Source organism: Thermobia domestica, chromosome 15 (assembly GCF_964235325.1).
Source record: "Thermobia domestica chromosome 15, izTheDome1.hap1.1, whole genome shotgun sequence".
Classification (NCBI taxonomy): Eukaryota; Metazoa; Arthropoda; class Insecta; order Zygentoma; family Lepismatidae; genus Thermobia; species Thermobia domestica.
Genome location: NC_137468.1, coordinates 115,418,147 through 115,706,504, shown reverse-complemented (window position 1 = coordinate 115,706,504; position 288,358 = coordinate 115,418,147). Strand labels below are relative to the sequence as shown.

The window sequence follows — 288,358 nt, the reverse complement described above, 5'->3', positions numbered from 1 at the left end:
CGCAAAATAAATACGTAAATAAACAAATAAAATCTAAACTAAATTCCTGGCGCAACAATCCTCAGGAGGCCAAGGCCTAACAGCCGACTTGTGACACTTATGCCTTTGGGGTGATGTGTAGTAGCATATCGGCTCCGCCAGTCATGTTGACTTTCTAGAGAGAAATTCGGTACTTTTTGTTTCAATTTGCTCCCCAATAGCCCTCACGACAATGTGTAGACGCCGACCCAGATATGACACTGCTTGACTGCGCTGATCTCACAAGAATCGACTAGAGTGTCGACAGTACTTAATAAATTATTCAATGGTTTTGAGTTAGACCTCGCTCTTGGTCAATTGGACCTTTAAGCCGCTAACGTTACAATTTATTTGAAGACTTGCTCTATACAATGGTTAATACAGGTCAACACAAACCATGTAATTAAGAAGTCATTTCTAAATACTAAGTAATTACGCAGAGAAATTTTAGTATTATTCTTTGGTGTCCGCTCCAACTTGAGTGAAATACAAGTAAAATGATCCCACTTAAAAAGTAAGAAGTTAAAAGTCCCACGAGCATTGGGCCTATTCATTTCTTGCTTTATGTCTCTCGTTTATAGAATTACATTTCATGATCCAACATGATAAAATCTACAAGTCTTCCCATGATACCTCTCGAAGCAGAACAGTATATTAAAAAATGTCTGTTCTGAAGATAGCTTCTTGTGGGAATCAAATCGAAATCACATATGAGGAAAAACTAAACTCGTGCTTAGCTTCAGGAACATCAACGGTGATATCGATATAAAGTAGAACAAAACAATGGATACAATAAAGCCTATTACCATTAACGCTGTTATAAATATTTCTACATGTAAGAATTTTTTAATTAAGTTTAATTACCCAGAACGATGGTCTCAGAACAAAAGAACTTATCATATTTACTGAATCCATTACAAATAAATATTTTACTCTTATTCACTTCATTTATCAAATGCAAAAAGAAGAGAAAGGAAAACATCAATTAGTTTAATACAGGGTGTCCATAAACGGAGGAATCATGACACAAACTGTGTCCTCAAAATTTTAGAGAGTTTGAGAGAAACTTTCCTGAGATATTTAAATCAGTCAACAATCATCATATTAAACAAAAAAAGAAAGAAAGAAAGAAAATAGTATACAAGAACAATACGTGTTAATCAAGGTTGTAGATACGAAGTGGGGAACATTAGAGATCACAACTACTGAGTAAGTTTAAAAGTATGTATTGCTTTCCGAGAGACATTGCAGGAGAGAATTAGGGAACGCATCGCTTAGGTGAAAGACCGAATCCTCTGATCGAATATCACATTCGACAAAATTGTACTACATATGTTGAAGACGATTATATCGCAGAACAAATTAGAACATTGAGGAACAATAGTTTGAGTTTAAGATGGAAAAAGGTATAAAACACTCTATTGGTTTACTTATTTTAATTATTTGAAAGGTTTAGAAAAAGAAAAGCAATCTCGGCTATTTATTGATTTCTTAATTCATTTAAATACAATCGAGAAAGTTGATAATTGATAGTTATATGAGGGTTGCTGAAAAACTTCTGCGAACTTACTAACAGTAGCTCTAGTATTCCGCTATTAAAAAATTGGGAAGAATAGATCTTTTTAGTTTTGAATTATCTTTGATTTGTTGTTACGTATATTAGTTTATTTTTTCAGCAGTTTGAAGCAGTTTTGTGTGAGAAATAAAAAATTCTCGTGAACACTTTTGGGCAATTACTTTTTATGATTTCAAACCTAGTTTAACACCAAGGAAATGCACTGATCCACTTTATTTAGCTTTTGAAGATGCAAGATGTGATCAAAAAGTACGATAAATATAGTTGCAAAGTGCCATCTATCAATATTGTATCCATTTCAACTAGTAAGCCCGGTAGCTTAAATCTTTGGTACAGTCAGTGTCGAGTTTGAACGAGTTGCGACATGTTAGTTGGCTTAGAGAGGCAGAAAACTGAGGACGTGTTAAGAGTGTCTATCGAGCGCCAACATAAAGTTTTGTTCCAAGCTGCAAAGAAGTACCAAAGAAATTCACAAAATGTCAACATCAGTGTGTGAGTATGAAGCAGTGGCATTGAAGAGAATTTACAAGTGGTATGAGCTATTCAAAAGCGGCAAGGGGTAGGTTGAAAACGAGCAACGATCGAGAAGTCTTTCGATGTCAAAAACAGATTTTGAAAAGTGCAAAAAGTGGCACAAATGAGTTGCTCAAAAAGGCGAATGACTATTGGAGAGCTTTCCGAACTAAACATCTCATATGGGTCCCTGAAAAGCATTCTAATCGCCGATTAGATTGGCAAATGGTTTCCTTCCTCACTACGAAAAAGCGTCGTACCACACCTCGCTTTTATCTGCCAGTTTTTGACCGGAAAAGGTATTCCTACCTATCCTCTTCTGGCTCTTCCAAAAATTAAAACCGTGTTTAAAGGAAATTTTTTGACATCATTCCTGTTATTGAAAGGGCCACGACAGAGCAGCTGAACGTCTTTCCAAAACAAGAATTCCAGAAATGCTTCCAGTCATGAATTCAACATTGGGATAAGTGCATTGCTAACCAAGGACAGTAATTTGAAGGAAATTAAATACAATTCCATGTAAGCTTATTACTTTGTTTCTAATAAAATTATTCACCGTATTTTTTGATCATACGTCGTGAAGCACCATCCTATAGAATTGTGTACAATTAGTTTCCCGAATTCCAGCGTAGTTGCATATTTCTCAGTGATGAATTTCATGAAGGTCGTCGATCCACATTTGTTGTTACCAGTTACGTCGAAGCTGTAGAAATGATTGAGAGAGGTCGGCATGTAACATACCACAAGATTCAGACATCCTTGAACATTAACATGAAAACAATATATACGATTTTGAATGGCATCTGAACGTACGGAAACTTTCAAGCCGTTTGATCCTACACAACTTAACCGAAGCTTAACAACAAGCTCGTATCAATCGGTGTAAAGAAATGTCCAGAAAATTCAACCGAAGTGAGCCAAAATTGCTGTGTTAAATCGTTAGAGGGAGCGAAACTTAAATCTGTTTATACGTGCCCGAAACAAGTCAGTAATCAACAATTTGGATGCTTCAAATTGTGCCAAAGCCAACAAATGTTACTCGTTTGAGGAAAGCTGCCAAACAAATAATTATTTGTTTCTTCAGATTATTGGACAATGGCAACCGTTTCTTTAAAAGATCAAAGAATTGCACATGCTAAGTGGTATTCAACAATTTGTTTGCTAGAGATTATCAATGAATTGCGTAAAACAAACCCAGATAATCGCATCATTATTCACCGTCACAACGCCAGTTCCCACTCGGTATACCAAACTTTGGATTCTTTTTCAGCAAAAATGTCGAATTAGTGACTCATTGTCCGTATCCACCTAATAATTTCTTTTTGTTCCCACATATGGAAAATAAGATGCATGGTGAGACATTTGTATCACTGTTGACGCATTCCGAACAGCGGTTTCTCAGCCACTTCTTCAAAGTAGTATGACAAATAAACGAATAGGCTTAAGTAAAGAAGAAAAATAATTTAAACCTAGAAAGGCCTATTCTTTCAAATTTTATAATAGGCAAACATTAGTGCCACTGTTAGTAGTAGTTTGCAGATTTTTTTCCAAGAACCCTCGTACACAGATAGCATTTATAATGAAGACAGAAATGTGAACGGGAAATTAAAACAACGATAAAACTTTAGAGAATAAATTGTGATATTTTAATAAAACTGTTGTAATCTTATACATCAAAGATCCATAAAGGAATATGAACCAAAGGGTGACAGTTGCAATAAAAGACACGACAGAACAAAGTGAAGTTTAAAGAAGAGTTCCACAAAAACATTGCCTTAAGGCAGGGCCGTGCCGTGGGGGAGGCTTGCGGGGCGACGGCTCCGGGCGCCGAAGTAAGGGGGGGCGAAAATTTTGGGAGAAAAAAGAAAAAAGATAGGAAAAATTGCTTGGAATATATGTATGGGGGCGCCGTCGTATACTTTCGCCCCGGGCGCTGATTTTCACGGCACGGCCCTGCCTTAACATGGTAAAGACAGTGTTACGGCAGGAGGGACAGAAATTAAGTATATTTCCTTTACAGATGATATGGCTACATTACAGATTCTGAGAAGGAAATTAACTGAGTGGTAGAAAGTGTATGGAAAATCTGTGAAGCATAAGGCATGTAAATAAATGTTAATGAAGACAAAATAGTAATTGGAAGGGAGAGAAATTGGTCAACTATGGAATTTGAAATCAGAAAATAGATAAGTGATTAGTTACGTTCAGATGAAGTCTAGTAATACTAATGAATGGAAGATGAAAGCTTATGTTTTAAAACGAAAGAAAACATATTTGTGAGTCTTTAAACAAAGAATTACAGAGAAGGCTCAATAAATGTTTCGTGCAGAATATTGCAGTGTATGAAGTGGAAAAGTGTACACTACGAAGGAATGATAATAAGAGACTGAAAACGTATGAAATGTAAAAAAAAAAAAAAAAAAAAAAAAAAAAGTGAAGTATGGAGAATGCTGAGTGAGACAAGAAGCCAGTGAAGAAGTATTAGAGAGACAAAAAGACTAGCGGAGATAATAAAAAAGAGGGAAATAATCGAATTTGTGCATTATTTGAAAATAAATTGTCTTATTGGAGAATATGACAGAGAGCAGGAAGGGTATTAAAGAGATGATATTAAAGAGAGTAATTACAAAGTCAAAACGAAACAGTTAACGTAAGACTGTAGTATATGGATGCCTCTAAACATATGATAAATATCTTCTAGTGATGATTGAATACTAAGATGATGATTATGATCACAGAATTATTATTATTATTATTATTATTATTATTATTATTATTATTATTATTATTATTTTTATTTATTTATTTATTTATTTATTTTTTTTTTGATTTCAGCTTCATGTTAAATTTATGTTGGAACCAAAAGAGGTAGAAATATGGAATGACAAGACAAAAGTAAACAGGATAAACTGGAATATTTCTGCGCAGTATTGGCTTGCAACCAAGCACATAGGAAGAACCCAGGACATAACATCATCTGACGATCCAATCTTCCATTCTTTATTTATCGCTGAATTATCATATCCAATATTTATTTTAAAGCACTGCCATAAAAGGAGCTAGGTGATGTAATTGATAAAAAGTCAATGGGTGGCATGGGTATTATTTCTGGTAAAGGCAGAAATTTTTCTCGTTCTACCCTCGTTACAATGCGGCTCAGGAGTTCATCCGGCCTCAGCAAAATTAGAACCTGAGAAAACGTGGGAAAGGAGGTTAGGACGGCCGGAGTGTTGTGCTACATCACCTCTTGAGCACATATGTCAAACTCTTGAGCAAGTGTGGAGCCGTACCTCCATCCAACCTTTGATTCTCCTATAGCCTGTCCCAAATGAGGGGAGAGGGAGCATCATTATCTTTACCTTCTTTTACATAGATATTTATTAACGATAGGAAAATATAGCATTAACTAATATATAAAATGACTACTTACGTCCTAAGACTTTGAGTATATGCCAACATCAGATAACTTACCTAAAAATAAAAAAATGAAACTTATTAATTGATATAGTATAAAGTAAGTATTTAGCAAATAAAAAGCCACTATTTACCTTCAGAATTTAATATCGATAAATGAGGTAACAGAGTTGGAAGTAGATTCCAATATAAAAATACAATTACTTTAAAGCTTCCAGCGTTTTCGATGTGACAAAAATCGAATCAAGATCACTTGAAAAAGAATGCAAAAGAAATGAGAATTTTAATAAAGGAACAAATGAATTAAAACAAATTATATTATTACTTTTACAAATTCATCAAACTCAACAAATGCAAGTAATGTTGACTTAATGTTTCATTTCTCTATGAAATCTTTAAAACAAAGAAAAAAAAAGAGAAAAAATTAAAGCTTCTTCTTTTTAAGAAAAGAATGAAATGCACACTTGTTTCAAGAATGCATAATTAATTCGACGCTTAAATATAGGGCAACAGGTATACTGTAATATCAAATAAAATTGTTCATTGTATATATATATATATATATATATATATATATATATATATATATATATATATATATATAAAGCCATTACGAATTATAATTACAGATTTCAGTATAAATAAAACAACATTACATTTTCTTCTGTAAATAGCTGGACAATTCAAGTAATGGGCTATCATGAGGTAGTTGTAAAGTCTAATCCAGATGCTGGGTTTAAGGGGCACAAATTTGAGAAAGACGTTGTTTCACAAAAAACAAGATGATTTGTATTTGAAACACGTAGCATTTTGAAGAAATAATCCTATATATTTTTAAAGTAACATTTCGAGTCGTATATCTGTTTTGTTTTATATGAAGCTAAAATTTAAAAAAAATGAAATTGAGAATTCTGGAAACTCAACTGTAATATATCAACCAATCTAGAGTAACAAGTTGAGGTTGAACTAAGAGTTGGTAGTTTTAAGTTAAGTAGGTAAGTTGAGTACATTCTCTTCAAATGTAATGTTCTTACAGGAAAATGAAAAGTGATGTTTCAAGAATGGTTTTCCTTTCAGCTAGAACTTGAAAGATTGTTAGTAATAATACTATAAATAACCTAAATCAATATAATCATCACTTTGCTGTTGATGACCACCATGATGACCTTAGAAACGTTCCTACGATTTTACTGGCTATAGAAGTTATCGATACAGTACCTGTTTGCTGATTTGCCAGATCAAGTATTTTGAGTATTGATACTCGATAAACTGTGTGAACGGCCTTAACTGACAAGGAACGGACATGAACGTGTCATCCTGACATCCGAATCAAACCTAGTCCATTCGGTAAACATAACAAAGATATTTCATGCACAAAAAATTAGGTGCCATGGACGATGGAGTAAGTCCATGTGTCCCATTAACTCTGTTAGTATAAAGAAAATCGTAGACTTTCAGTGAAATAGCTATTGCATCAACACTGTTTATTGAAAAGTCATGGTTTATAGTTTATTCCCTTCACCATGAAACAAGCTTTCCAGAGATGCTATGTACTGTATTTGGGGCCCATAACGTACTTGAACAGGGAAATTTGGGAGACTGTCGAGAAAATTCTCTCCAGAAATCACTCCCATCAACTTTGGACCCTTGTGGAGTGGCCCGGGTAAAAGTATACAATCCAAATGCATCTCGATAAATATTTTAGGTGATGAAAAATGTGTGCCAAGTTTTGTATTGATAGACAGATTAAATATGGGGGGAAAACGTGTATTGGTATTCAAGCTTTTCCCTCATATCTATTCCGTATCTATCCCTTAAGATTAGAAACATGAAATTTAGTGCTCGGGGTTTTCATCTTAAAAAAATGAAACACCTGTTTCGACGTTTTTAGATGTTTGACCTAGAATGAAAGAAAAAAAATAAGGGGCCTCTTCCTTAAGATGACCACACGAGACGTTTGAATTTTGTGTGAGATTTGGATTCAGATAAAGTCTATATTAAAGGTGCAGAAGGAGAAACGTAAAAAAATTGCCCAAAGTAACACGTGGGTGCATTTGCTAGTGTATATACACCGTATATACCGAATGTATCAGAAGTCCGAGTTCATATGCCAACTCTGCTGTAAATAAGGTTACGAAACAAATGAAAAGAGAGATGGACATGACGGCTCAGTGGTAGAGCGCTTACCTCTGGTATGTGGGGTCCTAGTTCGATTCCCGGTCAAGTAAGTTTGTGGTGGACTACATCGTGTCTTTTGTTTTTTCGGGGTACAACCTTTTCTCCCACTTCCTCATTCTACAAATTCTTCCATCATTATTCTGACGGTTAATCTACTTGCCTTAATCATCGTCTTCATTAGTCTAAAGGGTACGGTACATCGTGGGACGGTAAATTGAAAATTTCATTCCTTTCATTTTGAAAAGAGAGAGGAAACTTATTGGAAATTTAAACAGCCATTTGGGCAACACACTGGTAAGGTGTCTTAAATTAAATAAAAAAAACAATGTTTCCAGTTCAGTACGAACTGGACGTAAAGAAACTTAAAAATCGCATGCGGAATGTGCACATTGTTATGCAAGGGAACCGAGAACCTGGAATCCGTTTCCCAACAACATTCTATTGTTGATATGGTGAGGATCTAAGGGAACAGCCTGCTAAACTGTCAACGTCGCTTTTCCATTAAACATTGGGCGCCTTGCCAATGTGAACCCAAACGGATGGAAGGATTGAAAAAAATTAGACTATCTTAGATTGAAAACCACTTATTTTCATTAACTTTTACTCATGACGGAAGTGGCCTATGGCCTTCTACTTTTGATAAACCCGGTACGTATACTACAACTAGCCAAATTTTGGAAGTCTTTTCAACAGCAATAGCGCAAGTGAAACGAACATGGGAATGGTCACTGAAACACCTTGGTGTGGAATACCACAAAAGACGTACTTCTAATAATAGGCGAAAAGTTACAAATGATTGAAAGTCTGGCTTTCTTCAAAGGTCTGTATTTAGAAAAACTGCTTTGATAAATATAATATTCGATCATGTAGATGATTTTTAGTCGACGTAAAAATCGCAATGCTCTTTGTAATCTCAAATTCTTTTGGAGATACGACGAACATTGGTAAAGTTTCTGTACCACTACTTAAAATTATGTAATTGGAAGAACTTACCGTAATTACAATTACCAAAAGCTATTGCTGTAATATTGTTGAAGCAGAGGAAAACAACTATCATTTAAAGAAAACTATAAATACGTGATTTAAAGCAATATATCAATCTCTACTTCTTAGGAGGCCCCCGTCCATTGAAGATTACGCACTCCAAAACTTATTATTCTGACGGTTAATCTCCCTAGTGACTAGATAATTGGTCTCATGTGTTTGTCAGATCATCTTCGGAAAGTTCATGCTGTGGTCGGATTTTAAATCAGTACTACTTACTTATAGAGCAGTTTACTATAGCACAACGTGTGCTAATTCTGAAAACATTTCATCAGAACGGAGAAAGTTGTGCAGCAACTGTCAGGCGACTTCGCTCGGTTCTAGAGCGAAAAAAGGGGCCGAATGAATCAACAGTTCGCAGACTTATGAAAAAGTTCATTGAAATGGATTCATCAGTAAATATTAGAAGTCCTGGGCGGCGTCGTTGTGGTCGTTCTGAGCAAAACATTGCGGTAGTTTGTGACTGTGTGGTTGTTAGTCAGGCAGTCATAGCGAATTTCACGAACAGAGTTATTGCATGCCAGCGCAGTAGAGGAGGTCATATGTCCTACGTCATTCACCATACCTGAAATCGGAATGTGTGATGAACTTGTTTGTGAATTTAGTTAGTGTGTTTTGAAAAAATAAAATTCATAGTTTGATATAAATAAACCGGCGCGAGTTTTCGAATAACCCTATACTTTACTTTTGTATATTCTTCAAATTCCATAAAACATAGATAACCACTTAAAGAAAGAAAACTAAAACGACTATTGAAATCATCGTAGACAATTTTTGCTGAATGTACGAGTAAAGTTTCTTTTTAAAAGTTGACATTTCAAAGCATTTTCATCGCTTTATGCTTATTACCCTTACGAAAGCACAATATGTGATGTGGATTGCGAAATATTAACCTGTTTAGATTTCAAAAAGTGGAAGTTAATATTTAATATTTTTCTTAGTTGGGCATGATAAACCATGTGAACTAAGGGGAAAAATGAAATGACATCAGAGAGAGCATGTAATTCCTACTCAAAGTGGTTAAGAGCGATGATTTGTGGACTTGTTCGCTGTTGTCCTGCCATCTAGTGTCAGTTACCTGAACTTTATTCATGTTAGTGAAGTATTCAGTATTGTAAGTAGATAAGCTTTATAGACATAAATACATAGGACATAACAGTATATACTGGGTGTTTCAAAGCAACACCGACAACATTTGGGAAATGTTTCCTGATACCAAGAGAAGACAGAAAGAAGAGACCAACCTGGATGCAGAAATGCATCCTCTCGGTACTATGAACAGCTGAAAACTAAATGAGGAAAATAAATAACAATAATGTATAATATTTCAACGAACAAAAATCATAGTGCGTCGTTACAAACACCAAGTTTGAAGAACACTGTTCGACTTCGAAAGAAGGAGAAATATACATGTTTGATTGATCTACTTTGTCTTAGTACAGAATCAGCTCTTGGGGCAAGAACTGTCACTCCGATGGACACATTCTTTGAGTGTATGCATTTACAATAATAATAATAATAATAATAATAATAATAATAATAATAATAATAATAATAATAATAATAATAATAATAATAATAATAATAATAATAATAATAATAATAATAATAAAATTAAATTTAAAAAAAGTATTTTGCGTGGGGAATTTGAAGCTTTCTAACGGCCTGCACTTACGAATAATCCACAATTTCAATTTCTATTATTTCATTTTTTATTGTAGAATCTATCCTTGGTGTGTTTACATTCCTGAACTAATGCACTATTGAACTTTCTAGTGTACTTCATTTTTACTTCCTTTATTACGTATGGGCCGCAATAACTCAGTGGTAGAGCGTTCACCTCTGGTATGTAAGGTTCCTGGTTCAATCCTAGCTCACGCCAAGTCGACTTTGTGGTGGACAAACACCGCGTGCCTGAGTTTTCTCTGGATTTTCTCGTTTCCTCCCACTTTCTTCATTCCAGCATTTCACTCATTTCTCATCATCACCTGCTCCTTTAGCCTACCTGGCATAAGAGAGGGGCGTAAAACTGAAAGATTCAACTTCATTTTTTTTTATTACATATGTTACCTGTCAGTTTCACTCTTACTCTTGAAGTTACCTAGTTCAAGTTGCATAGTCGCATTTCGTTCGCGGTGTCCCACTACGTTTTATGCATAAATATGTTTGCAATGCTCTGAATTACGTAATAATTTTGTCTCCTCAAATTTTTTCTGTCCCTCTATTTGCCTTCCACCAAGAAATTAAAGCAGGTACCGTCATTGTTAAAATTCTTTAGTTAGTTCCTGTATCAATTTCTTTCGAATTTAAAATACTTTTTTCTGAAAATTTTACAAGTTAAAAAATAGTTATTGTGACTCAATGAATCAGTCTACAAGTATACAACACATTTTACTATCGTCGACTACTATGTAGGTCTTGTAAAATTGATCTTGAGATGAATGCTAAATATTGTACATCATGAATGCACTAATATGAGGAGTGTTCAGTAGATTTTACCAGATATGAATTGAAGTTACCTGTATTTTTTCTCGATGCAGTCTCCTGTTCCACATGGCCCGTTTTTGCATCTGAGCTTCTTTACTTCGATATCCTAGAACTGTATTTCCCCGTCCCTATACTATTAGAAAACTGTCTAAATAACTTCGATATCCATTATATAATAATAATAATAATAATAATAATAATAATAATAATAATAATAATAATAATAATAATAATAATAATAATAATAATAATAATAATAATCGCGACTCAAAAATCGAATCTACTTCATGACTCTATATTGCATGCTATTCAGGCAATATGCATTTTCATACAACCAACAAAGAAAATTCATTCTCAGCGCTTTGAACATTACTACCCTATTTTGCTAGTTCCATAGGTCTTTTCCTTCTAACAAAGAATGACGACAGTAATAAAATATATGGTGAGGTAAAAGTTCGTGAATACACTCCTATAAAAGTCGAAGGTGGAGACCCAACTTACAGGAGCTATGACGACAGCGGCGGCCATCTTAAAACCTGCCATCTTGGATTTGGGTTATGTTTTTCAAATGGGAAGAGGATCATTTTACACTGCCTTTTCTTGGGGAATACACTTGTGCAATTTGTTTTGCGATAGTTTTATTTGTGTAAGAGTTATGACCTGTTAAAGTTTGAGATTACAAGGAGGTGATCAATTTTCTTTATCGTTGCAGGTGATCTACAATGGCACTTACACGGGAGAAACGCATTGAAATTGTGTTAATGAGTGGTGGGCGAAGTAACAGAGTGATTGCTGCTGACTTCAATTCCCGGCATCTTGAGAGAAATGACATTTCACATATGACAGTTTCGAATCATCGATCAGGATCATCCTCCGAGATATGATGTTGCAATTGTAACTTGTACGAGTGCTATTGATGTGTGTGCAATACACTCAGGATTGAGCGCTGACTGACACCGGATATTGCTGATAAAAGGCGTTATTGCGATGTGGACTTTCCACAACCAAAGCCACAATTACTGTTAGAGTCTCCTCGTCGGTGGCTGTTCTTGGACGTCCACTGCGTGGCTTGTCCGCCACAGAAATAATTTCAAGTCCCACCTCTTTTACTTAATACATTTTTCTTCCTTTCTAGAACCAATATCAAAAAAACAATTACATACATGTTGAATTATTTGAAATAAAAAGTCCAAATACCACATTTCTTGTCTCTAACGTTAAGGGATTCCGAGATATGTCCATCTTATTATAATATGGAATTATTATAATAAATGTAATTCCACTTTGCTTATTCTGTCTACCTCCTTTTCTTTCTTTCTATGTCAAATATTAAACAAGGCTAAAAGTATCTTATTACTTTAAATAAGAAGTCCAAATACCAAGCGTTATGTCTGTAACTTTAAGAGATTCCGAGTTATGGACTCTTACTGCCCCTTTGTCATCTCACCCTCTTTTCTTCTTTTCTTGATCAACTGTTACAAAACAAATGAGAAGTGCAAATACCAAATTTCATATCTCGAACCTTCACTGGTTCAGATGTATAGGGTCTAGGTATTTTAATGTAAAAATTGCCACCCCTATTTCCCCCTTTCTCGTAGAATTTCCGAAAGTATTTTTAGTAGTGCCTGACAGTGTCCGAATAGCAACAATATTGGAGAAAAGGGGCGAAGAATGTGAATATTATTTTATTCTCCATAGGCTAAACGAGCATCAAATGAAAAAAAAATTCAATGTATAGTTTTTAAATTTATTTATAGTTAGCATGCCATTGAGTTCGTTTGTTAATTCGAAATTTTACGCTTATTCAACACCAAAGTTGTAGGAAACATAAACCTATAACATAACATGAGACCCAAACTACATGAGCTTCCCGAATTGAATCTGGGCCAGGATGCTAACCATACAGCCAGAAGAGAGTTCTGGTATATCACTGAGATTGTAAATGCTCTGCTTGTACTTTCAATGGCAATACAGTTGAACTTGGTTATGGCAACAATCATTTCTGTGACACCTCATCTATTGCGTCAAGTATTCAGTGGGACAAACGAATTCCTCATAAAGCAAATGATTTTATACAATGCTTAGTTAGACATTTACGAATGCTTGAAGCTCTTACATTGTTTAAAAAAATAATATCGAGTGGTCAAATATTTAATTTTTCCAGCCTTCGATCCCTGACACTGAAATAACATATCCTGATTACAACGACATTCGCTTATAACGACACTATGTTTCAGGTCCCTTTGGTGCTGTTATAACCACGTTCAACTGTATAAATAAATATTGTATAGGCTATCAGATTTTCAAAGATAATTTGAAACATTTATGGTTACATAGGATACGAATCTAGCATTGTCCATATTCCTCGTAACACAGAATACTGATATCATTAGAAGTATCGACGTAGGATTAGATTAAAAAAAAAATAGTTGCAATACTCGCACAAACGATGTATTTGGTTCAATATTTCACTTTAAGATTGAATTGCAGGAATAGTCCTCAGTTACGTAATCTAAGTATCTAGATGGTGTATTAAACGAATCAATGTGATTTGATATAATATTAAAACAATACAGGAAAAGTTGCAAGCTTAGAATAAATAAATAAATTTAATCAATTAATTTTTTTTTGTATAGATTACGTGTAAGTGATTTCATTCTACTTACAAATTATCAACTTAAATGTATATACAAAAGGAAATATTTACGTAGTTGTGTACCAACCGATAATAATAATAATACCTAGACGGTAAAAGTCACAGGGCTCTAACCAATGCAACTGTCGGAGTTGTAATGTGGTCAGTGCACCAATGTAATAATTTCTAGATAATAATAATAATAATAATAATAATAATAATAATAATAATAATAATAATAATAATAATAATAATAATAATAATAATAATAATAATAATAATAATATTATTATTATTATTATTATTATTATTATTATTATTATTATTTAGGGAGTTTCCTAACGTATTCATAACTCTGATCAACAAAGAAAAGATTTATTCCCCTCCCCCACACAGGACCAAACTCGAAACCATGCGTACCAAAGGCTATCCACCATCGTTCAAAGGATTAGCTACGATTAACAGTGAAAATTTTATCTTTCGTAACACTATTTCAACCTTTGTATGATAAGTAGATAAGGACTCCTAGAAAAGGAAATTAGAAAAGTTTTGTTCCGAAAAATCGTTTAGAAAACTTATAAAATACTTGTTAATATTGATCCTTTTGTAATATTTTATTTTTTGACTTCCAAAGGAAGACCTAGGAGCAGACGGGAGGATAATATTAAGATGGATCTCGCAGAAATAGAAATACAAAGTAGAAACTGGATCCAGTTGGCTACGGAGAGAAGTCAATGGAGAGCTTTTTGGGTTCCATAGGCTATAGAGTTAGTTATGCATATATATGTCGGAAGAGTTATAAAATAAAATGAAAAAAAGTATTTCAGTTTAACGTTCCACATTTATGCTCTTTAGGGAAAGGAAGACGATGATTGAGGCTAGTCAATAATGATGGAAGAATTGGCGGAATGAGAAAGTGGGAGTAAATGGGAGTACCCTGAGGAAACCCATGAACACGATGTTTTCAAACACAAAATTACTTGACCGGGGATCGAACCACAGACTCCACGCGCCTGAGGTAAGCGCTCTACCACTGAGCAACCGTGCCCAAAATTGAAGTCCTTTAGAATAGCTTTGTCCGCCAGTTTATCGACAAGTATCAGAGCAAAAACGTAAAAGACATCGATATGTGGTTTTCTGCAGTCGATTCCTGTCCCAAAAATAGGTTTTATCTCCTTCATTAACTACCTATTCAAACCGGAAGTTGTTCAAATGAGAAATTTACGGTTTCAATACTTACCGAAATGGAATAAAATGATAATAGATGTATGCGAGGGATTTTCCGCAATCGATTCAATGTCTCAAGAGAGCATATTGTTACAATAGGCAACACTCTACCATAATCGGAAGTCGATAAAATTCACTATTACTTAATGTTTCAATAGTAACTTTTGTTGAGCGAAAACGGTAAACAATATCAAGATGCGGTTTCTAGCAATTGATTCAGAGTCCAAAGAATAAATCCCATGTTCTCCAGGAACCCACTATTTAAACCAAAAGTGGATCAAATTTACGATTTCCAGTTTCAATATTTATCGCCATAGAACAAAAATGGTAATATATAGTGACAAGCGGTTTCCTGCAATCGATTCAGGGTGTCAAGGGAACATACCATTGCCAACGCACAACACTCTCCGAAACCAGAATTTACTACTACTTCCGGTTTTAATACTGATTTCCGTAGAGCATAAACGGTAAGAGATATCGAGTTTTTTTTTTTTTTTTTTTTTTTTGTAATCGATTCAGCTTCCTAGGAGTAGGTTCTATCTCCTCTCTTAACTATCCATTCAATCCGAAAGTAGTTTAAATTAACCAAGTTTAAATATCAAAGTAACTTGGATATTGTGATAAAAAGGCCTTGTGTCCATCTTAAACACAAACTAAATACAACTTTCTTACAAGGCTGTCTATAATCTTTATTATAAATTAACGAGAAATGTTACAGTTTCGGAAGTATATCACTTCCTTCTTCAGACTACTACTCCAACTGAAATCATAAAAAAAAAATTTTATGATTTCAGTTGTAGTAGTAGTCTGAAGAAGGAAGTAATATACTTCCGAAACTGTAACATTTCTAGTTAATTTATAATAAAGATTATAGACAGCCTTGTAAGAAAGTTGTATTTAGTTTGTGCCAAAGTAACTTAATTATCTAGGCATCACTTTGTGTGGGATTATATATTCATGTTCTGTTAACAAATATATATTCTTTTAAATCTACGGCTAGCGTTTATTTGCTTATTATTTAAAGCACACTTACATTTAATGATTGAATGTTACGATGAAAGAAGTAGAATTCAAAATGTTTTATTAGAAGATCAGTTAACTATAAAGATGCAAATTACATAATTCCATTCTTGATTAAAGCAAATAATTTGTCTCTAGTAGAAAATGGGTTCTTTAAAAACACAAATGAAAAACTAAGGTATCTCTCGTATGATTTAGATTTATTAATGAATTTTGTGTTCTGTTCCCCCAACACATGACTTACCACTTACCTATATCCTTTGTGCTCTATGTCCCTTATGTAGCATAGACAATTCTATAGAACGTGTTCGCTGTAGTGAGTGCAGTTTCCTAGAGCATATTCAATAGCTAAAATGAAATCATATATGAGCTACAGTCCAGGAAAAAGTAGCAGTGTTTCACCATTCACAGTATGAAGTTGAAGAGGATATACAAACTGGATTTTTTTCAAAGCTTTCAGAACTTATCTCAATTACAATAAAGATAATTACTTAAATCACTAAAGCTTTAAAAGTAATTTTGAGAAGATATATGTAGCGTTCAAGGCACAACGAAATCAAGGTCATTTCTGGTCACTTTTGACATATTTAATCTTTATTACCTCTGTGGGTATGTTCTTTCAGAACGTAAGACATTCATGTCTAGATGTCTGTTTTAAATAACTTTTGTGGCTGCGTCTAGCGTAGTAGCTAACAAGCTACTCTTTGGCGCAAGCGGTCCCGGGTTCGATTCCTAGTGGGGCCACTCGATCGAAAAAGTGTAAAATCATTTTTAGACCAGTCATCCTGAGTGAGGTTTCCTTAGGTTTCCCTCATTCACATCAGGCAAATGCCGAGATCGTACTCAATATACAGGTCCCAGGCCACTTCTTTCCTTCCCTTCCCTCGGATGGTGTGATCGCCGAGGGACGACATACCTTATATATCTGTATACGTGACGGGCTAACATGACCACAGATGCCGAAAGCCCAGAAATCTAATTCCTAATACTAATGCTGTAAATAACTCTCACAAAGAAAGAAACAGTGTTAACTTTTCCATATACGTAAGCATATCTTACAAACTTGGTCTCTTTTTCTCACAACTTCGGTAATTGGACTTGCTTCCTTTGTATTCTCAGTCTCTGAAGGCCTCATATTAGGGAAATCTCTTAGACATGCTAAGAAATCCATATTAAGAAGGTGATTCTTGTGATATATGTATATTGCAATGCCGGCGTTATCACAATATTCAGAAACCAAACGTTAGGCTCGTATCCATGGGGGACATGTGGGGCCGGCTTCCCCTAAATTTTTACTGGCCCCTTAAAATTTTCACGGTAGGCTTGCAAATGAACTACATTATGTATAATATGGTGATGAACTATAATATGGATGGATCGGGTCCCTTAACTTCTACCGAACCCCCGCCCCATAACATTTTTGGTCCGGCTAAAGTGAAGAGAAAAATTGTAGAAGTAACATGTGAAAATATACTTGGGATTAAATAAGAGAAATTATACCTCTATACTTTGTTCGTGTCAAAATGTTCGCAGAACGATTAAAATTTTCGTCAAGTTCACATTTTCAGCTTCAAAATAATTCGTATTTTTAGAGTTTTGTTTCATAGCACTTTGTGATCACTTCAATGTAAGGAGTCACCTTTGAAGCTTATTGGGTAAACATCACGGAACAAAAGCCATTTCTATGATCTAGTGGCTACCACGCGCGCCGTTGGTTCACGTGGTCCCAGGTTCAATTTCCGATGGAAAAGCATTGAACGCATTACAGTGATTCGGATTTTAGGTCCACGTTCACACTTTAAACTGTAGATCCACGTGTTATAAAACCTCCTACCGAAAACGGATACTAAACAAGAAAGAAAGTTCTCTCATTCATAGTTACTAGTATACTAGTGAAGACTTATACTTGGTTCCAAGCGGGAATACATGCAATTTAAATCATACGTTAAAGTTTGCAACTACTCTTATGGAGCCAAAATCTTAAAAGAAGATGTTAAATTCAAGAAGAAGTCAACGACTAGGAACTTGAACTGTTTCTGTGTGTAGTCTCGGGATTATCCCTAGATGGACTCATTCAATAAGAACAAGCACAGTGGCTCAGTGGTAGAGCGCTTACCTCTGGTGCGTGGGGTCCCCGGTCCGATCCACACCCCACTAAGTTTGAAGTGGAAAACATCATGTTCCTGAGTTTTCTCACCGGTTTCCTCCCACTTTTCATTCCACCACTTCTGCCATCATCATCCACTTGCTTTAATCACCGTCTTCCTTAGCCTAACGGGTATAATCTTGGGACGTTAAACTCAAAGATTTAATTTAGTATCATTTTTTTTTCAATAAGAACAAGTAGCAGTGTCACGTATACAAAATTTGAAGAAGTTTGAATAGATTATTGAAAGTAACTGAGTAATTGAATGGTATGCAACCAGTAATTGGGTACAGTTGATATATATATATATAGGTCTCTCTCTCTCTCTCTCTCTCTCTCTATATATATATATATATATATATATATATATATATATATAGATATAGATATAGATATAGATATAGATATAGATATAGATATAGATATAGATATAGATATAGATATAGATATATATATATAAGACCTTAGGGAAATACATGGGGAGGGATACATATCTTCGGATCAACTGTATGTATCACTTCCATCTATGAACTCGACTCCTAACTATTGACCCTCTACATTAAGGCCAAAATTGGTGATCATCCATGTGATCATCCATCATAACAGTTTCTGATATTTTTGTCTCCCAGACAAACGGCCAAATGGATAGGATAAGTATATGAGTTTTGGTCGATAAATCAACTCATTAAAAATTAATGTATGCACAATAAAATGATCGGTCGAGAATGGAAAGAGGCAGTTTTATTTTCAAGTAAATTATAAATGATGGTGGTTAGTTATTTGATTAGTGATACAGACCGTCGATGTGAAGTGTTCCATTCAACATACATTTTGATTCTGGAATAAATTTTAATTAAATATCATTAGGTACATGATTTCAGCAATACAGCTTAATTCCTTGTCTGCAAAAGGATTATGTGATTTTTTTAAGGGAAAATATTTTTTCTCGGGGATGTATATGTCAGAGAGTTGTTTCTTCATGTTTTAAAGAAATATATTTTAAACTTTATCATTAATATAATTTTATTCAGTTTAACTTATATCAATATTATAAAAACTTCCGATTAGAGAAGCTTAATGATGAACTTGTATTCGCTGAAATCATGCGTAGATATCATGGGCTGGGTTTGACTTCTGATGGAGTTCGAGAGTTTTCTTTTGGATGCAGTACACTAATAAAATAATGTGTTTAAGAAATCGAAGATTTTCTGACATTATTCATATCCAGAAAGTTGGAAAAGGAGTTCCATGTTGTTGTTTTTTTTTGTTTTTTTTCTTCAGAAAGGAAACAACGTCTAAATGATATTCACGAATATAATCTCAAAAGAAAAAAAAAATGAATTCGGACACAATTCAGTATATTCGTATTTACATATTTGATATCATATGGTCAGCAGTGACGGAATGAGTCATGGGTCACGGGGTCACATGAGTCACGACTTTTGTCTAGGGCATCCGAGTTTGGGTTTCGCTTCTCAGACCCGGACAGACCCAATGATCTGGACAGACTTGGTGACCCAGAAATACCCGAAATATCATTTCTGCAGCATTACTACATAATTTTGTAGCTGAATAATAATATTCACTACTCAAACTCGAACATTCATTTGTTTGATTCTCGATGCGACATTTCTTAATCAAGATACCAAGTTTTAAGGTCAATTGGACTTTGACGCTTCTTCATAAGAGAATAGCTTAGCTTTTCTGTGATTCAGACGCTTGAGTTGAGTTAGTTTAACGTCCCGTTCAGCAGCAAGGACATATGAGACGTGAACCTGCTGATAAACCTTGAATCCGAACCACATGAGCTCCCACTGGGAATGAAACCCCGGTCTCCCACGCAAAAGGCGCGTACGCTAACCGCTTAGCCAGGGAGGAGTTCGTGATTCAGACGCCTTTGTAATCTGATGAATCTTGTAGTTATCTTTTAGTGCAATGGTTTGACACACAGAAACATAAATAACAAGCGAGAAAGAAAATCATATTTAATGAAAGGTAATGAGAGAGAAGAGAATTATGTTGGAATTGCATTAGTAGCCTCACACACACTCCTCACGTGTATGACGAAATATTGCCTCTGGGTCCGACTGGTTCACTCAAGGTTATGGGTCTGGTAGGCCATGGGTCTGATTGTCTCTGGCTCTTCTGGGTCACGGGTCACAAAGTTCGTGAATCATCTATCACTGTTAGTCAGATTGGTCAATTTTTATGTATAAGTTATCTATTTTGTTCCCTTTCAAACGAAGGTTGTTCATCTCTTCTTTTAATGAAGATCTTAAATAGGTAGTTTTTCGGAGTTTACCTAGGTGTTAATTCATTACACCTGAGTTATCTTTAATATATTGTATATACCCCACAGAGTTTTTAATGAAATTTACAATATAAATATTATCGGCGTTATATTGTAAATATTATCCTCAAAGAGAATATAGAATGGAGAAGATATCTTTGCAGAAAATATAGAATGGAAAAATATTTTATATTCTCGGCACACATTATACGCTATAAAGTAGTACTTTCATTTCATTGAATTTCCATTATTTTTATTATAATTCTTTCAGCTTCAGAAATTATCACGTTACTTCTTCCTTTCCATTCTTTAAGTTAAATAGAAATAAATGCAGCAAAATACGTAAACATCTGAGGAGTGTTGAATATATGGAAAACGTGTAACATTTAATTAATACAATACAAGGAAGATTTAGATGTAGTGAAAGATTAAGGTATTATTAATTAATGAATTTTTGTTAATAAATAATTTGTAAACCACATAAAAGTTGCAAGACTTTTTTGTAAAGCCACTTGGTACCACAAATGAACGAAATAACGAAGAAACATATTTTAAAAGCTGAAGAAGAAGAAAAAAGACAGCTGCAAATCGAAGTCAATTTTCTTTCTCCATTAAACGTTTATTGTCAACGAACTGTATGTAGAGGACTCAAATGGCCGAATAAGAATAAGATGAAGGGGACAACAAGAGCAGTCGTGCCAGGGAAATAAACTTTCGAGAGTACATGACAAAAGGGGAAATTACAGTGTGGGACCCTAACTGTTAAAAAAAGAAAGAAAGAAAATAGCCAGCAAAAGGAGACCAGTTTTCTTCTGATTGGCGACTATGCCATAACCCTATTTCCTTTAGATTCTATTTATTTTCACTCTCTAAAGGAAGGGAGGGACGTAAAGAAATTTATTGAAGGGGGAACTTCCTGAACTTCGACCATCAAGATGGGTTCAAATGTAAAAATAGAAGTGCATTTATATTCCAAGAGAAAACATGATTGTGAAGGTGACTATGGCAAAACAATGTAAGTTGAGAAATACTTTGAAGACAGCAGAAGTAAGGGAAAGAAGGGAGACAGGACTGAGTAATGTGAAGATTAATTAAAAGTTTCTCCAGAAGTTTCGGTGGTCTTCACCCAATCACACGTAACTAAGATAAGTTTATGGAGCGAGGCAATTATTCATAAGAAACGGGGGGTCTCCTCCCCACAATAAGGGTCTTAGGAGGTAAGTAAGAGGGTTGAGTTCTTAGTTTTTTGGCCACCCTGCTAGTAAAGTATGGCAACTTTCCTTCCATGAGGGGATTTAAAATCGTTTCAGGTTTAGAAAAAAAGCTTAAGGGTAGGAACCGAGAAACGTGGGGGAAGAAACAAGGAAAGATTAAGACGAAGGGGACATTAGGGAGATCTGTCAGACAGGCACGTCGGAGCGTTTCTATGTGAGGTCAGGGAGAGAAAGAGTGTATGTAGTTGTGTCTGTATATATGTGTATGAATATCCGTTTGTGTGTGAGTGTGTGATCCAGATTCAGTCACGTGACAATCGTCAAAGGGCCAATGGCGTGCGACTTAGAGGGGTAACTGAGGGTTGGGCGTCCACACCCTAAAAAACATTTTAGCTCTTAACGATTGGAAGACGTTTTCAAGACTTATAAGGAAAAGAGAGGAGTTGTAGTGAGGAAAATTAAAGTTCCCAAAGAGGAAACAGAAGATGGGGAGGGAGGGTAGCCAGAATAACGTTTTCTTCTTGTGACGGATCAAAAGAAAGAACTGGAACTCTTCATAACCGTTCCCAAAGTGAAATCAGTTCGGCCTACGATCAAGCATCATAACAAACACACAAATAGTGTGTGAAACGAATCACGTGACTCAATGTTTGACCTCATAAAAATTGTTGCTTTCAAAGTTCTACTTTTACATGACAGAGAATCAAAGTTTAAACTTTTAATCTAAAATTTGTCATATAGGTTTATATACTAATAGATGCGAAAGACTACGAAAATTAGCAGAAAATACTTTGAAACTTGCAGCATACTATAATAGCTACTGTCAAATGTGTAGTAAGACAGAACAGATAATAAAAAAAGAGTACTTGATCAAAATATCAACTTGGCATTTTATCCGGATATTGAATTATGTATCTGGATTTTTTCTAACAATTACTGACGTAACTAGGATCACACATTTTGAACTATCTTGTCTTGGTATCTTATTTTTATTTAAAATACCGTCACACATTGTATCCCCAAAATGTATTTTATAACAATTTCACGTGGTATTTTCGTAAAACTTATAGCGTTGTTTGCGTTGGACACTATTTTTATAACTCAATTTTTCATCATATATAAAATTAATTAAAATTCTGAACCATCAGAGAGAAAAAAGTCTTTTTTTTTAGTTTGCTAAACTTCATATCGATCTCTCTGAGCATAATTGTCTGTAATAAATAATCGACTCTTCATCGAAATTTATGAAAGGGGACTCTTGAAATGAAATGAAATCTTTGAGTTTTACGTCCCACGGTTATGCCGGTTAGGCTAAAGGAGACGGTGAAGATGAGTAATGAATGAAATGGTGGAATGAAGAAAGTGGGAGGAAACGGGAGAACCTCGAGAAAACCCACGCACACGGAAATGGGACTCTTTCATCTCTTCTAGTACCATGATAGATTCAAAACAATAATGATAAAAAATAGATATATAAATTCTTAAGTAATTCCAGACCTCTGAGGTATTCTGTAAGCAGGCTGACAGTCAACAAAATACACTAGCATGTTCATGAGGCCATATTCTAATCTAGAATGACTTCCTGAAACGAGGAAAAGATTTGTTGACTTATATCTAGGTTATTCTCTTTATCTACTATAACACGCCAAGTGAGCTTTGTGGTGGATAAACACCGTGTGCATGAGTTTTCTAGTAATTTTTCTGTTTCCTCTCACTTTCGTCATTCCACCATTATCATCCATCTTATCATCACCGTCTTGGTGCATCATTGTGGAAAATTAAATTAAAAACAATTATTTGCTATAAAGTCACACAGAACCCATACTAAATCTATGTTAGAAACTTATACAGTTGGAATTCAGTGAAACTCGGAAAGTCCTTCAACTATTGTGTAGTTTAGGGGGAAACTGACCTTGATTGGTAAACTAATGCAGCAATTTTATGCACTACTTTACACTGCAGGTTTATTAATTTGCCTATTATTATTATTATTATTATTATTATTATTATTATTATTATTATTATTATTATTATTATTATTATTATTATTATTATTATTATTATTAGTATTAGTATTATTATTACTTTTATTATTATTATTGTTATTGAACTCTTATAAAATTATTCTGTTTGGGAAATAAGATAGGTCAAACATAGTGGATAGATTTCGTTCCAATAGCGAACACACTTTTTAAAGATGGATGTAATTAAGTTAATGGAAAGATGTAAATAGTATCATGTTGTCATTGTCATTGGAAGGTAAATATTTAATTAATATCTAACTTATCATTTATAAATTCGATACAAAAGTTCGTAAAGTTATACATATATAGTTAGGAACTCGTGCTTGAGATATACAATGCTTTTGTCAAGGAAGAACAAATATTTAATTAGACTTATATTTACCAAGAATACAAAGCAGACCAACTGAAATTGAGAAGGAATATCTTCCAAAACCCGAAGAATAGACTTAATGTTGTAATGGACATAAACGGATCCATCCATTGTTCAAATACTAAGAAACTGATTAAATAATGAAAACGTTTTATTGTCTTACCAAATCACCTTAAGTCACGATTGTTCCTTGATTGAAACAAGGGTATCCAAGTTATTTTCGTATTTCACATTCGTTTACATTTGTACAGGGTGTCGGAAAAGTCCCACACCTAGTGTTGCCCACGAGACGAGAAGTTTCTCGAGTTTCGTTCGGAACACTAGTTCACCAAAGTCTTAGATCTCAAATGCAGTTTAACCGTACATGATTCACAGTATAAACATATAAGTTGATAAAGTAATTGAACGAACACAATGCATTTAGCAACGTTTAAAGATACGCTAGGGTGGATGAAATCAAGAAAAAATCAGGGCATAAATTAAGAAAAATCAGGGCATAAATAAAAAAAATCAGGGGATAAATTTTGTGCATAAAATTATAAAACGAGACGAGGAAAGCTTTCCGAGAATCGAGACAAGAAAATCTAATTTATTGTTTCCTCCCGTCTAGTGGGGGACGCATCATAGGCACCATAGTAATACTATCAGCATCATAGGCAAAATCACAGTATTGTTAAATATGCTTCGTTGAGTTTGTAGGCGATATCTCAAATTGTTGAATATGCAATGGGGATAATCTAGGACAATTGCCTCGCACAGCCCTTGATTCTTGTGCGAAGGTAATCTAAATCGTAAATACTAGTTTGTCGTTCGACTTAGCGTCGATTGAACTCATTCGACTTGGTATCATGTCGTGAGAGTAATCTTCACTCCTACCAATAGTATTATTTCCACACGTTCGTTTTGCGGCAGCGTCATTCACTACAACAAAAGAACGAAAAATAACAATTTCCACAATTTTTCTTATGAAGGATATGTCGGACACCCTGTATCATGAGAGCAGTACTTTTTCAAATACTAACATATAATTCGTAAATTATAATGACTGAAACTTGTATGCCTATTATAGGTGACCATGTTAGGACGATAAACTTACTAAATACAGAAAAATATATTTATTTCATGAAGTAAATAGATATCAGTTCGTGTTAAAATAACATTGGCATGCTGTACACCCTTACAGATTTTCCTGGATGGGATAAAGTCTGCTTCCTGAAAGAATTCTGAATGAGGTAAAACCGTAAAAGTGAATTTCTGGAACTTTCTAACAATTCTACAGTTACTATTTGTATAGTAACATGTAGTTAGGGTTGAGAGTAAGTACTAACAATGTAATTAGGGTTGGCAGTAAGTATAAATTTATAGGAATCTTTTATTTTTCCTTCTCATCTCCAGGGTTACATTTAAAATTTATTTGTCTTTCTCAGGGGCAATAATAGGTGGTTCAAAGGACCTTCTACGCTTTAATAATGCTACACTTCATAATAAATTCCCAGTGGGAGCTCGTGTGGTTCGGATTCCACGTTAATCAGTAGGCCCCGTCCCATATAGCACCACTGCTGAAAGAACTCTAAATCAACAACTTTATTATAAATTGTATACAGAAATATACTCTGTAGACTTCAATGAAAATCAAAAGCTCTGTAAGTTTCTTTCTAACACAATCTAAGGCACTACTTACCATGCAACACACACACTCAACTATTTGATGAAGGGTCGTATCTCAAAATCTCACTTTCTCACACATAAAGAAAGAAGTATAATTGCACAGAGGAGGAAAACGTTAAATATTGAATAATTGATCATATATTCCACATAATTATTATCTAGAATGGGTGAAAAGTCAATACATATTCAACTGCTTTCCTGTATACGTAATTATCATTTCTTTCTTTATGTTTGAAAAAGTGATATTTTGAGATACAACCCTTCGTCAAATAATTGACGATATGATCCCTGATGATATCAACATTCTCCTCCAATGCAGTGGACCTAGTGGTACTCTTGATTTGACTTGACTTGATGTTTAGTTTAGCGTCGTTTTCAGCAGTTAGGCTGAAACCACATGAGCTCCCGCCGGAAATCGAACCCGGGTCTCCGACGCTAAAAGCGCGCACGATAACCGCTTAGCCACGAAGGAGCTCTGTGGTATTCTTCTTTTCGAACAGGCATCCAGTTTGCACAAACAGCTTGCCATTAATAAGATGCTCGAGCGAACAACTGGGCCCCTATTTCGCTCATGTAGGTCTAACAAAATCATCTTTGTTCCATAGAAGCTCAAATCTGCAGAAGTTCATCACACAAATCCTCTCTTCCACTTATGTTGCAACTCTGATTTTTCTGTTACGGAGGTTTATGTGCAAATTACCAGCAATACACATTCGAAGAAAAGTTTGAACGACTGTAATAAAGTATAATGCGTTACTTTTAAGATTTTTTCCCCTTGATTTACTAAACATACCTTTAAAACTGCAAAGATGATTTTGAATTTCCCTGTATAAAGCAGTAAAATCTTTGTGTAGTAATTTCCAAATGTTTTAATAAAATATATTTGTAGTATTTTCACAACTTTATGAACGAGAAAAGGTAGTGATTGATCGTTTTTGTTGACAGAACTCACTAGAACTTGCGAATATTTGGTTGAACCAGCAAAAAAGAAATCAAACCCAAGTTTTTTAATGTATGAAAAAGATACCGAAAAGACTGTCATGATATAAAAGAGACTCCGAAATAGTTTAGAGGTAACGAATGTTTAACGCTTTCAATAAAGAGTTTAGAAAATGACTCATTGGATATTTTATGAGAAGTATTGCACTCTATAGACCAGTCAGTGATCGCCAAACCGTCGATTGCGAACTACTAGTAGCTCTCGGGGGGCCTTTTCTGTTATCGCGTTAACGTTGCGGTTGGCTAACTAATAAACGTAAATTTATAAGCAATAAATAAAACGTATGGCAAGATAGCCTCCACACTTTAGAAAATTGAAACAATGACTAGGTCATTCGTTTGTATTACGTTTGTACCGTTTGTACAGAAAATATTTTCGTTTGTACCATCTTCCTTATAGAGTTACTTGAGAGGTCAACTGAGGGGGCTATCTTGGCGCCAAGATATCTATCCCCCCCGTATCACAGCACAAAAAATTGAAATACAGCATTCGAAAGCAAATCGTTTGTACCATTTGTACCGAAAAAAAGTTTTGTTTGTACCCTGATAGTTTTCGAGAAAGAGAGGATGATATTTGGGGGGGGGGGCTATCTTGGCGACAAGATAGCCCCCCAGTTGACCTCTCAAGTAACCCTATAAGGAAAATGGTACAAACGAAAATATTTTTGGTACAAACGATGCAAACGTAGTACAAACGAATGACCTAGTCATTGTTTCAATTTTCTGAAGTGGGAGGGCTATCTTGCCATACGTTAAATAAATGTAAGATTTTTTTTTAAGTTGGTGGTTCTTTTGGTTGGTAGCTCACAGTAGGATTTAAAAACAGTACAGTTGCTCAGAAGCTTCATAAGTTTGGAGACCACTGCTGTGCACCATACTTTGGTATTGAAAAGAATGGAGAAATTAGTTGAGCAAAAAACAATGATGAAGTACTGGGAAATCAGTAGTGGAATGGGTCGCAATGTTTATAACCCAGAAGATGTGAAAGCAATCAGACCCGTAACCCATTAGAACATTTAGTTGGACAGATTTGTAGCCTGAAGTGACTCGGACAGATCCGAAACCGGAATGATCCGGTCTAACTTGGGCAAGCCGAACAGACACGAAGACAACGAGAAATCGTCGTCCATGTGGAGAGAGTATGTATGAGTCAGTTTTTATAATTCTAACAAGCGTGATTTTCTCCTCCCACTACCTCGTCTTCGTCTATCATTTTATTTCCTGTTACGTGCGTGTGTGTATGTACAGCATGTGTGTGTGTGTGTGTGTGTGTGTGTGTGTATGTATGCTAAAGCATTATACTGAAAGATAATCCAAGTTGAATCAGAATATAAGTACAAGACGATCACAGAAAAGGAAATCTACATGTTTTTCTTATGAGGGACGTCAAAGTTTAATCGAGTAAACCTGTAAAACTTGTCTTATTGAATATAAGAGATGCCACTCAGCCCAAACACTGTTTCTTTAAACCTTCCTGTGTTGACACTTATCAAAAATACTGCAGAACTCACGGTATTTCGGTTGTTTCCAGGTCGATGAGTATGTCTGGATCTCCAAGTCAGTCTGGGTTGCTATCCGAGACAAAGAAGCAATACCCAGACCCAGGTGACCCGGACGAAAGTGGTGACCTGTTCGCTGAGACTATATTATAGCAAAAGCGAATAAAAAGTAATCGAAAAGAGGAATAGAGAATGGTTTAAGGCATAGGGAAGGAAACGTAACCCGAGCTACATGAGAAGTGCGGCTTAAAAATAAAAAGGGAGAAAATAATAGAGGGTATAATTAACGGTTGGTATTAAAGTACTAACTGCTACACCAAGACCAAGTTAGCTGAGCCGAACCCCTATAAAACATGTAATAATAATGACGACGTGATGATACCCTGTATAACTCAAACGAAGTCTGGAAAGAAATTTACAAGATGATTAAAAGTTCGAAAGAAAGTTGTAGATAATTTCGAATGGAAAGAAATGTGGAAAATATAAAAGTAATGATGAGAGGAAAATTTAAAAAAAAAAAAAAAACAACTATAGGAATTGAAAGGGAAAAAAACAGAACAGAAGTATAGTTTTCGTGCCTCAATAAAATTATTAATTAGGATATTAAATCATCATCTGTCATTACTGGAAGGTTACTTGTTGCAAAGGAGAAGCTTCCGTGCACCACGACATTCGGCTAACCTCTTCGTCTTGATATACAATTCTCTGTTTTAATTCTATCCATGAACTCTAAATCTTTTGCCTCTCCCATTTTTTCCTTCCATCTCATCTTTTACCACGTTCGTTGTGATACAGTTCCTTCTCAATCAATGTCCCTAAGAGCTTCTCTTCCTCTTTCTAATTGCATATAAAATTGTCCTTTTCTCTCCCCGCTGGATCCAAGATCTCGTTTGTTTTCTGCTCGATCTAGCTAATCTTCTCCCATCTTTTCCACACCCACATCTCGAAAGCTTCCAGGTTCCTACTAAATAGAGTATGATAGTCAACACAAACATTTTGTTCTTCCTCGTAAATACTTTTTTTTTCTATTCCTTGCATTAATTTCACGTTTGCACTTCATGTTCTCACTAATAATACTACCCACGTAGGCACGTATCGAAAACCAGTCAACTGTTTCTCTCTCTCTCTCTCTCTCTCTCCTTCTATTTCTATATTTGGCCCCGACCGCTTCCTTCCAAACACTATATTTTTGCCTAATAATATGAACAGTAAACGGAAAATAAAACAGGCAGGGGATTTTTTTAAAAGTATTTTGTGGGTAGGTAAATAAATAATTATGTAAGAGACTCATTGAGTACTATGTAGAGTATTTAATAGTAGAAATCTCGAGCAAAAATGTGGACATTACATAAAAAGTAAACAAATAAATAAAATCAAGTCCGAAAGTGTTCGAAAATGAGTGGAGAGAGAGAGAGAGAGAGAGAGAGAGAGAGCGTGAGTGAGAGAGAGAGTGTGTGTGTGTGTGAGTGAGTGAGAGAGAGAGAGAGAGAGAGAGAGAAAGGAAATGCACTGGATGTAACAAGAAACTAATGACAATTATCGTGTTAGCTATAGTTTGAAAGGCGAAGTTTTAATTTTCGTAAAGGTAGGTACCAAATTCTGTAGATCAGAAATAAACTAAGAAAGAACAATAAACCCTATTAATAAAATACGAAATATAATAATCGCTCAATAAGCCTGCCATATTTTTTTCATGAGAATACGGAACACTTTGGATCTCCCCCCCTCCAACTTTGCAACACAATGCAATGGACTGTAGCTCTGGGTTTGAACAATAGAATAATAGGCGAAAGTTTCCTAAACTACAGCTACTTTTCTCTCTTCGTTCCCTAATTAATTGCATGGAGCAAAGATATTTGCAATCCAACTAAAAAAGAATCGCCTTAAAATCTCAGGATGACGTCTTATAAAAATGCTTTACGGGAAAAAAATATGCAAATAGCTTCATTTTATTTAAATCAGTGATACAACCTACCTTCAATATTCTTCACTTGTTTGACAATATTTATATATATGGCTATATTTGCCAAAATTATTTTTGTCTGTTTAATCTGATGAAAACTTAGCTGATTTTTCTTCTTGTGAGTAATTGTCAGGGCCGGACATATTTCTTTACATATTTCTAAGCCCTAGACCAAAGAGCAATACTATGCCCCTAGACCCTCAAAATGATTAATAATAATCTTTTTAACTTATCTCATATCTTGCTGGAGAAAAGTCACTCATCTTCCCTGTGCTTGCAGATGTAGAAGCACTCGAAGTCATCATATGTTTGCTTCTTTTTTTAGTGTTGCAGAGTCTCCGACTTTCCACCAGGTGCAATGGGAAAATTAGCATTGTAGATTTTGTAGTCAACTTCATACTTCAACTTAGTTACTTTCAGAAATGAATAGTTCTCCTACAGTTTAGGCATTCTTGTTGATAGAAAATTAGAATGTCGCTTGTATTATCAACGATAGCTCAGATCGTGCACTTTATCAAAGATTAGAGATCCCATTGACTGCTAAGGGACAACTGCAATTTAGCACTGTGAGTCTATTGGCTTGCTCGCTATCAAATCGGAGAGGGTGGTGTGACTTGCTCGAAGCTGTTATGTTACAGCTTATTGTTTATTCACTAATTTCAGGATTCACAACCGTTAGATTTTTTTTTATTTTTCACTGTTAGAATAAGCTGATATTGATAGATTGATAGAACAAATGGGGCGAAATTAAAATACGGGACATTTGCCTGTCCCAACTAAGTTTACGAGGACACGGGACACTCGGGCCCAAAATCGGGGCTGTCCCGTTTTTTACGGGACGTATGGCAGGCTTATCGCTTAATGATGTAAAGAATATGGAAATAAAGGGCTTTTCTTTTGTATCTGTAGGTCAACTTATTGAAACAACATATTTAATGCGAAGTCTGGACATCTAGCTCAACTGATTTGTCTTTTTCTCTTTAAGGTACTATATCATGATATTATTCTAGAAATGCCACACTTCTTTTTGTACTTTTGTTTTGCAAAAGACGGGCTTGAAAATTAACTAACAAGAAACGACAAACAGTTGGCATACATACGATGTAAAGTGGTGGTTGCTGTACAAGCTGGAATTATATGCACTACGTATGGCACTAAAGCAAGAGTGTCCGAACAAGGGAACCCCGACATATTCAAAGTAATACTTCAAAGCTGCTAATTAATGATTTTTTATTAAGTTGCGAAACTAGGCTTACAAACATTTTTAATACTCTGAAGAAATCCATTTTTAGGATCTCCATTTCTACAATTTCGGATTCCATGTCTTTAAGCCTCATCTTTAAGAAGAAGGAGTTCTATTGATTGAAATTGTCCCCTATTTAAGCTCATCGTCGTTCGAAGGAATCCACTTCAAAATAAAACTTTCTTAGTTCATATAATACGATACGAACATGAATGTGTAAGTTAAGCATGGAATAGATTCGCCACATTCAAAGGAAAAAATCCTTTAATGAAACAAATGTATATTTGATCTGGGCAAATTTCAGTAAAATTTCTATTATTAAGGCCCCGAGAAATAATATATTTCTTAAGGGTTTAAGTTAAGACAATAATAGCCCCCAAAGTTTAACGAGTGAAACAGTGAATGGACCCACCATATAATTTCCACAAGAACAAAAAATAATCTAAATTGCTATTCCTGACCCATCATATGAACAAAATGTAATTCCCCAAGATGAAACATAATCTCGGCCCTACTTCAGTGAAATGCCAACTCGGGCCCCTAGAAGTAATAAAAGGATTTAGTAAGTACTAAATTCTAGAGAGGTTATACTTTCATACTTTCTAGGGAGTCCAAATATCAAATCAGCCTCCCCCCCTCTCATAGGAAAAGTTTCAAGTTACAGTGCTGCCTAGGACAAAGAGGAAGCATCATTATCATTTTATGCCTGAAAAACTCATGAATTTCAAACACTCTTTTAAAGCATGTGCATTTTTGATTGTTGTTATGGGTCAAACTCTCCAGGTCTTTTAGACCATAAATAGAATGTTCATCCTCATACACTGAGTGAAATTAGGGGTTGACATCCATGGTCCTAGAAGATGAATTCAAGGTGCATAAACTTCCGAATGTCAAATGTATCTGCTCGTGACTGAGTATCTATGATATGTTTTCTGTACTCATTGTTCCGTATTCGATTCCTGTGGTGTTACTTTCCTCGGATACGGAAGCGAGAAGTGCTTCAGATCCCATATTAAACCATAGATCTAGTCTCATATAGCCTCAGTGCTGGAAAAGCGTTAAATTTTACTCAATACAATACAATCTGAGTGTCAAACAAAACTATGATTACGCTCTTGGACATGCTCCCGACCTTCCTCTGTTTTTGGTCCTCGAGATACTTAAATCTTCCAGTATGAAGACTATTCTTGATCTTTGAATCACAGAAACAAACCAAATTCTCATTTCCACTGATGACTCGTAGCACGAAGGTTGGGTTATCCAATGATGATGACGAAGATCCTGGCATAGTTCCAAACGATACTTCTTCTGTTAAGAGATCAGAATATGCAGCAACACAGTACCGGTACATATTTAAAATGTCTTGAAGCAACGCAATACACATTTACATAATTTCTTGAAGTAAATTCCTCAACAATTTTTATGAACACACTTCCTAATTGTGCAACGTTCTCAGGGGTTACAGGTATGCAAGACAAGACCAATTAGCTTCATTTTCCATTATTTTGCATCAAATTAACCGCTGAGTACCAGCTAAAACACTTCGAAAAATCACTCTTTCATCATCATAAATCTGCTAAATTATTTGAAAGATTGATGTGTAAATTTCATTATTTTGATGCAAAATTTGAGGTTAGGCCTTTATTGAGAATGAGTGCGTAATTTTGACATAAAAGCTCGACTAGCACAATTATCATTGCACACAACAATACCACACTCGGCAATTGTATCTATACCTAACCACGTAAAAATACAAAATTTATTCCGTTTTCTTCCCAAACATGAGACGCTTGTTTTAAAAAAACTCTTTATTGAGAGTAGAAGATTAAAAGTAAAGAAAACCATAAGCTAACAGTTCTTTAGCCCCACATTCAATATTCTGCACATAGAAAAAGGGAACCTTATTCACTGAGGGTTAATATACAAAGTGGTCTAGATAAAAGAAGGTTGGGAACTATGATCCAAAATAGTTCTTACATTATCCATAATTAATGTTCATAGCTAGTCTACTATCAGTATAAAATATTTTTTTGATCTGAATGAAGTAGCTAATGGGGAAATCAAACGGATTCATAATTGTTTCTTGCAATCTTCAAAATAACAAGAGATAAATAAACAAAAGACAAAATTGAAATTGTTGTTCTTATACGAGTGTTCTAAGAAAGTGCTACAAAATAAAGTGACCAGTGTCTCTGAAATAGTACTTATCTCTTGCTAATTTGACCTTTGTCAATTATGAAGTAACCCATGAGTAATAAAATAATACAGTACGGAAATACGCTGCAAACTATGAAAATAGATATGGTAGAGCTCTTGACTATCCATAAGTAACTCTGTAAACTATTTGAATGTGGCATTGCACCATAAATAATCTTTTTCCTCTTGAGTTCTCATGATAGTTTCTGTATTATAGAGAACTAGACACACTCAAAGTTAAGTGCAATAACACCTCAACTACTTGACGAAACGTATGCTTCTAAGACATTATCTATTTTTCACAGTATTATCTAATTACTACACCACTGAGCCCGAATTCTGAAATTTGTCTTCTATTTAGTTATTTTTAAAACTGTAGAAAAATCCACAGACTTCCAAGAACAAAATTACAATGAAGTATATATATATTTTGCATTGTTAGGTATTTACAAAAAAAAAAGAAAAAGAAAAAGAAAGAAAGAAAGAAAAGAAAAGAAAAAAGAAAAAAAACAGATAATCTGATATTGGGTAATTCTGCACTGAAAACATTAATAATGGCAATGAGGTGGAAACTATAAACTTAAAAGTACTACTCTGAGATTTGTCTATTGAGGCTGAGAAAAAGTTATAACATAGGGTCAAAAGCGGATTCGATTCCAGAATCTTCCAATTACAAGTGAGGTTGTTAACCTTTGACATACACCCATGAATTTTTGGACTATGATGATTTTTCACTGCGGGAAATTGTGTACAGACATGGTCACCAACATTAAAAGTATTGGCAAGTCGTTTGAGGGAAATCGAGAAGTTTCCACAGTCTTTTGCTAATTTAATTGTTTTGACGTACAAATAATTAATTCTCTTTAATATGTCCATCAATTTCAATTTTCTTCTTCCCCTTTATTTATTTACCCTCTATTGAATATATCAAAGTACAATTTATTTTCCTAGTTCCCTTTCTTTTCCTGACGATTCCTAATATTGATGTTGGATGGTTGATTTAGCAGTTTTGGTTCCTTTCAGTACCCAGGCTATATAGGAAGTGAATCTATAAACAGTATCTCACGAAACGAAAAATAAGGTTTCCTCGTCTGGTCTCGTAAATTTTTGTAGGATTCTCCCTTGTCTTGACTCACAAAAGTTCTTTCTCGTCTAATCTTTATTCATTAAAAGCTTTTCTCATCTCGTTTTATAAATTTATAGTATGCAAAATTTATGCCCTGATTTTCTTTCTTAATTTCACCTAGGAGTTGCCACAATTCTTCCGCATCACGAGAGGTTTGCGAAGGGTGTGGTATAACAATATTTAAACCACATTTATTATTGACTTGCACATTTTTAAATGTTGATAAACGGGTTTCATTGTGTTCGTACAATCATTTTGTCGATTTATATTTTTTATACTCTGAACCATATAACACAAAAACAACGTTTGAGATTGAAGACTTGGTTCAACACGTCTTGCCCGCGAGACTTAAGAAATTTCTTCTTTCGAGTCCTTTAAAATATACTTCTCGTTTCGACTTCCATCTCGTGGGCGACACTACCTACAAGTTAACGTGGAACCCACATCACGTGATCTCTCACCGCGAGTTTAATCCGTATATATGTACGCTAACCATATAGCCACGAGGTAGCTCTCCAGTATTGCTGAAGTTTTTCTGGATACACTTCATTATCTTTTTGATACGCTCAGCTCGTTTCCTACAGTCATTTCCATATCCACATTTCGAAATGTTGCACTCTTCATCGCTGTTTCGCTATATCTGTGTTTCTGCTCCATTCACTACTAAATACCACAAGTGACATTTGGTAGGTCTAAATTATCTTCTAACTAACTCTATGGCCTATGGAACCCGGAGGTTCAATGCCTCGTGCACAAAAGCTCTTCACTGACTTCTATCCTTAGCTAATTGGCTCCGTTTCTACTTTGTATTCCTATCTCTGCGAGATCCATTTTAATATTGTCCTCCCATCTGCGCCTAGGTCTTCCTAATGGTCGTTTTCCGATGGGTCTTCCAGTCAAGACTTTGAAAGCGTTTTTACATTCTTCTATTCTAGCTACATGACCTGCCCACCTAAGCCTCCTAGACTTGATGACCCTAACAATGTTAGGTAAATTATGTAGTTCCTCGTTATGAAGTTTCCGCCATTCCCCATTCCCGTTCCTCTTGGGTCCGGATATTCTTCTCAGGATTCTGTTCTCAAATACTTTCAGTCTATGTTCTTCCTTCACAGTAAGCGACCATGTTTCGCAACCATACAGAACAACAGGCATGATTATCGTTTTATATATTTTAAGCTTCAAATTCTTCGACAGAATTCGCGACAACAAGAGATTTTGAACCGAATAGTAACACGAATTCCCTGCTTTTAGTCGACATTTAATTTCTTCGTGAATATGATTTTCGTCTGTTAATATTGATCCTTAATATTTGAAAGTATCCACTTTATCAAAAGTATTATTTAATATTTTAATGCATCCACAATTTGCCATATTACGGTCCCGACGCACTTCCATGAACTTAGTTTTCCCAGCATTTACTTCTAAAACCCATGTCTCTGCAAGCGTTTAATAAGATCTCTGCATTTCTTTCTATTGTTCTCGTATCATCCCCTATTAAATTTACATCATCAGCATATGCCATAACCTGGTGAATACCGTTCAACTCTAGGCCCTGGTTGCTATCTTTGATTTTCCTTATAGCGTATTCCAGCCCAAAGTTAAGTAATATTAGCGACAACGCATCTCCTTGTTTCAGGCCATTTTCGACGTGAAAGCTCCCCCTTAATGTGTGCAAAAATAAAAATTGAAGCACAATGCACAGCTACATAAGAATTTGATAATAAGGTGGCTCAAAAGTAGAGTGTTCGCCTCTGGTGCATGGAGTTCTTGTTTCGATCTCGGCTCGGACCAAGTGAACTTTGTGGTGGACGAACACCGTGTGCGTGGGTTTTGTCGAGATTCTCCCGTTTCCTCCCACTTCCTTCGTTCCGCCATTTTATTCATTTCTCATCATCAATGTCTCCTTTAGCCTAGCCGGCATAATCGTGGGATGGAAAAGTTAATGATTTCATTTTTTTTTTCATTTCAAGAATTTGATAGGAAAGTTTAAGGTTAGTGACTTTTAACTTATTGCTCTGCCTTTGCAGTCAGCATAATCCGTTATTAAGCTAAGCTGAGAGCACCTACAATGAGCTTCAATCGTCATTGTTCTAACAATAGAATTTGTTAGATACATTTAATCCTTATCCGGGTAAGACATTTTTGTAACGTAAACGGGCAACCGGGGCCTGTGAGGCCCAGTATATATTTTAAGTGCAGAATACACAAAACCAATGCCTATTGTCACTTACTGTTTAGACTAGTCTAGAATGTACCGGTATATATTTTTGTCAAGTAGCGAAACTTCGTGTCACGCTTTTGTAAGCCAAGCAGAATAGCAAATCCGGTCCAGACATTTTTGTAACGTAAACGGGCAACCGGGGCCTGTCAGGCCCAGTATATATTTTAAGTGCAGAACACTCAAAATTCAATGTCTGTTGCCGCATACTGTTCCGACTAAAGGTTACAATAGTCACGTGTTCAATATATAATTATGTGACAATTTGATCTAATATTTGACAGGAATTTCCGGGGCCTCCTAGGCCCCGGTTGCCCGGTTACGTCAGGAAAAGATTTTCAAATTAAAACAAAACAAAAAAAAAAAAAAAATAGCTTTACCAACTCGATATGTTCATGATTTTAACTTCGACGAAAGATAGAAGAATTCAGTATTTTGTCTTCGAAATATGTATGGTTATTGAGAAATTTTAGAAAAATGAAGCTACTGGGCCTGGGAGGCCCCGGTTGCCCGGATAAGGGTTAATCAAAAAGAAGTTTAAAGTAATTAGTACTGGGTGATGAGTTTAATAAAAAAAAAAACTCCTATTATACTGTGTGGAGCTATTGCCTTGAGTGTGTTTAAATTCTGTTAATTGGTAAGATCCAACATGCAAAGAATGTATATCATTCAAAAGTTTATTGTTGTTTATGAGATATCTGAGAAACAATATATGCATTGGTTCGAACTCATTTGGGTCATTGTTAAACCTAATTCTTTTTACACCTACATTTTTTAAAGAATATCCATATTTTTCCCCAGAAAACAGTATTATGTCCACCATAAAAAGGGACGTTTGATTGTGTATAAGTTCAGTCTATAAGATGGTCTATAAGTTTTTCCTCAAATAAATTCTTGATATCGTCCTTACTAAATACTTATTTGTTTGTTTAATTATTGGATATTTAATGCATACGTCAGCAGCGAAATTATTTCTCCCACTAAATACTTACGAATGTTAATTGTATCTATAGTATTACTAAGTGAATTTTCGAAAATCCCATCCTGCAGAAATATATAAATAAATACATAAAAATTAATCGGTTATCAAAATAATTTCTTAGTTCCTTTGCTAGTTTTTTTTTTTTAAAAGATTTTCAATAAATTACGAAAGACAAAATTGCAGAAAATCCCACTCATTTTCTTTTAGATTACAGATTTTGAACATTCACAGCAGAAAAAAAATTCAAATATTCTAAGCAATATAATTAAAGTACAATACAAAAAAGCCATAGAACTGTGGAATAATAATAATTTATTTCTGTAAATTCAACCACTCAAAATAATCAATGCAATGAGTATTAGTTTTTCCTTGAACAGTCTCAGCTAAGCTTTGATACTAAAACACACAACTGTAGAATGAGGGGTTTGTTCATTATTCATGTCTACATAAAACTGTCCTTTAATTCTTTTTTCACATGAAAAAGTTATTTTGCCACTTCCTCAATTGTTTTATTGAGAGTCGGAACAGAAAATTAAAAGTAGTCAACGTTCCGATTCCTTCTTACTGGATTCACTTTAGAGATTGATTCGGTCGGAACGCCCCATCAGACTATTTTCTCCAGCGAATGGGGGATAAAATGTAAGTAAGGAAAGAGTCAGTCACGACGTTGTCAGTCGATGACGTTAAAGACGCAAAAGCTGAAAAGAGGAACTTTGCGCACCAGAAAAAGGGATGAGACGTCATGGAACAAAAGACTCCAGGCGAAATAACAACGTTGACGATTCAGAATAACATCAAGCACTTTTTCCTAATTGTTTAAAAAGAACAAACCTCTAGAAGAAAAGGAAGAAGGAGATGAGTGCTTTTGCTAGCGACTGCCCTTCTAGCAAAACTTCCATCTTATTATATATACGCTTTCTCTTCTTCTTCTCCTTTCCTAACGTCTCAAGCAAGATTTATTGGTTCCCAGTCTTAAGCAATTTTCCCACAGATGACGGAAGCATAATTAAAAGACGTTTACGACCAGCGTTTCCCTAAAGTCACATCTGCATTGTCCAAACGCCTTCTGTTGTACAACCTTTCTCTTAAGCAAGAGCCAGAGAGTGATTCGTAATGACAATTTTCCAGGAGTTAAAATGTCCTTCAGGAAAATCATTTACGCTTTCGAACTAACATCTTGCTCAAGAGAAATATGTCCTATAGAGACGAACGAAAATGGCTTAAACGTCGGCGAAACAAGTAGGAAAAATATCTACCTTCTCAAGTAAAAATAACTAGAGAAAATGTTACGCAATATTGAATCTATTAAACAATAATCCAAAGATCTTGACTATAAAGTAACTTAGTCTAGGCAATACATCAGGCATATGAGATCTCAAAATTTCATACCAGACAGAATACTGTATTTTCCCTTGCATTACTTTAGTGAATACTTTGAAAAAGAATTATTGCATTTTGCCTTAATCCTGCTCACTGACAGCTTGTCTAACAATGTCATTGGACTATTCTCTCTCTTCTTTTGGAATATTAAATCAGTAAGGAAACGAGGTTATATAGTGGATTTTATGTGAGAGATAAAGAAAATGTGACTGAAGTCAACACTCAAAACCATTTTCATTTCTCGGGAACAAGACTAGAAATAATTTATTCAGCAAATAAAAATTACTAATGTTTATTCGTCAACACTAAAAGTCTTTATAGAACAGTAAACCGACGAAGTTTAATAATTCACAGTTGTGTTAGAACGTTACACGACATCAAGGTTTTATACAATTTGAGATGACCATCTTGCAATTCCTAAACTACCAGTTTCTCTTTCAAGTAATACATCTTTATTTTTTTTCCTTTCAGGTCACAAGGGAGCTCTGCGTAATAAAAGGAAGAGGAATATAGCGGAAATAAGGTTTCAATGGTCATGCCTTATAACGCAATATAACTTAGGCTGGAAGACCTGAAACATGTTCTACATGTTTGCTATCCCACATTACTGTTTACAATCGATCACATGGTTTCAACTTGATATATACAAGTTGGGGACTTCTAAAGTGGAATACATTTAAAGTATTTGAAAGTTTTGACTTGACAGGACTTGAACAAGAAGACAACCATACGCGTCTGGTTCTTACAGAAAGAAAAAAGCAGATGACCACTACAATGTTACTTTTCTTTTTTACATCGTTCTGTCTCGAAGATCCTAACCTTTCTTACCTGTGCACTAGGGGAATCACATGTATGAAAAAACAGAACAACTATGGGATCCTAAACCTGTTCTACAAATGGTCTCTAATGTTAGCCCAAGAGACAGCGTAATGGTCAACGAATTTTAATCTTAGTAGTGAGAAAGCCATACGAAGGAAACAAGTTTTAATACAACAAACTTTAGTTGAAACCAATATCAAAATATAGATTTCATGAGTTTCCATTAGTGGAAGAAACTTGTAAGAGAATATTCTTAAATCTGTATATGTACAGTTTAAAAAAAAAAACTTTCTTCTAGAAGTTTCCGTAGACAAAAACTTTCTCATGAAAGCATATATCAAAGTGGTGGCGTACGCAAAGGGGATATTTGCGGATTTTATCCATCCTTCTAGGTCTTTTTTTTTTAAAATATAAATCACGATTGCATGTTTTACTTAAACACGACAACCATTTTTCTTAGTAGTAGATGTTAAAGAACATAGTGAAAATTGTAGAAATCATAAAACTGTTTTGAAAAGGGGGATATAATTTTTCGACTTAAACTTATACCACTGTATTGGTGTTATTTCAACACAAACATCATCGCCTTTCTAGGGTATCATAAATAACAGCGAGAGTGTGTATTAGTTGTCATTTTTGTTATATGCAAAGCTTTATACGGTATATTTGGCGTTTGTACCAATAAACGAAAAAGTATGATTTGCTGTACTACTTAAGGAAAATTGATTTATGTGCATAGCAATTTTCTGGCATCATCATACAGTGTCAACATCATCAGGATATATCGCTTGTTGTTCATTTCTTGATATAAATGTCGAATTTACCTTGTAAAGCTTTGCACATAGCAGAAATAACATCTAATATACACTCTTACTGTCCGTTATTAGATATTTATGATACCCTAGAAAGGCGATTGTGTTGTTGAAATAACACCTTAACAGTTGTAGACAAATTGAATCGTTTTAACATTTTTTGCTGTGTAAACTCGAAAAGGTCGAAAACCAGTGACTTATAGAAGAAATACAAGACCTACAGAAAAATCATCTTTGCTTGATGTTCAGTGACCACTATTATCAGAGAGTGGTCCTCATGAGAAGTGATGCTGGCATTTAACAGACAAAAACTCACACTTAGCAGTCCACGAAATAAATAAATAAATAAATAAATAAATAAATAAATAAATAAATCACCATAATCATACCCAAGCTACAACGTAGCCTATTAATTTATCTTCCTTTGCAAATGATTATATAACACCATATTTTCCCCCGCTCTCCCATATTATTGAGCGCGAAATTACATGAACTTAAAATCTAAGAACAGAAATGACTCAATGAAAGGGGGTTTTCACAGGACCATAGAGCCTTGTATTCAAAGTCACGTCACCACATACTCCGATAGACAGGAACTGAGCATAAAATAAACATACTATGCTTTCAATTACATGAAGTTATAAATGTTTCAGATTTTGAACTTTGCACTTTTTTATGATTGAAAAATTTCATTGCTTTAGCAAGTCTTTCTATCGTTTATACACTGTGCCATTTGCAGAAATCACCGAATGATCTTACTGACTTTTACTGGGGAGTACCGGAATTTCTTTCTGCTTTGTAATTTCAATAATTAAGAAATTTTCTACCCTGAAATCAGATTAAAATATTGGCTTAACAATGTTTTAATTACTATATTTGAAATTCACAATATTCATACAAGATACAATCAAATTAATGACGATTTTATGATTAACAGACTGAATTCTATTTGGAAGAAAGTTTTAATAAATAGGGTAGATTTGAGTTTCGATCACACTCACGACGTATAACAAGGTTAGTGATTCGTAATTAGTGATTGATTTTATCTTTACAAAAAAGCCCGTTTCGAAAGAAGTATTAATTATTGCAGCAGGTTTGAATTTAGACGACGTATGACAAAATTAGCTACTGCTTAGTGGTCAGTTGACTGAATTTCTTATTGCTTGAGTCTTACTGTATTTGGAAGTTCGAATCCAAACACTTGATGATTTCAGAATTACGATTATTTGGACATTTAATGGGAAAACAAGTTTAAATAAATTATTAGTAGTAAGCAATTACAATTTATCAAAACGTTCACAAGAAAAGGGAAAAAAAGACAGAAAAATTAAAAGGTGATACTTTAAATCTGATTTTTTCCTCAGAGATAATTGTCGAATATGTTCAGCTCATATAACTTAATACATGATGAGGACAAAATTCTCCGAACATAAATAAATAAATAAATAAATAAATAAATAAATAAATAAATAAATAAATAAATAAATAAAAACGAATACTTGTGAATCAGCTTGAAATTGGTTTATCAACTTCCCATCCATAACAGCTTACAAGCAAGATGAGTTCTTAGTTGGGTGATCTGAGTACAGCACATCAACTTCTATCACATTATCACCAGATTTTTCTTACTACAACGGTGTTCATTATTTTTCATTAAAATATTAGTCAATTTGCTCCATGATGATGAACATCTAAAATTCTATAGTCCTTCAAGAATTGTATCTGAAACTACTTTCATCCAAGGAAAGTGTGACAGCCATTCGGAATTCATATTACTGTACGCAGCATTAGCTCTGCAGAATCATATCACGAAACTTCTGAATCTACGAAACATAAAAATGTGTATTGTTTTCAATAAATTAAATTATTTTCTTTTAGTCAATAACATAAACTCAAAATAGTTCTGAGAAAAGAGGCAACAGTTACCGTTTATTTTCTGAAATATTTTCCTCTCATCACAAATCTAATAAATTAGTTAAGACTTTCCAGATTTCTATCCACATTCATTAAAATTAATATATTTAAATTAATTTTAATGAGTGTGGATAAAAATTCGAATAACGTATTAGAATAGTAAGCAGGGTGTGAAATAAAGACAAACGAAGTAGGAGGAGGGGATAAAGAAGTGTAGAAAAAAGCTTTTTGCACTGGGATGTTTGGACATGGAGACATTACATATTTGAGCATTCATAAATAGCAAACTATGTAAGATTAAGGACGACGATCACTAGTTCACCCATTAACTAGGCCTACATGTGAAATGTATGTTAATTACTCTATGTATGAATTACTGTAATTAATTTGCAAGCTTCTGACAATAATATAATTTTATTCACCTCTGGTTAGATTTTAGTGAGGGGGAATCTTCTTGCAAAATATTAAGTGTAGGGGAATCCCTTCTCATCCCCGCAGAATTTCGCGCCCTGAGAGTACGTTTTATAAAGGACAGTAAGATTTGCTAAAATATAACCTAATAATTTACAAACTACTAGTTATTGATGATGTAATCAGTATCTTGAATTTTTGCTTTGAATTTACTTTGATTCCCAAAATTTCGACATAAAGTCAGTTCTAAATTTTCATTCCAAAAATATATTTTCAATTACAATTTCAAAAATACCTGAAGACAACGTATAGCTACATTTAAAATAAATATTGGAAATAATTAAATGGTTCTGCGTAAATATAACACGAAGGACCTAAAACGAGGCTTTATAATTACACTAAATAATGTGATATGACGTAGTACTTGTTTGAAGTATCTTTCGATAATACTAGCACTGACATAAGTGACTTCCCCATTTTTAAGGTACGAATATTAGTCAAATTGCATTGCACTACAAGATTAACTATATTGGTTCAAGATTAGTGTTCTAACCTGAGTGGATAAGCCTGGAATTCAATATTTGGTATAAGTAAATATAATATAAATCCTGCATTAAACTACAGATTCAAGTCTCACATAAACTCAATACACAAAGGCAATGTTAAAATCTAATGAATCAAACAAACAAGTGACTACTACTATCATTCATGTAAGTTTAACTGTAGAATAAGAATTGAATCGAACTATTTCAGTATTTCCGAAGCACAACTCTTTGGACACATACTTTAAGGCATTTCTCATTTTGAATTAATATTATGATAGCCATATTGAGGGAATAAACACATTAACGAAAATCAGTTCTACTTTTAGTCATTTTTTTCATCCTTTACTTGTTATAACCAAAATACAAAATAAACAGTATAATCTTCCACCTCCTTTGGAATATTTACTCGTATATTCTAGAAAGTTTCCCTATTGAAAATAAGATCATCCTTTACTGATGTTTCAAAAGCAAATCTTTACTGTAAGTAACATAGCAAATCAAACTTCTTATCATTTACTTTATTGTCACAAATTAACGTTTAATAGCAGAATTGTTCTGTGAATTTTTGTGCTATATAGCGAATTTTCTTCTTGCTCACCTCAACAATAGGTTGGTGGGCAACATGGAAATTTTAAAACTTTTCTCTCCCTTGAGAAAGGTGTTTAATACTTTGATAAGGCTTCTTTTTCGTAACTACATCTAAATATTCTCTCCTTGGTCTTCTTCTTCCTGGTTTTCCTTCTGCTTTTCCCTCTATCAGCATAGTGATCCAATCGGAGTGCCGAATACGATGGTCAAGCACGCTGTTTCTTCTTTTTTCCTGTTATCTTCATGATCTGTCGTCCTTCATTAGCTTCTATTAGTACGTCTTCATTGCTTTCCCTTTCGGTCCATGATATGCGCAGCATTCTGCGCCAACACCACATTTCAAATGCTTCCAAACTTGGATACTTCAACTTTTCTCAATGTCCACGTCTCTGATCCGTAAAGCGCTACGCTCCATACCAAAGTCTTACTAAATCGTACGAACGTCCAACGACACATTTCTTAATGTTAGTAGTCCTTTTTTTCTATTGAATGCTTCTTTAGTCTGCGCTATTCTGGAACTTACGTCTTTTTTACTTCTTCCATCCGAGGATATTAGACTTCCTAAATAGGGGTACGTTATAACGTCTTCGAGTTTCTTCCCATCTAACCATATGTTTGCCCTTCCCGTCCTGTTCTTGTGCACTTTATCACTTTGGTTTTATTCTTATTTATCTTCATTTGTATGTTTTTTCCAGTTGATCGGTCAAGTTTGAAAGTGCTTCCTGCAAGTCCTTTTCGTTCTCTGCTATAAGTCCTATATCATCAGCAAACCTTATTGTGCTGAAAAAACCTGACCATTTACTTTTACGCCTTTCTCGTTCTTTTTAAAGAATTCTTGGGAGCGCGGTGGCTCAGTGGTAAAGCGTTTACTTCCAGTGCTTGGGGTCCCTGATTTGATCCCAACTAGCGCCGCGTTGACTTTGTGGTGGACAAACACCGTGTGCGTGGGTTTTCTCGGGGTTCTCCCGTTTCCTCCCACTTTCTTCACTCCACCAGTTCATTCATTTCTCACAATCACTGTTTCCTTTAGCCTAACCGGCATAAGGACTTAATTTGATTTATTTTACGAAATTTTACTTTTCAAACAAAATTTTCATAGTTCGTAATTCCAAAATCAAAATCCTACATACCACAATGTGTCAGATGCTTACTAAACTTATCAAGGTCTACTAGCATATCAAGTTTGGTTAATATTGGACGAGTTTTATCAATCACTTAGAAATTTATTCTCCAAAATTTGAATAGTCCATACAAAACTTCAGTGGTCTGTGACTCGAAAACCATTGTCCTGTATACTATAACATTTGACATACTAAGATCATCAGGGTCTACCACAACGGTAACCTTGATCAAGATTGGATGAAATAGATATCGTAGGTACCATTTTTAGTACTTTTTGTTTAAAGGAGTAAGAAGTGCTTTTGGGAACGGTAGTTCATCCATCTATCCTTGATGAAATTCTCACGTACCGTGTACTGTATAGAAAATATGAAATGAAATTTTTGAGTTTTACGTCCCGCGATTATGCCGCTTATGACGGCTAAAGAAGACGGTGATGATGAGAAATAAATGAAATGGTAGAATGAAAAAAGTGGGAGGAAACGGGAGAATCCCGAAGAAACCCACGCACACAGTGTTTGTCAACCACAAAGTTCACTTGGCGGAGCAGGGTTTGAACCCGGGACCCCGCACCACAGATGAACACTCTACCACTGAGCCCTCTGTGTACTGTATAGAATTTGGAGAATTGGAAACCTGATTGTAGAAGCAAAACAATAATCTATTCGCATTCTTTCAGGCCAAGTATCAAGTAGATTGGTGTGAAAAGAGAACAAATAGGGGAATGCAGAATGGAGAAAATTGCCATAGTTACAGATAATCGAAAATCGTGGGTAATAAAATGGAGAAATCTAGGATGGGAGGCACATCTGTTTCATAAGAAATAAGCTCAAAGTGAAAAAGTTTTAGTTCCAAAACCTATGAGTAGGCTGCAATGATGTCAGAATAATATAACAAAGAAATTTAGGGAGGAGATAACAATCCTGAGGATCGAATTAGCGTAAGATACAATCAAATGGAATGATTTGATTCTGCGCCGATAAGCTCTCGAGTTTCCCAAACCGCAGAACAAGTACCATCTAACTGAAAACCGCAGTTGACCGACTTAGCTCTTTCAGGCTATGGAAACATAAGATAATGCAAGTGATCAGTGATGGAAAATTGATAGGCTGTAGGTAGTGCAAGCAAATGAGAGAAACGGACATGAAAGAAAAACTTACAACACTGTTATACCTTACTCGATAGGATAACGACAGTCTACCGTTATGACTCTTCACCAGGACAGGTGGTTACAAAGATGTTAGATGAGACGTGGCCCTACATCTTAACGTGTGATCCGAACTAAAACAGCTCCCACTAGAAATCAAACTCGGGTTTCTTGTGCCAGAACTATATGCAAACCAAGTTGTAATGAGGGAGATCGATAGGTTCATATTGTTTAGGTAGTTGCTTACCTCCCCTTCCTTTACAAATTAAACTGTTTAGTACTTGCGTATGCATAGCCTTGTTCGGATAATATTTATAGGGAAGTGATAGAAGTTCACAAAGTTTCCTGGAGCAAAGCAATTAAATTTAGGAGGAAAATGGAAGAGAATTTATTATATTAAATTTACTATCTTATTGTCCTCATAATCCATACATCTACAGTTTTGAGATGTGAACTATAGATTCATTGTTACTGCCTCTGACAACCCTGCGAATTTCGTAGTTATTTGAGCTTTGTATAAAGTTCTCAATTATCATGTCATAGCTCGTACATCATTTTAGAAACGTGATGTACTATGTGTGAAGAAATAGAAATACAGGGGGACATCAACAGTTTTTTCAAATGCTCAATTTCCTGATCTGTGTTTTCACATTATTAATATGACTACACGCTATAAAAAGCGAATAAATGGTTGATAGATTTGGAAGGCAAGGAAAACGAAAATTTTACACAATTAATTTCACTTTATTTCTTGATAACTTAAGGAAAGTCAAAATACAGTGAAATCTCCGAATAACAGACATGATGATTATTTATACGTTACCAAGAAGTTACATAAATTTTGATTACTCACAGCTGATGCAGTTTATATGCAGTATACAGTAAATATTTTTTATAAAGTAAACATAGGCTGATGTGAAAACATTGTACTTAATGTTTGAAATACTACGGGATAAACGAATATCGTCTCTGTAAATAAACAAAAGTGTCCCTGGAGATATGCTTATGTGGGCTGCAAAATATACTGTATGTGTGGTAATTTTCTTCTCAAGTACATGCCGTCCAAATGTAAAAGTTCCTTAATTCCCATACTGATTATACTAAAAGTGAAAGTAGGGGATTTAGGATTTAGATTTCCGGGCTCTCGCCATCTAAGGCCATTTAGCTCGTCACGTTTGAGGGATGACGTCCCTTGGCGAGCACACTATCCGGGGAAATGGAAGGAAGAAAGGATGGGGGAAGGAAGCAAGAGGCCTGGGACCTATAAGTTAGGTACCACCTCGGCATTCGCTTGGTGTGAATGAGGAAAATTCAGGAAAACCTCACTCAGGGTGGCTGGCCTGAAAAGCATGTTACACTTTTCCGACCGAATGCCCCCACCGGGAATCGAACCTGGGATAAAAGTGAAAGTAATTCAATAAGAACATGAAAAATTATTATTAACGTGCTAGAAATTTATTGTAGATAGACAAAAAATACTTTTAAGTTTAGCTTGAACTGTTCTTTGTGGTGGCTTACCAGGTCATTCGTTTACTTGATAAAGATAGTTTGAGAGGGAAAATGTTTCTCTTAGTGTACTGTATCACTATTTTTTTTAAAGTTGTGAAAAGTATTTCCTGTCCTAAATACATATGAAGGAAGAGTAATTTCTCTCCGTTATGAAGAGATTACTAAAACGCTAGGGAAAAAGTCCGTGTCCGTATCTGATTGGGCCCGTTAAACGATGGTTATGTCTCGTGATAATATTTATCCATTTTCTGCCGAGTCGCCCCCCAAAAAAATAAATAAATAAAATAAAATAAAAAATAAACTGTCTGTATAATGGAATGTCCATTATTGAGAAGTGAATTGTTAAGGGGATTTCACCGCATACTGAAATTCTAGTTTTGATAGAACAGTTCAAGAGCACAGATAGCACAATTCAACTATTGAAGTTACAGGCATAAGAGTGTAAGTTGCTTTACCCAAGTATACGTAACGTGTCTCGAACACCAAGAGTAAGATTCTAGATTCCTAACAGCATGAAGTTTTAGAAATTAAATTGATTATTTCTCAAGAAATTAATTAGTTACGTGACCATAGCTTACATAAAAGTTACTGTTTTTTCTTTTCTTCTACTTCACCTAATGTGTAATGTAAGTGCCAAATCTAGACCTACAAAACACTAAAAACTTCAAAGTAGATTTTAAGCTGTACGTTTGTTCTTCTTCTATATCGCATATCTTACGAGCCCCTTCATTCAACTCTGTATAGTAGGATGAACCCATCCTGCATATTTCTCTTTTTAATGACGTAAAAACTGATTATTTTAGATAAGTTAAATGTCTTTCAATAATATGCATAAAATCCTTAGAAGTTTCACATTTTTAGTATGCGAAATAAGGTTGCGATGTTTAAAACAAGAAGAAAAATGCATATGATTATTAACCTTGTTGCGGTTGCCTTAAACTTTCCTGCTTTCTGACAAACGAGAATATCCTTAAGGACATAAAGTAAACTATTAGCTGAGAAAGTAATTTGGAGAGGATACGGAGATAGTTGTCTTTTTTGAGTTTGAGAATTCTATAAGTTTTAATCGATTGTATACTAATATAGTAATAAAAAAATTGAAGTTCTTATGTCGGTGGAGCATCTTACGCCTTACCTCTCAGAAACTTTGAAAAGAAGCTACTGCGAGTAAGTTTCCATATTTCAGAAAAAAAATCCTTACTTAATTTTCAAAGTAGATCTTTGCTATAAGTGCACAATGCAATTACAATCTCGTTAATCAATCATCATGTCATTCACTTTCTTATGACTCAAAAATGTTTAATAATAGATTTGTTTCTTGTATTTTTGTTCTAAACTGGAGTTAGAAAATTTTCAAAACTTTGAATAAATCCAAACCTCAACTTTAATAGTCCATAATTCGCAACTCCATATATGATAATATTTCAAGTGTCTATTAAACCCGTCAGGTCTACTACCACGCCAAGTTTGGTCAACGTTAGAAGAGTTTCGTCGTCCGCTTAGACACTTAAAAAAAAAAAAAAAAAAAAAAACTTTGTACATACATTTTTTTGATGGTTCAGAACTCGAGAAGAAAGTCTGCACACCATATTATTTAGCTATATGAGTACTAATAGTGGCGTACACAGAATTTCGTTAACGGAAAGTTTAGTCTCTCAAGTTCATTTTCTCTTAGGACAGGCGTGATTTTTGTACGATTGTATGTGATTCTCGTACATACAGTAGACTCACGATTATCCGAGTTCCGGTTAACCAAGCCCCTGGATTAACCGAGGTAGTCTAAAAGATCAAAAATGCAGATTACAGTTGTTGTAAGAAATGGCGCCCATACGGGCTGTTGCCAAATCGCTAAATTTCAAATCTTCAGGCCCAACTGTATGCAATCGTGTATCGCTATAATATCATAACATCAAATAGACGCCAGAAAATATCCCAGAAAACAATCAGTGACTTTCTTTTTTTTTTCTAAATGTATTGGTACTGTATGTATGTAAACATATTGTTTCTTTATAAGTTTTAGTATACTGTAATAAACAATTCTTGCACACAAAACCTCTGTCATTTACAGTATGTACTACTGTACCTAATAACAGCTGATGTTTATCTCAAAAAATCGCGAGTTACTGTATATTTTACTACAGTAATTGCTTATTTTCATAATATCCTGCTCAAAGGGGTTTAACCCCGAAACCCCCTTATATGCGCCACTGAATGCCAAGGTCATCAAAGTACATCAGCATGCCAAATTTTTGTTGAAGTCGGATGAATTTAATCGCTTCCATACGACATATGCTATCCTTATGATTGTACTTTATACTATACATGTAAATCGAATAAAGGACGATAATAATAATACTGGTATCAGCAATTCTCATACTTCAAGTAAGATAAGAAGCCTAGAATTCAAGATTTGAAGATTCTTGAGGAACATTATTGGAGTCAAAAGAATGAACAGAAAAAATGCTTAATGAGAACTAGCTAGATCAAACGATCGATGAGCGGAACATGTCGCTCGTTTGGAAAAGTTCGAGCTTTTGTGTAAGAGACGTCTATATAGGTTTAGACGAGGATGTACCTGTGATGTAAAACAGTACTTTAACACTACTGTAGTGCATCTTACCTAACTAGATGGATTTGACTCAGAATAAGATTTAATGATGAGCTTTTTTTTTTTGTTGTTGTTGTTGTTGTTGTTGTTTCTGCGCGCGATGAACTTCCAGTTTTACACTATAGAGTTCATTAAACCATAGTGTAGTTCAGATTCAAAATCAAAGATCACTGCACACTCGTAGTTACTAGATGGTTATAAATTTATGGGCTGAGTTTCGACTTCTTTATTATTACAGGGAAACATAGCTATATTAATGACATTAGTATAATATGACATGTAAGACTATACTTTTACCAATATCCTCATCACAGCACAGTTTATGTATAAAAAGAAAATAAATAAAAAGTACAGGCCACCTCAATAAACTTCCTCGCTCCAATTTCTTAACTAGATCATGTTCTGTTGCAGTTATTGCTGAAATATTTTCATGTGAAATACGAACAAAATTATAAGGTATTTTCGGAAAACTTCATCCGAAGAAAACTGAGGGCTAAAAGTAAACTACTTGTGGATTTCTCAATTGAAATGATTATACCATATATTAAGGCTACTAATGAAATATAATTTTTATCATTAGTAACTTTGATACATGAAATCTCGAATTAGGAAATTCGATTTGTTGTCATTATCTTTCCTATTCTCACTCGAAAGCAAATAAACTGTACCGTGTTAAATACAATTGATTTAATTTATAAGAGGAAGAGCATAAAATTTGTACAAGCAAAAACATCGAATTTGAGATTTCAATGGTTTTGATCTTGCAATGCATATGTACAAAGAAACTAATTTTGACATCCTTATCTGTAGAGGTCTGGATGACACATCCTTCGGTGCTATTTGCCAAATTTCAACCCTTTTCTAATTTATTTGTTTAACAAGGAAATCGATTTGAAATTGAACATATTTCCTTGATCATACAGCAAGAGAGAATAGTTATATAATTTTTAAGCAAACAAGAGGGTTTGGAATCCTTCAGGCAGCTAGGCTTCTCTATATCTGCATAGTGTCTCCACATGTATAACAACAAAACTAGTCTCTAAACATATTAATTTAAAAGTTATTATTGTTAGAAAACACTGATTTCCTGATACTTCAAGCAATGCTTGCGAATTTGCATCTACTATATATTGCAAATGCTCAACGGTTCCACTTTACGGGACCATGATGACTCAGTGGTAGAATGCTTATCTCTGGTGTGAAGGGTCCTTGGTTTATTCTCAGGTAACATGAGTTTGTAATAGGCTATCGAGTTCATGAATTTTTCTCAGGGTTCTTCCGTTTCCTTCCATATTCTCAGTTTACTAGTTCTTTCACCATCGATCATTGTCACTAATCATCTGTCTCCTTTATTCCAAAAGGCATAAACATTGAGATGAAAAATTAAAAATTCCATTCTTTTTTCCTCCGTTTATATCTGAAACTATACAAGAGTTGGACAAAAAAATCTAAAACGTTTTCAAAAGTGTGAAAATCATACCTAGTATGGTGTGGGGCCTCCTTTTACGTACAAAACAGCTTAGATCCGACGTGGAATGGACGTATACAGCTCCTGAATCGTCGTGTATGGAATTTTGCACCATTGTTCCTCCAAAACATGCTCCAGTTCCTTATGGGATGCTGGTGGAGGGTAATGAGACCGAACACGCCTTTCTAACTCAGACCACAATGGCTCAATGATGTTCAGATCTGGTGATTGTGGGACCCAGGGGAGGTGTGATAGCTCCTGTTCATGCTCCTCAATCCATGATTTCACCGTTTTTGCAGCGTGACAGGTGCCAAATCATCTTGGTAGATGCCATCACCATCAGGCAACAATATTTGGGCCATGGGTAGAATCTGGTCCCTCAAAATGGCCTCATACGCCTTAGCATTCATCATTCCATACAGGGCTATGATGAGACTTGCGGAAAACCACGACATCACTGCCCATACTGTAACAGAACCACCCCCATGCTTTACAGTTGGGAGCAGACAGTCTGTATCATAGGGCTGCGACGGTGTTCTCCATACATAAACACGACCGGTTGTTGGAAATAAGGTGAAGGACCACATTACGTATTTCCACTGCTCATGAATCCACACCTTGTGGTCCTTGCACCACTGGATACGACACTTCGCATTTACTGCTGTGACCAGCGGTTTCGCGATAGCGGCCCTGCCATGAATTTTCATTTTATGAAGTTCCTGTCGCACTGTTTTCGATGAAACCGGGTTCTGTAGGCTGGAATTGAGTTCAGACGTAATTTTCTTTGCAGTGGTCTTCTTTTTACCTGCTACAATCCGTTTCAATGACCTCCGGTCCCTATCTGAAAGGATTGTTTTTCAACCACAGTTGTGCTTTGCAGATATCGTTTGCCCATGAATTGTGTATGCCCTCGTGACATTGGACACAGTGCCTTTCGATACCCCCACAATGTTTGCCACTGTTGCCACTGAAGCTCCAACCAGACGGGCACCAATGATCATGCCTTTTTGGAAGTCTGTCAGGTCGCCCATTTTACCGCACCACTTTCACACCACGACACTCTCAGGTGAACGGGATACTGCTGACGGAAGAGGAATGTCCACATGACACATTGAAAACAGAAAAACGATCGACAACCGCAACATGTGTTGTACAGTGGTAGGCCAAACTTACATGTCCTGTATGAAGTGTTTTTAAATTTTTTGTTACCCCTTGTATATATATATATATATATATATATATATATATATATATATATATATATATATATATATATATATATATATATATATATATATATATATATATATATAGGAAAAAAGATAGATAGATAGATAGAGATATTATGAATTACTACTTGAATCTTCGATTGTAGTATCAATGTAAGAGGAATGTCTACTGAAACCTGTTTATATGTTCTCAGCAATAACCTATCACATGATTAAAAAAAAAAAAAAAAAAAAACTTCATGAAATATATCCTTAATGCGCAAGTTTATTTTATTCCTACGACCACGATAGCGTTGAACTGAATGTTTTAGAAAAGTTCTCAGTTCTTTTTCTTATTTTTATTGTACTTCCTCCAGAAGGGAATATCAATAAAGGAAAATGGGAAATTGTGGTTTTCCCGAAACTGGTTTTAACGTTTTCATTTATATTTCATACATCAATGGCTCGTACAAATGCAGGCTTCGTTGTCTTAAAAATCTAGGAAAGGTTGGTTTAGAGATGGACAACTACAAAAGGAACTGGAAGGAAATTTTATTTAAATCTGCTCAGGAATGAAGAAGAAAAATACTGTATTTGATTAAAATTGAAATAGTAATTAAACCAGTGATACCAATTCTATTATGTCACTTTCAATCTGATAAATAATGGTTTCCAAAATCTTTTATTTCTTTTACATTGTTATAAATGAAAACGTTGAAACGAAATTTGAAAATTTTATTCGCAATCAGATAATTGGAATTCTCCAAATAAATATTATAAGAAGCGCTTTCAAGAGTGTTGCATCCAGGAACGTACGTAGGGGATGGTTCCACGGGATCCGGACCCCGTCCCGAAATCCAGATTTTTTGTAAATTTAATCTAATTTTAGAGATGATCTTTCAAATTTTAATAGGCTATATTTGATCCTCATATTGAATTAGAACCCCCCAAAAGTTTTGATCCCTTTCCAAAATGAATTCTTGCATACATGCCTAGTTGCAATCTTAAGGATATTTTTGTTTCTGTAGGGCCTGTAATCGACAATTTAAGATTCCCACAACGATTTTATGAAATGTTATTGCTTTGTAATGTTGAAATTCCTTAGTAAGTTGCAGGTTGTCCAAGATGAGAAGGAAGGGGTGAAATTCCTTCGGCCTACTCCCTCTCAAATCTACAGAATCCTTCCAGAACACACATATTCAAAGAAAAGACTTTCAACTAAAATTGATGTATTGAAGGTAATACAATACTTCTTTTGTGGATTGGAGATACAGGGGAAACCAAGTTATGGTAACCAATTTGACGAACAAGACATGAACTCCATCGTCAGACATTTAGACAGCAGTCTAACCACTAGACTACCAATTCTCGTTGATTTAAAAAAAAAACAACTTTCAATTTAATAAAACAATATGTGATTGATGACCACATAACCAGTCTTTATTTCTTTATTCAACCCAGAGTAGATACCGTACAGCCTTGTCAGAAAAAAATGCCACCCACTTCTCTTTTAAAATCCTCTGTTCGCAAATGTCGATGGAATAAACTCAAATAAATAATGTGAATCATCTTTGGCAATTCAAATTTTCGTTTCTGACACCGAGCATTAGAATTTCCTAAGTGCGGCTGCCAGAAGTGCACTATCTTTTTGGACAAAGCTGTGCATGGTAAGGAACGAAAATCTAGAAAGTAGTTGAAGTAAAATAACATTTTATAAAATTTATTATTCTAATTTTTGAATTTTGAAACATGTTACGAGAAGTGGGTGGCCAACTTTTCTTCAACAATACTGTACATTGTAAGGAACGAAAATTAGAAGGTAGTTGAACTAAAATAGTGTTTTATAAAATATATTATTCTATTTTTTTAAATTTTGAATTACATACAATCATGTATTAAAAATTCAACACCCACATTCTTCTCGTACTCAGAGATTGTGTTTTGTTATACATATTTATAAAAAAAATGTTTCATGTAAACTTAAAAAAAATATGCCTTCGCTGCAATTTCAGAAAGATACAGAAATTCTTAATGGGAGAGGGGATATTCAATATTTCAAACATGGTTGTACAATGTAAATCTTTAAAAGTACATTTTAAAAACTTTTTATTAATAACACTACGTACAATTTATTTTATTCAACCTAACACGTTTCTATGATACGTTCATTTCATATTTAGGACAATGATATTCACTAAACCTTTAATTAGTTAATTAATTGAAATGACGTGTTGAATTCTCTGTTCAGCACCTAGGCAAAGGAAGATTGAGTCCACTCCTCAAAGTGGGATCCGAACCACTAGTTGGGTTTGTATTCGAGCCATGCACCAATACTGGTAATCGAATTCGTGTATTACTATTAAGTGTACAACTACTACATGACTGTTAAATGTATAACTAAATATTGAAGTTAAATAACAATCTACTTTATATAATCCATATAATATGAAGTTTGATTGAATATAAATTTATCAATAACTTTCACTTATTTTGGTAGATATTTGATTTAGTTATTGTGAGATAGAAAGGAAATTGTAAAGGACAGGAGATAAAATACACAAGAAAACCAGACAAAATGCATTGCTTTTAAGTTTCTCAGTTCTAGACGTGAAACCTTTCTTGGCTTCGTTTTCACAGCTTCGTTCCAGTGGAAAGTATATCGCAAAAGGCTCGCAGAAAATGGCGGATCATTAGAGTGCATGGATGGTAAAAGGGGAAAGGGTAGAAGCACTTCCTTCAAGGGAGTTTTCTCTCTTCCCCCTCACTGTCCCCGACATCTAGACTCAGCTTCAGGATGCTGCGAGCGCATGAAGATGAATCCTTCTCGCGAGTTCTCCTGGGTGTACGCTACGGAGTCGTTTCTTCTCCATGTTCTACATTGCCAGAAGCTCTTTTTGCTTCTCATAACAATCTCTGATGATAAAATTTTAGAAAACATACACTGGATCTGTTGCACCACAACCATGTACATAATTAGGACAATTTCAGCAAATTAGCATCATCATTTTCTCTCTTCTAAAAATGTTCAAATAGAGAAAAATTGTGATTAATTACACGCTCCCTCTCTAATAAAAGTTATAATGTAGACTTGTTCATTACGGGACAACAATATGACACGACTAATATTGAAGTTGTGAAGTTCGCTTAAGTTTGAATATTAGAATGGGCATAGGTGTCCTACTACCTGTTAGAACGTCAAAAATTATTATTCTGAAGTTCCCTTAACATGTTTAGGGAAAAACAATAAAAGAAGTAGTAATCACTTCGTATACTGATTATTTTACCAACATATAAGTATACATATCCCCGTTAATGACTGACGCTTTATGTAATTACATAACAAACTATTCATTATGAAGAATGAGGTGCTTTTCTTTTCTGTTTAGTACTTGGCTCAAACTATTTGGAAATCATGTAGCACATTGGTAACTTTAAACGCTGTACTGAAATAGTTTTCATATTTACATTAAAAAAAATCTACAGACTAGATAAAGGAAATTTGTAATTTCAAGTCCCACGATTGTGCCCTTTAGGTTAAAGAAGATTAATAAAATGTAATGATTGTGAAATAATTGATGGAATGAGAATGCGGAAGGAAACGGAAGAGCCTTAGAAAACCCTACAAAAGCGTTGCTGTCTACCACTTGCCCTGGGATCTAACTAGGGGCCCCTCGCACTATAGCTGAATGTTCTATTACTGAGCTACCGTGCCCTCTATATTTACAGGCTAGGGTGGTAGGGGCAATTTATATAGGAATCATAGACAAACAACCATAATACTATCAATAATGGAAAATACAGGAGAACAAAGTAAGCTGAGATGTATTTAAAAGTATCATCCCAGACTTCTCCTGATGGAACTGAGCCGCAGTGACCAAATTCGAAGCCGGACATCTCAGAGTGAAACAAGAAATTTTATCAGTAGCTTAAACTAGCTAGATAACAATTGATATTGCATATTAAATTTACCCATGATTTGCATAAAATACATAAGCCAGGAAAGGCCACATGTTAAATTTTTAATAAAGGTTTACTTTCTTACTTGTGATTGATTTTTACTGTCCAGATTGTAATAAAATTATTATTTTTTTTATCCTTTACTTCAGAAAAGTGATCTTGTTTTCTTAGCTTTGGTTACTGAATTTTTGCTTCCTTTGATGTATTTTAAATCAAAATTCTAAATACGGAACATATTTTAATGAAGGTTCAATATGTATATAGGAGCAAGAAATAATGTTCGCTCGAGAAGACTAAGTTCTGGGGACAGAAACTCATAAAGAAGATCTATTCATGTAAAGAGAAAACCTAATTTTGAAGCCAACCAAATTTAATATGCACAACTAATACCAATTAAGAAATTCGCGCCAAAGGTACATATTCCTATATTAGCTTAACCACAGTTCCCTCGGATATTTAGTAGTGGAGTAAGAGAAAAGAAAATATCCGAGAAAAGAGAATGAAGTTTTGAAGAGAAGAGTGTATACTTTAAATGATACCGCAAATATTTGAACTTAAACGGAAATTAGATATAAGGATAGGTATATTTTTCTGAGAGGTACTGACAGAAGAAACTTTACATCGAACAAATTTTGTAAATAAAGAGTTAAGTAAGTGAATGAACTATATACATATAGTTGGCAAAATTCTCTCATATATTAAAACAAAGCAAAAAAAAAAAAAAAAAACAATCAAAATTAAAAGGCTAGCCATTTTATCTTAATATAAAGAGATATGGCATTTCTTGAGTAGTGAAACAAATGTTGCCACTGTGTTACGAAACTATCCACAGACAAAGAAATGCATGGCAGCTTAGTGGTAGAGTAATCACCTTTGGTGAAAAGGGACCCTAGTTTGAACCCAGGCCATGTAATTTTGTGGTGGACATCATGTCCGTGTGTGGATTTTTTTCGAGGTTCTGTTTCCTCGCACTTTCTCTTTCCTCCAATTCTTTCATAATCATTTGCTTTCATTGATCAATTGTTTTCTTTAGCCTAAAAGACATAAATGTGGGACGTAAACTTAGGGTTTTATTTTAAACAATCTAGAAATAAAAGAAAAGCGAGAAATTAGAGTGATCTTTGTGCTTTTTGACATTACGGCAGTTCCTTCGTGGCTAAGTGGTTAAAATTCCTCGTTGCTAATACAGAAGATGTAGATAGAAACGAAAATATATTTGCAATCAAGTTTCAAGAATATAACAAAGTGTTTATGAAATAAGTTACACTTAAACAATTATGAGTTAGCCTTTGCTAGTTTGAGAAAGAAATTAATCTTGTAACAATAAAATAGGTAGCCTGTATCAAATATCAGATTAAACACAGATGTTAAAGATTTTTTTCCAAAAATCTTTAATATTTATAACACTAAAAAAATAATTTAAATACATTGTTAAATTACTCCTTTCACACAAGAAACAGGTTTCTAAGAAATAAACATAATTTTAATACATTTCACACATTATATGGTCTAACCTCACATTATGCCGTAGGCTGAAGATTGTCTGCTGAGTAAACATACAGAACAGACAAAGGAATTAACAGAAACAAGAAAGAGCTTGAAATAGCCTCTTTTCGTGTCATATTTCAGAATAAATGGTAAGGATTTGGGCTTCTGAACCAGATATATATCTCTCTCTTCAAATAGTGGCTCAGAGAACAACATATCTACAAGAACAATGGACGCCATTGCATTCGGCTGTAGTGGTTTTAAAGAGTTGTTCTTTCTACTCAAATGAGATTACAGTTTCTATGTGTATTTTATACAAACCACACTTCCTTCTCTCTATCCGTACATCTATCGTTCTTCTTTTTTTTTATTATTTCTTTTTCGGGGAACGTTTTATGTTCTCACTTTTACAAGGGTAGACAACTGAAGTTCTGAAAAGCAGAACGTTATTATTGTTTGAAGTGTCTCCCTTTTAAACTTTCTTTATTAACATGTAGGATGTTATTAGTTTTTCGTTCTGGCTTTAAAGACAAGAAAGATGGAATAGAATAGGTAAAAAGTTAGTTCGTATTTTTTTTCCATCGCTCTTTCACATATATAACACAATACAAACTACAGAAGCGTATAAATGTAGTATTACATCACTGTGGAAATGAACTTTCTTTTCTGATTGTTGAATCTATAGACTTAGTAGATAATGATACTATTATTAATTTATCAAAAAAAGTTAACGGTGATATTTTTCACAGTTAAAAGTAACTTTTAACCTTGTCCAAAAGTAACTTTAAAAAAGATATTCAATTTCCTCGAATTTAGTTTCTTCTTTCCATTGCCCATTCATAATAAAGAAGAAAAAACTCTTGTATGTAAATGGACTGACAAGAAGTGTTATATATAGTAGGGTAAATGACGAAAGAGAATGGGGTGAGAGATGACAAGTGCGGTATGAAGTGGTGAATTCCATGAATTTAAAAGGAAAACAACAGTATAAAAAAGTGAAAGAGAGAGAAAGTTGAAAATCGCAATGCACAAAAGGAAGAGAGAGGGGAGGACATAGAAACAGTAACAAAATAAAGTAAAATTCTTCCTTTTTTTTAAAAAAAAAGAGCTGTGAAAAAAATCACGAGATTGTGCAGGGGAACCGAGGGAAGTTAGAAAACGCGTGCTACTGTATTTTCCTGCTGCTTTTCAACTCTTTTGCTTTTGCCAGAAAATTTTCCACCCACTTGTTGCTTTTTGTATTTTCATGTGCTTTTTGAGAAAGACTAGCTACTATCTTTTTTGTCTTCTCTTTCTCTGTTATTGTAAGCCACATTTATACCAAAATCACATATGCAAAATGTTATTTTGAGCTGCTCTCAGCTAATGCTAACAACAGGGACAGTGGACGGGGCAGAAATGAGAAATATACCAGAAAATATTTTCTACGAATTTTCTGCTTGATAAAATAGTCAGCAAGCAATAAACATATACACAAGGAAAACTTTGTTATCACTTTCAGTGGTCTTTTATCTCCACCTCTTCCTCTCTCCCTATCTTACTTAAGTGTAAGTGCTGGTCGTAAAATGGAAGGAATCATAGGATGTGAAATAAACAACATCACGTCGCTAAAACATTTTCTTTTAGTAAATATAAATTTGAAATTACGCGTACAATCATACACATACATGAATGCTATTTTGTGTTAAAAGTTAACTTATTTCACCGTATAAAGAAAACACACAACAGTATATATATATATATATATATATATATATATATATCCAACCCAATCTCAATATTATAAAGAACTATTAAATATTCCACAATAACATTATATAATATTATGTTAGTATTTAATACGTTACTTTATTTGTTTATTTATTGCCAAGAACAGTACCAATTTTTGGAAAAAGTAGTGTCCTATAAGAGAAGGAAGAATATTAGTCAGTCAGTTAGGTAATTATGATGGCAAAAATCATAACGAACTAGAATAAAGCAATGCGACATTCTTACGATTTGAAACAAATTAATTGATCCATATCTAGAAGTTTTTTTCAGATTCTGACCAAATATCTCAATGGACATAAACCAGAGAAACTTTTTCTTTTCGATACTGACTGCCAAATGGAAGTTTACGATTCTGCGAACAACCTCATATATAGAAGGTGTAAATCCTATTCGTATACCCCTGTTGGGATGTTTAATACCCCGACAGTCCAAAATACAATTTTGTCTACAACTTTTATTCCAACTAACTTTTGATTAGTATCTCGGGAAATAAACATATATTCGATCTAAAGTTATTATTTTATCATAACTTGTCAAATTTATATCCATCACGCACTTTAATATTCCTACCAAAAAGAAAAAGAAAAAAGACAGAAAAACGAAAAAGAAACGAAGGGGAAGGATAAAGAATAACAAAGAGAGAATTGGATTTATGAGTTTTATGCTTAAGAAATTCCTGATCAAGATCTTCAAAATTATACCGGAATATATTCAATAGTTAGCGAATTATCTGAAACTCATTTCCTATGTTACATGCACAAAACCTCATAAAGCATGAATTAAGACATTCCTAAGCCAACACATTAATAAAAGAGAATAAACACACATACCTCTCTCTCTTTCTCTCTCATATATTAAAAAAAACAGTTTTGAATTTGTGTCTGTTGGGATTTGATGTAAGTACATTTTTTTAAAGAAATGAGGTTCTTTCTTCATACTAAACAATGTTGAAGAATGTATTGGTTATTAGGGTTCATAATGAAGAAAGGGTGTATCAAAAACCTAAAGCGTAAAGGGTTTTGTATAATGTTAGAAATAAGTTCCATTATTGGTAATATATATCTAGTAATATAATTTCATTAACACTCGGTTGATGATGTAGGGTTATTGTATGTGATGATACAAAGCCTTTGGTTGCTATGACTACCATATGAAAATGTAGAGATTCATTATCATTTAAGAGTTTTGCAACACACTGTACTTCGTAAGTGCTAGGCTTCTGTGTTTTTCAAATGCTAATATTGTCCTTTATGCGAATCTGCTACAATCTCAGGAATTAAAGATAAATTAGGAACACACGCAGAGCTTCTTCGTGGCTACGCGATTAGCGTACACGCCTTTGACATGGGAGACCCGGGTTCGATTTCCGGAGGGAGATCATGTGGTTCGAATTCCACGTTAATCAGCTGGTTCCGTCTCATATAACTTCGTTGCTGAAAGGGACGTTACACTCAAAATCAACTCAATGAACACACGCACGCATTTACACATATATAAAGTACCGTCGTCGCTTATTCTGACTTTCTAAACAATTATGACTATAATTAATTAGTGATCACAATAATTTTATACTTACATGAGGAATTACCTCTGAAAAGTTCGAGTAAAAAACTGATCTATATATTATTATTCTCTAGTTACTGAAATCCATGATGCGAGTACAGAGTATTTTCCAAAATAGTTACATTAAAAAAAATAAATTTAGTTTTTTTCAATTACACATTAATAGTATATTTCAGAAACATCAACATATCCATAACATCTAAATTCTAAACCTATACTAAAGTTACAACATCTAATTTTACTTTCGTAAATGAAATTAATTAATAAAAAATTATTAGTTCACTAGTATAGACTAATAGATTTTAAATTTATTTTGCAATTAATTCAGAATCAATATTTATTAGTTTATTCTGCTTCAATTCCGACATTGGTTTATTTTGCACAAGTATAATTTAGGGAGTAAAATAACATTAGAAAGAAGTGAAACAATTAATGAGAGCTTTCCTCGATTTACATTGTCAAATGACAGCATGAAATATGTTTAAAGTTTAGGCAGTTACGATTTACAAAATTTATTTTTATCTCAAACTTATATTCTAGAGCTTCGTTCCATATATTGTATACTAGCTTTTGACTAGCCAGGGACTTCGCCCCCTGATCCCCGAATTTAATCGGCCCACGGTCGCGCACCTCACATTTAAGCAATTGCTTCTTTTCTTTCTTCTGTCGTTAAATGCGTAATTTCGGGAAACGCTGTGGCGCAATTCCGGAAACGTTGTGACTTATGGATAATTTACTTTAACAAGGAATTTTGTATCATATCACTAACATGTCTCTAATCTTAAGGAATTTCGAGATATAGCAATTGTATCATATTATAACAATCGCAACTCTTACCCTTTTTTCTTCCCGCCTTTTTCCTTCCTTCGTATAGGAAATACCAAAGCACGCTGAAATATGTCTTTAATTATTTTAAATGAAAATTCTAAAAACCAAATTCCATGCCTCTAACCTTACAGAATTTCAAGATATGGTCATCCTGTTATAGCAATTGTAACCCCACCCCATTTTACACCTTTTTTCTTCCCCTCTCGGACAAATATCAGGAAATGGTTAAATATGTGTCTAATTATTTAAAATGGGAAGTCTGTATACCAAATTTCATGCCTCTGCCTTTAAGAGCTTCGGAGATATGGATATTTTACTATAATAATGTCCACTCTGATTATTACCCCCTTCATCATAGAATTTTCAAAAATCCTTCCTTAGTTGTACCTTATGTCACAATTTTATGTATTGTCAATATTTCAAATTTCTAGCTTAAGCAATTTGACCTGGACTTTGATCAGTCAGTCAATAAGTCAGGACTTCTTATATACAAACTAGCTATTCCATGTGTCAATTCGAACAACAGCAGCTTTTCGTTCATACTGCTGCAACATATATAAGACGTATGAAACTAGTCGTAAGGGTACATACTAAAATCAGAAGACGAAAAAAAAAAGAAAAGGAAGAAAGAAATGTGGAATGAAATTTCAAGAGATGCAGGTATATCATATTAGAAATATGCGTTTTCTCACACCCTATGCCATAAAAACATCCACGATTGTGACCATCGATAAGAGAACTCAAGAAAACTTGTCACAAATACAAAACTGACCCTACACATCCGGTCAGACTACCCTTCCCTTCGTAAGTCCATCCTATGCAGATCAACATTTTCCCACACTCCCAGCGGCGGACATCATATGCAGATCGCCTTGTCCACACACACTTACAAATACAGACACATATACAACGCATCTACATAGGGGATACATATAGCGACATAACTTGCTTAACACCTTTGGGCAATTTTTATACTGGACGCTACTTCTTCAAATACTTGCATCTACGTACATACGCATCAGGACAATAAACGCAAGAGCAAGTTCTTTAGGTCTCCCCCCATCAGTACAGTATTGAAAGGGGCAGTGGTAATGCGTCGTGGACAAGTAAAGGGTTCATGTTCTTTTTACCCCTTTCCTATAACTACCCTCGGTCAGTAAGGGAATGCAAGAAGAAAAAGGTTACATAGAAAGTGCAAGAATCGGAGGGGTCAAAACAAGATGTGGTCATACAGGTCTAGTTACTTAGACAATTTGCTCGGCCTTCGATATATGTACGAGGACAACTAAAGCGGCTACTCAAATCAGGATTCTCACGACCTCTTCGGTCACCCTACATACATAAGGGAACTACTACATTGTTATCAAAACCGGACACTAGATGGGTTAACCCCTTTTAGGGAGTTGTCCATCCGGATTCTAGGTCTCGTCTTGTCCGAAAACCGGACTTTGGATATATCTATAACTGGACAACACTGAGGGTAAGGAATGTCCTCTTTTTTTTTTCTACATTCACAGAAGGAGTATTGCTACCTTTTACTTCTATCAAAATTTCTTCTCACTGGCCCTATGACTCCCCTATCTTCCCCCCACCTCTCTTGGCTACCCTAAAAGTAAAGGTATTATTGTCCACTGGATCTCCTTCGACACATACTTGCAGCCACATATCCATACTAACATAAGGCAGTTGAGAATCATTTCCCAGTGTAGTCCAAAACGCGATAGCAGCTTGGACGACTTCCAAGGAGGGACGCAGCTGCAAGTGTCTGGTCATCCCCTGTTGCATCCATAACAGAGGTCAGTGTGGAACACTTAATTGGTTATAGTTACTTTCCATATTGTATAGAATTACCCTCCCCCTTATTTTTATTCAACTCTTTGCATGATCGAATTGTAGCTTGACTGGTGTGTCCACTTCGATATCATTCCCCAACCTCTTCTATTTTCTGCAACTACTGCATGTCCAGATCTTGGGAACATAACTTTCACTTCATGCATACATGCATACTTCACATTCAACTACGGGTTTTTCGAATTGTTCTCGTTTCAACCGGACAACTTCTCCTCTCGTGATCAGCAATGATAGGGAGGGAGACAAATAGAATTTACTGATTGTTAGCCTTTTCTTGCACTCTTTGTATGATAGACGAGGAAAATAATATTCACATACACCCAGACAGTAAATTTGATTTTATACACAAATATCTTGTTTTAGTGAAATCTCGAAAGAACTTGTCCTCGTTTTATTCATACAGGTTGATACATACCCCACACCTTTGCATGTCGATATGTATATACATACTTGCGCATACAATCTATTGATGCATGAATGTAGAAAACCCTTACGCATAAGTATACGAGACAGGTTCACACGCATTCACCAATACTTGCATCAACCGTTCATGAAGTTTGTCTTTTAGGCAGGGGAGGGAATATCATAATAGCAAACATTCCTTAAAGACATATTACTTGATTCCCCCTCTCTCTATCTGTCTCACGTACATACACCTTTGTCTGGTACCTGTCGTTGGTTTTCTTAAAGAAGAAAAGTATTAAAATTTTCACAGACGATCCCCTTAAACCATAGATACAAAACAGACATAGCGGAGCACTGGCCATCGGTGATAGGTTCATGTGTTACATCGACAATGTTGAGTGAACCACGAATATCGGTCTGTCTATTCAACATGTTTGTCTTCAGTTGCGGATATTACCGGAGGAGGAATGAAGGAAGGTCTGTCTCCAAATCAAACAACATAGCTAGCATCTACTAATTAAGTGTGGTTTGTTCTCTGAATTTTGGTCATCAATATCCATAGTGTTGCTTTCCGTCAATCAGACAGTAAACCGCGCAAAGAATGGTGAATTATGTACGTATACGTATATTATTTCTAGTTTCTATTCGCCCACTACTCGTAGAGGGAATTCTGGAAATAAAATCATGTCGCGATTGTTTGTCAACTTTTACTTTTTGTTGAGAAGGTATTGAAAATTTTTCTTTGATCAACTTTTAATTTGTTTCTTTGATGGAAAAAGTGATTTTACTCAATTTATTATTCTACTTTAAAATTATGTTTAAAAATTCGAATAAATACTGATTAAGGAGAATTAAGTAATAAATATACTAATGGCTCTTAATAATATATAGTATAGTTTTCTTTACAATATTAACTGACTAACACATCAACTGTCAGTATTATTTTCATAATATAAATATTGGAAACGAAAATTTATATGATGTGTGTTCAATAATTTAGAAGAAATTTGCGTTACGAAAGTCACTAAGGGTACACTCAAACGGAAATTAGAGATTTAGTTTAATAATAATAAATTAGTATCTTACTACTGTAGTTGTACTAGGAAAAAAATCGTAGATACTTTCTTTTTAAATTATATGGATATACATAACAAGGACATTTAAAGATTTAAATATATATTTATATAGGTAAATGAAGCCAATGAATACAAATACCATTATATTCTTTCCGCTATCAATTTCGAACGTAAGTAAATCTGAAAATATGCAGTGAAAACTATTGTACGACATATACTAGTTCGAAAAATAGTATTTGATACACTTCGTACTTTATGTGTGTGTGGATTATGCTGAATTTTTGTTCCAAAATTAGATTAAGCCATCCATACAATTCGCTATCGTTAAAGCAATTTTTTGAATAATTTATTCAAATTGTAATTACTCGAGTTTGCGACAATTGTTTTTAAAGTCATCTTCGTTCGATTCCACTTTCGGTGCTATCACGGATATTGAACTCGAAACAAAAATCTTACGCCATATTCTATATTTTCATATTCTACAAGTTACTCTCAAGAGTAAAAATAAAATACAGTACAACTTCCATTATCCGAACTCCAATCATCTGGATCACTAATATCCAGATCAACATCAGAACATTAAAAATACATTATAGAAACAAAGTGAAATGCGAACTGTATGTATGAGTTCGTAAAAATATAATCTTAAAATTCCTATTTAACCAACTTAGTGTGAATCTTTTGTACTTTTTAATTTCTTGTAGCAAAATTGATGTCATTTTCAAAATACATTAGATCTAACTTTTATAAAACAAAAGCAGTTTTAAAGAATCTTTTATCTCATAACAATCTTTCTCTGATGATTCCCCATTTATCAGGATTTCTGTATATTCGTTTTACGACCAAAACGTATAGTTCCGGATAACTGAAGTTTCATCGTAATTGTAAATATAAATATGTTTATCACGAAATAGCCAAGTTTGAAATGGCGAAATTTGGTTTATATAGAAACGGAATTGAAACAATTGCAGTATTTGGCACATAGAGAATAAATATTAATGTACATGACGACTCAATATTCAATATTTTTTCCTTTACAAAAATGTAAATAAATATCTTAAATGATCTTGGTACTTTGTCTTGAATTTTAACTAGATATTAGAAACCAAGGATGTACTTGAAAATTTGGGACAAACAAAGAATGAATCAACTACTTCTGTCGTTCCGTACATCTTTACATCAGTCTATATGATTGCAAAGAAGGAAACATTTCTTGAAATTGTTCCCAAATCGATGCCTTTGTCTTATCTGAGTTTTCTATCTGAATATAATTAATAACGAGTTAGGATGCCAGTGGATCGAAAGGTCATAGGGAAAATTGAAAAATAGGAACTAGAGTGAAAGTAAGACTAAATACTAAGAGTATCTATTGTAAATGAAACTGAATAATTGAAGCATCTTTACGAAACTAGTCATTTCTACCAGTCAATTTATAAAGACCATTGAAATATTTTCTAAGATACTTGACTTTGAAAGACCAATTTTTCGTATAAATTATTTCCTTATGTGACGAACTTACCACGATTAGTTTTCTTCTAAAAAAATAAACTTCGGTAAGTGCAAGAAAAATAAACTTATGCTTTTAAATAGTAAAATCTGTATATTATGCAATATTTTTCCCGTTGATCGATCTCGAATATTTCTATTCTTTTTAAGCACATTGAACTCAATGTAATAGTTAGATTAAAATTTTACTATTATTATGATCTTTAACCTCTTCAATAAATACCATGTTTGACGTTTTGAGTATATTGATATCTTACGTAATTCAATGTGCACTGAATTTTTAATATTTAAACGATGTTTATCTCTTCTTGGTTTATATATTTTATAAAGCTTTTAACAATCAAATTAGTTTTATCATTTACACTATTTAATTCATATATTTTTATTTACATTCTTAAGTATTTCTTTTAATGGACTAGAAAAATTACAAAAGAAAAGGACTATCTTAATGCAGTTGCCTCTCCTTTCTGTACCGACCCACGTGAGTCGCTTGCCTCTCCACGCCGATCTTCCGCGAAGGGTTTCCCCAGTGAGAACAGCCACCTTGCTCCGATACACCTGCTTCGGCAGCAACTTAGGCGCTTCCTTTCTGAAAAGCTCATTCATAATTCAATCTTATGTGTTTCTTTTATCTGCTCATTCCTTTATCATTTTTCTAATCTTACACGGTTCGTAACTTCCGTATTTAGAAATGTTAAAAAAGAACTGCTGCTGAAATTCCTTCCTCAGTTTTCACCGTCGAACTTTTGTTATTTTTATGAATACGCTTAAGTTCAAAAGATTTTGAGAGTTATCTTTATAGATATTGTCTAAGGAGGGGAACTTTTCAGTTACATTATTTATGTTAGCTACGGAGTCATAAATATACTATTAAGATATAGTTATTACTATAATCATTGTTAATGTACTACAATGATTTCTTAACACTTGTTGACAAACAGTTGTTTCAAACACCCACATAAATAGTTATAAATACAAAATATTCTTGTATGGAGTTTATACTCAAAAGCTGAAAATTGAGTGAATTTTCTTTATTTTTCATTGTTTGCTAGATAACTAATTGCCTTGGCTAATATGAAAAATTTATATAACGGTACATTGATTTTTGTTTATATTTCAATGGAAGGTAATTACGTTAAAATATTTAAATGTTGTTCGGTTGCCTGGAAAATCTTATTTTTTATTCCTATTTGAACATTAAATATGATTTCAATATTTTTTAAAATTCAAGTATGAATTTGTAACAAAATCTCTGTTATTCAAGAAGTCATTTCATTATTCTTCACCGCCATTTTATATAGTCATTTCATTTTTAATAATCAAGTGATCTATAAATATTTGAAAACAGGAGTATTTATAAATATCTGCAATAACTGTTGTAACTAACAATAGATATTTTTGCACTAATAAAATTAAAATTAATATGACTTTGCTACTATGTGCCCAAAATAATTAAATTGCTAAACATTAAATTAGTTCTGCTTCAAGATTAAATTCCCTTTAATTTTTCTTGAACTTTAATGACGGAATAATTTTTCGTAATGTTCTAGTTAATTCTTTCTTTATAATAATACTACTTCCAAATATTTTTAAAACTGAAAGAATTAGACATTCAATGAAATAATACAAATAAGGATTTCAAATAAATGGAAACCTGTTACTTACAAAATTTATGAAATAAATCCATTACTTTGTTTTAAGTATTTTTTAAATGGAATTTCATTGTAAATATTATATCGCTGTAGAGCACTGACACACTAAAGTCGAAACTTGTCTTGAGAACACACATGTGAAAGAGATTTTAAAAAACTCTTATTGGTGTATAGTATTAGCTTGCTCTGTAGTCAGATCGATTTGTGCAAAATTTCTCTTACAGCAGAATTTTGCAGTACTCAGAAGTGTGCATATATAACCTCCAGACACACACTTACACATACACATAATAAACTCAGATATAACGATTTTCGACAATACGCCTTGAGGTTGGAATCTATGACATTTTAGAACATAAAAGGGACAGGCATTCTTTACAATGTTTCTCGGAATTTTTGCGGGTTAAGAAAGAATGTTTCTGTTTTATGCAGGTTACATCTTTATTTCGCTTTTCATACATTAATCGATTAGGGCAAGACAAGAGCTTAATTTTCAAGATGTTTTTTATATTTGAAATATTTTTGGATTTTATTGGTAATTACAGGAAAAGCTAACACACGAACTATGACCTTGATATTTATTATGGTAAACATCCCTCAAAGTGATGACTTGGTGTATTGAGTTGAAGCCTACAAAAACTTATTTGTATTAGGTACTAATCCTAACATTCTGATTACAATCAGAATACTGTACTACTTATTCCTAAACTTTTAGCCCAATATAATGCAAAATCAAAACATAAATTTGCTTGTGAAAGAAACCGAGAACCTACGAGAACTGCAATTATTCCTTAGAGATCAATTCTATTCTGCTATAACTATTTAAGTCCACACAATAATGACTTTGTTCTTATAAATTTCTTAGTTTGTGTAGTTACGATTCTGTAGCAATTAATCGTAATAATTACCTTTATTTATTATTAAATTGTGAACTTCCTTAACTAGAACGGACTTTGTAAGTTAACTTTCAGATTTCGAGAATAACAATGCCATTAAATAGGGAAAATGCCGTTTATTCATTAATAAAATTAAAAATATAATAACTGTTTCGATAATAATATTAAAGTTGAGAAGTTATTACTTATATACAACTGCATTGTAATAAATAAATATTAAGGTCCATAGCAGAAAACAAATGAAATATTTTATCGCTCTGGTCTATATATGTCAATGTAGAACTCGAAAATGTAAGTTGAACATATGCAATTATTAATGATTGCATCGCAGGATCAATTGCTGGACGTATGAGAAGTGAACAACACGGAATGCATTTACATGGGTCATGGTAATAGTCTCTATCCCAAGAATTATGCGCATGTGCATTGAGTCCATATGTAACAATCAATAAAGCTCTACTATGATTACATTACTACAATTCAAAGTTCAGCAAACACAATGAATTTGGCCTTCTATTTAGTGTGTTTGGAAACAGTCACAGACTTAGGTCCACACCAGGAGAAAATATAAAAACCAAAAATAGATTACGAAGAAAAGAGAACAGAAGAGAAGAGAACTTCCATCAAACAAAGCATGAAAATGATCGGGTAGAAAAAATGTAATTAGTAATCGACTGTTATAAACTATATACTTCCTGATTGTTTATTAGTTAAATCCTAAACATCAATTAGATAATAATAATTATTGATAAATAAATACATAATTGTTGTTCAATTAAATAAAAAAATCCTGCTTTGCACAATTTTAATGTCGTACAATCTAATGGAGAATATGAAAATATAAACAAATAATGATATAAGTGCAATAATAAATTTCAAAAACATGTATCGTACTACACCGAACTCACGGTCTTCATAACTGAGTATTCAAAAATTTAGAGAACATCCTTTTATTAGATGGAATGTTCTCCAAAATTTACAATGCCAATATACGACATATGCGGTGATTGAATGTTGTAAGTTTTAATTTTAGCTTGAAAAGAATACAAAATCAACAACAATCTCGACTTGAGAATATACCTGTTTATCATGGTATAAGAAATTAGTAAATTAATTAGCAATTAATCAATTAAGTACAAAGATTATTCAATCTTATTTTTCTTAAAACTTGTTTTTTCATTTTAAAATCTATAACTTTTGGTTAAGTTAGGGTTTAGTATTCCATTCAGTAACGTGAATGTAAGAAACATGGATCTACAACTTAACATGGGATCCGAAATATTTGAGCTCCCGCCGGGAATCTAACTCTGCTTTACCGCGCCACATAGCCACAAGGGAGCTCTCTATACTTGTATTGTATCAATGACTTCTATTACTAAGTAGAAATGCCCAGAACAACAATGAGTTCGCTTTTTCATACCCACTGGAAATTATCACTAGAAACACAACATATTTAAAACAATAAAACTACAAGTGCAAAGTGCTTATGAATTTGTACAGAACACATTACAAACTACTAGATACTATGGAGTTAAATAAGCTGTTACCTAGTATAGATATAATATGTTAAAAGTAGACTTTTGTAAAAGCTGACATGTTCGTTTCAGATTTTGAAACTACGATAGACTTCCAAACTATAGAGCTCTAAGGGCAATCCCTTTCAAACTATATAGGTCTTATTTCTCAGAAGTTACAGAGGTGAAACCTATTTTTGTTGTTTGTTTGTTACCTAAAGCTTTTCGTCAATTTTCAGTACTGAAACCATGTTAAACATAGACCTACAATTTAAGATAGAAACTGAATCACCGATCAAATTTTTAATGCTATTCTACCGGGTATCGAATCCGGGAGCATGTGCACCAAAGGCGCACGCGCTTGCCACTAGAACAGGAGGAAAGGAAACCTACTTTCGAATCTCTCTCTCTCTCTCTCATATATATATATATATATATATATATATATATATATATATATATATATATATATATATATATAATCTCTTAACCTTTTTGCTCTGAAATCTATCAATAGACAGAACTCTGAATCGTTCTAAAGTATTTATGAATATCGAAGTTAATGTAAAACTATAGATAATCGTATACAGTACATTTGTATACTTCCAAAGTGCATTCTGCCACTAATACTTATGTGTGCTCCTATGTTATGAATTAAATTATCATAAGTTAAATCCAGTGTTACCATATTTTTTAAAAAAAAAGTTTTTTTTTATTGTCAATGGTAGAATTGTTAAATTAGCATGTACATAAGAGATGCAAGATCATGAGCACAAATCTAGTAACCAGGAGGATAACAGAAGTATATTACCTTGTTTATTACCTTTGATAACAGAAGTATATTTCTGTGTGCATATACATGCACACATATATCTACTTTAACTTAGTGTAAGACATTTGAAGAATTATACTAGAGAACACATTTGAAGAATGTTGTTGAAATTATAAAACATTTATACCAAAAATTGTAAATCGTGTTATGCCTTTTGTATGGATCGTTCTTGCATATTATTTAACTTACGTTGCAAAAATACCACACGACGAGTAAGAATATTTATGGAATACTCATATAGGTATAAAATTTGTTGAAATAATATACCAACTTTGATAAGAAAATATATTAATGTAAAGATAAACGATTTTTGAGAAGTATAAGCATTGCTTATAAATTATTTGGATATATATTAAAGATCATTTTTTAAACTTTAAATATAAATTGTAGAAATGTTTAAAATAATATTGGAAATGTTCGTAGATGATACATAATTGCAAATGGGAAATTTTTAAAATCATAAATTTTTCATCTGGCACAGGACCTTAGGACAGAGTTTTAGAAAAGTGAGAAATTCAGTCCTTTATAAGCAATCTTAAAATTGGAGCTCAGGATAAAAACAAAGTAACTACAGAATACGAAACTATTATTTTACTTAATTTGTACGATGTAATATCATTTTTCATTCAAAGTTTTAAATGATCTGTTAACTGTTATTTAATACTTGAAATAAAGATGTGATGTGTAGTTTTCTACTCAATTTCGTGATTCATTTGATGCATTTTACTGAAATTCGGTTAACAAAATATTTAGTTAAATTTAAAATCAATAATTTAAACAACAGCATTTTATATTATTGTGTTATGGTTTCAGTTCATATTTTAAAAAATTACATACATTATGAGATTAATAAGTAAGTGCTTATGTGTATCAAACAATACACAAGAATACTTTGCATAACCGGTTTTGAACAAAGTCGATTTTGCTTTAACGCGATTTCTGATATTACACTATTTAGAAAGTGTCAATGGGTTTGCAAATAAAACATTTAAAAATAGCCAAATAAACGAGGTAAACAGCGCGTATACATGTATACGTAGAAATCTTGCATAAACAGAGTCGAGTATTGACTTGTGTTATGATTATAGTAACTAATAAATGAAGACTGGGGCACTGTGGCCCTTAGTGGTAAAGCACACAATGTCCCTGGCGCGAGAGGTTCCTGGTTCGATCCCAGGCATGTGAGTTTGTGGTGGATAACACCATGTCTGTGGGTTTTCTCGGGTTTCTGTTTCCTTGCACATTCTCATTCCGTCAATTTCTTTCATATTCATTCACTTTTACTAATTATCCCGTCTCGAACAAAATGGTTTTACATAGCGTGGATGTTTCCTTGGACCTAATTAACCGAATTATATAAAGTATTCTTGTGATTGGTGTTACAATTTTATTGAGTTATTATAAATAAAGTCTAGAAGCTCTCTCATTGAATTGTTAATTTTTAATTTCAAATTGAAGAACTTCCTATTTGTTATTCAAACACTGCTTTTAAACTGCATTCAGAAATGTCGTTTTTCTCATGAGCGACAAATATGGGAAGCTTGAATCTATGAAGAGAACAGAAGAAATGGAAACTACTCCTGTGGTGAGAACAATAAGTATTACTTCATACCCTCTGTCCAACCACCGAACAGTGCCTCGTAACTCTGTGTGTTGTATTTAGAGTCAGGAGATACTATTCGGTGACCGGACGTCTTGGGTCTAATCCTCCTTGAATTCGTCATGATCCACATAAGATGTTCTTCACTCTACAAGAAACTAATACAGGATATATAATAGTCTACATTTATAATCAACTCAGCATCGAAGATAAAGGGAACTGTACATGGAATTCAAAAGAATCAAATTATTTTACATAGCAAATTAATAGTATTTATTATTTTACATAGTGTTTAAGAAAAATAGTGAATTATCCATAATAAAAGCAAAGTGTATAAGCACAGTATTGTAATTCATGTTAAATTATTTCACTCACAGTTCCTACGTACAATTACTGGAATTAAAAAAAAAAGTCGGTAGCAAAAACATACATTTTAACAATTAGAATGTGTTAAAATACTTTTATTTCTTATTATTTAGATCATTCGCAGATTTACAATTATTACCGTATTATTTCAAAACTAAGAAAAAACAAGATCATAATAAACATATACTTACAACAACAAATAGTGATAATATTTTCATTGATATTTCTAAAAAAGGACCTTATTTTTGAAGTTTTCTTTAAGATTTAAATGTCAAAATTATGGATAATATGAAATTGTCAATGAGCAAAATGAACCTTGTAAAGTTCATAACAAGAAAATGTTAAACAATTTTACTTTAAATCTTCTAATCAATTATTATTATTTTTTTACCAAACTGAACATAACTCCTGTCTTTTTCAGTTATATTTTAAGACCCATTTTAAAACGTTAGAAACTAGCTCATTAAAAATACGAAACCTATGAAATATTATTTATATAGTAATCTACTATTAGTTTTCACTTAAAGCCAAGTGAAACGAAAATAATTTGCTGTATTTTGGCACAAATTAGATTATTATTTATTTTAAGCTCTGCACTTTTGAACGAAAATAATTTTATTTTCAAGAAAGTACTACTTTAAAATATTGTAATTTCTAAGCGTAATTGTGCTAAGAATGTGAACAGTGAGCAAAATCATTCAGTACAACAATTATTTTCACTTCATTTTACAAATATCCTTTAACACTAGTTAAAATGATTGTTACTGATATAAATAATGTAGCGTAGTGGTGACAATAAATTGTAAACTAAATCTGACCTTTGAAGTTAAGTATTAATATATAATATTAAAGGTGAACAATATAATATTAGAAAGATTCCTTTTGTCTCTCCACACCTCTCTCTTATATATATATATATATATATATATATATATATATATATATATATATATATATATATATATAGAGAGAGAGAGAGAGAGAGAGAGAGAGAGAGAGATGAATAGCAACAACAGCAAAGATGAGTAGCTCAGTGGTAGAGCGCTCATTTCTGGTGGTTGGAATCCCTGGTTCGTTCTGAGCTCGCGCCAAATTGGATTTCTAGTGAACAAATACCATGTACGTGGGTTTTCTAGAAGTTTTTCCATTTACTTCCACTTTATTCATTCCACAATTTAATTCATTATTATCATCACCGTCTCCCTTAGTCCTGGTACATAATCGTGTGACGTTAAACTGAAAAAACTAAGATTTGTAGTGATGTAATGGTGGAGATAGTTATTGGCTTACAGATATAATAAAGTTGAAATTTTGCTGTTTTAGATAGAATATTTGATTGAATGCATAATTAATTATATAAAATTCGTTTTCTTGTAAGCATTTTTCAAATGTGTTCTGTTAAAATGAAAATAAATATTCCAATTGAGAGTATATTAAAAGTAACGAAATAAAGTACCAACAGTAAACACCGCAAACATTACTGATGCAAATGATTTTTATTAAAACCGTAGTTTTATGCAAGCAAAGTCTGATGACAGAAAGTTTACCAATATAGTACAAGACTGTTGTTCAGTTCCAGGACACCATAGAACAATACTACGAAGTTGATTTCTCCGGAGTGTTTTCATTTCCTTACAACTATATTTTCTATATTATTCACTTTATTTTACATAAGTTAGATTACAAAATCGAATATAACTATACAATCAAAAGCAAATAAATAAATAATACACAAAGATAACATGAAATAACAAAGTTTACCAGCTAACGTTTATATGGATTTTATTTAATGGAAGTTCGGTTATTTTAGATGAAACTGACACAAGTAGCTTCAACTAAGCAATTAAATAAAACACAAATTTCTTGCAACTAATTAACCTTGAGTTCGATTACGAGGTTATATGAGTCCAAGAAAACAAGTAAGAGTTACAATTAAATAATTTATTTATTTATGTTTAGGCTTCTACAAATTTCTAAATAAGATCAGAACAGATAAGGTAAACGGAAACATTTTTCTTAGATTTCATGTAAAGTTGAAGTCATTCGTTTGTTATTGAAGTACGTAATAACGGACATATACGTATATTGTTAGGTCACATGTTTTATAGCCATTTCATCGACACTACTTTCAGACATCCGTGACATTGTATCTGAAGAAATTGATGATTGTGTTGACGGACATACAAAAGACGACTTAATACACGAAACAAAAGTTCTACACGAAGGAAAGTGTTAATTTTTAGCTAGCATATTTACTATAAAAATAAAATTCTAGGGTGAGAGGTCATAAATATTCGTCTGATTGGTATTTAATGACCCTTTTCAGCAACTGGACTACATCTTGAACGATACTCCTATTATTCCATGTTCATTTAACAAAATATCAGGAATCGATTTTTAAAAAATACTAGCTTTAGAACTAAAAGAGATTTTAAAAAATGGTAGGTAGGGATGATTTTCTTGGTCATATACAACACTCAATCAAAAATATGTAAATGCCTTTCAAGCCAGCTATTCTGAATGAGGTTTTTCTGTTTTTTTCTCACTCAAACCAGGCGAATCCCAGGATGGTATCTACCACAAAAGTCCCAGGCTGCTTTCTTACTTCCCTACTTCCCCGGGTATATGTCATTTCTTATACATTGTGGGCTTAGGCCATAGGCCCACAATTTAACATGAAATTCCGATCATACTGAGTGTCGAGTACTGTACTTCTACTGAGTATCGAAACCAGATAAGATAAAGATGTGTTAATTACAAGTTCGAGTTCAGCATGCATGTATGTATTTTTTCTTCTGTTTTTTATCACCATAATTATTTTATCGCTGTCTCTTTTGGATTATGGAAGAGCACTGAGAATACAACTTAATAAATAAATAGTTGCAAACGAAGGACACAAGGTAATACAACTAGAAATTTATCTTTCAAAGTGAAATTTCCCAAGAAATAAAGGCTAGTTCATTTTAAAGAAAGATGAAAATGTCTGTATTTCTTTCTTCTTTAATTAAAATGTAGAAAAAGAAAGAGTCTGTACATATTTTAGTCATATTGTATATTTTAGGAACATTTAGATTCATATTCCATTAATTCTGACCCATTAATTAACACACGAGTGGAAAATGGACACATCAAGAGTTGTACACGATTGTTTTCATAGTAACATCACGTACAGATGAAAGTAATCTCATAAATACCTCCTGTTGGTCAGCAATTAAATTACGGTTTTGTTGTGAAGGAGAATAACCTGCTCTAAATCGTATCTAATTTATAGTCTATGAGTCAAACCAAGATAAGATAAAAAGTGTCCCCTTTTGGACATTTTCAAACAGTTAATCCGAATTCGTCATTATTTTCATGCTTTTCTTCTTCAATTATTCCGCTTCACGGATTCAGACGAACATAACAACAACAGGTTCACCTCGTTACTGACATTTCTCAGTGTCCACTACAAAGCCCATTTTTTAAAATCGAGTTTCTGCAATGATGTGTTTTTTGTTGTTAACTCCATTCTGTCATGTCAGTCATGAAAAAAAGAGTAAAAGTGACCATGTAGCAGACCTTCTCCCCTCTTTTCCTTCTTCATTTTTTCCATCCTTTCCAGATTCTCTACATTCAACCCCTCGGCACTTCAACCTTCGTCATTCAAGCCAAAGGGCGTCTTGTCCGACGAGTATATTCCAAACTCAGTAACCTGAACGTACTGGAACTTGCAGCACAACTCTACTTTACTCACGGTCGAAAAAGCAACCTTTGCATTTTTATTCCCTTCTTTCTTTCACACTTTGCCTCTGCCGTTCAGTTCAGCAGGTGTAAAGGCAAATTATAGAGTGAATGTACGTGAAAGAGAGAAAAAGAGGGACAGACAGAGAACGATTGAAAGGAAAGGACTATGAAAGAGCGGGTGTAGAAATTGTAGCATAGGATATTTTTCTTTTTCTATAGTTCCACAAGAGAGTTGTAGCAACTGCATATACATAAGTGTATAGTTGTACCAGTGTTATGCGTATACCAAACGTAGGCTTTTTACTAAAGAAAACACGATATACTTTATTTCCAAACTGTTGAAAGAATAAAAAACTTGAAATGCAATAAGTTCTCGCAGATATTTCTACAGAACAAAAAGTGAATCAACATGAAGATTTTACGTCGCGATATGAATGGATAATTTCGCTAATTAAAGGGTAATTTCACTAATATAAATTTTGAATCTAAGAAATTATTTGAGTGACAAAAAATGATAAGGTATTGCAAGTAATTTAGGTAAAATACTATAATACATTAATCAACCAAAGACCAATTAAGGCGTTCTACTGAATAATTTTTTTTTTACTATTTCCGGTATGCATATTAACATGTCACTTTACATGTAAACAATATATTCCAAATTGTTTAGGATATGTTTATAACGCACACATTTTTGACTTCCTGCAAACTGTTGCGTCACTGGAGAAAAAAATCACATACTCTTCCAATTTGCTGCGAAATAATAATATTTTCAGATAATAAATTCAGTATCTCCTACTTTTCTATACAACAAAATTTCAAACTGCAAAATTTAGAGAAATATAATCTACACGTTTTAGTAGTCATATACGAACAAAACAGAAGAAAACGTTAATGAAATTTGATTTCAGATACAATACTTATATCTCCGAAACTCTGAACAGTGTCTCCGTGCCCAGCATTGGTTATCGCTCATGTCAACGTAGTCTGGTTTGGGTTTTTGATGGAGTTGTAGAATTTTCGTAAAAATGAAAAATGAAATTTTTTCATTTAAACCTCTCACGGTTGTGTCTTTAGGCTAAGTGAGACGGACGATCAAGCAAGTGAATAATGATGGAAGAATCGGTGAAATGAGAATGTGGGAGGAAATGACAGACCTTCGAGAAAACTCACGAACACAATGTTGTCCGTCACAAACTTACTTGGCTTTGGATCGAACTAGGAACTCTACACACGAAAGGTAAGCACTCTACTTTGAGGTACTGTGCAACCCCTGGAATTTTCGTTGTAAATTCAACATTGTAAAACAACTTGAAAGAACCTGAATCAAGAAACAACAAACTCTAGTCTATGAAGCAAAAAGAAAGAAAGAAAATGCGTAAAGTTAAAAAGAATAGGATCCGATGTGATAGTTTCATATTACCTACTAAAAGCCATTTGAACAGCTCATAACTCTATGTGGGTCCTGACGATAGGAAGTGTAATTTGGGAGCTCTGAATAAATTTTACTTTTATTCTACCTGATAGGGAAACAGAGTAATGTAAGGTAATTCTCCGTCATTTGTAAGTTATACGTATAAAAAACATGAACAGGAGGGACAACAAAATATCTTATCTGAATTAAAGAATAATGCAGTTTTATGCGGTTTAATTTCTATAATATAAATAATATAGTAATTTCTATAACGGTAGAAGTAATTAGGGACTATATTAAATATATTTGTGCCACTTAGGAAATGTCTATACATTTAAGACCAATTTGAAATTATTATATATAACAAATGAATTAAATAAATCTTAGATTCATAAAGGGCATTTGGTGCTTAGGAAAATCCTTTTTGCTATTTTATTTGAAAACAGAGAAATTGCCTAACATTCCCTTCCCCTACTCTTATCCTTAAAGTATTGTTGTTATTGTTTCAGTTAGTACTAGTAGTAATAGTAAAATATATAACATTGGCCTTCTTTTGAATACATTGCACAATATTTCTTACTAATTGGACGATCTTGGAATAAAAAATATAAATATGACATTACTTGCAAGACTTGTTATGTACGTTGTTTACGAAACATTATGTTAACTACAGACGCTTTCTACTCACATATTCTACCCTTTAATATTTCCACCATAATTAACCATATATTCATTCGTGCATTCTAATCAGGATATGAGTTAATTAAAAGCCTCCTTTTAACTATAAATCTTCCTTACTAACAATTTTACTTGAAATAAGGTAATGATATATTTACTTTAAGTTACACTTTTTCTTTCAAAATCAATATGCATATTTATTATTTAAGTTAACTCTGAATGGAATAAATTGTTACGAGATGTAGCATCTAATTAGTAAATGTTTTCTTTTTATTGCTCATTACTTTCAGGACTTTGTTCGTACATCTTTCACAATAACATGATCAAGAAATTAATTATCGCTTGAGTTGCCTACGTAATTAAAATCGGATATGAAAACAAAGGCTTCTCCCGTCTGTTCTACCGACACCATTTTTTTCTAAATATTTTTCTTCGGGACAAAGAAACAGTTTAGACAGAAAATGTATTCAATATAGTTCTATTCAGTGTATTTTCCTTTCCTGTCACAACAAATACATTTTCAAAAAGATTTCCAAGATTAGATTTTTAGTAATTGGATTTCATTAGCGTTGTACATCCACACGACTTGGTACTCTTTAGGGCAGGAAGACTAGTAATTATATATATATATATATATATATATATATATATATATATATATATATATATATATATATATATATATATATATATATATAAACTTGGTAAGAAATAGCTGTATGCCTGTCAAGCGATCTAATTCATTAAATAACGATTGCTGAACAATACGAGAACATGTTAAGTTCTTTTAACATTAAAAATAAATTGAAACGAGTTTTACCTCCCGGTTATGCCGGTTAGGTTAAAGGAGACAGTGATGATGAATAATGAATGAAATGGTGGAATCAAGAAAGTAGGAGAACCCCGAGAAAACTCACGCACACGGTGTTTGTCCACCACAAAGTTCACTTGGCGGTCGCTGGGATAGAATCCGGGACCCCAAGCACCAGAGGTGAACGCTCTACCACTGATCCACCGCGGCCCCCTCTTTTAACATTAAATTACACAACAATAAGAAATTCTTTCTATTGCACCGGAAGTAACAACAGCTGGGTGAGAAAAACTCACAATCTGTTTATCTTTATTCTGTGACAATCAATGCGTATGTATTTCTACCTACTACTGCTAATAATACATTTATATTTACGATGATACTATATTACAGTTCTATTTTAACAGATAATATTACCTGATATGAATAAAAAAGCTAGCGAGAACTAAACATAATACCATATAGCTTAACATCCTGGTGTAACATTCAAGGGCAAGTTCAACTTTCAAAAAGAAAAAAAAATCAGTTGGTAATGAGTAGTCCTGGCGTTGCAGACGGAAGTTCCCCACCTCTTATTACATGTAGCTCTCTACTGTCTCACAGTGTTGAGTCAATATAGAAAGTTCTGTCCCTATTGGGATTCTAACCAATGATCTGAGATTTCAATAGATTTACACACATATTTTCCTACGCACTAAAAGCGAGTCTTGAATGTGCGTCATTCATATATCAGGGGACCCGTTGACGCAGCTCTATAGGCTAGAAACTTTTTTTAAAGTCATGGTTCTCATTTTTTTTTCTTTGTTTCTGTCTACTTCACTAAAGTGAGTAGTTAAAAATAAACTTAATTGAATATTATTTTCTTGACAATTACACTAATCTTATTTTTAAATTTGTTTTTATTATTTACTTTCTACATATAAATCTATACCTCAACCATATCATGGCTTCTTTATTTTAGAAAATTTCAGAAAGGATACAGATTATTAATGAATTAAACTTTTGTAAGAAAAACTGGATAGTGGTTGATTCGCATCTTCTAGGATGTATATACGAATTGACTACAAAATTGAGGTGAATATCAACTTTTAATATGAGATGATTTCAGGAAAATATACAAATATTTGCCTCAAAATAGAAACCTTCGAACTTTTCTGAACATGAAGCAATGTCAACAAAGAAAAGGAAACATGTACACTTTAGAGAAGCAAACATTTCAGTCTGTGGCCCTCTCTTGGGGGAAGAGGTGGAAGATGCATTTTTTGTGTGTATGTGCACGTTATAAGGAAAGGGAATATCTAAATGTAAATTATATAAAGATAACCAAAAATTTCTCTCTTGCTGTTTGCTTATTTTCTTTTTAGAACCGAAACAAAAGGATCTCATTTTCCTAAGCCATTCCTTGTAATTTCTCAGGGGAATACGTGAAAAGGGGAAAAACTAGAAGCAACTACTACGTATAATGTTTTCATAAATGCTTCTTTTTTGCAACCATGTCCAGAGTTGAGAATTGGAAGAAAGCAAAGAAGTGCTAAAAATTAGCCTTCCGAAGATGGTGGGAAATGGATCCGGCAAACAGAGCAGCAGTCTTTTCCCCTTCTCCCTCCAGCATCCTCTTCCCTTTCGAGAATCCCTTTTCTGACTTTTCTTTTCTTTTTCTCTCTTTCTTTGCATCCTTCCGACCTCCCTTCCTTTTCCCCTTTTGCTAGGGCTTCTGGGTAAGGCAACAGGGATTCTTACTTGTCAGACGCCGAGAAAGAGGGCCCGCCCAGGAAGACGCTAATGCTTGCACAGCGAGAAAGGAAACGAACCCAGCGCATGCTCCTGGAGTCTCTTCTCGTCGGTTGGGACGCCATCATGCATTCTGAAGGAAAATTGCTTTGCCCACCTCCTCCCCCATCAACCTATCTCCCTCTATCCTCGACCTCTGGAAGATTTGTCTCCGAAGCTGCCCCAAGATTTCTTCCAATTTCATCACATCTTTTCTCGACTACAAAATTTCTTTCCAATTTGTAAGTGTCCATAAGGCAATATTATTTCCTCCTTGTCTTCTGAAACTCATTCTTATCTTACAAATATACATGAGAATCGAACGAAAATTTCACTCAACAATTCTTAGATGTCTAGCATGAAAGAGAAAAGGCAGAAGTGTTCTTAACTAAACGAATAGTGATCGGGAGGAAAAAAATTAAGAATGAGATACAAAGTATGCCTTAAAAAAATACTCGAAGAAAATTATTTACCTTTTACATATAATTGGCATATTACAAAAATAATTCAACTAATAGTAATCACATACAACAAATCATACGTAGGATATAAGTAAAAATTGAGATATCATTTTTTTTGAGAGTGCGCAAGAATTTTTTAAATACAAATACATGTGAAAACAATGTTTCATCGTCATATTGTCATTCACAAGATCATGAGTTTAACTATTATAAACAAATAGAAAGAAAATGTCAAAAAATCGTTAACACAAGAAATCAGAAAAAAATAAATCTAAATTGCAAACTTACAAAATAAACTACTAAGTACAATATGATTGATAAAACTTAGGATTCAATATTTTAAGTTGATATAGTTTGTTGTCAATATTCATTATAGTGAAGTAGGGAAAAATTTGAAATAAGACTGTTCTTTATTTAAGTAGAAACACAATTTCATATTTTTCTAGTAAATAAGAAAAGATATGCGATCACATTGAATAAAAATAAGCAATGTATATAAGCTAATACCTAAGGTATCTGATAATATTAGATCATAATAGAATATATTGCTTCCTATCTTGACTAGAAAGAAGGCAACATAAAGTTGCCAATAACATAGTGACTTGTTTAATAACTTCTCATACCTACAGTTTGGATAAAGTTGTAACACGTAAGTTTAGGTCGCTTAATGGATGGGGCATTCAGAACACAAGGAATTCAATTCCAATTATCAAAGTTGTAAGTAAAATATACATAAAGTTTCCTATTCCTATTTCTATTTCATATGTAACATATATATAACATATTCAAATCATTTACACTTGATTCTACGATTATTCTTCTATTTCTCTTAGAGAATTTAAGATATATTGACAAGGAATTTGATATCATTCTTAGTAAATTTATTGCTATGCCATTCTAAGCAACCCGACCTTATATTTTTCAGTTCCGTTTTAAGCTTACTACTGGAATAGATTATCACATTTAAGTTCGATTAACTTCAATAATACGGTGATATTAGCGCAAGGAACAAAAAAATACTTGATCATAATAAAATATAAGGACTACATTTCAAATTTAGCTCTAAGGTTGTCCAAAATCTACCATGATAGTTTTCATCATGGATTATGTTCAACAGAAGTTTCGCAAAACAGACTTTAGGCCTATTGTAATTAACACACTACTCAGATTTTCTCCCGTAAGGACTTGTTATAAACTAAAGAATCATATGGAAAATTTAATCACCATCCAATAGAGTTCTTGCTGGATAGAGTTTTTGTCATGTAATGACTAATAGTTATTGCAGAAACTAATATTAAAACATTTTAACCCGTAAGTAGTCGCGCCATTTTTTGTAACGTAAGTACTCGCGTGGGAGTGCCACAGACCCCCATATTTTTTTGTTGTTTTTTTAGCTGTTAATTAAAATATTGCGGTGAGAATTGCTAGAGACATTCCTTATAACCTTTCTTTTCGACTCAGTGATTAAAAAAGGCAAAATATTGATGTTTCTCAGGAAGGTACTGTAAGTGGCAGCAGTATAACCAACTCCATTTTCAAGAAAATCACTAAGGAAACTTGCTGGGGGTCAAGGAGACCCCACGCGAGCACTTACGGGTTAAATTACTTTACTTTACTTTGTTGGAAGCAATCTGCACATTCTTTTCGTGTTAATCTTTTTAGATTACAAACAAAATACTAAACAAAGTTCTATAGGTTGAAAAGTAAGTTATTTTAAAATTACATTGATAGCTATGTTTTTACCACCTTTAACTTAATGCCCAGACTACTTTCTTCTAAAATCTCTTGTAACGTTACGCGCTAATTATAGCTCTATTAGGGCAAAGAGCACCCAGTATTTATGATAGGATAGGTGAGGCCCATGGCTGAGTGTAGATAAGTCTCCACACTTCCTAGACTTGGATATATATATATATATATATATATATATATATATATATATATATATATATATATATATATATATATATATATATATATATATTGAATGTGATGCAGTCAACACCACGCTCCGGACGCCCTTACCCTTAAGGCTTCCCCAGGTAACCGTTTTACAGAGTCGTAGTAAACTCCCGAACAAGCATGGAGCGAAGATAGAACGATAAAATAATGTCCTCCCCCACTAAATCGAACCCCAGCCTTCCACTTGCTACGTAAATGCATAACCTATTACAGACATTACCGTATATTAATCATTTTTAAATATTCTGACAAGCTACTACTTAAAATGAAGGAATTTATATTTCTATAGTAAATCATAATGAAATCATAAATGTCTTCAAAGAAATTCAGCCGACTTTCAAAATTATTTGATATCGTAACGATGACTGCTTCAGTCTCCACCTCAAGATTATAACTATTTTGAAAAAATGGAGATTGGGGTAATCACTCAAGTCACAATAGCAAATATTTTTCATGCATAGTTGTACTCTCGCGAAGACTTCTATAAAAATATATAAACTGTAGAAAATTAAGTTTACTTTGACATTTTGGAAATTATGATGTACTTTCTAAATTGCGAATTTATTATTCTGAAATATATGTAAAATTAGTCAACACCTGGGAGGTTGTTTCAAGGAATTAAAAAAAAAAAATTACTGAAATCTAGCGCAAATTTCAAAGTTTCCACAAAACATTGCGTTACATGACAGAATTTTATTAGATATTTTCATTTTTATAAAAGTTCAGAGTTCATGCCACTTCAATGTAGTAATTCAGCAATGAAACAGGGCTTCCTTTATTTCAGCTTGATGTTCTGTTTCAGCAGAAAGGCTATATAAAACATGGATCTGTAGCTTAATGTGAGGTGCGAACCACACGTATTGTGGTATTTCTCTATTATCAATGTTTCTATTAAGACGGTGAAAATAAAAGGATAAAATATACCATGGAAATTTCTCTTTAAGAGAATATTCACTTGCACAATTTAACATAAATGATATAGAGGCCGGGAACGAAGTGTATTGTTCGATACGGCACTTCCTATATTTATATAAAGGCAAATCCAAGGGGTTCTATAGAACTATAGCCCCGTCTCCTTAAGCCCCAACTTAATCTGGGTAAATGGCACTTATGATATTTAATCGAACTTAACAGTGAATAAAATACGTTCGCGTCTGTATATTTATGTGCATAATAATCTTTGTGCTCCATTTAGTTCGCTATTTCTATATGCTACATCGGAAAATAATTTCAATTTAATCACTCTCACCAATATTTTATATACGAAAAATTTTAAAATTTGTACCCGCAGTTAGTCACTATACGCCTTATGCAGAGTCGTTTCGACGTATAATTAGCATCATACTAAATGCCTGACTACTACGGGAAACATATGTTAGTCCAACCCTTTAGAACGGCACTAATCACGCGTCAGAACGACTCTGCATAAGGCCCTATGTTTTATCTTCATTTGAAATACTATTACGATTGTATCTGTTAAAATGTTTCCATAATAATGAATCATTCAAATTTTTAAAAGTGGATTGTTTTTATAAATTTTAAATAAATATGTACTAGTGCGATAGAACAACATTTGATTTGTTTTCCCTGTGAGCAAAGGTACGTCCTTTTAACAACTATAAAAATACTTGAAATATTCTTGTCAAGGCACATCAGTAACAAAAAATTAAGAAAATAATTTGAATGAATATTCAAACACCTGCTACTTATTTGAGGATTGTGGAATATAACTTCATATTAGCAGCAAAAAGTTTTAGGTGGTTACTATTTCAACACCCTTAAACAAAACCAGCTATGAATAAACAATCCACTGTAAATGATACTATTAACTCATTCATCAACTATACAAATTTTACTTTTAATAATTTTCTAATTAACTTATACTTTTCATTACAGAAAGTGAATCAGAAGATAGTTATACACTTCACGACTATTATTGCACATACAATGAAACCTTTAATTAATTCTTTTTTAATGTAAAATAGTCGGGGGGAAATATACAGTCATGAAAAGAGTTGTACCTTCTGCCTTTGTAAAGAGAAGAGGCACGGCCAGGCTAGAAAAAGACTTAAGCCTTCTTTAGCTTGTCCTGGCAAGTATTGCTCATTCAATATTTCCTTTCCTTTCTTTCTTCTGCAAGTAAGGATTCTTTTTAGTATGACGCAGTGGACATTTTAGTTGTTGCAGCGTTTTCATATGATTTAAAGTCACATTTTAAATATAATTCACACATTTTCATATGTATGTTAGTTTCTTAAAATTAGATATTCTTCATAAAGGTGGTGTTATGAGAAAAGTAGATATCGAATAGGAAAATCTTTAGCAGTTGGACTTCTGTATATAGGTTCCGGGTTCGCTTCTGATGGAGGTTCCATTTTTCGTTACATCGTATCTGTTTATTCATTATTACCAGAATTAATATGAAATTGTTTTAGTAACTGTGTTTTCATTTAGGTCTAGAATTTTTTTACTATTGTGTCCATTAAATTAGTTATAGCACGTATCAATAATAATGAAACACTTAAAAAAGTTAAAAATGGATTATTTGATTAAAATTAAATTGACAGTACTATTATCACATAATACCCCGCTACACGAATCCAGGTACCTAACCTCAAATATATTTTCACAACTTTCGAGGTATGCGTACAATAACTCTGGCTAGAAAGGTAAGTTTCGATTTCCAAACATAACAATCTAAGATTTTCCTCCAAAGTCTATCCTGATATAAATTCAATCACCTATGCATGGTAGAATGTGATCTAAATTAAGATTAGGATCATTTTCTATTGGTTTTATAAATGTAATTAAGATACATAATTCAGTTACCAAAACAATCTAAATTATTTAACAAAATTTCAAATATGTAATTGTATGGTAAATATAACAAGACATTGTATTTTTTTCACGCAAGAGAAAATTGAGGTTTGAATTCGAATAAAAAACACTTAACTTATAATGGATGAATTGTTCTGTAATTTTGACATAAAGCGCGACAAATAGCACTATGAACTTGGATACTCGATTATAGTTTCAAATCGTTTGGATCTTGAATTTCTTTTCGATTCCATTTACTTTTCCGGGATTCTTACAGGACAAAAAGTTTATTTCGGTTAACTCTTTCAAAGTACTAAAACTTAATCAAAGTACATGGATCCTCTATCTGGATTGCAGAAAAAAATACCTTGATACTGTGTAGCATTATGGTATTGATCAACATATACGATGTAACATTTTTCTTACAAAAATTCATTAAAGAAATATGACTGGTTGCCAGAATTTAAGACTAATAATTCTTAATTATTTAATAAAATTGATTATATTTCATTATTTAAAGTTATAAATATATTACACATAATTTGATGCTCGATTCTCAGAGAAAAAGTTTACAAACTTTATATCCTACTACATAAGCTCTTAGTTTAACAACAAATCCAATTGAAGACAACACATTAATGATTTATCTCAATTCTTATCTACTATCTCATCAAGTGTTTACATGTTTTAGCATATTTACCCTAACGTAGTTTGGTGGGAGCCAGTCGGTAAGACGTTACCGCTTTCCCCTATCTTTTGATGTTTTACGAAAGTCGAAAATTAATCCTGTAACTTCTTTGTATAATTTTTTAGTACTTCACAAAATGATATTCGATTTAGAAAACAGTATTTTCAACACATTGTTTATTGTTGTGTAGTTCATCGTCAGGACGTATCAAAGAGTATATTGTAATAACTTTTGAATGATTTGAGGTTATATACATATATTGGTAAACGTGAAAGTATGTGAAAGACTAAATGATACTCTTAATACTAGAAACCTGCTAGAGTCAAAATATAGGATTATGTATACATTGAACTCAGATTGGTAGATTTTACTTATACATACTACTCCGTTATAATCAGATGGCATAATCGTGTCACGTCACCACAGAAATATAAAATCTTTTAACTACACGTGTTCAATCTTATATATTAAATAAAATAAAAACACTCAAAATATAAAGAATCCAGTTTCACGTATATTTCTCTGGACCAAGTGAGTGTTATTTTTTCGGTACTAATGTGCAACCAAATGGATAAGAAAGATCAATTAAACCGATTAATTTTCTAAATAACCTAATCAATTAAAGCATGCATCTAATTGAAAAGTATTGATATTCAAATTACGATTATTTATTATGCATAATTTGTTAGTTATGTATCAGAGGCTGAGGCTCATCCACAGAGGGGTTCTGGGACATCCGGATGTCCCTAAAATTTCCTAACTCAACACACATTTGTACACTTTCTCAAAAAACTATACTTGTTTAACAGGGAAATGATTGATGTAGCATGAACATTTGATCTCATACTTCATCTGTACTATTTCTCTTATAAAAAACAATCTAGTTCTATCATTTTTCTCCGAAAATATAGGTGAAAGAATTTTATAGTTAATCTTCTTTGCGGATACAGAATAAGTAATACCCGTTCAATACTACATAGACATAATTGCTTGTAATATTGGACCCCCCTCAAAGCTTGGTCCCTCCTAACAAAGATTTCTGGGTACACGCCTGATCAGAGGAAGCAGGTACTCTCTCAATTCTTGATCAACTGGTATAATAATATCAGGTGGATCATAACTGCTAAGAAAAAGTCATAAATTCCATTAATTTAAGATATTGTCATTCTAAGTTTCATGACAAGTTTGCAGCTGTTCTAAGTTGTTTTCAATGTGTCTAAACGCAACTTATGTTCGGTAAATCTTAAAACAGAGGCATCACTGGCGTAGTCCGTAAAGCCTGCCTACCAACCAAAAGGTCCAGGATTTATTTTTCGTTCTATGCTCGTTGCGAAATGGCTCAGTGGTTCATCCGTCTCTGTAAAATGGGTGGCCAGAAAAATTTAAGGATATTAAGATAATACACGTATGACACCATATACTAAGGAGCAAAACGACCATGGCTACATTGAAATTATTTTTCTTAGTTTAATCACAAAGTTCAACTGAAGACAATAAGTTGATTATCTGTATTCTTTCCAATTATCTCATCAAGTGTTTACATGTCAAAGCCTATTTACCCTAAAGTAGTTAGGTTGGGGCCACTAGCCCAGTAGGGGTGCCCAATTTTTCTCCCCTATGTAAAGAAATGTATATGAGAAACTGAAATTTACGTAGTTGGATGAAGGGAATGATTGAGAACTAGGATAGGTGTACTTTGTATAGAGTAACTGTTGGTCCTACGTACTACTTGCACACGCTAATATTTCTCTACTATGAAGTCATTCTGATTTCTTACATTGTTAAAAAAAGGAGGGATACCATGAACTAGACAAATAAAAAAAACATCTTAATAGAAGTCACTGTTGACTTGTATTGATGTGAATAACAGACATCTTGCTTACTTAGGTAATACTTTGAACAAAAAATAATAGAACAATTATTTTTGAATTTGAACCCTTAATCACCAGAAATGAAAAGTAAAGTCTTGACTTAAGAAAGGAGAGAAAAGAAGAAAGCTGATCTATCGTTGAATTTACCATCTATAAGTAATACTATTATCTCGCTAACCTAAATGACTGTTAGCAACAATGCATTCGTTAACTTATCAAACATTTTACATTGCTCCTTATAATGGACTATCAAGTTCAGTAGCAATCGTCATTGACAGATGTAATGAAGGATAAACTATACATGTAAATAATCTTTAGGAATAGAACTACACATTTATGGAAATTTCAAAGTTAGAGAGGAATCACAGTTATATATAGTAGTAGTAATATATAACATTAATTTTTAAATTGGAGTTAGATCTACAATTATCACTCTTAATTAAACAACATGATCTTGATTACATATTTTATATTGATGTTTCATCTTCTCATATTGACAATGTAATTTTACACTGTGTAATCGGAAACAACACAACATTTCTTTTTAAATAAAAAGGAAAAGAACTGTTATTCTACGCTGCACGGCATGTGGGTAATTGAATGTTTCTCATTATGTACCACAAGAACAAACCCTTGACTAAAACCAAAAGAATAAAGAAAATCCTCAAACTTTTTCATGATGAACTTTTTTCCACGGTTTACTGTTGACAGAGCTCTGTGTGTAAAATTGTTCTTGATTAAAGGGCAATGTTATAATACCTTTTACTTAGAGATGCAATTAATTTTGGAAAAACTTTGTGGAATAAACAAGTCTTGAATTTATGTACAAAATTGTCTTCTTAAAGAGCCACCTACAAAAAAGTCTCCATCGTTTCTAAGAAGGTAAAAAACGACAGCTTGGGAGGAAATATGAAGATCAATGTGGTTGGGTGATTTTCAGACATTCATGGCAAACGCTATAGGCAATATAGTATGGCACATATTATCTGACGTACATAGAAGTATGAGCGGTGGAAGAGGAGACGAGGATAGAGAAAAAGTACACCTCGGGAAATAAGCACTTGTTTTTTCTAAAGAAAAAGTTTTTAAAACAGTGATGATAAAAGTCTTCTGGAAAGAAGAAGAAATACAGAAGGTGGACCGGGACTAATTCAGTGGGCGGGTTCAAAAGGTTTTTCTCTACTTTTCCTCCCCTTCTCTCTTTCCCTTATTTTTTATACTTCCACCCTCTCGGCACCTTATTTCTTGCAGGTCCAGGCGGGGTCCTTTTTTCAAAAAATTCGCCAAGAAGCCACGGCGCAGAATCCTTGGGTCAACATCCGGGTTTCTGTCGTCGGCCATGATGGTTCTTTTCCCCGGTCTCGACAAATCCCGTGCAAGAACGAGCTACTTGGAAGAAAAGAAATGCAATAGGTGGTGGTTTGGGAAGGAAGGAAGGAAGGAATGAGAGAATTGGGCTACAGGAGGAGGAAGGGAAATTGAAGAAAAAGATGGTAAAAGCAAGGAAAAGCTTTTTCGGGAGGGAGAGGGTTAAAAAGGAAAACGGAGGGGAACGAAGTAGAAAAGATAAAAATTTTGAGAAGTAGAGGTGGGGATTGGACCTCCTGGAGTGGTTCGGGTGAAGCAAGGTATATGGGAATGGGGTTGCTTTGTCAGAAAATGACTACTAGGAAAGTTCCTCTGGCACAAAGACGAAATTAAATTACTTCTAAATAAATATAATTAGAACTACGAAATGGAGTACTTTTGTTTTCCAATTTCCCCAACTCGGAGATCCTTATTTAGGTTTTGGAAGATATCTTTTATTTATTTATTTTGAAATTATTCTTTTTCCAAGATATATCTCTCATAGGATGAATTCCTGCACACTATTTCTCTCTCTTTTCCAATTTCTCTTTTGGTCTCTCTCTCTCTCTCTCCCATTTACTTTTCGTATTTTCTTTGGAAACGGATACTGAAGGAGGAAAGATGAGGAAAATGCTAGCAGATTTCAAAGAGAAAAGGAAAGGCTTCTTCGCATATAAAAGAGACTCTTTAATATTTGTTTCTGATGCTAAGGGGATGACAGCCTAAAAGAGAAGAGAGTTTTGTATGCCTGGAGAAAACTCTTCAGGAAAGTCAATTTTCGTAAAACCAAGGAACTTCTCTTGTTTTTACGCATGATGGGTTCTTTTCCCTTTTGTTTTCGGCAGTCGTTTCGTTTTTGTCCAATACAGGAATCACAAATTGCATGCTAACACAAAGGAGTCTGTCTGACAATATTTGAAAATTATCTTTCTCAACATGAAGAAAGAAAACCTTTCACATATATACATATACATAACGGCGATTTTTTTTTTAACTTTCAGTAACTCTTTGACGAAAATAAAACAATTTTCAAATTTACATATTTCAATTTCAAAAGACATTTTATTCCTATTTCCCTTTATTTACATACGAATATATAATTCAAACTGTTTGAAATTCAGAACTGAAATTTCTGAACTGCTGCTCTAGACACTAGATCTTTGCCTTTAGAATTTATATTTTGATTTTACTTCATTTGAAAGAACATACGCTAGCATAAATATATACGTATAAGAAGTCCAATACTAACAATAAGTTATATTTTTTGACATTCACTACTTAAATATACAAAACTATATAATAAGATAAAGTAAGTATCAATGCTGAATTTATTCTGAGTGGTGTGTTAGAAAATATCAACATAGAATATTCTCCCGCAATATAGAGATGATGTCACTGGAAACATAGAGAACTTTGGACTTGCAGTTCATAATGAAATCCAGACTGTGCACACTCTTGGCCACTAATTTTTTACAACAAACGCAAAGCAACATTGTAAGGTATTATTTAAGTCACACAAGTGGATATTTAGTTACATTTATTAAGCATTTGTTTATGTTTAAAATTACAGTAGAACTTACCAACAATTTTGTAAAAAAAAAAAAAAAAAAAACATTTAAAGGTCTTGAATGGTTTACCAGAAAAGAAAAAGGTATTCTTTTATTTTTCTCCCTATTTCATTTACAATCCCTTTCTTTTTTCTCATTTTCATTCAATTATTTATTATTTCATTTACCTTTCCACGCTATGAATTGCTTACTGTGATGTAACAACACTTGTTCAATGTTCTTAACGTTCCTCCCCCATAAGGACCCCTTTTCGGACAGTTGACACAAAATTTAATTTCCTGTCAGAGCACAAAATAAGTGGCACAGGAAAGTGGAATGAGTTCCATGAGAAGTGGGGATAGAAAGCAGGACGACTCGAAAACGACGAGAAAAAGTAATGTTACAGAGACACTGCATTTACTAGAGAATGTCTGGGGAAAAGGGTCATGTTACATTGTACGGAAACAAAACTAAGAGAGGAAAGAGAGGGGAAAAAGATAGAGGAAATAGCGAAAGAGATATATGCAAGATGAAAAAAAGAACAGAGGGAAAATGAGAAGACAAGCATTGTTGCCACACGTCACGTTAGTGGACATGACAGGTCTGTGGGATACTTGTCACTGGACGCTAGTCTCCCACTCCCAAATGTGGCAACCATGCCCCGCATTTGACCACTTTTCGCATTCAAGTATCACACATACACATTTGTACACAAATAAAGAACTATTTGTATTTACATACGTGTGTTTGTGAGCTGGTAAAGGGATATCAAAGAATTATACTGTCTTACCACGAGTTCAAAAGTAATTTATGACACGTTTATTTCTATTTTAGCCATATCAAACTTAATATCACAATAATACAATTGCCGATATAGTTGATATATCAAACGTGTCATTCTAAATCTTTCTCATAATTAGCTGAATATAACTTCTATTTTAGTTTTTCTTGTATTCTAGTTTTACGTAAAGCTTCTATAATCGACTTGAAAAATCTATATTTCTAAAATTCTCCTGTTAAGAAATAGATTGCACGTAAGTAATTTTAACCTTGCGTCCATAGTGCATACGCTCCTTGCGTTAGCATACCGTAGTTTATAATTTCACTCCAGGAGAGAGAGAGAGAGAGAGAGGGAGTGTGTGTGTGTGTGTGCAGTACTTCATTTCTCGGTAACTACTAACCGAATCTGAACCAAATTTGAAGGACAGCTAGCTGATTCTCTAGATAACAAAAATCATAATAAATTATAGCTGAGCTCGGTTAGGTACAGGTTCAGCTCAATTCGGTTTGGCTTATCCATAGGCATGTGGTAATTCATTTGTCGATAACGATAATGTATATGTAGGTAACGATAATGTAAGCTCACATTGTCACAATATTTCTATTCTATTCTATTATTATTATTATTATTATTATTATTATTATTATTATTATTATTATTATTATTATTATTATTATTATTATTATTAAGTATTGTGCTTGTTGTCGCGTCCTGAGACTCTTTCTTTCGTCCTTGTCTTTCCTTTTCTTTTTCTTCTTAAGGTTCCGACCTAGATAATGTTTCTTCCATGTTTCTCGATCTTGCGCTTTCTCTTTTAACTCTCAATATTTTCCTGTATCTTTCAATCATCGATCAATTGTATTCTTCAGCTCCCTAGTGTCTATGTGAAAAGCGCGCGCGTCTTTGGAACGGAGGACCGGCGTTCAATTCCCTGTGGAAGTCCATGTGATTCGGATTATACATTAAGTTGTACGTCCACGTCTCACATATTCTCGCTACTGAGCAGGACACTAAACTCATAGCCAATCTAATTGTATTCTTCTTCCTATTCTTCATTTTCCTTTCGTCTTTCTCTCTGTGGTAGTATGAAGAAGATAATTTCTTCGCAAGAAGTGTCCAATTCATTTGACATTTCTACGAAGAACGCTGGCTAAAAATATTTTCCCGTTTCAAAACATTTTCCTTTGTTACTCTCTTTGTCCATTTTACCTTCTCCGTCTTCCTTGAACACAACATTTCGAAGTTCTCTAAAATTACTTCTCTAACTTCTCTAATGTCCACTTCTCCCAACCAAACAGTCCAGTACTTCATATATAGCACTTGACCAGTTTCTTCCTTAGTCTAACATTAAGTCTTCCAGTTAAGAGTGATTTTTACTTGTTGAATTCCTCTTTGGCTACGGCAGTTCTTGACCTGATCTCTTTCGTGCAGCAAGCATTTCTCGTCAAAATACTTCCCAGACATTTGAAATGATCAATTTCTTCAAGTCCTCTTTGTTCTATTCTGTCCCGCAAAAGCGTATTTCCATTAGTTTAGTATTCTCGTGTTTCCAATACTTTCCATTACGATATTCTCACTACTTTCAATCTTTTAACGTTGATTTCCATTCCATATGGTTTTCCAGTGTCTGCTTGTATTTTGTCCATCATCTCTTGTAGTTCTTCTTTGGTTCTAACTATAATAACCGTGTCATCCGCTTATCTGATCTTGTTGATTTCTCCTCCAATCTTGAAATCTCGAGTTCCCATTAATAGTTCCTTCATTAAACATTCATTGCAAATATGGAATGATTCGAAGGACATACTACATCCTGTCTGACTTCTCTTCCGATATTCACTCTATTGATTTCTCCTTGATTCAAATGCAAGTTCACTTGTTGTTCTATGTACAGGTTGCAAGTAAGTCGTCGATCTCTCCAGTTGACTCCAATTTTTTAAAAGCATTTTTAGAAGTTTGGTCCAATTGACCTAGCCAAAAGCTTTTTGCCAGTCGATGAAGCACAAACACAACTCTTGCTTTACGCTAAGAACTCGTTATGATACAATTAACACCAACCCAATAGCATATCTGATACACCTGCCTTTCTGGAAACCAAGTTGACTTTTCTCCAACACCTTTCCGAATTATTTTACTCCGCGCAATAAATTTTCCAGTGTAGGAAATAAGGCTAACGGTTCTATAATTACTGCATGTATTTGCCTGCTTTTTAAAAAAATAGATAATGCAACTATTGTAACATCAAGAAAAACCTTTGGATTTCTCCACTAAGGTAAATCTTACTAATAAATAAAATCAGTACTTTCATTGCATTGTCTCCTAATTCTTTGGCCAAATCCGATAGCATATCGTCGTCTCCATTAGCCTTCTTCCTTCGCATGTCTTTGATGGCTTGTACTATTTCAATTTTCAATATACTGGGTATTTTTTCTTCACCATCCGTCTGTTTCTTTGCTTCGATCGCAATATATTTTGGGAGATTTTTCTCATGATATAGACCTTTTAAATATTCGTTCTAGGTTCTTAACGATTCTTTGATACCAGTGAATATATAACCTTGTTGATTTCCGATTTCAAACGTGCATATGCTTATGTTAACTTTCTCTTCTTATTCTTGTGGTTTCTAATACATCAGATCATATCTACCGCGCCCCTGAATTTCTTCACATATCTGTTTCATGTAGTTCTCTTTGGCTTTGTCCGTCCTCTTCTCAATTCATTATTCAGCCTTTTGTATTCTTTAATGTTCGTGGTTTTCAGCTTTCTGCGCTCTTCAGTTATCTCTTTTTTCGATGCTCTTTTCATCCTGCCGATATATTTGTGGAATGTGTCTAGAAGAATCTGTTTAAAATTTCCCCAGCTGTTTCCTACACTGCCTACCAGATCGCGCATTGAACATATTTTTTCTTCAACCTTTTCTTTCAGATCACTGTCCATACTTTTTAGTTGCTCTAAGTTTCATTTTTCAATTCTCCTCCCACTTTCCTTTATTGACTTTAACCAGATTTGCACTTCCGTCAATAAGAGATTGTAGTATGAGTCAATGTCTCCTCCTGGTGATGTCTCCACGTCTCGCACAGTATTCCTGAAATGTAGTTTAACAAGAAATAATCGATTTGGTAGCGTTTCTTATCTCCTTAACTTTTATACGAGTACAACTTGGGTTTTCATTTCTTAAACCACATATTCATCACCCCATATCATATTGTTCATAGAAGCCGATACATATCTGACTCCATGCGTTTCTTCCACAAAGTCCAAGTGGTTCTATCACCTTACTCACAGTTTCTTCTCTCACTGTTCAGTTGAAATCTCTCATTACTATGGCGTTGACCTTACATTTCCCCTCCGGATTCAATGTGTCACTAATCTCGTCATATATTGTTAAAATGGTCGGTTGATGGCATATGTACTTATATTATCCCATATTCATTGGTTTGCACTTAGCTTTACAAGCATCAAGCCGTGTTGTTATTAAAAATTAGATTTATCCAAACTATAATATAATTGACTAACTACCAAGAAAGAGAACTAATATGTTTTGGAGTATAAACTTAGAATAATTATACTAAATCTATAAAGCCGTAGGTTTCTTTGTAAGTACTTGTACTTATTTCGTATTCATTGTCGCAAAGTAAATGTAATCTGTATATGTGTACGGTTGGATATTTTGATGCTAGTGTATAAAGTGATCTGGTTTCTATATTTCCTCAGCCAAAATTGCCAACTACACTAGTCAGACAATCTCTAAACAAAATTAAACTAAATGACATCGCTTGTAAAAGAGTAATATATAATACTAAAAATCAATAAAAGAACATTTATTACAAGTAATTGGAACATTGAAGCCAGAATGTGAATCTTCATTATGCGAGATAGGAGTAACTAATTAAACTCGTGAGACAGACTGAGAGTTCTCCTCACAGGCGCGGAACTGAATGAGATTTCTCGCCGCTCTGCTATAGTAAATATCGCAATAATACTTTAAACAGATGTTCTGATCGGTTCCTCCCTCCATAAATCGCATTAACAGTGCCTATTCATAGCTTGATCTAAACAGAGAATATTGACATTTGGAACTATAAAAATTAACCAAAGTAAAAAATTTTAAAGTTCACTTTCCGGTAACAGTGAAAAATTCAATAGTTTAAGTGAAGATACATGTTCCAGATTTTACTCCATACTAAACTTTAAAATCTGAATAAAAGCAAACATAGGGCCCACTTACTAGTAGTAAAACGTTATATTGTTAATCTCTCTACATAAAAGAAGTTCTAAATGACTGATCAATGCCCATGCCAAACCGCTTAATGTAGAAACTTGAAATTGTGACACTGCATAGGATTAGTAACGTAAGGTAACACAAAGGAAAGATTTTTGGAAAATTGAGAGGGCAGAGGGGGAAGTGGGAGTGACAATTATTGTAGTAAGGTGTACATATCTCCGAATCTCAGAAGGTTAGAAACATTACATTCCCATTTAAAATAATATACAAAAATGACTTCGAAGTTGTTAGTCTCATTTTCAGGGGTAACGGGTGAATCATTTGAAATAAATTTTTGAACAGAGCACTTGATCCTTAATGTTTCTTTAATCATTTTACTCTGATTGAAATGTGTATTTTATGGGAAAAAAGGGTTTACATTTTCATATGAACATATTCTCGTTGTGCGGAGAACGAAAACAAAGGTTGAAATAAGTGATGAGAGCCAATAGGTTGAAGAAAATTGCGTGTGTCTGGAAGCGAAGTCTTCAGTTACCCAAAAAAGTAGTAACACATATTTACACGTTTTATTTTCATCAAATCTGCACTTGCAACTACATAATTTTACGTTCACTTATACATAAAACAACAAATAAGTACAAATAATGATCAATATTTTTAGATTCCTCCTGTGCCCCTCACCCTTGTCATAGGTATTAAACTCGAGCAAGTAAGCACATAAGAGGCAAATATGAAAAATTCTGTTTTATTTACTATGCACTAATGGCATGAATCCTGTCCCAAAAGTCACTTATATCCTTATTCCAAATAACTTTAAATGTTACATTGTATATTGTTTTGCTTACGAGAGCAAATATTAAACTTAATGCAACAGGTGAAAAATATTTAATAGTATCAGTAAATAAAGTAAACTGGGGACCGAAAAAACAATACAACAATTATCAACTCCTACAAGACTAGTCATTGTGCACCAACGATATTTGGCCTCCTGGTAAACTTGAACTTACAAAAACATTTTGTTTACAGGATTATTAAAATATTCAATAAGGTAAATATAACCAATAATAGGCCGAACGAAAACTAGCAAATCACGCAAAGTGTGAATTTCGCAGTCCATAAAGGCTGTTCAGGCCAGAATTTCTTGAAATTCTGTGCGAAACCAAAAATCAAGGACATACAGAAGAAAGTATGCTTCAAAACAATATCGTGTCTTTTTCATGATAATAATAGAATTTGTACGTATCATCGTGGAACAGGAAGGTTTCTAGCTTTTGCCTTGATGCTTCTAAGCGAGAGAGACAGTGTGTGTGTGTGTGTGTGTGTGTGTGAGAGAGAAATAAGTGATTTTGTTGAGCCAGTATGCTACGAACTTCCTTGTTAGACTTGGCCTCTTAATACATGTATTGTGTGACTTCCAAAATCGTAGGATTTATGTGTGCAACTCTAAAGAAACTTTTGAAGTAGCTCTTAGAATTCTAAAAAGTCATCATGAGGCGTCAGTAATGGTATATTGGAGAGTAAGTTATGATGAACTTAAATATTATCTTTTCGGTGAACAACAAATAAAAATATTTGCAAAGGTGCAGCAAAGTGTATTAGGCAGTGTAGTATAACTCCTTAACAAAACTCTCTATAAAAAAGACAGGATTCTGCTTCAACAAACAAGGACAAAATTACACTACTGTGGCTCACGAACAATGTACACGAGTTCATTAATTGTGAAGATTGTTTGGCTGGGAGTCCAGATTTAAATCCACTTGTACATCACCTTTGAATTGAAAGGATGATCTGCACTAAACTTCACCACAATATGCAATGTTCAAAACGATTCCTTCTTAAAGGTGTGAAACGATTTCCTCTGCAAATGATGCGTGATACGATAAGGATTCAATCGCTTGTTACTCTCCATTAAGAACAAGCGAAGCTAATTTGAGATACTTGTCCTATCAAATTTCTTTCTTTTGACGAAGGCAAGGTTTTCACAGAATGAACTAGTATATCATTTATCTGTTATATGTTTTAATTTTAAAAAAAATAAATTCAATAATTTAATTTTTTACAAAATATTATCAATTATTTCTCTAAATATTACATTTCAGTATTATTAGAGAAATATTACTATTTCTTTGTTAATTTTAATTATTCATGTTTCTACACATAGCCTCTGCAAAAGCTATTTATCATAACATCTTCAGAAGTCATGGGAAGGCAATTGTTTCATGTTGTGTTCTTCAGAGCGTCCATGCAAGATAACGATTTACGACAGTTAGTATATTTTACGTAATAGTGTTAACGAACTGAAAGCAAGAAAAATGTTATCTATTAAAATATAATAAATACAATAATTAAATAAGTTTTTTAGAACATTTTATTCTGAACAAACGAATAAGGAATATTTTCCTCTGAGGAAGTGATAGGAGTTCTGTCTTTCTTTTGTATGAAATTACTCTTCAAAACTCTTCACAGAATCCATTTCAGAAAACATTGTTGAAGTAATCACTACCCTGTGTTGTTTTAAAATATTTGAAAATATGAGAAAATAGTACTTTATTTACAAAACAAATTATCAAAACAAGGAAACAAACACAGAACCACCCAACGGAAAATCTGGCTAGAAGATAAGTATTTGATAGTAGTTAAAATAAATCTCAAGTATATTGCAGAGAAAGTAAAAATATACTATTGTAGAAAAATAATGTTTTTGTATATTAACCACGCAGAAATTGTGAAAGATTTATAAAGTTTGTATAAACTTTAGGAATGTTATTAAGTACAATTAGCTATTATAAAAAAAACACACAATTGTCTCGTATTGACAATTGTCTCGTTTCACTACATGAACAAATAATTTCTTCTTTTTCTGGTTAATTTTTTTACAAAATATTATCAATTATTTCTCTAAACATGACACTTCGGTATTATTAGAGAAATATTAATACTTCTTTGTTATTTTTAATTATTTATGGTTTCCACACACAGCCTCTGCAAAAGTTGTTTATTATAATTATTTCATCATATCTTCAGTGTTTAATTATACAAACATTTGAGAAATAAGCTAAGTATTTACACTGTTATTTTAAATTTGTATAATATTGAATGTTGTACGTAGATAATTTTCGTGATTAAATAAATTAAATGTTTAATTGATACGTAAAAATACAGAAGAAATTAATTTGTGAACTTCCGTATATTTTTGAGAATATTGATATACACTTTTATGAATGAAACTAGAATGCTGATTAAGAAAAGTAGCTTTCTAATTGTTTACTGAAATGAGAATTAAGTATATTTCTCCTGTATATTTTCAATTAACGCCTTACATCTCTTTACAAACGACGTTAATGAAGGGACTGAGTATCATACAGTCCCGCAGCTCCTAGGAGAATCTTGACGGAAGACGCTGAACCAAGACGTCGATGAAACTTTCTCAGATGCGCCGAAGACATCCCCGTAATGGCCGCCGTCGGGTTTCTCCGCTACTACACTCAAGCACATACGTAAGTTAATTATAAACAAACAATCATTTTGTATAATATTGAATGTTGTACGTAGATAATTTTCGTGATTAAATAAACTAAATGTTTAATTGATACGTAAAAATACAGAAGAAATTAATTTGTGAACTTCCGTATATTTTTGAGAATATTGATATACACTTTTATGAATGAAACTAGAATGCTGATTAAGAAAAGTAGCTTTCTAATTGTTTACTGAAATGAGAATTAAGTATATTCTTACGAAGGAATAATTGTACTCAGTGCTTGCTTAGAGTAATTTTCTGATATGGGAATAAGAGAGAGAAATAGGTCAAGAAAAAATTAAATTACAAATTTAGGATACATTTTCCATTAATCTAAACAAATCAGTAATTATGTACTTGTTATCTTCATCATACTTCTCTTATCGTCAGAATCACATACGACAATGGTTAGTAGTCCAACTAATAAAATAATTACCATTGTAGTTTTAAAAATATCTACACTCTAAACAAAATAAAGTTATAGGCATTAATTTATTTAAATTCATGCTACTATTACATTTGTATAGTAGCATAAGTTTAAACAAAACTAATTTATTACTATACACAGACATTTCGGTAATTAAATACTTTAAGCCATCCTAATCTTAAATTTCCCATATATAAATAAAACGAAATAGTACACATTTAAAACGATTGATAACCAGAGGCCGGATTGACATAATTCTTTCTTCAGGCATGTGTGTCCTTAGACCTTTCTCGACTGAGGACATACTGTATTGAATGGTCACAACACCCCGACACACCTGTTTGATTTCTTATTATTTTTAATAATGATAATAATACACATTATACTACAGTAAGATTATAAATATCTATAAAGAAGGGAATCTATGAAGTACTGAGTATTCTTGATTCAGCTAGAGACACTGAGTTGTTTAATTTATTTCAAAATTGGTTTTAGCTAATTATGAAATATTTCATGATTTTTAAATTGTAAAGTTTCGCGACACATCCTATGCGACGACGTGATGCAGCAATATGTTGCGATATATTTTTTGAGAACCACTTCCTTAGACTATAGAACATAATAATGGGACTTGGTTAGTAAAAAACGCAATAGAACTATAGTCACTATTTCTCTTTTTTTAGCCCTTTTTCTTTTCCTTATAATTTCTTTTTTACATTTTAATTATATTACGCCACATCTTTTCAGAATATGTTCTGCAACCTATTTAGTCAATTGAGAAACAAAGACATGGATCATGATGGAACAAATTTTTAATTACAATAGTTTTTCTCAAATATCTTTAATAAGATAAATATTATTTTCATCGTAGTGAAGTGGTTAATTTTCCCGCACTGTTTTTAAAGAAGTACATGAAGTTTGAATTCTACGTTGAACTGTAAGTATAGTTGCCCAAAAGAAGAGATGATAAATGAGGTTTTCTCATCTCGTCTCGTAAAAATTTTGTCTCGTTTGGATTCTCAAAGAATTTTTTCTCGTTTCGTTTCGATTGTCGGAAAGCTTTTCTCGTCCCATCTCGGTTTGTTTATCTATATGCAAAATTTATATCCTTTTTTTCTTACTTTCATCTAGAAATTATCAAAATCTTTCCTCGCTAGGACAGGTATAAGAAGGTTTTGATACAACATGTAAACCATAACTTATATATTATTGGAGATTTGGTGTAATGACTTGCGTACATTTAAACGCAAATAGATGTCCTTCATTATGGTCGTAAATCAATTTATAGTTTTAATGTATGAATCTGTAACACTAAAACAATGTTTGAGATTTAAACCTTGGACAAACTAGTGCTGCCCGACTCGAGACATTTCTCGTCTAGTCTTAAATTTGAAAATGCACTTCTACTTTTGTTGGAAAAACTAACTGTAAGCCAATTTCTCACATACCTGTGATTTTGAACAGGGACGATAAACTCCAAACAAATAAGATGATACTTATTATCAATATAAGTGATTATAATGTTTAAATATATAGAATGCTTTTATCTTGAGAAATACAGATTGATCGTAACACGAAATATGACGTAAGAGAAGCATAAAACCTAAAATGATAATGAAACTAACTAAGTCTATGGATTATGGAACAAGGAAGTTCAGTGCCGCGTTCACAAAAGCCCTACATTGACTTTTATCCTTAGTCAACTGAATCCAATTTCTACTTTGTATTCCTATTTCTGCGAGATCCATCTTAATATTGTCCTCCCAACTGCACTAATGCCTTGTTAATGAACTTTTTGCCATTGGACTTCCAGTTAAAACTTCAAAAGCGTTCCTACTTTCTTCCATTCTGACTACATGACCTGGCCACCTCAGATTCCTAGACTTGATTACCCTAACAATGTTTGGTAATCGTATAAATTACGCAGTTCCACGTTATGAAGTTTCCGTCACTTCCCATTCCTATTTCTCTTGAGTCCGAATATTCGTCTCAGGATCTTGTTCTCAAACACTTTCAGTCTACGTTCTTTCCTCAGAGTAAGTGACCAATGAGAATGAAATGAATAATGATAATTACAAAGGAGTTCGAGTTCTCGCCATCTTTTTACAACAATTATAACTCTCACTCTTTTTCTTGCTTTGTAGGGAAAATATCAAAAAATGCTGAAACAAGCTTATAATTATTTTAAATGAAAGGTCTAAATACTAAATTCCATGTCTCTATCTTTAAAGGATTGCGAGATGTGGTAATCCTGTTACAACAATTGCTACTCCAATCCTTCTTTACATCTTTTTTCTCTCTTTCTAGGGAAATTTAAAAAAAACTGTTAAACAAATGTCTAATTATTTTAAATGACAAGTCCGTATACCAAATTTCATGTTTTTGCCCTTTAGAGATACGCATATATGGATATTTTACTATTACAATTACCATCCTATTTCCCCTTCTTCGTGGTTGAATTTCCAAAAATTCTTACGTTACAAATCCTATGCATCCTATGCACTGTCAACATTTCAAGCTTCTAGTTTAACCTGACAACCTCGAAGTCATTTTTATATATTGAAAAATATAGAAATAGCCTCCCGTTCTCTCGTTAAAAGCAGAATTTCGGGAAATGCGATGGTACATGCCCACTGATTTTGAATGAGGAATTTACATACCAAGTTTTATATTCCTAACATATCTTCAGGAATATCAAGATATGTCTATTTGATATTGAGAATTACAACCCTATCCTTTTTCTTCCCACCCTTTTCCGTCTCGCCTTTTTTACCGGCTTTTTTCTTCTCTTCTAAGGGAAAGATCAGAGCGAGTGATTGGGTGATGATCAGTACGTCGCTCCTCACTCAGCACTTCTTTCATAGATAGAGGTTAGTAAAGTAACACTTTAACATTTTGCGAAGCTGGAAGTTAATTCTCTGTAATATTTGTAAAAAGAAATTGTAATTTACAAAATCACTCTAACGTTAAATTCAACTAAAAATAATTTATCACCGCTTAAAAAATTAAAAATGGAGGTGTTTGTATATATATATATATATATATATATATATATATATATATATATATATATATATATATATATATATATATATATGCAATAATCTACTTTGTTTTTCAGTTCTTTGCTTCGGATGGAAAAAATCGAATATAACATCAATAGAGACTCTCACTTTGTTACATGTCCCTTAAATCTGAAAAATGTGTTTTCCGATTTATAAAGGCTCACATCATCCTTTGAAAGATTGTGCCACATTACGTGAATAATATTTGAAGTAGTTCGAAATGATATTCAAGTTAATTGTACAATTATTTCACATAGTTACTTGTAATATGTCTAAGGTTGGCGAACTAAACTTGGGTACTAAACATAATACATAATATTAACTGATGTTATTCTTCCATCATATTAATTACTCAATTTCTAAATAAAGAACTGTGTGAATCTCTGAAATGTATAAGAATTACACAGGTAGATGTTTCAATGGAGATCATTAAAACATTTCTCATCCATTAAATCTCAAGATTATAGTAATATTGATTTAAATGAAATATAAGTCAAATAGTACAATTAAACATAGGCATACTCTATTGAAAATACGATTTTAAAATTAAAGAACAAGGGAATATCAGTTTTGAAAAAGAAATTCATCCTTATATATATATATATATATATATATATATATATATATATATATATATATATATATATATATATATATAACAGCATATCTTTGTCATGAATGATTTACATCTAAACAGAGGGAAATTACTTTCAAAATCCAATGAGGAGATACTTTCCACAAGAGTACAAAGCATAATTAAACAGAAAAGGCGGATTATTTATTAGAAATGCTGGCAAAACCAGTGAGTTTGTTCGATAAATCAACATGTGTAAAATCTTGTTAAGGATGGAATAAAAGAAAAGCAATCAATTTTTATTAGCTCGGAATGATAAAAGACATGCTCACGGAGGAGATTTTCCTCGACGAACATTGATTCCTGCTCGTCTTGACAAATTTCTGTTCAACGAAGCAGTCCATGTCTTACTGGGGTCTTAGTATTTCACAGTCTAAATGGTCCAAAGACAGGAGGCAAATTAGAGGAAACTGTTTGTATCAATGGCATCTTGTCAAACGGGCCATAGCATCTGAAATAAGCGGCGCCCTGAGACCAAAATGTTACTGTTGCGTAGATTAGTTTTCTCCTTGTTGCTTGGCTGCAACAGATCTTCCCAAGCTTTGATGTTAAATACCTTTAAGACAGATATCGGAATGTTACAATATTTACAATATATTTCCCCTTAATGCCCCTTACTTTTGATTACACTACAGTTATCATAATTTTATCAAATTAACAGAAAAGATTTTCCTTAGTAGATTTATAATGATATTTATTATTATTACTATTGTTTGTAATAGTAGTAGTAGTAGTAGTGGTGGTAGTAGTAGTAGTAGTAGTAGTAGTAGTAGTAGTAGTAGTAGTAGTAGTAGTAATAGTAGTAGTAGTAGTATATGAATGTAGACATTATATATAAAGTTGTGAGTTTCGTTTTGCAGTGTGAAACTAACAACTCCAAACTATGCGAATTCTATACTCAAACTTTCAAGATGTGAGTTTATAAGTACTGGTAGCAATAGAGGAATAAAATCAAAGATATAATCCGTTTCTTGGATGTTGAATTCACATAAAAAAAAGTCACTACTTGTTATCTTTTACTGCTTTTGTTCTATGGCGATAAAGGTTGAAACAAAAAAAAAAAGTTTCTTTCACCACTTGCGGTTTGAACAGAGGGTTAAGGGAGGAGAAAGAACCTATCCTTGGGACGTTGAATCGATTGCAGAAAAAACACCTCTCGACATCTCTTACATTTTATATCTATGAAAATCTTAATCAACTTTCAGTTTCTAATAGTGTTGCGGATTGTGATTATGAATATTCACTTGAGACATTGTATTTATTGCAAAAATCGTTTATCGGTATCTATTGCCATTTTTGTACTATCGCGACAAATTTGGAAACCGGTAATGGTTAATTTGAACCACTTTCGGTTTGAACAGCGGTTCTACGGAAAAGACTGAATCTATTCTTGGTAACCCGAATCGACTGCAAACAATCGCATCTTGATATCTCTTACAGCTTTTACTCCATATAAATCAGAATAGAAAACAAGTAATTGTAAATTTGAAACATTTTTTTTTTGTTTTAGTAGACTGTTATCTATAGTCATGTTAAGTTATATTAAGACGTTGAATCGTTTGTCAAATGGAAATATACTCGCTACTTGTTACGGTTTTCGTTCAATTGCGATAAACCTTGAAAGTGGAAGTGGATAATTTTAACTAGTCCCGGTTTGGAAAAAATGGAATGAAATCTTTGAGTTTTGCGTCCCACGGTTATGTCGGCTAGGCTAATGGAGACGGTGATGATGAGAAATGAATGAAATGGTGGAATGAAGAAAATGGAATGAAACTGCAAGAGCCCCGAGAAAACCCATTCGCACGGTGTTGATCCACCATAAAGCTCACTTGGCAGGGGCTGGGATCGAACCCGGGACTCCAAGCACTAGAGGTGAACGCTCTACCGCTGAGTCACCGTGTCCCTTTACTCGCTATTTGGATAGAGCTTCAACGGAGAAGGTTCAACCTATTTTTCTGACGCTGAATCGTTTGCAAATACACTTCTCGCTATAGCTTACCATTTTTGCTATGTGGAAATCGGTAAAGTAATATTAAATTTGAACCACTTCCATTTTTGGTAAAGCGTTGTGGATATCCATGATATGTTTTCTTGAGACGCTGAATCGTTTCCAACGAAATACTTCTTGCTATGCTCATTTTGGGACGATAAACATTGAAACCGGAAATAGCTAATTTTAACGACTTCCCGTTTAACTAGTACTTCAACAGGGGAGATGGAACCTATTCTTGAGACACTAAATTGATTGCAAGAAACCACATTTTGATAACTTTTCACCGCTTTTGTTCCACGAAAACCAGTGTTGAAACCAGAAGTGAAAGTAAATTTGAACCACATTCAGTTTCGGTAGACTGTAGTGGGCAGTCATGATATGTCGCCTTAAGACGCTCAGTAGTTTTGAAAAGAAGGAAGAAAAACCAGAAATAATAGTAAATTTAAATCAGTTGCGCTACCTGCAGAGATATTCAGCCAAGATATTTTTACACAAGTTTTGTTCTGTGAAATCAGTTGCGCTACCTGCAGAGATATTCAGCCAAGATATTTTTACACAAGTTTTATTCTGTGAAAGTAGTGTTTTTTTTAAAAAAAAAAATGTTAACGAAGTTATTATACATACGGCAGAAGTTAGTATGCTAAGTTTCAGAAACTATCTTCGAAAAGAGCTGAATTTCCATTAGACCGAACAGTAGCGTGGTTAGGATTATTTGACGGGGGAGGGTTTAGTGAAAGGGTCACTAAAATTTTGAAGATACTATTCGTATACAATATTTATATACAGGTAATTCACACAAGGCTGATTTCTTTAGTTTAACATCTCATGCTTATGATTTGAGTCTAAGAAGGTGGTGATGATAACAATAAACGAAGTGGTGGATTGAAGAAAGTGGGAGGAAACGAGGAACCCTGAGAAAACCCGTGCAGATTATGTTCATTCACCAGAAAACTGGGATCGAAAGAATTCAAGCACCAGAGGTGAGCGTTCTACCACTTAGCAACCGCAGCTTTTAAAAAAATGCATATATATAAAAGAATTACAATATAGTTTTATAACAAACATTACACTTCATCACTATAGTAAACGATAGTTCTTTAGTGGTGAGCTCCTTCGTGGCTAAGCGGTTAGCATACGCGCCTTTGGCGTGGGAGACCTAGGTTCGATTCCCTGCGTGAGCTCATGTGGTTCGGACCCAAGAAGGAGGGTCACAAGAGAGCTAAGTTTTCGAGTAGGAGGCCTGCTCCCGGATTTTGTTACAGCTCTACTACTGAACCTATATGACAGACGCAACAAGGTATCTTCATGTAATGTGCAAAATTGAAATTATAGGATGTTGAAAAAAAGTTAGTAAAATATCTGTTACAGTCGTATAACAGCTTATGTTCTCTATAAAATCTTAAAAATACTAAAAAAAGACAAATTTGTTTTAGGGAAGATTTACTCAGGACTAGAGATAAAAAGCATGGAGTAAGTTTAGTGTAAAATGTTTTTAGAGAAGGATATATTAGGACGATTTTGCTGAAGGTACCTCACAGGCCGTGATGGGTAAGAAGCATTTCTAATTTCTACATACAATTGTAAAAGTTTCTATAGTTACCTAAGTACTATCACTTGTGAAGTTTTCATAAATGCATAAGCTCTCTCTATATATCTTCCCTTGCGTGAGCATTCTGTCCAAAAGCAGAGTAATCCCAATTACCCTATTGGGTCATTAAGTCAAAAGGGCAGTGACAAGATACAAAAGTTTCTTCCCTCTGTGCTTTTTGAAATAAAAAAGACACACACACAGACTTTCATTTAGAAAAAAATCCAAAAGCAATAGTTGAGGAAATTTAACAAGTAATAAACTGATAATTTCTCAAGTGAACATAAACACAGGTTAACGCTGATCATCATCATACAGAGGTTCGAATCAGCAATTGCACAACTGAGTAAAGTTTTACCTATTTCTTTTACAGGAGTGATGAAACATATGAAGAAAAAAGATGATAATAGCTACTGCAGGTACTGATACTCACTCGTAGCTTCACCAAAAAGTAATATGCTCCACCACTTGCACCGCGTGTTGTTGTTTGTATATATGTAGTTAATTAACTAAGGTGATTAGTATACCAACAGGAATACAACAATATATAAACAGTATACAATAGTTTTCTTGTAAATTACTGCAAAAATGTCATCTTAACTCATATAAATTTCATTTATGCAATTTATAGTATTCAAATCAAACCAGCTTATGCCTTAAATATTGAAGAAGTATCTCTAAAATCAACGAAGTTTATATTGACATAACGATACAATAGAAATGACCTGCTTTATAAATAATAATACTATTTAATAAGGTGGTTTGCAGATTTCTAATAAAATATTTGTAGAAAATGGCTAAATAAGCGTCAAATGAACATATCAAATGTTTGAAAGATCTGTAATTTCAGAAATTATAAATTTTCCAGTCAGTGGTAACGGATATGAAAACACAATGAAATAAAACTTACGTAAGACAAGCCATCAATACGCTTAGATTTAATAATTAAAACAATAGATATATGTGTTTATGTTATGTACTACTCATGATTTGCAAATGAATATGTTTCAATGAAGTGAAAGTTTCAAAAGCAGAAGATAATATAACTTATATACAAATAAACAAAACAAACATGTGTATACAGTATTAAAACAAACATCTATAATTAAACAACAGATATGACAAGTCATGATATATTATTCATTAAATATGTAATCAACACAGATAATATGATATAACTGAAACAATTTATTAGTGATTTCCAAAGTTCTTTGAACAGCAGGGTATATTCACATATTGTTTTTGTGTTTGTCATATTTTTGCATAGAAAGAAGTCACCTAGAAAAACCAAATTCTATACATAGATAGATCTTTACGAGATCTAAAATGAAGAGTTAGTGTCTGATGAAGACAACGTTAAGTTGTCGAAACCGTTACACTGTAATTTAGTTTTTAATAAACAAGTGTATATACTCTGGCGAGAAGTGTTTGTTATTTCTTTAGTGAGTTCCAGAGTCGTGATGGATAGAGCTGAAAGAAAATTTGATTATGCGTTAGCATTTGTTAAAAAGAATTTTGAACTTACAATTAGAAAAAGTGATTACACAGCAAATAGTAAAGTGTATTTAAAAAATAATAAAAAGTTTAACTATCATTGCATAATAATTACTTAAAATAAGAATCAATAATGAAATAGGGGCCGCCGTGGCTCAATGGTAAAGCGTTCACCTTTGGTGTGTGGGGTTCATGGGTCGATCCCAGTTCGTGCCAACTGGACTTTGTGGTGGACAAACACCGCGTGCGTAGGTTTTCTCGGGGTTCTCCCGTTTCCGTAGATTGCATTTTGTTAAATTTCCAACTAAGTATATTTATTTTCTTTTTAGTTCAACCTTGCACTTACCACCCCCAGGACTAAAAATTGGAATCACTATTACTTGCATACCCCTCTGAACAAGGTATGTTTATTATTTTCTTATATGTAGCAAACCTATCAACATAGATTCTCTTTCAAAACACTAGTTTCGTACAAAATAAATACTGCTAGTATTTACTAGCAAATTAAATAATAAGAATGATAGGAAGTGAAGATAGGTTAAACATTTCAGATTATATATATATTGCTTTGGTCAGTTGGAGTTTTATTAGTAATCTTGAATCTTCCAAAGCTACAATAAATAATTTATAAACATTTCACGATAAAATAAATTTCCCAATGTCAGTAAGAATTTTCACTCCTCATGAGTAGAGCAACTCACATTATGCTTTATGTTTTGCTTAATTATGCTTTTTTTTTAAAAAAAAAAATATGCTTTATTGTTAGTTTCAATCATTGTTTTACAATTATCATGTATAATATATATTATTTACTATACATTAAATATTCTAAATATCTTGATCTATTTACTAATATTTTATACAACCAGTTTCTTTCATATTTAATGAACTTTCTACTTAATGCGCTGTAAAGAGATATACTTTACTCGAGTCAGTTTTTATTTAATCACTTGTGTGCGCCTTAGAGGTGCATATATACAGAAAGGGAAAGTAAAAGATGTCACCAAAAAATACAGAAAGTCTTAAGTTCAAGAGGTACACATAACAATACAGTGTGGAGTTCTTGTGCACTTTTTGTACATTTCGAATCATCATACATAACTGCTCAGTTTCATTTAGAAAAAACTATTGTTTTCTTATTTTTCTTTTTTCTTTTCTCGACTTCAAAAGGTTACACCGAAAAGTTTACAGAAATAAGAATAAGGTTTGCATTGCTGCATTGTAAATATTGGTTTAAAAATATTAATACAGTATGCTAAACTTGCAGTTAAACATAACTTTTCAAGAATTGTGCTATATATTTTAAATTATGCTTTATGCTTTATTTTCTAAAATTATGCTTTATTATGTTTTTAAAATTAGTTTCTTTGAACCCTCAGACAACCACAACCACGTTCAAGGTACCAACCATATGTGTAAATTGCTGTTGTGCTTTTTATGCTTTGGGGTTGGTCTACTCATGAGTCTTGAGTGTATTCACTTCAAGAGTAGTTTTAGAAAGTGGCAAGTACTCATTAATGTAATTAATATTAGTAGAAATCATTATTCACGAAAAATAATTCTTATTTAGAATTAATATCGACTGAAACATATGCAGAAGCTAATCATGATAACAACATTTTAATAAGTGTTTTCTTGTAAAACTTTATATTACTACATTACCAAATGCTTTATGAATAAGCAATGAAGTATTTTGTATCACCCTTTTGGTCATTTTAAAGCTTCAGAATTAATATCACGAGTTCAGAATGTGCTTTCAGTTTTAGAATACTCAGCAGATATCTTTTCATTCTATGCACGCTCAAATTCACATGTAGTGCAAAGAAACAAAATATATACATACATACATACATACATAAACACACACACACACACAAACCCGCACAAAAAGATTTAAAAAGTAGAAAACGAGTTGGAAAAATGTAAGTCAGTGGTCCACTCGCATCAGCGACGCACTTCCCCACACGCATAGACGCAAGCGCGTTGTTCAGAGGACATGTGTCTCACACGCATTCCAGAGAGAGAGGGAGGGTGGGAGTACACTGGAGAGAGAAAAATTCATCAATGAAACTGCATACGTGTTTGTGTTTCTCGGCCGCTGTTGTGTGTGGTCAGTGCATGCGGTGTATATGTGTCAGTAACAGACACTGCCACTGGATTTGGAAAATGATTTTTGCTTCTTTCTGGGAGTATTGTAGAGCATGAATCTCTTCCCCCCTCTCCTTTTTTAACGTAGAATTCATTTTTCATCGTTAACGATTTGTGTCTTAACAACATATAATGTCATAATATACTTCAGATAAATTAATTCGCAGGTTTATGGGGCATTAGTAATGGAACTTGTATTTAGTGGAAATCCCACTGCGATGTATTTTATTTACAGTTTGAATAGATTTAATCTTAGAATAGATTATAATGAACCATGTGATTTATTTATGAATCAGCTACGAAGTAATACATTCAAATAATCACTTTAGTCAACTTATCAATATGTTGATAGGAGTGGACTAGATGCATGAAAAGAACGGTGGTATAGATATTGGGAGAGTACAATATGATTGATCGGTATTATGCAATACCGTATTAAGTCATTTACAGAAGTTAGTTCCTGGAGACATCTCATATCACGTCTACAGTGTAGCCACATATGATTTTAGCTATAAGCTTACATAGACGTAATTTTAAAATAAAAGTACTTTAAACAAAAGCGCTCTTTTAGTTTGATATTTGATTACAGAAGACAGATGCAAAGCCACAGAATATAGTTGGAATCTCAGGTTAGACAACCTTACACGTGCCTTCAAACCTATTACCAACAAAGCTTCATAAGAAATCCAAACCATTTTATGTATTATTCTAAAAAAATCACGTAAATATTTCACAGAAATTTATTCATTTTATTTTCGTGACTAAATATAATTTTGTGGGTGCATCATAAAAGGAGAACACAACAGGAGTTTATTTGTCCAGTTGCTGGACACCGTAGTCTAGTGGGTAGAGAGTTGGATTGATGTCCGCGTGGTCCCTGGTTCGATTCCCAGCCGATGCATACCAATTTTCAGCGTCCACACAGCGTCCTGAGGGTCACGTAAAAACAAGACGTGACGGCCACTAGGTCTAGAAAGCTCTTGAATTTAGAGACAGGGCGTCGTAGCATACTGACCACATGCTCGCCGTTAGGCTGGACGTAGTTCATCCAGTCGCTGGCGGGTGGCGTTGGAGCAGGCTTAGGCCCATAAAATGGGCTGTTACGCCAAGTAGTTTGGTTTGTTTGTTTTTCTAGTTGCTTGATGGGCCATGATTATCTTTCCCTGATAATTTATCAGCCTCTTAATTTTTAGCGGTCAATATGTATACACACTAGATAAAAGCAAAGGGAATACCCCATTCAGGACAGCCCATGTGACAAAAAGACGACGTGGAAGTAAGACTTCTTCATTTCTCCACGTACAGGAGATTACGCAGTCTGCAAAATGCGGTAACCTCCTTTAACATATGAGTTTCCTCAGGAACCCCTTTACAGAGACTGAATGGATCCTTGAACAGTTTTGGACCGAGGGTAGAAGGACGAACTCGGATTATCCAGTTGGTAGTTAGAAGCAATACCGACTACTTGCCACCACGAGTCTCTACTCTTATTATAGACCTAAAAGGAATATGTATCAGTCTGTGACCATGGCTAATAGCTGCAAGTCTTACCTGTTAAGAATTAGCGACGATCTCATTTCAGCTTAAAAAAACTGCATTGTTCCAATTTAATCATTTCAAAGTAGAACAAGAGCACTGAAACGATATTTAGATTTGACCATTAATATGTATGTCTTTCTACAGTAGTATACTGTGACGATTTAATTGCAACTGGAACTGTATTTTTACAATTTTATTATCTGAAGATGGATAGTGATGATGATGAACATGAACGTGACTTGCTGTTTATTATTGAGACAAGGGCTAAAAACGTATTGAAATTTGAACACTAACATTTTTATAACCCTAGGGAGAATGGTGGCTCTGTGGTAGAGAGCTCACCTCTGGTTCGTAGGTAGGGTCTCTGGCTCGATCCCCGGACAAGTAAGTTTGTGGTGGACAACATCGTGTCCGTGGGTTTTCTCAGGGTATTCTCATTTACACCCACATTATCATTCAAGCAATTCTTCCATTCACTTACCTTAATCATCCGTCTCCCTTAGCCTAAAGGGCATAATAGTGGAATCTTAAAGTAAAATATTTCATTTTTATTTTTCATTTCTGTAGCTGCAAATTAGTTGGTGGCGGGAAAACAAAAAAAGTTAAGCGTAAACAATTATAGCATTAATTAAAAACGATTTTAACCTATAGTGTAGGCCAAGCCAAAAACTCGGGAGGAAGAACTAGTATTTGCTAACCGAAATTGTAAGATCTTAACTTTCGTATAGTAAGTTTTCAATTTCTAATACAGGACATTAACATGAAACGTTACAGAAGAACTTGCATAGATAGATTTTTGTAATAATCATGTGAAGAAAAAAAACACAATTCACTGCGAAAAGAACTAATTAAAGGAATCAAGAATGTGAAAAGAGAATCAGCTACTATATTTCTTCGGAATTACTTTCATGAAGCTAAAAACAGGATAAAAGTCCTCAACTAACTAGCTTCATTCCGATAAGATTTTCCTTTTCCTCTATACATTTGCATGTATTTTATAATACGTTAGTACAACCTATGAGCAGTACCAATACTAAATAAAATTAGTAATCTACGAAGAAATAGTCATATTGTATTGGGCACCAAATATTTTTCGCTTTTCACAATACCAATAACTCTAAATTTCCCTTGGCGCAGTTTCTTTGATATAGTTCAATCGTCTGGAATTAGAAGAGCTAGTATTGTAATCTAACTGATTTATTAATAGAGTAAATGTCAGTTTGTTTTAATGGAATCGCTCGTCATGTTAAAGATCTTCTGCCATGCTTGTAGAAGGCATAATACATTGTTAGCATGTCCATCCCCACTGAAGCGACTACCCTATTGAACTGATTATACTTTTTTCTATTAAGCTGTAATATTTTCCGTGAAGCGGTTCTTTCATATCATTCGAAACATCGTAACAGAATGAACTCATATTTGGGGAATACGGAAGGTTTTCTAGTAATTCCCTCACAAGTTACAAGAAGATCTTGAACTATGTTAATTGTATGTTACCTAGCACTGGTTATAAGCGTCCATGCGCCGTCGCTTTCTCCTAAATGCAAGGTGTTGCAAGAAATAATAGTAGTAGGTTGTATGACAGCCTCACCATGATGTACAGAATGGTCCAGGACTATGCCAAAGTACATGGATGCTGGGTTCACACCAGAACTTTGCGTGACATGCACACTCTTAAAACCAGGAAATTCAGATTTCTTCCACTCACTGGGTTGCCAGCTCAAGTGTGGTTCATACGAGTGAATCCAGATTTCGTCTATCGGTGCAGCAAGTTCTTTGCAATTGCAACGGTTTTCTGTTTTACGCTTCGGCGATGGATAGGAATGTAATGTGTGGTATACTAGCGTGTACGGTGTATACCCACCTAATATTTTTCTAGTCCGGCATATCAGCATTTTAAATTTAAGAAAGAAGGAACATATACGGAAGTGCGTATATTCTATACTTTTGAAAACGTACCAAAACTTCTAGCATTACATCAAACAGGAAACTTCGTTGCAATTGCACAGAACTTGCTGCACCGATAGATGAAATCTGGATTCACTCGTATGAACCACACTTGAGCTGGCAACCCAAGTGATAGGATAGGATAGCAATGATGATAGAATAGCTATCGCGCTGCAATTTTGCAGAATCAAAGTATGCTGAGCAGCGTGTACAGCACAGTTTTGTGATATGCCTATTTTCGCGGCTAACTCATGTGAAATCAACGAACACTAAACTTCCAGCCGAATTGTAAAGTTTAAGATAATCCTGAAAGGTGGCTATTCTAAACACCTTTCCTGACTTTGTGCAACACTTTCAACCATCGTCCGATCCGGCAATCCTTTTTTGACACATGTTTCGCCCAAGCCTTGAAAAAATCCGGGTGCACTCCGACTACGTTTCACTTCAATCTTCAGCCATGCAAGCTGTTTCAGTTTCGCTTTGATGTTTAGTGTCCCTTACAAAACCGAAGCTATGTGAGACTTGGACCTACACTTTAGCATGAGATCTGAATCAGACGAGTTTCCACTAGGATCGATCCCAAGTCTCCGGAGCCAAAGATGTGTACGCCAACAATATAGTCACGAGAGGTCCTGCTAATATTTTGTAAACATCTTAATAGAACGCTTCAAAGCTCCACCTTTACTCTACAGCACTGCAGTATTTGATTAAGTAAGGCGCAGCTGTTTCCAATCGAAAAATTTCGTCACCTCACCTTCCGTTATCATCTACCGAACACCTATGACTATCTGAATCACGCTTTTCACATGACAGCATTGTTGCGACTGTTTTTATCCATCCTATGAATTATAAAACTGATGACATTATAACATTTTTTTCTATTATCGCTTAAGATAATAGAATATCGCATTAGCTAAATTATTTTTCCTATAACTTCTAACATTCAAAATAAAAGATGTTAAACAACATTGTTTAAACTTCAAAAATATAGTACATTAAGAATACTACGGTACTTGATGTTTTGTTAGTACACAACAATACGTAGCCATACTAAATCTTGCAATCTTCCAAAAAGCATAAACTATTAACTAGTTTCTGTAATACTTCCAGATTTAGTATCACTTGGACAACAATATTGTGATATTGTTGCGACTGTATTAACAATTCCGTAGCCACGGTGGCTCAGTGGTAGAGCGTTCAATTCTGCTGCGTGGGATGCCTGGTTCAATCCCAGCTCGCGCCAAGTGGACTTTGTAGTGTACAAATACCGTGTGTGTGGATTTTCTCGGGGTTCTACCGTTTCCTCCCACTTCATTGATTCCACCATTGCATTCATTTTTCATCATCACTGTCTTCCTTAGCCTGGTCGGTGGGACGTAAAACTGAAATATTTCATTTCTGTAGTAACAATTCCGTGTTTATAACTATAGTATATTTGTAATAAAGTAATACGTGACTTCAAAACACACGTTCTATAAAGAAGCGTTCCATCTCGATATGTAATGTTGTTACAATTGAACAACTGAAGAAACAGTTATAGGAGTAAATAGTTTGAAGAATAAATTAATAATTTCGTTTCATAATTTCGAATTTTTTCTCAGATTATAATATAATCATTTGTTTTACACTACTACAAAAATTGTGTAAAAATAGCAATCTCCGACCTTCTCTTAACCTACTGACACGAGAATGAAGTACTATTATGGTTCATTATCTTGTAGATGGTTATACTTTATGTATACTAAAGGGGAAAACAATAAATGCAAATTATTATTGATGAAACTTTATGAACGATAGACGGGAAATGAGAACAACATGAGGAAATACCGGTAATCCACACAAAGAGTATTGCCTGATACAAAACTCACATGATGCAAATAAGATTTGAACTTCCAAGGTTGTGCTCTATACGTAAAAATTCTGCCATCGTTCTTTCCTTAATTAATTCTATTTACATTACTGGTCTTTAGATAAATATATAATTTTAAGTGAAAAGGGAAATTCGGATCATGAACATCAACATGATATCCAAGAATCGAACGTTGTTATTGTCATTTTCAAGTAGTGATACAAATGAAAAGTCTTGTAATCGTTGACAAAAATTGAGATTTCAGCATTTAACGAACCGTACTGAAAGTTCTTCTAAACGTTCATCATCCATCTATTTGTCCGTCTCCATCCTTGTATAAAAAGAAAGATACCACATTGCTGAAACGAGCACTCAAAAATGAAAGCAGTTTACTGGTATCTAAGAACCAAAAACTTGTATTTTTTTCAAAGCTTCTCTAATGATTTTGTTCAAATTCCATAACTAAATACATCACCAATAACCCTATAATAATGCGTTACTCATTTTCGTCGAGAAACATAATTAACAGCCGTATAAAATGGCATAATGCACTCCCAACACAGAAATCTAAAAAGGATAATTCAATGACAAAAGTAAGTTTTGCCCTGGCGATTTGAAATAACCATACAAACACTTTAGCCAATAAATTTAACCAAATATTTTCATCAAACTTTTTTATTCTTTAATCTGTGTATTATAAAATGTTCTTTTCATGCTTCTTGTATTTATATGTATGTGTGGTAAAGACGAAGGGAGAGCACGCTAATGATGATGGCAACTTCTTACAAAATTTCACCTTCATGTTCGCTGTCAATATTTTAACTTGGAGCTAAACAGTATTAAGCTGAACACAGATAACAAGGATGGTAAAACAAGATAACAGAAAAGAAGTGGATAAGAGCAAGAGATTGCTAAGAGAGTTGAAGAGTACGAGATAATGAAAGAGAAAGACTTTAACTGTAAGGCTTGATGGACAGCTTTCATTCTGATGAATCAGCTCTAATGGGTTAGGAAAAGCCGGAGCAAACCTACGCAGTTTGCACTCTCTTGCAGAAATTTCACGCAAAACTTTCCTAGTTCGTATCTTGAAGCGGAAAAGGGTGAAAGGAAAGTGCAAATTCAGCAAAATTGCTCGACAATAAGCAAGAAAAAATTTTTGAAAAAGAACAAAAATCTCTACAAGGATAGACTAAGAATTAATTTTGCTGAGTTAAGTTCCTTGTGCTTCTTGTTGTAATATTGTACGCTGCAATCTTCTGGTGTTGCAAAATAAGTAGATGACTTGAGTTTTTCTTTTTTTCATATACTTTTTCTTCAAAAAAAATACTACCCGCAATTTCTAAGTTGAAGAACCAAAGAACCTATCAGAGATTCTTTAATAATACTTGCTTGTACTACAGTAGCGCTTAGATCAAATAAATCGTCTAAAAATGTTTTTCTGAGAGGAAGTTAAAATTAAATTTTAAGCCTTTGGCAATATACAAGAGTACGTGATAAGATTTACTGAAAATCTATGAAAATATATTATCTTCATACACAGTAAAAATTACTTATAATAATAACTTTGAAACGTATACTTCGGCCAAGCTTTCCATTTAATTTGTAGTTTTTTTTTCTTTGACTCTACTTTTTCAAAGATTGTTTTCAACGTTACTATAGATTTAGAGCAAATTAGTGCATAATATAATTAGCTATTGACACATTAGCCTTGATAAAGTAGCAAATCTATTTGTGTTAAATCCCCACTATATTAATCTTAGTCGATTTAATAACCCACACTTAAAATCGACAAAGACTATAATAATTGATGCATCACGCAGACTGATACATCACAAAATATGTCAATAAATATTCCTATACACAATAAACTCTATTCGCTTGATATAATTTTAAGAGAAATTCCACATCTATGATGAAAATAAAATCGACATTGAATGAATTGGCGACTACTCACTATGTTGTGCCAGTGAGTAACGGCATTTCTTTTCAATAAAATAATTCTATTTACGAAAGCAAACCAATTTTATCACCTTTTACTCTTGCACATTATTTACGTAATGTATATTTAGAACTCGGAAACTTTATTAATCTGTTTAAATAAGAAATTTCTATAGTTATTTGAAGGTTCTGTGACCCAATCAGATTTTTACACCAATGTTGCAGCAAATGCAAGATCTGTCTTTCGTATACAAGTTGTTATAGATTTTAGGAATTGGAAAATAATTTCAACAATACATCAATTTTCCGCTGCCCTCAGGACATGCTGTGCTTCCAATTCAAGAACAAATATAGAAAGTACTTAGTTTCAAAGTCCAAAAATGTAAAGAGCACAAAACGCTAAGGCCGCGAATGCATGCTTCCGAGATACTAAACGGAATCACTTATTAAAGAAAAGAAAAATATAAAGAAAATATACCAGTGGATCAAGGTTTAGATCAGAAATTAAGAAAAGAAGAGAAGCATGAAAAGGAATACTAACCATATGAATAGATTTGAAGAAGCTCTCTAAAACAAGTTTTCATCACTAGTATGGATAGGAATATAATGTTCGAAGTGTTAAAAAACTTGAACATGAACTACAGAAGCAGACCATAATATATCATATAAATTACATGGGAAGCAAACTGTTCTAACAGGAAAAGAAACGGGAGGAGCAAGAATAAGGAAAGTATATCGATTATTACAACTTTTATTCAACATAAAAGAAAGGCAATGAAAGAATTGTTCTGCAACTAGACATAAATATGAAAGGGAAATTGTTCTGCACAATGATGTCGGCTGATACATAATGTTTCTTGTTGAAGACAGTCTTTGCCCCCAAACAAGAACTATCGAGGGAAAAATGAAAATTAGAATAAATTAAGAAAATCACAAAACCTACAATGGAACGACAAGATAAATCAATTGTACGCATAGATAGAAGAGAATAAGTAGGGTGTGGAAACATTTTCGTACTGGGAAACTATGACTATTTCGAATAGATGAAGTGTAGATGTGACCACACAAATATTTCAAGGAAAGCAAACATTTTGCAAGAAAAGACTACTAACTTACATAAAAACATTTTGATGGAATTAGAAATGCTTCATAACATCTCTGTTCGGAACGTTGCGTTATATAGATCAGAGACATGGATATGGAGAGCATGAAGAGGATAAAAATGTAAGCTTTTGAGCAGTGGTATTGTTACAGAATCTGTGTGTATTCCGAACAGAAACGAATAGGAATAGCAAAATTTTGACACCTGTAAACGAAAAAAGGTGGATGACGATAGAAAAGAAAAATAACTCGATAGTTGTAAATGTAATATGACAATTAGAATGGATTGATATTCTGTTTGAGGATAAAGCAAAAGGAAGAATGAAATGAGAAAGATATTGACTAGAATATCTAAATAAGGTATTGAAACTGACACCGTACTAGCGGATAAACATATACAGGTAGACTTTAAAGTATAGAAAACATTTAACAAAATATAAATTACCTGATTAATACAGTATTGGACATTTTTAACCTGTAATACTGCTTGCAATTGTCATGGAATTGAGATTGTACAATTCAGGAAACATTGTCTAAAGAAATAGTTGACCATTTTTCAAGAAATATACTGCTAGTTGTAATACCAGTGATGGGGAGAAAGTTTCCGTCGGACTCGCTGCTCTAAAACTGATCATAGAAATTCAATAATGTTTATGTTGGGGGATCGCGCTGGGCAAGGGAGATGCTGAAGTTCATCCTGATATTCCTTAAACTTCGCCTAAACAAGCCTGATTTTGTGTCTCCGCAATTTATCATCTTGGAAGACTTCGTCTTTGTTAGGGAAATCCGCAGCATATAAAAACATTATAACTTATAAGTTCCAAATAATCACTGTCAGCAATATGGGCGCACTAGCCACCACTGAACAAACCAGGTGAGCAAGCTATTGTGTAGCTCAACATTAAAGATGAAAGTTAAGAGAGGACAAGTTAAAAAGTAAGGAAGGCATATATGATGAATAACTTCTATACAAAGTTGGAAGGAAATGCAGAATATGCTTGTCCTGCACATTACAATTACTTTACGAACTAAATCTGCGCGATTCAATGTATTGTACATACAAACATATTTTGACTCTTTCATGTACCTAAGTATATTAGGAGCTCATGGAACCAGGAAGATTCCTGGTAGGAGCTCATGTGGTTCGGATTCCACGTTAATCAGTAAGTCCACGTCTTATATATAGCCTCGCTGCTGAAAGGGTCATTAAATTAAAAATCAATCAATCAGTCAGTCGAAATATAAACCAAAAACTTACAGCCAATTTTTGCTTCTGTTTTTAAGCGAATGTTTCACAGATACCGTTGAGTCCCTAAAATTCACAGAACAGAAGAGTTTAACGTTTTGAATAAGTATTATGCATTATGAATGCAAGATTCTTCTTAGTTGATAATTCTCTATGTGTGTTCTATAACTATTATATTTTATAAAATTAGTATTATTCCAACTACTCTATGAGGAAACAATTTGAATGAAGGACCTGATTGCATCATTATAACATTGAACAGATAGGTAAAGAAGTTTACTATACAGGAACATGCTTCGAAAGAAAGTTTTATAAAATGAAATTTACAGTGATAATGAAAGTTGAGGTTATAAAGTTAGAAAAGCACTACTTTGATTCCACTGAATCCTGTTGCTTCACATATGCAAAATATTTTCAAGGATATGTACTCAATATTATCACATATATTCTGTATCGTGAACTTTTAAAACTATAGTGCTTTTCGGAAATATGGCCAAATCCCTCCCAGTTCATTCATCAAGAGTTCAACGGCCAAAACAAAATCAATAGGCCGCCACTGATTGGATGCTATTCTTAGCAAGTGCTCCATTGCTTCTTACATACAAGTGTTAAGTGTTTAGATATAAGAGAAAGCAATAAAGAAGCGCTTAATGTTTAAAGATTTAAGATTATTTCCATTTTCACTAAAATACCAAACTACCAATCCAAATACACAGAAAACTGTGTGAATCAAAGTAATTTTAAACACTATTGCTGCAAATTTAAAATTCAAAAATCAAAATTGAACTCGAACATGCCCGAAAATTTTCAGACCACCACAAAACGTCTTGGTTACAATTCTAGACTTACGTATTATAAAACTTAATCAAGGAATAGCAATCGTTGTTAAATTTAGCATCGGTGTGTAAAAACTACTTTGTGTTTACTAAAATTCGTATTTGAATAATTTACGAAACATAGATTTAAAAAAAAAACTATAAAGTGTAGTACTGAGATACGAGTGATTAAAATAAAGGTAATTAGCAAAAACATTAATAAAACACATCAGAGCATCCAGTCATCTTCGTGGCATTCTGTCCTGATAAAACATGTCATGTAGATTAAAATGGAACCTACAGATCCAATGCACCTATGTGTATTTTCTTTAATCTTTTTAACGCGTTTTGTAGTGTTTTTGCTACAGTTTAATGCAGATACGAAATAATAGAACTAGTTACTGGAAGACTTTTGTGTCATCTACAATCTACCATTGTAGAATAACGTAACCATGTTCAAAAGTACCTGGCAGTGTTTTTCCTCTTTCTTCCTAAGACTAAAACAGCAAAATTACACCCGCTATCAGGGAAGATAAAATGGTAAAACTACTATAGAACTGAGAGATATTACAGCTCTTTATAGCAATTCCCTCTGGTCCTCTTTTGCTGCTATTACTTCATAATACCTCTCTCTTCGTTTTTAAAATATTCTTATTTGCCTTTTGTATGTAACGTTTTAGCTGCAGTTTGTCTTTTGAACAATCTCTTTTGGCATACTTTTCCAGAAGCAATACCTTCAATTATTTCTGCACATTTATGTGAGGCTGAGGGATCAAGGATAGCGATGAGAATGATGGAAATAGAGAGAAAGGATACACGCTACATTGCCTGGAAATGTCCCGTGTGTAGAATATTTAAAACCACATTATCCTTGAAATTGCTAGAGGGTTTAAGCAGAGTCCTCGTAGTTTTTCACTTGTTCTTCTTTATCCTTTAACTCTTCCTCCTCTCTCTCTCTCTCTCTCTTCCGTTATACTAGAAGAATAGTGCTACGATGTAGGAAGGACCTCCCCTTTATTGTGAAACTCTGGACTGAAATATGCCATCTCAAGGGAAATTTGATCGCGATTGGTGTACAAATTTCTGGACAAGGACTTTTGCAGACAGTGGAAGGAGGGAGAGAAACTGTTTGCTCAGAAAATGTTTTACTAGAGATAACAAAACCTCTTCTGACCCTTTTCTCAGGGTCCTTTCAAAATCTCAGACGCTAAAACTAACTTTCACAGATAGGACACAAACTTTATATGGACAATAAGATAAAACTCTCACAAGCACTGTCCTTTCTCTTCCCGTAAGATCTATTTTCTTAATCTCATTCAAGACCTATTCACCCCTTGCTTTAAAGAGATAGCCACTGGTGGTGTTACCTAACCCAATCTTCAAACAGGTTTTAGAGATAAATTTTAAAGGCTTCAAAGGTGGAAAAAGAGGGAAAGAGAAGAGAATAAACTGAATGTTTCTAATTTTCTGCAGTTCTCCATAAGAGGACATTTCACATAAGTCTTCTTTATCCAGCCCCATATCACAAAAGCTAACAGTAATTATTGTGTATTGTAAAAGTTATCAAGGGTTACCTTCTGGGTCATTCGTTTTATAAACATGAGCACAGATGGGATTTTCACTTTCGTAACAGTATATGTATATGTGTTGCGTTGTATCTACAGTGAAAAAGAGAGAGGGGAAGAGAAAAAAGAGAAACCTCAAAATGGAAGAAATTAGCGAAAAATGTAGGCAAGAGAGGAAGAATACAACTTGAGAGCAAATGGTTTTAAAACGCGTGTCGCTAACCTTATTTTGTTTTTAATTGAGATTTGTGACGCACGGAGCGCTGTACTCACATTAGCGTGAGTTACAACAGTAGAGAATCCTACTCCCCCTCCTTTTAATCTTTTGCATGTGCTATATCATACACAAGTGAAACGAATGGGAGTGAAGTTGTATGAAGGAAGGGATTTTTAAAGCGAAATACAGAAAATTTTGTGTAATATGCAAGAAAATTAGTAAACATTTAAAAACCAATACCACAAGAAACTTGACGCAGAAAAAATGATACAACTCTTAATAAGTATTGGTTTCGATAAACTTTAAAAAAGACATTCATATGTTTATTTTGTTTTAATGTTAATTATGGAAAATTATCCTTTTCTTTCGATGTTTAATTTCCTTTGACATTTAGAACATTCAAAAGATTATTTTCAGTCTAGATCCTCTACTAAGAAAAGTACTGGTATATCTTGATTCGATATCCTAACTTAAATGTGAAGATCCCTGACAAGTTTCAAGACGCATTCCTCACATTATATTGTCGCTTTTCCATATTTAACAACATCCACATGATATTTGTGTAACAAATACAGGTATTAACAATTCATACAAATTTTAAAAAATTTATATGCAAAATACATATTCAGAGTTGATCGGTAAAGAAATTTCATAGCTCGACAAGGTACCGTAAAGTTTCATCACCATGAACTAATAGAGAAAAAGTGTTGCGTTATTTTCTTTCTTATGACTTCTCTACATAGTCTTCGTGCAGAGTTATAATTTCTTACAAAGTTTTTTGACCTCTGGAAGGCCATAAATGTAGAACTCTGCAGACTGTATGGAACCATTGTTTCTCCTACATTATAAATTCATCTGTGTTCTCGAAATAGCGACCACGAAGTGGATTCTTCATCTGTGATAACAGGAAGAAGTCACTTGGTGCCAGATCAGGAGGATAGAGCTCGTGCAGCAATATTTCAAAGCTACATGTAGCAGCTTCCTTTGACGCTGGTTTGGGTGCATAGGAGACAGTTTATTTTGGTGGTGACACCGCGACGCTTTTGTTAACATATCTAACTTCCTCAGAAGTGAGCAGTAATAGGTGCCAGTGGCAGTGCCACCCTTATTAAGGTGGTTTGTATCGATGAGCCCACGACAATGCCAAGAAACCTTACCGGCATTTTTTTCCTTCTTGAGGGAAATGAGAAGGAAAAAACGCTTCCACGTTATGTTCATGTCTTTTATCTCAGGACAATATAGATAGATCACACATTCATTTTAGTTACCAAACGAAAAAAATCATCCTTATCTTGCTCTAAAACATCCAACAAATGACTCGATATGTTGCGCTGTGATTGTCTTGAAGAGAACTCAGCAAATGCAGAACACAACGTGCTGACATCTTAGACGAGCACAACTCTCACGAATTACAGTATTTTCCATACACTATCATAACTGAGTCAACTTCACTGCATAATGTTATGAATAGTTATTCGACTGTCTTTAGGATCAGCTCTTCGATTTTGCTCACTGTGGCCTCGTCGTTCGTAATTGATGGATGCCCATTTCTTGGCTCACCTGTAAGGGACATGTGACCTATTGGGAATTTCCTCTTCTACCTAATGACAGTGTTATAGGATAAGCAATCACAACCATAACAAGTTTTACTTAATCACGAATTTGCCGGTCACTGTAACCCAGCAAATGCTGAAACTTAACCACGCTACGAGTTTCTATCTTTTGCATTTTGCACTTTACTGACAACTTGCGCCAACTGTAAAGAAAATAAATTATATACACACAAGGTATAATATCGATATAGACCATGTTAAATCAAAATCACTCAGTAACTTCTGGGGAATATAAAAATTTTCCGATACCTTCTCATATAACATTACACACATTTTTATGTCTGGAATTTCCTTCCTTTTGACTTTCAAGATCTTGCAAAATGTTTCTGTAAGTTCTTCGTGCAGTATCTGTAACTATATATATATATATATATATATATATATATATATTCATTCTTACAAAATTTTGATACTCTCTTAACTGAGCTGCAATCATATTGCTCTATTATTTTTTTTATAACGACCAAAAGTAAAAACCGTGTTGATCGAAGGTCGTGCATTTTTGTACACTATATACAAAAGTGAATAAATAAATAAATAAATAAATAAGAGATATTAAGAACGAGAATCTAGAAACTGTATATATTTTAATTACATCTTTTCCAATTTAAACTAAGCCCATACTACGTGTTAAATTATTCTTCACTCCATAACACCATTTGAATTGGAGTTTCGAAACAAGGGTATCAGAAAATAACTTTCATATTTTTAAGATCTGTTGGCAGAAATAATTTTATCGGTTTCGGTAATTAAATTTGTGGTGTGCAGCAAGACCATCGACAACATAACAAACGTAGTATGCACATTAATATTGGAAAAATATTATTATAGTATAGATAAATAGGAACATTATTATTGTGGAGAGACTAGCGTGGGATACCTACAAGTACCTAGGTAGATATTTCAAAATATACAGCTATCATCTTTAAAAATATAGCAGGTTATACAAGATTTACTTTTGTTATTAATCAGTTCTTTAGTATTTTTGGATCAATATGATAATCATCCGCTAAACTAATAAGCGTTCGTTCTTAAAGGCTTACACTTTTAAGAAGTAATGTCAGTAAGAAGAAAATACAATAACATTCGTAATTTAAAAAAATAATAAAAGGTATTCTTTTAACCTGTTAATATTAATTAGAAATAATTATTCTTTTCTAAATTAACTACTTTGATGTTAAAACTAAGATTAAGAATGCAAATATTAAAAATAATCTTAAATGTTAGTAAATAATATATTCACTATGAACAATAAAATTTTCCACTTTCTTCTTTCGTATAGTCTTTCTTCAAATAAACAAAAAATATATGTAATGCACGTCCTAGAGATAAATGAGATAGGATGCAAATAAGGAATTCGCAACGTCACAAAGATAATACTTTTTCTTTGTCTTTTCATGTTCCCATCCATTCGTCGAAATATCTCCAACCCCTCCCATCACTACCATTTTGCTCAGCCTTCATCTCACACTGCTCCCAGCGTACCAATCTCCGAAGCTTTTAGTTTCCAGAAATGCCTTTTCCCCTACTAATTGCCTCTCTCGAGTGTGCCTTTTGTGGCTCCAGGCAGGTCATATAATTAGAGATCCGATTTTAATGATCTTGAGGAGATGTTTTTGCAACATTCTTATATAAGCTACCTCTTATCTTTTAACATGTCTCAGGTCTCAGAGTATATGTCACATGTTTGTAGGCATGTATATTAAGACAAGTGTATGCATATGCGTATATACAAACACATGTGTGTGTGTGTGTGTCTGACCTAAAGGATAAAAGCAGTATTTCTATTGGGCGTAACTAGATAGGCGTACCCCCTGTTACAGAGAAGGTATACTGCAACTCAGTAATTCCAAGTCTTATGCCTCACTAATACAATCTCCTCCACTACCTTCATTAAAAAAGTCCCTTTTGCTTATACTTTCTCTCTTTCTCCGTCTTTAGTGTCGATGAAAGAGGAGAGAATGGAGAGATAGAAAGAGAGAGAACTTACGAAGAGAGGGAAAATGAGGGAAGGAAGGAAGGAGTCGACTTCGTTTTCCGAATACAACCGAAAAGGATTTAAATTTGATTTTCGCAAAGTACAAGAGACAGATTCAGTGGATGAAGAACAGATAAAGTTTAGTTGAGAGATGTGAGGAAAGGTCCCGTCTAGCTATCTGTACAATCCTTAATTTTATTTTCAAAGCTACACGCTATTCTTTTATATAATATAAAGAAGCATAATGTACGTGTTTCTCCACCGAGATACGTTAGATACATGTTGTATGTGCTAAGTACTTAGAAAGTTTCATCCTTTCCTTCTATGACTACGAATTCATTTCTTAATTTAATATTAGGAAAACAAAAGACACTATTCTTTATTCAAGGTTCGGAATTAACGAACATAATATATATTTCTGTTCATATATTAACAATTATAGTAAATACAATGTGCATATTATTACTATAACTCAGTATATTTGAAAAATATTCAAATAAAAAGTGATCGGTTTCAACATACATATTTCTTCATTAGATTGTCAAATTACAGTATCTCTAATTAAACGTACTATAATTATGTAAGCTAAAGGAAATAAATAATAAAATACAAATGAGTGTATGGAAGAATCAGTGAACTGAAAATGGAGAGAAGCGCGAACACTAAGGTAAACCACATAGGAACGAACTTGTCCACCACACACTTACCTGTTAACAAACAGAATACCTTGAATGTGAGGTGAGTGTTTTATCACTAAGCGATCATGTTCCCATTGTATTATCGGGTCTTAATATATAAAGTGCTTTCTCTTGTGATATTACAGAAATGCAAAAAGACTTCACTGCTGGTCTAATGTCTAATGTGCTGCTATGGTGTACAGTATCCCGGGTCAGGGAAGAGAGCATTGAAATATGAACACATTACAGTGGTTCGGACTCTACCTTAAACTGTAGGTCCACGTCTCACATAGCCGCGGCGCTAAAAAGAAAGGCTAATATTAAGTAGATTTTATAAGCACAACATAAGCTTATAAAATTGTACCCGACTCTTACGAATTTTGTTTCAACAAAGTGGCTCCTAAACAACAAGATTGTTAAAAACTAGAGCAAGCAATAATAACAAACTGTAAGAGTCTGCAAAGGAAGGCAGACTTACTCCATGGGTAACGTTGAGTGCTATGCAGAAGTGTTAGAGGAAAGGTGGATTATCTATAAAGTGATCAAACATACCTTAAGCACACTCAAACGCCATATGAACCGCACTGATGGCGACAAAAGAAGTATGAGTATTGAATCATACACTTTAACCAATGGCACCACATTACCCATCGATAGCCTTTTCCTTATGCCATGTTTACTCTAACTGAAACAAAGGCGACAGTCCATCTACCTGATCCGGCCAAAAATTTAACCGAAGGAGCAACTACATTGTTCACGTGATTCCACAGCTAAAGAGAATAAACTATATCAGGAACAAACTTGTAACGAATGCTAAGTTCTAGAAAGAATTGTAGAACCTGGGTACTCTACTGCTCTTGCTTTCAATGGCTAAATGGGATTTTCCAACAAACTCATTCATTTCAAATAATCGTCTAAGTGTGTGACATATATATATATGAAGCTTTCAGTGCTAGTGACATAAATGGTGATCAGTGGCGTATTTAAGATTTTGTTTCGGGAGGGGCTACGCGAATAAGCACTTATATTTTTCGTTTTGGGTGCCGACAAATTTCAATGAAATTGTGCATATAACAAATTTATATCGGGAGGGTTTGAGCCCGGTAGCCACCCTCCTAAATACGCCACTGATGGTGATATTTATAACAGTACCACGAAATTAAGTACGTTATCACACATGTAGATATCTATAATATGTTTCGTGTATATTTAATTTTGAATGTTTGCGCTGCTTTTACCATAGTAGCTCTGGTTCGTGCATACATCCTACCACATAAAGTACGTCCCTCCTGCATACTTGTAAATGCACATATTAATTATTTATAAACCTTAGTATCATGAAGTTAGGTGACTTCTGCCTAATTACATATATTTATTACAGGATTCCAACAGAGGACATTTCCTTTTTCAAGATCCCACAATAAAACGTCGAATTTTTGGACGGACTGAAGTAGCGCAGGTCCGGTTTGGAGGAATATACTGTACTTCCGTCCACAAACAATTCGTGAAATAAATTTCCAGAGATTTCCAATATGATTTAGCGTCTCAGTGAGGATAGATGTGTCTTTGAAGTGTTAATTTTCAAAATGTATGAACTCTAAAAAAAAATATCCCACTTCCTGCTGTCTCTTTCAGAAACTGAAGAAACCTGTGCGAAATGGACGACTTTCTAACTTAAATGACGTTCTGTCGACCAGTAGATACAAGAAGAGATTGTGAAAAAAACCTTCGGCTGAAAAATATAATTCAAGCTGAAAAACTACATTAAATGTCATATTAAAATACTACAATGTACAACATACTAAATTTAGCACAACTTAAGAAAAAGAAAAGATCCAGAACTTTGGAAAAAAAAATATTGTCATAGAACGACATTTTTGGTCTTTTTACAGTGAGAAATAAGTTTGTTACGAATTCGATATCTCTTGTCAGCACCAATACTATATGAAAGGTGGACCTAAAGATTAAACTCAAATACAAAGTTCATTAACTCCCACTGGGAACCACATGCAGGTGTACCAAATGTAATAAAGCAATTTTTCCATAGAAGATAAGTTTATTGATCCACAGAACGTAAATCTTGAAGCGTTTAAAATTTTAATATCATGCAGAAAATGAATAAGCAATTAAAATAAAATATATACAAGTGAAAACAAAAAAGATACGTAGTAAGTACTTGTTTGTTTGTTTGGACTGGAATTTATCCTCGTTTTAAGTATCAGGGATATATGAGACGTGGACCTTCAGTTTAACGTTGGATTCCAACTACATGAGCTCTCAATTGAGGATCGAACTCGGATCTCCCAGGTCGAAGGCATGTACGATAACCACATACCCACGAGGGAGTTTTGAAGATCGTATTAGAAACAGTTTCAGAAAAACCTAATTCTGACACATTATCTCTTTGTTCATACTGGGAACATGTCAAGTTTGACACTATTTTCAAAAAGGCTGTTGATAAGATACTCAAATTGTAAGCTGGTATATTCTATCTGAGCTTGTGTTTTCAGATGGATGTCATATCTGTAGGTCTGAATTTCATCATATCATAACAAGCATTTTATCACCCACTATTTCCCAATCTTCAAAGTATAATCTCGAGTAAATACGTAAAAATCTAAGTTAGTTTAGATCAGTGGTTTCCCAACTTCGGAATGCAATTTACTGTGCTGTTTGACGGAGAATTGTGGTTTAATTATGAACAAAGCTGGTAAAAATAATACTACACTACAATTGCATGCAGAATTCTTGCTGGAAATAAATATAAATTGGTAATAATAATAATAATAATAATAATAATAATAATAATAATAATAATAATAATAATAATAATAATAATAATTATTATTATTATTATTATTATTATTATTATTATTATTATTATTATTATTATTATTATTATTATTATTATTATTATTATTGAAGATCTGAGAACTCAGTGTTGCATCTGAAATCGCACAGTCTGACAAAACTTACATGGGCCATGAGGTATGCATGTTTTACAACGAGGACGCCCAGGGTTGCACCCACTGGTAGTACAATAGGTCCGGATCACCCCCAAAAATGTTTAACTCAACATACATATGTACGCTTTGTGAGTAAAACTATACTTGTTTAACAGGGAAAGAATTGATGTAGCATGAAAATTTGATCTTACACTTCATCTGTACTCTTTCTCTTATAAGAAACAATCTAGTTCTACCATCATTTTCTGAAATATAGATGGAAGTATTTTACAATTACTTATCGTCTTTTCGGGTGCAGAATAATACCCTTTCAATACTACACAGACGCAGTGGTTTGTAGTACTGAACCATCTCCCCAAAAGCTTGGACCTCTCCCAACAAAAATTTCTGGGTGTGCGCCTGGAGACGACAGATAAACAAGGTTGGGAGAAGCTGCTTTAGATAATATGATTTTCGAAATAGAGACCAATTGAAGACATTAAAATTTTTACCAGAAATTAAAAAAGTAAATTATTTCAGACACAACACTAAATGAGATAAATATAGTATGTAACAACAAGATCAAACAAGTTTGAATTTTGCTTCTCACCGATAAATAACTGTTAGATCTAATAAATATTTTCATGATGTGTTTTGTTTATGAGAATATCGCTATTTTTGTCGATATTCGAAACTTAAAGTATCAGTAATCAGTTTGAATATTTTAGAATATACAGCTAGAATAATATGGTACAGATTCTTTTGTACTAATTCAAAGAGAAGTAGCCAGTATTATACTTCAGTGTTTAATTCTCATGAGCGTTCGACAGAATGTTTCGTAAATATAAAATTATAAAAATATTTATGATATGAAAGTACCATAAAATTTCTTCTTATTAAAGAAAACACAATAGAAAATGAAATATTCTGGAAAGATTTCTAGATTACATTTAACAAGATTGCAAAAATTCTTTAAAAAATAAAATGATATAATTAATTCAAACTTAATTATTAATAGATACTCATCAATAAAATAACCACTATATTATATTACGTAATATGTATAATTATTTTATTTCTTAAAATTTCAGGTTGATATCCAAGTTAAATTTATCAAACGTTTCGATAAAGTGAATTTCAATGAACCGACATTTCCTATGTTTAAGTGTCTAAGAAATTTGCGTCAAAATATCTTTTGTTAAAATTGTCATGATGCAAGGATATATTTATAATAATAATGAATTAATCATCAATTTTATTATATTATAGTATGATATCTAATATCAAAATCTACAACTTTGTGCATTATATTGCATCGACATGTATTCAGATAATTACAGAATCTATATTTCAGGAATATTTTTTATGGTTAACATTGGAAGTGTATGTGCGTATGACACTGAAAGACCTAATTCCCTATTGACTTCATTTAGAGTTTTGTGATATACCAGCTGCTGCAGAAGGACATGAGATGCGGAAACTTTATGACGTCATATCTTCAGCATGGCGGACACACACTTGCTAGAGTTACACAGGCTACTTTCTGATGCAACCAACCGGTGCAGAGCTGCAACGTGCATATGTGAATGGGTGTACGCGAAAGTGTGTGTTGAATGCATGAGTCATACTGAGGGAGGGATGATATTGCATTGAAAGCGAAATTTCACCGTGTGTGTGTGTGTGTGTGTGTGAGTGTGTGTGTGTGTATGTGTATGCAAGAGAGAGAATTGCCAAGTACTACAGAACAAGCTTAGAGGGGACAAGGGGTGAAAGTTCAAGCAGGGTACAGTTAACAAGTATGAAGAATGAAACTTGCTAAGTTACCTCTATCGAAACTATTACTTCGTATCGATATATCGATTGAAAGAATTACAGTTTCCTTTTAGAGAAAAATGAAAAGTAAACTTTATTTTAGACAAAAGTGAAAATAGAGGAGTATTATAAGATACTTCATACTCTGCATAACATGAACAAACAAAACCATATATGTATAATATGTTTTGCAAATCTCTCGAACGACTTCCCTAGTAGTGCCGACTAGGGCAAGAGAGGAAGAGCTAGAGACAGAGAGAATGTGAGAGAAACCGAGTGTGAGAGAAGCCAAGCAACGTTGCTAGTTTCGAAGATTTCGTCTCAGTGCTTAGCTACGACGTGAGAAGGGAAGCATGCATTCAGTTTCATTGGATCAAAGCTTCAAAATCATTTAAACAGGCCTTAGATGCAGCAAAATTCAACTCCGTTATCTGCAGAATATGTTGGCAGAAGATGAAAACGTTTCCAGTAAATGAGAGGAAAAAGAAAGCCCTAGTCCAAAACAAGTTACAATGTCACAACCAATTTTTACAGGTAAGCTATTTGTTATAATTCTTGATATTTCTTGGTGCATGCTACAATCTGTTGTTTATAATACTTTTGTCTATATATATAAACCCTATATTTCTTAGCACTGATTATAATATAAATCAATTCTCTCCCTTATAAATAAAGAAAGCATTAAACAGAAGGGCAAAAAAGTTTGAGTTGTGTAAAAATAATATTATATCAATTACGTATTAAAGACAGAACTGTATGCATAAAATTCTGAAAAGTATATATATGAAAACATTAGTTTTACAGATACTGTAAGAAATAATATTTAGTGGAAACACGAAATTAAATTAGTTAACAACACTCAACAAGAAAATTGTTATTTCTTTATTTAACATTATTATATATATATAATCCTATATACAATACTGAATATCAAAGAGAACGGTATATTAAATACAAAATATAATAAAATTTTACGCATAAATATACATATATTTATGCATACACATATGTGTTAAAGCACAGAACTGAAAAGTCTCACCAAAAAGCAGTGTTTCACGTAAGAGAAAATCTAAGAGATGCAACTACCCAATTAACGGCCCAACGAATGAGATGAAAGGAAAGAAAGAAAGTTTGGAGCAGTCATATTGAAACAAGGGGGTGGGGGAGAAGCGGAGGGGGAATGAATGGTTTGATGTGTATATGTGTGGTTGTGTGTGTGTGTGTGTGTGTGTGTGTGTATGAGCGCGAGAGAAAGCTACATCAAACCTCCCTCATGTTATTCCTTATAATAAAAGTTTTTTTTTAATTATTATTAAGGTATAGTATAAAACATAATTACAACAATGTCACGCATAAAGTAGCTTATATTGAAATTATATTATTCGACTATACTATTGCATTCAATATATGTGGACATTGTTTTATCTTATTTTAAATAATAAAACACGTATTTTATGTAGAAACTTATAATAGAAAGACTGATATTAAGAACATTACACTCTCGTAACAAAAAGAAGTATCTCGTAAGAAGAACGAATCTCACTTGAAATAAACTCAGATCTAATAAGAGTAAACAGACGTTCAAAGAATAACTAAATTTCCTACTATTTCCATAATTTCAAACAAATTTGTTTATTTCACAGTAGCTGTGCATTTCCCTATTTAAACAAGTTTACTCCAAACAGATCAATGGTTTGTTTCTAATATTTTCTAAACAATTATGTTTAATTTTCAAAAAATCCGCAAAATTGATATTGCTTAATTTCATAATTTCCAATATAAGATATTAGGTTGTGCTTAAAATATTTTGTTTAAAATTATAAGCTGCAAAGAATAGTTAAGTACAGAATAAAATTTTGTGAATAAGTGGAAATTCTTACTTTAAAAAATACGATTTACATATTATCATCCTTCTCACAGAGTAAATACTTATCTTCAAACGATTTCAACATATCGCATGTTTAAAATTATACTGAATTATCATTAATTTAACTTCTATTAGCATGTAGCAGAGTTCAGAAAACTGCACACTTTTATTATAGTTTGCTATAATATGTTGTTGTTTTTTGGATCAATAGAGTATTATTTGCGCAAGCGCAAATAAACATTAGATTACCACATTATTGTGTACTTATTATAAAAGTTAAATCAAAATATGTAATAATTGAATTTGTTTCTTCTGTTCCATCCGTGCTTTATTTTATTTTAAACACATAGATAAAGATTTAAAATCAAGTAAGCCACAGACGAAATGTTAGAAATATTCTCTATTATTGGATGTATGTCCGAGAAAACTTCAAAACCTTGTAGGGTTACAAATCTATTGAAAATTTTTAAATATCTATCTTCGCCCAAAACAAAAACAAAACAAAACCATTGGAAGAATATGAACTATGAAATGATTCTCTTGAAGACGTCAACCGACTGACCTATGGAACGTGCCCTCTTTATGTTAGCTTTGTTTCTACTATCATTTTAACAGAATTTGAAGTTCTATTAAATATACCTTGTCATTTCATAAATTGCTATTCCACATATTTTTGTGTTTCCCATCACGTACTATAAGCTTACAGACCAATTTTGTATACCGTTCAATTTACATAACAATAAGTTTTTAAATACGATTTTTAAACAGAATTTTCTTCGAGAGAGATGCACAGATATAGAATTTACACGACAAAGTTGTTTAAATTTTAAAAGATTAAAATGCAGCTGCTAATCCACCTGTCAACTAAAATTTTGCATTTAAAACGAATATAAATTGTAACCAAGCTTTCGGGAAGAAGGTACCGGAGATAAGTTAATTGAGAAAGTTTAAAATTGGTAGTATTTTGTGCAGACACATGTCATCATAATTAAGGTGACATGTTATATATCAAAGAGGAGGTACTCCTAGCTTTTGTACAGTCGCGACAGAAATGAAGTTAATTTCAAAAATTGACAGTTCAAGTCCTTGCTTTTATACCAAAAAAGAGGTAACTATGTGTATTGAATTCCTAGATAAACATTAAAATTATTATTAATTTGTTATTTATGTAGATAGTTTTGTTGCATGTTTTTAAGGTTGTACTTGTATTGAACATATTAAGTATACTCTTTCCTAATGCCAACAAAACGTTAAAGAAAAGATTTTTGAACTAATGTTTCTGTAAGTATTTAAAAATAATAATCGAAGATAGTGGCTCATCTTTGAGTAATATTTCATCTATTGAATTGTGACGTTTTAAATTTTAGTGACGTAGTACTCAGTAATAGCTTTCTCAAAATGTTGGATATTTTAGTTTACAGCGTTTCACACTGCTGAATATTTTGCATTATTGATTAAATTATTCATTTTTAAAAAATAAAATCACTGTAAAACCCAACAAGTGCCTAAAACTTTCAATTGAAATAATCATTTTCTTAGAATTTATTTACACTATTAAATAATTATTAAACGTGACAATTCTACTGGAAAGAAGATTTTTTTAAAAAAAAGTAGCTAACTCTCTTTCTGTTCAATGTATCACCAAAAAATAAAAAATACATTAAAATTACTTCTTAATTAATAAGAATATTGAATGTTTTTGTGTATGATGACAGTATAGATATTCCCATCTGAGCAAAAGAAGAAAAAACAGACACGTATATTTATGTCCGGTGGCGCAGCCAAAATTGGAAAAGTAAGACAATATTTTACACGAGGGTAAGCCAGAATAGTTTTTCAGGGTCTCCATATAATATTCAATAAAAGAATCCTTTAATAATAAGTATTCATTTGGAATGTACTGTAAAAGTAATTGCAAGATACTTTTTTTTTTAATTTTTGACAATTTAATTTGAAACTATAAACATAAAAATATGAAAATTAGTTTTATGAGAATGAAGATATGAAACTTTGATGAAAGATTTCATAGTAAACTATTATGAGTGTAAAATTGATAAAGCTTTACTTAAGAAGAATGCAGCAAAGAAAAAGGGATAGCATTCTAAGCTTCATCTTGAGGACTAGAAATCCAAATTCGATTTACAATTACATTCGATCAAACACTTGGAGTCTGAGAATCCTTAGAATATAAATATTACAATAGAGGATGTAGATGATACCGTATCAAGAAACTAATAAGGCGTGAAAGGTTTGTATTATCTTCCATAAGCATCAGCAAGCATTTTAGTTACTTATACATCGGAAATCCCCATTTCATACCCAAATGTCACAAAAGCAGTTTAGTTATTCAATTTATAAGCATTTCATTCTTTCAGAGAGGAACAAAGAACGTTAGGTCAATAACGGAATGGCCATGGAATTCACCACACATATAATTTAAAATAGATCATATTAGATACAATATGAGCATATTATGATTATATTATTGTAGTTATACTCCAATAAAATATGTATACATTTTTTTTTAAAATTCACCTTCATATTATAACTTTGTCAGAATGGGCTAATAGGTTAACAGGTTTAATTTCGAAGGACAGCGGCCTACGAAGACCCTCTCTTGACTCTTCCTTATCACAGATGTCGATTATTGAGAAACTGAAATGAGCACCGACTCTCAAACAGAATTTTCAGAATTCTGGTGTAATTTCGGTTTGCTGCTCCGGTAATAACATTTGAGCAACAATAGGTACGAACAAACAAATTCCACATTCAAAATCCCATGTTCCGAGCAAACTAATTCTGCCTTAGAATTCAGCTCGGAAATCTGTGAGTTTTACGTCCCACGGTTATGCCGGTTAGGCTAAAGGAGACGGTGATGATGAGTAATGAGTGAAATGGTGGAAGGAAACGGGAGAACCCCGAGGAAACCCACGCACACGGTGTTTGTCCACCACAAAGTTCACTTGGTGGGGGCTGAGATCGAACCCGGGACCCCAAGCACCAGAGGTGAACGCTCTACCACTGAGCCACCGCGGCCCCTAGAATTCAGCTCGGGTCTAATAGAAAAGCAGGCAGTGGTTTAACAGCCTAACTAAGTCCAGGCTCAACCTTGATCATGATCCAAATTGGCAAATTTCCTTAAAAATAAAAATTAACAATTTTTTTAAGGAAGGTTGAATGATGGAATAATTAAGAGCTAGAAATTCATAGCCATTTCCTGAAACGTGTAATAAAGCAAAAGTAACAAAAGGGCATTATTATGAAACAACAAATTTTAACATTAGTTTTGGAAAGGTATATTTTTGACTTTCAAAAATTAAATTCCAAGTTTATGATTGTAAACTTTGGTCCATTGTTTTTATACGTATTTCCAAGCTATGCCACCACAAAAAGTATGAGAAATGTGTATAGCAAGAATTGTAAATAAGGACGCTGAGTAGATATTAACAACCATTTCTCGTTGTATTTTTTTAAAATTATTAGTCTATCCACTGAAGCCGGAAGCAACTAAATATATCAATTGTAGGTTTAATGGAATGCTAAAGGAATGAATCCAATTTTGGAACGCTGAATAAAATTTCCTCCCTCTCTTATCGTTATAGCTCTACAAAAAGCATATTGAACTACGGAATCTGGAAATGATAGATCAACCATTTTCGGCTTCAATAAAAAGATAGGAGTGGTACCTATTCTTTTATGGAGCATCGATTAGCTTAATTAAACCCGGAATTGGTCTACTTAAGGACTTCTGGATTCAATATTCGATTCCCATAGACTAGGGAACAGTAAGTAAGAGATAATAAGAAAAGATTCTTGATATGCATTCAGTGTCCTAAGAATAAGCTATTACTTTACTGATTGTTTGACTGACTTTGAGTTTATATCTCTTTTCAGCACAAGGGCTATATTAGATATGAGCTTACAAGTTAACGTGGGATTAGAGTTAGAGATACATGAGCTTCCATTGAAACTGAACTTAGTATGCTAACCATAAAACCATACAACGGAACCCTAATTGCTCTTTTGAAACTTGGAACAATATTCAGTTCCTACAGTTTGAAAGTTTATTTTGATAACGCAGTGTGAAATGAAACTCACTTCTTTATTAAAGTGACATTTCACTTTGCTTCACCATGATTCATCTGATGTTGACCGTCCAAACCATCTGATGTTTCATAATCAATTTACCACTCCGAGACCATGAATATATAAGACGAAGGTGTTTGCAAGTGGTTTATACTTAAGATAAATTTCGTGATTATAATATAAACAATTAAGAAACATACCCAGGTACAAAGCTGTAAAATCCAAATTAAAAAAAGAAAGTTGTTAGAAGTATATACGATAACGATTTCAAGTAATATTTTTTCAAATTTGCAAATAATTTTCATTGTCATATTTCTAACACATTTTAATAAACTAAACACAACATTAATAAGTCATAAATTTTATTATAATGAGAAGAAAATCTACAAAAAATATATTATTGAAATATGGTAGCGCAAGTAATTTAATCCAACAATAAGAGTTTATATTGTAAACATATGTATTCTCAAATTGAAATGGCAAGTTTATTAGAGGAAAACTAAGGTATTACATACTGGTAATGTTATATAAAAAGAGTTCACTACACATGAAAATACGCGAAACTATGGGAAAGATTCAAACTGCATCTTTCTTCAATTCTGTGTGCACATCACTATACAAGTAACTGTAGTTAATGCACCTAAGTTTATCACTTAGATATATTACGTATAAAATGAGTTAATTTTCAAAGTATTATTTCTTAGAATATCCTCAAAACAAAAAAAGTTCAGATGACTTCAAATCATAAATTAAGATTTTATTATCAGTTATGTCGAAATAATAATAATCAACCTCATTAAAGAAGTCTACAGCTGCTGAGTCATTCTTCTTTCAAATTTTCAAGAATACATTAACTGCAGCCTCATTTAACATAGACACGTAAAAGGTTTATGCCATAATGACATAATTTCAAATATAATAATAATTTCACTGTATTTTAAGTCAATTAGTTTCTGTTTCTTATCTGGCAAACATCGAAATAGCTGAGATAAAATTAATATATAAATGTTTGGCGTTGTTCAAAATTATTTTTTGTTAAAGTTCTAAGCTTTGCTGATTATTTCCAGTATTTCAGACATGTTTTATATTCCTTCTAGTTAAAGAAGAAGTATAAATGTGATTTAAATTGTCTGGATAAGAATGTGTTTTATTTCACCTTAGATATATTTCACAATGCATCAAAACACTCAAAATGATATATTTTGTAGTTGACATGTGTGGCATAGATAGACGTAACTATCTTGTCTCCAATCGTTATCAGTTTGCTAAAGTTTTGACTCATTCAACTATACCGCATAACAAATATTTTAACACCATTTCTTGGTTTTGTGCACATCAATGGAATCAATCCTATAGGAACTGAAATGATCTAATTGCTTTACTATATGTATAAAACCAAATATGTTACATGACATGCACGTACTTCAAATTTTTTATGCATTTTGCTGCAGTTATAGGATTAGTGGACGTGCCTTTGGCTTGAGAGACCTGGGTTCAATTCCCAGTGTGAAGACAAGTGGTTAGGATTCCACGTAAAACTACAAATCCATGTCTCATATAACCTCTGTGCTGAACAGAACGTTAAACTCTAAAGTAACTACCTTTTCTCATTCTTATGATATGAACGTTACTTTAGCATAACTATTGATGGGTCTGCAGAAAATGCTTCCCACGTTCTATTTTTTTATTGTTTCTAATGTGAAATCGGTTAAAAGCTGTATCTGGAACTATACTATAAAAGAAAAATATTTTACTAACAATGTTAACAAGAACTGCCTATTAATCTAGAATTTTATTACCTATCAATTTCGAACTTCTTAGACAATCGTGCATGATATGAAATTATTAAATTCTAATTTAATCATAACATATTTTAATGTTGAATTTTTGTTATAATACGTACAAACTAAAACAGTATTTCAATTAAATGTGTTCCTTTTAATTTTAAAATTACAAACTTGAATTAAATTTTGTAATGTTTATTTAATGTGTCATTATACATAAAAACATATGTTTAAAATGTTATTCCTTATGATGATATACCTAGTATATATATTATTGCTACTTAGTATAATGAGTACAGTGCAGTAATGAATATAGTGCCGTATTACTTTTTATAAATGTTGTTCTCGATGAAGCCAGAATTCTTACTCAATAATTATTTGTGTTTGTGCGGCATTATATATATATATATATATATATATATATATATATATATATATATATATATATATATATATATATATATATATATATATATATATATATATATCTTAGAAACCAGTTTATTTTTTACTTAAAATTTCTTCTTAAGAAACATTCTTTTTTTAAAAAAAGTGTCAATATTCTATTGTACAATACTTGTCAGAAATTTTCAAGTATATTCATAGCCTTCTCAACCCAGAAAACTGGTTCCTTTTGTTAGTTTACATGGGATTAATCAGAAACATTTTGCATAAGGTTCTTCTCGACAGGATTCCCTTTGTTAGCACTTTTTATTGCCTGGGTATGCTATGCAATATGAAATCCTGTTTAGCTAGTTTTGAGGGATTGGGCTGAAGAAGAATTACGGATTATTCTAACACTCTAGAGGTAGAAGTTCTAAGATTTCTCACTAGAGGACGACAAAGTATAGACAGTCAATGTATGTTAATCCATTGAAAAGTACATGTCGTTGGTCTAGATCAGTAGTTCCGAACTGATTACCTGGTGCTTATCTCTGTGAACACTGAATACTTTCTGAACCCTTGGTTCGATTCCAGCTCGCGTCAACTGAGATTTGTGGTAAACAAATACCGTGTGCGTGGGCTTTCTAGGATTTTCTCCTTTTTTCCATTTTCTTCATTCCACTATTTTAATCATTCTCATCATCGCTGTCTCCTTTAGCCTACAAGCATAATCGTGGACATTATACTGAAATATTTCATTTTTGTCATGACCTTTCGTGAATCCTGCGCACTTTACGTCCTCCTCCTTCCCGCTCACTAGCCTAACTCCTGCAATTTTCAGATACAGTCTTAAATTATTAAATCATCAATAGTAATAATAATAATTCACACATATTTGGGTTATTTCCAGCAAAACTTCTGCATACCATTTTAGTGCAGCATTTCTTTCTGCAAATGTTATTCTTGACGGAGCCAAAATTCTTACTCAATAGTTATTTGTGTTTGTACGATATTTAATTTAAAACCTCTTTTTTACATTTCTGATATTTGTAATTATGACTACAGTTTATTTCTGTCAATAATGTGTTCGTCCCCCTCCCAGATTGGGAACTATTGGCCTAGATGGATGCCTAGCAATTGGAAAATACCATGTGCGAATCTTGTAGTTGCTTATACTACTGAGGTTTCCTCCAAGGCTAATCTAAGTACCCCAAAACGAGTACCAAAGTGGTACAGTTAATACATAGGCTTCAACCAACTTTCTTACAAAACTCTCCCTTTCTCTCAGTATTTTTGTATAAGTTTAAACTAACTTTCCAGCTTCAAAAAAAATAAATAAAATGACTGAAATGAACTACGAGTCGAGTTTCCGCATCAAAAACTAGAGCAAGAATTATATTTCAAAAATCCTAAAAAGAGAAAAAGATAGAAAAGATAACAACATTTACTAATAACAGTCAAATGTTAAACAACGAAAAAGACAAAAGAACGAAAGAAAAAGAAAAAAAAAGGAAGAATTAATAGAGAGAAAATGTTTGCCATATCATGGATATTAACAGTAGAGCAATTCGAGTTTCCATTGCCATAAATATTTAGGTATTATTGCTATTGTATTTTTTATTTCTTTCAGCTTTCTTCGTTTTTCAGATCACGGTATTATATTATTATTATTATTATTATTATTATTATTATTATTATTATTATTATTATTATTATTATTATTATTATTATTATTATTATTATTATTATTATTATTATTGCTGACAAAACTGTAACAACAAGTGATTTCGATCTTTCTAGAAGTGAAGCAGTGAAGCAAAGACGAAATTAATCCTGCAGTACTGTGTTGAACGATATCTGTGATTGGAAATGTCGACCCTCAATTTTACACCTGATATACTCCTAAGTTAAGAAGCAGAATCCATCTATCTGGCCTCTCAACTGCGAAAGCAATAATTAAATCTAGGCAATAAGAACGTCTTGGAAGGTGCTGGTTGTAAAATAAAGCAGAAGAGAGAGGATGAGTTTGATCCGCCATTTTCAAGAAGTTAATTTCATCTGTTTGAGTTAAACACCCCTCATCCAGTTAGCAAACGGAAATTACAAATTCCTTCAATTTAATCTTAAAATCCAACGTTAACGAAAGTTTTGCTTCAAACTTTTAATGTTTTTGCTCATTTAACTTTTTATTTTGAGTTAATTTCCAAATATAAAATGAAAGTTACTCCGCATGTAAACGGTGAAAAGAAATTTATTTGCTAATTATTTGGAAATCAAATATGCCATATTATTATGAAACGATAATTATTACAACGTCAATTCCAATTTGATGCAAAACATTGGCCAGCAATCTGGTGCCATCAAGACTCTTACATCTAAAGAATATAATATATTGTTTATTTATTCTCTGCGTAACTGCACTATAGATTAAATTATAAAATTAAATTCTGAGAAAGGATATCTGTAAATTAAATTGAAGTATTACATTATGATTTAATACATTTCCATTAACTATATGCCGTATAAATATGAACATTCACACTGGGTGTCAAATCAGATTTCAGTTACACAGTGTTCCATTTAGTAGAAAGGTCTCTGATTCGAACTCAGCCCAAGTGAGTTTGAATTGGGCCCTTTCAGTTTCCACTGAGTTCTCAGCCACCTTTCACTTTCTCGTTCTACTATTTCATTATTATTCTCATACAGCACATGTATCATTCGTCTTCTTTAGTCTGTAACTGCAAACAACACAGGGAAGGCATTGATGATTTTATTTTTTAATAAGAAAGAAAGGCAGTTCTTCAACATTCTCCAAACTACAAAAACTAAAACGGTACGTTAACATTTTATATTTTGAATCCGTAGAATTTTTTAGTGAAAAAATATGCTGCGGAATTAGAAAAATCGTCTAATTTCTCTATTTATTTTCGTACAGTATAGTTGCTGAGGTGAAACATATATGGTTTGTGAAGAATATAAGTAAAACAAAATTTAAATGCATTTAACAAGAATGCCATCTGCCTTTTATGGAAGTTACGGTTTGTGAATGGAGTAGTTTAAACAATAAATATGCATGCTAAATTAACAATATGAAGTATAAGATACAGCATGATTGATGACTTGCTTCTTTTTAGCTTTCCCTGGCGAGGAGCAGATATTTCTTCCTGCTGACATATACTGATTATTGCATACAATGTCTTCAATAAACACAAAAGAAATAAGCAGCGAGACATGGTGAGTATTATATTATTTTACTAATTCGTTGTTTAACATATTTTACACACAAAATCATTTCAAATACAGTTCACGACTTCTGCAGGATGTTACACACACAAAGAAATTAGAAGGGATGACGTCTTCACGCTTTATTGGATTCTACAGCTACATATGTCTAATTATAATGTTCATTTTATAGTTATAATTTCTTTTTGTAGTATGTCCAGCCCACTGCCACTTCAACGCCTTTACTTTCATGATAACATCCATCATTCCTGTCATCCTTCTAATTCCTTTCCTACTTTTACGGAAGGTTCCTAACATACATCGGTCGACGGTTCGTTGTGCAATCTGCAGACTGCGAATGTCTTTTTTTTTTTTTTTTTTTTTAGTGTTCACAACTCCGACATCAAAACAGGCAAAATACTATCAATGAAAACGTTACAATTTAAGCATACTGGAATTTCAATATAAAGCTGTTCCTTCGGAATGCACTCCAGCCTAACTTAACAGAACTATTTTTTTTTTTTCATCCAGGAATATCTTCTGTCCCAGATACTTGTAGATGTTTACTTCTTCTAATTCCAAGTTTTCAACTGAAATCTTAGACTTCCTTACGAAGTTGTTGAACATATCTTAGTTTTTTTTTATCTATATTGCTCCGGACCTCCTTGCTTTTGCGTTGTTGTTTGCAACAAGAAAAAAGGTGGGTCAAATATTTCCCGTGTACATGTATTTCCTTAGTCTTTCAGGTGAAAGTTCGAAATATATACCTACCTACTTACTTTTGTGAAAAGCTTTAGTGAAATAGTATCCTGTCATGTCCCCTTCTCCATTCTTACGAACTTTGTACAGTTAAATAGTTGGATATTTACACGGAAGCAACTGGATTGTGCACACTCTAGATCCCAAATTACACATAAATCTCTGTTTGCCTTTTTGAATACAGAATTTTGTCCAGTGTTGCCACAACGGTAGCTTTAAAATCTGTGCGCTAGCAAGATTTTCCTTCAGACTACGATAGAAACAAAAATTAGTAATAAAATTCAAATTATATTGAGGATTAACAAGATCTAATTTGATCAGTAAATACTAGTCAAGGTATCTTCAAAACAAGTTTCTATATTTACAATCTACATCTATATTTACATTTTTGTCGTTGCAATTTTAAGGCCACAATATTTAGAAACGTAATCCTCCTTGTCTCATATCCTGAATATTTATCACCTTTAGTCATCTCCTCCTGCTTCAATATGAAGTTACGTCTCTTGAAAAAAAATTGTCTGAAGTTATGTCACTTCAAATCTTCCTTTCTTTGAGTATTGGTATCTTCTTTCGCAATTGATCTTAATTTCAATTCTGTTTCTGATTATATCTTCAACAAAGATGAAATCACCTGAGAAATATATCTGGACTCGGTGAATACGAGGCGCTACCCAAAATATTCGAGATATTTTTTTTTACCAGGCAAACCAGTAACAGTACGACATTCTATCGCTAGATGTTTTGAGGTACATGTATTAGCTACTGCATCACAAAGTTGTGTCATCTTTGGCCCATTCAGTTGTGAGTTATAGTTGTGCGTGTCAGGACGTGTTTCAGTATTTCTGCGATTTGCCAAATGGCTGACGTTAAGGAGCAACGGATTTGCATCAAGTTTGTGTCAAGTTGAAGAAAACTACAACCGAAACCCACGGCATGTTGAAAGAGGCATTTGGTGAGACTGCACTGAGTCTAGCAAGAACATTTGAGTGATTCGAGCGTTTCAAAGAAGGCCGCGAACCTGTAGGAGATGACAAACCGATCGTCAATATGCACAACACCAGAAATGATCATGAAAGTGAATGATATGATTCGAGAAGACAGAAGGCAGACAATTCACGATGTTTGTAACAGACTTCGACTGTCGTACGGTACATGTCAACGAGTTCTATCCAATGAATTGAACATGAGACAAATTGCAGGGAAGTTTGTCCCTCGCCTTCTTAACATTGACCAAAAAAACCTCAGCATTCAGACGTGCCTGCAACAATGAGTTCGAGAGTATACAAACATTTTATCCAGAGTCATTATAGATGATGAACCTTGGGTCTATGTCTATGTCCCGGAAACAAAGCAGCAACCATCACAATGAAAGACTTCATCCTCTCCAAGGTCTATAAAAGCTCGACAAGTTCGCAGCAACATCAAATCGATGCTGATATTTTTTTTCGATATTCGAGGAATTATGCATAAGGCGTTTGTTTCATCTGGCCAGAATGCCAATGGGAAATTTTACTGCGACGTTTTAAAGAGACTAAGAGAAGATGTTCGGCGCAAACGGCCAGAGCTGTTGCAAACGATAGGATGGTTGTTGCACCATGACAACGCGCCAATCGCACACCTCATTCACTTCTTTTAATAACGTCTCCTTTAACTTAAAAAGACAAAAACGTTGGACGTTAAACTGAAATAATTCCGCTTTATGCAATTTATAAGTACCATTGAGGAAGAAGGGCGAGATCAGCATGGTAGATAAAGGAGTGGCAGATAATCTTCTTAAACCATTGAACATAAAGGAACGAATTTTGGTATAAATGAGTGGTAATTGATACACAGAATACAGATCTCTAATGCCTTACACACTCGCACGAATTTCGAAAATGTCACTCCAAAAGGTTGAAAGTTAATTCAAAATGGTGGACGCAAGAGCTACGAAATTTTTGTAACGTTAAAACTAAAGGCATGAAATTTGATACTTTTGGAAATTTTAACAAGAGAAAGACGAAAATGAAATGAAATGAAATCTTTAAGTTTTATGTCCCACGGTTATGCCGGTTAGGCTAAAGGAGACGGTGATGATGAAAGATGAGTGAAATGGTGGAATGAAGAAAGTGGGAGAAAATGGGAGAACCCCGAGAAAACCCACGAGCACGGTGTTTGTCCACCACAAAGTTCACTTGGCGGGGGCTGGGATCGAACCCGGGACCCCAAGCACTAGAGGTGAACGCTCTACTACTGAGCCACCGAGCCCCCCAAGAGAAAGACGAATATGTAGTTAACTTGCATACTTTTATATTTGAAATTGTACTTCAAAAGTCACACTGACGATGAAGGGAGAGTGAGGATAGTTTTTTTTTTCTAAATCGTTGGACATGAATGCATTTTTTCATGCAGGACTTGTGATATACAAAATATGAATATCGCCTTTACTTCTAAACTGATCCACAAAGTCATGATATTTGATATAAGGAGTTTCTGATACAACAGTACGAATGTCTAATTTTCTTGAACGATTTTTGGAAGTTTCACCTCAAACACCTTAGAACAAATTCAATACGGCGGATGGACGCAGAAAGTACCATTATTAACTGTAGAGCATAAAATTACGAAATTTAGTATGTCAGGCTTTGTAGTACAGAAAATAAAAATATGGATTGATTTGCATGAATTTACGAAATTAAACTTCAAAGACGTGGGGAAGTCACAGTTAAATTTTGAACATTAAGGCTCGAAATTTAATATATGAGGGCTTTTTGAGGAACTGAATACGAATGTACCATTTACTTGCACGAACATTGGATTACACGGTGAATAATTCAGGGGACAGATTTAACATGTCGGAAACTGGAGAAAGGAGGTAATCTTTTTTTCTTTCTTTCTTTCTTTTTTTTCTTTTTTCTTTTCTTTTTTTTTTTTTTTTGAAACATTAGAAATCCATTTAAATAGTTTTGTGTCTATGGAATTTTAGATATACAGAATACGAACATTTATTTCTTGCACGAATGTTGGAAATCTAAACCTAAAGAACTCGGAATTTTTGATACAGGTAATATAAAATTGAACTGATTTATACTGGAGGCAACAACGTGATTTTACTCATTATTACACTTGAAAGATTGAAATTAAATGCACGAAATATTACAAATGAAAGCTTTCTGACACACAGAATACAAATGAATTTAGAAAATGAAATGAAATTTTGAGTTTTACGTCCCACGGTTATGCTGGTTAGGTTAAAGGAGACGGTGATAATGAGTAATGAATGAAATGGTGGAATGAAGAAAGTGGGAGGAAACGGGAGAACCCCGAGAAAACCCACGCACACGGTGTTTGTCGACCACAAAGTTTACTTGGCGGGAGCAGGGTTTGAAAACGATACCCCTAGCACCAGAGGTGAACGCTCTACCACTGAGCCACCGCGGCCCCACAAATGAATTTAGGAAACTTCAGCTGAAAAGCGAAGGGGGTGCAAGTTCAAATGATTGAGGTAGAAATGGGAAGAGAAGCTTTGTTTAAACTATTATACATAAAAATCTGAGATTTTGTACATCTAGATTCGTAATACACAGAATATTTCACATCAAATAAGAACTGATCAGGGAAAACAAACTCCTAACAATCTCTAATTCTGAGGTTCCCAATCTTGTTTACGTGGGTTCCCAATCGTGTTTCGTAAATCTTCACGTCCCCTTTCCTGCTTGTTAATCATGCATGAGTTTCGTCTGAAAACTACAGCCATCTCAGATGTAGCATTGAATTTCCAAATCTTCAATAATAATAATAATAATAATAATAATAATAATAATAATAATAATAATAATAATAATAATAATAATAATAATAATAATAATAATAATAATAATAATAATAATTTATTCTTATTTTATGAGTTTTTGAAATTTGTGTTATTTAGTTTTCAATAACGTAGAAATCTTGAAAAGGAATAGTAAAGACAAAATGTCAGATATGTAATGTCTGCAAAGTTTTCTAAAGCTAAATTTTAAATGGCCTTTACGAGTGGTATTATTGATAATTTCACAGTTTATTTATGTCAGTGTCTTGTGCCTCCTTTGCTGCCCCCTCCCACATTGGAAAAAACTGCTCTAATTAGTTCTGATTTTATACGACAAATGATGATGATAGTTATAAGTATCATACGGAAATTGTATATTTGAAATATTGGATAAAAGAATATTCTTATATTCACTGTAAGTGATATTGCTTTCCGTCTTGTTCACAATTTGAGTAATGTGCCTTGTTTCAATGAATATTACTTTCGTACATCCTTACGTCAAGCTCAATTCAAATTCAGGATATTCAATACAAAGAATTACGAATGTAAATAAAACAATTAACTCAAACAACTGTTGATAATATTTAACTTTTTTTTGGTTCATATATAACCTTTTTGTGTGATTATGCTTTCAGCATTGAACGGATATAAGACGTAAACCTATAATCCAATTTAAGATCCAACAGTGAAATAGTAAGTTTTATAAATACAAGAAACTGTTTACCCTAACGCATTATTTGGAAATTTTAATGCATTATTCTGATTATTTAACCAATTATTATTAATAATCTGATATGTTTAATTAATGAATACATAATTTATTTTAAAGCATAATCCTGTTTCCTTACAGGAAGTGCACTTCTATAGTTTACATGGATGCTACGCCCTTGGTCCAATCACACAAGCTCTCATCAGAAATATTCCAATAGCAGAAACATTTTAGTAGATAATAATATTGACTATTCTGAGTGTCCATATAAATATATTTGATTCTTAATGAATGACAAAATTAATGCCTAAATCTATCATGAAACATAATACAAAAAGACTGGTGACTTATTCTTTGTATTTATTACTTGTTTAAACAGTACATAACATTGGTAGTGCAACAAAAATTTATAGCAAGGAGGAAAAATTCATACAGTTTTACTGTAAGATTGCGGTAGAGCAGAGTATGATCAACAACAATTTGAAGAGGTTTGCTGCATTACCAAAGCATCTTATAGACTTCAATGGAAAGCAGACTTATACTACTATTCGTTGAATGGGTTGGGGTTTGGATTGTCTCTTTCAGCACTGAGGCTACATGAGACGTGGACCTACAGTTTAATATGGGATCCAAATCACATGAACTCTGGTCTGGGGAACGAACCCTGGTCTTTCGTGTCAAAGAGGCGTATGCTAACAATATAGCCATGAGCGAGCTACCCTATATCATTATTATTCATGGAGATTCGCTTGGCTACAATCTCTCCTTCATTTTTCCAGTTTGACAAAAATTTATTCATACTCTTAATGTTGTATAATGACAATTTAATTATCTTTGTTTCCTTGTTTTTGTATTTATCATTCAAAAAATACAATATAAAAAATAAAATTTGCCTTTCTGTAATAGTTCTAATAATAACTATAAAAGTTGCCCATTCTTCTGAATTTGAAAATTGAATGCATTCTTATACGAAGTTAAAAAATCCGAATAATTTAAGTTACCACCATAAAGTTATTTACTATATATTTCTCTATAAACAATGTGTTCATTAAAAGCAAAGTTAAACAAGTTTCGATAATGCTTTCACAACTTTATCAAGATCGTTCAATTCAACAACGATTATTGTGTCATAACCGCCAGGCCATTCGACGCAAAATGGAAAAAATCCACTAATCTCTTTATTTTGCCAAGATAGCCAATGGTTTAATAATGTCTTATCAATTATAGTCTTTTTTCCCTTCCTAGTTTTTCTTCCACCATAACTTCTATCACCATTCCCAAATAAATTTATTATTCTTTTCTTTTCCTTCTAGGGCAAGGGTTCTCAACCTGTTATACGCGAGTCGCTTATAGTGGTACTTACGACTTGTGGTAGTAGTGATTAATAATATGCAGGCCTGTGGGAAAGGTTGAGAAACCCTGTTCTAGAGTATAAGTCACTTTTAAGAGCCAAAGCTATATAAAACATGGATGTAGTATATTACTTAAACAATAGTATATAAAAAAGAGCTCACTGAACTTTTTTTTATAATGCACACATTTGCCCTATGGACAGTACAGTATGGTTGCAGAATATTACTTAAAAAAATACTCTACACGTACAATGTATTGATTTTATTTTAGAAGTGTGTTGTGTTGAAAGCAATACTAATAGAATACAATGCCCAACAGTTTTAAAACGCATTATTATTTAAAATATTATGTGTAAAAACATTATTATTTAAAATATTTCAAGTTTTTTTCAGATTGGAAAAGCACATCTATCTATGAACAATTCAACATCATACCAAGATTCTACTTTCAGATAAAGATAACATAAAAGCACAACGATGTTTCAATTTGCACATTTAAACAGTATAAGAGAGGAAATTACAGACTCTCAATGTAGCTACGGGCGATAGTTCTTTATATTTGCTTGTGTGTGTATGTGTAAAACACAGGAGAGAAGCTTTCCAATCTTTCGCTTCTCCATTCTCAAGATCATTTATTATTTAGACTCTTTTTCAGAAAGCTTTATTGGAAAGACTTCCTATGTTATAGTAACAATGTTTGCTTAATACAGTTAATATCTACGAGGAAAAATTAAACACATGATTGTAGAACACATGCTTACAAGCACGAACACTACGGTTTATTGTCTAGAGAGACTACAGAAAAGCAGAAAAATCTATAATTACTTTTGAGCAAATGGTAAATATTTGAGAGGAAGAAAATCAATTTAAACACCCAATACATTACAAATTTCATTATTTATTTGTAATGTCAAATATTTAATAATAATAATAAATATTATGATCTCTAATTTCAAAAGTATATAGATGAAGAAGATACTGTTTCTTTACACTCACATACGTCCCTTAAATTGTCCTACAATTTCGAACCTCAGAATGAACTAAAGAAGCATGATGTCATCACTAAATTCATATTTAATAACAAATAAAATCACTGTTTTTAGTTTAATCACAGAGAATTCGTTTTAATGTTCTGACATTATCCTTGTAGTCTAAAAGAGAAGAAAATTATGCCAACGAATTATATATGTATTTAACTTTACAAACTTTTCTATAAATAAATAATTTACAAATCGAACCTTGGTGTTAGAAACAAATATGACATCCTTTTTGTGCTCAATTATTTTAACATTAAATGTCAGTTTTCTGTACTTCTACCTCAAGGCCGCGGTGCCTTAGTGTTAGAGCGTTCACCTCTGGTGTGTGGGGTCTTTGGTTCGATCCCAGCCCACGCCAAGTGAGCTTTGTTGGTACAAACACCATGTGTGTGTTTTCTCCCACTTTTTCATTCCACCATTTCATTCATCCTCATCATCACCGTCTAGCCAGCATAACCATGGGACGAAAAACTTAAAGATTTTGTTTCTGTTCTTCTACTACATACTTCTCTTGGAAATTGCATTACATGAACCAAGTTTTGTCCTTTTCATATATATATATATATATATATATATATATATATATATATATATATATATATATATATATATATTTGTTTTATTTTCCTCTTAAAATTCCAAATTTAATAATTATTTTAATTATTTTCAGTTGTTAAATTTCTGGTATTAAAATCAGAATAGTTTATCAAAATAATTGACATGTATTTATGCGATTAAATTTTAACGTTGTGTGAATAAAGAAGGCGACAGAGATGCAATAATTGCTGTAATGGGGATAATTAGTTGATTTGAAATTTTGGAGTCTCATTCAGCACCGAGGCTATATGAGATGTGGATCTACAGCTTAACGTGGGATCCGAACGACATGCGCTCCTACCGGGAATCTATCATAATGATAAAGAGGAATGAAATAAGTACATAATTAAAGTAATTCTCTGATAACGTATTTAATGGACTCAAACCAAAATTTCAATAGGAATATACACACTGTTGGAATAAAACACTCATTTAGATTTGATTTCAATTCTAGTGAAAAGTTTAGAAAGGAAATTAAGTTGAAACATCTCTCCTTACATCTCAACCTCGGGAAACAATTTATTATTACATTAACGTTGCAAAAGTTGAATTTAGTAATTTATTTATTAATTATCAATATTCCAGACACAATAATGAAAGCATCCGTCAATGAGCTTTGGAAGGAAATTGGCCAGAGACTACATTTAAACGTACCATTCGTACAATTTCAGCATTCTCTTGTTACGATTGGGAAAACTTATAGGCAGTCGAGAGGAATTCGAACCCGAAACTTCAGAATTGGAAAATAAGAAAGCTAAACATCTTATGCATACCGTCTCTATTGTAATCAGATACGGCAAGAAAATTGTTTTATGTTTGTACCACTATATCGAGTTGTATTTATATACTTATAACAGAAATTCATGCCATATAAAAATAATCAATAGTAATGTCAATTTTGTTCTAATTTTCATTATCAACATTTGATGTAGAAATAATATTTTATTTAAAATAGACTTGAATATTTCCACCCAAGCAACCAAGTTAACTGTAATTAAAATGAATCATATACTGAAATCGACCAAAAAGCTTAAGTTCTTATACTTCTTGAATCAAACTAAAACAAAAAACAAAATAAATTTTGCCTAGCTTACACTTAAATATAGATATTATCTGAATTTAATTGAATTATACTTAACCTGACGAATAAATAATTGAAAATAAGAAAATAAGTGTTTAGTTTAGTCGAGTGAAAAGTCATTCCGCTGTTTCATGGTAACATTTTAGTCAAGGAAGTGTATTACATCCTGACTGTTATACCAACCCGGTAACCTTTGCAGAGCTGCGGGTAATCTATCGAGAAAGGATGATATCCAACTTTTTTCCTTCGTTTTTTTCTTAATTTATTTTATCTTCCCTTTACTGACCAGTTCGCCTCATTTTCATTTTATCTTCTCTTAGTACATATAATACGAATATTCTTTATTGGAGTACCAAAGTTTTATTAACTTTTTTCTTTTAATATGGATTTTTCTTTCTCATATCTTACATTGATGTTTCCTGCTGGATGTAAAAATACTTTCTATAGTTTGGCAATATTCATATAGAACAGCATTCAATAGAACAATGTTCATATAACATAATAAATCAGATGATATTTATGAATATATAAAGCACATAGCATGTTACTATTTATTCTATAACAAATCCGATACTGATGATATATAAAAATAGCTTAGAAATATCAACATACAAAGTAAGTTCTTCTGGTTGACGTGTAAAAATTAAAAAAAAATAACAATAAAAAAGTTAGTAGAGCAGAATGAAACTTTTGTGAGGTCAAACGGAACTACCTTGAATAGTCCTAAGAGAGTGAAAGAGAAGCGAATTGCTGTGGGGAGGGAGAGGCCATGGGATAAGTTGTCCCTCCATGGAAATCATGTTGGTAATCTTCTTGAGCGTAATGCAGGAGGCTTCTGGGTTCTGTTTTCAGAAATGACAACTCGGAAAGAACAACATAAAGTTTTAATTGCTCTTTCTAATGCTTGTGTGCTCTTCTGTGAATGCAGAAAGAGACAGAGTAGAGTCCAATGAACGTGTGGAGGAAAGAGCTAACAGAAAGAGGTGGGCAGAATCATTCAGCAAAAAGAACAGAGTAGAAAAGGAAGAAAGTAAAGTCATAATACTCTAGAAAGTCAAGAAAGGAAGTCACAAAAGAGTCAGAGCTGTATTAACATCACCCAATTATTACTCTGAAAAATAAACAATGAATCAAATTGATATTGCTATTATTGAACTAACATATTTTTTGATTGGCATGCACATTTAAGAATAAAACGAAGAAAGTCATGTCCTTTCTTCACTGTTACTTCAAAATATGGACAGATTAAAGTTATTGTGGTGTAAGTCACACTTTCTTTGTTTTCCAGGAATTAAAGCAAAAAGTACTGTAACATATTTGGCAACAAAGCAGTTGCTTTCTTTATTACTAGAAAACTTCCATTTTTGTCTGTTGGCAGTTGAATGAATTTTTTAATTGGATTTTCTCTTAACAGACTTATTTATCCAGATCTGGTTTCTATAATTGATTTATCTAGATGTGGTTTCTATATCTAAATCTTTTTAATATAATAAGTGACTCACACCACTGTAACTTTACCCCTTCATATAGTTACGTTTAACGATTAATTATGCAATTCTTTGTTCATTCTGATTATTTCTGTAATATTTTGTTCCTCAACTACAAGAGAAGAACGGTATGACAGTATCCTTAAATCTCAACAGTTACCGTTTTTCTTACAAATATCAATTTCAACCTTATGCCTTCCTATGGATTTGCTCTGGTTGCATTTGAAAATTTCAATAATACAGATCAGTATTTTGGTTCGAGGTTTTAGCGCAAACTGAAAACTTGTTAATTTGAATTGATTGATTGTTAACATAGTGTTCGTTAGGAACTGGTAATCAACAGCTAACATACTTCCTTTTGTTCTCGAAAAGAACTTCAACTCTGCAGTTATTAAGTTTTTTTTAAAAAAAAAAAATGAAATATGGTACATTTCGTTCAATCATATTACTACTCCTCGGAGCTACATCTCGGGATTCAATCATATTAAAACTAATAACAAGAAACAACAGTATCTCAGTAATAGAGCATTCTCCTTTGATTCGTAGGGTCCGTGGTTAGATCTCAGCTCGCGCCAAGTACACGAAAACAGTATGTGTGTGTTTTCTCCGGATTCTCCCGTTTCCTTCCACTTTCTTCATTCCATTATTTCATTCATTCTCATCACCACAATCTCCGTTAGAGCACACAGCATAACCGTATAAAGTAAAACCAAAAGATTTCATATCATTTTTATTTTCTATAATAATAAGTTCATCATATAACAAGAATCGTGGTAAGACGTCAACCTACCTATCAGAGATCAAGGGCTCGATCCCAGTTAAGGCAAGATTTATTTTATGTTGTGCCCCAGTTGTAATGTTTCTCAGTGCCTCACTCAGCCTCTCTAAAATGGAAACTTAGGAAAATGTTGGATAAGAGACCAGATCGTGGTGTTGATTCAGCTTTTATATGTGCAGAAGTCGATTAACTTTACGTCTTATTACATCCATGCCGCCAGTGGACTTCACTGGTTTGCTCCGAATAAGAGGCTATCACATAAGAACAATAAATTATAGCTTTTAGATCCTATAATTCTACAAGGGAAGAGGAAAGAGGAAAAAGAAACTGAAAATAATTTAAAAAATAAATATACGATAACACGATTTTTAAAAACTGAAACAGCAGTGTTCGTCTTTTATCAATTGCATGTATCGTTACCTCTTAAGTATTCAAACATTTCACTTTAAGTTCAAATATATTTTTTTTTTATTACGGCCCAGCAAAACTTATCAATTAGGGAAGTTTCAAATACAGAAGAAACTAAGTAGACTTTATCTCTTACGTGGTTGTTTAATAGGCTTAAAAGCGAAGCCATTTTCATTATGTTTCACGGAGAAACAAGTAGCTTGTATGTTTTCTGTTAAGATTTGGCCACTTCTTTGAGGAAACATATAAGATGTTTTTTAGTTGTCCATTTAAACAATTAGACATTCATTTTGTTTCCAGGAAAGTTAAATTCTCCTTCTAGCCTTCATATTCAAGCCTACTTATCTAATTCCATAGAGTTGTAGAAAATAAAATGATCTAATTAACACGCAACGCAACATTAACCCTTTAGAGCTCCTTCGTGGCTAAGCGGTTAGCGTACGCGCCTTTGGCGCGGGAGAACAGGGTTTGATTCCCGGTGGGAGTTCAAGTGGTTCGGATTCCACGTTAATCAGTAGGCCCACGTCTCATATAGCCTCGCTGCTGAATGGGACGTTAAACAAAACATCAACATCAACAGCAACATTAATCCCATAAAATTATAATGAATTTTGTTCAGAGCATTTCAAGAGTACTAATTTTAATATATCAAATAATCCAGAACCAAAATCAATTATATATAGATGATAGCCATTTAGGCGTATAATTAAGCGAAGTCACAGATTATTTTATGAAGCTTTAGCGTCCCATTTCAGCCCCGGGACGGTATGAAATGTGAACTTATATTTTCTGATGGAATTCGAACAACCATAATACTTCAAATTTCAAGGCTTCCACACCAGGAATCAAACCTAGGGCAAGATGTTCCAAAGACAAGAGTGTTAACAAAGACAAGCGGAGAGGGTACGGAATCTTTAATTCCCCTGGTTATGAAGCATAAGTAATATTCTGATCCCTGAAATATAATTATGTTTCTTTTTCCTTTTTCTTTCGTCCTTTGATACTAAAATGTTCCTTTTTACCGGTAGTTATATATTATATCCGAAGCAATTAAATACCTGTGACGAAATTATGTATGAATATAGTAATTGCATAGATTAGTCAAATAGCTCGTGTTCAAATCTTCCTACACCAAGGGTTCGTTTAGTGTTAAGTAATATCCTCTTAGTTAAAAAAAAATCAATGTGTAATATTCATGAAATTAATAAAAAAGAATGGAAATAAAGTAATTTAGTCTCAGATTTAATCAGAAACAGAAATATGCATAAAGGATCTTGAGCGGAATTACGAAAAGCGATCAGAAAACTATACATTTTTCCTTTCTACAAATTTTCAGATGTATAAAGAAATATTTTTTCTGACCATTCGATTCACTTTCAGCTCATACAAAGTTACAGGCTCTATTATTACGAGACCATCAATTTTAAAGAACTATAATATTTTTTAAATAATTCTCATATGTACCTAGGTATATACGTATATATTAGTAATTGGGAGAAAGGAATGCTAGATAAAATTACAATAAATAAACTAAATACAGTTTTATTTATGTATTATTTTTCAGAGGATATTACTTTGAAAGTTTACTGTATAAGAAATGTTATTTTGTTCTAAAACTCTAAGAAATTCATATAATTATAAATTTTATCTTCTCACCAGGTGCTGTTAAGTACAGTAATTTGTTCTCACCTGACTAAGCACTCTTCGTTCCTAGAAACAAGAATTTCTTACGCTTTACTTAATTTTACTTTGATTCAAGTCGCGAGCTATATGGACCTTGAGGAAGAATTGGTGGCTCCGTGAAAGAGGAAAATTTCCTTTTCTTGGTGTTTCCGAGAGAACTTTATCATAGTTGCTGGAGCCACGGGGAAGACACCTGAAGATGAGACTTCATTCAAACTTGGCTAGCAAAAATTTTCACCCGTCTTCACACTTCTCGTAAATTCAATTTCAGTTCCTGCACCTTCTTCTTCGCTCGTCTTTCCTCGTGCCTGTTAATGCTAATTACAAGCGCCAGAGCCTGACAAGTGACAATCATTGGACAGGATAGGGGGTAACTGCTCAAGTATATGTAAGCGTGTTTGTATGTGTGAATGTGAGAATTAGTTAATGTGAAAAATATATTACCACTACAAAAACACAAAATAATAGAACGTCAATGAATTTAAAATTCGTTATTCTTCATTAAAGACGAATTAAACACGCAAAACAATAAAGAGTAACAAATGCAACAAATATGATTTTAGAATGTCAAATTCAACCACTTCTTGAAAAAATTCAGGAATGAGAAAAATGTGTAATTTTGATTAGATTCAAAGAAGTTAAAGCTGACGTTGTGACTGGTAAATTGCTTTCATAAACAGATTTGACATCGTGTTGCTGGCTCAGTCAAATTTTAAGTTATATAAATTTAATTTCTGTGAGCGATTTCATGGTTAATGAACATATTAATCAGAAAAATAGATCAGTTTAACCCCTTTCTTTCTGATAAAGAACACTTTATGCAAATGCAAACTTAAAATAGAGTATAACATTATCAGATCGATGATCCACTTCCCTAAAGAATACAAAATAAAGAATTACTTTTATTGTATATTTAGCCATTGAAACATTGATACTGTCTTTTCTTTCATGGCATTGTATCTTCTAAATGTTTACGTTTCAAAAACATTCATATACATCTCTTCCTCTCTAGAAGTATAAACATACCTATATACGTGTGTATGAGTTTCCAGTATTGTGCCTTCCAGTCTAGACACATATCCGCTAATTTAAACTAACACCATAAAATCAAAGCGTGAAAACAGTACGTCATTAGTCCCACACGTTATCCTGAAAGTGAGACAACATTCATCTCATGTCTGTATTGTAGAGTTTCCCCACAGGATAGCTTTCCTTTTTTAATTTTCGCAATTTAATGGCATTAAAACCGAGCAGTTAAAAGGTTGACTGCAGAAAAGAAGAGCATTCCGAGTAGATAATGATTTGCCCTCCTAACCTCACTGACCAAGGGGGGGTACGAAGGTCAGTCAGTCAGGCAGAAGCTGCTTTCCATCCCCCTTTTCTCTGTTCTACTTTTCTTCCAACCATTTCTCTTTTTTCAGCTTTTTCCAACATGTTTTAACTGTTTTTTCTATTCCCCTACTCTTTTTTCCAGGGATATGAGAGCGCTAACGGCTATCGGGGTAAGCTTCCAATTCTCTCACTGCAACGACGACAAATGAGATTTTCCCTGCAGACCTGTCCAGCTTGTAAAGTGGCAGAGAGCAACCCTCTACTGACGATTTAGAAAAAAAGACAGAAAAACACACAGAGGAAAGAGTTAACTCAATATTTAGTTCAAAGCTTCATTCAATTGCAGCCGTTTTGTGGTAACGAACTCGTTTAAATCTGTTAATGCAGTCGAAAGGATTTCCCCAAACATTACACTCTGTGAGAAAAATTGTTGGAGCTTGCTGCTTGCTAAAAGAACAGAGAGAAAATTAAGTGACACTATTGAACATAGGAAGGAGTAAAGGGTCTACATATTTGAAATTTTTGTTAGCTGAAAAGATTTTACACAAGGATTTATGTTGTACAAGAAATTTACAAGGATAAATGAGCATTTACCTAATTAAGGATTCTATGTTATTTAACAAAAATAGTTTTCTAATGCGATATCAAAAAAAAAAAGATGGAAGATACAACGTGAACCATAATTTTATATAACCCAAGACTATTGGAAATTATCTCTCTGATTTCGATGTGGATGCAGTTGAAGTCAACACTTTTCACCAATTGAATACACTGTAATTTTAATATAATTGGCTAGAGTTACTTTTCTTCAACCTTTCCATGTTTCTTGTAGCATTAACGTGTACATGCATAAATCCAGAGCAACATTTGTCTAATAGTATTGGTTTTGGATTCAATTCAGGTACGGCTTTGGTGTAGTTCCTCGTTAAACTTTAGATAGATCGACTTCCCATATAGCCTAAAAACTAAGCAGAAATGTTAAAATCTAAAAGTGTAACCCAACATATGTTTAATATACACTTACTATTGGTACAAATTTATTCAAATGTCTTGAATATACTAAATCTGCATACTTTCACGACGATTGATGCGAGTTTGAATAAAACAAAGTTGGAAAGAGGACAATTATGTCGAGTATATTGTGTTTGTTATTTATTCTGATTTATTCTATTTATTGTGTTATTTATTTATTCTGTCACCTAGCTAGATTCACTAGACTTTCAAGAGTGCGAATGTTACAAGCTATTCTACTGAGTATTTATTATATGTGAATCACAACTCACTGTTTCCCTTCCACAATTTCTAATTTAAAGTACAGTAACTAGCAAAAGTGTGCATTTATTCAACTTAACTTCGAAATTAATTAATCAGAATACACCTTTCTGACATTTGGAACTTAGAGAGATTTACGAAGAAAATCAAATCAGAAGAGGAATTACAGGAGTGAAATGAAAGAATATATATAGTGAACATGTACCAACTGTGCGATAATGGGAAGTCGTGTTCCTCATACCACGTAAAAATAAATAATGTAAGGATAAAGAGTTGTTAATTAAAAGGATACCGAATGAGATCTATGAAATTCATCATGAAATACTTCCTTATGTATTCTAAATTTTGGGTGAAAGATAAGGTAGAAACCTAGGAAGTTATCTATATGTAAAATGACAGTCATCATTAAATCGCGCTCAAGATCAAACAGAATTTTCATGACGAGAAACGAGGCAAAACAGATTTCATCCAATAGAAACATATACATGTTCCTAGACGAGATATTACTCTCACACATTTGACATAAGACATCTTCAACTTTTTTCTCGTACTCACTCCTCGTTACCATGACAAACTTTGTCGTGATAAAAATTAACAGTCGCAAGATGAAAATAAAAAACGATGAATGACTGTGGGAATATATACCAGTACTGTCTGTTCTCTATGACTAATTACCTATATGAATAATAATAATAATCCTAACAGCTTGGACACACTTATACTAACTAACCGTATGCCCACAATTTGCCTCTTTGAAACTCATAGAAGTCTCCCATTTTGCATTACCACCATCTGGTTACTTCAAACCCCGCCTCCGTTCTACCGTGCCTGACATACTACAAACGATCATCTAACATACTATAAACAAGAACCAGGTGATGCACACACATCTTCAATGTTAACAGCTTATGCATCTTAGGTGTTGTACTAATGTTTTCATTATTTTGATAAACATTTGTAATAAGTTGACTAAATATCTAACTTTACTACTTAAGAAATTCGAAGGTAACCAAAACTTGCCAGTAGATCTTATCGATTGCTAAGCGTAACAAGCCAAAACTGTTTTCAGTTATTCCGTGTAATCCGTCTTTTTATCATAATCCCAACTTCTTAATCTACAGAAGGCTTCCAAAGTTACAACTCCTTGCATATGCATATATTATCAATTCGAGCGACATAGACTATCCATATTACTGACCTTATCATACGTATAATATTCATTTCCCTGTAGCTATTTTGAAATTGAGCATTCTCATTCACCCTATTACTCCAACCTGCACCAACAAAAACTTCCTACATCAAGACGAAGAGGTTAGCTGAAGACAATCGTGCATGGAAGCTTCTTAGTTGCGGCAAGTGATCTATCAATAATGGCAAAATATCTATAATGATTATGGTAATGATGATCAGAAGCAATGGCATTCATCGAATTAGTAGTTCAATGATTGTTTTTTTTAACCAAAATAGGCTTGATTTTACGTGTGAGTGATTAACTTCTAAAGGATCGTCAGAATGTATAGGAATGACACTTGAACAACGTAAGTTTAATATAGGAAGCGAGATTGTAACACTAAATTTAATCCCATTTAACACTTGAAATGAAAGAGTTTACATTTCATAATTGTACTAAGAGAAACAAGGTTGCTATGCAACAGATTTGATAGAGATTCAATGAGTACTGGAACGCACGCACGTTTAATCTGTTCCTTTTTGAAGTCCAAAGACTAAACGTGGATATCTCATATTTGAAAGCCAAATGTGTTTCGGAGCAATGTATCTTTGATAAGAAGATTAAGACTTACTTGCATGACAAATTTGGTAAAGAGAGAATGGATCCTGAGACATGTGTCCGATTTATACCACTTGATTTTAAGTTCCCAAATGCAAATTCCGAACCTCATAACTTTGATAACAAAATACTATCAAGCATAATAATTCATTATTTCCGATCAAGATGTCGACATCTAACTACATTCCATTTCTTTCAAGTTCTTGACTTGTACAATATCTTTCACTGATTTTTCAAAAAGAAACAATTAAAGAGACTGGAAAATATACATATTGATTGCATCAAATTTAACTAAATGTTAAAAAAAATAAACAAGTAAAGTCACATTTATTTTCTATCAATATATTTCTAGTTTATACACTTTGGACTTTGTATTTCAATCTAAAAATTCTGAAGTCAAATAGCCTATAAGAAACTACACATAATGGTTTGAACTAAGCTCTTAATTACGAAAGTAATTATGTTAAGCAAAGTCAATTAATTTAATAATAAAACTATGTCTTGCATTTTGAACTTCTAGAAGAGTGTCCTATTTCACCTAATTGTTCTACGCTGTTATTTTAGTGACGTCCTTAGTGATATTAGATGCAAAAGCCAGAACACCATTATTATAACTTTATTTCGAAATATGAACAAATTTGTTGGAGTTGTTTCCAATTAAATATCATTATTCAAACTTTAATTAATTTCTTCAACTGGATTGAATTTTTTTCTTAATTTGTTTCTTCAATACTATGGCGGCCAAAACATAAATGCATACTCATGGTTATCAGATAATATCCTTGTTCCCACAAAATTATATCCTCTTTAAAATATTTCATCAACTACAATCTTCATCCTGTCTTATTTTACCTTCTACGTACCACACATTCTATCCCATACTCAACAAAACAATATATTCCCAAATAATGTCCCCACCATCTCACGTTTCCCTCTTGTAACTGTCTCTAGTATTGCTTTCTTCTATCAAAATTTGTCTAATTCCTCATTGGTCTTTCGATCCATCCAATTAATTTTCCCAGTGTTCTTATTTACTTCTAACTTGATTCAGTAATTTTCCACCACTGTTTCAAAATGTTCATATTTCTGTTCTGCATAATATACTATTTTGTATCAAATTCTTCCTTTCTCAAAATGCATTTTTATTTTTGTGCTTTCTAAAGGCTTCTTTGGTTTCCCTATTCTTGGCCATACAGAACACTTACAATACAAAACATAATTTCATCTTTCTTCATATATATATATATATATATATATATATATATATATATATATATATATATATATATATATATATATATATGTGTGTGTGTGTGTGTGTGTGTGTGTGGGTGGGTGGGTGAGCATATAGAAAGTAATTTTCAGCAGGAAAGTTTATTTGTTACGTTCAACAGAAACAAACTCGGGTAGAGTTACAAGCAAATTTTCATGCTTGCATTATTCTATAAACAATCCATTTTATCTGTTAACAAGCTAAAATTCCTTTTCTTTTACTTTTACTTTTTTATCGTTTTTTCTATGGTAAGATATAACTATTTGCTCCAGGCTTTAATAAAAACTCATTTTGAGAGAGAGAATTTTACTTCAAACTTAAATGGTATTTACCGATTCCCCCATCTAAAGTTCGTTTCGTTTCTGACGATAAAAAAATGAGAGAGAAAACTCAATAAAAGAATTTACATTTATCTCAGATATCCCTCAAAACTTCAACATCCTTCACAGCTCTATTTCAGTTTATTTTTCCCCTTCTCTCATAATTTTTTCTAGAGCTGTAAATAGAAAATAAAACGAAAGAAAAGAAATAACAACACTCTCGCTTCGCTTTTAAATAGCAAGGACTGTAAAACGAAAATTTTTGCTGCCAAGTGATGCAAAATGATATCAGTTTACATGCCTCAAGATATTTTTAAGCAATGTTTTAACAAATAAAATGAGACATGTGGAAAGGGTTAGAGAGAAATGTGAAAACGAGAGAGAAAAATTAAAACAGTTTTATGAAGCATCACGCGCTTCAGAAAGAAAAAAGAAATTTTAGAATAAAAACTAAGAAAAACATGAACGAAAAGAAAAATTAGAGGAAAAACGAAAACAAGTTTTAATGAGATTTCAAATATATATTATGGTAATAAAGTAAAACCATCTAACCGAAATTGGAGGAGATGAAAAATAATTAGAGTTTAAAAGTGACACGTGATAAGCTAATATTTTTTATCGTTCGAATGTGGAATAAAGCAATCTGTACGTACGAGAATTGTACAAGAAAAAATTAATTGAATCTGCCTTCCTTAATGAATATAATGCACAAGTGTGAGTGTATAAAGTAGTTATTACGGTATATTAGCGTAAAAAAAGTCAAAGCAGAGATTGAGAAAGGGAAACGAAAATATACGTTTTTTCTGACGTACTGAAATACGAAAAAAGAGATAACTGAAAAGTTATTCCATCTCTTGATATACAGTTCTATTTTTTAAAAGAAAGAGTTAATACAAAATAGTTAATGTCAATAGTTGAATGTATATTGTTTCTATATTGTTTTTAAAATGTGCTGTCATATAATAATTATCATTTTCATTAAAACTTGTATTACTTTCAAAAACGATTTAAGGCAGAGCCGGACCTATGATACAAAATATTTTCCTTCAAGAATATATTACTCAACTGGCAGTTTCGAACGAGAATTAGGTATGACATGAATCTAGTTACTAGTGTTTTAAATACTAATTAATTTTAGAAGTTACGTAGCCTAAGTTTAACGATTCTTAATATATGACACTTTCTTATTGTGGTGTGCACATACTGTGTACGATCACAAGAAAGCATCTTGGTGTATTATAAATGAAATATAGTATATCTTTCTACTATAATATCGAAGATATTATTTTACTTCACGAAGTAAATATCTAAGTATAGCATGGATGTTCAGGAGACCCAACTCCAATTGTTTAGTTTAAGGGGAACTACAATTTTAGATATGCCTTAAGCAATTAGAATGCCAATATATTGATTTGATAATTCGAACATAACGTTCAATAAATACAATATCTCATTCATCACATACAAATTCAAAACATATAGCAAATGCTCCTATAAAATAGCCATAATTTAATAATGTAATAGATGTCGGTTAGCAAAGCAATCAATTAGACACTAACACAACTTTTTAAAAATATTTCAACCGTCTTCTATTCTAAATTTCAATCATGTATCAGGTTATATACAGCATAAATGTTAAAATCAAATTTCAAAGAATAGTTTTGAACTGTTCAAGAATTAATACAACTAGATATGAAGATATTTGGGTTGTTTTGCTTGAAAACTAACACTATAACAGTGTTGAAGTTTAAATTACACTAATTATTTTATCTGTTACAAATTCCTGTTAGCAATAATGTCGATATATATATACTTAACAAAACATTTTAACATCAGTTCTAAAACAATCGTATAAGTTTGACAGCAATCATTTGATGTTTGAAATTGTAGGAAGTAGTACAACACTGTATTGACATCAACTTACAACAGTAGACCGAGGAAGGATCATTTCTATCTATTGTTTTCTTCATTTGGCTATATGACGAAATATTACAGTATATCTAGCTATAACTTTAATTGACCCAACGATCAACAAGTAAATAGGAAGATGTAAAGTAAACTTTGAAAAAAAAATAACATGACTAGATGAAAACTTTTACCTTGAAGCAAGTAAGAGACTGCAGCAGATTCCCCTTTAAACACATTTTCAAACTAACGATAAAAAAATACAATCAATAACTTTCTAACCTTCCAAAATTAGAAACCGCATTGTAACATATATTGCTGTAGATTCGATCAGTCAATACTACTGAGTCGAATTTTCGAATTTAAGCTTGAGCGTACGATCGAGCGTTATCATGAGGATAACAAATTCGTTGGGTGATCACACATCTCTCTTGATCTTCATCTCTTATAACAGTAATGCAAGCATGTTGAGATATCGATTAGCTTAAGGTCACGCCTCACTATTATAATTTCATAAGAATAGGTCCACGATGATCAAAGGACAATGTTATTACACTGGCTTCACCAAATTCCTTTTGGCTGCTCATTATGCTTAATTAATCTTATAATTTTTCTCAATTACAGTCTCCAGTATCTTCATTGAACACTATAAATAAAGCATTATTTACAACAGAATTGACTTTTTATTTCTTCGCGTCTAGCACACATACATAATTAATACTTTCTTAATTTTGTATAGTAGCATCTAAACATTTACTGCAAATTAATCTCTTATATTTATTAATCCTCCATATCGATAACATTCTCCATTTTACTTCTAGATTCTTGACCAAAGAGAGAGAGAAAGAATATTGTATGCATGTTCTAATGAATACAAATATATGATTTTTTCAATAGTGTTAGACAACCAAGTTACAGAGACAGAAACATCATTTCAAATTTACTTCTCTCTCCTTAAAAAATTTTAGCAATGTATTGTAGTTTTTGTACTCATTCATAGTATGCATTTTACTCAGATAATGCAGAAATTGTACACTAGATTTATTTTTTTAAAACCTGTTCTGTTACTTTAAGGTTTCCAATAAAAGACACACATTCTGTTGTGGTATTGATATAACTGAGTATGATAGCTGTACATCCACACAAGTTCTAGATCTGGTAAACTCCAGTTTATTATTGTTAAGTTTATTGCTGTACAGTATATTCTACCTTAATTTATAAATCATGGACTGAGAAGCGTGTCTTACGTTCTCCAAATATTAACCGCGAATATTTAGTTTCCTCGTTTTTTATTTCTTTCCTTTCCTATCACGACTTTTTTCATTGTTTTATAAGTAAGAAGAATAAAATAAAATAAAGGAATAAAATATTTAGTTTGACGATTCAAGCTAATGTTTTAAAGTTGAAAGAGAGAAATTATAAGAAAAAGAGAGTGGTAAGAAACGGGAAAAGTCCGCGTTCACAATGTTAATCACAATTCACATAGCCAGGTACCCTTTGCACCAGAGATGAGCATTCTTTTACAAAAACTATGCCCCAAGATGTAACTAATATTTAATATATTTGAATACATATGTAATGAACGAATATATAACTTCCTGTTAATCAATGAGAAGATTATACATGGCGCATTATTAGCTGTATAATTAACGCAAATTACGCCAGAAGTATGAATGCATGAACTCATTTTGTAACTGACGAAAAATAAAATTTTCTGGGAAACGAATATCAGTAGAACAAAATTTTCTCTTTACAATCTCCTGTTTCCCCGTTCTAGATGTTTTCTCCTTTTTCTTTGAGAACAGCCTGCCATCAAGGAGGCCATTTTGATCAGGACGTGGAAGACGAACCGAGCCAAGCAAGTGTTGATTGGAAGCGATTAAACTTAATTTACGTTAATTAGAAATTTTCCACGAGTTTCAGAAAAGGTTTTCTGGAGTGGATTGGGTGGAGAAAGAAGAGAAAGTGGGTGGAGTTTCTTAACTAGGGTGAAGGACGAGAAAAAATTAAACGAAAGGGAAGAAGAAGCGAATGGAAGAGAAGAAGAAAGATGGGATAGGAAGTGAAGCCTCTTTTCTCAGTTTTCCTTAATCCCGAATCTTCATGATTGTATACAGAAACATTGTCGCCATCTCCCATCGAGTGAAAAATCTAGTCTACTTAAATGTAACTGTTACTGCAAGACCGTATTTTTTTAAAAGAAAGCTATTTTCTTAATGCGACAGCGTTAAGCATTCATGCTGTATAGCAGCTATTTAGAACATAATGGGAATTGTTACATATCCTAAGTTAAATTTTGTCCTTTAAAAATGTGAAATAATCTCGTACACAGGCTTCAAAGTGAATGAAATTAAAACCTTACATACCAGTATACATAAAATAATTTTCACTGCAATTTTGATTCTTATGAGAATATTATATGACTCACAGGAATTCCCATGTAATTTTAGTAAAAATTTTACACCTAAAAGTTTTGCATTAAAATACTTGGAAATTAGTAAAGAAAAAGTATAAACAAATATTCCTTGCCTACAACAACAACAGTGATAGTTTTTGAGAAAAATCACATCGGTAAAAATTAAAATTTTATACCTACAAACTATAAAAAGAAGACTACCTCATGTACTAAATGATGCACAAGAATTAGTACATTAGATAAGAATTTTTCTTGCAATTTATGGCAACAAAATATTCATTTTTACCTATAAGACTTTCCTCAAGAGCCGCCACTGAGCATAGAAAGAATGAACAAGACTTAGGAGCCGCCAATGAACAGTGAAAGAATAAACATAATCTATTTATCAGTATAATATAATATTGTTTACTTTAAAGAAATGTCCGCTCAATATTATGTTATCCCATGACATACATTAGTTATTTTTATAAATATAATACAATAACTGCAACGTACATTGTAGTACATATACGAAGCATATTGGGGATTCGAGTGACGGTGTTTTTTTTTAACTTAGAAGGTATCGGGGTCGATTCTTTCACTATTCATGGGCTTAATACAGTTGAGTTGAGTTGATTTTGAATTTAACACCCCTTTCAGCAGCGAGGCTATACGAGACGGGACCTACTGATTAACATGGAATCCAAACCACATGAGCACCGGCCGGGAAGCGAACCCGGGTCTCCCATACCAAAGGCGTGTACGCTAACCTCTTAGTTATGAAGGAGCTCTGAGCCTAATACAATTGTACTAAATAACAATAAAAGAAAAAAAACACCACACTTATGTAACTGTCATGTATGGATACCTTTATTTCCTATCTACTTTCCATTGATTCTTAGGAAAGCTATGGAATAAAAATGGCTTTATCCTCTAAACGTTACGTAATAAGTTAAACTAATTGCGAAAAGTTAGTAATAAAGATGAAAAACTTACTCGATTATGCAACAGAATAATAAAATTATTTTATAATTAAGTAAAACTATATCATGTTTGCAACTCTGCGCAAAACTCTTTGGGCACGGAACAAATTACCTTTTGCTCTTCCTTAATTATTTTCTGCCTGACAAATAAGTTTCTCTCTCGCGTTAATATTACTGATGGACCTGTTGTAGTTACATCATTAAGAATAGATGACTCCTCCTGGGTAACACAAGAAATTCCTATTTGGCTTCCAAAAACTAATATCACGATTGATTCAATTTTGTAAAGTTGTAACATTGTCTTTTCATCTCAGCAATTTCGAAACTAATGTTATTATAGACATTTTGAAATGCGAATTACTTTTCAATTCACACTTTAAGAATTGGGTGCACTGGAAGGATTTCTACCTGAAAGAGTGGGTGTGCTAGCAGTTGGAACTTTCATGATCACTTTTCGCGAATATTACGTTTTCACGTAATTGTGTAAAAAAAAACTTGAATTTTTCTTTGAATATTAATAATTTATACAAAACTTAAATAATTATATCACGGAAGACAACTATTTTGTCTGTTACATACACAGCATCTTATAATAATATTGTTTAGTGTAGAAATATAAATCAATCCAGAAATGTGAATTAGGAAAACGTTGAAACTTAAAAAAAGATTAACAAAAATGAAAACCTGAAGTAAATTTAACACGATTGATTATCAACAATTCTATATACGTTTGGGATGCGACATTTGCATATGAGATAACTGCAAAGAGATACTATACTAAATGGTAATTATACTAAGTTTTATTTGCGATGTTTAGAAAATAAGACATTTTCAGTGAAACAATGCTTAATTTAAATATTACTAACTCCATTGCTAATGTATCCTCTAGGTTTAACTACGCAGAAAGAAAAGCACGCCATTGGATCCTGTCTCTGCCAAGACAATCGAATTAGGACTGTTAATACCCTCTTTTCTCAAAGCTTATATTATCTTCCATCTTTTTACCGGCCTGCCCAAAGGCAATTTTTTATACAACCTTATAACCATGTACTTTACACCAAGCGTCCTTTCCCATATAAATAACGTTTTTCGGCTATTATAGATATTGTGACCTAATTATCAGCACAATATTTCTTAATGAGTGTATACGGTAAGGTTCCAAACTGTGAAGTATTCTTCGTTTTTTCTGTTTGTCTATTGCTTATATATTTTCCTAGAAATGTGGTTTTCGAAATATCTAATTCAGTGTCAAATCTTGGAAGTAAAATACCAACTGTCGCTTTCACACAAGAAATAAAAGTCGCTTAAACATAAGTTAATACATGAAAAGAAAGTTTCTTGTCCCTTCAGTCTTGACTTACGAAAGAGCCAGATTTAGTACAAAAATATTATGCATCTAAGAAAAAATCGAGAACATATATGAAACTAGAAACTTTAATAGAATGATTAAAATTACTTAAAATGGCATTTTATTAAATCAAAATTTTAGACTTCTTTTGAGGATTCCAATCCTCAATAACGTATGGCATTGTATTTAATCTTAAAATTCTAAATACCTGAACACTTACCATACGTGAAATTTAAATGCCATATATCGTTCCCCGTACGAAGATCCGTAATCCGTAAACGACTTGCGTTTTGCCTCCAGCTTCTCCAGCTACGAATCTGAGTACAGTTTAGTTTCGATGAGAGAGAAAATACCGAAACCCACACTCGTCTATTTCTTCGGAAACTATTGAAGACATACGTAGATAGATAGATATATCAACGTTTTTGATTTTTTCAAAAAAAATTAAATGGCACACTTTCAACCGCATTGGAAATAAATGGAGATTATTTGTTTATTTTATTGTTTTACATGGACATGAAATAATAAAATTAATCAATTTTGTTTAACAAACATGTGTAATAATGAAGAGCAAAATGGGGGAATAGAAGAGTATACTGACTAACCAAAACATTATGACCACCTACCTTATATCTGGTGTGTCCACCTTTGGCTTGCAGGATACCAGCAACGCTATTTCCGATGGTAGCAATGAGACCTTAGTAGGTGACTGAAAACATGGCACATCACATATGCACACATGTCACTTAATTCCTATAAATTGCACAATAAGCTTGGATCTGACATTCAATGACATCCAGAAAGTGTTCAATTGGGTTAAGATCGGGTGAGAATGATGTCCATCGCAGCAACTGAAATTCACCACTGTGCTCCTCGAATCTCAAAAGCATAACGTTCTCCTTGTGGCAAGGAGGTTATCCTATTGAAAGATGCCATTACCAGCTAAATGCATGACCAATATGAAAGAATGTACATGATCAACAACGACCTGCTGATAGGTAGAAGCCGTCATGATGTACTCTACACGTACTACTAGGCCCATGGATGACCATGTGAAAGTTAACCAACCATAATGAAGCCACCACTGGCCTATCGTCATACTAATGTACACGTCTAGTAAAACTGTTTCGCTAGAGACGACAGATTCTGACCCGACTACCGATGTGATTAAGGCAATATCTTGATTCATCAGCCCATGCTAGTTGCGCCATTGCACAGTGATCCAATGACGATGAGAACGTGTCCATTCCAGTCGTAATTGATGATGCCGTGTGGTTAACATTGTACAATTTGGTGACATTAGTGCACATTGGAATGTCAGCGGTGTAGACCCATATCTCACAGTATATGCGGTGTAGACCCATATCTCACAGTGTATGCTGAATTGTGTCTTCAGACACATTCGTGCTTTATCCGCTGTTAAAGTCTGTTAAATTCTGATGTTAATTTGCCATAGTGTGCGCCCTATCATGTTGTCCTACCTCGACACCCTCAATATCCGACAGTTTTAATGAAGTGTGGCTGCTCCATGTCTTGTGGTTTGATGGTGGTTTCACCGTCCTTTACCAACCTATGGAAGACACTAACCACGGCAGCTTGGAACACCCATTAACTCGTGCTTGCGTTCGATATACTAGTTCCCAGCTCTCTATCTGGCCATCACAATCTAGCCCCTATCAAACTCTGATATATAGGCGGCCTTTCCCATTCTACACATAAGCATCACACTGACAGACCGAGTGAGATCCCTCTCATCGTCTGGCAAGTCGTTCTGTTAAAGTACTAATTGTCATTCAACAGATTGCCTAAAATGATATCTGGTTCTGAATGTGTCCACATGGAGCTTTTTATTATTAAGCGCTAAATCCATAATACTGTCAAGAAATGGGGAATTGGTATAACAGATTCCACAAAACGAACCTCTATTTTTTATGACAAAGATGCAATAACTTAATTTCATCCAAGTGAATATTTCTTTACTTATATCTTAGTCAAATGATGTTCAGATCAAGTCTGTGTTTTCATTTATTATGTTTTTATTGTAAATCGAACACTACTTTCCTCATTTCAGTGAATAGCAGGAGGATATAGGAAAATAATATTTATGAGCCAATACTATGGTAAGGAGCAGAAGATGTACCATTTAGAATTCTTTTTCTCCAGAGCTTGAAACAGCAGAAGGACACAAAAGGAAATAGTGATAAACTACCATGCTTTCATTAATTATCTAATTTCTGAAAAGTGTGCTGAGGTTTTCCATTTCGAAAGTCCGTTGAGGCGCTTTATTTCCATATGCTATGGAATGTCAAAGTGCAAATGATTTCTGTGTCGCCAATTCTATGGCCGGTCTACAGAAATTTGGTGTCTATCTATTCTATAGTGGATTGGAAAATAGTATTGAGAGCCAAAGAGAAGCTAAGGGGAAAAGTAGGATTTTCAAGGGGAGATTTATCAAGAAGAAATAAAGATCGTTATACTTGGTGGCCGAACTCGGCCAGGAACAGACTCGGCTCGGCAACAACAACTTTACACGATGGAAGCTTCTGAGTTTGGTTCACGGACTGCTTTACGCTTGTCATTTTCATCAAGGTGGATTGATTGATTGCAGTAAATATTTACCAAGAATTATAATTCATTTTATGTTTACAGAAAAATACATTTCTAGAGTCAACTAGGTTTGTGATCGAAAGATAAACAAAACCACAGTACATCAGTTCAATCACTCTATGCTAGACCAAAGTCTTAACAGGTATGAGAGTGTCATTTTTATGCTTTGACGACGATTTTGAAATACAAGAAATGTTCACCGCTGGCCACTACGACGTCCTCTAAGAGTTCTCAGCAACTCAAAATAGCTCATATTTGGCTTTTACTACACTACAAAATCGGACGATTTCTGCAAAGCAATTTCTCCGAGCTCAGAGGCGGCCTCAGAGCATGCAACCATCCCACATGTTAGGATGTTCTGAAATTTAGGCCAGATAGTCTTTAAATATCAAACGCTCAGGAATATATGTTCCGCTTTATTCAATGCGCAGGACTGTCAAGAGCAGAATCAGCTACATCGAAATTAGACTCTAAACGTACTTGAGAAAAATGCTATTAATACAGAGTCCTAATTATATTTGCAAACCGATGCCCATCTTACCTTTATCTAAGACAATATACAACAAGATTTAATCCTAGAAACATTACCGGTTTGGTAGTGGTGTAACACTGGTTTGGGCAGGGATTTAAGGGACGCTTTGAGCTGCATGTCTTTGCTGGAGGTATAGAGTGATAAAGTTGGTCTAAAATTTATATCGTTAGTTTCTAAGTCAGTTCTAATTTGCTTATTTCTTTACACCCCATTTGTTTATATTTGACTACAGTTAAATTGGAATCAAATATTTCCACCTTTTTGAACAAATGTTTTTAATAGCAAAGAGAGATAAAAATAAATGCAAATAGTTTGTAAATTCCATGCAATTTCCTGAAATACACTGCATTACAAATAAAGTAGCATGCACACAAGCAAATCACACAATCAGACAGATTACAAAATAAGAGAACACCACATATTCAAATATCGCTAAGTAACAAGAAATTTTAGTATAATGTCGTCTGATATCTTCAATGCAAATCCGTAATTATGAGTTCATAAAACGTTAGAATTCTGTGTATTTTGTGACATTAAGAAAGAGCAATCGGAAAAGGAGGGTAACAATCAAGCCTGACTAGTGAATTCCAACATCGAAACGTTTGATACATTGCAGCCAAAAGTGGAACAAAAGGTGTATCACGACTGTGTACTTTCCTTTGCAATAATAGCGCAACTACAAATAAAAGTCTCTAAGAGTGCTTTTAAAGCCTGGAACCGTTTCTTCAGATCCAAATAGTAAACTTTACGGGGCCCAAAATTATAAAGAAAATTCTGTTGTTAATCAGAAATCATTTTTTCCTAATTAACCAAATGCTAAAATTAAAAAATCATACATATGTATATTAAATAGATAACTTGAATGTAAGAATTTAATCTGATAGAGAACTTTGCTATCTATAGGCTAAGAATTGCTGCTCTAGAAGATAATTCTTGCTTGAAGATTTCATGCTATAACTTAAAAATCTCATAGAAATTTGATATTTTAATGATCAACCGATTGCGGTGATCACTTGTTGCGTTACACGAGTAAGTGCAACTTTATTCTTTGTGTCTACCAAAAGATCAATTGAATAGAGTACATGGTATCGTTATCTGCATACCGTTTACAGAAGGAGCGAATCTAGACAGCTAAACCTGAATGATTCAATATATAGTTTTCTGAATGTATTGAATCACCGACGTCTCAAACAATTACTTCTACTTACATCAACACAATAATAATTAGAACCTCCCAAATATTTGTATTTTTATTATGTATTCAAGTGAATATTCAATGTGACTATTCGTGCTAATAAGTATAACGAGTATTAAAAATTAGTTTTAAATGTTCAGTTTGAAATTTAATATAAAAGGATAAGTGAATTACATATTTTGATCTCTGATTAATTTCAGTGTACTTGTCATAATCCGAATTTACCTCAGTCTTGCTCAGATTCATCACCTGTTTTCAAAAATATTTGTAAAACATGTTTTATTTTATTCTTTTAATAGTTGAGCAATTGATTTAACCAATGTAGATTGATCAAACGTTGGATTCCATTGGTAAATCTGACAGGAATAAAAAAAAAAAATGCTAAGTATCCGATCATAATCTTGAAAATATTTTTCTATGTTAAAAGTGGTATTTACCTAAACTGACTTAAAATGTTTGTGTACTGTGTATTGTCATAGTCTAATTACGTATTGAAACACTAAATAAATAACTTAAATTCTAAATGCGTTTCTACTGTAAGAAAATGTTCTACTTATGTTTATTCTCGGTTCATGCCAATGAAAACTGTTAACTACCAAAAATTATACTAAATTTTATTAGAATACTAGCAGAACACCCGTTCTTCGCACGGGAAGAATACGTTTCATTTTGGACTAGAGGGGTATATTTGGATTTAAGCTGCATCAGAAGTGCCACTGTTCGTCTCAGCGACCCCGAAAACTATGGATTCGACACTAATATGTCATTTTCGATCATTTTTATATCTTTGCCCTCTCCTCCCCAAGTTGCGGGGTTGAATTTTGGATCTTAGCGGCATCGAAAGTGCCACTGCTCATCTCAGCAATCCTGAAAATTATGAATTCGACACAAATATCGGTAATTGTTGATCATTTTCATACATCTTGCCCCTCCTCTTCCAAGTTGCCGGGCTGAATTTGAATTTAAACGGCATCGGAGGCGTCGCTGTTCATCTCAGCGACCGCGAAAACTATGGATTCGACACTAATATCGGTCATTTTCGAAAACTTTTAAATATTTTCCCTTCCCTTCCACTAAGTTGCACCTTCAAAGTAAAATTATGAAAACCATTCCTGGTCCGAACCTCATCTATGTGGCAATTTGATCGAGATCGGTCTGGTGGTTCAACAGTTATTAATCTTCATTTATTTTTATGTATTCTCCTCTCCTTCCCCTACGTAGTACCGTCAAAGTGAAATGGTAACATCACTCCCAAGCCTCAAACTCGTCTATATTGAAAATTTGATCGAGATCGGTCGGGTTGTTCAAGAATTATTAAGCCACAAACATAGAGATTTTCATTTATATATATATATATATATATATATATATATATATATATATATATATATATATATATATATATATATATATATATATATATATATATATATATTTCTGCTGTAGTGTAATATTCGTAAATAGTATATGTATCACAGTTAAAAGAATGTACACCACTATTTGGAGAAGACAAACAGCAATAGACACAATCTACTATCTAACATTGTTCTTTTCATATACACAATCTACTATCTAACCTTGTTCTTTTCATATATACAACATAAATAAACAAACAATATGTAATAGCAAAGTAAACTACAAATTATTACTGACAACATACGTCATATTTTCTTAGAGTTCTCCAAATTCAGTTTTCTCGACCTTCTTGAAATCTGCCAATGAGAATTTACTCCCAAACATATCATTTTGTTTATCTCGATACCATCTATCGATGCCGTCAATATATGTCTATCATTGAACAATTAAATAAAAATTGAAATTTAACAGTTAAGTATAATTTTGGACTATATCTCATTAACCAAATAATCGCTTTGCTAGGGTCATAATTAAGAATTTAGTGAGAGTATACTTCAATATAAGGTTCATCTAATATGTGGCGTGGTTATTGTACAGTATCAATTTTTAAGTTTTCAACAAATTCGTTTCTTTATTTATAATCGTCCGTATCATGTTATCCAACTCAATGAGATATATTTATTGCTATATACCTCACTTTTAGACATTTTTCCTGTTATATCCTAATAAAATTGTAGAATTTTCTTTCTCCTTATGAGTTTTACATAATAGCAAAAATACTAATACAATAAAATTGCTTATAATTTTTCATAGTTATCAGCTTCTGATCGACATGAACCAAACTTAAATGTAAATGAAACTTTTCAGTTACAATAGAAATGAGAAACAATATAACAGTAACAAACAAATCCTTACCATTACCGGAGCAATAGTATCTGCCGTAGTAAGAAAAGCAAGTGCAATGCAGGAGTAACAAGAAGTTAGCTACTCACCTGGAAAGAGAACAAAAGACAATATAAGGAAAAATGAGTTTGGAAAAATATAACACATATTCAAGAAATTATCATCTCCATAAACAATGTAATAATTTGATTTAACATTTAAAAAAACATAAGTAATTTGCTTTTTTAAATGTAAATAAGACTCAGTTTGTAATTAATTATCTACCTACGTTCATCTATGTGGAAACGTGGAATATGTTACGAATAAACTGTCTTAAGCAGATTAATTAACTTGAAAAAACTAATCTGACAAGCAAGTGACAGAGGTCTGATTCCTATCAGACTAGTGAGAAGACTTTATTCTTTGTCTACACAACATTATTAAAATATTTGAAAAAGTATAATTTATGAGTTACTTTGTGTTATCAGATTTTTCTTGTCCGCAGCTTCTTAGTAACGTATATAGAAAATATATGTTGTAACTGAGTTGGTGATGTCATACTATGAACTAGTTAGAAAAATAGTTCGGTCCCTAGTGATTCCGCTTTGAACAAGGTTTACTGTATTATATATATATATATATATATATATATATATATATATATATATATTATTATATATATATATATATATATATATATATATATATTATTATATATATATATATATATATATATATATATATATATATATATATATATATATACTGATTTGTATGCATTTTGTTATACAACTCCTCAAAACTTCACGAAAACTGCTCGCAACCTGTACATTTGCTCTAAAAATGAGTGTTGTCCTTTCACAGTGAAGATGTAGACAGTCATTAGTCAACTAGGTATCAACACAGTGGTCAGCTAAGGACTAAAACTAAACCAAAAAATTCTTAGAATGTAAGATCCGGAATTGAACCAACAGGGTTATTTTGTGTCAATCGCTCCAAATTTTTCACGTTTCCTTTGTTTATTTTTTTCACAAAGTAAACAGAGGAGAAAGATTTGTCCCATGGAAAGTAATATTTTAGGGGCATACGGACAGAAAATAAAAGTATGGACAAGGGAGTCACAAAAATGCGTGATGAAACACCGAAATTTGAAAAGTGTGGCCATTAACCTCCCCCTTCCCCCCGCTGTCTTGGTCCTTCCACGATGAAACGATAAAATTATGCGATAATATTGTTAAGATTTTTTTATATTGAATTAAAGCGTGAAAGCATCGAGATATTTTTACATATGGTGATCAAATAGACGTTTCTCGTCAAAATTTAAGAATAATCATAATAAATAGCGCATGCATTATTCATTTTATTATATCCATCACTGCATTACACGGTCAAATTTACGAAAAATAGAGAACTGTTATGTACAAAACGCACGGAAAATGAAAAGGATCAAACTCATTTCTAGATCTATTCACTTCGTGTTATATTGAAGTTTAAAAAATGGTACTCTTTACTGGAAATTTAACATCCTAAACCTGAACAAATTTCGTTCTTGTGGATTGAGTTCTGTATATATGGGTTTCTACGTAGAATTACAATTTCACTTTGATTTTGTAACTAGCCCGAAGGCTTTTCCTCTAAAGATGTCTCATTCTTCCATTTGAAATGAAGACACAGGGAGGAGGTAATGAAAGGAAGTAAAGAAGTAAAAGAGTAAAATAAGAAACAAAAGAAAAGGTTAAGTGGGATCCTCGTTAGTGAGACTTGATTTGTACCGCAATAGTTTCCTCTTCGTCTAGTTTACCAAATTTACGGTTGAGCCAATGAGAAAGAGAAAAGGTGCACCAAACGTGGTTGTTGTACAAAATAGATCAGCAGCGATGTAGTTGTTACTATTCAGCTTAAAAATACAATTCGTACAAAACAGTAATTGAAGGTAACATTCGATGAGAGTAACATTTAAAAAAAAAATCTATATTCGAATCATGATTCATTACAGAATACACAGAAATTGTAATAATATTGTCTATGTACAGAAGCACTCTGTGGGATCGTAGAGTTTGGAAGAATTTTCCTTCTGTTGGAGGTATGTTAAGCAACATACATCAAATACAGAACAAAACAATACTATACACACCTGAAGATAATGCCCTATTAATTGTTACATTGTTTGTGTCAGTATAATAATGATCAGTATAACAAAGATGTTAAATCTCAAATAACTTCGAATATTTGAGCAATATATCCTTCAGATATTCGTTATTCCGATGTTTCAACTAAATGATTATCTGTAACGAATATTGGAATAATGGGAAGAAATTAATCGAATACTTTTAACAATATAAATCATATTTGAAATCATAAGCTCCAACAAAGCGTAGGGACTAGTGTCGCCCACGAGATGAAACAGAGCTCATTCGTTAGAAACATAATTTTCGAGAAAAGGAAGCTCCAAATTTCGACTCATGGGTAACGTGAGAAAATACTAAACGTCAGCATCTATTTTCCGTTATTTTAGAGATGAGGAAAGAAACAAGCAAGCCCATTTTTAAATTGTAAAACTATGATATACATACTACCAAATAATACGGATCCAATATATATATATATACACGAAAGATGTACCACTCATATTACCTTGCCAATAATTTTAGGGCAAAGAGACCAATTGGAAAACAATATCGTTTTGGCTGAAAAATCATATAAAAAATAGGATCATTTATGTCAAAATTCCTATAAAGAAAACTAGATAATGTTTAATCACTATTTAATTTGAAGTCTGTTATATGAGGTAGTGCTTGAAAAGCTCAAAACTTTTATAAACTTCAAGTCTGATACTCTTCCTTTCATATTATTTTGAAAGTTGTGAAGTTCAGGATAAAAGAAAAATAAAATGACACATTTGCGAACTCGTGTTAACATATCGTCACAATGTGCTGTATTTTGATTAGTAACAGTTCTGCATTTTTATTTTTAAAAAACGGGAAGGAAAGAACTAAAAAGAAAAACCGATAAGCTTGGATGTGTCCCTATGACAGCTCGAGCCAAATTGCGCTTCCAGTAGTTAGTAAACATTCTACAAATATTCTTTTCTAAAACCTTTTTGACTATATCAAAGTATTTTTATCTGAAGTATTTCAACTTATAGGAATTTTGCTTTTCCCTCCTCAAACTCGTCGCTATCAAGACGCTAGGAAGGCAGAGTAGGGTCTAGAAATGTATATGAAAAAGAATGTATCAAATGACATGGTAAATTCAAATATTACAGAATGTTTGCTGTAGACTTACAAAGAAGAAGTAAAAGAATAAAAACGTGAGAGAAATTGTAGTTAAATGTATTATCATCATTAACTTTTTGAAGAACTTTAAAATACAGAAGCACAAGTTGTTGTCAGTCCAGAAAGTCTTGTCTTCAAGAAAAGAAAGAGAGAGAGAGTTGGTGTGGACTGGCATGGAAAATGTGACACAAAAGTGACAGCCTGTGACATAAAACATACATAGGATACACACAACAAGCTTATGCAAGTTACATACAGTATATATAGACTTACATACATGGCGAGAGAAGAGTTAACATGAAAACTGAAATATATCAAGAAAGAGGAAGAACATCGCAGAATGTCACAAACATTCTTTCTCTGCCACTACCGTTCCTTTCCTCTTGGTAAAAAAGATAGGCTATATGTATATGTAAAATTACTTCTTACTTTTTTCTTTCATAAAATCTGTCTCATTAATTATGGAGAAATATATTCTACACTCAATTAATTTAATTTGTTTACTATGAAATAGTCCAACGGTTCTGAAAATAACTATTCATACGTTAAGAAAAATAATAATCTCGACTTTTTTTTTTTTTTTACAAATGTTCTTAATAATTTCTTTTTATCTTCTTTCTTTGATGTTATAACCAGAACTTCAAGGTGGTAAAGTATCAAAATTTAGTCATTTTATTGTAAAAATTTTGCATTAAAAAGAAAGAGTACCGGTATTGAAAATTAATAATTATTTTGAATTACTTTGAACATTCAAAAGAAAAGATAAAACAAAGAAAAAATATTCCTTATACAATAAAATACAGGTATGGATTCACACAAACTTTGATTATCTAAGTTTCAAGGTACCATAAGAAGAAAGTCCGCTAAATAAACGTATCGTGGAGGTACGATCACAAGATTAAAATATCAAACCACTTTCTTTTAACATCATTCTATTTTCATTCGTACATAATGAACAATAATATTTACCATTGCAAACAAAGTTACGTAAACTCTACTTCCGTTGAAATGATCTTCCGCTATTTGAAGAATTATTTGTTAATTTGAATGAATTGTATAGATATTCGAATAAATGTTTCGTTCAAATATTTGACTATCAAATATTTGAAGAATAAGACTGTTGTTCGGTGCAAAATATTGAACTATAGCAATACTAACAGCAATAAAATTCTCGAATAATTATCCGCTTGTATTTGGCACTATTCTATTTTGAAATAAAGTTTGGTGCACCTAAAGTAGAAGTGGGTTTTTAGAGTTCAAAATTTCTATGCATAAACATTGGAAATATAAAACAACCCTGTATATACATCCGCTTGTCTCTTTGTCTCTCGACACATATCAAAGCGAAAGCAGTAAGAGATAGCGAGTAATATATTTCTGATATGAATTCAGAGTTGCAAGAAGGGGTTCCACCTTCGCTCTTATTCCTCTATTGTAACCAAAAGTGTTGATCGCCATAGTTCAAAAGTTTAAAATTTAGTATCAAGTGTGAAATGTAACTCACTTTTTTAAAAACAAGTTAGCGCTTTCAGTATCAGTCTGTTTTTAGCAACATATTACTGTGTGGATATCACTACCTTGGCTTCGGATTTGCATGAGATACTATGCCCAACATTCAAGAGCAAAATTTTCATTTTAAAAAATTATTACCACCCCCGTATATCCTCTGCACATTTATTACATTATTAAAATGTAGATGTACCAAGTGCTTTTAAAGGCAGACATTTTAGCTTTCCAAACTACTTTTCCATCGCCATTTTCACATAAATTATTTTTCCGTTTAATTCTTGAAAAATGAGACTAAAACTAAAGTTTCGAAGACATAGTCTCAACATTAGAATTTTCATTACTTAAACATTACTCCACACGCTAAAGAAAATTGCTTTCCATTCCGCCTTTCCTTGAGCGTTCCATTTCTGAAGAGCCAAGAATGTCAATTTTCATTATCATACAAATCTTCGCAAGCTGTAAACTAAATAAGTCATGGTTCGGAAGGTCCAGAGAAAGTTTATCTTAAGTGCCTTAGACTGCCATTGCTCTTACGGATGATTTTGCTAAGAGATTAAAAGGAAACGTGTGTTCGAGCCATTTGGTGACTCTGACAGAGACAATACGAGGGAAAATTCTCCCTCCCTCGCACAATTACAAGGAAGAATCCAGCCATGTCTTTTCCTGCTTCTGGTCTCTTTGTGCCTGTAGATTCGAAGCAGAAAGAGAAATCTTAATGCACGTTCTAATGTAGTTAGTAAAAAGCTCTCGTTTCCGCTATGTTTTCCAAAGTAATAGCAGTATTCATTTCCCACCATAACCGTAACTACAACATAGCATTTCTTCCTCACTGTTTCATTATAGAATCGTTTAGATGTTTTGATGGCTCAGCAAAAATGAGTCACATCTTACAATTAGCAGAAACATTTTCATTACATATGTTTGTAATATTAGGACTATTACTTATATAAGGAGCACCTACAGTTTCCGAAATGCACAACTACAGTAATTGAATCATTAGTTGGAAAATAGAAGAACGTCATATCTATGCTTCAAGAAAGATGAAAAATATTGCCGTTATATATAGCTACTATTGCAAAGACTTATTGAAAAATAAACAAGATCTCTCTCTCAACTTGGCTCCAACTAAAATTCTGTTAAAACATCAATCAGTCCAAATTGCAAGAAAGTTGTTCTTTTTCATTTCTCGGTTCATTTTGATGTAAAAAAAAAGCCACGAAAGATACTACGTCATAAGAGCTCAATACATATATTTGATAGGTGATCCAAAGTTTTTATTTTTAAGTTAGAGAAGTTTTTGATTTATTTTGCAAAAATTGTAACATATAGTCCTTAAACTTCTGAAAGATAACACTTCACTGTCAGCAAATATTTTGGAATACAATATTACGTGATTCGAACAAAATTGCATTTTGCTCACAACTGGTAGTTATCAGAAAGTAACAAATTTAAAATACACAGAGATTCAGTATTGAGTAAGGATTTCACAGTATGTGAAACAGAATAAACATCTTCCAACCAAGAGCAATCTGAGAATTCCGCTGAGCTGAGTACTTTTTTTTTTTTCTATATAGCTATTTTATTTTATGAGTTTCATTTTTCCCAAGTATGTCGCGGAGCTCTTTATCACCTCTTTGGGAGTCCCGGATCTGAGAAACACTGAAATGGAGAGAACAGAACTACGTATTCATGATTGACAGTTTACAAAACAAGAATTAGCAACATCACATAGATAGTTCACAGGATTTTATAGATTTGGAGAAACTTCGATTTTTTCAAAGGAACATTTTGGTTAAATTTGAGACACGAATAAGAAAATTTTATTAGTTTGAAAAGCTATTAATAAAGAGGCACCTAGTATTTTCTCTTCAGAGTAGCAAATGGTTCTAATGAAAAGAAGTTCTTGAATACCAATTACTACAAGCTGAACAAAAAATTGTTTTAGTATGTTTAAAAGACAATAATAGGAAATGGAATCTAAAGAAAACAAATTTAAAAATATGATTTTTCAACTACCTGCTAATAGAGTTCAGTGGGTAGGTACGTGAGCATGCAATACGCACATAAAATCTAGTAACCTCAAGAGGTCATTACCAAAGAAATATCGTCTGTGGAAAACAATTTCATTTTAAAAAATCAGCATGTTTCATCACTTCGATGGTTGGCACTATTTTATCTAATTGATCTTAACTACAGATGAGAAACAAGAGCCAAGTTATTTGTGATGGAGTTCCTTTTACTTAGAAAAACGAGCTTTTTTAAAAGAAATAACAGAAATTTTAATGTTCTGTGATTTGATTTATTTATTCTATTACTTACGATGCTATACTTACGATGTAAGTTAGTGCTATTTGTTGCCTAACCATAATATTATTCACGCATGTATTACTACCATTTAGATTGTTTTGGGATGCATCAGTTCCAATTTGTAGAAGTGTTACTTTGAACAAATAACATGGCCTCTTTGAAAAATGCTCATGGCCTCTGTTGAGCTGTGGGCGTAGTTTGAGCTATCTTGATGTATAGTAAACATATCTGTAATTGGAAAGGAAAAATATTGCTTTTGTGTGCTTTATTTTGTTTTATTATTACTTTTGTGATCAAAAGCTCCAATATATTTCAATCAAAAATTTTCTTGTACGCCTTATATCTGAAGAACTACATATAATGAGCCAATTCCAAACTATCATTTAAGTCAGTATAATGTGCTTATTCCGTACAAAATACGAAAACTTGATTTAGAGACCGTTCAAAAATGTTGTGGCCCCTGATACAAAAACTAATTATTCGCCAAGATCCCAATCTTTTGATGCATTTTTTGCACCATTGCTAAATTTCTTGCTCAAGATCGCAATTTTTGATCCGTTTTCTATCATTCCTAAAATTCTTGTTTAAAGTAATAATAAAACAAAATAAAGCACACAAAAGCAATATTTTTTCTTTCCACATTAAAGATATGTTTACTATACATTAAGATAGCTCAAACTACGTCCAAAGCTCAACAGAGGCCATGGGTGCTAAACTCTCCCTCAGACCATCTTCATACACCCTGAAACTGGCAGTTATTTGTTGATGTGTATGAATGTAAGGTTGAACGCAAGTTAATTTCTCCCCGAAAAAAAAATCCTCGTCCCCCTTTCTGACTAACTCTTCTGGCTATGGGCCTCGTTCAAACTCCCCTTTTCTAGAAGCCCTTAAGTATTTGGTTGGAAGACCATAATGTGAATTATGTTTGCAAAATTTAACTTCTTAAAACATATTAGTAAGTAATAAAATAACTTCGAAGGCTTCTTTCTTTAATGTTATAATCCAAGAAGTTCATGTATGTGTAGAAATGCTATAGAAAAGTGTCTCCTTGTCACCAAATTGGTATAGCTTGTGATTTTACGGGTGATAATTGAAACGGGGATTTTAAAATGTTCTTTTCTTCATTTAAATTGAAATTTTTAAAAAAAAACCCATGCAGAAAACTGTGAGATTTTTTTTTTTAAAGAAAAAGAAGCCAGTTTTCTGAGCATTAAATATTTAATCCCAACAAATTTCTTAATTCGTTACGTCATTGGTCATAAATGGGGTACAACTTCCTAGAGCCTCCTATCTCCGATGGAGAAATAATAATTAAAGAATGAAAATCACTTGTTATATGGAACTCTCCTTATTGTAGAGGCAGCGGAAATGTCTAAGGAACTCAAAACTTGTTAATATTTGTATTCATACGGATTTTCTTCAGTCGTGCCACTATGGTCGGAGTGCAGGGAGTCACCGGTAGATGCCACGCGTCTCCAATAAGGAAGAGACGAACGTGTATGCATATTAGCTGAATACGTCACAGCAGCGCCTCATCGAGGTTCCGCACAAAGGAATCTTAAGAATACGAGATCTGCTTGGCGGTGAGAATTCAATATACACTTATTGTATTCCATGACTGTCTGTAGAACATAATTGTTATTCGTGTTATATCGTATTATTATTATTATTATTATTATTATTATTATTATTATTATTATTATTATTATTATTATTATTATTATTATTATTATTATTATTATTATAGATGTTAAAGATATTATATTCCACATGAATCAAGAATTAATTTGATGTAAGAATTTATTAACATACTAGAAAGGTAAATTTTCATTTGGGTACACGGTTGACATACGTGAATTCAGCACGGAAAACCTGCATTCAATTTCCGACGAGAGCTCATGCAGTCTGGATCTCACGTTAATATGTAAGTTCACGTCTCATATAGTTTTGTTGCTGAAATGAACGTTAAATTCCAAATCAAGTATCCAGATAATCTATAATATTAATTCGCTTCAAGACATACAGATGTTCATCGCCACAAAAACAACGCGTTACAGATTCAATTACTTGACAAACCACTCCAGTCAGAAATTCTCTCTCTTGAATATTATGTTTTATCTTATATTCCTATCTTGTTCTTCGACTATTCAGAAACCTTTATTGCAGGATTTCTAAGTTATAGCCACGTAATCCACTAATCCGTTACTCGCCCATATTTGACATCTTAATTTGGTTGCTCATAAAAGTACATATTGTGGACTTCTTCGGCGTCTCTATTTAATAGTTTTTTGTACTCTTTCTTACCATGACTATGTAAAAAGAAGTTATAATTTATAATTTACGAAAGTGAAAATTATAATTCAATTTCTAAGCTAACAACTTTGCTTTGTGGAAGGAGTAGTGAGTTCAGTCTCGGACTGAGTGAGGGCCCCGGCAAGAGCCTCACTTGAAGTTTAACAGAATCTCGTAAAACCTTTGCGATGGGGGGGGTGGGAGATTTTCTTCATAGAAATGTCAGCTTCATTTACGCGAGGTAATGGGACCCCAGGGTAGGGACCAGGGCCGTGCTGGGACACTAATGAGGGCGGTGGACAAGTCTACTAAAAGGGCGCCCATACAAACGGGAATATATATATATATATATATATATATATATATATATATATATATATATATATATATATATATATATATATATATATATATATATAGAGAGAGAGAGAGAGAGAGAGAGAGAGAGAGAGAGAGACTTTGAAACAAAGTATGGGTGCCATCAAAATCACCACCAAATTTGTTTTAGTATTAACGTAAATAGTTAACCTCGAATTGAAATCTTCTTTACTACAGAAAAAAATTTTAGTTCCTGTAATAATATTTCTGTCAAAAGAAAGAAGCTAAATGTATCAACAACTTAATATAGCACGCCAATGGACGCAGGAGGTTCATTGCCGCGTTTGCAAAAGCTCTCCATTGATTTCTGTCCTTAGCCAACTGAACCCAGTTTCTACTTTATATTTCAATCTCTGCGAGAACCATTTTAATATTTTCCTCCCATCTGCGTCTCGATCTTCCTAACGGTCATTTTCCTATTTGGATTTCCAGTTACAACTTCGAAAGCGTTTCTAATTTCTTCCATTCTGGCTAAATAACCTGACTATTTGAGCCTCCTAAACTTGATGACCCTAACAATGTTTGGTAAACGGTATAAAATTATGCAGTTCCTCCTTATGAAGTTTCCGCCTTTCCCCAATCCCGTTCCTTTTGGAGTTCGAATATTGGTTTAAGAATCTTGTTTTCAAATACTTTCAGTCTGCGATTTTCCCTCAGAGTCAGTGACCATGTTTCGCAACCATACAGCACAACAGGCATGATTATCGTTTTATATTTTGAGCTACAAACTCCTCACCAGAATTAGCGACAACAAAAGATTTTTAATTGAATAATAGCACAAAATCCCTGCTTCCAGTTGACATCAAATTTTTTAGTGATTATGGTTTGGTCTGTTAATAATGATCCTAGATATTTCAAAGTATCCACTTTGTCGAAAGAAAATATAAGATGGTATTTTAACGCATCCATAAAATGCAGTATTACGATCCCGACAAACTTCCATTTATTTAGTTTTCTCTGCATTTACTTTTAAGCCTATATCCCTGCAAGCGTTAATTAAGATTTCTGCATTCCTTTCTATTATTCTATCATTCCCTATTAAATTTACATCATCAGCATAAGCCATAACATGGCAAATACAATTCAGCTCTAGGACCTGATTCCTGTCTTTGATTTTCCTTATAGTGTTCTCCACAACAAAGTTAAATAATAATGACGACAATCCATCTCCTTGTTTCAGGTCATTCTCAACGTGAAAGCTCGTGAACAAGAATTTCTCTACTCGAACCTTACTTTGGGATTCATTTAAACATATCTTAATTAATCTACCTTTTTCGGTATTGAAAATTCTGTAAGCATGTACAATGTTTCCCTCCTACCAGAGCCTAAAGTCGATAATTGATGTGCCAGGATGTTGTATTCTCTCATTTTTTTCAAGTATTAGTCGAATGGTAAATATTTGGTCGATAGTTGATCGATTTTACCTAAATCCGTCCTGATAATCTCCAATAATTTCATCTGCATATGGAGTCAATCTTGCTAATACAATGTTTAAGAGGATTTATTGGATGTTGACAGAAGAGAAATGCCTCGATAATTATTAAATCTGTTTTGTTGCTTTTCTTCTGAACTAGAACAATGATTGATTCTCTTCACTCTTGTGGTAATTCCTCATTGTTCCAGATAAGGAGAATGAGTTTGTGTATCTTCATCTACAATTTTTCCTCTCCAGCTAAAATTAAGTCAACCAGAATTTTGTCTACGCCTGGAGATGTGTGTTTAATTTTTTAATAGCGATTTCTATTTCTGTCTGGTTAGGTTCTGGAATATACCGTTATGCTGCATGCATTTCACTTTCTTCACGTGCATTAGTTTTTGGCTATGTGTTAAGCAAATCGTCAAAGAAATCTGTCCATTTATTTAAGATGCTATTTGTATCAGTGAGAACTGTTCCTTTAGGTTTCTTTAATATATAAGTACGAAGTTCATAGCCTTTCTTAAGTTCGTTGGTGCATTTATACATGTCCGGAATGTTTTTGTTTTCACTATTATCTTCAAGTTAATTAATTTTAACTTTCAAAAGTCGCGTTTCTTTGTTCTAAAAGTTTTAGAAGTTTTCTGCCAGATGACAATGAAATTTTATGTAGTTATTGCGTTCGGATTTTGTAGCCAACGCTGTTTTTTCTGTTTTCTCTTCTCTGCTACTTTAGTACATTCCTGGTTGAACCATGGTTTGTTCCTACGTATCTCTGCGTGCCCGAATATTTCTTTTGCTGAAATTTTAATGATATCTCTAATTTCAACTATGTATCTTGAACACTAGTGCACTCCGAACATTATAAAACCGAGAATCTATTCGACACTTCAATCTGGCTCTCCTCTCACCTGACTCTCCTCTATTTTAAAAAATAAAATAAACCGCTCCGTTTTCAGATATTGAATATTTCCTTTATTCAACGATAGTCTCTCCCTTACAATCACAATCAACTCCTCTAAACGACCAAACATCAGTTGTACTAGACTGTTCTTTTCTGTCTACTAAAACATGATCAGTTTGAATATGTATTTTTTCATCTGATGAAGTCCTAGTATATTTATGAATTTCGCGATGTTGGAATTTTGTAATCTTCACGATACGGTTTCTGGGTATTGCACAGTTCACGAGTCTAACGCCGTTGTCACAACCTTCCTTATGCAAATATTTATTCCCTATAATCGGTTTGAAAATACCTTCGCATTGAAACCGCCTAACAGAATTTTCATATGGTATTGCAGGAGATTATCAAATACCCGTTCTATTCTTTCGTAAAAACTGTATTTTTTTTATTGCCATTCTTATTTTCTGTTGGGGTATGTGCATTTAAAACAAAAATATTACACCACCGCCCTTAAGAGAAGTAAAAGAAAATCTATCATTAACAAATTCAACCTGTGTAATTGCTGATATTACGTATTCATTTGTGAACGGAAAGCCCTGTTTCTAGTTGGTAATTTTTAATTTGTTCCCCGTAAAAGAACGTAAAATTTCCCGACTTGACTCCTCTATTTCCTTCTCATCTAACTTCCTGATATCCCACTAGGTCCAACCTCTATTTCTAAACTCATTTTTTACAAATTTTAACGCGCCTGTCCTATAGATACTTCTTATATTTCATGTTCCAAATCTCATGTCGATTTTACTTTGCTGAGTTCGTGCCAAGTTATCAGTTCTGATCCGAGGATTCTGCGAACTTATCTGAACAATCCTTTTTTTACAGGATGAGGTTGTTAGCCTTACACCAAATTCTCAAGCTGGACTATCACCTCTTGTCTGTCCGCGACTGCTTACTCAGTATATTCGCAGCTAACCTCTATATCCCAGAGGCCTTCTCCTTGATCCACACAGCCTGAGGACGCGCCGTGCCGTGGTGACAGGAAGACCACATTTTACGGAAATTAATACAGCTATATTTCAGAAATACAACAGGTACTGATTATCCGAAGACTGCTTTAAAACACATAGGAACAATCAATATGCTCGGATATATGGATGCATATTAAGACTGTGAAAGCTTCGATGCCCTAAAAATCGTAAATTACAGACTAGTGTCAGTGTAGTATTACATAAATGCATCGTACGTTTGACTATTCGAACTATTCTTGATGTATTACATTGTTTCGTTTTATAGATACATAATTTTATATGTTTGTAAGTGATTATACTCTTTACCTGTTCTCTGCCAATAGCAACTGTATGAATTCATAATACAAAACTGAAATACAGAGGAATAAAATTTTAAAAAATAATGTGATATTTCGCAGGGCATCTTATGTAAAGGGTGCCTTGTATTTTTCACAGGTTCTGTACTACCAGTCAGTATTTGAATTTATTATACAAAGCTGGTATACAGGATAACTAAAACCACTTATCTATAATGTGATGTTTCGTAGGGCGCCTTATGTAAAGGGCGCACTGTACCTTTCACGAGTTCTTCGCCAACAGTACATGTGCTATACAGAAGAGTGTTCGTCGTTGATGTGGTCTCGGAAGGGCGCCTGATATAAAGGGCACACTGCACCTTTCGCGGGTTCTTTACCAATAAAACTTAAGAATTTATTACTAAAAACTTGTACCTTTATTTATACTGTGATATTTCGGAGGGCGCACCGGGACACGTCCCGGTGTCCCGGTGGGCCAGCACGGGCCTGGTAGGGACCTGTTCTGTTTCTTTATGGTGTTGCAATAACTTGTCAAACAACTAACAGAGGGCCTCAGCAGGATTTCATAAAAGTCAGTCTCATTTCGACATTCACGGGGCCCCATTCTTCATGTTGTTAAAATATATTCTTATTAGGCCACAAACAAAGAGCCCCAAACAGGATTTATAATACTGTTAGTTTCATTCCAACAATGGGACCCTAAGACTAAATTTAATGCTGGAGGACCCGGAACTCGGGGAACAGAACAAACTACAGAGAGTAAACTAAGCTCCAACACAGCAGACGTGCTTCAGCTTACTTTCCATGAGAGAGAAAGAGAGAGAGAGGGCCCTGGAAGAGATCTCTGCCCTCCTGCGTTGGCCAGTACAAGCCTGGTTGAGTTGATACCTGGTTCTTGTGCTACTTGTAAATAATGTTCAACGTTCACTAGTAAAGTAAAAGAAATCTAGAGAAGTAAAATCGAGTAAATGTGTATTTTTTTCACTTTTTACACGTGTCTTTTGTTGTGTTTTCAATAAGATTTCAAATCCTTTCTTTCGTGTTATTCGCCGTTAATTTGGTATTTGTAACAAAAGCATCTATTGGTGACTCTTGTTTCTTTGGGGTTCTGATCGTTCAAGTTTCTCAAATCATGGAATAAGTTATGTCGTTTTTTAAACATAAGTTTATACTATAAATGGCTGAAATACAGAAGATTCGGCTAGTTAAGCAATACTGAATTCCTACTCCACTGTCAAATTAATCAGCATTAAGAGGGAGTAACGTGATCAGCGTAATCGTCTTCGGTGCGAGAGATTCACATTAGATTCTTGGCGGGGACTAATGTGGTTTGGATCCCATTTTACGTTGTAGAACCATCTTATTCAGCATCGGTACTGAAAAAGACGTTGAATTTAAATCAAACCAACTAACTGACTAAAACCAAGGAATTATTCGCTGGTATATGATAAGCTACTTGAAAACTTATTAAAATATTTTTAAAAATACATGAAATTAGTTAAATTATGCTCCATCTTACATCATTTTTAATGTATGTTATTTATTTTATACAGCAGAAATCTTCCTTCATTTCATTTAAGTATACATTTCATTGAAAAGCAATAATGTATAGTTTCTTTGTTTTATCCACCTGAAGCTAATTTAATCGTCACAACTAAAATGCAAGTTTTTACGTAGTCAAGTGTGCCTCTTGAGCATGTTGATCCTTCAACTCATTTTATTCTGTGAATTAGTCATTCTTGGTACAATTGTTAGAAAAATATTTAAAATCAATCCATTATTATTATTATTATTATTATTATTATTATTATTATTATTATTATTATTATTATTATTATTATTATTATTATTATTATTATTATTATTATTATTATTTAAAAGCAGTCAATAAGTTAGAACTAAGCTTATTATGAGTTCAAACATATAGAAACAATAATTTCGGCTGCAAGATATAAAATGAACTTTCTAGAAAATAAAAGTAGAAAACGCAACAAGTTCTGCAGAGTGTTGTTGATTTTCGTAACTCAAACACAGACAAAATTGGAGCTTGCACATTCTCCTACCAAAGACCTCAAAATTAGTTCCTCTAACCGGACTCTTACCTGGAGGGCAACTTTCGAGAAAGGGCTGGGAAAGGGGACGTACAGCAGCCTCAGAAATACGGCCGAGTGCAAAGAGACAGAGAGAGAGAGAGAGAGAGAGAGAATTCAAACGCTCTATTCCTATTAAGTCTTCGTTAAAAAACAAAAGCGTGTGTCGATAAAGGAAAGGCAATTTTACGCGGAACATAGAGCGTCAAATAAAAGAAAATGTTTCCTAAAATCAAACCCATTGCTAAATTTTACAAGTAATCTTGTAAGTAGCATGCGCATTTGAATGTCACACCTCACCAATAAAATTATTTGAAAATCAATATAACACAATGTGATATTTTTTTTTTTTAAATAACTTTAGAAATGCTTTTGGATATACTTTGAAAGAGTTAAAAATTTTAATGAGTTCAAGTTTCCAGCATACTTTTAGAGAATAGTTTAAAATTATTCTACGAGGTATAAGCTCTCGCGTAGTGAGTTCGTTCGACTCTCAGTGATGATTTAGCTAGCTGAGCAATCATTGTGTGACTATGCGGAAGTACGAGTAAAATATTTCAAGCTCTACTTTATGTTAACCAGTTGTTTTCCACAACAGAAGGGATAACGAATCAAAGTACATCGTTGAAATTTTACAAGGGAGTCGATAAAAATTAGTGAAAATATTTAAACCAACTAAAAATCATTATAAAAAATGTATAATTTAAATAAGGAAATGAGGAAGGAAGTTTAACCAAGGTCGTATCGAGAGAAGGTATTGAGGGTCAGAACTACTTAGTGAGTTTTAAAAAGTAGTAGCGGTAGCTACACACCTCTGCAGGACTTTCTCCAAGGAGGCAGAAGAATGATTCCAAGGGGAACAAGCGGATACACAGATACTTTAATGCATGTGTGCATATAATGCATAATATAAAACAACACTTATATATGAACATATCCTCATTAATTATAGTGAATAAAATATAGTATTTAACATAAATATATATGTACTATAGTATAAGAGTAGGTAAATTAGCCTGTCTTGACATGTACTTGCAAAAACTGAACACCCTTCAAAAATCTAAGGAGGACAATGCTCCTCATTACACTCCGCCCCAGGTGGTGGTAGTATGTTGGGAGGTGTCATGAATTATAAGAGTTGATGGGCGTCCCTTACTTAATAACACATACATATTTATACATAGAGCTCCTTCGTGACTAAGTTAGCCCTCCGCGCTGGTCTAGTGACTAGTGGTCTAGTGCGTCTTTGGTGTACGGGGTCTCGGGTTCGATTCCCAGTGGGAAAGCCTTTGGAATTTTAACTGTCCTGGATATGTATGTATTCGTGTCCCTGTCGAATTTAGTAAAGGTCAAAGAAGCCTTGTATACGAGGAAACTCGGGTTGCTTAGGAAACTGAGGTATGATCGGTTGATCATTTAAATTTAAAAAAAAAAGCGGTTAGCGTACACGCCTTTGGTGTGGGAGACCAGGGTTCGATTTCCGGCGAAGCTCATGTGATTCGGATTCCACGTTAAGTAGTAGGTCCATGTTTCATATAGCCTCGCTGTTGAACGGGACGTTAAACTCAAAATTAATCAATCAATATTTATACATAGACCTACATTTATAACATCATAGAAATTTACATTCTTCCCAACGGATACATGAGATTTACTTGTGATATTAAAATACATTGTTAATTAAATAGAAGTCCTTTAATTCTTCAAATTCTAATTTAAAATCATTTACCAATTTCTACTTCGCTAACTACAGCATTTCATATTAATTACACATTTGATTTTTCATTTTGTATACATTAATAATAGTGACTAAATCTCAAAAGATTCTCTATATTTAATTGTATGGAGCAAATATCAACGAACATTCTGATATTTAAAATAAAATAAATTACTCGCGTTATTTAAGATAACGTTTTCCATTATGGGACGGTAGAAAATTACTAAATTTTACCAATGTTCTAAAGTTATTGTGAATTCCAAACTCATTAACAGAGTAAATCCTGAGATGGATTTCTTATGCATGTTGGTAGTTTTGACTACGCTGGCAAATTTCCAGGTATTACTTTGTCTATATAAGACATATTTTTCTCTTGCATGATAAGTAAGTCAGTTTCTTTGGTTCTTCATATAGATTTCCACTGAATTAACTCGATATTTTAAGATTTTTAGAGGATTCAGCAATCGATTACTGATACTTTTCCAGTTCAATTTCTGATGCAACTTCTTAAATTAATGGACTTTCACAATGTTGAATTATGGTATAAGTTTAGATTGAAATTTTGTTGTACCCTATAATATAGAATTGGGTTTCAGATTTGCAATGCTTGAAAATAGTCTCTGATAAGGCTATTCTAAATTGTTAAACAAAAGAATTGTTCTTGTTAAAACAATACTTACGCGGATTTTAATTGTATTGTGTTCCAGTTATTCAGGTAACCAACTTAAACAGAACAGCAATAGTAAACAGCTGTATCTACATAGAAATTGACTAACTAAACAGATGTCGGTGTGTAAGAAAAGAATTCAGTACTCGAATATTAATATTCTGTTCCCATTCAAAAGCTCAAAACAGCAGCATGGAGGATGCTACCGGAAGAAGTGTTCAAAAATATAATTTTTACCTTAGTAATATAAAGAAATGTTTTAAATAATTTAAATAAATATTTAATCTCACAACTGTCTACCAAATTAATTATTGGTATTTCAGGAATGCTACACGATTCGAAGTCAACTAATACGAAAATGTGTGACACTGTGTGAAAATGTTCATCTGTATCTATTCGTTGTCTGAAATATTTTGCTTAATGCTAGAATAAATGCGCTATTATTATTATTATTAGTAGTAGTAGTAGTAGCATTACTTGTATTATATATTGCTTTATGTTATGATATGTATTACATTACTTGTATTTGTATTATTGCAGTAACCGAAAAGTAAATGACGAATCTTGAGAGCAAGCACTAAAATTGATTGTTCTGAAGCCTCACCACTAAAATTTCAATTATTATCTTAAATTAAAAATGTCTAGATTACACTAACTGCATATCAATGTTGTAAGAAGGAACCGAAGAAGTGTGTGTGTGTGCGTGCACGCTGGCTCTGTATTATACGTACTGTTTAAAATGCAAAGCCATCAGCTCCAAGTAATGAAACAAAAAATTTTAAAAGTGCAAATCGAAATAAGAATTTGCTCACATGCACCACCAAAGGCATGTTCTATCGTATAAAACAGGCCAATATGTTACACGTTATTTCTCCCAAGAGTCTTAAAAGGTTAAATTACAATAGCTCCTCCCCCATTTTCTTCTTTTACTCCCTTACAACCCTTCAAACTAACAATCTAACTAACTCCTTCGTCAATTGCTGTAGACCAATCCTGTGACTAAAGAAGGCTGCAATATAAAATGGAGGCTTGGAGCGAGGAATAGTAATAGCTTCTTGCTCTCTTTCTCTCTCATCATTTCTTGCTGCGTAGAAGAGATTCTCTTTCTCTTTTTTTCACTCAAAAGAAAAGTTAAAAAACACCGGCTTGTCGGAAACATGCGGGGCCCAGAAGATGGTTAAAGGTAGGTGGAGAATTTAGAAGGAAATTAACACGAAATACAAAGAATAGACGCTTTGACAGGACTGTGTGTTTGTACGTGCGTAAAAGCGAAAGAAAGTAAGAGAGAAAGAAAGAAAGAGAGAGAAGATAAAGGAACGAACACTAACTACGATTGGTCGTCAAAATTTTGGCTCCTCAAATGAAATGAGTTCCAATTCTGTCGCTGTTACGCCCATACCTCATTTACTCTCTCTCGCAATTCCTTTCATTCCTTCCAGAGAGTGAAGGAAAGAAATAAGAGAAGCAAAAAGAATTAATGGAGGAGAAGAGAGAGTTGTAAGCATAAAATTAAAGAAAAAGAAAAGAGCGAAATATTCTTAACTCTACCACCCTTCCTTTTGCGCCAATTTTCAACGTCTATCTCTCTCTCTCTCTCTCTCTTTCCCTTCTTCGTAATTTCTCTTCTTCGGGCCGTTACCCGATAATTGAAACAAGGTGAAACTCATGCATTGGGCACAGAGATTAAAATCTGCTCGTTTGGACAAACTGGAATGAAATCGTATTATTCTGAGGTTGCACTTCTAATCGGTGCCCATTATACTCCAGTTCAAGCATTCACTATATATTTCCAACTCTGCTCCCTCCCCTTTCCTCCTGTCATTATTTTCACTACTTCCTTCGCTCTCTGCTACCAGGTTATCCCTCCTTTCGCCTTACCTTTCAAAATTCTATATGTAGTCCTTCAAAATCATCTCCGCCGAAAGTTTACAACCATTTTATCATAATGTTTTCCCTTTTCCATTTTACGTTCTTCTTATTTTACCTTCTTCTTTCTTCCTAAATGAGTCTAGTATATATGAGTCTGGCGAAAGCAATTTTGAGAACAGTCCGAATTATTATACGCCAAACTTCAGCGAAGTACTGTAAAGGCAAATCTTATTACAGAATACACACATTTAGGAGGACGAAATGAGACAAGTTCCTTATCGGTAACATAGGTAATAATGCATTTTCAGTTCTTAATGAAACACAGATCTTATCACACAAATAACTTCTAAACTTCATGTTCTTTGAGTTTCAAGTATTACAAAAGAGAAAACTAAAGGAATAATAATAACAATGTAAATAAAATACTAATTAGTTTTTCTACTCTGCCATGTAAACCAATGCTTACAATATGCATTACAACTAAGATATGGTTATTAAATTAATGTTAATGAATGATATAGAAAGATACTCATTACAATCATTAGCAAGCAGCAAATGAATTGGCAATCTAGAGCAGTGCTTCCGAACCTCGTTTACCTGACGCCTAGTTTCGTAAACCTTATACACTCACCCACATAAATATCTAGACTCCAAGTAATGGAATTATAACAGTCAGGGATTCAGGTACTTATGTAGGTGACTGTACACTTCATGCTCCTCCCCCTTCCCTCTTTCCGCTAGTTTGCTATGTGTGTTTGTTGACTGGCCCCTTCTGCGATTTTAGATGCAGCATTGAATTCTCAACTCTTCAATAATAATAATAATAATAATAATAATAATAATAATAACAATAATAATAATAATAATAATAATAATAATAATAATAATAATAATAATAATAATAATAATAATAATAATAGAGAATAAAAAGGATTGAATAAATTGTTCATAGGCGTGTAAAGAACAATTAATAATAGATGTGGTAATAACAAACCAACTTCGTGATAAAAGTAGACATAACAGTAGTAGACTATCAGACTGCATACGACTCAATACTATACACTTGAATTTTGTACTGTTTAAAATGTGTGAAATGAATTAGAAATTGATTCACTTTCTGTTTTTTTTTTTTTAAACTTGAATACAGAATGGAATACAACACTATTTTTGAAAGAAAACTAGACAGAGTTAGAGATAAAAAAAATATACAAATTAGAAGAGGAATATTCCAATGAGATAACCTAAACATGCTGCTATTTTCTTTAGGACTCAAACCACTCTCTGAATTACTGGAAAACACGATGTATGGAATCAACATAAAACCAAACAAATAAATAAATAAGCGTCATTCGGAGTAATAAAATGGTCAGACAGCGAACTAGCAGGACTTCAAATGAAAACCAGAACAACATATAGAGAGATCAGAATATTATACCCACAAGCGGGTACAGAAAGAGTATAACTGCCAAGAAAGGGAGGAGTACAAAGACTAATCAATATCCGAAATTTACATTATAGGTAAATTAAGATATTAAAAAATTACTTCTATAGAAAAACAAGAAAATTCACCTGAATACCACTCATTTTAGCTTTTTAACTTCTTATATACAACAAAGACTCATAAAATGCTTCGTGTGGAGTGTTGTACTGTATGGGGCGGAAACGTGGACATTACGTAAGGGTGATGAAAATCGACTGGAAGCCTTCGAAATGTGAGTGTGGAGAAGAATGGAAAGAATTAGTTGGGTCGAGCGGAAAACGAATGAGAGAGTGTTAGAAATGGTGGGTGAGAAAAAAAACACTTCTAGATATTATTAGGAAGAGGAAGAGAAACTGGTTGGGACATTGCCTTAGAAGAGATTGTATCATGAGGGACGTCCTAGAGGGTATGGTGGCGGGAAAGAGAGGGAGGGGCGAAGGAGACTACAATTAATGGATGATATAAAAACAGAAAGATCATATGCGAAAACGAAGAAGTTACCGGAGGACCGTGGAGCATGGAAGCTTCTCAGCTGCGGCAAGTGACCTACCAATAAAGGCAGAATAACTATGATGATGATGATGATGATGATGATGATATACAACAAAAGAAAAATTCTGACCAAAGCATATATTAACTAACAAATAATAGCGTTACGGTTTCGGCAAATTAAGGTTGTCTTCATCAGACACATTATCAGATAAGTGTCTGGTGAAGGCAACGTTAATTTGCCGAAACTGTAGCACTGTTATTTATTAGTTAATATATGCTTTGGTCAGAATTTGTCTTTTATTGTATACAACAGCGTTTCCCAACCGGTGTGCCGCGGCACACTGGTATGCCGTGAATGGACCGCTGGTGTGCCGCGATGAATCGAAACAAAATTATTAATTTTATAGCAATCAAATTGCAAAACGTAGGGAAAAATGTATATTTGTATTTCACATTACTATGAACCTGTACTATGAATCTACAATTTTAAGTTTCATACCGGGTTACTGTTCTGTACACTTCTAATGTTGAAAAAATATTTATCATTGTTATGACTATTATTGCTTCTTTATTGTTGCAGGCTATTTCGTAACTTGAAAATTTAAAATATCATTCAATCCTTCGACAAATTACCTATATTTGTGTTTTAGAATTAAAAGAGATTTGTTTGTTTGTTCTTTATTTAGTGATCTTCCTTCTTAGTAAAAGGTTGTATACAGTTTTTAAACAGAAAGCATATTTTTAGAAACCTGAGTCCAATATTTCATTGCAATTGTTTTCTATTTTTAAATTAGAATGAAAAATAAGCATAATTATTTACCAAGGGGGAAAAACAGTGATAGAGTTTTTTATCTCTGGGAGGAGATCAATAATCACAGAAAAAATACCACTGTGTTTTATATTTACAAATAATAATATCTATAAGTGTGCCGCGAGAATCCAGGTAACACCCGTAGTGTGCCGCAAGTTGAAAAAGGTTGGGAAACGCTGGTATACAAGGACATTCAAAACGACATAGAGCAATAGTACAAATAGCACACCACAAATATACACAGCTCCACCTAAGCCAGATGGAGGAATTGAAAATAACACAACATTATAAGAAACAGAGGACAAAAGAAAACAATTTAGGAAATAAAACATTACGTGGATGATTCCAGAAAAGAAGTCAACAAAGAACGCGTACACAAGAACATAATATTCCAGTGAATGAAAAAGAAGGCTTATACTCAAAGACAGAAGGTTTAATGCAAGGAATACAATGCCAGGAAAGAAATACGAAACACTATACAGAAAACATATACTGAAAACACCACAACATAATAAATGCATATATGTAAATACAATACAACATAACTGGATTCATGATGGTGAGACACACAAAAAACAAGGAAAGATATGACAGGGTGTCAAAAATCATACAATAAGAAAAGCAGCAGAAAGTAATACCAAAAGAAGTGACACATTACAAGTATCAATCGAAAACCATATAATAAATAGATAAACAAACTTTGATGGAACAGAACAATACTAACCGATAAACAAGTACATCACAGCAGGCTGGATATAATACTAATAATCAAAGGAAAAGAAGAGGTATACCTAATAGACATCACAATAACAAGTATAAAATGCCTGCAGAAAGCACAAAAAGTACAAAAATGCAAACAGCTAGCCCAAAACACCAGAGAATAAGGTAAAACTAAAACTGTGAAAATAATATCAATAGTAATATCGGATACTGGTGTGTCCCACAGAACAATTTTGTTAGAAAATAAGTGTCGATATGGGTAACTACTTCCAAAGTGACTGCCGAAAATGAGTCCTGTTTCAGATAAATTTGCATAATCCGTAGTAAGAAAACATCATCTTACTCTACGAACGTAGTAAAGGCCGCTTGGTTCAAGTGTTAACAAAGTGGTCATCAGAGGGGGGGATGTCAAGTTGACCCCCTGCTCTAAAGTGTAAAAAAGAGTGACTTCTAATGAACATTTTATCTGTGTTACTGCTGCCATAGCCTGTGATCAGATTTTAGGAGCATTATGTTGTGCCGTGATGGATGAAATGCTAGGAAATATTAAAGTAAGAATTTGTGATTTTTCATACCACAAAGTAGTAAATGCAGCATAACTATCAATGGTTTGTTCTCGTTGAGTGTTGTTATTGTTCAACAGCTACGTCATCGGAACTGCCCCATTGCTTAGCTGTTTCTGAGAGTGGTAGTGATTTGAAGTAGAGGTCGGAGATAAGATTACCCAACGTAGTGGTGTGTACACATTGTAGTTGAATACATCGCACGTGGAAGAGTCGAACGCAGTAAGAAGCACGAAATTTCTAAGAGTACTGTGTAGTAGCGTCATTTCAAATTTTGCCAGGCGGGGGAGGGGGTGCAAGATTGTCCACGGATATGTGTTTCAAGTTTTCTATTAGTATTTTAGTATACAATTTATTCAAATGCATATGATTCTCAAACCCAGAGAGGCAACTGCCCCTTGCCCGTCCCAAACTATGCCCCTGTTGCTATAGTGTTGCATGCAAGGAATCTGACATACGGTTCCATCAATATTAGAAGACGATTCCGTGTGTGCTATTAGTATTCTGTGAGCAACTTGCTATTAGGACAACTGCTGTGTTTGATCACTGTATCGATATGTTGTTAGTTTAAGGCGAATATAGATGCAACTCTCGAGAACCAGCATGGATGTATAAAATATGCTACCTACAACGCCCACAACTTTTTGTAAGGCATTTCTGCACTTGGAGAGACGTCTGCAGAACTTGATAGTATCGTTCCAAGACGGAGCTCGGGTCGTTACTCCTCTGCGACAACTGCAGAACGTGTAACAGCACTTTTGACAAGAATAAGTGTAAATCCTAATGTAGGTACTAGAAACCTGGCTTAGGGCAGTGGATTTAGTCAAAGATCTGAAGTGTGTGTTTTACACAGTATTAGTTGCATGTATACCAACTCATATTACATCAGGAACTATCAGTAAATGAGTCCTATGCTAGAGTGCAATTTTGTGTGTTGTAAGAAGGATGAAAAACGAAACTTCGTATGAACCATATTGTTTAGTGATGAACTATATTTACGAATACGGAGCACATAACCCGACATAATATCTATTATTGGGTAAGAAACAACACACTATGGCAGCATCGGTGGTCTCTCAATGTTTGATTTGGCATCCTGGGAGACACATTTCTATGACGGAAATCTTACTGGGAATTTGATGAACGCGTACATCGATCACCGCAAAGGTGTTACATTATGTTTGTGCATCCCTACGTTCCTAAGCTACCACTTGTAGAGGTGTATAGAACAAAACGGAAGGCATATTAAGAATAATTTGTGACATTGTAAGTGATGTGTGCACTTTGTTTTACACATCTTAGCTTTTCATTTTCTGTCATTAATATGGGATTTGCCTACTCCATTTTGTTATTATTGATTTATGTATCCCAAGGTGTCTCTACTACGCAGCATCAAAGTTTATCTGAAACAAGAATCATTTTTGGCAGCCAGTTTGGAAATGGTTCTCCATATCGACAATCGTTTCCTACTAAAGTTGTTTCATTTTCCAAGATGTATCGAACGAGGAACTATTCGACCCATATTGCCATTTGAAATTATGAAGTTGGCCTCAGGTAAACTTTCATAGGAGCCATGAAGTCAGTTGCTTTTTACATACTTTCATAGGTCTCTCTGTGCTCGTCATTTTTGGTTCTTCTCATTTTGCTCCCCCGACAAATGTTTGACGGCGAGAAATGGACTTATAACGCTCAATTTGGCACCCTGTATACACAATTCAGAGTGAGTTTTTAAACTTCAGACTATATATATATATATGGAAATAAGCATTGGTTGAAAAGCGATATTCGAAATAGAAAGTTATTATTAAGAGGATCAAGAAAGATAAAGAGGGTTAAGAAAAAAATAATAAAGAAATATTTGCCTTTGTCCCATTTAATTTAAGTAAATGAAAATACAGAGGTTTTCAAAAGAAGTGAGTGACGAAATTTTTTGAGCAAGAATATATGAATTAAACAAAGTATAACTAGCATGGTCCCTACTTGCAATAAAGAGAATTAATCAACGTGAGTTGCTTTTTCAGGTTTCTGTCGTTCTCTTGCATGTTATGATTCTACATATCATCATTAATTTACGAAGTCCATCTTCTGTATTCGTACGGTAGCCCATTGATAGTTTTCTTCTCTGGTGTGAGTAGAGTTGCGCATGAGACAGGATTTGAGACTGTCTTATCTTGAAAAGTATAACTGTTTCTGTTAAAAGAGCTATCTCGTCTCGTATCCCAACACAAATATTCTGCCTCGTCCCATTTCATAGGGTTCGAGAGGTCTCTGGATCGATTGCCTTGTGACTTTGTGGTGGACAACATCGTGTCCGTGGGTTGACTCAAAAGTCTCCCGTTTCCTCCAACATTCTCATTCCACCAATTATTTTATAATAATTTACATTCATTAATCACTTATCTCATTTACCTAAAGAGCGTAGCAATGGGCTATTTCTTGTATACATATCTTTTATAAACGCGTAAGGTAAGGGCGAATCAGAAGGAAGTGAACACAGGACAAGAGTGGTTCCTCGGCTAATGTTATTGTCCATTGGTAGTTCTTAGATCTAATGAGTTTGAATCTTGTTGAAGTCTGTTATCAATTGATGCTTGCTGAGTGATACGTTAGATCAATTCATATCAGGTTTTCAAACCGGCTTTTCCCATACTACTTTTTGAATCAGTGTTTCGCTTCTAGCGAAGACAATACGTGAACACAGTCAGACTTCGGACTTAGTAAGTCCAGAAACGCTAATTAAAAGAGACACAATGTAGGTAAATATCTAATTTTTTAAACTGTAACCTGATCAAACAATAGCATACAATTTAATTTTATCCTCTTAAATTGCCCTTGAATAACTTATTACGGTGTTCGAGCGAAAGCATGAACAACCAAAAGATCACTTTTATTTCCTTTCTTCGTTTCCTTCTCGCATAAAAGAAAAGAGGCAAAAGACTATTATATAAAATAAATCAAAGAGATTTTCTTTCAAACCTTGTTTTTAAATTCCTTTAATCCCTGAATTCGAATTAATTCTTTCAGTAGTATTGCTTCATTCGGACGACTGAATAAAATAAACATTCAGAAATGAAAAATGAAAAACGCTTTACAAACTAAATAAAAAGTAGCTTTAAAAACGTAGAAATTATGGCGTTTACTTGAAAGGACTAATAAAAGGCGGTTTTTAAAAGTTCTCATCTCAAATTCGTATAAGACATTCTATCTGTAATTACGTGCATAGATTTCGGAAAGTCAATAAGAAGGGAATGACTTAATAAACGACCAGAAAGCGATTTGTGAGCTTAACAACATGACGTTTCTCTATTCTTTAAACCAAATGGATTTTCCTACATGGAATTATATTTCCTAAATACATTGGAATTATATTTACTAAATATTTAATTGTTTGTTAATCAGAATAGACCTTTCGTGGTGAATTTCACTACATATCAAATTATCTGTTGCTACGCTCAGTCATTGTACCTCATATAAGGTTAATATATTTTATTTGTGTCTTCTTACGTTTATCTGCCTCAAAGCGTACTAACTTCCGAATATTCGACAACTTAGCCTTTCTGCTCAATAGAATAGAAATCTTTAAGTCCCACGGTTATGCCGGCTGGGCTTAAGAAGGCGATGATGATGAGAAGTGAATGAAATGGTAAAATGCAAGAAATGGAAGGACACTAGAGAACTGTGAGAAAACCCACGCACAAGGTATTTGTCCACCACAAAGTCCACTTGGTGCGAGCTGGAATCGAACCAAAAACCCCTTCATCAGATGTGAACGCTCTACCACTGAGCCACCGCGGTTCTCATTCAATAGAATTGAAAGTTAAAACTCTACCTCACAATGAACTATCTAATCGTTAAAGAAAGCCTATATTTTTAGGAATAAATCAGTAATTTAATTTTCCGTTTCTATACAAATTCTTTGGCTAATCACCCACTAATAAAGAACTATGACTTCAAATTAAACAAAACTCAGGTAAAAGGAAGTAGAAACGAAGTTAAATGAAACTATACTCGAGAAAGCGCCCTGCCTATACATTTAACCTCATGAGAGGCTGACCGTTTTGCGTGAACCGCTCTGTATTATTTGTCTTCTGAGATGGTCCTATTCTTCAGAAAATTTGCAAACATTAATAAGAAGTACAGGGAAATTATAAAATTGTTTCATAAATCTAGAGCATCTTCCAGTAAAAATATTGTTAATGGTAATTTCGAAAACCAGAATAAAATGGAAGTTTAGTAATTAATAACATGAATTTCTACAATAATTTGCCTATAAAATATAATATTTGAGATAATTTGTAGTAGGTGTGGAAGCAGATAACAAATACACCATTTTCAGTTGTTGACAGATAGTTGTCGAAAGCACGTAAATTTAAATTAAAAGATTATACAGTGCGTTCCACGAATAATACTAAGGCCCGTCTCCTAAAGAAACCAAGGCAAATAGAAACATGAAACCTTTTGTATCCTTCAAAATACATAAAAGCCAACATTACGCTGATATTGAGACCCCACATGAGGTGTGCTCAAGGGGGTTACGGGGGTAACTACAAAATTTTAAATAGGAAACCCCATCGTGTGGTATCTAGTTTGAAAGGTAATCACATGTAGAAACCAATTTTGGAAACTACATGTCGCTAGCGTGTCCCTATCCAACATGGCGGCCATCCGTAAAGTGCGGTCGAAGTACGTTCCACGCATAACACTAAGGCCCATCTCCTGAATAAACCAGAGCAGATAGAAACATGAAATCTTTCGTATACTTCAAGAGACATAAGTGACAACATTATACTGATAAGGAGAATCCCCCAAGAGGGGAAGCTAAAGAAGCTATCCATCATGGCGGCCATCCGTAAGTACGGTCGAAGTACTCGTAGTTACCCCTCGTAACCCGCTTACGCCCCCCTTATGGGGGATTTTCCTTATCAGCATAATGTTGTCTTTTTTATCCCTTCAAGGTTACAAAAGGTTTTATGCTTCTATCTGCCTTGGTTTCTTCAGGAGATGGACCTATGCGTGGAACGTACTTGAACCATACTTACGGATGGCCGCCATGTTGAATAGAGACAAGCTAGCGACATGTAATTTCCAAAACTGGTCTCTACATGTGATTTCCTTTCAAACGAGGTACCACGCGGTGGGGGTTGTTATTTAAAATTTTGTAGTGACCTCCCGTAACTCCCTTAGGCCCCATCTTAGGGGATTCTCCTTATCATCATAACGTTGTCTTTTATGTCCCTTGAAGTTTACAATAGGTTTCATGTTTCTATCTGCCCTGGTTTCTTCAGGAGACGGGCCTTAGTGTTATTCGTGGAACTCACTGTATATAAGTACAATGATCTAGCATGTCGTGTTCTATGATTGGAAAGAGCGTAAAAAAAGTGTAAAATTCATAAAATGTCCTAAACTAAAAATATGTAATGCGGTTGACAGCAATATTGAAAGTGACAGCTACTTTAAATAAATTTTCATAATCAAAATGGTAAACCTTTGGTGAATCCACACTGGTCAGTTTTCACTCTCTCTTTTTGAGTATTACACTGCAATGGAAAGTTATCAGATAAGGTATCACAATTGCAAGGATTTTTATTCAAATTTGAAGAAATCAGTTGATATAAAACAAATTAGATCTTCTAAATTCCTATATAGGCACTTAAAATGTGTGTATGATTAAAATATCTGAGATTACTTGACATAAATTACAAGAGTATAATAATGTAAAATGGTCGGTATTTTTGAAATATTGGTCAAAGAAGTCAGGTATGCAAATACATACGAAAAATGGCGTATGTGGGAGATATTCTCTTACAGAAGCAAACACACAATATTGCGAAATTTCAAAAATATTATTCGTAGATTTTAATGCCTATTAGAGATTTGTAGAGATCCGTGATAATCATAACGTAAATAGTAATTTGATAAAATATGTGAATTCTTAAGATCTCATTCTTATCTCTGCTTCAAGAATTAAACTCGCGTTATATACGGATTAGAAATTTAAAAACAAAATGTTACGAACAGAAACGCAGATTTTTTTTTCCAAGGGGAGCAGATGACCAGACTTAAGCAAAGTTGCAAATGTACAGATCTTGGTGCCCGTAATATTCCCTGGTAAACAAGTGTTGTTGACGTACATTAAACAACTTCATTAACTGCGTTAAATATATTGAATATTTTAGTGAATGAGTAAAAAAATTTAATAAATTTCTACATGTACTTCGAAAAACTGTACCCCTCTCGAAAATCCAGAAAGAGGAAAATTGCCCCATATTGCCCTCCGCTGCGGATGTTCATGGTTACGAAATAAAAGGTTTCACTCACTTCATGAGTGTTTTTTTTTTTTTTAATGACAATTTTGGTTGAAGTGCAGTAAATGTCATAGTTGAAGGATATGTGAGTTTGAAGAACTGTTTCTAATCAGAGCTTCCACCAGTGGCTACAATTTAAATTAAGTACACACGACAGCATAGTATTAGGCAGTCGATCGACAGGGGAACTTGTTCTATTGCACTCTCGTTGAACTGTGACTGTTATAATTTAAATTTGCCAAATATGGTGTACTGATTTACGTATATGGTAATTAGAAGTACTTGTAGAAAATTGAAATCAGAAAGCTACGCTGATTCGAAGGACATAAGACATTTCTGAAATCCCTGAATTAAAATTTTGTTTTGTTGAAAGTCCATGTAGTATATACACATAAATAAGTAAACAATATCTAAAACTTGCATTCGTTCATATGGTAATAATAAAATATGAAATTATTGGGCATTTCGTCTGTTCTGCAACTCTTCAAAATCTCGAAATGTATTTTACCATTATGAGCCTTTCTTCAGTAGAAATATAAGTTGACTTGACAGTAAAAAGTACGTCTTACAAATATTAATATAAGTAGATGTAAAATTATACAAAAGTAGTACCTCATATTTATAATTTACAGAGCACATTAGAATCTTAGTTTTGATACTAAAAGTGCACAAAAGTGTTGTATTTCAACTGCTTATCATTTGTTACGCAACAGGAAATGTATGTATTACAGATAACGTTTCTACTCCAGCAAATGAATGTGCATGTGAGGTGCAGAAGTGGTTTACTGGTACCTAGTAGAAATATAGGCTGTAGCAAACACAAAAGGTAAACTTGTAGCGCGCTTCCGATACGTTGGACCGATGTAATTTCAGCGACACAATGGGATTCATTGTATTTCATTTTCTTCATTACTTCATCCATCAGTCTCTCTCTCTCTCTCTCTCTCTCTCTCTCTCTCTCTCTCTCTCTTTCTCTCTCTCTATTTTGTACCATTTACTTCTTCAGTCCCAGGAAACTCTTCTCTTAGTGTGTGGGTACAGGAAACTGACTTGCCGACAGCTGTGCTTTGAAATTACTACTCTACCGTCGCAGAACAATTAAACAATAAAAGCTAAAGAATATTATGAAAGATAAAATGACTACCTGTCGTATAGTCTGGAAGTTTCTTACATTTGTTCTTCATTAAATATATTTTCTGGTACAGTTTTATCTATTTTACATGTAATTACACTAAATAGGCGTGTAAATGGTCATCATTTGACTTTACAGATTTATAGGATTAACATATACTTTAAAACACTATGACTCTTAAAGAACATTTCTACACTTTTATAAAAATGTATTATTGAAATACTACTTCAATTTAAATAAAGTTGCCGAAAATATAATTTGAATATTTGTGCTTAAACACAACTCATTTTCTTCTAATGATCTGAATATTTTACTATCAATATCAATCCATATGTATGATTTATAACTAGCTGTTATATTTTTATTCAAGATGTGTTACAATCATCTTCAGTTACTTTAAGATAAATAACATGTCACTTAATTTCCTCCTATTCTAATTGCTGTTTCAACTGATAGATTGATATATAAACCCATGGATGTATTTTCGTTTGGACCAATAAAAGTTTCTACTATATTTAAATGAGGGCTCCTTCGTGTCTAAGCGGTTAGCGTACACGTATTTGATGTAGGAGGTTCGATTTCTGGCGGGAGCTCATATGATTCGGGTTCCATGTTAATAAGTACGTCCCGGTCTCGCTGCTGAACGGGACGTTGAACTCAAAATCAATTCAACTGCATTTAAACGAGAGAAAGGCATGCCTATGGCGACGGTTTCATGAACTTTCAGAAAGAACAACTAATAATTCTGTGTATGTGTAAGAACTTCGAATACATAAATACGTCTGCATTCTGCTTATTCTAGCTTTTCGGCAAAATATCATTACTATCATCACACACCATAATGATAACACGTCTGATGAAAACAACGATAATCTCTCTGATATAATGTGGCTGATGAAGGCAATGACATATGGCCGAAATTGTAAAAAAAAAAAAAAAAAAAAAAGTGCTTTTGTAAAATTTTATTGATATTTAAGATATAAGTGCAATTTAAGATGACAATAAATTATTGAAAAAGTAACTTTAAAACAGATTTTAGAAAACGAAAAGTTGCAAAATACAAAGTAATATACAGGTCTTTATTTGTTCTGTAGAAATAAGGCCGCTCGAAATTTGTGGACCTGTTTCTAAATTGCTAATTGAGATGAGACTATTTTATAATATGTAAATATTATAAAATCACTAACTTTTTAAAAATGAAAGTAGAGTCTGAAGAGAATTTCAAATCATGTCTGAGCTTTCTCTTTTCGTTTTGCCTGTTAGTATTTAAGAACTCGTAGAATGAATGGATGAGGGTAAATGATTAGCTAGGGAACTTCTATCTTTTCTGTCTTGCCGCTAAGCAAAAGATAGAAAAAGGAAGGAGAGTGCTTTACAGCGCATATCATCTTTTCCTTAGCATGGTCGGTCATTAGTGGACTACACGAACCAAAGCTCTCATATCTAGAAGGCTCAGAAAGGACAAGAGAGTGAGTGGGACAGCGAGCAAGCTTATGAGGAGTTTTAAAGGGGTTTTCAAGCAGGATAGCTCCCTTATACGCGTACACTCAACTCCCTCCCGCTCTCATCCCGTCTTGTGTGGGTGAAGGCTAGGGAAAGAGAGAGAGTCACTGAAATGTCCAGAAGAGGATAAAGTGGAAGGAGTAGAGACAAGAAAGAAAAAATACGTACAAAGAAGAAAAAGAAAAAGAAGAAGCAAGCAAGCACACTGAGGAGCTTATGGACTCTAATTTCCGGTCACTCAGAAAATTGGACTCGAAGAGAAGAAGGCGGCCATCGGTGGACCATGAATCATTCAGCAGCGTCGAAAACGCTAGGCAACCTCATCACTATGGAATATGACTTTGCCTTTAAAACATCACACCAAGCTGACGGCTTTATGAGTATAATCAACCAAAAAGGCGGCTCTCATGTACATGTGCCAGACAACAAAATCAACATGGCTCCTTGTCCATTCCAGTCTTCAACAAGAAAACAAAAATAGTGAAGTTTTTCTCTTTATAGAAAAAAGTAGAATTGGAAATTGGATTGAAGAGGAGAACTTTCATATAATTTTTTCAGTCTTTTGTCTTCAATCTTTCCAGAAATTCGTTTTGATTCTTCTCTGGAAGTCCTTGCACGAGTAAAAACGTGCCGAGTAAGCCTAAAAGTTAAATGCACCAAGTAATCAGCTTGCAGTCACTGGAGATGTCACTATTTTAAAATGCTAAATTTTCAAAACGGATCTATTTCTTAGTGGAGACAATAGAATTCATTTGAATAATTTTGAACAATCTACGCATATCTTATTCATTCAAGCTCTAAAATAATCTTAGTTGCCTATTAGCAAAGCCATTTATGAGATTTCTTTCAGTACTTTGTTATTAAGAGAGAAGACAAATCATGCTTGTAAGTTACTGATTTATAATGAAAAATAAACCAGTGGTAGAGCTTCAATTTTATTCCACCCTCAGTAAGAATTCTTCTCAAAGTTTTCTGCAAAAATTCTCATCCCTATTTTCGTTTCAGGACCCATAATGATACGATTACTTGCAGTGTGTTTATGTAGAATCTTGAAGCTGATAATAGGTGAAAAAAATGAAAGTATTTTTTTTATATATATTTTGCTATACCCCTTACGTCATATAGATATAACATCACAAAGTTAGAGGCAAATGAAAATTATGTGATATCGATTAAAATTGCTTAGTAAGTACTTGAAAAATAAAATTATTTCATTTCAAATGTAAGGTTAGTAGTTTTGAACAAAGATCCTTTGTTAATGACTACGAGTAAGTACTACTTACAGTAATTTGGTGTACTTTGATTGTACTACATTCAAAATTTTTTCACACAAAGAACGAATAGCTTATACGTGTAAGAATCTTATATATTCTTTCTTTTTAACTTTAAATCTAACGGTAAGGTAGAAGGAGCTACTTTCTTATTACCTATATTTTCTCTACTCTGTTTAATTTAAGAATTTGATATAAGCAATTGACAGCTTTAAAAATTTTATCATAAAATTATGTTTTGAATTAATTAGGGAATTAACTCGCAACAACTAAAGACTTTAAAAATATCAAGCATATAATATTTTGAATTAATTAGTAACCGTATACTAGATTCTAGGATTGACTTTGATGTTGAAACAAGGAAAGAAGTTTACCTAAGGCTAAAAGGTTAGGATACATACATTCCATATAAGTTACATGGACAAAGCGAAACATAATTTAAGTATAATTCAGATAAAATAGTTGTTTACTTGCATTTATATATTATTCTTCGTCAGCATATAAAAAAATTTAGTAATTATGAAGATGTTCTTTGTTCATTTTTCAGGTTACTACAATACACCAGAGAAAAACATACAAGTTTCCGAAGCTACGATTAATAGGATTTTATTTCTGGTGAGAATTTTATGTTAAAATGAACTCAGTACCAATGACACTTTGCTGTCTTAAAATTAATTTAATTCTAGGTAATCCAGCTCTAAAAAAACGAAATTATTAATAAAACAGAAGTAATATTAGACAGTATTATTCAAGATCCCGTATCTATATAAATGAGCGGTTTGGAAAAACTTAATGGTAAGCACAATTTTCGGTAAAATTGAGTTATTAGATGGAACCGTTTGGCATCTTACCACAGAACAGTATGTAAGTAGTTTAATTTCGGAAATGTACCTACAGATGGCAAAGAAAGCTTGTTTGGTATGTGCCATTGTATTGAACTGCATGGAAATGAATCTTCTTTTATTAACTTACTAAAAAATTAGAAAATGTGACATACTATTATGTTCCCCGAGCCGCTCAATTATACCAAATTACAATTTTAAATATTTATACTATATGCTTTTTAGTAAATTATAATGTAAATATTTATGCTGTATGTATTATTTTATCCTCATTCATGACATTCTCCAGTGCTTTTTAAAATCATTTAGTCTCTCTACTTTTAATTTTTAATAAAAATCTATATTGTTTGAGAAAAACATTTGCATATTATATGATATTCTTAACTGAAGTAGTTAAATCTATGTGGAATGAGAAAATAAAACTGATAAATATATTATATTAATGATGTCCTCATTTTCTCACTCTACATAATAAGGTAAACTACAGAAAGTATAAGGAAACTCAAAAATAAATACTTAGAAGAATACTAGTAAGTTATAACAATATAGCTGCATTAGTTGATACGGGACATATGAAAAATTCGCAGCTGACACATTTTTCTGTTCTTAAATCCATAGAAAATGAATTGCAAGAACTATTCAAATTTTGTTTTACTATTGTTAACATAAAATAATGTTTCAAAATAATCTTAGACAATGTCTTTAAGAATTGCTATTACTTGGAATCCTGTGTTTTTCTATAGTTGTAATGTAAAACTATTTCAGTATGAGATGTTGATCAACATCAAAGACAATTCTAATATGAGTGCAAATTCTCAGTCACCGTTTATTGTTTGTTTATTGTCAAAGACCCTTTCAGCACTAAACCTTTATGAGACATTGATATACAATTTAAGATGGACTCCGAAACACCGTAATGCGTTTAAATTTTAATACTTTTCCACTGGTAATCGAACCAGGACCACAAAACAGCCACCAGACCAATAGGGATATCTAGACATTGTTTGTTATTCACCCTTAACATGTAAATTATTTTACATAACATATAAATTATTTTACTTTCATAGTTTTCTTGCAATTTAATGGTTCATGGTGTCAGAACTATGTTCTGAATTCCATAAATGTTAAACAATTTCATAAAGTTAACTTTGCAATAGAATTACAGTAACTAATTTCTGTTAATATTTTTTTCACTTCGAGAATGAGCTAAAAAAAATTAAGTACTACTGGTTGGTATTATAAAAATATAATTTTATATAAAGTGTACATACTTTTCAAATAAGTCAAATTGTGCATAGAAGTTGGCAGTAGAACAATGTCTACTACATTTAATTCAATGTTAAAGGTAATAATTATTTTTTCATTATACAATTAGCAGTATGTTATTATTTATATTGTTCAGTTTAATTATTACTACTTCTACCGAAAAAAACTAATAGTAAAGATACATTTTACTTTAAACGTGCATGAATATAACATCTTTAATCTATTTCTTATATATGTATATCGTGAATATAAGACCCTTCCCGGGGCTGATAATTTCTCTGATCATAATATTGTGCTGGCCGAAGTAGATATTCAACTGAAAAATGTAGACAGAAGAAAAGTAAGTAACAAAAAGTTGAATACTGAAAAGTTGAAGAACGAGGAAATAAGAAATCTTTTCGTTAAAAAATTCGAAGAAAAATGTTCAAACGAAGAAAGAATAGATGCAGGTAGTAAAGCACGGTGGGAAAATATTAAACGTTGCTTACAGCAGGCTGCCGAAAAAGCAGTAGGTTACCGCGAACACAAAACAGCTAAGAAACCATGGATTACAGGGCAGATGTTGCAGAAAATGAGGGAGAGGAATATGTGGAAACAGGTTGATACAGAAGAGGGCAGAAAGATGTACAGAAAGTTAAATAATGAATTACGATGAGACACAGACAAAGCGAGGGAACAGTTTTACAAAAGAAAATGTGAGGACATAGAAAAATTAAAAAGAGATGGGAAATATGAGGAAATGTACAAGGAGGTGAAATCTATGGAATTTCGGAGGAAACAAAGGGGTATTATGATGACAGTAGAAAATAAAAATGGGAAGGTAGTCAGCGAGAGAAATGAGGTCATAGGAAGGTGGAAAGAATACGTTGAAGACTTATATGAGAGTAGGGATAGACCATGTAGCCTAAATGTTAAAGTAGAAAATGAAGTAGGCGAGGATGATAAAGGATTTAGTATTCTTAGGGATGAGTTTAAAAAGGCTATATCCGAGATTAGGAATGGAAAGGCAACCGGAATAGATAACATACCAATCGAATTCATTAAAAATATAGGAGACAAGGGAAAGAAAGAATTGTTCCGACTATGTAATGAAATGTATGAAACAGAAGAATGGCCAAAAGACTTTCTGAAAATGATCATGATACCGATGGCTAAGAAATCGAACCCAAAGAGATGTGAGGATTATAGAACTATTAGTCTCATATCTCATGCAGCTAAAATTCTGCTACAAATACTGAACAGAAGGTTATATGAAAGAACAAATAAAGAAGTTGAGGAGGAGCAGTTCGGGTTCAGAAGAGGCAAGGGCACAAGAGATGCAATTGGATTATTAAGGGCGATCGGTGAAAGATTTATATAAAAAGGGAAAGAGGTGTATGCTATATTTATTGATCTAGAAAATGCTTTTGACCGAGAGAATTGGGAATTGTTGTTAGGAGTTCTAACGAAGATAGGGTTGGAATGGAAAGATAGAAGACTCATAAGAAACTTATACATGAACCAACAAGTAAGTGTTAGGACAGAGGAAGAACTGACGGAAGAGAGTGCAATTGGAAGGAGAGTTCGACAAGGATGCTGCCTCTCGCCAACACTATTTAATGTCTATCTAGAAGAGATAGTGAAAAAGAATTTACTTGATGATGATGGCATTACGGTAGGAGGTAGAATGATTAGATGCATAAGATTTGCAGACGATATGGCGCTTGTTGCAGAATCTGAAAAGAAAATCAATAAAATGTTAGAAAAAATTAGAAAGGGCTTTGAAGAATATGGGATGAAAATAAATGTTAGAAAGACAAAAGCCATGGTGATTGAAACGAAGTGGTCTGTGTCAAATATAAAAGTAGGAGGGGAGAAAATAGAACAAGTGAATAGTTTTCGATATCTGGGTAGTATTCTTAGTAATAACATGAAGTGCGAACGTGAAATAAAAGCAAGGATAGGAATGGCGAAAGAAGCCTTTAGGAGGAAAAATAGTATTTTCTGGGACCTTGAATAAATAGTTGAGAAAAAGACTCATAAAATGCTTCGTGTGGAGTGTTGTACTGTATGGAACGGAAAGGTGGGCATTACGTAAAGGTGATGAAAATCGACTGGAAGCCTTCGAAATGTGGGTGCGGAGAAGAATGGAATGAATTAGTTGGGTCGAGCGGAAAACGAATGAGAGAGTGTTAGAAATGATGGGTGAGAAAAGAACACTTTTAGATATTATTAGGAAGAGGAAGAGAAACTGGTTGGGACATTGCCTAAGAAGAGATTGTATCATCAGAGACGTTCTACAGGGAACGGTGGCGGAAAAGAGAGGTAGGGGCGAAGGAGACAACAATTAATGGATGATATAAAAACTGAAAGATCATACGGAGGACCGTGGAGCATGGAAGATTCTCAGCTGCGGCAAGTGACCTCCCAATAAAGGCAGAATACCTATGATGATGAATCTATTTCTAAATTCTAAATGAATATGTCCATCTGAAAATGTATACAAAACTTGAAATGCAATACCCACAATAATTCTTTCTTAAATGTCGTGCAAGAATATATCCATCCAGAGAAAACTTTCTCAAGAGTCAAATTGTTCGGTCGGCAGCAAGTCAAATTTATTTAAGCTACTTATTGTTTGACTGATACGATAGACAATAAGATCTTGCATAATTAGGTTCAAGGTGTATAAGAAATTTTGACCTAATAATAAAATATACTTAATTGTTGCCATTTCAAAGTTTTTCTTATTAATTTACATTAAAATAATGTACATGTTTATTTTAATTTTTAGATGAACACTAGGAGTATTGCGACTATGTCATGAAAACATAATCCTTCAGAGAAGATCTATTCAAGAAAACTAATAAATAAAAACGAAACTCCAGGTATGAGCATTCATTTTCCTGCTACTTATGTTATTTTTTTAAAATAGCCGTAAATAAATTTAAAGATATGGTAAAAATGAATTGATCTGAATTTGAAGTTGACAAAAAGAAATAGGATTGAAAATGAATACGAGAAAGACTAAAGTAATATTCAATAATTTCACAAGAAAGACGAAGATGGACGTTAAACATATGTAGATGGAGAAAGAAAATATATATAGATTTCTTCATTTCTTAAGTAAGAGCGCTCTTCATTTCTAAAGACTTTTAAAACAGGACTAGACTTCATTCGGGAAAACCACCGTCATATTAAGAAATGTCGCATTATCTAAAGCGAAAACTCTGACATATCTAGGATACATATTTGTATGTTTCGTTGTATAATCTGCATAAGGTGAAAGCCATTTCGTTATAGTGTCTACACCTCTAATTTATTTGAAAATAAGTAGATGAGCTAATGATCCAATAATACGCCACTATTTCTTCTGTAATGGAAAACCCCTCAAAAAGTAGTAAGAGTAAAATTCTGTGAACACTGTTGGCAGTGATTTGTTATTATTTATCAAGTTCAAAATAACTTTCTTAACGTTGTGTCTAGGAAGAAGATTATTGTGATAAAACCGTATTATTTGTTACAACTATCTTCATTTTTCTGATGGATCTTTTTTTTAAAATAAGCAAGTCTGCAATTAATTCAACAAACATTTAGAAGAAATTGTACTAAAAAATATAGTTCTAATGTAAGAAAATATTAAATCAGTACGAGCAATTAAGGTTTTTACGTGTTGATAAAGAGCTAATTTGGAGTATTAAACATATGGGATTAAAATACATTGTATTGTCAATCTTAACTGGAAAATAATAATTAAAGAACGAAACATAACTTACAAATTTCCGTGAACGTCAATTATTCTGAAAAACTGAAATTGATGACTGGAAAAAGTTCCAGAATGCTTACGTTATAATAGCTACAGATAACCGAATGTCAAGATCTCCATGTTGAGATCAAGATGTACAAGATAAGTTAAACACATCACATCGTGGAAGGTACGTAAGGAATGCATCAACTTTTAATTGCGAAGATGCTGAGGAAAAGAACTTTGGGTACACCTAAAAGAAGGCTGGAGAAGGATGACAACAATTCTATCTATACTGACTTGAAATAAAATAAGATCCAAAAGAATTTGTTTCTGCTGCAATGAACTTACAACTTTCTCAAGGTATACGACTAGTTAGTTTAAATATGGATTCACACCACATGATAGTTCATACTATGCACAACATCATATTTTTAGTTATTTCAATAAATCCGTACCAAAACAAAATATTTTCCATAAGTAGAAGCTTTGCTTTGTATATACTTAAACATAAACAAACTATTTGCTGAGCAAAAGAATATATTCACATAATAAGCAGGTACATTAAGACTCATTAAGAAGATAGAAAAAGAGCTGATTTGGAATGGGATTAGGATTAGAGAACGTTTTTTTAGCTTTGAATGAAGAAAAGACAGCGAAGTTAAAAAGTGATATTAGTGATAGTTTGTTGATATTTACAAGGGATATACTTATGAAGAGACTGGAAGTGTGGGAAATGGATTTTAATAAGAAAGTGAAGGAAAGATTAATGGAAAAGGGAAAGCGGTTAGGGTGGAAGTCAAAGGGTGAGGAAGACATTGACAAAAAGGTGGTAGCAATAGGTGATGTGACGTTGTCAGATGATGAGAAGAAAGTGTTGAGTTTAGGCTATAAGTTTAAAGAGAGAGAACAAAGGGTGGACGCAGAAGAGGTTATATACTCAGTAGAGCAAGCCATAGTTCAAGTTCAGGACAAGGAGATAAGGGATAAGATAAGGAGAAAGTTAAGGTGATTGTGGAAAGGAACATAAAGAAGTCAAAGGGGAACCTTTTATAACACGAGTACAGTATGTTGAAGAATATAAAGAAGAGGAGAGACATATGTGTGCAACAAGCGGACAAAGGCGGTGCTATCGCGGTGATGGAAAAACAATGGTACAAAGAAAATTGAATGATATCTGTGATGATACTTACAAGGTGATAGATGAAAGGTCTATGTGTGAGGAAATTAAACAAAAGTTTTAGTATAATTAACAAAAGCAGGTTTTGAAAGAGATCTTAATAAAGAAGGTAGGATACCGGTAATGAAAGGTTTTCCATAAGTTCATAAGGAGGAGGTAAAACTGAGACCTGTATTAGATTGCCGACGAAATATATTTGAACCATTGGAGGAGGAGTTAAAGAAGATTGTAGAAATATTAAGGAGGCAACAAGACAGTAGCAGTGTGAAAAACTCGGTTGATTTAAGAAGAAGGTTGGAGGAAGTAGAACAGAGCAAAGCTAAAACAATCATGTTCAGTGTTGATGTGAAGGCTATGTTTCCAAGTCTAAGAAGGAACAGCATTTTTAAAGTCATTACTGAATTGACGAAGGATAGGAGGATCAATGGTTGAAAGGGAGAAGGTCTGAAGGAGACCCTGAAGACAACATGAGATAACATTTGCTGTGTTAGAGGTGATAAGTTAGTGAAGATCAAGGAAGGACTAAGCATCCAGGTTGAGTTCAGTTCTAGCAGAAATTACTATGAATGACTGGGAGAAGAAAGTAAAGATGAAAGGAAGTGACAAATTAGTGTTTTTTGCTAGGTATATTGACGATTGCTTGGGGATTTGGAAAGGAACTGTAAGGCAATTGGAAAAGTTTGTAAAAGAAATTGAGGATACAGAGAAAGGCATACAACCGGAGCTAGAGGTAGAAAAGAAAGATGCTATAGTTTTCCTGGGTATGAGAATAAGGAGGAAACAAGGAGTGATACACATAGAATGGTATCAAAAAAGTAGCGCGTCGGGAAACTATTGCCACGCTAGAAGTAGATTACTCGACCAAGAGGAATTTCATCATTAACATAGAGAATAGAATTATGCAAATAAGCAGTGAAAGAGACAACGCGGAACAGACTATACAGTCATTCCATAAGCAGCTGGAGAATAATGGATGCGATACAAAGAAGCTGAAATAAGAAGGAGATGGGAGAACAAAAACGAAGAAAGAGAAGAAAGAAGCCGAGAAGGAGAGCAAAGTGAAGAAGGAATAGAAGAAAGAAGAAAAATGTGATGGGGAATAGAAAATTTGTGAGAAGAAACATAAATAATTAAAAGAATGATTACGAAGATGGGGGCATCTCAACTTACAGAAAAGGGATCAAGAGGCTTCTGGAAGTAATAAAGGAAAAAAGAAGGAAGAAGAGAGAAGAGCAAGGGGTAATGATGGAGAAGAAAGGAGTGATTTATAAAATTCAGTGCAGCGAGTGTGATATGTATTATATTGGGGAAACTGGAAAGAGGCTAAGAAAGTGTATAAAAGAACATAAGGATGATGTTAGGCTAGAAAGGGACAAAAATGCGGTCTACAAAGACATAAGAGACACTGAACATTCAGTTAATTGGAATGAAGTAAAAATTCTAGGCCAAGAAGAAAGAAGCATAGTTAGGAAATGGAATGAGGCAAGGTTTATAGAAAAAGAGGGTAATAAAGCAATGAACTGGAACTCAGGACTGATCATCGACCAACAGTGGAATAGGTTGTTAAAAAAGCTTAAAGTATAAGATTTGAATATACATATCTATTATGGTTGTTATAAATATATATATTGATTGTCTTACAGGTGTTTATGTATTTATTAGTCAATATTAGTTATATATATATATATATATATATATATATATATATATATATATATATATATATATATATATATATATATATATATTATATATAGATATATGTGGTTGTGTATATGTATATGTGTATATATGTGTCGTCATTTTAAGTGTATGCGTAATTGTATTATGCATTATATTTATGCTGGCGGGTTTTATAACCGATACATATACTGTATATATTTGAAAGCTTCGAATTTGCAAGTGTGTTTTCTCTAATTTTAGATTTCAAGAAAGTCGCCGAATATTCGTGTCTCCCTAGTGACTTGCCTATTCTAGAAAGGGAACTGAAAATGCATCCGTCACCTGGACTTCATTGAAAGCTGCACTTCCGTCCAGGAATCTTACTCTAATGAGGTAAAGAAGAGTCCCACACCATTTAGCACCAAGGAGGCTTTTTAATTTGCTACCGAACTTCATTATTAAATATTAGGTTCAATAAATGAACAAGCAACTAGTATTGGTATTCTTTAAATTTAATGATTAACAGTGACATTGAGAGTCAGCGAATGGTTATCATACAGTATGAAGTCCTGGATTCTATTTCCGGTAGGAATACAATCTCCCTGTAGAATATATTTGTGACAGAAAACCCATTTAGGGAAACAAAACTCGATAATTATCACCATAATCAGTATCACACTTTGAAAATAATAATAACCTTAGTTGCTATCTAAATATTAATTAACTTAATATTTAAGATATTTTAGCAAAATATCTTTCAATTTAAGTTAATACTTATATATAAATATGATGACATAATGCTAGTAACATATTTTTTTCTTGTAGATTGAGGATCGATACTGGTGATACGATTACGTGCTCGTGGCAATTTCTTCAGTGTCACACATTTCCAAAGAAGAAACATACTTGCGTCTCTAGTGGATAATCAGGTATAAAATTAGGTAATTAAGCAGGAATAATGTTGTTTAGTTAGGATTAATTAATGTTATGCACATTACAGAAAAGCTACATAAAGAATATAATTTTCAGGATCACAAATCAGCCCACGAGAAGCATAATTGAATTCAAAGTATCCACGAGCGTTTCACAGCTACATACGACACAGTATTAAATGTTCAAACCGACACTTATAAAAAAAAATCTTAGATTTTCAAGATAGCTGTGAGCCTTTGTTGGATAAAACCAATTCTTCTTTTAAGTGAACTGTAATTAGATTATAACAATTATTTACTTTCAGTAGTTCCAGAAAAAAAATTAGATGATCTCAACTTATTTTTCAATTTTTGAATAAAAAATCAATCACGATTGATAAATGATTACTTGCAAAAATAATATATTTAGCAATTAATTGTAAAAATTACCATCAGTGTCACATATATAGCTTTTATGTATGATTTTCATAGAACAAAAACGGTAAAAGATATTGAGCTTCTGTTTCTTTGTAATCGATTCAGCGTCCTAAGAAAGGTTCCATCTCCGCCGTTAACATTTTATTCAAATCGGAAGTGGTTCAAATTAATTCCCGGTTTCAACGTTTATTGCCATAGAGCAAAAACGGTAATAGATAGCGGAAAGTTTTTTATCCGCAAACGATTCAACACCTCAAGGTAACACGATAAATATCTCAAAAACTCTACTACAACCAGAAGTATTCAAATTTATTATTACTTTTGGTTTCAATACTAATTTCTACAGACCAGTGAAAAGTCTAAATACCAAATTTTACGTCTCTATTTTGAGATATGGCCATCTTATTTTAATAATTGCAATCTTCACCCTTTTCTCTTCCCGCCTTTTTCTTTCACTTCTAAGGAAAATATTTAGAAAACGCTGAAACACGTCCTTAATTATTTTAAATGAAAGATATATATATTCTATTCGACACCCTTTTCTATTCCATTCTAAGATAAATATTTAAAAAAAAACTGAGAAACACATGTCTAGTTATTTTCAATGGAATACTCATATACAAAATTCGTACCCCTGCCCTTCAGAAATTCGGAGATATGAATATTTTACTATAATAGTTGCTACACATAATATTTCCCCTTTCCAAGTCGAAATTTCAAAAGGACTTCCATAGTGATGCCTTTCGTCATAAATCCCATGTAATGTCCAAGTTTCAAATCTCCAGCTTAAGCGATTTGTTCTGGGTGTTGATCAGTCAATCAGTCAGGACTTCTTTTATAGAAATTGGGAATATCTTACTGAGACTGTCGATTTCACTAGTTGTCATTCAGGCTGAATATTGATGCCAGAAATTGTATAGTAGTCTATTTATGATTCGCCTTATTAGATCGATACAAGATTTGTTAAATAAGTGTAAGACATTTTCCTTTTTTAACGTTAGTGCATATCTTCAAAATCTTGTTTGTATCATGTTCTAAATACAGTTACATCTATTTTTTTAAAAAGGAAATAAAGTAAGAAGCTTAATTAAAGTTATCTAGTTTGTTTTCTTATTTCTGAAGCGGTGTCCCGAGTTTCATTTCTGGCAATAGTTCAGAAAGTCAATACCTCATAGTATTGATGTTGAAGAGTTATATTGAATCATTCAACTCCAACAAAATTCTGTAGACTGTAGTGGAAAGATATCATATGAGTAAGTTTTATCAAGAACATTCTTGTTTAAATCTACTTTGTCATTTCAGCCGATATATTTTCATTCAATCATTGGTATATGCTTCGGTATATGCTCTTCAACCTAAAATGCGTTACAGACAAATGCTAATGACTTCTCATTATATACTCAATACTAATAAACAGGGAAGACTCTTTATAAGTCCAATTACTGAAATAGCTGAATAGGTAAAAACTGTCTGAAAAATTTTCCATTTAATAGTCCAAGATTATCCTAATGCCCGCCACAATGTTCGTTGTGTGTGTGGTTTAGTTCGATTCTCAGTAAGCGCAAGTGATTTAGATTATAGATTCCGTTGAATATAATTTCAATCCTGAAATGGAATATTAAAATATCCATTTCTTTACCATGCCACAAGAATCAAAACACAATTGGAATCAAAACATAAGAAACATCTGCACTCCAGCTGTATTGGAGTTCTTATCATGTTGCTTGAAATCAGTACCTATGCTTCAAATTCTCCTAAGCTCTGTATTGAAAATTTTTACGAAACTTGTTTCTAAATACTAACTCACTTATTTCAATCTAATAAAATAGGCCAAATAGATTTAAGATTGTAACAAGACTAATCTTCAAACATCCTATTTGAATTAGTGAATTTTTGGTGAATTGACGCCAATAAATAAAGATCGAAGAAACAAAAAATTTCAAGTTTTGGAAAAAACATAGAATTTCAGGAAATGATTGTTTAATTTTAATGACTTTTAAAGTAATTATATTAGTCTAATTTTCAACTACTACCTGGTAATACCTCGACGTGAGTAATTTAATACTTTTAATTCAGATTTTCAGCAATACTTTGTATTTTTAATATTTGGAGAAATGGAAAGTAAACTTTGATTTAATTGTGATTTTTAAATATGATTTTCTTCATATCTACGTAAAGATGAAATCTAATTTCATAGTATATTAATTCTTTAATAATACTAACCAAATTACTTTCGTTGTGAGACATTAATCAAATTATCAACTTGGCAAAAAATTTTAAAAAATCATTCCGAAAATAAAATGTAACGATAGCGGGAAAAGAATATAAATTAAAACACTGATAAAATGTTATAACCTTTTAGGAAAACATAAGCATCTTTTGACAACTATATGAAAAAATAATTCGAGTACAAAATATGTGTATAATCCGTGAGAATCCGTAAGAAAATGTGTGCTACAAATATTGGCTGAATTTCGTATAAATTAGGAATATTAATATACAAGACATGAAAGAAACTTCTAATTATTCGTATGATTATTCATTAAAATCGTTCAGGCAAATTAATGTCTTGCTGCGAATGATTAACTATAGTTGAGTCTAGATAAACTCTCCTTCAATTATACATCAGAACTCAAATGTTGTAATTAGAATACTATAATAATTAGTTGTGCTGAACCTTAAATTCAAGTAGTTAAGTTTATAAATGCGGTTTCCTCGCACTCACTTGTTTGTACATTAATTAAGGAGTTTTTAACAATTTAACTAACTAATTGGATTGATTTGATGTAGTTATTATTCATTTCAGAATTTGACAGAAGTTTCCTTAAGTTACCTGTAATATTAATTATAAATATAATATGGAATCTTTAAAATTTGCTTGTAATAAACTTTATTCTATGTTCAATTTCAATAATTCAGCAATACTGACTGTGACTTAATGTTATTTTCTTAAAACTACCGTTGAAACTGTTCGACATAGTGAAGAGATCGGGCATCAAAAGTTTCTTTTAGCTTTGAGCACGTAAATGTATGCTACAGAGGGAACCCTCTATTTTGAATTTAAAATTTATGTCTTCCAATTTAGCAATATGAACAGAATACCAATTTGTTTAATTAGTCTAAGTTTTTACATGTGAAACTTGTTGAAAATATTAATACGTTGCTTTTATATTCACACATCTGGTTCAATGAAGCACAAATAATTAATAATGCCAGGAAAGTATACGTCAACAGTAAGACCGATGATAGACCAGTACGCCTAGACTATCTGAATGCGATTACCTGTTAGATTAATTCTGCATTATCCTTAACATAATTTTATTCGTATTGGTATTACACGAAAAGAAAAATATACTTTTTTCAAACCCGAAAAACCAGTTATATTAAGAATTCAATAATATTAACTACTATATGTCTTGGCAATTACATTAATACGACAGCATAGTTACTTTCGATATATAGATCTATATTAAACGAAAATACTTCTATCATACTGATCTAATACTTTTTGATAACTCATTTAGGATAAATCATACTTCATGTATAAAACATTTGAAAATCTTACATTTGCAACAAAAACTAACTTAGTACCAAATCTCATCCTACGCAGTAAGGTTACCTGAACATTTTTCAATAAATCTGTAGATGCTTGAAAGTTACATCTAATTTACCATAGATTTTTTCCGGCAGCAGATTTGTAAATCCTTGGACGTCTGGTCATATATAGATATTATAAACAAGAAAATATTCGTCACGAAGTCTTTAGAAAACTAGTAACGCTTTTCGATGAAATGTACATCTTCCTTGACAATAATAATAATAATAATAATAATATTATTATTATTATTATTATTATTATTATTATTATTATTATTATTATTATTATTATTATTATTATTGCCTTAGACCTTAACTCGTGTTAAAGGAATGATACTTAAGGATTTTTGTTTGATGATCAAGTATATTTGCATCGTGGTTTCATTTCAAAAACTCAAGACACAAAATTATATTTTTTATATAATACAATGATTTCTGTAGTGAGTTATTATTTGTAATTTCTAAACTATATTAATATATTTTACAATTTATAATTGAAAATATTCATTTGTAGTAATGTAAATTTATGCCAATGTTAATTTTACAACTCTTTCCCCTTAAAAATTGTAAAGAAAGAAGGTTAACAAAGTAAAAGAAATAGTAAGTTCTAGGCACAAATACTACACAATAGTTCCAACAAGAAGGTGTCAAACGAAACAAATCGATTTCACGCTATATTGTAGTAAGTATTATGCATAGTAAGTATGTTTAGATCTATTACATTATATTAAAACTTTCTCCTTAGTTATGAAGAACCTTCTCCTTATTAAAACTCTCTCCTTACTACGTAGAATGATAACAAGAATTCCAAACATTCAATCACATTAGAATCCATTCCAATCAATTCAGAAACCGTAAAACATCACACTAGGAAATTCTAAAACATGTTTAGTTGATTTCAATTATTGATGCCTCGAACCTCACACAACTGCAAGAATACCTTCCTATTTCTTTCCAAACGATTCCTTTGGAGAAGGGAATTTGAAGAAATACTGCTTTCACAAAATGTTTCTTTATTGCTCTATTAACGGAATTTAATTTCAAAAATGCAATTTGGCTATTTCATTCAAAATGCAGATGCTGTTACTTAGTTCAACGTTGTCTGATATAAACGATAGTGGGCACAGTATTGAAATGAAAGAAAATTCAGAACGATTGATCCCAGACCTCTCTCTCCTGATCCGTTTTCTTAAAAGCTATATTTAAAAATATCAATCAAAATTTCGATAGAAATTTAAACCATAAACACTCATCCTATATTTGCAGAAGATTTATTGTACACAATTCAACAGCAAAAACTATTTCTCTCTGTTACTTTCAGAGTATACTCACAACTTTAGTGCAGTGTTCAAACATCGTTCCCAAATCCACAAAAATTCTAATCCAAACCAACAATTCACAATTCGGAGTTAATTAAATCCAAGTTTGAAGCCTCCTGTAGACACAATACACGAAAATTGAACCAAAAAAGTAAACACTTTTAAATGGAAGGATCCATAAACACGAGTTAAGAGTTTAGGATTTAATAAAATATCGTTGAGTCATTTATAATCATTATATGTATGGATAATATTTGTAAGAGTTAATAACTGATTATTAATTTGAGTATCAATATGACATATTTTGTGAAAATAGGTCATACGACGAATTAGCAACAACTCATTAGAAGTAATTTTATCCAATCTTATTACAAAAGAAAAAAAGAAATCAAACTATATTCCTATCTTCTCATCTCAAGGCTACCCAAGTTTAAAAGAAAACAATAGTACAATAATAGCACGATGCACCTAATTGAATGCATGTTTAATACCTTTCCATTAACAACTAACAATTGTTTAAATTTATCATAAATAGATTTACTCTACCGTTAGCGCGAAATCATTAGCAACAAATTGAAGATTTTATTGCATATAGGCTCTTTGCCAACCTCTGTAGTATTTGTATAAATTATAGAATGCTTCTTGTAACTTATATGAAATACTAAAAGTTCATAATGCTTCGGTTGCATTTCACATATGATTATATGTTAAACTTGGTAATGGCACACTGCCGCATCAATAATATGAAAGTTAACTCAAAGATTAGAAAAAAATCTAGCACAAACGTTATTTCGCCCATACTCAATGTACTACATAATATATTTCATACATAACATTGAGAAGCTCTTTCGTGGATAAGCGGTTAGCGTACGCGCTTTTGGCGTGGGAGACCCGGGTTCGATTCCCAGTGGGAGCTCATATGGTTCGGATTCAACGTTAATCAATAAGTTCACATCTCATATAGCCTCGATGCTGAAAGAGATGTTAAACTCAAAATCAATTCAATTCACGCATAACATTGGAAACAATCACACACTGTAAGCAGGAAGAGCAAGAACTCGTTCCTGGTTTCTTCTTTCTTCATTATGCTTTACCTTGTTGAAAAAATTATTTTTTTTTTTTAATTGGTAATTTGATTCTGATCTTCTTCATAAGCACAGTATTATGCGTATTACTATACTCTTACTATTATCGTGATCACCTCTTACTAACCGCTTTCTGGATCAATTTCTTACATTTAAGTTAACGAAAATGAATTCATCATTTTTAAAGTTGCTAATAGCATCAATGTATGTGAGGAAAACATTGGAATAGATTGATGTTAACCGCATAAAGAGTACTTAATTACAATATCTATGAAAATTAAGTCAAAAGCACAACACTTAAATACTGTTCCTCCTAATAAATAATACATATTTATTTGAAAGTAATGAGTGATAGTAAAGAATATGCAACAAATATAAATCTAAATGGCAAAGCCAAATTTTAAATAAGGATTTTATTTTCATTTCTAGACTTTAAATATTCTAATCCGAGAGATGTTATTAGTTGATTCAATTGTCTAGAAACTGGGCTTCAAAACAACAAATAACTAAAATGCCATAATATTATGCTCTCAATATATGTCTTTATGTTTTTGTCAAATTGATAATTGTCTCTAAAGACAGCCTTACCACTTTTCTTATATGTTTAAGTTGTTACCTCTATTAAGTTTGATTAATTATTCAGTTGAAAATGTGATATGATACTCTTATTATTAATAACTCTCTACTAAAGTATTAGGTTTGTGAATTTGATTATAGTGCTAAGAAACATTAATTACAGGAATTTCTCATTTCAGGTCGTGTTATTACACCTTCTAAGGACGTTTTCATTCATAATGCAGAAATAAAACTCAGAATAAAGGCAACAACAAATTTTAACAGTGAAGCTTCAACAGACAATTCACTCCTTGTATGGTTATCAATTTATATAATCTTATGTTTTTCTAAATATACTTTCTTAAATTGCAAAAAAATCACTGAATCAAATTTAATATAAATAAACAACAAGCTTTCCATTATCTGTAACATGAACACTTTTGTAACATAAATGTGATAGTAAATGCTTTTCAGATGTAATAGAGACAAAACAACTTAATTACCTTTATTGGTTTCAAAATAATAAAATGTGAAAAACTCTTTACTGTCAAGATATCAAACAACAAATGCGAGAGTATTGTACACAATAGTGTGTTTCGGATTCTGTCTTGAACTGTACCTTTATGTCTCTCACCTTGAAGCTTAAAAGGGATGCTAAACTTCAATTAACAAACAAACAAACAATAGTTATTTAAATTACTTTAGACAAAGAATACAAAAATGACTGAACATTGCACGACCTGTATATTTTTTTAAGTGCAATGCATATTTTAAAAATATGAAGTCCAGAAACAGCAAATTTGGAATATTTAAACAAGGAAAATAATGTATAAATAAATATTTTTCAAAGCACATTCTATGAATACAATACTGTACTATATAAGCACTGTGTTCATAAATGTATCTACAAGTTGTCATTATCACGGAAGGAAAAACTGGAAGTAAACTTAAGAAGAACAATGGATAGGTTAACACTTTTCAATTTACTCCTCGAATGCTTCGAAGATGATCTAAACGCAAAATTAGCAAAAGAGTATCCGATGATGGTACAAAGTCAACAAATTACTAGTATCCAAAATTGTGATTTGTCAGTTATGCCTATGCTTTTATGTGTTTTGCAATATGTTAGTAATATCCATTTTTATAATTAAATTAAATTACGTATGTAATTGCAAAGAAATTTTAGGTAGACATTTATAGATTTTATAAAATATTCATATGGAAATTCTGAAATCTATACTGTCTATGCTTCATTGCTTTGTTTTTTTCTTCGAAAGGTGTCAGGCTTCTATCTCATTTTCCTAAGGTGTAAATATACAATTATGACGAACGTTTAGATTTCATCTCGACAATGAGTTATATTACTACAGACATACAATATTTGTAATTCAAAAGTTTGAATAAAAAGTTAATTCAACAATAAACAAATCAGATTATATTTAGAAAAATAGTGCGTTTTCACATAACCTTTACTCATATTTTTCTTCCAACACATTATTCATCTTTATTTTATAAACATCAGAAGCAAGTTTCTTATTTTCGGGAAATTCAATGTTTTGTATAATGTTCGGTTAATGTTACATGATTAAAAATGTCGCTAGTTTTCTTACAAACTACAATAAGTTAGTCTAGTTTTATACAGTAAGTATTGATGTATAAAAGGAGATTACGTAATTTTATATATACAATTTCAATTAGTTTTTACTTTAGATAGTAGAAGTTTTATCTCGTAAACAAACTCTCTTCTTTATTACTTTTTTCTACAATACTGTATATTGCTTAATGAAACAACGCAATCAGTAAAATGTCGAATTCCGACAAAGGATTCTATATTGCTAATATACGAAAGTACCTTTTGACCACACTTGTACTACTACGAAAATGAAATTGCATATTTATTGAGGTAATAATGTTCTAATCATTATCAATGAAGATATAAATAGCATATGGTGTACAGACACCAAAATCTGGATACTAAACACGTAACCTCATTAAGGAATATATGAATGAAATGTGTAGACTTTACAGTTTCACTTTGTATAGATGATATGTGAATGCCAGAGAAAATTAGATTGCTGAAAAAGATAGTGTGATAACCAAGAAAGAGTCACTTCCATTAATCACACCTCTCGATTCTGTTAATTAGCTGTTAAAAGTAAATTATGAGAGCATCGAAGTTTCTGTCTTCAGGATAATCAGGCAGAGCTTTTTCCTCCATGTTATGAAATGAAAAGTGGAAGGAGGATAAAGAAGAGGGGATGAGAGGAAAGAGAGGAAAAGCATGAGTTATGATACTATTACCAACTTCATCTTAAATCAACGCCAAATACATGCCACAATGCGACCTTCCTCGTTGACACTCATACCGTTAATTAGCACGAACAGGGCTGACCTCTCTGCAGCAAGATAAACGATTCTTCAACGCTCTTTTCCATGTTTTTTTCTATTTCTATTTGAAAAAGGGGTTTGTTTGACGTAATGGAAACACTTTCATTCATACTTACGGACACTCCCACATCACTAAAAGAAAATTTACCCTTTCAGAGATGTTTCAGAAGAAGTATTCATGCATTGCTATTATATTTAGAAGTATTTTTACATGCGATCATCAATATCAATTTGTCTGCGTCTCATGCTCATAAAGTTTATCAAAGAAATAACTCTGCAAAATAATATAGACACATTTGATTCATTTTGTAGAAATGTTACCACATGTCACCCAATAAAGTACCTTATGCAGATTTTATTGTGGGTTTATTATAGACATAAAAGGTTTGAGTAAATAATAGTAGGAGGCAAAATTTAGCAAGTAAGCCACATACTTTTTACTCTTCATTTTCTTTCATGTTTTCATCATGTATAAAAAAATACTATCATTGTCAACGATCATTAGAATTTCTTCATGATTGATTAAAAGCTGAGACACTTATGGCCAGTTTATAATTAAATCATTGTGTCAAATATTTCAACTTATAAATGGCACTTTCAAAAAAATGTTATCCACTATAATCTTTATGGTTTACATAATTGAATTTTACAAAATATTTGCAGGTGCAATAAGGTAATTAGGACCTTAAGTATTAATAAGTTTACACTTACCTTCCAAAACAACATTCACAAATAGGCTATATAAATGCTACAAATTTAACAGTTTCGAAATTTAGGTAAAATAGATTATTCAAGAAAAGTTGTATATCCCCTATACGGTCGATTTGAGCTGTTATGTCGAAACAAATCGAAAAGTATTGAATGTGAGAGGTATTAGGAAATTATACTTGCCAATAATGCACTTCCACTTATTTGCAGCCAATAAGTGGAAATACATTAAAGCATGTGTTTGTAAACCCATTTTATTTACTTATATTAATTCCTACAGAATATAACGATATTTTATTTTTATTTATTTGCTTAACTACGAGTTTACATAATACCTTATTCAAGACAGTTGTACTGTCTTTTAAGTAAGAAAATGTTATATGTAACAATAGATTTTTTAATCATTATGCAATGGGCATAAAATTTGTTTTCAGATTGTTAAGATCTACCCTTTGATGAAACGGAAACTTTTCTCCTATGCTTATTACCAATAATGTAAACGTATTCATATATTAATGTTATTTCCAAATGTTCAAATTATATGATTTGATAGAATTATTTGAATGATATAACGTATTAAGATAAATGTCTTTCACTTTACATATAACTGAATCGGTGAGTGGGAAAGGAGAAAATTCCAAAAATAAGGAGAACGTTCTGCGGTAGCAATTTAAGTTCTTGGAAAACGTTTACAATTCAAAACGCAGTTTATTATTAAATATTTTAAATATTGACAATTCCTTGCCACGCTTCGTCTCTCGTTTCTTGTCAAACATGAATGCAGGGGCTGCTATGATTTTAGCAACAAATGGGACGGGGTTCTTGTGAATGCTCAAAAGTTTGATTCTATTGTTCAGTGCAGATCATTGAATATGATATTTAAAATATTAAACAAATAAATTATACCACTTGAAAAAGGGTTCCTCTTGCCTGAAGTAAGACTAACGCGTGAACTTTATACATTGACCACTCAAAGATCAACTCAGTTTTCAAAACAGCTACAATAACAAAAAGCGTATGTTTATAGCGGCCTCTTCTTTATGTCCAGATCCCAATGAACCGCTGGTAGATTACTTTCAAAAAAAAAGACGCTCAAGTTATGCTATTCTTAAGTCTCTGGTCATTTTATTTTGCATATTCTCTAAGTATCATATTGATTATAAAAGAATGAAATATAAATATTTTTACATAGTTTTGATAAATTAGAAAGCGATAAGTATATTAATATCTTCTTTAAAGTGGGTAAAAAATCTCCAAATCTCGAACGCCAGTTCTTTTTTTCTTTTCTATTTTTGTAACTTCAGTCCTATTTCATTTATTTCGCAATAACTAAGAGTAAATGTGTTCCACAAAATTCTGCAGTAGCTTAAACGTTTATACAGTCGATAAAAATTTATGAATTTTATTATATTTCATTATCCATAGCTTGTTGCGCACATTATTCAGATTTATCTATTCAAGTTACTGATAAGACAGCATGGAAGTATTCACTTTTGCTAAGAACTTCACAATCCGACAGATCACCGATTACATGGTTCTGATACAACATATTCAGAATAATGTGACTTATTATATCATAGTGCTCTCTATGTTAAACATTATCCTACCTTTAAATTATAAGACTACACTCAAAGCAATCTCAGAGTCCCATAACGATTTCCAACTTAAATTTCATTTATATTTCTTGATCCCCACAGAGGCACACATTTTAAAGACTTTACATATTTTAGCCTAAATATATACAGCACGTTTCTTGTTTCTACAAGTTAGGAGCATTACTTTCAACATACCCGTAAAGATTGTATTATTTTCGAAAGTCACTGTACCAACTTTCCTCAATAAATTATAATTAAGCATTGGTCATAGTGCAGAAAAAGATCGAATTTTTGTCTGTTGTATTCCTGAGATGTATTTGTTGTAAATTAATTAATTAATGTATATTTAATAGGAAAATGGGATGATTCTAGTGCCTAGAGGCAGTTTTGCGATGAATCAAGACGTAGTCTATTACAAAATCATATAAATAAAGATCAGGTTCATGACAACCAAAATATTATATATATTATTTGTGTGGCTGTTGAATGTTGTTACTTTTCCAAAGCCCCTATACGTTTTACATCCTATTGCTGATAAAAATAATCTCGTTGTTACTAATGAACAAAAAACTCTCAGAATCTTTACACACATTTTTTTTCAATAGTAAATTATTTTATTTGTGAAAGATAAAAAAGAATTAAAAATATAACGACGTTAAACTTGAAAGAAATTTCCAAAAAGCCAACAGAGTAACCATTGAAGTTTATACTAACATTCTGTCCTCATATATAAAACTAGAAACTGATTCGAATATGAAGTAAAGCTCCGGTGGAACAAAGTGACACTTTCCGAGAGCTTGCTTTGTGTGAAAGCTATGGGAGGATTTGAACAACTGCTCTTTGGCAATGAGAAACTGTGCCAAGAAAGAACAAAAAACCAAACATTTTTCATCACTTGATTACTCAACACCTCTATTTTTATTGTCACGAAATTACTTTCACTTTGAATTCATAAAGTGAAGGAATAAATTCAAAGCATTTCAAAAAATATTACATTAGTTAACTATTGAAAAGATACAAGCCTAATCGAGCACATAATAATAAAATGATTTTATAGATCAACCAGTGTTTTATTTGATTTTAGATCTACAGCGCTTACATTGTCAACAACTTTAATAATTTTGTTGTCAAAGCTGTTGAAAGCAACTTGAATTACGAATTTTCTCATACGAAAGAATATTTCTTAAGAAGTGTTTTGAGCTTAAAACTTGTAAAATATAAAGCAACATAGTTTCTAATTGTTAACAAAATATGGTATTCCCAACGTTGAATTTCATATCCTAATTTTAACGGGTTCACTAATAACAACATGATAAGGAACATTTAACACGGACTCAGAAGTATTAACTGACTACTAGTAAAGTTGAATCTACATTAGCTACTATGCCATAATCATGGGATATGAAATTAAACATTAAATATATTGTATTTCTAGCAAGTAACATATTCGGAACATTGCAAAATCTGGCCTTCATAGCCTTCCGGATGTAGTACAAAGCAGGGAATTTTATTTTATCAGGTTTGGCAATAAACTAGAGAAAGAAACAAAATAATGGGTGATACCTATAAATTATTCATCGAAGCGAGACGAAAATATTAAATATGCTGAAGAAAACAATTACATTTTAAATGGATAGATAGATAAAGGAATCAATAAACTGCATTCTGAATTAACGATACAAAAATGCTGCTTTCATGAAATATCCCACTATAAAAGAGAATTATGTGCGACACGCTATACTGGAATGTTATACAACCTTGTTTAAGAGATTTGTAATTTTAGTAGTAGAAAGATAAGGGGCACAATGAGAATTCCTTACAATAAACGACAAACATATCAATTCATTACTCAGATTCCTAGTAACAAACAGACACTAATAAATGTCGTCAGATGCACTATCATTTGCCAACCTGACAATGATGGATCTGGCTACCTATGGGATTGTTGTAAATAACAAAGTCCTTGAATAATTATATAAAATATGATATGGAGTTTCGGGTGATTGTTGGGCAAACTCAAATACATAAATTTGTTTAATATAAACAAGTAGAGCTTTTAATTGAGTAGTATTTAACCCATAATATACAGCGAGTTGAAGGCTTAGGTGCAACTACTAATGTACTTCACTTTCAAAGAAATCTCCAATCAATGTTTTATAATACGAAATTGAATCAGAAACAAAACAGGACCTCTACTTTTTTTTTTTTTTACTTTTTCAGTTGTGGATCACTTGAGAATTTCCAATGGAATCGCGAAGCACTCGAAAAAAAAATCATACAATAACCAGCCTATGAGGTTGTTGCACTGGAATAAAATAGTGTACTCCATTTGTTGGGGACCAATAATATACATGAATAACCTCCATGTTCATGCAAGTTAAGAAACTGAATATCATGGTATACTTTACAGAAACTATACCTAGGTAAGTGCATCTGCTCCGGAAATCAGTACAACTTTTACAGATGGTGTTCTGTGAAAGATACTAGCTTAATACAGTACTACAAATAATAGTAAGTCAAAAGAAATATTAAAATCGTCAATAAGAAACAAATAAGGTATTATTCTTCTTCAGTTTCTGCTTTTCCTTTTTAATTGTGCTTTTCTCCGTTCTTCGTATAACACAATTAAGTCAGGAAAATGTTATTTCTCTTGGTCACTACGATAATCATCCACTAAGGATAAATTAGTCTTTTGATTGAAAAAGTTGGTAGATTCAATCAAGAACTTGAGTCAATTTAGTTGTGGAGAGATATGATGAGGAGAAATAGAAGGAGGGTACAGAGAACAGTGTGTCTGTGTGTGTGTGTGTGAGAGAGAGAGAGACAGAGACAGAGGAACTTAGAGGGTGTGTCCACTTGAAATTTCATTTGCATGTAAATTTCGGCCATGTGATGTTATAGACATGAAGCTATTTGCATTTATGTATGCAACAGCAGAACAAGCCTCAGACGATCAAATTTTACATTTTCTTTATATTTTTGTATCTAAGACGACAAGCGGACGTTCGTGTAAGAAACAAATAATGTAAAAAGGTAGTCCATGAAATATTTCACAATACTCTTTTTGGAACCCAAATAAAGTTTTCAAACCTCATTTGAGAGTGACAGAGATAAAAGTTAACTATGAATGCTTCTGGTGTGTTACTTACACAAAATTTTCCATAGTATATTAAGAAACAGATGTTCAGATATGACGAAAGCGTGTATGAGAAAATGACATTTAAAAAGATTTAATTGTATGTTAGAAGTTCTTATAATTGAAAGTTTTGATATATATAACATTTAGAATCTGAGCAATGACAATGTTTCTCAAACATTTACGGTAGTAATGAGCTAATGGATGAAAAGGATTGTTAGTTCTCGCTACCAAAATGTTTGAGATAACAAACTTTCATTAGAATGTTTGGGTTTCTATATATTCTTAATGATATAGATATTCTGTGAAGCCGACTTTTAGTATTTGAGGCGCCTAGTATCAAAATCCGCCACATCCATTTTGCTTAGTTTCGAGTAATCTCGCAAAACGTGCAACGAAGCTCCACATACACACGTGCAAAGTCCCATATATGAACTAGATTTTTAGTATGAAATATTAAGCTTTTAAACAAAATTCCGTTTGCATGGAATTCCTTTAGATCAAACATATAACAAAGAGATACATAACTCAATTTCTGTTTTAAAAAAATGGATTTGGCGACTTTTGATAGTAGGCGCCTCATTTATTTCGTCCTGCCGGTTTCTGGTTCAATTCCCGGTGAAACATAGAAGTATCATCGTTGACTTAGCGTCCTGAGGCAATTGAGAAGATGTATGAATTAAGATGTAGCAAACCTTCGTGGCCCAAGAGGTAGCCCTACTAAGAGATGTAAAGTGATTCCACGACTTACGTAAGTAATACGTTCCTCGAACGTTTACGTAACTTAAATTTCAGGTATGTCGAATTTCCAAATTGCTTAAGTGTGAATTCGTAAGAAACTAGAATATTTTATATAGTTTATACAATATTATTTTTAAATTGTATAAATGATACATCATGCAGTAGTATTCACTCGGATATATATATATATATATATATATATATATATATATATATATATATATATATATATATATATATATATATATATATACACTGAACATTAGCGGAGTTTCTATCATTCGACTTGATTGGCATTTATTTGTTTCTTCATTTGTCAATCTGTCCGTCTGTTCAACGATAACTCTCGTCAAACTTACCCGATTTTAACGAATCTTGGTATGTGTCTTCCGGCAACATGCAGAAATAACTCATTGTTTGGGGTTGCAATATAGGAAAAATAACAACAAGGTCAATGAAGGGTAAAATCAATCCCAGGTTGCAAGTTTAAATATTTGCATATACAATAATTTGCAGGATAATATACACAAAAATATTTGATTTCGACAAAATGTATTGCTTTTAGGGGATTCTGATTATTCCCACGGCTTCGGATTAAATTCTGTCAATAATGAAAGGATGAACAATCCACCACGTTCTACGAAAATTTTATTTTTAAAAGGTACAAAGAGAGAGATTTTGATTCATTATGCCGAATATTTCCTTAAAGGCTTTCAAATCTTTCCCCTCTGAATAGACCTAAAGTCAATGAAGAATAAAGGGTGGATTATTCCCCTCACTCCCTTCCAATTTTTGTAAGAAAAAGTTCCACGACAATTTTCATAAAATTATTAGATTGATTTGGAATATTGAACACTTTCTTTTACCACAGTCCTCAGGATTTGGGATTAAAATCTAGAACTGTCAGGAGTGAACGGCGAATTTACCTCCCTAATGTAGGGTGAATGCACCCCTTTGATTTAGAGAAGAAGCTCCACGATAACTATCGTAAAAATTTTTTTATATATATATATATTATGAAGTTTTTTTTTTTTTAAGGCTTCAGAATCAACTCTACTATTTGGATTAAAAAGCAATGGACAACAGAAGAGTGAACACCTTGCTGAAAATATATTTATGATTTAGTACGTAGTAGCACAGTTATTCAATTTTGATCCAATATGATGTGTATGTTTATCGAGGCTCTCACACAATCCCCACTGTTTGAAATCAGTCAAAAATGAGCAATCATCCCTCCCCTTTCTAATACACACACTCACTATGATCTTTTAAATGTTATTTATTAAAGCTTTCATATAATAATATCATCCGATTTTGATAGAGTATGGCGTAACGTTTTCTGAGGAATCACAATCGTCTTTACGGATGGAGCTGAAATGGATCAATAATAAAAGAGTGAACCATCTTCCCCTGTTTGTAAATAAAGTATTTCCATGCGAATTTCGTAACAATACTCTGAGTTAGTAAAACATAATATGTGATTTGCTTGAGATTCGTATGAGTTTTATTAACGCAATATTTGATATATAGTTATACTTTAATTTTCGCAATTTATTATGTAAATGTGAATTGACGAAAGTGGAGGGTTATTGAATAACGAAAGTGTTTATTATTATATTGTTATAGTTATAACTACAGTATACGCAATGTAGCGTATTTCCTATTGAAACAATGAACAGGCAATCTTAGACATTTTAATTCCATTATTAATATAACATTATAATGTCCCTGAACTTTCGTCAAAAGGAAATTAGATAAACTTCTCCATTTATCTGTTACTTCGTTTCTTTTCGTTCAAATGACACAAATTCTTATTTCTTTTTCTTTTTTTTTCCCCGAAAACTCTCAATATCTGTTTTCAGCAACATAGCATCCAACTTTCGTATTTATACAGTAAAGACAGAAATCGGGACTTATGCAGTCTCGTTCGTGCATAGATGTTAAATTTCAATGAATCGATCAATCAATCAATTATATTTTAAAGATTGCTAATTACTTTAGTGTTAATCTCAAAGACGAAGAAAGATTTTTACATAGTGGGAACACGGACTATTTTGTTTAACTATTCGACAATAGATATCCTAAACTGGTTATGTTTCACAAGTAAAGAATTTCTGTATTCTAGAAATGTAGAGCAAATGAATATACAGTACCGTATTCTATCTTTCGATATTCATCTTATTCTAGCTACGGAAAAAAAAACTTGGAAATTTGTCATGAATAGAGTTTAACTTGAAGTTCTCTTTAACAAGAAACCAAATTTCATAACACCAAATATATCTCTAATGGAAAGAATTCATTATTGAGTGGAAACCGAGAAATTTGTTCTTTTCTGGGCTTTTATTTCTATGTCTTTATATTTAATCTAGTGCTCCTGGTTTGAAAAAGTCTCCCTTTACTTCTCTCTTAAACTATTTTTTTATTTAAATATTAACTTTACCATATAACCAGCCAGGTTCTCTGCACTGTCAATGGAGCTCCCTTATGGCTAAGCGGTTAGCGTATGCGCCTTGGGTGTGAGGGACCGGGCCCGATTCCCGGCGCGAGCTCATGTGGGTCGGATCGCACGTTAAAATGTAGGTCTACGTCACATATTTCCTCGTTGCTGAACGGGACGCTAAACTCAAAATCAAATCAAATCATGACTGTCAATGTTTTCTTGTTTTCTGTCTTATCTTTCCGTAGGTTACTAAATGCAGAAGAAAAATAATAGGTAGATAGTAGTAGTGCAGTCCAAGTCGATTTTTCGAATAAAACTGAGATGATTTTTTAAAAAGCTGAAATCCAAAAAAATAGATTTTCGGTTTTCGTTTTTCGTTCTGAAAATCGATTTTCGGATTTCGGTTTTCAAAATCAATTTTCGGTTTTGGTTTTGAAAATAGATTTTGGTTTTTGCTTATCAAAACCGATTTTCAGTTTCCAGTCTCCAAAACTGATTTTCGGTTTCGGTTTTAAAACCCGATTTTCGGTTTCAGTTTTCAAAACCAGTTTTTGATTTCGGTTTTAAAAAAATATTTTCGGTTTTCGAAACCAATGTTTGATTTCGGGTTTCAAAATTAATTTTCAGGTTTCGGTTTCCAAAATCGATTTATGATTTTGGTTGTCAAAACTCAAATTCTATTTTTGGTTTTCCTTCTTCATCGTACAAGCTTTATTTAAATTGGATGTGAAGGAAACAATTTTTAAAAGTGGGAATAATGTACGTAAACAGAACATGTATGTCTGAACGTATTAATTTGTACTACAGAGTGGATATATGGTAGTAATATGCAAGATACAAAGGAGCTACATGCACATGCACAATATGCACGTTTCTTGCATAAAATGCGGCTCACCTCCAGCGCGCCAGAGGCCTGGTTTGAATTCGAGGTTGCTACAGTAGAACATAGCGACTACAAATGTCAAGCATTATCTACACCAGGACATGTGTAAGACTGTATTTGAATGAAAAGACACTATCAGAATAGGAGGTGATTCAGAAATATGATTTGAACACGGATCACCTCATTGATAGTAACATACTTGCTCCTACTCCGCACCGAGCAATGGCAATCTTACTGTTCGACACGGTTTTGTCATTTATCGTGTGATGCTGCCACATCGTCATATTTTTACCGGAATCTACCGCCGGAATCTGGAGCTTACCTGTTATACGATATTTTAGTTTTCTTTTTACCTCTTGTATCACCCCCTGTTGAGCACGTATATTAGTTTTAGGACACCGAAATGTGGATCTACATAGGTATAAAATAGAATTCAGCCACTTTGCCTGATTGATGCTAAGTCAATATTGGCTACCAACGATTGTGATTTGATAATTCTCGCTTCGAGCATTGATTATATACGAAATGTTTCGAAAACTAAGAAGACGTTAATTTTAAAGAAAAGGAATATCGTTCCTCCTAATTTGTGCATCCTTGTTGCGTGAAAGTATTTTTGTAATGGAGAGATTGTCAAAATCGCCACTTGTTGTTGACTTCTAAAATCATTTGATTATTTCAAAATCGAAATTAAATTTCAATTTTCACAACAGATGTTTGATTTCAAAAACTGAAAATCGGTTTTGGTTTTCAAAACCGAAAAGGATTTCAGGTATTCGATTTTCCAAAAAACCGAAAACCTAATATGTCATGAAATGTAAGCAGCACTAGTAGATAGGAAAGGTCATACATTAATTGTCCACCTCAAAAGTTTTGCAGAATTCTTTCTCTCCAGGAAACCCGTAAATACAATAAAGCTTAAGGATTTTCACGAGCACAGTGAATGGTCAAGTAAGTACTGAAAAAGAAATTTTACAAAAAAAAAAAAAAAAAAAAAAAAAAAAAAAAAACAACAACTTCAAATTTAAATTTGTGCAAATCAGTTGTAAAATTCTTTTTTTTTTTTTTTTTTACATATTTTTGTTTCCTTTTTCTGAAGTACTTATACTTGATCCGTTACTCTCAAATGAAAGAGGATCACAAGCAAATTTCTTAATAAGAAGTATAGCTTTTTAAACACAAAAATTACTCCGTTATACAGCAAGACCAGCTTTTACGAAAAAAAAAAAAAATCATGTGTATGTGACTTTAAAACAATGAGAAAGTATTAGAGAAACCGGAAGAAAAGAGAGGATAATTTACACAAAAGGAAAAAAGAAACAGGTTACGATAGTTTTTGAGAAAAAATGTATTTCAAAGTTTGCAATGACGGTAGGGTGGAATGAAACAGGAAAAGAAAGAAAGAGGCAACTTGAAATAAAGACGGGTGCGGTCATTTAATGCCTCACCCTTATGCACTGTAGGCTAAAGAAGACGAATGATTAATGAAACTGAAAGAATTGATAGAATGAGAATGTGCGAGGAAACGGGAGAACTCCGAGAAAACTTTCGGACACAATGTTGTCCACAACAAACTCACATGGCCTGGGCTGAAGGAACCAGCGACTCATCATAGCAGAAGTGACTTTTTTCTTTCTTTCATTCTTTTTTCAGAATGGATCCCAGTAACTTGATTTTCCTGTTGACCTATTTACTTTGTATACCTGGTTATTCTTTCCATCGTTAGAGCTCCTTCGTGGCTTAGCGGTTAGCGTACGCGTCTTTGGCGTGGGAGTCCCGGGTTCGATTCCCAGCGGGAGCTCATGTGATTCACGTCTCATATAGCCTTGCTGCTGAACGGGACGTTAAACAATCAATCAATCTTTCCATCGTTTACGCGCTCAAATTCAAAGGGGACAAGAACAATGAAACATTGCGGATGTCCACCCTTTTCAATGGAACACTAATACACAGCAGATTGTTCCTCTAATCTGCAGCCACCGTGAAGCTTTCAATTCTCTTCCATCAGGAATCGAACTATGGACTCCGGGAACCGTACTCTCATATGCTACTACACATACGGGAGGGCTATGAAGAGATTAGAAAAGGATTCTTATGCGCTGAAACTTTTTAACTTGTAACAACGACTTGCTAGTGATGGCCAAATAATTATGAATGTGTTTTCATTTGTAAAATATAGGAATACATTATAGGTTTTTAGCAACATAGTACAGTACAGTGACTTTTGGTTTATTTATTTATTTTGTAAGCTTGTCAGTTTCCTATGGAACCAAGGAGCAATATAGCCTGGTTATATTTTAGAGAAATTTAGTTCTAACAAATAAAAGAGATTATCACATGAGCTCCCACTGGGAATCGAATTTGGGTCTGACGCATAGAAAGCGCGGACCTAACATATATCCAGGACTGTATTTAGGTAAGTGCTATTCTGTGCTCGAGCGCAGGGGGCGGCAAAGTTTTGGATTTTTTTAAAGATTCACGATAAAGTAATATTTAAAACTAGCAATCAGCAGACTCTCTCGCAAACGCGAGAAAATATGTTAATGTGTTTAATTAGCTCTAATTACGGTGGTTATTAATTAGCTAGCTTATCTGATTATTTTTAAAAAGTCATCCTCTCCCACCCCAAGGGTGAGGATAAACTTGAACATCATGAAAACTAATACCGTTAAATCCAGCGACCTCGAAAACTATGAATTCAACACTAATATTAATATATTATTCCATTACACGTTTTCCATTACTTTTAAAATCTCGCCCCTCCCTGGGGAGTGGAGTATGACCTTGAAGTTGAATTGGATTAAAACTGTCACTATTCATGTCAGCGACCCCAAAAACTGTGAATTCAGCTCTAATATTGGTCGTTGTCGGAGGATGGGGCAAATTATTTAGAGCACAGGGGCGCACAGTATATAAATACGGGTCTGCACATAGCCATGAACAAGTTCTATTGTTATAATGGTTGCTAGAAATTCTTCAGTACGTTAGTCTTAATTTAAAAAAATAAAGAAAAGAAAAGAAAACAAAGATGATTTCTTTTCCCAAACACGTGTAAGATTTAACAGGTTACGGTTTCTGTCTAGCCATCCACGTATAGGTATTAAAATTGCTGTATAATCACTAGATCGATATATTTTTTAACCATCATGGTCAATTTATAATTATGAGTTGCAGAAGAAAATACAATATGCAACTGTGCTACAAACTTTTTATGGTGATCATGCAAGTAACACATTAGCAAATCCAGTTGATCTTACTTTTCTAAAATTCATGCTTAAATGGAGTGGTGTCGCCGCCTTGTGATAGACAATCGAGTTCAACGTCTTGCAGCAGCGCCTCTTGCGGAATGAGCCTGAACTTCGTGCTCGCTTGAAATAGAAGCACTTCCCACCTTTTCACCGGTGCAGAGTGGAGAAGCGTAAAAGGTATTTAAATAAAAGCACTGGACAGGGAAAAAAAGGACATTACATAAAAGAACGAAAACAAAACAAGTTCAGTAGATAATTCTCGATAACACACTCCAAGAGGGAAAAAAAATAGTATGACGAGAAAAACGAAGTGTAAAGACAACAGCAATGTTAACATATTGATTTGTACAGCATTAAAACCAGTATAATGTTTCATGTATTATTTACTCAATAAATGGTGGTTTCATTGGTGTCACTAACAATTTAATTCGGACTGATAATATAAACACAACTGGATAATTCACTGGACAGAATTTAGATTATAAATATAATTTAGGAGCTTCATTTGGGGTACGTTCCTGAGTCTGAGAAATATATATATTTTAATCAATAATATAGTAATGCAAAACTTGAAACTCATGTCGATGGAGAATCTTGCTACTTTCCCCAAGCGAAATCTGACATTACCTTATTGATATAAATGCAAACTTTTTCTGAGTCAAACATCAACCCCTTTCCAAGAGTTGCGCTCTCTATTAGGAGTGAGATTTTAGGATATCACATTTTCGCACTGCTTAATATAACAACATTTCTTAACTAGTAACAGGAAATACTACTACTACTACAACTTCTATAACTGCTACTACTACTACTACTACTACTACCACTTCTATTACTACTACTACTACTACTACTACTACTACTACTACTACTACTACTACTACTAATAATAATAATAATAATAATAATAATAATAATAATAATAATAATAATAATAATAATAATAACAATTTGATTTACTTCACATACATTTTAAATATATCATTTTTAAACGAAATCAAGACAGAATACTTATTTCTTCTCGCAATAATATCAGAATGACTATGTAATATTAAATATAAACTCGTGTAAGCAGAAGATATCTTTTTTTCGCCACATCTTCTGTAGTGACATTATTTGCACCTCATTGCATCCTTAATGGTCTTCATGACACTCACAATCTATTACAAGATTGTACCTCACATTCAAATGAAATCGTTTAATGCTGTTACTTAACTTATGTTCTTATGGGATAAGTATTTGATAGTGTTAGATATTTTATATACTATACGTTGTCATTCATTCATTAGACAATAATGTTTACTAAACACGATTCTGATCCTAATCGCAAGATCAAAATTAATTTGATGTATGAATAAATTTTGAGAAAAAAATATTAAAATAAAATAACAACTCTTAGAGAATCTCTCGTTTCTTGCTAGGGTTGCACACAAACAAGACGAGACGAGATAACCTGAAGTTAAGGTCGTCTCATCTCGAAAAGATAAGTTTGTCTCGTGTCGTCACGCCTCGTAAAAGAACTATGAGGTATAATACATAGTAAACGGAAGTAATGAAAGTAAGTTCCAATTAACTTTCGCTGACAATTGAATCATAAGCCATTTTGTACAGTTGCTACTGAAATATTTCTTTATGAAATATGGTAAATCACCCTTTCTGGGCTTAGTTTACGGTATGTTGTGTCATATTGTAGGATTAATAACATAATCATTAGACTTCCAAACTATGCTATGTCTAAGTATCGGAAGCCTTTAGAATGATTACGCTCGTCTATTTATTGATAGGTATCAGAGCAAAACTATAAGAGATATCGAAAAGTGTTTTTCAGGAATCGAGTCGGCGTCCCAAGAATATGTTCTGTCTCATTGGGTCCTTCCTTGTTTCGACAATGCCTTAAGATACGAAATAATCGCATACCTATCCAGTCGACCATGTCCGGCCAAACCGGAACTGTTTTGCCGAACCCTGTTCCACCGAAAATTTGTTAAAAGGGAATTTATGTTCAGAAAGGGACTTTTTCCATTAAGCTTCCATTATTTTTGTGATGTTACCAATTTTCATAGAAAGCCATGCTTCCCATCACTGAACAAACACTCCACTTTGACATTAGTAAGGGATATACTGTATATCCTCTTTCCAAGGAGTTTGTAAATTAAAGGTGCTTTCTCTTGATTGATTATTACTCTTAGTAAGTTTCGAATTTTAGGATGTTATATATTTTTAACGTTTCTTTTTCTTTATAATTTTCCTAATTTTCACCTCCTTAAGATGTTTCTAAAAACTAGGACATTTGACAAACAATCAAAACTTACGTGCATAAAGTAAAATCTTCATGTTATTAATTCACTTCACAATGTTAATTATGATACTGAATTTAATTATAATAGTTTTCAATAAATCCAAGTAACATGATGTAATCTCTATTTACACCCCCAATGTTAAAACTTCCAAATACAAAAAGTGGTGAAAGAAAATATCATGCAATTTGTCATTGACATTATTCTTCAGAAACATTTTCCCCTAACGAGTAGCAGAAGTAACATTACTGTTATAATATGTATGTGAGAGTTTTCATGTTTCTTTGAAAATTTCTTCAACAATTTATTTTCATTATTTCAGTAATTCAGTTAAAAGTTACAGTATTAGTAGTAGATCTGTAACAACCAATATCCTCTATTTAAAACCTTATTTTCTGTATTTAAATAGTGGGTCATGTTCCTAGTAATTTAAGCCTTGGAAAATTTAGTAAATTTGAATCGAAATGAATGCAATTACTATTACGGCTTAATCCCGAAAGCAGAACTAGATACATGAAATTCGGCAAATTTATCGCCACGTATCATTGGTGTGTGCTGATCTCCGAATAAAGGAAGATATCCACACGACTGAGGTAGGATCAAATGACAATGTCCTAAGTTTGATGGCTAACACATAGGATAACCTAGCTAAAGAGAGAAATCGTGAAATGTAATAATTCTTATGAGTAACACTAACGCTTCCCAACTTGTGTAAGTTGTAATTTTTCTTGCCACGTTGATCATGTATATACAGTATTAGTCGTCTATGTATCCTCAGCTACAATTATTTGAATGAGAGATGGATATTAAGCTTACTTGGCAGATTTATAGAAATAAGATATGGTGCCCTCTTTCCAGCGGTATCGCTAACGCTTTTACCTTTCGTGCGAGCGGTCCCAGGTTCCAATCCCGGTGGTGACTCTTGGTCGGAAAGATGTAAAAACCCTTTACAGATCAGTCATCCTGAGTGAAGTTTTCCTGGGGTTTCCTTTATTACACCAAACACAAGCCGGGATGGTACCTCATAATGGTCCCTTCATCCACTCATTTCGTCCTACCCCAATTCTCCGGATAAAATAATTGAGAGAGAGGCCATCTTTCATACATGATGGGCTAAAATGGTCACAGATGTCTAAAGCCCAGAAATATAATTCCTAATCCTAATTCTAATAAAGAAAACAGTATTGACATAGAAAGAATCAGTTTGTGCATCTGCTGAAAATAGAGTGCTATTTAAAATATGTGCCACAATGTTGTAGATTAAAGTCTTCAGCGGAACAGGAAAACATTATGTCATAGGTTAACCTTATATTCAAACCGAAAGCGATTGAGATTAATCATTTCTGGCTTCAACATTGATCGCCATTGCACGAAAACGTTAAGAAATAGCGACAGGTTGTTTTTATCTTTTTCTTAATCGATGAAGAGTCTAAAAGAAGGGCACTACCTTCACCCGCTTTTTTATACTAAAACTGGAAGTAGTAGAAATTTGCTACTACATCCGGTTCAATGTAGATCTTCAGAGACAAAACGGTAGCGAAAAGTGATTTTGTAGAATCGATTCAGTATCTTAACAATAGGTTCCATCTACTTGTAAACCCTTTATTCAAAGCATGTAGAACTCGGAGTAAAATTTCTGGTCTCCAGGTCGCCATTTAGAGCTAGAAATGTAGAGCTGGCGACCAGTGTTCAGTACGAAAGGTTTCTGCCTAAACACAGGGCTGCACAGTTTCTGTTTCGCACGAAAATAACTGCCACTGAGTGAGAGAAAATAAAAGATGTGAAGTTCTCACAACGGATGTGGAAAGTGAATATGGGCAGCTCACATATGTTCAACCTGGAGAGCAAGAATTCCAGAGTATAAGACGAAAGTTAATCAAGAATGCGAAAATGTACACAACAGAATGGTTGCAATCTGTATCATCAGAGGTAGTTCTATCACTTTGGGTTGCCCTCCTTAAGGAGAAATCCTTGAATTTGATGTGGAAGAAATAGAACTGCTTTTTAACTACTAGCAAACAGGTTTTCACAGTGAAAATGTGGACCTTGTCTTAGCAGAGTGGGCAGCCTTAACTATTTTTTTCTTTTCATTGACGTTGAATCAGACACTGAAAAAGATTTACAGTGAAAACGTCATTACGAGATTCCCAAATTTGTTTCCAATTGTCACACTTTGTGCGGTTTTACCCGTGAGTACTGTTTCATGTGAGAGAGGCTTTAGCAATCTCAACATAGTTAAGACTGCCTACAGTAATTCACTGAAGACTGACACACTTCATGATTTGCTGACAATTTTCATCAATGGTCCTTCACTTAAAGACTTTGATCCTCAAACTGCAATCGACAATTGGTACTTGAGTGCAGAGAGAGAGCGTTACACAAACGTGAAGTCTTAAGGTATTTTTAACATGTATATGAATTGTCGAATTCAAAATTGATTATTCTGAATCTAATTGTCTGGTTTTGAAATGTAATGCCCTGACCTGATATAATCTCTTTCTTTGTCAAACCAAAGGCCTTGGGCGAGGGGGGGTGACTTCTATAATTTATACGTGAGAAAGTATGATATCCCACATTCTCTAAAAATTAGCGATGGTTGTAGAAGACCTATCCACCACATCCTACTCATGTTCGAAAAGTCTTAACTTAGTAAGCCTAGCACGAGACGATAGAAGGCTTATACCCAGTAGTGTATTTATGATTTTGGTTCGAGGAAGGCTTTGCTAACTTTATTCCCGGAAATGTGAAAATTCTGGAAATATTTCATTTAGTTTAATATACGGTAGTAAATAAAATTTCGGAGAGGGCTTAAGCCCGGCTTAAGCCACTCAAATACGCCACTGCTTATACCGACTATTGCACGCCGTAAGATGGGTCCTGCAAAGTGTTCAGATAAGGTAGAAAGACAGGATTGATAACTTTTTGAACTGATTGAATACAAAGAAAATTCTGCTCTTTAGCACAAGACAATATTGATTAATCTTCTGAAACTTCATATAACAAAATCTGGAAAAGAGAGTGTGATTTACAGCAGTTGCGTAAATGCTGCAACTGCATCCAGTAACACTAGCGTATGACAGAGAACTCATTCCTTAAATAGGAAAGCACATTTGTAGCTTATCGTTCCTATCTTCTCGTATTGTCGTCAAAAGGTTGCAGTCAGTTGACAATCACCACAGCTTACTTCCATCGTGATTACTAATCTCTCCACTTGTCAGTGATGTGAGTCATTTCTTTTTGTCCCTCGTGGACAAGTGACAAGGAGAAATGGGAAGAAATATGCGTTTACGTGTTTCTCAAGAACAAGCAAATACAAATGTGTGATGGTGCATTGTATTTGATTCGGATTATTTTCACAACGGCAGAGAGTTTTCTTAAGTCTCGAATTTATCTTTAGTCCACATATAAAAAGTAAACTACTAGGCAGTATTGACTTCTTTTTATTCCAAATATTCCTAGTTTTTTTTTTTTTTTTTTTTTTTTTTTTTTTTTTTTTTTTTTTACTCGAATGGAATCAAATAGAACGCAAGGATAACTAATATGGTAGCTCGGATCAAAAGTAAGCAGTCAGGCGAACTCTTACAGCTCAGACTCTGATTCTTACTTTCAGTTTGCCCATGCTTCGGAATTCGTCCAAGTTGGATATTATCGACTAAAAATTTGTTCTTATCCCTCGTCCTCTTCGCTTCTTTGTCAGTATTTCGGACCTGTAGTGTAATGCAACGACTGCTATTTTTCTGAATTGTGGCCAGGGAATCATGGTGCAGAGTCATGCTCAGCATGAAAATCCTTTTGCGTTAATTATAAGGGTGATCTTTCTGCCTAGTCTACGGACTGTCCAACTTTTCAGGGAAAGAATAAAATGTAATAAAGCGTCATATCAAACAGAGTATCCAAACTCACTTCTCGTTACGTTTGCATCTATTTTTCTCACTTCTATCAAATATGTTTCAATCTAGATAACTAACGTTTCCACCCAACAGTAAGCTAAAAATCCGTTATTGCCTAATTCAGTCTATAATCGCATATTGTTGTCAGCAGTGACCTAAAGCTAACGCCACCTCATTGTCACTCGCCATGCAAGATCACCAGTTCGGAAGCCATCATCTTTTCACTTAAATCTGATCTTGTGAAAGACGGCTTGATGAGGTAAGGTTCATCATAAACGTTGAGATTTCGCATGGCGTTTCTCCAATAGAACATTAAGTATTCAAAGTATCCTTAAGGAATGGAAACACTTGCACGCAGTTCTCTGCTTCAAGCAAATTTACTTTCATCTTATTCTATCTTGTTACACGGTCTACATGCACGATAAGAACAGTAATTGACGCACTACAAACAATGTAATGTTCAGTGTGTTCAATGCCTTTCATTCTAGCTATGTTAACACATTTTTCCGATTAAAAGCAGTTATAGTATGGGTTTTCTTTCTTGAACACTCTCTATTTGTTCATTATATATCTCTCGTTCTGATGCCCTTTTGGCAGCCGATCTGCTCCAGCTTTGCAATCAACTCCAATGTTTACCGTCGATTATCTGAATGTTTATCCTTGTTTGTTGGGCTCCATCCCAACTGAGTATCGTCACAGTGAGGTAACATAAATCTGGATGTGAATGTAACGCTTGTCCTTAATGACAGTAGTCCTGCTCTTCTACTCGATCTGCTGAATATATTGATCTCTCACTTTCTAATGCTTGTCTTCGCGATTCTTACCACGACATTTATCTTGCAATATTGCAGCAGTTGAATCGCATCTAGTTTGCGAATACCTCTTTCCCACAATGACTTAATGCTCTGGACCTGTTAATCTTGAAACCAAAGAAAGCCGTAACGACTATCAGGAGCTACAGTCTTATTGCTCTCACGAGTTTAATATATAAGCTTTTCCACCTTGTCATAAACAGACACCTGGTATGGTATTTGGAATCAAATTCACTTTTATGCAAATTTCAGTATGTGTTTTCGCTTATTCCCATACTCTAATAATAATATTGCTCATCTCGAAGTCAGATTCAAGGAGATTTCCACCATGGGAAACACACTGGCTCATTTTGTCTTCGATTTGGAAAAGGCTTATGACACAACGTAGCATTAACTTGAACAACTGTAGCTTAGGAAACATTAAAAGAGCTTCATGACTCAAGTCTTCATGGCCATGTAGCTAAGTATAGGGCTCAATTTAGAATGCACGTGGATTTCTCAGATTTCTCAGAGCACGTGGATTTCTCAGAGCAGAAAAACCGTGTGTCTCAATCTAGTGTTCTTACTCTCACACCATTTTCCGTTGCCGTTAATAGAGTTCTGCCACAGATACAACCTCCTGTCTATAGTCTGCTCTATATTGATGATCTTGTCATTAATTACAATATCTCTCCCGTTGTCTTCGCAATAGTACTCGATAGCTTCAGTAAATTATTTTATTTAGTGGTCAAACGAGATAGGCTTCTGGTATTTTGCTGAGAAAACTTCTACTACCACCAAAATTGCCTTCTTGATGTGGACCAATATTTTGGTGGCAATTGTCTCTCCTTGATGATACTATTTTATTTCTTGGTTTGACCTTTTATTGCCACTTAACGTGGGCACTACACTTTTATGATCTTAAGTACTGTTGTCTTTGAGCTATGAAGTTGCTTTGCGTTCTTTTCCACCGCAACTTGGATACAGGTCGTATTGTTTTATTATAATATAGGCTAATGCGGAACAAGTTAGGTTACGGTTCAATTGCTTACTCATCTGTTTATTTCTTTGTACTCCAACAACTTGACACATTTCATCTCCTTGGCACCTGGCTAGGTACTAATGATTCTCAACTACTCCTGTTACTAGTTTTTATGTAGAATCAAACGAATCACTGTTAGCTTATCGCTGTAAGAGAATCCTCCGAAAATACCGTTCATATGTGTTGTCTTTCTGACCACTCCTGCAACATTCCTTTGGATGGGGGCTGGTATTATGAACGATATCCAGCACGTCCTCGATATATATGGTCATGGTACGCTCATTCATAGTAGAGTCTCATTGTGACGAATTTGTGTGGTCGTTGATGTTGCGCTAAGGTTGTTGTATCCGCTAATTTTCAACCCTCGGTTGTCATAACACGTCACAAACTTAACAACACACAAGTTCTAGGAATATCAGCAAAATTTCAGAGCGTTGCTAGAATATTTCATCGATCTGTTGTATATGAATGATTCCAAACATGAGAATGAAGCAGGGTGGCTCAGTGGTAGAGCGCTCATCTTTAGTGTGAAGTGTCCCTGGCTGAATCTTCGACCACGTTGGAGATATTTCATGCAAAAAATGGGGTCTGCCCAGATAATTCTAACCAGGAAAATGAAAAGAACCTCTACTCTTTAAAAGCTAATTTGAACAATTGCCAGACATACAGTTGCTAGCCGCTGAGACGAAGTGATACTGGTGAATTTCTTTAGAACTAAATCCAGAGAGTACTTTATCAAAAGCCTATCAAAATCAGCACAGTGCAAGCAATAATATGAGAAAAATGTCTCAGTATGTGAATAACAATAATTGAATCGGTTTCTGTAAAAAAGGCGTATGTAACATTTTTCACAATTTTAACTTAAAAAAAAAAAGAAATTAATAATTTCGAGGTAGATGTAACACTTGTGTTAAAAGGACGTGTGTTTCTCGAAAGATGTTATAAATATAAGGCATTTTCCTTTTTATTATAAATCAAACCGTCTCGTAAGAAAAGAGTTTTTGTCATTTCCCGACAACTTTTTTTTATTGCACATACGCCCTTTTAACAAAAAAAAAAAAAAAAACAATTCAATTCTTAATAATTAACACTCACCGCTCCGCTGTGTGTGCTGCCTGCCTGACATCAATAGATGGTGCTAGTGTGTAGGCAATTTGCAGATATGAAACTATGACGATTTAGTTGCAAGTTAAAAACTAAATTGTTTCAATTTAATTGTTACAAGATAGACAAGAGTGTAACTATATTCAGGCTGATCTTTATCTACAGTCATATACTATGACAACTTAATTGTAACTTAAACTATAGTTTCAATTTACGGTAATTATTTAAAATTGAATAGTGATGGTGATGAACATAAACATGCTTTGTTGTGGGGACGTTAAATTGGAAATTTCATTTAATTTCATTTGAACATCTTTTGATTTTTTTTTTTTTTTTTGCCTTTGGAATATTTTTCTTGTTCCTTTTTTCAAATTTATATTACATTATATTTTTTATTTTATTTATTTCCCAGTTACATAATAAACTTGGAAAGTTCGAAGGGGCTGTGTTGGCTCAGTGGTAGAGCATTCACCTCTGGTGCTTGGGGTCCTTGGTTCGATCCCAGCTCGCATCAAAGGGACTGTGGTGGACAAACACCGTGAGCGTGGGTTTTCTCGGAGTTCTCCCCCTTCCTCCCATTTTATTCATTCCACCATTTTTCTTTCATTTCTTAGCATCACCGTCTCCTTTAGCCTAGCTGGCATAACCCTGGGAAGTAAACCTTAAAGATTTCATTTCATTTTTCATTTTCGAAAGTTAGTGAGACACCAGTTGAGAACCACTGTACTACATAGTTAAATTCGTGTCATATGCAGAATTAAAATGACTTATAGGTACTTCTAGCCCCAAAACTGAATCAAACTTATTGTATTGGAAGACACATGAAAAGATCAAGAACATACTATTTTTTCTTTCTTTCATAAACTTGATTGATTTCCTGAGAGACGAACAAAGCTATTGATATTATTGGTTGCATGCGAAAGATGTAACCATGACTTTTCTTCACACCTGTTTATTGAAAGGGAATTTTACTTGTTGACGTTTTGGAATGCAAAACTCTTAAGAATAAAAAAAAATAATAATAATAAAAAAAACAAGCAGGTAAGCACCTGTTCCACAGTATAGAAGTTTAATGTACTCTTTGAAGTACTTCTGCAGCTGCTATAAGAAATGAAAATAGATTTCGTGTTTGAGAGACAAATTAAAACTATTAATATTTGCTTCACCCTTCTTTTTATAAGAAGAATTACATATTATAACTGGTAATATGACTTCTTGACATTGTGTTTATTACGCTATTCATTTTACTAAAGGAAAACTAGAACAAAGGAGTTATTGTAGGAAAAAATAGCAGGTGTTCCGTTCTCAAACTGTGAAAGTCCTTTTACTTTTATCTTACTTACATTTATGTAATCTACATTTCACTATAATTGTTTCTTTTTAAATCACTTTTCTTATTTTTTATTGTTGCTCTTTACCTCTTCTTTCTTTCTTTTTTCTTGTTTTCTTTCTTTTTTCTTTTCTTTTCTTTTCTTTTCTTTTCTTTTCTTCTTCTTCTTCTTCTTCTTCTTCTTCTTTTTTTTTTTTTTTTTTTTGAATAGACGGAAACAAACCTTAGATCTTTATCTCGCAGAGGGATGTAACTTTTCGGTTATAGATAATTGGTGTAAATCATAAGTGACATCAATGAGACTAACTTAATGCTTGATTTAAGCTTATGATATATCATGACAAGAAATAAACTATATGAAATTATATTATTGTTGTTATTATTATCTCTTTTGTGTGTCTTCTTGTGATGTATTATACTAACAATTTCTTTATTTATTTAACTCAGAGATTTTTCGTAACTTGTAATACAAAGTTAAATACAGTAAAACATGTCTTTCTTGCAAATATTTCCGTTAAATATAGGTTTCCGATTAACGAAGGTAGACCTATCCAAAAAAAAAAAAAATGCATGTATATAATGGACATACCAAGATAAAATAATATGCTGCATGTACCTTAGTCAATTTACAGTATTTATTTCTACTACGAGTTCATACACGCGAAGCTTACAATCAACCGAAAAAATACTATACGCACGTTAACTTTGTTTTCCCCATCGTGAAAGAAAGTTTTCTGTACACATTACCGCTTAACTTTCCAGAAACAGTTTAATCTGAGAAGATACTAAATATATGATTGTCATTTCGACTTAAGGCAAATTGTTACAGTTCCTTTAAACTTTTACCAGTATTTTGTTAAGTCTTAAACCTACACTTCTTTTTTTCTTGTAGCTGAATGCCATATTTCCCCTCTTCCTCCACCTCTTCTTCTACTTTGAGATTTCCCATATAATTATCAATTAAGACATCCACATACATCCGTTGTGTCTGTTGCGGTTTGCATATCACTACCTGTTTCGCTAACTACATAATCTATTGTATATATGCATCTTATCTCTCAGTGGATGTCTAAAAACTTTCTAAGTGCTGCAATCTGGAGCTTGAATTTTTCCGTTAAAAGACACATTTTGATTTCCGTTGTCGGCTTAAAACAATTTCCACTTAATGAAGGGAGTTTAACACGTCGTTCGATTCTATATTCAAGGGACAGTGAAATATTTCCGTTTAAGAGAAGTTTCCGTTTGATAAAGGGTCCGTTGAAGGCAGGTTTTACTGTATTAAAATGAAAAATATTTCAAATCCTATTGACTTACATTCCGTCAAATATAGAAAACCGAAAAAATTACATGACGATAAAATATTAAGTTAAAAATACACCAGATAGGTATTGATTTGTAATAAGTGTTATTTGAACCGAAATTATCAGATGTTTTGAAACCAACAAATTAGTTTGAAGAACAAATACTAGATTTCTCAAATATGTTGATTTCGCAGAAGACGAAAAATATATACGAGACATGTCCAGAAAGTAATATTCCTTAAGGCGTAAACACAAAGAAGAAACAGACCTTGCAACATTTATTGCCACAAATGCAAAATAGATAACTGTTTTACATCACATATTTACCACCAGAATTCAGATACTTGTCATACCATCGGATTAACTTTTGTATTCCGATGTCGTAAAAGCCAGCACCCTGAGAGTGAAACCAGTGTATGAAAACCGTCCACAATTGTTCATCAACATCAAAATGCTTACCATCAGTGGCGTAGGGAAGGGGGGGGCGGAGGGGCCGGCCCCCCCCCCCAAAGAGGTCCGACAATGTACTTTGGTACTTTGATGTTTGTAATTTTTTATATATTTTTATGTTTATATATTTTCTTGTTTGTAATTTTTCTATATGTACCTATAACAGCACTTGGGCCCCCCCAAACACACATCCTGGCTACGCTACTGCTTACCATACAGGAGTGTCTTAAAATATACAAAGACATTAAAATAGCTTATAATAATTTTTTCTGCAGTCGTTCCCGTGGTACGTGTTTGACCATCCATCATATAGCTCCGACCGATTCTCATGTCTTCTTACACCTCAAGTTCTTGTTCAATAAGCACTTTGACAGTGATGAATAATTGTAGACGACTGTCATACACTAGTTCTACTCCCAGGGGGCTGAAAGTTACGACACCGAAATACAAGAATTGATTCATGGTATGATTAATATCTGAATTCTGGTGGTGATTATGCAGTGTCATTTGTGCTGTATCTGTGGCAATAAATGTATCACTGTGTCCTCTTTGTGTTTACCGTCCTAGGCAAACTTACTTTCATGACGCCCACCCGTAGAGATGGGCACGAGCGAGTTCGAGCGAGTTTTCTTTGAAAATCGACTCGACTCGAAACAGACGTTTTTAAGCTCGACTTGAGAACTCGGCTCAAATTCGGGTCGAATTTCGAGTCGAGTCGAGCCAAAACGAGCCTAATAGAGCTCAATTCTGTGTGTAGTTTCAAGTTATTATTATTATTATTATTATTATTATTATTATTATTATTATTATTATTATTATTATTATTATTACAACACCATTTATAACCATGAAAGATAGGAGGTTTGTATCTGAATACTAAAAACCGGTTGACTGCCAATCTCGCTCGTCAAGAAGTCTTCAGGAGACAAGGACATCGTTCACGACATTCTTGGTTTGTATTCCAGAGGAGCAAGTATTCGGGCTTGAGCCAAAAATTGTTAAAAGTTATAGGGCGCCGGCCAAACATGTGCAAAACTGTTCGATTCGGGTTTAGGGTTGTCAACGACTTGAGCTGCTCGTCTCACAGCTCACTATCGAGCCGAACCGAGAAGTGAGCCGAGCAAACAGCTTACCCAACCGAGCCGAAACGAACTGAACTGATGGATCACCCCAACCGGCTCAGTACGAGCATCGACTCAGTTGAGCCGACTCGAACCGAGCCGATGGATTCGTTTCAACGAAGCTGACTCGAGCCGGTAGCTCATCTGAGCCGAGTCATTGGCTCATCCCAGCCAAACAGGCTCGAGCTGTTAGCTCATATGAATCGGCCCGAGCCGGTTGACATCACTACCCACGTTGAGCTTCTGCTTGGGCTCCAAATTCAACTGTGCAGATCTCAGCCTTAATGGTAAGAACTACAGTATATACCTTGATGGTAAAAACTACACAGTTGTTGCTCACGACATTTGAAGCTGTCTCGTTATAAAAATTTATTGTCGTCTTGTTATCGAGACGAGACGAGATACGAGTAGTGTCCCCTGTTGTGAGCAACACAAAGTTTTAGCTCGACTCGTGCCCATCCCTAGCCCCCCGTACCTGTTGTATATCATAAAAAGAATACTGAAAAATAAGTAAGTATAGACTCTCTATAGTCTTCCTACAGTCTATAGTCTATTTTGCAACAATGCAAGTTGATCGATGTTAAAGAAAGAAAAGAAATAATTTTCTGCATATTTGAATTTCTATACATTATCTATTTTTGATTACTAGTTAGTAAGTTAATCTTTCAGTAAACAAAAAGGATTAAATTAAGAAACTGTTGGGAAAACCAAAACATTTTCATTCTTTCTGAGTTGTTTTCTTTTAGTTTATAGTATTGACATTTATTTCGAAGAATTATTTGATACTAATAACTGTGTGACATAAACCATCAAATAGACAACAACGATGAGAAAAGCAAGTCGAGTGCGTGAGAAGAACCCAATATATTTTTCTTTTTTGATTTTCTTACCTTCTCCGTTGTAGTTAGTCTTCTTTTCTTTCTTCAGTTTGTTGGCTCTCGTAACTGAAACGTTTTGGGGTAAGATCTTGTTTTGTGTTGAGTAGATGATATTTTTAACTTTACATACTATGGTGTGGAACACTATGAATACTTTCTATATTTGCTGTTAAAATTTTCAATTTGTTGTTAAGAGTTAGATTTTTCTTTGTCAGAAATGAAAAATATTTTCTTTCGGATTTGTATGTGTGTGAGAGGTCATAATTTGTCTATCAACGTCTTGGATGAATTTGTAGATCTTTTCAGCTGCTTCTTCCTCTCAGTCTTCAAAACAATGCTGTACATAAATATTCGAATCTAATGGAACGGGTAAGTTTGTCCATCAGTATGGTTGTCTGTTGACAGGTAACTGAGTAAAAATGCCCCAAGACAGCGAGAAGATGTTTCCTGGTATGAGTTCAGCATCCCAAGAGTGGATTCCATCGCCGTTCTTATCCCAACCGGAAGTGGTACAAAACCACAATTTCCGGTTTCAATGTTAACCGTATAAGAAAATCCCAATCTCTGTCCTTATCACTCTACTAGAATGGAAATTATACCAGCATAAAGCAAAAGCGTAAAGAATAGCAAGAAGAAACATTATTTTTAAATATGAATTTAGTGTTCCCTTGCTGAACGAGAGTAAAATGAAAACTGTATGGCTAGTAGTCGACTTTCTGTTAAAAGTACTCTTTTTCGAAGAAATCCTCTGGATTCTACATAGTTACCGAGCAATACTCAATTAAGAAATACTTTGCTCCTTTAATCTATTTCTGGATACATGTTGATGAGAATATTGACAAAAATATCACTCGGTTAATTAAACCTTTAAAAACGATGGATTTTGGCGTTGAATGTGTCAAAGACCCTGAAGCAGTATGAAAGGAATCTACGTACCATGTTTCAACTAAATTGGTCCATTTGAAAAGGCTCTAGATCTGTTGAAATGATCGAAGTGTTTTCATTACTACGTTTATAGCAGAGAAGCAAATGATATGATTTTTTGCAGAGCATAACGACTGCCGTTTTTATAGCCGAGTATGATAGGGCGTTATCGTACTGGTCTGTGGTTCGAATCATCTCAATTTCGTTCAAAGTGTTAATTATTATTATTATTATTATTATTATTATTATTATTATTAATAATAATAATAATAATAATAATAATAATAATAATAATAATAATAATAATAATAATAATAATAGCCTGTTAACTAATACTCTCGGTTGAATTAGATAACTAATTGACTAAATAAATGAAAATTAACTAATGCCCTTGGTTGAATTAACCAACTACTCAGCTAAATGAATGCTGATGAACTAGCAAAATGCTTTTCGGTTACGGTAACAGAGAGCTCGGTGTGTTATATATTGACAAAGCAATTTGGTTACTAGCAACCAAATTTTGGCTAATTTAACCCTGAGAATTTTCTCAGTGCACAATAGGTTCAATTTTTGCTCTAACGTTTCTTGTAAAATCAAAAATAGTAGAAACCTACTATCACTTCCAGTTTCAATGTTGATCAGCATAGAGCAAAATCTATCAAAAAGATGTCAAAAACGATTTATTTTATATGTATTGAGTGTAGCACGAAACGCTGAATCTCTCTATTGAAACCGGAAGTTATACAAACCTGTTGCTTCTGGTTCTGCTATTGGATTTTCATGGAGTAAAAACTCTAAGATACAGTAAAAATTTTTATATATATGCAGCATTCCAAGGATAGTTGTATCTGTACCTCTATTCGCCAGTTGAAACAGGAACTGTTAAAAATACGCAGGCAACTTCATGCACTGAACGTTTGAAGTCGTGTAGACTATCACTAAAGATAACACTTCTCACTGCGAGGAACAAAGACGTCTTCAGCCAGTTCATGATCATAGACTCCGTACTGTAGCGAACCTTTATACATTGAGTGGAGTTGATTTTGAGTGTAACATCCCTTTCAGTGGTGAGACTATGTGAGACGGGACCTACTGATTAACGTGGAATCCGAATCACATGAGCTCCCGCCAACCTGGATAAGCCCATGGCTATTCCTAAACGTTCGCCTCGCGTTTTTATTACTCATGCGTACGCTTGGAATGCGCTGGCCATATATTTAAATGTGGATGGCTAATCACAAACGCGAAACCAATAAAAACGTGGAGAAAATGTTAGCTCGAGCGTATTTGGTGCGTTTCGAAACAATAGATTGCCTGTTGTTTAAAAGATGTCAAAAGGAAGGGGGAAAAAAAGAAAGACGTGTTGCTAGGTAAGGGGATTTTTGGCAAGAAACAGCTGCTTGGAAGATGCTTTGTGCAGAGTATTGGAACTCTGCTATTATAGACCTGGAAACCCTGACTGGTTCGCAGTATGATTTATAGCTCTGGAGAAAGTAATATTACCGAATAGCCACCTTGGTCGCGTTCGCTACAGGAGGTAACGATTCGAAAATGCATTCTCAAATAACCTAACCCTTAGTGTTATGAGTAGCATTTTCTTCTGTATTCTAATGGTGCAAGGTGTAGAGTACATCGAAAGTCCAATGAAGCTTGTTACTTCCTTTATTTTTTATAGTTCCTCATTAGTTGATTGATTGATTATTGCTTCTTTTCAGATTTGAGGCTATAGATCCTGTGAGAAGTAGACCTAAATCTTAACGTAGAATGCGAACCACATGAGCCTCCACGAGAATTTAAGCCGGACCTTCCGTCCCAATGACGCATATATTAACCATATATCCAAGTGAGAGCACTGGTCTTTCATTTTTCCTCGATTATTTTTTTTTTTTTTTTTTTTTTTTTTTGTATAGTGAAATTAGTGTACAGTATAGGCCACTAGAATTTTCATGAGAATGTAGCTCCTGACGTTGAACTGATATGCAAATTATCAGAATACACTACTATTTAGTGTTACAAATTCTTTTCTTTTGAAGCCGTCAGAGCAAATTTCTTCGACAAGCGTTTTGGGCAGCATTTAGTGCTTACTGAGAGTGAGCACGGTGGCTCAGTGGTAAAGCGCTTACCTCTGGTGCTTGAAGTCCCTGATTCGTAATGTTGGATGTTAAACTGAATGATTTCATTTCTAATAATATAAGTTTCAAGGAGCACTAAGAGGTCAGAAGATTAAGTTGATACAGCTTATAATGACTTGAGAGTCCCTATGGGAACTGTACGAATACATGTACGAAAATTACTGCAGTCTGCGAATCTAAATCCATCTCAACCAATCTCAGACAGATCATTGCGCAGGTAACTTCATGCACTAGACATTCGGAGTCGTGTGTCACGGAAAAGGCCACTTTTTACTGCAATGAATAAAGATGCACATCTTCAATCAGTTCAAGAGTACAGATGCTGTACTGTAGCTAACTGGATACATATTATGAATAGCGTTTTCGTCTGTATCCTAATGATGTAAACTGTTGAGTGAACTGTAAGTCCAATAAAGGTTTTCATCTTCAGTACGTGGAGGGTAATGCTGTATGATGCTGTGGTTTGTGTGCTGGAGGAGATTGCGTGATGCTGTAGAGCTGTTTACCGTACTGGAACTTGAGCCCTCTCATATAAGTAAATGTGAACTAAACCGGCATATTTGATCATTTTCAGTGGTCAGGTATTGCCACTCTCCTTATTCATAGTGAACACGAAATGAACTCTCTCATTACCAAAGACGACAACTGCTGTGTTCCCTAGAATTGTTCATGAGACAGAACGAGACAGAATTTTTGTGATGAGAAATGAGACGAGGGAGAGCTCTTCCAATAGAAACATATCCATTTTCCATGACGAGACACCACTTTCACGACAACTTTCCTAAACGAGGCAGTGTCTCTTGTCTTATGGGAAACTGTAGTGTTCACAGAGTTCAAAGCGTTTGTACATGGTTTGATAAACACTCAGAGATAAAATTACAGTGATATGGCCTGTAAAATTCTCAGATTTAAACCTAATTGAAAATCTATGGAAATATTTAGAGCAGAAATAAGATGCAGAAATAAGTATCCCTGTGCCTCGTACTTCGGTAGAATTAATGAGATATATTGAGAGGGGAGTTATATAACATACCTCAAAGATCTCATAAAACCACTCCCAAACAGAATCCAGGTGCTTATCCAGGCATTGCCCGGTATTAGCAAGTTCTATAAGAGTGACTAATTTTTGGAAAAGTGTGTTTCTAGGAAAACTACTTTTGCGTCGACTGTGCTTGTTTAGTTTATGTTTAGTGACATTTTTTATAATTACTGGAACATCGTAAGAAACAAGGTTTCCTATGCTACATAATGTTCTTGCCTGTGGTTTCTATTTCCACTGGAAAGTCATGTGGTTTGGTTTCCATGTTGTGTACTATATAGTAATCTCATACAGTTTAGACGTTGAAAACAAACACTAAACTCCTACCTAACCAACCAACAATCTTGAAAAACAAATGATTTCATACATGGTATAATGTTCGCATATTATACCAGCACTGGAGGCAGGAAAAGTCATACAGAAACCTTTCATTGCAAGCAAAACAAAATAATTACTTATCTGTTACCCAGACATTTGACAAATAAGAACTCTTCTACCTGAAGGAGATGATCATAGCGTATTTATTTTAAAAAGCAGGAAGTGATTTTGCCATCAAAAGGAATTCAATGAGGAACAATAAATAACTATTTGTTTCTCAGTAACAATGGGGTTAACCACAAAACAAACTGTAAAATAAAATGAATTTTCAATAGTCGTAACCTTCTGATGTATATTCGAACCAACCACAGTCCTTTAGTGTGTATTGCAGAGTTTTAATATTTTCCAATTAAGTTTTCAGTATTTATGCAGTACTACATTCATTAGAAACAAAGTGTAGAATGACATTCACATATCACGTTTCATCTAGACATGATATTAAATATTACGAAACAAAAGAACTTTCGTGACTGCACATTGCTCTACCACGAACTATTATTACATACAGTATGCACAAAGTTTTGAGTAAAGTGGATAACACTTTTAGAGGCTAGTAGAATGATGTAGACCTACAGTATATGCTTTCATTTCGTAGACGACATATTTATTGTTAATGTCTCTTCCAAATGCTATTATAACTTAGCAAGAATTATCCGGGTACTCCGTATTCATTTTTTTACTTTATATTCATTTGTGATAGCGTGTCGTTCGATTTCCATTCCCCGCATGAGTTAAAGCAGTGATCACAAAACCGTCGATCGCGAGCTATTAGTAGCTCGCGGAGATATTTTCGATAGATCACTTTAACACTCCGGTTTGCTAACCAAGATTCGTCTACTGAGTTGACGCTAATTACAGGGGGCGCTAACGACAATAACTGCTTGTTTCTCTCGCGAAACTGCCATTGTCAGCCTCCTCTCACAGTTGATTATATACGCATGGGGTTGTACACGTTATATGTTCGTGTATATATTAGACATTTGCTAACTTGGATAGTTTTGATTTCATATTTATTAGAAATATAAGCAATAAATAAATATAAGATTTTTTTTTAAAAAAAAATTGTTAATTGTTTTGATTGGTAGCTCAGTAGGATTTAAAAACGATACACTAGCTCAGAAGTTGCATACGTTTGGCGACCATTGAGTTAAAGAATGTTAAGTTTCGACTCAACATGACGCAAAGATGGGAAGAAGATTCTTTTTGTTTCTTCTTCTTCTTCTTCTTCCTCTCCTTTTCGCTCTCTTTCTTCTTCTTCTCGCTTTTCTTGCTCTGCTTCTCGCTTTATTTCTTCTTCCTCTTTGTTTTCTTTATTATCCATTATTATTAAGTTACTGTAGTAATAGCAGTAATAATAGTGGTAATTTTAGTTTTGTCGCGGTTGTTTTCTTAAAATATAGAAATGGTCTTTGTTTTCATACTGAAAAAGAGGGAATAAATAAAGAACAGCAGGAATGCTAGCTACCATATTACGTAGAAAAATGTGGTATATATTTATTATACTTTCTACGGTTTTTATACGCTATAGTAAAATTAGTTAAGCTAAACGTAGACGACCATAATAAGTAATTAACAGTAATATTAAAAATATTGGGATAAAGAGAAAGATGTTGATGAACAATGGAGAAACTAATTTGTCTTATGCATTTTATAACAATGAAACAGGATACAGGAGGAATATTTGTGGTATGTCTAAATACAGATGGTCATTCAGAAACACGCTATTTTTATCAAGATGCAATACTTTTCTTTCCGCTACATATATTTGTAGAAGATACAGACGGAAAGAATAATTATCTTCGAGTTGTAATCTTCGTAAACAACATTTATACTGCAACAAAGACGTAGGAGAAGGGCGGATGGCGAAAAAAGTACAATTTATGCCATATCAACCATATTATGAAATGCTGTAAGTATAAACGCTAAGACAGAGTAAACTGTAGCAAGTAAGAATTAACAGCTTCAATTGTACATGGATCAAAAACACTTTTGCATTTATACACACACACACACACACACATATATATATATATATATATATATATATATATATATATATATATATATATATATAGGGTGTCCAATACACAATGTAACCCGGAGTTTGGGATAGTACAACTTTTGAACCTGAAGTGAAACACGAATAATGGTTATACCAAAATGAAGCCTTGTTCATGCATATATTTTTAAACTTGGAACCAACGATGGAAGTACACTAGGAATCAGGGGCGGATCCAGGACGAACTTCTGGGGGGGCAGTGGGTTGTAATACTGCTACTCAGAGCTACTTTTAAGAGCTCCAAACTCTGGAATAGGTTTATATTTATTATTTATAAAATAAGAAAGTTCTCCTTCTGGGGCGGAGATCACCCCGATCGCCCCCTGGATCCGCCTCTGCTAGAAATCACACAGTATTGCCAGATGTAACCGAAGGTGTAAATCAATTTTTTTTACAAAACATGCAAATTGACTCATAAGTCATACGTATGGATGTTCTGTCATTAATTTTCAGTTTGCTTAGTTGGAGTAGCTTGCAAAATATGGAGCAGAAAAAAAATATTTTTCATTTCCACCGATAACTAATCGGATGAGGCCTCTGAAAGGGGTAACTAGGGAAATCGTAGTTTTCATAAATTAACACTCTGAATTGGTGACCCTGCTAATGTTTCAGTGCATCAAAAGGTATTTTAAGGATCTGTCTACATTATGTAATTCCTGAAAGCAATGAAAATTATTATGATAAAATTTCTACTTACATGTACCCGGCAACACTGCTATTCATTTTTATGGGGCTATCTTAAAGCAAGAGGTATCCAAGAACAATTCTCGAACTATTCAAGACCTTTGGAAACGAACATTCGCAGTGCCATTGAGAACATTAACACTTCTAATCTTCGTAAAGTTGCTGCCAACCTGGTGAAACGTGTGAACCAGAGTTTGAATCAAAACAGAGGACACTCCCAGCATCCACTGTAGAGCTGGTAATTCATTTCTGATAGTAGCAGTGTTGCTGGGTGCATATAAGTAAACGTTTTATCATGATAATTTCAAAGTTTGTTTTTCATTGTTTTCAGGAATTGCATAATGTAGACAGATCCTTAACACACCTTTTGATGCACTGAAACATCAGCAAAGTTGCCAATTCAGAGTGTTAATTTATGAAAACTACGATTTCCCTAGTTACCCCTTTCAGAGGCCTCATCCGATTAGTTATCGGTGGAAATGAAAAATTCTTTTTTCTGCTCCATATTTTGCAAGCTACTCCAACTAAACAAACTGAAAATTAACGAAAGAACATCCATACGTATGAGTTGTGAGTTAATTTACGTGTTTTGTTAAAAAAAAGAAAAATGATTTACACCTTCGGTTACATCTGGCAACTCTGTGTGGTTCCTAGTATACTTCAATCGTTGCTTTCTAGTTTAAAAATAAATGCATTAACAAGGCTTCATTTTGGTATAGCCAGTGGTGGAAGTGAGACGGTATGCGGTGGGGTGCCATGCCGCCTCTGGTTTTTCAGTAATGAGGGCATGCCGCCTCTGGTTTTTCAGTGATCAAGACAATATTTAAACAGCCGGTATGTTGAGTCAAAATCATAATAAAACATTGGTTGCATTGTATATTGGACACCCTGTATATATATCAAGTTTATGATGTTTCTTGGACAATTTGGCACAATGGTTTAATATAGATGACAGATACGTTAATGCAGTTGTGCCGATGGAAGCTTCATGGGCATATTAAATTTGTAATTTATTATATAAATAATCGATAATTCCATACGAAAATGGGTTATTATTATAATAAATTACAACTTTAATTCTTCGTGGTCCTTTGTCGAGATTTTGTTGAGTTAAAAGCGACATTTCGCATCAGTCCGTTAATTTCGTTCACATCAGTCCGATGTCGACGCTTGCTCCACTGTGGACTGTTAGTGCTTAATTCTTTGTTATTGTAGCTAGTGAAAAGTCTTTACCATTATTTTCACCCCTGTTTTAATAGATGACGTAAAAATTGCAGGTTGTAACTTTCAAAACCTATCACTATACACTATGGAAAAGTAATGATCTATCTACACCTGGCAATGACTTCCTCAATCATTTGCAAGTTTCTTGTTTCTTTGGAAGTCTATCCGATGGATAGTTGGTGTCCAAATGACATGTGTTAACACCATCTTGTCAATGTTGCCGTCTTACGCCATAATGCTGAAACACAGGTATTTTTCATAGCACAGCACGAGATTCTGTACTTGGTGCCAACGTATCGTTCTTATTTCAGAGCGATACATTCCCACTCAGCTTACCCATTACCATTCTCACTTTTCTGCAAATAATATCATCCTGTCGTCTCCAATTCATGATTTTTCACGTTTAGTATATATATATATATATATATATATATATATATATATATATATATATATATATATATATATATATATATAAACACCTTCGTATGTTTCTAGCACGCATGAGAGCTTTAACTGAGTAGCAGTTTTATTTCATTTTCACGTATATTTCAATAGTTCTGATGCTCCAAAATTCTTGTTGCACGACTATCCGAACACCCTGTGTTATATGAAACGCTGCAATTTGGCAAATTAATTTAAACCAGTTCAGACAATCTTCGGAAATATGAGGAGCGCAAAGGATTAATATGGTCATGAAGCTTCCATCGATATAGTTGGATTGACATACCAATTGGACCTTGTGCCATTAAAAAAAAAAAAAAAAAAAAAGCCATAATGAAAAGTGTTTATGGTCTACGTAAAATGGAAGCTCCAAATTCTACTACCTGAATCCATTCCTGCTCCTTCTTAAATCTAGCAAATTATGTTGTTTAATTTAAATGTATAAGCGTTTCTGTGTCTAATCCTAAAATTCATGTACGAGAATTCTGTGCAAAATTAGCACCAACTAAAACGTTTAATTTTACACTATTCATAAAACTACACAAGTTCCGGTATGCACAACTTGTTTTAATTACGAGGGTCATCCAGAAAATAAAGACAGTTTAGTTATGCAAAATGAAAAACATACTATTTATTGAAAAAAATTCTGTTACATACCTGAAGCTTCCTCACTTCCTCTACATAATCACCTCCTATATTTAAACATTTGTCGTATCTGTTTACTTGCTTCACACTGTTCATTCCCATTCAGGTTTTCTGCCGCCAGTTTATTAAGCCAGATGATCACTGTATTCTCCAGCTCTTCATCACTTCCAAATTGTTTACTGCTCAGAAACTCTTTCAGCTTAGGAAAAAGGTGGAAATCGCTAGTACAAAGTTCCGGACTATAGGATGGATGCTCAAACATTTCCCATCGGAATTGATTGAGCAATTCTTAAGTTGCAGCAGCAGTGTGAGGGTGGGCATTGCTGTGAAGAAGCACAATTCCTTCAGAAAGTATTCTTCCCCGCCTTTTTCGATTGCTCGCCGTAGATTTCTTAGATTCTCACAATAACGATTTGCATTGATCGTAATGCTTTTTGGCATGAAATCCATACTACTTGGCTTAATAAACTGGTGGCAGAAGATTAAAATAGTTATACCAGGTAATGATTGATTCAGCAACAATAAGAAATCAAATTATTAACACACAATTATCATTTTGACACAAATAAAAACGTATGCGTTAGCAATAAGCAATTATTCAAAATGTACAACTTGGTTCCAAATCACATTGTAATCCATGGATGCGAGATATCGAAACGTAACATCTCGTCTCGATACAGAAATTCAACCGCGACGAAATATGTTGAGCAGTGTTGACACTGTTAATTGTTTTCTGCTAAATCCGGCAGTTTTGCGTATTAAGTAGCTTGAATCATTTGTGTTGAATGAAGAATATACAACCAAGTACAACAATTCTGTTATAAAACATACTGGGTTTGTGATTCTGTTATGGCATAATTTTCTCTTGTTTTCCTGTGGTTTATTCAGGGTTTCAGTGAAGAAGATATTTTGACGAAACAAGACTAAAAGTCCTTGAATATTTACATACGAACCGGGTGTTTCAGATAAATGTCCAGTGCTTATAAATCACAAATGGTATATACATTTCTATTTAAAATTTCGGATGACTCACTGGTTTTTGAATAAGTTCAGTTGTGAGCAGTACCGGCTCCTGAGTTTCACAAGAATGTATATAATGGTAACCAAGAAAGTTCTGTCACTTTTTGTGGAGGTCTGTGTTCGACTGGCCCTCACACCGTGAATGCGAATGGAGATAATGCGAAGGTCAGTGTTGGTGTGGGTATAGCCAGCATACTACCTGGTTGTAGCAGTTCATTTACATTGAACTTGCGTTAGGACAGAGTGAACACGGGACATCCACACAGCATCATAAGAGTGTGTACGCTGCATGAGTTCAAACTGGGGTCAAACGCCGCTGCAGCGGCGCTAGGCTTTTGGTAAACGTATCGTGACTACGCGGACAGTGTAGCGGTGGTTTAACAAGTTTAAGGACGGTGACGAAACACTTGAAGATGCGCCATGTGCCGAAAGATTAACACATGTACAAAATTAAGATCTTCAGGCAGCAATTGAGGTGAACAGTGGAAAGATATGTGAGGACCTGGTGCTACAATTAAGCGTGAGTGGAGAAACCATTCGGCAGCATCTCCATCAATTTGGGAAGCACTACAAGTTGAGTCTATGGGTCTCACATGACTTGACTCCGAGTCAGAAGGTAACGCGAGCAGACACCTGTATTTCTTTGCTGTCTCGTCTCAGGAAGGAGCCTTTTCTGAACAAGACATTGAGATGTAATGAGAAATAGGTCCTGTATGAATCTCCAAAGCGCCTTCATCATTGGTTAGCATCCCATGAATCGGTTCCAAACAGCCGAAACAAGCACTGTACCAGAAGAATGTCCTCTGTGTATTTGGTGGACTGCTCGCGGCATCGTCCATCGGGAACTGCTACCAGCTAGTCAGAGCGTCAATGCAACTATGGGCTGTCACCAATTGAGCCGCGTTCAAGAAAAAACTCAAAACTCTGGAACCAACACTTCTGAATCGCAAAAGAAGTCCTCCTTTTACAGTACAACGCTCTGACCCACGTGGCTAGGATAACCTGGGACACCATTCTATGCGTTGGATGGGAAAAACTGTTGCATCCGCCATACTCCTCGGACATTGCACCGTGTGATTATCACCTGCTCCATTCCTTGAACAATCACCTTAGAGGACGCCAGTTCAGATCCCTAGTAAAGGTGCAAAATGCACTTGATACCTTCTTCGCTTCACGGCCCACCAGGTTATACCGCGATGGAATCTATGGTCTTCCAGAACGTTGGCAGAAGGTTATCGATGCTGACGGAGACTGCATTTGATCTTGTAAGTCTTAGGTGACATATCGATGTTCGAAGGTAGTGGGTGAAAAAACGACAGAACTTTCTTGGTTACCTTTATAGTTACGTCGTTACAAATTAAAATGTTGTAACTTCATGCTAATGGGGGAAAACTACCGATATATCCTTTCCATACACAATCGCTGGATTTATAGATTTCTACAGTGTAAAAAATCAAAATTCACGAACCACGTATTATTACGAAATTTACCATAACACATTGTCTACATCAATTTATTTACGGAAGCTACGTCACCATAATCAATTAAAAACTGAATAACTGCAAGTGTCGAGGGACTCCAACTGACAGAGTCTTCGATAAAACTCTCTAAATATTTCACGAGTACTTTACCAAAACTAAACCAGTAATCATGGAGATCAAGCAAGCGATTAACGCAAGTTATGAAACTTGATTGCTTACTTTATCTATCTTATATTTACTTTTTAAATCATAAATAAAAACAACCTGTCTGTGACCTTAATTAACTGAATTGTGATTTTCTAGGTAACTATATCTGAAATCTGATCTTTAAATAGAAAGTAACTGAAAAACTGCTATTTAAAAAGAATAAGTAAACAGAAATAAAGGAAACCCATAACAGATTTCAAGAACGTACAGAAGTGTTGTCTTGCTTGAGTGTTATGTCTGAAATAGCTGGTGGCACCACCACGGCATTACAGGAAGGGCAGCATGACCATTTTTCCCCCATGTGGTTCAAAAGGATATACAGTATATGGTAAAAAAAAAAAAAAAAAAAAGTTTAAATTAGTGAACTAGAAGTGATTAGGAATTGGAGTGAGTAATAAAGCCTTCATTGCAGTGATATTTATTTGTATAGTCCTATTATATTTTTTTTTGCACAGAAGATACTGTAACTTCCTACAGGGGCTAGTATCAAGAAACGAGATAATTGACAGAAGTTACAGAAACCAGTCCTTTCGAATGCAAAACAAGAACAACTCTTCCTGAATGCTATGGAGATATCGATAAGTATCTACCTAACACAGCAATTTGTTTTGAGATTATATTGTTATTCAATATAGTGCTGATCCTTTGCCTTTTTTGTATACCTTTATATGCAGCTGAGAGCTTTATTTATTTATTTATATTATTCGCTGTTCTTCCATTTTGAAATTTATTATTAACAGAAACGACAATTTTTCCGACTTGCTATTAAGTATTATTATTTTTGTTGATTGTACCACCATTATGTGGAATACGAGAAAATTAGCAATTCAGTTCTGTCATTAACATGAACTATAACAGCGTTTCTCAAACTGTGATCTGAGAAACGTAAATGGTCTTCGAGCTCTGTCTTTGTTGTCCTCTTATATTGAGCATTAGTAAAATAAATTCGAGTGAATTGCATATCACACAATATACTTAGTGGAGAATCTTAAACAGGTATAGATTAAACATGGCTTGAAAGTAAAGTTCAAGGACTGATGCTGGTGCTTTGTAATGCTAATGACAGAAAATTATTTATCATGTGAGGTTAATACTGTGATATTATTCTTCTGCAGGACATGTAAAGACTTGATGAAAAGGAGCATCTGTGCCCTTCTAAACATTCGTTATTGAAGATGCTCTGGTTCCCATTGTCACGGATTCTTAGAGGATCTGTGCTTCGTCGTCGAAGACATCTTGGTTCCCATTGCCATAGATTCTTATATTGATAGAACAGGTTTCGTCGTCTATGATGTGATCCAGCAATGAAAACTCCGACTGTATAGACTTAACTTTCTGTAGCACTCGACTTTCGGAGCCTTTTGCTCTTCAGCCAACCAATTAGGCACAGACCTTGCAGAAATCTTTCGTTTTATCAGATCTTCTTTCAGGAACTCTTTATATATATATTTAATCTGTTCTACATCACATTGTGCTCCTGAGTATCAGCATAGTTTGTGCTCTTGCCTATGATTCGAATGATTAAAGACATTTCAGCATCATGAAACAAAATAGAAGTTGCTGGAACCAAGAGATAGAGAATTCAGGTCTAGGAGAAAATGAACAATGCCATTGGAAAACAAAGCACTGGCTATGAATCACCCAACTCAGTGTTGCCACAGTCCTAGCTCTGCAGTGGGCTGAAAAATATTACCAAATTGAAACAAAAAGGGCTGAATTCATTATTTCATACCAGTGTAATACATGGCTCTTTAACACGAAACTATAAGAGGTAAAGCTCTAGAACACTTCCTCCTCTTCCAAGAGTCCAAATCAACGTGTCGATATAGATCTATAAAACGCAGAAATGTTCGAGTATCTTTATATTCGTCAATATGGCGGCACTAGTAAACTTACCCCGGTAAACCAGCAACTACGTCAATATATATCTTCGTGCTATTATCGTTTTGGTGTAGAATCTTTGCAACGACACATAAATTATAGACTTACTTGAGCACACGCTGGATTTCTTCAGAATATTCAACACTTGATTCAACACGTGTGATTCTTTTTTTTTATTTTTTTATTTTTTTTATTTTTTTTTTTTTATTTTTTAAGATTTCAACCTAAAATTGTCACCACACTGTTTCTTTCTCGCCTCCTTCATGCGCGGCGCGCATGCACCCATCTAGCTTCATTTGTTTCCCGATATAATTCGAAGTACGAATTTTCCAGACAAAGTTCGTAGCGTTATGCGGTGCAACGTCACAGAATGAATGTTCAACAGCATTTTTTAAGAGTCCAACAGATAGTATGAGTAACGTAAGATGTAGGGAAAGTCTTACTGATACTCTTGAAAATGTGACAAGTATTTGTTAAATAGTGCTGAATTGAGTAGAATTGTACTAACTTTATCACAAACGGGGCTGAAAATACCAGCGTGGTACAAAAAGGGCTGAATTTGGTACAATTGTACCAAGTGTGGTAACAATGACCCAACTGAGCAAGTGCCATCTGGTTGCTCATTGCTCGTAGTGAGCTATAGTGCCAGACAATTCAGTGAATTTAATTTATTTCTTGATAATAAGAGACAAGATTTGTGGCTGTCTCGTCTCGAAAATGTGCTGTAAAAGTGATGTCTCGACTCGAAAAATGTATATTTTTCTATTGGAAGAGCCGTGTCTCGACTCGAATTTTGTCAGGAAAATCCTGTCTCGACTCGTCTCGTGCGCATCCCTAATTATGTTTTGTTTCACTGGTTCTGTAATCTGAATCTCCTGACATTAGATTCCATGAAGAACTCATAGAAAATATACATGGTGGTGTATGAAATGCGATACCGCTTGTTGTACACATATTTTTATTCGTATTGAGTAGTATGAAGGGGGACAGAATTAATCAATATAATAACCTCTTTTTCAATATGATGAGCTTTTACCTCACAACCTCTTGCAACGACACTAGTCTTCAGGCAGCGCATGGCAACTGCACTACGTAGGCTGTGAGTTGTATTACATTTTCTGTTCTTGTTTAGTATACTTACTTGTTAGCAGTAGAGTTCCTAAGAATGTACTCCCCAACAAAAATATCAATATTACCTCTCTTACCACGTCCTAAAGACACGTAAAATTTATACAGCAATAGAAAGCATGTTTTTAGCTTTGGAAGTTCCAACTACTCAGTCACTACTTGCTCATATTGTACAAAAAATGCACATTATTATTATTATTATTATTATTATTATTATTATTATTATTATTATTATTATTATTATTATCCCCAACTTGATTTTGTTCTCATTGTTACCAAGCAAGAAAGTAAAATGTAATTCACTCTCAGCTGCAAATTATTGAATATTGTCAAAATTTTTCGGTTTATCCATTCGGTCTCTATACAGAGTGTTCACAATAAATTAAATTGCTTTTAAGACATCAACCTAAAAATAAAGGGTGTCCGAATCAGAGTTGGCGTGGGTCAATGAAAACTTGACCCACGACCCACTGACCCACCACCCACCATGACCCACTCTGACCCACGACCCATCATGACCCACCACCCACCGTGACCCACTCTGACCCACTGTGACCCACCATGACCCACCACCCACGGTGACCCACTCTGACCCACCACCCACCGTGAACCACCACCAACCATGAACCACTCTCATCCACTTTGACCTACTCTGACTCACCAAAATCCATCGTCATCAACTTTGAACACGATCCACGGCCTTTTCTGAACTGACTAAGGAATTTACACTTGTAATAAAACAAGACTGTGAAATTGTCACTAATCGGAGTTTGAATTTCTAGTCAATCGCTCAAGCACCACTAAGTTACAATAACGGTGGATCTGACCTTTACGATATAAAATGGTAAAGTGTTTGTCAGTGATGAAATTGAAACAGTTCGAGGTGGGGGGAAATTAGTGTGTGCCTAAAATATACTTGTACTAAAAGAGTATTCTTGCAAGTGTTAATTTCTGAACGCATTCCACAAGAAACTTCTATTTGCAGGAAAATATCCCTGTACAATATGGAAAAGGTTATGGTTTCTCAGTTCACAGTATTTAACATTGTAACTTTGTAACTTTGTTAACTTTGTTCAGTTCTCACAAAAGACTTGAAAAATCAGTTGTTCATAGGGTATAAAGGTGCTCGGGTACCCTATGTGAGAGCATCTCCATAAAGCATGCTCATAATTGTAATTTGTGTAATTACTAAAACACCACGTTAAATTTGTTACAAATATGCATAATTGCAATTATTATGAATATTTATTCAAAGTAGCTTACCTAAAGCAAAGAAGAGACTTACTAAAAATTAGGTACAAAGTTGAATAACACAAATAAGCCATTAGTAATACAAGTATACATTTTCCGTAACTCGTAATTTTCCACCTTAAAACAAATCTGAAATCGGGTTTATTTCCTGTTAGTAACTTTTTCGTGGTAAATCATCCGCAGCGGAATGATGTGCATCCTTCAGCCAAGAAATAACTAGCTCGTCTACTTTGAGCATGTCTAGCGGTGGGCCATTAACATTGATGAACAACAAGTTAGACAATATTTGAGCACTTAGTCTATTTCTAATATCAGTCATCTGCAAATTCATAAGGGGAAATCCCCGTTCGCACTCTGTCGTGGAAATTGATAATACTTCTACCCGATTTCTGCAACTTCTTATCGACAATCTACTTGTTAGATTTAAGTCTGATAATGATTTTTCTTGGTCAGGTTTAAAATACTCAGCAAGAAATATAATCTCTCTATCACCATACAACATCTTTCCCATATCGACCATGTCAGTTGGCAATGTCGACTCATGGAGAACAGAAACTTCATCTACCACGCCTTTGATAGGGAATCTTGTGAATAAATTATCAATTAAAGCCTGATAAGCTGAAGATTTCTTATTTGTTTATAAATTTAATTTTTGTAATTACACATGAAGGTTTGATGCCATTACCAAGTTCCCTCCCCCGTCTAGAAAGTGAAAGGGAACGAGGTTCCTGGAGTGTTCAGTGGTGAATGGGAATTTCCCTCCTTCTTCCCCTTCAATTACCACACTGCTGTTTGCCATGTGCCAAATTACGATGAATTTAAATTATCATAGTATAATTATTTTCTTATTGAATTATCGATACATTTCAGTGGAAAAAAAGATAAAATTTGAAAGTTCCAAATCAAAGTAAGTAGACCAACGTAAAGGGAGAAAAAGTGTAAAATTTTCCATACAATTATGCGTACAATCCAAACTTTCTAATTTCCGTGTAATTAAGCTTACAGTACAAAGTTTCTGCCTATTTTTCTCACAACTTTATGGGTTGATTGCCTTGTGCTGTAAGCGCTCCATATAATAAACAATCTTCAGCAATTATTATAGCAGAAAGCAATGGATATATGAAGCCAAGCACTGTATTTTTTGTTCCGATCATTTTTACAAACCAACTCACTACCAATTTTCCATTTGTGTCCTCCCCCCACATAAAGGAGAATTTTAAAAAATGCTAGGACACATTCTGTTTATTTTCAATAAAGAGTTAGTACACCGAATTTCAGCTCCACAAGTTTAACGGCTTGCGAGATACTCATTTTTTTTTTTTTTAATTCGGATCCTCACTATTCCCTTAGGATATTATACATTATAATGAAAGCAATATAACACCCCAGTTTGGATTAAGGCCTAACTATATACCAAAAGTACTTTCATTTGACTTTGCAATTTGACCGTGATGATCAAATACACATAGCTACATTCAATTTTTTTTATATAACAATTTATATATTACAGTGATTCAAAAATTTATTTTTCCAGTAGTTAGCTCTAAAAACTCACAGGTCTCGAAAGCCAAGTTGTAGTGTAAGTCCTATTGCTATTATTACTATTAAAAATATCAATATCCAAAAGTGCCTGAAGTTCTTTTTTCACTTGGTTAGATATACTCACCTCAGGTAAGTAGACAGAAACAAGTGGAAAAGGAAGGGAAATGAAGGTCTTGAAAGTAAAACGGAGACAAATTTACCAGTCTTCAGAAGATACTGTCTACAATGCAGTGAGCAGAGAGGGTTGGTAGATCATACTGAGTCGGTGGGTCGCAGTGGGTCATGGTGGGTGGTGGGTTGCAGTGGGTCACGGTGGGTGGTGGGTCACAGTGGGTCACGGTGGGTGGTGGGTCACAGTGGGTCACATGTTGTTGACCCACGATCCACTGACCCACTCAGAAAACTTGACCCACTTGACTCACTGACCCACTCCATCTCTGGTCCGAATAAGTGCAATGGATTTAATATGCTTATAAAAGAATGTAATTTAGTAAATTTACAAATATTAGGACACTATTACAAATGGAAAAGGTCCCGATTTAAGAATTCAGTTTGAAGTGAAGTGATTTTAGTTTAGCGTCCCTTTCAGCAGCGAGGCTATATGAGACGTGGACCTACTGATTAACGTGGAATCCGAACCACATGAGCTCCCGCCGGGAATCGAACCCGGATCTTCCACGCTAAAGGTGCCTACGCTGACCGCTTAGCCACGAAGGAGCTCCTCCCGTTTTAAGATTTTAATATGACATGAGAGATCTTTCCCTCTCGACTTGCTCTCCCGATGAAATTTGTAACAACATTTTTCCACATCTGCTCATCATTTTCCTGATAACAGAGTTTATTTGCGTATATTTGACACAAGAAATCCCCAAAGGAAATAGTTGCAAGAAATAAGGTCACATAACCTTGCTGGTCAGTTCAGATCGCAATTGTGATTTTTTTTTTTTAACACATCAAAGTAATTGTCTCGCGGGAAGTGTGGTACTGTTGAAACCATGTGTGTTGCTTTTTCAAATACACTGGAGTCTCGTTAATTCGAACTTGGCTAATTCGAAATATTGGATAATTCGAACAAAAGACCATTCTCCTTGAAAACTGTATTGAAAACAATAGTAAAAAGTCGTGGATAAATCGAACTTTTGAACCTATGTTTTGGATAATTCGAAGTAAATACAGTTGAAAATTTTTAATGTTGGACAGATGTAAACAGAGAAATACAGTTTTAACGTGTTTTTAGTTATCCAGATGCAGCCATAGGGAAGAGTAATACTAAAGGTAAATAGAAAATCTATGTAATGATAAAGATGAAGGTGAGGTGGGGAAGAAGTAAAGATAGAGAACGTGTGCCAATCTCATTTTGTTTCAGAATTGGTTGAAAATTTAAGATGAATAATTGATAAAGTCAACCAAATGTTATTAATATCGTATTCCACGCAATACATGAAATTCAAGATTTATTGACCGTACAAAAACAATCAAATTTAAGCAAATGAGGTTTACGACTTCTTAAAAGTGAGAACAGAATATTCAAATTGTCACTGGTGTTTAATTGTTTGGGCTATTCAATGTATGTTATAGTGTCGTGCGTAAATATATTTTCCATTGTACACGTAGTTTGAATTATGTGGAGTCAATGTCGTTTGTTAGTTTGCGGTATTCGATCACGCAAATAATAAGCTGCTTTAAAGGTATAGTCTACACCATATGAATATGTTTCTGATGCACAGTAGTTGGGTTTGTTTGTTGTTATATATGTGAAAATGATTGTTGTTGGATAATTCGAATTTTGGATAATTCGAAGTTTTTTCGTGTCCCCTTGGACTTCGAATTAAAAAGAGTCCACTGTAATAATAAAAATTGTTCTCAGTGTTGCACGAAGCTTCTTAACAGTTTCTGCATACCACTCGACATTTCTGTAACGCTTTATATCTATCAAAACACATTGTTCCTTCGTGTAATGCCCCATGTCTACTAACCTCAACCAATCACTGATAACACGCTCGTAACAACAGTCATACCAATCCAACGAAAAGAGGTGCTGCGCAAATTAAAACCTGATTCTAAATCGGAACATCATAAAATTAATCTTCGAAATTTAAATGAGTCCTCTTTAGCCATGGGCTCCTCAGTATGGCGGGCCCTGCTTGCCTGTTTTTCGCATTGCCACTGCTTGTTGGAAGTTTTGCATCCATACAAATACTTATATAAAGCACAAGAATTAACTTTGGAGTTAGGAAGTTGTCACACATTACGCACTTGCACCTTTCAATTAACGCAAGAAATAAAGAACAACGTTTGCAATGTATGTGTACGGGGGTGTCATCCTGCATGTACAACTGTGGTTTTGTTTGGACTGAGCACCAAAAGACAATTCAATTCACCTTTTCCTACTAATCACAGTCTCTCCTGCACCATTTCAAAAAATATTGTGCATGTGTGTGCTTGCAGCCTTGGCCTATTCAATTTAGTTGACACACAAAAATTCATAAAAGTGCATTCTGGCAATGTTTTAAGAAGTTTGATACGATCGTTGTAAGTGACGGGGCATGTATTGGAAAAAGATATTTTATGGCTAGTGTTTGTATTGGAGTAGAACGTCCCTTTTCACACCAATCCTTGTCACCATACAGAATCACAGCTTAACGTGTGTTGCGAACCACATGATCTGATTTCCTACAGAGCATAGAATTTATTGAGCGGTTAAGGAAAACTACAGGTTCCCACTCGTCCTGGAAATCCTGGAAATGACCTTGAAAATGCATTTCTGTCCTTGAAATTTACAGAAAGACTGAATGTCGGATTTCTCATAATTATAATGAAGATTTTAATGCATTGCTATTTTTGTTTGCTATTCCTGTTTTTGTGCCGAATAATAATTTGTCATAATCCTGCATGTGTGGGTGGTTGGTGGGCTTTCTTCTTCTGACAGAGTAGTTGGCTGGGAGAACTTCTCTCTTCTTCTTTCATCCACTAGTCTGTCAACCCATGCTGTCTTCACTAGCACTATCCTCCAGAAACTGTGGTTTGTACCAGTATTAATCCTCCATAATCAGTCTATTTTCGTAACAGTACATACTCTTCAGTAAAATTTTATATGAAATTATGTCTATAGATGAGGAAATCACACAACATACTCAGTTGAAAAACTTGTAATATAATTCCTTTTTTCCCCCTAATTATATCTGTCACACTGTGACGGAATGAAGATGTCATGTATGAAAAATAGGTTTTGTTGTTTATAAATTTGTTCGGTGCACAATTAAGAAGTCACGTAGAAAGAATGAAAATATGTGCTGGATGTGGATGGATCGGGTGGCTATAAGGAGAGTTAAGAGGCATAAAAAGAAGAAAAGCTACTGTACTTTTTATTTTACTGTTGTGAGTTTTGAATCTACAGTTGCAATCCTGTTATATTGCTACCTTCCTGTGTCGAAATCCTGGAAAATTGATGATTTGTCCTTAAAACGTCCTGGAATTTTTTTTAGGAAAAAGAGTGGGAATCCTGAAACTAGCATCCGACAGATAACTGCACATATTGTAAATGAAATGAAGGAATGAATTGTTCTCCGAACACTGTAGTGTTCTTCACGCTGTTTCTAGACAATCAAGGTCATTGATCACGCTGTTGCCTGTATGGATAGGTGCTGACTGCCACGGGTGCTGACTGCCACAGCCAATTATTGGTGCTGATTGCCACGACTGTCGCTGATTGCAAATATGAAGGTGCTGACTGCCACGACGGCGTGCTGACTGCCACGAGCCTGGGAGAAACTGTATTTGGAAAGAGAGGAATTAATCCCTCATACTAAATTTATGATTATTAATTAATTTAGTAATCATTACAGCAAATCTATGTGCCATCCTATAAGTTACAAAGTTGCTCACTAAGTGGAACGACATACATTTGGATATTTATAAAGGGATTGTCTTTTCTGTTATATGTACAATTTGCACATTTCATTGTTTTTATTAATTGTTTTATTGCATTATTTATTGGATATGATGGTCTAAAGCCAGCTGACAAGGGAAGTTTGGGAGAAGCACTCGCCTGCAGAGAAATAAGCATGTCATTTGAGGGACCAATTCATGCTGATTACAACAGGTAATAAAACTCCTGTACGTTGAAAACTGTTCGAGATATTCAGCTTGGAAGTTTATATGAGAAAATGTGTGGATGCACGTTTCAATGCGTTAAGTATTCTCACCCATGGCGAAGCCTGATGGTTTGAACTTGCTATTGCTTGATCACTGGGGTCCATTCACTGACAAATTGTCCATTACAAGTTGCATGACGGATGGCAAAAACCTAATGGTTGAGAAGATACCAAAGAATTGCACACGATTTGTGCAACCATTTGATGTGTTTTGATTCCGATCAATCAAAGATTATGGCAGGAGATTTGTACATAGTATGAATCTTCTTCATCTGGACGCTATAATGTACCAACAAAACAATCAAATAAAGTTCGTGTCCATACGAATCACTTCCGATCGCGATACATTGGATTGTTTCAGTTTGCGTTCTGCAAGACAGGTTACGAACAAATTATAGCCCTATAACTTTTGAATCACTTGTCGAATTTGCTTTTTGCTTTGGTTCTGCGAACTGTTCTCTTGACGGATGCAACACAATTGCACATATAAAATGTTCATGGTGCAAGGGAGTATTCTGCCTGCGTCATTTCTTCATAAAACAGAAGAACAACAGTGATCAATTTTCATCTCTAACCTATGATTATTGTGAACAATGTAATGACTAATTGTATCTAACAAACCCGTTAGTTATTGCAAAACACTTTTTTCTGTTACTTCCGATAGTTTTCAATTCGTATGTCAATATTCGTTACTAATTATGTTGTACTTAACGCGTATAAATGCGTATATCATCATTTTCTCATATAAACTTCCAAGTTGAATATCTCGAACCGTTTGAACCGTACACGAATTTTATTAGCTTGTTATAATCAGCATGAATTGGGACTTCAAATGGCATGCTTAGTTTCTCTGCAGGCGAGTGCTTTCTCCTGAATTTCCCTTGTGAGTGACAGCCAGCAGTGCTTTTTTGATGGAACTTTCAAGAGCTGCTCGAAACAATTTGCGCAGCTGTACACAGTTCATGTTGACATAGGGAGTTCAAGTGAGAATACATAAATGGTATCAATTTTGTACGCACCGCTCCCTGACAAAACTGAAAGTACACTGATGTCCAAAATTATTGTCGCATATCTATAACTGTATTCTTGTAAGAATATAATTTGATAATTTTACAGGGTACTTTTAATATTTATATTATGTGTATAGTCAGGAAATGTATATTTGCGGTAAATTTTAATAGGAAAAGAATTATAAATACGAAAATGATAATGAGTAAAAAAAAAATGTAACTCAATGGACGAGAAATCTTTTTTCGTTTTATTGTTCTTATTTACTGCTCTTCCGACATGAAATTTACCACATACTTGTCTTTGCCGATTATACACATACTAACATTGTAAGAAATACCGGGATAATTTGTTATCAAATTCTATTATTAGAACAACATATTTATAATCATGTGACAATAATTTTGGACATGAGTGTACATACAGAGACCTGTTTACCTTTGTTAGGTGTTGGTCTGAACAACATGATCCTAAGGTTCATCTAGTTTCTTTCATGCTTCTTGGCGTCCGGTAATGTTATGTCTAGCAACTTTCTCTCAGGCTCGTGGCAGTCAGCACTTTGATATTGGCAATCAGCGCCAGTCGTGGCAATCAGCACCAATAATTGGCTGTGGCAGTCAGCATCCGTGGCATTCAGCACCCCACCGGGCTTTGAATGTTGAATCTTCTGTGAAATATTCCAAGTACCATTGTTTTTGTTATTTGGAAGTCAGAAGTTACAAATCATTCTGTTACATTTGAATAGTTATAGAATCACGACTTGTTAAACGTCATAAGTAGGACTAGGATTTTCGGTGCTCCACCGAATCACAGACCTTGGTGTTCGGTTTTTAAAACAATATTTTGATAGATAGAGCATGACTTCTGGAGTTCCGAACTCAAAATTTATGTTCCCCAAATTCTACCAAAAAGAACCGCCCTATCAAGAAATTTTACCATTTTAAGTTTTCATTCGTTATCCGTATATAAGAGGTGTGTGAGAAAAGGAATGAGACTGACAATACTGTGTACGAACCGACAACACTGCTGCATCCATCTCCCCATGCAGTTACATTAACCATTATCATTGACTCAGAATAAGTTTGAACTTGCTTCAGTTGCTACACGATTGTTAAAAGCGTCTGAAGTGAAGTTGTATTTGTGAAGTGCATTATGAAAATGGATCCACAAAAGTTTGAACGATGTTATGCCTTTAAACTTTGTGTAAATATTGGTGAATCCGCTAGTGTGATTTATGAAAAGTTCCGAAGGGCTTACGGAGAACATTCTCTATCCAGACCACAAGTGTTCAAATGGAGTAAGTCACTTAGAAGGCTGGGAACAAATGAAAGACAAACCTTGTGCGGAAAAACTTTCTCCGTCAAAAATGGGTAACAATATAGAAAAAGTGAAGTCTCCTTCGAGGTCAGATCGTTGATTGACGGTGACATTAATCAGTAGTGAGTTACATTTAAACGTGTTTACCGTCCATCAAATTTTAACACGGGATTAGGACATGAGAAAAATGTACGCCAAGATGGCTTCAAAGAATCATGTCACACAGCAGTTTCATCAATGAATTTTGACAGAAGAAAACATTCCTGTGGTTTTTCAGCCAGCTTCCAGCCCCTTTGGTTCCTTTTTATTCTCCTTGCTCAAAAACCAATTGAAAGGGCATTGTTTTGGTACTTTGGATAATATTCAGAAGAGCGTAACTGACGAGCTCAACAATATCGCAGGAGAAGCCTTCCAACACTGCTAAAAAGAATAGAAACAACGCCTTATCATTGTGTAGCTGTTCAAGGGAATTATTTTGAAAACGATAAATTTGATATGTAAAATTAAAATTATCCGTTGTTGAAAATCAGTCTCATTGCTTTTCTAACACACCTCGTATTTTAAAGATTTACGTCTCAGTTTCCGCCAGCATTAACATTAATTTATTGCGTCCTTACATTATATATAGCAACGTATGTTTTTTTTTTTTTTTTTTTTTTTTGAAAATATGTTCGAACATAAAATATGTAATGTTACATATAATAAACGAATCGCATAATGTATAGTGAATCTGAGACCGAAATATGTAAAGCTAATCGTTCCGTTGCTGAAATTTAAAAGAGTTCTACCTAAGTGACCGTATTGTACTCAAATGCATAAGGAGACAACGGGATTACTGATTCCTCCAGATTCAGTTGTCACAAGATTGGGCAGCTGGATAAACACCGTAATATTCTTTGGTAAAAATTTTGATAAAATCAAGGATTACCTTGAAAAACTTAATACGTCAAGTCAGGGTCTGTGAACAACGCTCAGAAACGTACTAGTGAAGAAGACACTATTAAGGAACCGTATGATTTAATGGTTACAAAATAGTTGCCAACATAACGAAGTTGAAGGCACAGTGCAGGTACAGTGTAGTAAGGTGTAAATATATATAAATATATATAAGGTCCAGGTATATATATATATAACTCAGGTTAAAAAGCTCGGGAAAAAATCCCGACCTCATAAAAAGTTGGAGTTTGTGACGTCCTTTCTACCTGTCTCCCCAAACGAATCCAAAGCAATCTGACATGAGATTAAAAAAAAAAAAAAAAAAATTGCTCCGGACTCACTCGGAGAAACGTCCGGTAGACGGTACTACAGGAAGGGTGCAGTCCACAGTCCTGCACTCGTTTCACAGTTACTGTATGATCCAATATCCTAACAAACACTAAATATCTAACAATAAATAAAGTTTTTGGTTTTCCATTTATTTTATTGATATTTCTATATAGAAATTCACAAACTAATTACATTATTTGTTAAAATATTCTTCTGACATATGCACATATGATTTCTATTGATTGTAGTTAATATTAATCTAAATTTCATTGTTGTATATTGTAAAACAGAAGCAGCAATGTGTTAAGTTTGCTGTCTGCAGACAGTATCGTATAAATAAATAAAGAAATAAAGAATTCATGGGTCATTCCATATCAAATCATCCACAGAAACAGGCATTCTGCACCCGACCATCTCAGAATTGAATGAAAATTGGTAGACTGATAGATTGTTGGATCCTGATTCCAACGAGCCCAACGGTTTTGAAATCGGTCCACTGGTTCAAAAGTTATTAGCTTTTGAAATTTAAGCTTAAACTGCAAAAAAGCAGTCGCGAATCGCGTTTTTTGCTTCAAGGTCATAGAGGAAAATGGGTATAACTTCCTTTGTAATAAAGATAGAGCCATGATTCTTTTTTTGATTTTGAACTCATGTAATATACTTTCAGGTAAAAAAAGATTGAGTTGTAATTCCTTCAATGGAATTTATTATGAGTGCTAATGCACAAAAAAAGGAGAGTTGAAAAAGACTAACGTTTTTTAATCTTTAAGTTCCCATAACTCATGAGCCCCACTTCCAATTTTTATTAATTTTTTTTAAAAGATAGCTGACAACATGTACAATAATCTCAATGAAAAACATTGATGGGATCTCTAAAGGAACACACAGAAAAAAATAAAAACTAAAAATTCCTTATTTTTTGATAATGAGATGAATATAGGCCTAGTTAATTAACGTAAAATAGACCTAAATACTACATTGCTTGTTAATAATGCATTAAAAATAGTACTAAATGTTCTTAGCAATGTCCACTACTTACACATCACACTGCAAGAAACTTGTAACACACACACATAAATGTTGCTAAAAAAAAAAAAAAAAAAAAAAAGTTCAAAGTGTAGGCTACTTACACTCTAATGCCTTTGCACATATTCTGCCCATTTTTTTGCCACTAATTTACTGGAAGTATCTGACAGCTTATATGTTCTTCCTGTAATGGTACTGATATCCACAGGTGTTAATATGTTGGTGAAAGGTACAGGCCATGAGTCCGTATTTGACGGCCAGTAAAAAGAAGGAGATGGCCCATGAGGGTGCATGAATAGGACATCAGCATCTCCTTCATCTTCCTGAACTTTTGTTATGATTCCAATAAACCAATTACCCATATAAACACATGCGCAATAGCTATTCACTGACACTATTGGCATAGGAAGGCCTACTGACAATGTAAAACTGGATGTAACACTGAAATTCTCATCACTGCTTAACATTTTAGCACCTATCTTCATCTCTGAAATGTGTTGAAAATAGTGCAGACTTCTAGTGCCAGGAATTGTTCTTGCTGCCGTGAATCGCTTCTTCAGTTTTTCTCGAATGGGAGGCATATCCTCTTTTGCTACGTAATAAAACAGAACACCTTCTATGTGATCTCGACAGTATTCATACATGGCTGCTGTATTCATGATATGTCCACTTACAGTTCTTTGTAGACTTGCTTTTGTGACAGAACGCTTGATAGTTCCTCCAATGCCATCGCAAGGCGATTTGCCTGCGCAGAATGACCACTTTGCTTTCAAATTAAAGTCTTCCTCATGATGGCACAGATTCAAGAACGATTTGCAGTTCTTATACTGACCCGCACAACCGTCTGTGAAATACTCAAAATCCACCACTTTTGGAAGTTCATTTCTGATATACACTGAGAGTAGCCGTTGTGTCTCGAAGACCATTGGAACATCATGTTCCAAATCATCGCTGAGAATGGAGATATTCTTGTGTTTGAGAGTTCCGTCTTCATTGTAATAAATAACGCATGTGTGTAGAGTATGTAGAGTAATATGGGATGAAAATAAATGTTAGAAAGACAAAAGCCAGGCGATTGGAACGAAGGGGCCTGTGTCAAATATAAAAGTAGGAGGGGAGAAAATAGAACAAGTGAATAGTTTTCGATATCTGGGTAGTATTCTTAGTAATAACATGAAGTGCGAACGTGAAATAAAAGCAAGGATAGGAATGGCGAAGGAAGCCTTTAGGAGGAAGAAAAGTCTGTTTTGTGGGACCTTGAATAAAGAGTTGAGAAAAAGACTCATAAAGTGCTTCGTGCGGGGTGTTGTACTGTATGGGGCGGAAACGTGGACATTATGTAAATGTGACGAAAATCGACTGGAAGCCTTCGAAATGTGGGTGTGGAGAAGAATGGAAAGAATTAGTTGGATAGAGCGGAAAACGATTGAGAGAGTGTTAGAAATGGTGGGTGAGAAAAGAACACTTTTAGATATTATTAGGAAGAGGAAGAGAAACTGGTTGGGACATTGCCTAAGAAGAGATTGTATCATGAGGGACGTCCTAGAAGGTATAGTGGTGGGAAAGAGAGGGAGGGGGCGAAGGAGACAACAATTAATGGATGATATTAAAAACAGAAAGATCATACGCGAAGACGAAGAGGTTAGCGGAGGACCGTGGAGCATGGAAGCTTCTCAGCTGCGGCAAGTGACCTGCCAATAAAAGCAGGATACCTATGATGATGATGATGATGAATTTACTGAATATGAATTTTTAAAATAGTTGTGCTTTAAATAATGAATTAATAATACTGGTGGTCTAGCATTGATTTACATCCCATAAGCTTAATTTCTAACACCATATTTCTTTATTTGGGACCTATTCCTGGAGAACAGTTCTCCTAATGGAACCTCTTTAAGACATGTTCTAACATTTTCTTCACATACATTGCAAACATGCTGTTTTGGTAGCAAAAATTGTAAGAATTTTGTATGCTATTGGCTTTTCTCTGATTGGAATTCTGAATTTAGAAAATTTTATTTTTTTCTGTGTGTTCCTTTAGAGATCCCATCAATGTTTTTCATTGAGATTATTGTACATGTTGTCAGCTATCTTTTAAAAAAAATTAATAAAAATTGGAAGTGGGGCTCATGAGTTATGGGAACTTAAAGATTAAAAAACGTTAGTCTTTTTCAACTCTCCTTTTTTTTGTGCATTAGCACTCATAATAAATTCCATTGAAGGAATTACAACTCAATCTTTTTTTACCTGAAAGTATATTACATGAGTTCAAAATCAAAAAAAGAATCATGGCTCTATCTTTATTACAAAG

General features: G+C 33.5%; 1 long non-coding RNA gene across 13 annotated transcripts; it reads left to right on the top strand.

The window, feature by feature from the left end:
- Positions 1-64,848: 64,848 nt before the first annotated feature.
- LOC145671211 (uncharacterized) lies at positions 64,849-235,142 on the top strand. 13 transcript variants are annotated; one of them, XR_014128485.1, is made up of 12 exons: positions 65,746-65,917; positions 102,322-102,471; positions 112,025-112,096; positions 131,710-132,496; positions 134,628-135,619; positions 140,555-140,737; positions 146,341-146,440; positions 213,866-213,933; positions 218,200-218,293; positions 222,254-222,385; positions 222,818-222,921; positions 230,098-235,142. It is a non-coding gene; the product is annotated as an uncharacterized LOC145671211 (long non-coding RNA). The 13 variants fall into 13 exon arrangements; XR_014128476.1 differs by lacking the exons at positions 65,746-65,917; positions 140,555-140,737 and adding an exon at positions 64,849-64,980 and having other exon boundaries at positions 230,098-235,140; XR_014128478.1 differs by lacking the exon at positions 140,555-140,737 and having other exon boundaries at positions 222,818-222,933; positions 230,098-235,141.
- The last annotated feature ends 53,216 nt before the right edge of the window (positions 235,143-288,358 follow it).